Source organism: Diabrotica undecimpunctata, chromosome 8, assembly GCF_040954645.1.
Source record: "Diabrotica undecimpunctata isolate CICGRU chromosome 8, icDiaUnde3, whole genome shotgun sequence".
Taxonomy (NCBI): domain Eukaryota; kingdom Metazoa; phylum Arthropoda; class Insecta; order Coleoptera; family Chrysomelidae; genus Diabrotica; species Diabrotica undecimpunctata.
This window is the reverse complement of record NC_092810.1, coordinates 10,490,073-10,720,018: the sequence shown is the minus strand read 5'-3', so window position 1 is coordinate 10,720,018 and position 229,946 is coordinate 10,490,073. Positions and strand designations below refer to the sequence as shown.

The window sequence follows — 229,946 nt, the reverse complement described above, 5'->3', positions numbered from 1 at the left end:
GTAGAAGTAAACTTTTACATATCAAAATTATGTAGCCAAGTCCCGGTGTCTTCCAAATCAGAAAACATCTGTGCTGATGTGCAAAAGTTGTTCCTAGTCTACCAATTGTACCAGGGGTTTTTTACAGAAACGAAGGAGTTTGAAGAAAATCTTTAGCTACTACAGAAAAAAGTTTATGGACTATTTTAATTGGACAGCTTTTATGGATCAAAACAGAATTCCTCAAGAATGGAGATCAAGCATCCTAATACCTCTCTTCAAAGGGGAGACAAATCGAACCCGGAAAATTACAGAGGAATTAATTAACACAAAACTACAATTAACAAATAAACTGAATGAAATTAACACTAATAGAAAAATAAGGTTTTAGGTCGGAAGATCATGCATTGACACTATATTTATAATGAGATAAGAGAAATTCTTAAAATACAACAAACCAGCATATCTATTTCGTGGACCTAAAGAAGGCATTTGATTGGGTCCAATTAAAGGACTTTTTCACTTATTGTACGCAAGAGAGATACCTCAAGGAATAATCAAAATGAAAAATATCTACCAAAACAACACAATAAAAGTAGAAGAAGAACTAATTGATCCTATTGAAGCTGGCAATGGGATAAGACAGGGAGATTCCTTTAGTGTTCAACCTGATTATGGACGAAATAATACAAAAAAAGGTTACCAAATGGGAGAAAAACAAAATAATCTGCTATGTAGACGATGCAATACTACTCTCTCAAAGTGAAGACGATTTACAACATAATATGTTGCACCAATTTAATATAACCGCTAGAAAATTTAACATGTCAATTTCCCCAAAATGATAAAATGCATGGTTACAACAGCAAATTTACTAAGATGTAAATTGGAGCTGAAAGGTCAGATAATAGAACAAGTAATGGAGTTTAAATATCTAGGCATCACATTATCTAGCTACGGAAAGCTCAAAACTGAAGTGGAAGATCAGATGAATAGAGCAAACAGACACAGATTGCCTGAATGAAACAATATGGAGAAATAAATATATCGGGAAAAAAACAAAAGGCAGAATTTACAAAACAGTCATCAGACCAATAATAGAATAATGACGAAGGCGGTAGAAACACGACCTGACACAGAGAGGACAAAAAGGATGTTAGAAACAGCAGAGATGAAAACGCTTAGAAAGATTGAAAGACACTATGGGACAGAGCTATAAGTACAGATATACGACGTAGATGCAAGGTGGGGAACATCAAGAACTGGGTAAGAAATAGAAGAGTAGAATGGAACGATCATATAAGTCGAACGACAACTAATAGAGTAGTAAAAACGGCAAGAGACGGTTCTCCAATAGGAAGACCATGAAAACGATGGAACGACAACTTACTGGAGGCACTTTGAAAAACAGTGTTATGTCTACATAAAAGAAGAAGAAGAAACTTTTATGGTAAATAAAGTCCTAAGTATTCATAGACATGCACCTACATAAAATTAATTTTGATGATACAAGATACAAGTAATAATAGGCATTATTTTAATTACCTGTAAATTGTAATGGTGTAAATTTATTAACACAAAAATCCAGAGATTTAAATGTAAACCATGTTGATTGATATAGTTCTTCATTTACAAGTTTCATTTTACTTTTGCCTCTTTCCTGAATGAAGTGAGAATGTAATTCATTTTCTTTTGTATTTATGTGGTGTAAAAATTCAGCTTTGTCGCAATTTCTTACCATACATCATTAATTTAGTAACTAACTAATTTATAAAATGAGCATTTGGGATTCCTCACAAACATTTATTGCTTCTGTATAAATCAATTGGTTGGTTTTTTGTTTCTCCAGTCCATGCTGTTCAAAATTAATCTCAAAAAGACAAGAAGTAACTGGCATTTTGTACAACAAAAACACTGAATTCGTTAGAAAAACCTTCTTCTTAGGGTGTCTCTTCGTTCCGAACGTTGGCAATCATTCTGGCTATCATGACTTTGTTAGTTGCTATACGAAATAGCTGTGTCGAGGTCTTTCTATACCATGCTCTCAGGTTAACAAGCCAGGATTTTCTTCTTCGTCCTGGGGCCCTTTTTCCTTCAATTTTACCTTGCAAAATGCATTTGAGTAGCTCATATCTGCCTTGATTTCTCAACATATGTCCCAAGTTCTGCAACTTACGGCCCTTCACGATGTTCCAAATCCGGGTTGTGTTCATCCTCCGTTGTAGGTACTTCTTCATTGGTGACTTTGTCCATGGTATCTTCAGAATCGTTCTGTATAACCATAGATCAAAAGTCTGAACTTTTGATAGAGTTTCCGCCTTCAATGTCCCCGTTTCTACTTCGTACAGAAGCACTGAGTACACGTAACACATAAGGGGTCTTGTTTTTGTTTCTAGGGTGAGGTCATGACGCTTGAACACAGTGGCTAAGATGATTAGGTCATTCGTATAACCTATGTCTGTCGTTACTGAGTCAAGTTATCAACCCATCTATAACCAAATTACAAAAGAGAAGAGATAAGACACTCCTTGCGATAGCCTCTGACAACCTGTACTGCCACTGTATTCCCCAGTAACATTGAGTATATCACACGGCTCTCAAGCAAGCAGCCTGCAGCTTGTTTCATCTATTTCTTTCGAATCGTCCTTGTGATTGGTTCGTAGAAGGTGTATGAGATAGTATTATCTCTCGATTTCCCAGAACATACTCCACTCTCTATACGAGACGATGCATTGCCGTTTACGTAGTGAATATATACATATTGTAACTTATGTAGGTATCGGACTTTTAACGAATACACCATCGCTAATGTGTCTATCGAGTAGTCTTTCTAGAGTCTTCAGTACAAATAACGTTACACTAATCCAGTTTTGCCAGGTTTAGTTCTTCTTCTTCAGATGCAAATCCACTAATGGATGTTAGCGATCACATTTTCCATTAATTCTCGATTTCTTGCAATATGTATCAGATGTTGTATGTCGTTAATCCCTGTCCATTGCCTTATGTTTCGAGGCCAGGACATTTTCTTGCGTCCCATTCCTCTCTTGCCTTCAATTTTACCCTCGATTATAAGTTGGAGGAACTGGTATTTTTCATTTCGCATGATGTGACCTAGATACGCCGTTTTCCTTTTCTTGATGGTTTCGAAAAGTTGGCGTTCTTGGTTTATTCTTTTAAGGACATCTATATTTGTGATTTTCGCTGTCCATGGTATTTTTAGGATACGGCGATAGAGCCACATTTCGAAAGCTTCTAATCTGTTTATATCCCTCGTTTTGAGTGTCCAGCCTTCTACGCCATATAGCAGCACTGACCACACGTAGCACTTAGTAAACCTTAGTCTCAGTTGAAGATCGAACTCTGAACAAGTCAGTACCTTCTTGAATTTTACCAAAGCTTGTCGAGCTTGCTCAATGCGACATTTTACCTCCCTGTCCGATGCCGTCTTCAAAAAGCCACGATCCCAGGTATTTAAATTTACTCACTCTTTCAATGGACTTAGTATTCAGTGTTATGGTGGAGTTTTCAAGTGCATCCAAGTTTCTGGAGATGATCATAAATTTGGTTTTTTTGGTATTAATCTCTAATCCCATTCGTTTACTGTATTCTCCGATTATAGTGACAAGTTGTTGAAGATCGACTATGTTGTCACAAATTAGACACCATCATCAGCATATCGTATGTTGTTGATCAATACTCCATTCACTTTGATTCCCATCTTTGCATCCTCCAAAGACTCTTGAAATATGGCTTCCGAATAAATGTTAAATAAAAGAGGGGAAAGCACACATCCCTGTCGAACGCCCCTTCTTATATGTATGGGTTTGGATATAGAATTGTCTATTTTTAACTGTGCCGTTTGATGCCAGTACAAGTTTTCAATGCATCTTATGTCTTTTTGGTCTATATCAACTTTCTTGAGGATCTGCATTAACTTGTGGTGTTGGACACGATCAAACGCTTTTTGGTAATCTAAATAGCATAGGAACACATCCTTCTTCTGATCGTAACAATTTTGGACCAGGTTTAGTTACAAAAGCTATAATGATCCTACATTCTATTGATATGTACCACTTACCACTGCCCTAAGCTAGCCTGTAGTATCAAACATAATTTTATGTACAGGTCATTAACCTTCTGTATGAGTATCGGCTAAATTCCGTCCGGACTCGGTGATTTATGTGGCTCAATTAAGTTCATCGCCCATTTAATTTTATCCTGATCTACCACTTCTTTTGCTACATGCCAGTTTTCCCTAGAACTATAAGTTATATTCTCCAGTCTAGTGTGCTCTTATGTGTTTTGTTCTGAATTTCTGCACTATATTATATCTCTTAGCAGTGTCTTCTCTACGATTTTCTTTTTGTCCTCAATTACTTATTGTATTCAGACAACATATTGCGATAATCGCCGAACTGAGCCTCGTTTTTTTGGCGAGATCATTTTGACTGGAGTTTAAGATTAGTTTAAAGTACAGATATTAGATTTGGTTTTTAATAAGAAAGACTTTAAAAGTATCTACGAATTTATTATTTATATTTTATAATAGTTTACAATCTCCATTGCTATAGGAACAATTATATCAATCATTTATACTAGTGCGTTTAATTAAATAAAAACACCTGAACAGTCTGTTAAAAATAAATATAGGGGAGGATGGGGCATCATGGACCATGGGGGTAATGTAAACCACATCGGTTATTTTGTTTAAAATTGGCAACACTGCATCTAGTAACTACTACCACAGTTTTTATACTATGCTACTACAAATATGCGTAGACATCTTATCTACTTTTAGTATGAGTGTGAACGCACGGGGAGTACGTTCAGACGTGTTATAATTAAAAACACGTGTTTCGTCGCTGCTGATCTAAGGAATTTACTACTTTTGGCTAAAGATTTCTCGGTAAGTAGACATGATTATTTTAACTTTTTGATACTGTGGTGTTACTTGTAAAATGTGCTTTTAATAATTAAGATTTGCTTTTGATACGTTGTGAACTGGTAAGTTAATTTCCATATTTTGAATGTGTACTACGCATGGGGCAACGTGGACTAGGAGTGGTTCACATTGCCCCATTATATTTTCTTGACACTTTTTTAATTATATGCTTCTTTTGCAGTTAGAAATGGTACGAAATTATGTGAGGAAAACTGAGCAACAATCCTGGTCTCTTGTTGCCTTGAAGAATGCTATCCGGACAGTTAAAGCTGGGGAAATGGGCTATTTAAAAGCTAGTAAAGTTTATGGTATCCCGAAAGCAACGTTAATTCGCAGATGCAAAGAAAAAGTAACAAGAATTTCTCCTGACGAAAAGGGTCTAGGTTTCTACAAAACGGTTTTTACCAAGGAACAGGAAGAAGAATTGTATAATTATATCTTAGATATGGAGAAGCGTTTATACGGAATTACTTTGCTTGATCTTCGTCACCTAGCTTTCCAGTTAGCCGAAAAAAATAACATAGACCATCCATATAATAAAACAAACAAACTTGCAGGTTTAGATTGGGCGTACGGATTTCGAAAACGGCACCCAGGGCTTTCATTACGTAAACCCGAATCAACATCTGCTGCAAGAGCTGAAGCTTTTAATCGTTACAATGTAAAACAATTTTTTGATCTGTATAAAGCTACTTTGGATTCTAAACATGTCAATCCAACGCGTGTTTTTAACTGTGACGAAACAGGTTAGGTACAGTCCCCAAATGTAATAGTAAAATCTTGGCGCATAAAGGACGGAAACAAGTTGGACGGCTTACTTCTGCTGATAGAAGTGGAATAACAACAGCCGTTATTTGCATGTCATCATCAGGAATCTTCATACCGCCGATGTTAATCTTTGCAAGAAAGAGAATGAAAGTTGAACTCCAAGCTGGTGCACCTCCAGGTTCAATATTCGCCTGTAGCGATAGTGGCTGGATAAATAGTGAACTCTTTTTAATATGGTTTCAACATTTTCTTCAACAAACGAAACCAAGTGAAGACGATCCGATCTTATTGATTTTGGATGGACACAGCAGCCATACAAAAAACATAGAAGTAATTAATTTGGCTAGGGAAAAACATGTACATATCATTTGTTTGCCTCCACATTCCACCCATCGAATGCAGCCAACCGATGTTGGTGTCATGGCTCCTTTAGCACGATATTATGATATGGCATTAGAAAAGTTTCTTAATAACAACCCAGGCAGAGTGGTAACAGCTTTCCAAATCTCTAAAATTTTTGGTGAGGCTTTCTTACAAGCTGCAACACCTTTGACTGCTATTAACGCTTTTAAAAAATGTGGGATAGTACCTTATGATCCCAATATATTTACAGACCTCGATTTTGCACCATCTGCTACGACTGAAAGAGATTTGGAGAATAATAGTCTACCAGTGTCAAGTCAAGATGAGGCAATTCCTTCAACTTCAACCGCAGAGCCTCACTTAAGTCAAGATGAGGTAATTGCTTCAACCTCAGTTGCAAAGCTTCATACTGGTAACGATTTTCAATTGACAATTTCCCCTGCACACAATAGAGCAACAACTTCATTTGGAGCAAACAGCCCTAAAGACATTCGTCCTCTGCCAAAGAGAAGTAAATTCATGGAACCAAAGAGGAAATCCAAAAAAGGTAAAACGGCTGTACTGACATCTAGTCCGTATAAGCTAGAATTAGAACTTGAAATAAACACGAAGAAGGCAATAGAAACAATGAAAAAGGAAAAAGCTAAGAAAAAAATAAATGATGATAAGCACGAAGATAGTGAAAGAAGTAACAAAAAAATAAAAGTTTGTCCTTCCAAAGATGGTAAGGGAAAGAAAAAAAATAAATGTAACCATCAAGTACAAGATGATGGCAATGGTGAAGATGCTGAATGTTTTTACTGTAACGAGTGGTTCTCCTCATCAGCCAATGAAGAAGGATGGGTACGTTGCTCGGCCTGTCTGAAATGGGCTCATGAAGCATGTGCGGGAATAGATCCAGAAGATGATGAAGAATTTCAGTGTGAATTTTGTATTTCTGAATAAATATAACATGTGTCTATTTTTACTAATGTTCTGTTACCGGTTTTCTAAGTATTTTTAATAAAAAAATTCTTTTAACTTGATTTTATTTACCAAACATAGCCATTAGATAATGAAATAGTGTGACTTTCCTCAGTAGTTCACATTGCCCCACCCTATGGGGCAATGTGAACTTTTGACATATAGTCAGTTGTCATTTTTTTGTTGAAAATACGTTAAATAAATTATGTTTCAATTGCAACTAAATGACAGTCAAATGTTTAATGAACGTCCCTAATTAATTAAACAAAACAAAATCATTTCTGGTTTAACAGTATGTGCATATCTTCCTTAGATGGTTCACAATGCCTCATCCTCCCCTACTTGTGAATAAAGTTTTGTGAAAATCCACATTGGTTAGCAATTCTATATATTATTTAAATATGAAGTTTTTTATATTCACTTTGTAGCCGAGTAAAATATAATGTAAACACAAGAAGTGTTTGTAATTATACATTGTTTTTCACGTTTTGTAGATCATAGCCTGGATACCTCGACTGAAGACACATTATGAAGTTATGGTACTGCAAAATATCAATTGTAAAACTCCTTGACCATTATATACTTATGTGGATCACTCTTACTACTTCCTTTACATAGTTATCAATGGAAATTTTCTTCAAATTAGAAAAAACTACATTAAAGTAATATTTCATTTAGATTAAACGCACTTGTTGATACTCATGGCACGAAAGGCTCATTTTTGGAAACTTAAACATCTAATATTTCAGAAATAGTTTTTAATATCTTCAATTACAATTTCAGTTAAAGTTGAGTGTACAACAAAACCTATAGATATATTTATTTCATAGATAAAACATCGAACACGAATATACATATTCTAAAAAGTTAAAAATGTTTTGATTTCAATCGATTATTCTAAGTAGTTTCAGTGTTTTATTAAGGGCGGCTTTAAAATTGGGCCAATAGAACACTAACTTCCCTTAAACAGATTGTAATATACATTCAAATACGCCATTAATGTATTACAAGAAAGATTTCCTCAGAAATAGTTTAACTATATTGAAGACGAAATGTTCTGTTATAAATTATTTTAAACTTAATTAGAAGTTCTGTATAATAGAGAAAATTTTCACGTTGTGAGGGTGAAACTTTGTATCTATAGCTTTTTTAAGATAAAGGATGAACCAAGAACGATTGTTTGTTTTGGCTATACAAGCGTAAAAAAGGATAAAAAGATATTAAAAAAAGTTAGGTAGGGGAGAGTAGTACACAATGAGATATGGTACACAATAAGACAATCTAATAATTTTCAAATTTATCGCCAAGATTCAATTCTGCAAAAACTGTTTAATTCATTAAAAACTGTTTGGTAAGAAATTAATTTTTATATAGTTTATGTTTGTTATAGATATGGTGTGCAAAGAAAAACCAAGCAATCGAGCGACATTCAACCCCGATGATACGGCAAGTGCCGTACAAGATGTTTCCGACGAAAAATCATTGGGAATTTCTGCGTTGAACACGGAGTAAAATTTCAGACATTACAAAAATATGTCGCAAAAAACGTACTAATCCAGATAATGATCGAATGGAAGCAATTATGCAATTATACGACGTGCGTTTTCAAAGGAACAGGAAATTTTTTGTGTGATCATATCAAAACTTGTAGCAAAATGAGTTACGGATTAACAGCCATTCAAGCACGAAAGGTGGCATATGCTATGGCGATTAAAAACGAATTTTATCAACGATAATAATATCACGATATAGAAGGTTGATGAAACTATAAAACAGTGCAGAAATTTAAGAGAGGTGTAAAATAGCTGAAGAATTGTACTAGCAGTGAAAGGCGTATTCTTATTACCACATGTGTCGTATGTGCGAATGGTATGTTCCTGTCCCTTGTCATGGTTTTTCCAAGGAAATATTATAAGGAGCATATGGCACCAGGACCTCCACCTGACACACTGGGTTTGGCAAATCCAAGTGGATGGATGAATAGCGAGCTGTTTGTCGACATTATGAAACACTTAATCAAGTTAGGCATCAATTTAATTATTGAAACCCCTTCCATACTGGGCTACGACAATCACGAGAGTCACGTAACATCACGTTGTTCAACTGGCAAAGATAATGGTGTAATCATACTGATTCTGCCTCTTCATTGTAGTAACAAACTGCAACCCTTTGATGTTTCAATTTTCGCTCCCTTTAAAGCGTATTACAATGCCGCTAATAACTCATGATTGCTGAGCAAGTTTTTCAAAAAAAGTTTCACATTGTACCTATCAATGATAATGAAGCTTTCAACGTTTCTAATATATTATAAAGTTTTTTTAAAGTGTCCTGTGATAATGGAATTGTTATTCATTCCTTAAACCAATGTTTGTTTTTTAAAAAAGAAATTCCACTTAACATGATGCTGTGTTTGTTTTTTGTTCGAGGATTTTTTACATACTATTTCAATCTAATGGCCGCAATCTCAAATTTCTATCACTGATGATGATATAAACATACCGAAATATATTTGATTACTGAAAAAAAAACGGTACTCCTGGCTTTATTATTTCAGCTGAATATTTTTCTTTTGTATCTAACTGATCAGCTGTGATCAAAAGTGCATTATATACACAGTGCTAGTCAAAAGTCCGTACTGACGTTTGTCAATTCTCTAGTTGTTTTTAATTTGCAAAAGCGTTGTTTATAGATTAATATTTAGTTTCTGTTTTTGCTTAGTTTAGTGAATTCTCTAGTTATTTTTAGTTTGCAAACGCGTTTATACTTTTGACTAGCACTGTAACAGCAGACAACAAGTATGATGAATATTTCCGCTTGGTGGTCAATATGACAAAGGAAACGTATCACATTATTTTGATTTTTCTTCTACATATACACAGTGTAGTGCAGGGTTAGTGTTTTTTGAGGGGGTACATCCCGTTATTTGTTCTGCATGTTTTATTATAAATGACTTTTTTATATACAACACTGAATCTGTATGTAACTCTTCTCTAACAATCTTCTTGTCTCTTGGATGACTTATAAATAATTGCAAACAGGTTTGATGAGGGGACATACAAGATGATTGTTTCCTGTTATTGCTATATATTATGTATTTTGTAATTAAGAGATTTCTTTGTCTCTCGAAAAAAGACAAGATGGCGTCCTATTAGGCCAATTTTTTATTACTTTTTTTCTTTATTTTATTTATTCAGTGTTTCTGATTTAACTATAGTAGCTATCATCTCCTAATTTTAATTCTTCCCAATTTTTCTTTTGTTTATGCGCTAGTAAGAATGATCCAAAGAACCACGCCTATAACTCTTCCGATTCTGAGCAACGAGGTCTACAACGAAAGAAATGGAGGATATGATAGCATCCACCTTATAGTCCTGATTTGTCACCCTGCGATTTTCACATCTTTGGACCACTGAAAAAGACGTTAAAAGGTAATCGTTTTCAGTCGGACAAAGAAGTACAAAATGCCGCCAAAGAATTCTTTGAGCAATAGCCACAAGAATTCTTATAATTATATAAATAAATATTTTCTGGACCAAAGATGGATTTCAATCGAACAAGCCTCTTATTAATTAATAAAGATGGCAATCACAGACTTCTTTAACCTCAGTTTTAAAACGACACTATCGAGTTTCTAACGCTTTTTAGATTTTGTGAAATTATCTACGGTATCCATTGATAATGGTTTGAATAAAACACATGTACATAAATTATTTATGGCGATCAATAACAAAAGTGTTGTTGTGTATGGCAAAGTTTTGTTTACTTATCGCTATCATTACAAGCAAGTGCTACCTAAACAAATCTTTATATTTCAAAAATAGTTTTTGTAAAGTTTGTAGCGATCCTAGAGTATTAGCTTTAGTTCCTAAACACATAATCTTCTGCTCAGTATCTAACTGATCATCGCACTTTTCCGAATGAAAGATGTGGATTAGCCCAGGGTCAACACTTCTCACTATTTTTAAGTCGGATTTGATGACGTTATCGTATAAATTAACATCTTCTGCTCCCCAACCAGAAATCTTCAGATCGAAACCACCTAGATGAATGTAATCACTTTTGTAGATGCTAACAATTCCAAATCCGAATTGTCTCCAGAATCCATAGTAATCATCAAAGGAACCTAAAAAAAAATTAAGTAGGTTATGTAATTAATTTAATAAACGATACGTTATGTTAAACTTATATGCATAGATACACACAACTAAACGTATAAGGAATCATCTGATATTTCTTATTATTTCAAGTCAATTTAAAAAAAAAACAACACACGAGGTCAAACAATATTTATTTTATAGCTATTTTATCACCAATACATAAAAATGAAAGAAAATAATAAATTCTTGAAATAACAAATTAAAACTATTTGTTTTAGCATAAAAAATTTCAATGTAAAACGAATAATGTTTAAATTGTTTTTACTGATTTATGTTTTTTTAGTAGTCAGTGTTACCATCCCTAGACGTCAAGATGGAATTCGCGTAGGCATGTTGCCAAATTGCCAAAATTTTGTTGTGGTAGGTTGTTCTATTCTTCAAGAGTAGCTTGTACTATCTGTATAGCGTTTTGAAGACTATCCCTGCGAGCTCTATTTATTCTTTTATGCATATCCCACAAATGCTCTATAGGGTTAACGTCAAGGAAGTCTGTAGGCACTCTGCTGGTATGTGCAGGTGCATTACCATCCATGAAAATTAAATTTTCTTACACTGTAAGAAAGTATTTTCTTACACTGTAAGCACCTCTTCAGTGCCTAACTACAGGCTCTAGAACCAAATCAAAATTCCTGTGAGCTGTTAAAGATGGTTGGATGGAAATTAAAGGAGTTTTTTCACCGATCGTGCTGCCTGCCCCTCCTGCTTTATATCTATGAACGGATTTGGCAGTTTTTCTTCCACTGCACCTCTCCAGAGCCCAACTACAGGCTCTAGAAACAAATCAACATTCTTGTGAGCTGATAAAGCTGATTGGATCAAAAGTAAAGGAGTTTTTTTCACCGATCGTACTGCCTGCCCTCCTGCTGTATATCTGTGAACGGATTCGGCAGTTTTTCCTTCACTGCACCTCTCCAGAGCCCAACTACAGGCTCTAGGGTTGAGTTTACCGAAAGTACAAGCTGAATATAGCCGCAAATGTCAAAAATATTTCGGTTTGGCAGTGTTGGCATGTTTTTATATTGCATAATGTTGTATGCTTCAAATATAAAGAGATAAAGCTTTAAAAAAGTAGATTTTGATTATACTATTTTATGAATTCTGCAATTTTTAATTTATATGAAGCAATAACGAGTAAATATTTGTCTCTTTCGAGATTAATTGCAAACATCTGTTGTAATCTGGCAACTGATGATTTGACGATTGCCAAATCTATCCCCTAATCTATCAAAGGGTAATTGCTAAAAAAGTTCTAATAATTCACCGGTGGTACTGCCTACCCCTCCTGCTTTATATCTGTGAACGGATTTGGCAGTTTTCTCCCACTGCACCTCTCCAGAGCCTAACTACAGGCTCTAGAACCAAATCAAAATTCCTGTTAGCTGTTAAAGCTGGTTGAATGGAAATTAAAGGAGTTTTTTCACCGATCGTACTGCCTGCCCCTCCTGCTTTATATCTGTGAACGGATTTGGCAGTTTTTCTTCCACTGTACCTCTCCAGAGCCCAACTACAGGCTCTAAAACCAAATCAACATTCCTGTTAGCCATTAAAGCTGGTTGGATGGAAATTAAAGAAGTTTTTTCACCGATCGTACTGCCTCCGTAGAATATGACACCTCATGCTTTATACCTGTGAACGGATTTCGGAAAAGTTTCTGCGGTCAGGTAAATGAAAATTATTAAGTTCTCAGGAAGAACCTCGTTGTCGGCACCAATTTTGGAGCCATTACAAGAGGGATATGGTTTCGTTCGACTACGGGATCTCAATCTGCCTACTAACCTCACTCGTGACGTACCAGTATCTTGTTCTCCAGAAATACGAAAACCGTCAAAGGGCACTGAGGTCTCAACTTGCCTACTCCTCAGTGTCGAGTGACAAGTCGACAAGGGAACAAATTAAATCAGTCGTAGGCGTGTCAAGCGATAGCAAAGGAAAAGATGAAGACCAGACAACAATTATTAACAGATAATAGATACTTTAAAAAACAAGAATATATAGTAAGTTGAGGGAAACTTACAGTTCTGTGTAGAAAGAAAAAGAGATATCATAATGGGTTAAAACTAAAAGAGATAGAAGAAAAGTTCAAAAACAAAGAGGTGAGATAGTTCTACCAAAAAGTTAAGAAGATTTGAAAAAGTTACCAAAAGTCACTGGAGTTATATGAAAGGCAAAGACGAAAATTTAATTAGTGATCTTTGGTAGGAGACAAGAACCAACAACGAATTAATGGCTTTGTGGAAAGAACCTACCACCACCACGTTCGTCAAGTCGTAAAGGATCAGACGATTGGGACATGTAGAAAAAATGGTAGCGAACAGAATTCCTAAACTGGTTACGACCAGGAAACTAATCGGTCGCAGAATAAGAGATAGGCCAAGAACGAAGTGGATTATTAAAGTGGAGGAAGATCTTAAGTTACGAACTTTTTGGCGGTTATTTAAAACATGAGTGCGTGTTTTACTTAGAAGAAAAACTGGACCCTTATTCCACTCTATTGTTTCTTAGCTGTAGATTCATTGCCGACTTTGGCATCGATATTCCTTAGAACTAAGACTACCAAAGAGAAGAAGAAGAAGAGGTTGTGTTGGGGGAAAGTATGACAAGGGCTATAGAAGCCTCTAGGGTGAAAAGAATGGGATGAAAGAAGGCTGCCAAGACTTTTGAAGTACCCAAGACCACCAGCAAAAGCAGCTTCTGTTAGGGCAGGAAGGCCTACTGTCTTGCCTCCTGAATTGGAGGAACAGTTGGTTAAGTATTGTTTGGTCATATAATCTACATTTTTGGGTTTGACTAGGTGAGACTTTCGGCGGATGGCCTATCAACTGCTGAAAGGAATGGCATAACGCACCCTTTTGTTAAACACAACATGGCAGGTAAAGCGTGGCTAGAACTATTCGTAAAAAGGTATAAGGGCCGACTTTCAATTCCTAAGCCAACAAGAACCTCATTTGCAAGAGCTGTAGATAATGTTAGTTTAGTTTTTTTTAATTGGAATTCAAACTACTGTAGTATAAATGTTATTAAGTAAAAACCAATTGGGGGTCCGAATTTGCCTTCCTCTATGTGTTATGAAATCTTGCACGTAATATGTGATTTTCATTTTAGATTATAACAAAATAATGATAAAACTTACTATTTTTTGGACACATCCATATAGTTTCATTGTAGGACTCCTTTAATAACTGCGGATTGTACAAACTATATACTACGGGGAAATACACCTTCTTATTCTGGACAGTATTTCTTCTAATTCGCTGAAGACTCTCTCTGTCGAATACCATATCTACATCTATAAATAACATCAAATTGTCGTCTTGAAGTTCATCTACACCTAACTGCAACGCCCTTCCCCTAGAGAAATCTTCCTCAGAAGTAATGACTTTAATTACCCGATACGGATAGCTCAGCGTTAAATAGCTAACTAATTCCAAACTTCTTTGGTAATCTTGAGCATTTTCTTTATTTTTGTAAAGTACTATGTATAAGTTGGTAGACTCTTGTTCTTTTAAACATACTTCTTCGTATAACTGAATAAATCGCTTAAATATCGTATAACGACCGCTTAAAGGTAAAATGAAATTAATGTAACGTTCTTCCGGACTATAGTAATTTAGAAGAGGATGTAGCTTTTCGTTTATTTTCGAAAATATGTGATTGACTATCTGCTTGTGTACTGGTAACGAGTCTGAGCTGACTAGATTTTGGTTGGTATGTTCGAAGTCGTCTAGTTCCCTAATGTGAATGCCTAAAACATAATCGAGAAAAAATATTTTACAATTATCAACATTTTCGTAATAAATGTATGGGGAATGAACATGGGAAAGAAATAAAAACTATTATATACATACAACAAAGCCAAATCTGAATGCCTATCTTGAGTCATTGTCGTTCTCAACCACGTTGAAATAGACAAAATAATCGATACTTTAAAGAGTTGATATAGGTTGGGATATGTTTTTTCTGAGTCAATTAAGTTTTTTTTATATATTCATGACAGTTTCGTTAGATTGTAAAATACAATTTTTTGAAACGGTCATTTCTGCTCTTAAGGCAAAAGTGTTGATATTTAAAATTTTGCTATATTGTTCAATGAATTTCTCTTAATCCTCAAAATCTAACTAAAAAAAATGATCTACTCAATTGGCAAACGCCATACTTTCTGGTGAGATCCTTTTGTTCAAAAACTCTCTTACAGTATCAATAATTCGGTAAAATATGTTTGCCCTGCAGTACTCAATGACTCCTACGTTAGCTCTGGAGTATGTGGCGTCATCAAACCCAATCCTACGGTTGTTTCGGTGACGAAGTTAACGAGCTTGCTACTGGCTTGCTTTTTTCTTTTGGATGACGGAATTTCCAATGAAATTTGGTATTGTGGGGCAAAGTTCGATATTTTTGTATGAAGATGGGTATAATATTGTTCATTTCTCATTCCATCTTATGAAGTCATAACACTTTTAATAACCTTAACTGCTTTTCCCAGAGTTGCACCTTTCTCCTGGAGGCTCTTTGATAATATATTTAAAATGTTTAGTACCTCGTCCAATACAAAAAGATGAATTATAAATGATAGTTGTTTAATGCTAGATAATATTCCATCTACTCTATAACGCTTTATCATAAATTCTAGATCAAAAGAATCTTGAGCTAGGATGACTTGGTCATCCGCAAAGTTCAGGGAGAACAGTACGTCATTTCCTATGGGGATCCCCATTCCCTGGCAGGGGTTTTTCCAATTTTGGAGGGCTATCTCAATATATAAATTAAACAGTAAGGGTGACATATTGCATCCTTGGTTTAGTCCTTTAGTTACTTTTATTGGCTCTGATAGTCTATATCCGATTTTTAGGTAAGTAGTGTTATCCCAGTATACTTCCGTGATTATTCCTAAAAGGTATAAACTAATGTCGAGTTGTTGTTAAGCTTGCCACAATTTAAGTCTTGGAACTGTATCATACGCCTTTTCTAGGTCGATGAAGTTATCAGTGCAAGATCAAAGATCAAAAATTCAAACGTCAATAAACTTATTTTAACCTTCAATTACGACTTATTTCCATTAAAATAGTAATTAGATCTTATCTCTGTCGTTAGCTCGGTTGGTGTTTCTCTTCTTTTTCTTTCTTTTTTATGACTGCTTTGATGTAATTGTGAACACTATTCCATCCCTCCGTATTTCCCGTCATTTTCACGATCATCTCTCTTACAGTCACAGGGTTCATACCTATTTCTTTATACATTCTGTTTCTTTCCACTGTACATCTATTACACTCCAGCATTGTGTGAGTAGCAATGTCGGAATATTCGCAGTATAGGTATTTATCTGTATCTGTCTTTCTGAACTCATCAAGATACGCCCTAAAACAGACAATCTACCCAGTCCCTTAGGCTCGGGATCAGCATCTTTGTCCACTGAGCAACATCTTCCTTGTTGTTCCACTCTTCTTGCCATCTTTCCATTGATCTTTCCCTTTCTTCTTTTTTTTATAGCTGTTATAGCTGTATGCTTTCTTCTCCCATAGAGATGTCTCCTTTCTACTGCTAACACATGCAGAGGAATACAACCCGTGATAGTCCACAAGGCCGCCGCAGATACAGTCCTGTAGGCGCATGCTACTCGCAACAGACTTGTTCTGTCTACTTTTTCATAAGCCAAATATTAGGTATTGATATCTAAATATAATGAAAATTATTATGAATTATTGTGTATTAATACAATAATACAATAATTATTGTGTTCTACTTATTTAAAGTGGTAATTTAATTATTCAATCAGCGTTTTGGATTTTTTGTATTATGTGTGAAAGACATAAGGTACATTTTCCTACTATTCTTTATATATTGTTTACTTTATATGCCCTGGGGAGGGTTTTAACCCCCAAACCCCCCCCCTGGGTGCGCCACAGGCTAAGCAGTGCGTGTAAATTGCAGCAGGAGAAGACCATTTGTATTGCGTGGCATCACCCCAGCTCCGTCATAGGATTGACCTACCATCTGCAAGTCGCTAAGATTAAGCTCTTTTAATTTTTACAATTGTTCATTTTTGAAAGAACGAGCTTCATCCCACATGATTTGAAAAGGTTCCGGATTGTCTAATGTCAAGTATATTTCTTAAAGATTCCCGTGACAAGAGGGCAATAATTTCATTTTGTATTTGGCTACTGGTATAGTTTTTATGCGAATTATGTAGAATTTTAAAGTCCTTGTTTGCTATTAGGACACATATTTCCTTAAAGTTTCCTTTATTTAATGAACTTTCACTTTCTATAGCTTATATCTGCCAACATTCTCAAGTAATTCCTATTTTTCTCTGTCTGGGTTCTATAAGCTTGTGAAAAATGAGATAAAATATTTCCGCTTTTTATTGTATTTTTATAGTTATGCCATTTACTGAAACTTTCAATGTGATGCCAAGATGCACCATGTCCTTTAAATTTTTCGCCAGTTTTTTTTCCAGTTATGGAATATAACTATTCTAAAAGCTTCTTCATCCATAGCAGCTCCAAAATGACGACAAGAATAGCACGAAATGGAATCTGTTTTGACGCTGTATTCCAATCAATCAAAATCTTTATAATAGTTTGCGCTGAACAACCTTTTTTTATTACCAAACATAGTATCTTGTATACTCAAGTCAGAAGCGTCTATTTTCACTTGGTGCGTGGTTGATTTTGGTTGAATATTCTGATCCAGATCCTTGTTTGTACCGGGCTGCTGTTCAGGCTGACTATTCTCATCCTCTTCCCCTTGAACCTGTGTGCCTTGAACCCGTGTTGGTTAAACACTAAACGCGCAGGATTGTATTCCGATGGCTATAGTATAGGCGATTGGTACGTTGGTTTTTTTATTGTTTCTTTTTTACATTATTGTATGAATTTGCAATTTTTCTATTAGAATATTTCAAGGGGAACCGCAGGGCCATTAGGGGGACCAGGCCCACCCTGGCCCCCTCCTAGCTACGCCAATGGAGATATAATATCTTTCATAAAGATAGGTAGGCTGAGATTGGTTGGACAATTTTCTTTTGGGCGCTAAACATACATGTGGGATATACAAAAAAGATCGTACACATTACGTATGATATAGATTAAGAGGTCAAAAACTCCTTTCAAATCTACAATCAAACGTATTTTACGTACCTGTAAATGTCTGCTGCACATACGCGTGACGTCTAACTTGAACTGTCATTTTGTGTCCTCGGTATTTTCTATACACTAATAACATGTCTAGTATTAGATCTACTCCATAGACTGGATCCAACCTCCAGTATCCATACAAAATTTCCTTAAAATCTATGACTCTTCCTCTCTGCTTAGAATACGAATTAATCAGTTCCATAATCTAAAATAAGTAGATAATTGAATCCTTTAACTAACCTAACCTAATTTTTTATGTATGGTGGAATAAAGTGTATTATTGGTAGAATAAGAGAGAGCCTATACCCCTCATATATCTTTTACATAGAACCTTCAAATATCTGTATAAGATTTTTACATGAAATCAATGATTTTTTCACAGATAGACTGGTGTATTATTGTTACAAAAAAACTATGTTTTATTGAAAGTTAACCTTTTTTTGCTTCCTTTTAATTGAAAGAGTTGAGGTTTTACAGGAAGAAGTATTCCCGAAAATTAAATGAATAAATATGGAAACTTTTAGTTACTTTTACGTGTTTGTTTAAATATTTTTCGGTCGACCATCCATTTATGATCAATTTTAACACCCTCAAAATCATTGATTAATGACCCCTATTAATGAATGATTTTCTATTAATGAACGATTTTATTATAGGAAACACAACATACTCGTACATTGCTTGCATAAATTAATTAAACGCTCTGTGATTGGCAGTGACCTGTGGTGTAGGCAACCAAACATATACCTATTTAACTCGACGATTCCCACTAAAAAATTATTCTATCTATCTATTATACTATCTGTCATTGTATGTCATTATTTACTTTAATGTTTAAAATTCTGTGTATTTGAAAAATCAAAGGATGGATATTGACGAAGAGTTTAATTTAACTCCACCAGAATTTAACTTCTTCTATCACAGAATTTACAGAGGTCCAAGAAGACTTAAATATAAATTTGTCAAAATGCTACACAACAGATAATCATTTATCAATATCTTCCTTTAATTTCAGTAATTGCACCATTTCGAATATTAATGTTTACTATAATAAAACTACCACTAAGGAAACTTTGAATAAAGCCGATACTGAAAGCCAAAGCTGAAAAAATTGTTGTTTATCGTTAAGTAAATAAATAATTAAACTAAGATATCTTTATTTCCGAAAAGTACGGTCGACGGAAAAGTTTTGTAACGAACTCGTGAATTAAAATGGCGATTAACAATTGAGATATTTTAACGCGTGAGCTAAGCGAGCCCTTATTAATACACTTGTTGGTTAAATAACTATAAATTTTGGATCATGTGAACGGCTTATACTTTAGATGAACTCAATTGTCACTTGACCCATTTATCCACCAATCTCATCAATTATCCAAGAACAAATCACAGGTAATGCGTGGAATTAAGAATAATGTGGGACCGACGAGATAGGTTCATCGTTTATCTAATAGTTTTTTTGTCACAGCAGCTGTTAATAAAGTAGACACTCTCATAATAATTGCTACGATAATAAGAAAATGGCACTTTAAGATTATGAGAACGAAACTTTACATCGTGCTTTACATAACGTAGTCTAAAATCTGTTTTTATTTTTACAGTCAATATTCGGTTAACTAAAACGGTTATCTAAAATCTGCTTTTTGTTTACTTCTTCAAAATATCCATCGTTTTTAAAAATAATTCTTACACGTGTGAACCTTACCTACTTATGTAGTTTAAAATTTGTTTTTCAAATTTATTTTTAGCTTCAAATTTGAATATTGCCCTTGAATGATAATAACTATTGGGACTAGGAGAAACAGAATTTACATTTTTGTAAATTACTGCAATTCTACCGGGACGAACATGTTTGAATCGAGGGCTTAACAGAGTTTTTATTTTATACTGAGTTTTAAAAAAAATATAAGACTCTTCTCAGTCCGTTATCTTACGCAAAGATTGTGATTGGCCTTTCAACTCTATTTTGAGCTTTGTGAGATGATTCCGGAAGAGAGAGTCCTGTGAATTTTTTAGTTTGGTCAGACCACCGTGAAGGATATCTGCCTCTTGATCTTCTGCCTTCGATTCTACATTCGACGTTCAGTCTTTCCATGTCCTCTTGCATTCTAGTTATATGACCAAAGTACCTCAGAACATTTTTTTTATTGTTGTTGTATTTCTGGTATTAATATTTAGTTTTTGAAGCACAGACCCATTTGTACGGTGTGCTGTCCATGCAATTACGCAAATCCACATGTCCGAAGATCAAACCGGTCCCACTTTGCTATTGAAGGGTCACTATCTGACCCCCAGGCTTCTCCTCCACCTCTCCTCATCGTATGATTTACGTGAGGAGGCTTATGATCTGAGCGGTACTTTGGGTGCACTGGGTAATGGAACCCCCTCTGTTTTTCTTGATTGTGGTTAAGCCATGTATCTGTAGGGGTAGCACACATATCGGCTTTTCTTAGCAGTTAATCTGACATGACTACGGGACTGAGGTGAGAAAAAAAAAGAGCGTATTCCGAATGGAGAGCCATCAATCTAAGTTGATGTCTTTCTCTCCGAAATATGTGTGTGTTCTGTTACTCAGCCTCCGATTTGGCAAAATAAATCTTGATCTTCTCGCCGGCTGAGCACCCGAAAGGTCTGACCATCGAGCCCATGCCTGTCGCATATGAATTCGATGTTCAGTTTTCGTGACTGAGGCAGTGGCGGCTGGTGTGGTAAAATTTTGGCTAGGCCAAGCCAGCAAAGTACATATAGCTATGTGTAATCAGTGGCGGATCCAGAGGGAGGGGTCATGGGGTCATGACCATCCCCCTCCCGTTAAACATATTTAAAAACCCACTTATCCTATTGGTGGTAATATTAAAAGTGACCTTCCCAAAAAAATTTCTGTAGCCGCCAGTGTGTGTAATACATTTTTTTTGTGTGAGACTTGCAATTGTGTTGTTTGTTTCTAAGGTTTGTTTAAAAATATGTTACAATTATAGATTATGTTACATATATTTTTATCATAATTTAAAATGAAATTTATATTACAATTCGATAATTACGTTACAAGTGACAACGATGATGGCCGTAGGCCCGATCGTCTGGTGCCTAAACAGCAAGCATAAAGACGACAATATAAATCGTTGTCCGGCAAGCTGCTCAACTTCAAACGCTTTTTGTACGGGGATCTTATGTGAGCTGGGTCGGCCACTTCCGATCGGGCCTATTAATGATATTTAAAACGCCTGAATGCGATTCGATGCTTTCTGTGGTAATATAATAACATCGTTGTTTTAACGGACGCTAATATATTGAGTGATTTAGTACATTTAAAAGTTATTTACATGCATTAACATAATTTTTGAATATATGTTTTTCAATTTTAAAGCTCTTAAAATTATTGGGTAGGCCCGGCCTATCCTGCCTACCCCCAAAAACCGCCACTGGACTGAGGTCTTTCCGACCTGTCTTAGTGGCCTATGCCTAAGCGGCTGTATAAAAGGTCTGACGGACCTTTTATACTTTGTTGTAATGCAATGGGTAATTACTTTGTTCTAAAATATTTTATACTTTTCTCGGTTTTTTGTAATTATATTGTGGGCTAGATAATTAAATTGCCCTGTCAGACTAAACACAAAACTTCTTTTGTGCGATATAGGTTATACACAACACTTATTTCGTCAATTTATTGATTCGTTCGTTAACATATCGCAGGAATTAAAGGACAAATCAAGGACATATGACTAACATTAAACATTTCAAGTGGCAGCTAATTGTACACATACTTATTCGTGACAAGCCGACCAATGGACCTATATTATACAGTGTGTACAAAAATTAACGTAATTTTCTAATATTTCAATTACTGATAGGTTTACAAAAAAGTTTTTATTGGAAGTTATTTTATATAAATCAAATAAACTAGAAATATACCGGGTGCACCATTACTCAAAAATAACATCAAGGTATATTTTTTTAATAGTCCCCTTCTTCTTTAATCCAGGGATTAGGCATTTATTGCCTGTTTCTGCATCAAACTTCGCTCCATGTTTTCAAGAGGCGACCTCTTTCTTAGCACATTAAAGAAAGAAAATTCAAAGTCACTCAAAGGAGAATGGAGCGATGCGTACTAGGTATAACAAAGAAAGATCGAAAAAGAATAGAATGGATCAGACAGAAAACCAAGGTCTCTGATGTAATCCACATAATTAAATCTTTAGAAATGGAAGTTGGCGGGACATTTAGCGAGAAGAACTGACAATAGATGGTCCACTAGAATTACACTATAGTATCCAAAAGTCAGCATTGAACACTGGGCGGTGGAAGAAGCTCTAGTCAATAGTAGCATAGATTCAAGATACCGACAACTGATACATGATATTTACCAAAACGCAACCATGATCGTAATTCTGGACGACAAATTAATAACGGATAATATAAAAGTTAAACGAGGAGTCCAACAAGGCGATATAATTTCACCTAAACACTCGAAGATATAATAAAATCAACAGATTGGGAAAACAGAGGAATATGTATTAACGGAATGTACCTAAATCACCTTAGATATGCGGATGATATACTCCTGATCTCCTCGGAACGACAAGAACTAGAATTAATGCTGAATGAACTTCATGAAAAATCACTGCAAAAAGGCCTAAAAATTAACTTCAACAAAACAAAAGTAATGACAAACACGGAAGACCAACAGGCAATAAAAATACATACAGAAAAAATAGAACAGGTAAATGAGTATATCTATCTAGGACAAGCAATCAGAGCTAACAGAGAAAATCAAACAGCCGAAATATCGAGACGAGTAAGAATGGGATGGGCAGCGTTCGGCAAACTTTCTTACGTTCTAAAAGATCAAAAAATCCCTCTATACTTACGAAGCAAGGTATATAACTCCTGTATAATACCGGTGCTCACCTACGGAGCACAGACATGGACATTTACACAGGCCAATTTGGATAGGATAAGGAAGGCACAAAGAGCGATGGAGAGACAAATGTTGGGTATATCACTTAAAGATAGAAAACGTAACCAGTGGATCAGAACCAGAACAAAGACAGTAGACGCGATAGAACAAGCAGCAAAACTGAAATGGAAATGGGCTGGACACAATGAACGTCTCCAAGACGGACGATGGAACAATGCCATCGGAAAGTGGCGTCCATACAATGCAAAGAGATCAAGAGGCAGACCACAGATGAGGTGGAAAGATGACATCAGGAAACAAGGAGGTCCCACATGGCAGAGAACAGCTCAAGATAGGGAAAGATGGAGAGAACTGGGGGAGACCTACATCCAACAATGGAAGGATAGAGAATAGGTTCAAAAAAAAATCCAAAAGTCGTCACGAGACGAAGAAGACGTCCAAATTTAGAATGTGACTATTATATAAGGAAACAAGTCAGTACATGACACAAAAAAGCGAATATTAGACAAGCGTGAGCAGAAATGAAGAACGACTATATAAGAGAGCCTGTAACATAATCGGTAGTATATGCTGAGAATGATAATGATGATGATGAATATGTATATAAATTATTTACCTCTCTAACTACATCACTTAAACCTTCTTTCATGGACGAACCTATTCTTTTCCTAGGATTTAAATCTCTATGAGTATATAGCGTTTTGGAGACAAGCTCCCATTCTAAAACATCTTCTAATGAGTTTGGAGTATATCTGTTTAACCCAGCTGGCACACCTAAAAAAGAAAATTAAAAAACGGGTAGATACTTTAGATAATTCACGTCTAGTGGTCATTTACCTAAAATGCTAGTATCTCCTAAGTACCCGTCTGAACCTCGCTTATTAGGAAAAAGTGGCAAATTTTTGGCAAGATCGGCAGAGTGTACACTGCTGGCACGGTATCCCATTTCCTGCATAGATGATGCGATGTCTCGATGCAGTTGAATGGTTTCTTGTTCTAACTTTTGAATTTTCAGTCCCTGAAACCAAAAAATTAACTAAATGAACAAAAAATGATAACATCATTAATATATATTCCGAAAATTATAATATTATTTTCTGAAATTTCATTAGAGATTAAAGGAAACACAAACTAATCATTTATGTATTAAGGGTAATAGGTATATGTTACTACAAGTAGAAGCCAGCCCTATTAATATAAACATCATCCAAGTACATATATGCTCACACTGCAAAAAAAAAGGAGGAAGAAGCAATTGAGTTCTATCAGAACATCAACAGTATCATACAGAAAATTCTTCGACTGGAAGTTCTCATCATTATGGGCGATTTTAATGCCAAGATTGGAGCTGCAGATAAGACACAGTACATTGGAGCACATGGACTTGGAGTCAGAAACGAGAGAGGAGACCTCCTAGAAAAATTCGCAGAAGACTCAGAACTAGTTGTCACCAACACACTCTTCCAATTACCATCGCCCAAGCTGTACACGTGGAAATCCCCTAAAGACAGATCCGGGAGAATTATTAGGAATCAAATAGACTTATTCTTCTTAGAGCGCCGTCTCCCCACGGAGGTTGACAAACGAGCAAGTGACTGCAATTATTAGAGACGAATCAAACGAAGAACAAACGATCAAACATATTACAGAAATAGTGCAAAATGTAAAGGATAAACACTTAAAGACAGATAGATTAATGAAGAAAAAATCATGACAGATGAGCTCCTGAAACTAATGGACGAGGAAAGAGAAGCCAAAAATGACCCAGACAAATATAAAACCATAAACATATTAATAAGAACGAAAATCAGAGAAGCGAAAGAAAAAGAAGCAGGGGAAAGATACGAAGAAATTGAGACTTTGCAGTCAAAGTACGATAGTCACAATGTACATAACTAGGAAAGTTAAAGAACTCCCAGGGGGACTAAGACGAAGGCAGAAAGGAAATATAACTGATTCTGACGGAAACATCATCTTGAACAAACAGAGTAAAATCAGAGATAACACCTTTCAGCTAGAAGAAAAGGTAAATGATGGACCAAGAATATTACAGCAGGAAGTTTATTCCTCAATAACACAGTTAAAGGACGGCAAAGCAGCAGGCCCTGAAAATATACAAGCAGAACTACTCAAACTAATGGACAATGAATCAATAGCAATAATCGCAAAGATATTCAACGACATATACAACTCTGGAGAAATACCATCAGAATGGCTGAAAGATTACCGTACTATAAGCCTCATAGTCATCTAAAATTGTTCCTAAAGATAATTCATAAGAGAATCTACAAGCTGTGTGAAAGCCAAATCTCCCACCTTTACTTTACTACCTATATTTACCACCTTTTCCAGCCCTTGGACATTTACCCCCATTTACATGAGCGATCACCCGCCGCTCATGTAACAAGTTGCTATGCGACTGATCCAGGGTTAACGAAGGTTATAAAATAAATGTTAAATAATTAAGGTGTTAATATTACGTTAATACAAAAGACTACTATAGACAAAAGTTTCTACTATTAATTAAGTTCGCTTGGATAATCGTGTTTATGCAAAATTTTTCGCATATTGTCTTATTGTTTTGTTATCCTTAATTCATCTTCAAGGTTAGTTCGGTGTATTTATCAGCGATGAATAAACGACTAATTTTAAGTAGCCCAAGACACAAAAATCGCAAATAGATTTAAATGGGGATCTTCCAAGTTACACAAATGGTTTGATTCTTCTGATCCATCGTTCTCAATAAATATTATCTAGAAAATATCGAACAATTCTTCCAAAGCGATCACCCTTTATGTAACAGCTACGATAACTTTAAAGGCTCAAATATATTATCATGTTCTGCTTATGTGTTATGTCTTTTTATAACGTCGACAATAAAATTTGCATGATTTGTTACGAGTGCTGCTCGGAATGCTAAATTATGATGTGCTAAATCTATATAATTGGAACAAATACTATTTAGTCATGAAATCTTTACTTTACTTCCACCACATTTGACAATTTAAGAATTTTGTCAGTGACATTTTTGGTATAACGAAGAAAAGCTTTCGTATGATGAGGATCTGAGTCTTTGAGTTGAGATTGAATGGGAGATTGATGTCTGTGGATGCTCATATTGATGTGATTTTCACGGTAACCGTTTTGGGCGAGGACTTGTTTTAAACTAGAGAGCTCAGCTGGTCTACTTGCACCATCGCAAAGGCGTATTGATCTGGAGACAAGTGTATTAATGACTGAATTAATCTGTGAAGGTGGATGATGAGAGTAACGATTGGTATGGGTGAGTTTTCAATAAACAGAGATTGGTTTTTCTTTATGATAACGTCGAGAATCGGTAAGGATAAATCAGTTTCCACCTGCATCGTGAACTGGATACTAGGATGTATACCATTCAGATAGGTTTGAAAAGACACCAAAGCATCCCTGCCATAGGGTAAATGACGAATGTACCGTCAACATATCGTAGCCAACATGTGGGTTTGAACATTGAGCCACATGTTCTACAATAAAATATATTTCTTCGTATTGTACCTCAAAACCATGCCTCAGTGCTAAAAAGCAAGCCCGAATCCTCCCTTGAGATTTTGTGTCTCTCTGGCCAACTAAATTTGTTCCTCTGAGCTAAGCGAACCCCTATTATTATATTAAGTTACCGTCACTACTAACTTTTCTTTAATTCCAACAACAAGAATCCTCAAGGCTTGTGGCTAATTGGCAGTATCCCCTTATCTTCGGGTGGCATCCTGTGTACAAGATAGTAGAGTAAAATTCTTATTTTTCTCGAGATTCAATTAGAAATAAAATAGCATTTATATAGTTTGTATGTAACTAAGGATCGCGTGTCACGCGATATTAAGAAAAATGTGTCATGGTTTAAATTCTCTTGTTTTGTAATTGAAAATAAATTGTTGGTTTTATTTTTTAATCGTAGTAGACCGAATGAGACAAAAAACTATACAGATTATTTCGAAACAACTTCAAATATTTTTGTATGTTAATGATATATATCAGAGTTATTAAATATTATGCCAAATAAGTTAAAACAGTACATAAAAAACTTAAGTTAAAATATAGAAGATCCCAAATCGGACGGATCTCATTGCAAACAATTGTTGAAGTACCTAGTAGATCCACAGATTTATTGTGATATGTATGTCTCGACTGCCTACATTATTTTCTCTGAGCAGTTCTACAAGTTTCTGATATCTTAGTCGTCATTTATTCTTATTATGTATATCTTCTTCAGTGAGGTGTCTTGTTTCCATTGATTTCATCCATCTATCGCATATGTGCGTACCAGAGTAATATTCGTTTTTCTATTTTGCGTTTTTTAGTATCTCTTTCACATTCATTATTCTCCGTTCATAAATTGTTGAGCACGAAATGTGCCTCAAACTCATAAAACGGTCGTAAACCATAGGCGTTCCTGAGGTGTTTATTCATTAAATAATACATAATATAATATTTTTTAATACTGTTATATATAATATTAATAATATTTTAATACTAATATATTTAGCAAAAAAACAATTAAAACTTTCACGGCTAATGTTATGTAATTATATTATATTAATAAAAATAAGAATTTAACCATTAACAATTTTGTAAATAAGAATACCTTATCTTATCTCTTTGGATATTTCAATACTAATCTTCGCGTTTAATCACTTTACTAGAAAACCCGGAATTCATATCCGAAGGTACTATTCGTTGCAAGATAATTAGGATGGAATTCCCCAGATTTTTAATAATATAATGGGTATGCTTTGGCCACGTGCCTCGTTTGTTCAGTTTATATTCGAAACTTAACTTAAAAGGGTGAAGTTATTACGAACGAAAACAATCTTTTTGTTTAGTACGTTTTTGATCGCATGTAATTTACGGCTCGTCGGTGTGTCCGCGTCTACGGCAGTAATTAGCGTCTCAAATATTTCTTTTGCGAATTATATGCAGTGCGTGAGTGATTTTTTATTCCATATACCTACGAACATATACGTACCTTTCGCTCGTGCTCGTTTTGTTGGATTGTTTGTGATGGCTTCATCATCAACATCATCAAGTTTTACACCGGTACTGTTGCGTACAGTCAGTAAGTCTGTCTATTCACCAAGAGAGAAGACTATTGTCCTGAATGTTCACGATGCTCTAGTTTCTCAGAATCCCACAAACACTGTTCGCAACATAGTCGAAAGTTGTGCCAACATGACTGGCGTAGGAGAGTCAACTATATATAGGTTCCTATCAGAAAGAAAAAAACACGGTATAGCTAACCCAAACACAAACGAACACTTAAAGAGAGGGAAAAAGCCTATTGAAATTGATGAATTTGCCAAAAATGGTATTCGAAGGAAAATTCATGGATTTTTTTTCAAAAAGAAATACCAAACCTAAACAAAATTTTACAAGAAGTTAGAGACGACCCGGATTTGCCTCATATCGGACGAACTAAATTGTGGCAAGTTTTAAAAGAATTAAATTTCCGGTGGGAGAAATCAGACCGAAAATCACTTTTGATTGACCGGGAGGAGATAATATGTTGGAGAAGAAATTATCTAAGATCCATACGAAAATTCCGGGCTGAAGGAAGGCCCATCTTCTACCAGGATGAAACGTGGGTAAACTCAGGTCATACTCTAAAAAAAATTTGGTCAGATAAAAATATATTAAGCTCCAGGCAAGCCTTTATGGAAGGTTGGTCTACTGGTATCTCCCCACCTTCTGGTAAAGGCAGTAGATTAATAATTTCTCACATTGGCAGTGAAAAAGGATTTGTTAAGCATGGTTTGTTGGAATTTCAGTCCAAAAGCACAAAAGACTATCACGAGGAGATGACAGCTGATGTTTTCGAAGAGTATTTTGAGCAGATGATTGAACACATACCACCAAATTCAATTATAGTATTAGATAATGCACCTTATCATTCACGACTAGTAGAAAGACTTCCAACGACTGCGTGGAAGAAACAGGATATTCTTGACTGGCTGCGGAATAAGTTTCTGCCTTACGAAGATGGAATGGTAAAAGCAAAACTTCTAAAAATTGCCCGGCAACACAAATCTAAGTTCAAGGAATACGTAGTTGACAAAATGGCGGAAAGGCGAAACATTACAGTCCTTAGACTTCCACCCTACCACTGCGAAATAAATCCAATTGAACTCATTTGGGCACAAATGAAAAGTTATGTGGCTAGAAAAAATACGTTATATAAAATACAGGCTGTACGTGAATTGTTATACGAGTCTTTACAACATATTACAGAACAAAACTGGAAAGATGCAGTAAGGCATGTAATAGAAGAAGAACAAAAAACGTGGGATCTTGATAACATAATTGATGCGACCGTAGAGACACAACCGCTAATTATTAACCCTCAAGATGACTCGGATTCCGAAGTTGATCCTATTTATTTTGAATTTGAATAGTTTTCTAATCGTAATTATATAAGGTAAGTAATAATAGTTGTAAAGTTTCTTTTGCATGCAATATTTTCAATTAAAAATTATACTATATTTTCTCTTTTATTTTCACCCCTGTTACATAACATATTAAAATAAACATTGTAAAAGTGTTCAGGGACTTTCTGCCCTGAGTAATAATGTAATCTTTCCTTCTGCGTTTAAATTTTTCAAAAATATTTATTAGTTTTCTCCGGATTCGAAAATAATGGATACATTTAAAACACATTGGAAATTTTGCCAGGCGACATTTGGCGCCTTTTTCCTTAATTAAATAAATGTATCTTTTACAAATGGCAAGAAAGTTTTATTAAAAAATACAATTTACATAAGTACAATTAAAAAAATATATTTATTTAGTTCAAATAAATGTTTCAATCATATACTCTACGACACTGGTCGTTCATCTCTAACCAATCAAAATACCCCCGTAATAGGATTATAAGGTATTGTATTCCTTCAGATATAAGGTGGGTTAGTCGAAAACGTCTTAAACCGTCAGTTTTAGGTTGGTTTTTACTATTATATCGTATTACCTATCCTCTCTGTATTTCAGTTTTCTAATTAGGGTTAAACTTGTAGTCAGCTATCAACAAATTGTGAACCGACTGTAGTTTTCTAATTCATTCATTTCGCACTTTGTCCATTAGCGTTAATCTGCAGCTTTTTCTCCAAAACATCATTTTCATAGCATTGATTTGGTTTTCCATTCTTCTATTTGTCACCCACGTTGCTGGGCCATAAAGTGAGCAGCTTTCCACAATTAGCTCCTGCGCTAAAACAAAGCACGCTATTCGCGGAAAACGCGATTGGTATGATTGGTAAAGCGTATTGGTGGAGGTGAAAGCAGGCAGTCGTTTTGTTGTGCCTTTTGAAAAACACGTTGTAAGTACCGTCATTTTGCATAAATCTTTCTCATTTTGATTTTAAATCATTTTATCGTCTTTATTATTTCTTTAAAACATTTTGCTATAATTTTTTTCTGCTACAATATTTTTATTTGAAATCATTTTATCGTATTTATTTCCTTTATATTAAATCATTTTATTGTTTCTATTCAAATTAATTCGGACTGTGGATGGTTATTAAAAAAGGAATTCTTTTCAGGTGTTTTGCACGAGATACCGGCATCCACATAACGGGTCCCTAGGTCCCCTAGATAAGCGTTTACGTTTGATAATATATGTGGTTGGACCACTGGGCAACATATATCTTGGTCCACTGGGCAACATCTTCCTTGTTGTTCTACTCTTCTTTCCATTGATCTTTCCCTTTCTTCTTTTTTTTATAGCTGTTGTCAAATGCTCTCTTCTCTCATAGAGATGTATCTTTTCTACTGCTAATACATGCAGAGGAACACAACCCGTGATAGTCCACAAGGCTACCGCAGATACAGTCCTGTAGGCGCATGCTACTCGGAACAGAATCGTTTTGTCTACTTTTGTCATAAGCCTAATATTAGGTATCTGTATCTAAATATAATGAAAAATATTATTAATTATTGTGTATTAATTATTGTGTATATATACAATAATTATTATATTCTACATATTTAAAGTGGTAATTTAATTATTCAATTAGCGTTTTGGATTTTATGTATTGTGTGTGAAAGACAAGTTACAAGAGCCTGAATTAATGGAAACCATCATCACTTGCGATGAAACCTGGATATTCAAATACGATGTTGAAACTAAGCGACAATCCATGCACTGGAAAACTCCTGCATCGTCAAGAATGAAAAAAGCAAGGATGTCGAAATCTAAATTTAAAGCCATGCTAATCATTATTTTCGACATTAACGGCATCTTGATGACTGAATGGCTTCCAGAGGTTTAAACTGTAAACCAAACTTACTATTTGAAAGTTTTGGCAACGCTGCGAGAGCGAGTTCGTAAGAAATGGCTGGAGTTGTGGAAAAACAAGCCGTGGATCTTGCACCAGGACAACGCACCTGCCCATAACGCGCTGTCTCTGAAGCGTTATTTAGCCGCTAGAGGCATTCCAGTGCTCGAACACAGTGCTTCCGAAGATCAAGTCTGCCTTAAAAGGCAACCTGCGAATATATTGAAGGAGAGCATTCGATTGTAAAACTCTTTTTCATAAGCAGTCTCGTTATTTAATAGCCAGGCCTCGTATATGTGACGAGCAATGCCCGAAATTGGACAATTCTAGCATTATACGGAAAATATTGTGCACTACTAGCATTGTACACCTTTACTGTACAATCTCCGAAATAGACATAATCGTCGGACTTTGTATAAAAGAATTGCTGTGCAATGTTCGAATTTCAATAAGTAGCGATGCGTCAAAGTTCGGGAGAATACCACAGATATCGGTTTATATCGATTTTTACGATTATTCCTCATTAATTATTAAAGACAAACAAACATCAATGGTGTTATAAATATATAAATCCATAATTAATCAGGGTTTCTGGCTTCTGGATTAAAGGATTAACTTATTTTAAATTATCATACCCATCTCTAGAAAATCTTAAATGTTTCACTAACATTATTACTTTATTGTAGAACAATTTCTTCTAATTATTTAAATTTTAACTTGAGACAGCATTGTATTACATTGTGGATTCGAAAAAGAACCACTCTATATAAATATATACACAGAACATATAAAAATATTAAATAATTAACAAGAAATTCATCAAATAATTCGATTTTTGATTTGGTGTGTCTCTTGAATGTTGATCATTTCGAAAATTGTACAGTTTTGGGAGTACAATTAGAAGTGGACAATAATTTCCGTACAATGCTGGGATTGTCCAACATGTAACATACGTACGGTTGTGCATAACTTTTAGGAGTAATTTTTAATGAAAGTCGAAGTTATCCAGTCATCCGATATTTCACCAATTTCATAAACAAAGCGTACAAATATTATTTTCATTAAGACTTTTAGTAGTTCCATAGACATCTGGTCTGGACCCGTTTTTCATGTTTTTCAATGCATAAATCCCTTCTTCATTTGTTATATTTAACCAGTTATCTGTTTCTTCTGTTCTTGTTGTCCTGACCCTTTCGTCTTGAAAGAGTTATTTTATATATACCTACTTCTTAAGTTTTAAGTTTTGTCCGCGTGTCTATAATGATAAGCTATATCGTTAATAACAATTTGCGTATTTTTTCATTCATTTTTATTTCTCTAGGACCTTTTATACAATTTAATACTTCATTTTTAACAAACACGTTCCCTTTCATAACAGTTCTGCTTGCCTGCCTTACATTAAGATTGAATTCTTATATAATTTGCGTATAACAGGTCAATGTCGTTTCATATAAATTAGTGTTAATATCTTTTCAATATTTGTCATGATAGTTCGTTATAGAACTATTATTAAAATGGTTCCACATCTAATTGAACCATAAAAAAATATACAATTGCTCTAGTTTATCGAGTACTAATTAAAAATAGGACGCAAAAATAGAATTCAAGCATTTTTAACATTATTATTAAATAATTAAAGACTTGATTAGAATACAAAGATTGCAATGGGTCGGACATGTAATAAGAATGGGAGAGGATAGGCTACCAAAAAGAGAACTGAATGCGAGAATGCAGGGAAAGAGACCGGTTGGAAAGCCACGAAACCGTTGGGAAGACACAGTAAACAGCGACGTACAAGCCCTTTTAGGAGTCAGTGTATGGAGAAGATCAGCCACAATTTGGGCTGTACTGCCGCAGAAGAATAAGAAGATTATGCTTAGAAATCCACGAACTCTACTCATTACATTGATAATACCATTGTTAATCAGGTTTACATTTGTAGATTACTATTTTATTCCATCATAATATTAGTAACAACCTATTCTTTGAGGAATGCTAAAAATATTAGATTCTTGTTATAATATGTAGGTTATTGAAACTAAATATATATGAAAATAATTATAAAATCAATGTCAGTTTACCAAAACTTATGTTGCTTGATTAAATAAAGATTTTATTTTAAGTCTTGATTACGAACATAAATCTAGTTTATCGCAACATTACTTTATATCTCATAAAACAAATCATAATTTTTAGTACAGCTGGAAATAAACGATAACATTGCAGCATGCAAAGTATACAGTAAAATTAATTTAGTTTATATCAAAAATTCCGGGGATTCCCAATTGTACAGAAGAAAAGCAAAACCAGCAAGTAGATATGAAAATGTATAATCAATATGATCCGAAAAAATCAACAAAAAAAGATCTACGGTTCTACCAAAATGTCATACACTGCTGGGAAAAAATACTCGGACATTTGAATTACTGGTGATTACTTGCTTATATAGAGTATTTTTTGGTCAAAGAACCGCTGTGTATAACGTTTATTATGCCTTTTTCAAACTAGATTTCGCACATCTAGTGATCTTCAATTGCTACCATCTTTGCTACAAATCTTTGCTACCATCCTGTGTCAATAGTTTTAAACATGCTGCATTAAGATCAATAGTAATATTGGCTGGCATCGATTTACAAAAGCAAAAAGATAATTAAATAAAGACAGTTAGAATAAGGAAGAGAAGCTTCAAAGTAAGCTAATAGAATTATCTTCGACATCTAAGAGAAAGATACAAATCCCGAACAAGTTTTTATAGAAACCAAGGAGGGATAATTGTCAAAACAACAGAAGTAAAATTAGTTTGAAAAACCCATTTCCACGCTCTGCTAGGAACACAAGAAAACGGCCATTTTTTCTGTGCGCATATCCGAGTATATGGCAAAATTGTCATTTGGAAACATTTGTGAAAAATATTCCTTTTTTCAATATTTCTCTGGTTTTTAATTCATCTGCATATGTGTTTCGTTATTGATGTGAAATTTCATGGTTCTTACTGCAAGAGAACAGTAACACGGAAGAGAATAATTACGTGTTGCACTATACCCACACCTTTTTCCTCTTTTGAGATGATTATATGTATAATTTTGCGATTTCTTTCCTTCAATTATTCATTATATATCATTCAAACTATTTACTTTTATCTAGTAATTCTATATCCGCCATAAGTACGTGCAGACGACATTTTTGTTGATGATTATTTTCATTGCCAATCTGTTATCTACTAGTCCTTGGTTGCTTTAAAAAGATAGATAAATACGACCAAGGAATGCAAATAAATGCATTGCCGCTCCATTCAAACTTATTAGAATAGCTAAACAAATAAGTTTATTACGTATGGTTTAATATAGAACAAATATCGTTAACCTACTTTGTATGCTGATTTAATTTAATATCTAGAATTTAGGTATTACGACTTTGCAAATATTTAGACATACTATGTGTCAGCGATAAGAATTAATAGGTATTCTTCAGCGAAAATTTACAGGTGAATCATTTGTTTATGATCGTGGAAATCACAAATCATACAGCAAACAAAAAAGTTACAAAAATTTGAAAAATTGGGAATAAATACTCTAATGAACAACAAAAATTAAAAAGGGAACACAAAGCACGGGAGAAATGAATAGATAAAAATGAAAAAGAGACAGAAGAAGGGGCTTACAAACATAAGAACAGATAAACATTGAGAGACCATTTATTAGCATTTTTTTAAGCACTTCTCTCTATTCGGATTGCCGAATATAGGCCTCTCCTAATTCTCGCCATTCATCTCTGTTGTTTGTAAGACATTGGCCCTGCAGTTCTTTTAATATCGTCTCTCCAGCGCATTTGCGGTCTTCCTCGTGGTCTTTTGGCTTCATATGGCCGCCAATTCCCGATTTCTTTATTCCATCGGTCATCCTTAAGACGTTCGTTATGTCCAGCCCATTTCCATTTCAGTTTAGCTGCCTGTTTGACAGCATTTTTTAATTTTGTTTTATTACGAATGTCTTCATTGGTTTTATGGTCTTTGGAATTCCTATCGAGGAATTCCAGGCAACAATTGTTGCCTTTACAATTTTTTATTATCGAGTTTTTAAACTTAGATACAATACTTTCAAAATACTAAAGGTATATTTATATAAAAGTTTAATGAACCATAAATACAAAATTCACACATTTAAATTTAGGTATCATTATTTATATTGGCTTCATATATTTCGTTTTTACGTAAAACGAATAATTGATAAGTGGAATGTAAACATTTATTTTATTTTAATCCATTCACTGCCAAATATCTTAATTGTTTAATCAAGGTATGAACTATACAGCTGTGTTTAATAAGTTGTGAAAGTTTATTGTATCTTTTTACCACAATGACATTCTTGAGCATTGAGTCATAAATAATATTTTTAATAGATTATAAATTAAGCTTACATATGAAAATGCACGAATTTTTTTTCGATTCGAGATAGATGGTGTTGTAATTACAGAAAAACAAATACAGACCAGAAGTTTGCAAACTAATTTTGATGGTAATGAATAAAATATTTGCAGAATCCGAATCAGCAATAAAAAATGCGGGTTTCTATATAAAATTTCAAAGTTTACCCCCGTTCAAACCCCAAGGAGTAGACGTAGGGGTCGTGTTTGGTATCATTCAATCTTCTTCTTCTTTTGGTGCCTATCCTCTGTGAATGTTGGCAATCACGTTGGTCCATACAACTTTGTTGACAGCTGCTCTAAATACATGTATGGTAGTCATTCCTGCCCACTGTCTGATGTTCTTCAACCACGATGTCCTTCTGCGCCCTTGAGATCTTTTGCCTTCTATCTTGCCTTGTAAAATTAGTTGAATTAGTTGATACTTCTCATTGCGCATCACATGCCCTAAGTATGTCATCTTTCTGATTTTCACGACACGCATAATTTCCAGATCTTTATTCATACGTTGGATCACGGTGTTGTTTGTAACATGATGGATATAGGAATTTCTGAGCATGCGGCGGTAGCACCACATTTCGAAGGCTTCTAATCGTTTGGATGTTGCCTCCGTCAAGGTCTAGGCTTCGACTCCATATAAAAGGGTAGAAAATACATAGCATCTCAAGACTCGTGTTCTTATATCAATGTTCAGGTGCATATTACATAAAATCTTCCTGTGGCGATTGAAGACAGCTCTCACCTTTTCTATACGACATCTTATTTCCTGTGAGTGGTCCCATTCCTTATTTAGGCTCCATCCAAGGTATGTAATTTTGTCGATTATTTTCAAGGGTTCATTATTAGCTGTGAATTGATGCTGTATTACGTCGTTTTTACTTACTACAACAATTTTGGTCTTCTTACAGTTTAATTTCATGCCGTATCTGTCACAGGCTTCCACTACACGGTCTATTAATGTTTGCAGATCCTCCGCATTATCAGCAATCAAAACCGTATCGTCCGCATATCTTAAATTGTTTAGCTTCTCTTAAACCATCAATAGCTTCCCTGAATAGCATTTCCGAGTAAGTATTGAACAAGTTCGGTGATAAAATGCAGCCCTGACGTACTCCCCGTTTTGTCGTGAATTCTTGTGAGGTTTCGTTGTCTACTCGTACAGTTGCCCTTTGCTGTAAGTATACATTTTTAATTAGGCGTAAATCTTTGTCATCAATACTAGATTCTTTCAGTATCTGAAATAATTTTTGATGTTGCACCTTGTCAAATGCTTTTTCAAAGTCTATAAAGCATGCGTAGACTTCGTAATTTACGTCTCGAGCTCTTTGTATCAATACTTGTATGGAAAATAGAGCCTCTCGCGTTCCCAGTCTGCTTCTAAACCCAAACTAACACTGCTAATGTTTTCTGCAAGTTTTCTATATATGCGAGAGTGAATAACAGAAAGAAGGATTTTGAATGCATGGCTCATTAAGCTTATAATTCTGTAATCAGAGCATCGGTGGCATTTGGCTTTTTCGAGAGAGGGATGAAGGGGGAAACTAGCCAATCTGTAGGAAATTCTGCAGTTTCATAGATATTGTTCAGTAGACTCGTTAGGAGTTTGAGTTGGTTGTTTTCAAATAGTTTCAATATTTCAGCTGTATGTTATCGGGTCCAGGTGCTTTGTTGGTTTTTAGTCTTTTTTATTGCATATGTTACTTTACTGAGCGTTATTTCTGGTTCTGAACATCCAAAAACACTGACTTCTGTCTCTTGCTCTTCCTTGAATAATTCTTCCATGTATTGCCTCCATCTCTCAAGTATTCTCTCATTTTCGTAGAGCAGATTGTTGTGCTCGTCTAGTATTAAGTTATGACTTCGTGATCCGTTTCATCCCGTTAAGTTTTTGATCTTTTATGTAGGTTAAAAATGTCATACTTCTGTTCTAGGGATTCTATATCTATGCATTGATCTTGTAGCCATGATTCTCTTGCTTCTTTAATCTTTTTCTTAATGATTTTGTTTATTTCTTTGTACCTTTCCTCATTCTTATTTCTGTGTTTTCTTCGTTCTTCCATTAGCTCTAACATTTCTTATCTCATCCATGGCTGTTTCTTTATATTGTTTTCTGGTGCAAGTTTTTTATCTACCACTGAATTACAGATATTTTTGATTTTATTCCACATATCATTCAATAGATTTTGAAAAAATTAAAATGTAAAAAATTTTTATTGGAAACTTTGGACTGGGCACCCGTAACGAGAGAGGAGACAGATTGGCTCAATTCTGCCAAGAGACCGATTTTATTGTCGCGAATACTTATTATGATCTGCCGCCCAGGAGACTCTATACATGGAAATCTCCAGCAGACTCACAGACAAATCTCCAGAAACCAAATTGACTACCTTCTCATCTACAAACAATACCGAAATTCCATAAAATCAATAAAATCATATCCCGGAGCTGATGTGAGATCAGATCACAACCCAGTTGTAGGAAGGTTTTGAATTAATCTAAAAAAGCTTGTGGCTAAAACTAAAGTAGAGAGAATACAAGTATCCCGTTTGAAAGATCCATCAACAAAAGAGCAGTCACACTAAAAATTAAAGAAGAGCTCACCAAAATAGAAATTACTCCTACTGAAGATGCGAACAGGAAATGGCATATATTAAAAGATGCTCTTATACGCACATGTGAGACAACACTAACACCTAAGCTGATCAAGAACAAAAATGAATTGATGACCGATGAGATTCTGGATCTCATGGAAGCAAGAAGATTCTGTAAAACCAAAGACAAAACATGTATAATATTATACACGCAGAAATAAGGAGAAAGATCAGAGATGCAAAGGAAAGATGGTATAGTGACAGATGCGAAGAGATTGAACAGTTGGTAGAGAAACATGATAACTTAAACCTTCATAAAAAAATTATACACCGGAGAATACACAACAAACTTGAGCAGGACATAAGTGACACATAATTTGGATTTAGAAATGCCATGGGAACGAGGGAAGCCCTGTTCTCTGTGAATGTACTTGTACAAAGGTGCATGGATGTTAATCAGCCAGTATATATGTGTTTCTTGGATTACAATAAAGCCTTCGATAAGGTCAGACATAATCGTCTTATCGAATTACTTGAAAAGAAAAACTTAGATATGAGAGACATCAGGATCATTAGCGCTATCTATTATAATCAGATCGCTGTGGTAAGAGAGAACAACGTCTTCTCAAATGAAATACCGATTGAGAGAGGCATCAGGCAGGGCTGTTACCTGTTTTCTACTTTGTTCAATTTGTATTCAGAGAAAATAATCCAGTAAGCAATAGAAAAACTAACTATGGGAATAAAAGTAAATGGCCGACCAATCAATAATATACGGTTTGCCGACGACACTATTTTATTAGCGGAATGTCTTGAGGATTTACAACAAATGGTTGACCGAGTGGTAGAAGTCAGTGAAGAAAACGGACTGTTCCTAAACACAAAAAAGACACAATTTATGGTAATTACAAAAGCCCAACAGCGCCAAGAAAACATAACAATACATGGAGAACAAATTAAAAAGTTGAAAAATATAAATATCTGGGTACAATAATTAACGAAAATAATGAGTACACAGAAGAGATTAAGGCAAGAATAGGACAGGCAAGAAATTCTTTCAACAAACTGAAAAAAGTACTCTGCAGCAGGGACATTTCAATTTCTTTAAAGATAAGACTTCTGAGATGCTACGTCTGCTCCGTATTCTTTTATGGGTTGAGGGCTTGGACTTTAAAGAAAGATGTTTCGGAAAGATTGGAAGCCTTCGAGTTATGGGCCTACAGAAGGATATTCAGAATAAGTTGGGTGGATAGAGTCACGAATGTCGAGGTGTTAAGCAGAATGGGAAAAGATAAAGAGGTTTTAAATGCAAATAAAGTCAGAAAACTGCAATATCTGGGACATGTCATGAGGGGCGAGCGTTATAAGTTGCTGCAATTAATAATACAAGGAAGAGTACAGGGTAGAAGGAGTCGTGGAAGAAGACGCATCTCATGGTTGAATAATTTGAGAGCTTGGTTTAACTGCACTTCTGCTGACCTCTTTAGAGCAGTGGCGTCGAAAGTGCGAATTGCCATGATGGTTGCCAACCTTCTTAGAGGAGATGGCACGTGAAGAAGAAGAAGTTAAATATTAACAGCATAAACATAAATTGTCCTGTAAGCATCAAAACGACAAAAACGTTATGACCAAATCTATTCAAAATACATTTCAATACCAAAATATTAAATCTGGTCCAAGCCTGTATTAGTTGCGAACGACGTCAAGTAGCAATTTTTCCAGCATACTAGAGATGGTTATTTCGTTTAGTTTTTGAATATTCTCGGAAAATCATTACATGGATAACCGTTTAAATTATGCATTAATTTAATTATTGTGATTATTTTTTCACTATATATTCAGTGATTACAATAATTTATATGTATGCACTAAAAACTAATAATCGAGAAAAGAGAAAAATTGATAAAGTGATCTTAATAATATACTGTTACTATCGGAACGAGTAGATAAATTTTGAACATCTTTAACAATTAAAATACAATTTTATCGTTGTTTACACGCCCTGCATCGCTTATTGAAATTTAATTTAATATCTTTTAAAGCAGATATAACTTTGGTACAGCTAAAAACACTGAAACTAACGTTATGGGATTGTATTGCTTTAATTATCTTTTACAGCTACTCCTTCTGTTCGGGAATCCTTCTTTCTTTATTTTATATTGAATATTATTATAATATTTAATTTATTTCGGGTAGAATAAGTTTTAGATCTTTAATAATTATATTTCCTTGAAATGATGCAGAATAACCTTATGTGCTTATTGGTCGCATTTCATTCAAAAGCGCGATATAATATGATTTTACTTCCACGCACACAATTGCTCATATATCCAAATGGACATGCTCCAATGAGTAGATTTTAACCGACAAGGTACGACTTCGCTTCCAACCTTTAACGAAAAAGGTTGAGAATTCAGGACATTACGTATCTGGCGGTACCGTCTCGCGTCCAACAGGAATTTCATGGAAGGAATCCATTGAAGTGATTGATGAATTGAGTAATCACATTTGGTTCTGCATAGTTAACCAAATCCTAAAGAACACCAATTTAAGGTAAGCGATTTTGTGCATAACTTGTAGAACCATATTATTTGAAATTCAATCTTAAATTTACCAATTCGTTTTCATATTTCTTACAATTACTATTCACCTTGTATTGCTGAAAACATATTACATTCGCATACCTAATGGGAATAAATGTTTTTATTTACCAAAGTATAAAAAAATAAATAAAATCTAACCTTAACGTATTTATGAAGCCGGTACATCAATTGAGGCTGCTTTACTGGATGTAGAGTTATCGCCCTATGAACCTCCTTTTGCTTCAAATCGCCACTAAAAGCTTTTTCGCCGCTTTGGTTGTGGTAGAGAATTACTTGCATCTGTAAACAATAAAATAAGTTGAAACTTATTTGTTGAATGTTATTATTCTTTAAATTCAATACAAAATAAATTGTTAATTTAATACATAAAAATATTGCAAAATTGTTAGATTCCAGCTAAACGGAGTTTCTTTGAGCTGAAGCGAGTGAAAGTAGTAAATAAATTAATTAATATAAAGAGATTTATGCTGGATTGTACAAACCCGATATAATATATTACCCGATGACCAATTTTGATTAGACAATCTTTTTGGTGAATAAAAGTAGTTTCCCAAAAAATGTAAGGAAATGTCAAAACAATATGAACACGTGCATCAGGTTTATTTCCATTTAACTGGACTTCCATCTATTGCGGATTCACGGGCGTACCCAGCTGTTAGTATCGGCGGTAAAATAAAATGTACCCGTCTTTTCACGTCAAATTATGTTGCGGTTACGTACTTATCTGTAAGATAAATGTAAAATTTACACACCAATATTTAATTAATTGTCAAAGAAATCACAATAATGTTTTAATATCTCTTTTGATTATACAATTTGTGGTGGCAGGAATAAATTAAATTATGTAAAGAAAAATTTAATAACGAATAAAAAAATAATACATGTTTAATGATTCTTCTCAGGCTTTCCATACCACTAAAATATTATATAAGGTTAGCTCAAACATCTTCAATTCCAAAAAGTTCAGTAATGTCTGCATTCAGCAATTCATCTTCAAAATTATCTTAATTTTGATCTCTCGCTAGGTTATACTCGTAGAATGTTGCTGTAGATTAGAACGGTTGAATCTTTTCAACCTTACAGCCACTTCCACTGGATGTAAAAAATAAATACATAAAAAAGCTCCTGGAAGGAATTGGGGGACTCCTTCTTCGAGCTGTGGGACAGTATGGCCTAAATAAAAAAATAACCTCTTATATAAAGGTACGTATTACCGAAATAAACTTTTGATTTTCTTTTTAAATATATCCACTACTTCGTCTGACTTCTGTCCTTTAATTTGCAAAGTTGATATTCAACTAGCTCACTTTCTTCTTGGAATTCCTCAATATCTTTGGAGAATTGTCTGCGAACATTGACATGACAATCTCTTAAAATTGTTCAGTAGCTATGTCTGCTTTATCGTTCCTTTAACCCTGCCTAAACAATATTCCAGATTTGCATGTTATACGAGGTTCCTTGATAGACTAATTTTTTTGTTATTTCATGTGACAACGGTCTAAATAACATCAGTTGGGTTGGTCTTCAGTATTGTATTAACTATGCCACAAAGGAGTTTTTTTGTAATTGTGGCTACGAGGTTTATCACATAACACAGAACTTAATATATGACTTGACATGAATGGAGAAACATTTTTTGAAGTTATACTTCTATACGCGCGCTCCACGTTGGAAATTTGTATGGGAGTGAATCTGTGAAATCATTACATATGTAAGATAATGAGTAAGAGAGAGACATAAGATATATTTTCTCTCTCTTTCTCTCTCGAATATAAAAATGTTCCTTTTGTATCTCAATAAATCACTGTATGACCAAGGACTGTCAATTTTGAAATAAGTTTCTGTCATGTCCTCGGTAGTATAGTAGTCAGTATCCCCACCTGTCACGCGGGAGACCGGGGTTCGATTCCCAGTCGGGGAGGACTTTTTTATTAATATGATTACATGGTAAATTAAACATATGCGTAAGTAGAAAATTTATGTATATTACTGTCGTTTTTAAATACTTATGAATACTGCATTTTAATTTGTATTGTATTATTATATTGAATTATGTTGCACTGTATTGTACTGTATTTTTTATGTATATTATTGTCATTTTTAAATACTTATGAATATTGCATTTTAATTTGTATTGTATTATTATATTAAATTATGTTGCAGTGTATTGTATTGTATTTCTATATTAATAACAAAATAAACAATGAATTTTACTGCAGAGTATGTGTAATAAAGATTTTTGCATTCAACTCCTTTCATACATATATGAAAATAAAAATATACATTTTCATCAAAATATTGATTCAATCCTTCATTTACTATACTCCTATTACAGGTCAAATGTTGTTTATTAATTGTTAGTAAGTTGTTAGTAATTCTATTTCTCTTTCTGCTATGTCTTACCTATAGCATTACATATGTAATGATTGTGCAGATTGACTCCCAAATAAATTTGTAACGGCGAATGCGTGTATAGAAGTGTAACTTCTACCGGCAGTCCCACTGGACTGCCACACCCGTTTTTTTTGTCGTAGCATCCTCTATTTCATTCAATAATTGTGCAAATGGTGGTAATATACGCGGAACTAACGACCAGCAACTGCTTAAGTGTTTCAGAACAGTTTTCAACAAAAGAAGACCTGGAAGTAAGTCAGTTAGCTGAACAAAGTAGAGAATAATAAAAATCTATGAGTTAGATGGCGAGGAAGAGTTTCTAGAAACAGGGGGTATGGCTCTAATGAAGGCTTTGGCTCATAACGAAGTGTAATGCCGCTGATGATGAGAAATTGCACCACTATGGTTTGTGTCGACTTTCCCATTAGGTACTCATGCTAAAAGGAGTGTAATGGCCTTTGTACAAGGATCAAAAATTTCACATCAAAATAAACTACAGAAATGGACTGACTATATAAATGAGTTATGTTCTGATAATATAAACAATTCACACAATATAAACAGTTCCACAAATAAAGAGTAAAACCGAGCCTGATATATTGAAAAAAGAAATAAAAAACGCAATAAAAAATGCTCAAAATGGAAAAGCAACGGGTCCCGATGAAATTACAACAACTGACATTACAATAGTATTACATTTATTTAACCCATATACAATACTGGTATTATTCCTCAATAATGGCTGTTATCCAGATTCATTCCAATACCAAAAAAAGGTAATGCAAAAGAATGTTTCCATCATCGACTAATCTCGTTAATGAGTGATTTGCTCAAGGTGTTTCTAAAAATCATTCACATGGATCCGCAGAAAAACTAATTGACATAACATTCAATAATCTTAATATTTACTTACAGGTTCTATCAAAAAATATTATTTATATTAGCGACTGTAAAAATACTAGATGAATGGAATACTGGAATGCAAGCTTCCACTGGGTGTACTGTAAATACAAAATTTATGTTAGGAATCCAAAGTTTATGATCAAACCGTCGTAATCGATGTTCTTATAAAGGCATTTATCAGAGTGAATTAATGTTCCACGGCGATAACTAAGTGGATCAAGCTGTACATTATATTATGTCTAAAAATCTGCGAAACTCATGATATATAAGTAGAGTCGAATAAAAAAGGTTTAGAAAACAGTTATGAAGCAGAAACTTTCCAAAATGTTTCTATACGATGTCTGTAAACGGCAAAGTAGTGAGAAGAACCTAGATATCTGATATTTTAAAGATAGCGTCACTAAACAACGAAAACCTGACGCAACTTAATAAACTTTCTTACGTTAAAATGAAAATCATCGAAACAGTTACTTGACAATCAGAAGAAAATACACGCAGGGTACATAAAAAAACGCTTAGAAACTTTCATTTTAAATAACTCTTCTATGTAAGGCCCAATTTTGATAATTCTTTGGACAGGTAGAAGAAAAATCATTCCAAATTAACTTACATCATTCAGATTTCTAATTAAATCTGAAATTATCTTTTTGTCTAAATTTAAGACACCTATAGTGTATTTTTATGTATGAGAGAGTAATAAAACAATAAATTATGTATGCAAATCCCTAAACTGTTGATACGGGTGACTCAATGAAAAACAGATATTTGTCAACAAGTTTACAGAAGTATATAGGAAAACAATTTTAAATTGAGTATGACCACCAGGTATAAAGGTTGGAGCAGAATAGAATACAATAGTTGTGAGGGTTACTAATCCCTAAATAAGGTTGCCAGTGTCGGAGTGATGGAGGTTAACAGGTACTAATGAATTTGCAAGAAATGTAAGATGTTTATTTTATTGGTTATATATAACCAATAAAAGTTTAATAAGTACCTACCTATTTGCAAAATAAAGTTTAATTCTTTAGATAAAATAAAACGTTTTATTTTATCTATTTGCAAAATAAAGTTTAATTCTTTGCCTATTTGCAAAATAAAGTTTAATTCTTTAGATAAAATAAAACGTTTTATTTTATCTGAAATGAGTGCATTCCACGAAGTAAGGGTTTCAACAATCAAACATTTAATTCTTTATTTCCAGGAATCTACGACAGTAATTGACTAGATAATTACCTTCTAAACTTATTCCACAGGAAATGTGATAGTGGGTTTTTCCATTTTGTATATATAAAGGTCGAAGTGGCGTATTCAAAATTCTTAACAGTTCACTAAAAGTAGGTACTTCAGTTGCAAGGTGCAGTTTATTGTGTATACTAGTGTTATGGATAATTTGGAAGTGCCGTGTAAACGCCGAAAAATTGGTCCTCTAACAGTTAATGAAAAAACATTAATATTTAATTGTTTTAAATCATTTACAGACAAACGTTTATGTGAAAGTGTTGATGAGACCGTTGAGTTAGTTAGCAGTACACTTGGTGTTGGGAAATCTACGATTTACAGAGTTATTAAAGAAGAGAAATGTGGTAGTTTTCAAATGCCACGTAATGCTCCAGGGAAACCAAAATTTCAAATAGAATATCATTTTAAAGAAGGACTTCGACGGAAAGTGCATGAATTCTTCTTTAGACAAGAATTTCCAACATTGGATAAAGTTCTTGTCTCAGTTCGAGATGATAAGGATTACCCAGAAATGAGTCGAAGTACGTTATGGAAACTTTTAAAAGAAATAGGCTTCCGCTGGACAAATAATCCCAGAAAGTCTATTTTATTAGAAAGAAGCGATATTGTCATATGGAGAAGACATTTTCTAAGAACCATAAAGGAAATGAGAAACCAAAAAAGAAAAATATTTTATCTTGATGAAACATGGATCAACGAGGGTCATACACCAAATAAATTTTGGCAGGATGAAACGGTTACAAGTCAAAGGCACGCTTTTGTAAATAACTTATCTACTGGTTTAAACCCACCATCAGGAAAGGGACGCAGGCTGATAATAGTACACATTGGCAGTTCAGACGGTTTTGTTCAAGGTGGTTTATTAACTTTTGAATCAACTCGTACCGGTGACTACCATGAAGACATGAACGCTGATGTCTTTCAAGAATGGTTCGAACAAATGATAGATCTTCTTCCTAAGAACTGTGTAATAGTAATGGATAATGCAAGTTATCACTCCAGACTTATAGAAGGACTGCCCACAACCAAGTGGTTAAAAAAAGACTTGCAGAATTGGCTGAGTTCAAAAAATATTACGTACCGTTCGCGTCATAAAAAACTGGTACAACTCTTATAATCGAAAATCGTATTTTTTAAGTTGTGTAAATTGAGCTTTTCACATGTGTCATTCTAATTTCGAAGGCAACGTTGCCAGTTCAACGAAAATATTATATCAAACCAGCTAAAAGCAGGGCTGTGCGACAGGTCGCAAGTTTTTAGTATATTAAAATCTAAAACAATATCGAGCGTTCTCGATTAGTCAGTCACATTTATATTTAAACATTTATTTAAACATACATCTCAAAAAATTCTATTAATTTTGAAATTTTCCATTATCTCAGTACCCATACATTGATTCGTGTTTAATTATAATTTGTGAAAATATTTCATTTTGACAAACTTGTCAAATGTGACTGATGGCAAGCAATATTTTTTATGTTTAATCGTTCGGATATGTTCGAGAAGTTTTCAGTTCTGTTATAAGAGGATTTTTTAAGACAGACGATGATATCTTACTCCGCTTAATTTTATTCTCATTATCATTTATACACCGTAAATCATTTAATTTTGAAAAAAATATGCATGTCAATGGGTAGGTAAATGTTTTTTGTTTACATTTTATACATAATAATGTAAAAAAAGTAATAGTCTCTTTATAGATAAAAACGGATTACAATTAGGGTGTAGATTCAACCTCCATAAGGAACATTACAGTGAGATATTGGATTGTAATATAATACTGTCACGTTTTGAAAAGCATTTTTCTATGTAGGATAAAGTATAATGTTAGTTTTTCACATTTATCGTTTATGTAATAAATAATAAATTAATTTAAGTAGTTTGCCTGTTACTAAACTTATTGACATAACATACAGTCAACAGTTTGTGTTCGGTAAGTAATTAAGTAAAGTATAAAATTACAGTAGATGCATTCCAATGTTTCCTGTGCCAATACCCTACGTTTAAATATCGTTCAACATTTTGGACATTAACTTAATCCTCTCTCCGGTTTTTAAATTTATTAGATACGGTTTTTTGTTGTTAATAATAAAAATAATACCTATCTAAATACTTTATACATTTTTGAACGTTATTTTTTACGTTTTAAGTTTTATTTAAATTTACTGAAATTTCGTTATCTGTGATGGCAACAACGAATTAATTCACGAACCATTGTGTCCAGTCTGAACACAGGTTTACATTGGGAAAAAAAAGTGTACCAGTTTTATATGACGGGAAGTGTACCATCCCGGATCTATAAGAAAGGAACTTTATTCGTTGTGTGCCCTTCATAAAGAAAAATTTAAAAAATACGAAATTGATGAAATTGCCAAAAATCGTGGAATGACAGTACTTAGATCCCCACCATATCATTGTGAATTAAACCCGATTGAACTGGTATGGGCACAGATAAAGAGTGAAGTTTCAAGAAAAAATACCACTTTTAAAATTCATGATGTTAAACAGTTGTTTTTGGAGGCCGTAAATAATGTAAAACCTGAAAACTGGGAAAAGGCAGTAAATCACACTATTAAAGAAGAGGAAAAAATGTGGAAGCTGGACAATATTACTGATAAAATGATCGGGCCAGTTATTATAAATCTTTATTAAAAAAAACTCTATTAAAAACCCTTTTTAATGTAGGCCAGTCAGTTCTAATATAGTGTGTGATAAAAGAGGTCACTTTTGTTTACATACACATAACACTTTATAACACTGAAATAATTCATTTATTTTTTACAATTATTCAAAGTAATTTTTCAATTAATCTTGAGCACGCCCATGGAGTGGTCGGAGCTACCAGTTAAAATTATGCTAATTACTCTCTCGTTCATAAAAATAAACTATAGCTATTGAATGCCATTGAAAACTCTACTTCCATTCATTTTTTACAGCATCATTTGATAGCGGCACTAACGTTAAACTATTGTTTTCCCTTTCTTCTACCATCGCTGATAACAATATTTTACCGTTCTTACTACCAAGCTACAAAATTGCTTTCATTTAAATATTTTGCAAATAAATTTACATATATAATAAGTTGTTATGTAAAAATATTAATAAGATCAGGCAAATATATACACAAATTAGTTAAAACATTTTTTACTTGTGATCGAATTCTAAATCTAGTTATAGCACTCGTTCACGGCCCTATAACTAGACTCATCCTATTATCTTATCAAGAGCCACTTCATAACATTACGCACATTTAGATTCATAAACTAAATCGAATAATCAAATTAGCTAATAGCGGTGTCTGCGGAAGGATCTGAACGGCAAAGGCAGTTTAAATAAACTACCTGTACCCAAATTGAATATTCGAATGCACGCTTTTCCCACGGAATAATCGTAAGGCAGAGGAAAGCTTCCATGTTTTTTTTTTCATAATGCAATGGAAATACTTTAGTATTTATATAGTATTATATAGTATTTATATACAATTTCAGAAAGGGACCTGAGTTATTTTTCGTTAAGAGTGGATTCATTTACTATGATGGTAAATGGTAAACACATAGTTTATTGTAGAAACGGGCCCGATACATTCTATTACAATAGAGAAATCGTATTGCGTACTTTTCGTTTACTACAGGAAAGGCCTTAAGTCAGTGACTGTTGGCAAAGCTGCATTTAGTTTACTCCAGCTGATATTATTGTTGTTTGAGGTTATGCTGCAGTGTGAAATAACTATCAGGAAGTTAATTATTGTTAATTAGAGGTGACATTGGTTAATTTGAAAACATTTTAAATGAAGAAGATGATGTAGAAAACGTTTTTTTTTAAAGAATGAGTGATAGTGAGAGTGACAGGCATTCACGATGTCTGAAACAGAAACGGCGAAAAGGTGTTGTTAATGTAGAACAATATAGAAGAAACGTCGTGAAACCTGCTCGTGTTTCTGGACAAGAACACATTAATTATAGTGGGAAACCAAGACAAGCGAAAATAACCAGATCACCTTGCAGGTAAAATTCTTTACAATGTAATATTCATTGTTGTCAAAGTTTTCACAGCTTATTGTTTTTTCACGGAATGTGTTTGTACAATTTTAGAATGATGACTAACCTCTAAACTAGAGCAAAGCTACTATCTAGTCCCTTAAAACCAACTAAGTATTTTCTTCTTCGGTTGCAGGTGTCCCAAAAATGCTGTACACAATTTGACGACGTTGAAAAATGCAATATTTTTAGTCCATTATATAGTATGTATGCAGAATATAGTAAAAATCACTTGCAGAGAATGATTTGACTCAACAGACGTTAAACAGCATCGAGCTCGTCTACAAGACGCTACATTGAAGGAACACTCATTCAAATATCATGTCCTTCTCTCAGGTGGAAAGGTATCGGTTTGCATTATAGACAAAAAAACATATTCCACTATGTCAGAAAAGCTGATTGACGGAAAATAAGTGGGAGATTGAAATGAAGTTAGCTCAGATGTCATAGGATGTATACCTATGATGGAACTAGCTTTTCTGTCAACATAGAACAAAATGTTTAGTCTACCGGACAGAAAGAGAGAAGGCAAATATTTATTCTAGCGGAAAGAAAGAGAAAAAAAAAAAAAGAAAGACAGAGGGCGCCAACTAATTTTTGAAGAAAAAATAGTAAAAACGAATCTGAAGGCAGGAATTAATAAATTAATAAAGAAATTAAAATAAAATAATTATTTGAATATAAATTAACAAAGATGTGACGTTTGTAACGTTACAATCTTTCGGAATCCAGCCTGCTCTACCGGTTAACAACTATCGAGCTTCGACGTTAACCTGTTAGTTATTACTCTCATAATTTGTAAATTTGGGACAGCAGGGAGATTGGCCTATAGTTCTTCAGATCTCCCCTGTCTCCTTTTTTGAAGAGAAGTATTGTCAAACTCTCATTCCAATCATCTGGGACTTCTCCTCTGTGAGGACATTCGTTGAAAAAAATTTTCAAGTCTTCGAGAATAATTTCACTCCCCTCCTTCAACATTTCTACAAGTATTTCATCTGGGCCCGGAGCCTAATTGTTCTTTAGTTGTGCAATAGCTTGTTTTATTTCGAATGAGTCTATGTTAGGGAGTATTTCTGAGTTGACATTCATTATCTTTCTCTTAAGATCTTCCTTTGCAGTGTTATCTGGGTTCTTGTTTGAGAAATATAAATCACGGTAAAATGTTTGAGTAACTTTAAGTATTTCGTTCTTTTCTCTTATTTCTTTTCCACCTTTATCCTTCAATGAGATTATTATAGGCTTTCCTAAGTTTCATCTTAAGCATTTCAGGCCTCGGTTCTTTTCGATTATTTTTTCTACCTTATTTTCATTGTAGATCCTTAAATCTTCCTTTACTCCCTTCTTTACTTGTTTATTCAATTCTTTGAAACTATCGGTATTTCGCTTTCCTTTGCTTAGAAATGTGCGTCTCTTTTATATCAACCGTTTTGTTCCATCACTTATTCTGTCTTCTTTATTTTTCGTTTCCTGTGCAACAGTTAGTCCTGCTTTCAAGAGCTTTCGTTGCATGTCTTTATTAATTGTGTTCATGTCAGAATGTTCTTGTTGATAATGTTCTACAAATTCTTTTCTTAAGACTTCACTGTACTTATCTACCCTCTGTAGCATTTTAGTTTGATCTATCTGATTACAATAATTATGTGCTCTGTTTCTACTGGTTTTGGTCTGTTTAACAAGAATCCTTGCTCTTAAAAGGCGATGATCGCTGCCAGTTGTGGATCGATTGAGAGCAGTTATGTCTTCAAAAATGTCTTTGTTCCCACACAAGAAGAAATTGACCTCGCTTTTCGTCTTTTTATCGGGAGATATCCACGTCCATTTTTGGTTTGCTGGTTTCTTGAAGTGTGTGTTCATGACATATAAATTTTGTTGTTCTAAGAAGTTATATAATTTTTCTCCTCTTCATTTCGTGTGCCATAACCATGCATCCCTATTTTAGTTTCAGTATTTTCTTCTTTTTTACCGGATTTTGCGTTGAAATCTCCCAAAATGATGGTATACTTTGTATCATTTTCTTCTAATGCTGTTATCAAATATTCGTAAAACATTTCTACCTCTTCCTGATGAAATTTAGCATCATAAAACGTCCTGTTAGACATTGCAGCTTAATATAAACGATAGATCAGCTGTATGAATTGATTTGCTCTGCTAACCGTAAATCCCAAAAGACTGTCATAGATAGAGGAAGTATAATTGATTTTGATAATTGGTGGCCTCACGTATACAAGAAGAGAGTCTGTGCAACTGAAAGTGCTGCTCTCTCATGGAGAGAGCGAGAATATTTCAATACGTCAAAGTATTGTTGTACTTGGGGTCTCTCATGAAAAAATCCATGGGAATATTTTTCCGAACGAACCTGAGCTTTTCGCCTTGTCTATAAACGTTATCGTCTGTATTTGAGGACAACAGCTTAACAAAGTTCTGTTCATAGGTGTTATATTTATAAACTAATGCACAATAATTGAAAGAAAACCAAAATAAAATTGGTAAGATGTCCTTGAACGTTGAATTATTGTATCATTTTAAATTTAAATCGTTTAAATTAATGGGTTTTGTTATAAGGAAAGGTATGTAGAAACAATTCGGTATTTGATATTTCTTACAATTAACGTGTGACTTAAAATGTAAGTTTTGATACAAATTTCATGTACAGCGTGAGTTTTAATTATGGAACGCCTGTAATAAAAATTTTACCCGAAAATAAATTCCATCCATACAAAATAAAATAGTTCAAGAGTTGTCAGATAATGATTTCGATAGACGTGAAGAGTTTTCAGACTTAAAGATGGAAAAATGTTATAATTAAAACGATCAAAATTTTTTAAGTGTTATCTTTTGCTATGAGGCCTCTTTTTTAATTAATGGAAACGTAAATCGGCATAAGATAGATACTAATCACGTAACAGTACCCGTTGGATGCGTAAATACCACACACAGTATCCAGAAAAACTTAATGTATGGGATAGAATAATAGACGACAAAATAATTGGTCTCTTTTCATTGGGGGAAACTTATATGGTCCGGCGTATTTACATTTATTGGAAAATAGTATTATACGTAAGTTGGCTCCGTTATTTCCAAATCCAAGTAAGTATTTTCAATTACACTTTAATGTAGAAATTTCATTATTCGAAACTTTGAAACAACTATATCCCAAACGACAATATTCTACTGGCTGCAACTATGTAGATGGTGCTCCACCTCACTATGCGCGTATTGTGAGGCAATACCTAAATAATGTGTTTCCCAGAAAGCGTGATTGTATCGAAAAAGGCCCTCTAGATCACCCGACATGAATCCTTTAGACTATTTCCTAAGCAGTCTAAATTGCAAACCTATTGCAAAGTTTTAAAAATCGCATGGCTTGTTGTATTGAAGTAAGTGGACACCATTTTTAATATCTGCTTTAGATCTGACAAGATTATTCAAATTAAATTAGTTTATTCATCTAAATTATTATTTTATCTTCTGTGAATATATGCAGCAGATCCACCAATGGATGTACGAGGGTGGATTGATATAAAACTAGCCTGGAATTAAATCGATTTATTTCTCAACGTAGTCCGCTTTTAGCTCGATACACTTAGTAAGACGATGTTCCAATTTTTTTATCCCATCCGAATAGTACTTTTGCTCGAGCACTTCAAAATAGGCCGAAATTTCAGCGACAACTTCGTGTCTTACAATTCGTGTAATTTTGCCATGGCGACGGCCGATCGGTAAGCCGGTGCATTGTCTTGGTGAAAGAGCACTTTTTGCGTTCCAAACCGGGGCGTTTTCGACGCAATTCGACATCGAATTGATCCAATAATGCTGCGTAGTACTCAACATTGATTGTTTTTCCTTTTTCCAAGTAGTCGATGTGGATGATGCCCTTCGCATCCCAGAAAACAGTCGCCATCACTTTGCCGGCCGAATGTAGACTCTTTGCCTTCTTCGGCGGCCCTTCGCCGCGTTTGCGCCACTGTTTCGACTGTTCTTTGGTTTACGGTGTATTATAATGCACCCAGGTTTCATCAATGGTGATAAATCCGTGAAAAAAATCCTTCGGATCGCGCCGTATCATCGCCAAAAGCGTCTCCGAAAAGGTCACACGTTTTTGCATTTGATCGATTGTCAGCAAACGCGGCACCCATTGCGCGGATAGCTTTTTCATGTCCAAATGATGGTGAATGACGCGTTCGTAGGAAATGTTTAGGACCTCTATTAACTCGCGGAGCTTAATTCGAGGATCTGCCATAATCATGTCATGGACTTTATGGACTTTGTTGATCATTTCCGGCGTGGCCTCAGCATTTCATTTGGCCTCCTGGGACGTTCATCGTCAAAAACACTCGTACGACCACGAACAAATTCAGCTTTCCAAAATTTTACTTTTGCTAACGAATGTGCAGCCTCACCATAAATTTCGTCCAGGTCGGCTTTGATTTGCACATTCGTTTTATCCTTTTTGTGGAGGAACTTAATCACCGAACGATACTCGACTTGTTCCATTTCTCCGAAAACACAAAACTCGCTTGCTTTTGACGGCTGTAAAAAAGAAACTAATTATTTTTTAAAACTTAAAATTTTGACAGACGTCATGTTATGAATGGCAAATGTCAACACCGAATCCAATTTGGTATCAAGTAGTGCCATCTATCAAAGGCTAGTTTAATATCAATCTATCCTCGTAATGATAATAATAACCATTGTACCATTTTTTAAAAATATATCTACTAATAGCTCACGGCTGTTGTTTTATTTATTTCTAAATTTTTAGAGGGTTTTTCCCCTTAAAATAGATGCTAAATATTAAGTAGAGGCATAAAACGATGCAATAAAATTATAGATAAACTTATAAATAATATGTCTTGTAAAAAAGAGGAATGCTGATAACTGAAACTAAAATGTTTGTAAAGTTTTCAGAATTTTGGCCACTAGTATTGCCACACAAGTTGCTTTTGCCCTAATTAATAAAGTTCGTTTATAGGTGTCTTGTGTCTATAACCCGAAAGTTGTAGTAAATAATTGTAAGAAAAACGACTATTCATTGTATAGGGAACTTTTTATGCGACGGACAAAAGATTCAATTTTTAATACGTTAATGAAATTTTAAAATAAAATTTTTTAAGACTGTAGCAATATCATACAGCGATCTTAGAATCTTTATAACAAAAATAAAAAATGATCTAAATACCGTAGAAGTAAATTTTTATTCTGAATTAAATCTGACTTTTTTTTGTTTTCTCGTGGTTACTTTGCTTGGTCAAGGATTGATTTGCCACGAGTGTGGAATAATCGAAAATTGTAAAATTTTTCAACCATATCGAATAGATATATAACCTTGTAAATGTGCTACTTAAAATTAGAAGGAGAGATAAGCATAAGAATAATTAAATATTTGGAATTGCAAATAACTACCGTCTATGAAGCTTAAAATATACCTAAAAGTACAATGCCCGGCAAAAACTTCTAATTTTTATAGTGCCATGAGAGTTATACATCGTGTCGGCCAACATTTATGCAGTAACATAGTTTTGTTCCTGTTGCGTAACAACAATATTTAATATTTTTATCTTATTTTGTGTCATATTATTTTATATCACACTGTATATTAGTTTAAGATTGATAAAATTCTCTGTACCATCCAATAATCTGTATGGCGTCGATAACTTGCATTCAAATAACTTTCTAGATATAAGCTTCTAAAATCTTCAAAGGATCATAACTAGACTTCGGCAAATATGCAAATAAAAATGTAGAAAATATGCGCATAAATATGCACGTGTTTACCCGAAAATATGCAAATATTTTACAAAATATGCATACAAATAAATAAAAAAATCGTAAAATAGTAACAATTTTATTTAAAAAAAAAAGTGTACATAACTAAATATTTCCTACTATTCATTAAGATTTACATTTATTTTAAGTAACTACATCATTTTTAAGTATGAATAAACTTATTTAGAATTATGGTAACAATAAATGACCAAGTGGTGTTCAAAATTTTCTAACAAAAACTTGTGGCTTCTGTCTGAGTACATATATTTATATATGGAAAAACTTCGTTCAACATCAACTGATGTAACGGGAGCATTTTTCAAACTAACCAAAACATTTGGTTCTAAATTAATTGTTTCCGAAATATTTCCAGCTAGAACACTGACTACTTCAGAAAGAATATGGTAACCTTTATTTTTTTCCATAGTAGCTTCAATTTTTTTTAAAATATCTTTTCCAATATTACCTCTAACGTTCCGACAACATGACGCAAATTCTTTTATTAATGCTGTACTTTCGAACAATGACAGTTTTGGTGATTCTAACTGAGTAATTGTTTTTTGAACAAAACTAAAATTTGATTTTATAAATGAAAGTTCTTGTTGAAGCAAGTTACTCTGAAAAGTTTGTTTAGAATCCAAAAGAGATTGGGAACTTTCATCTGTTAACGTATCAATTATGTTCTTTATTTTAACAAAATGATCTGCATAAAAATTAGCTGCTTCTAACCATGTTCCCCATCGCGTTAAAATAGGTTGTGGTGGAAGAGGAATGTTAGGTAGCATTTCTTTATAAAGTTGAATTCTTATAGGAGATTTAAGAAATACTTTTTGGACACTGGATATCATGGTATTTACAAGAGGAAACTTTTTTCGTATTTCCTCTGCAACTCTGTTTAATCCATGCGCTACACAAGTAACATGTATTAAATCTGGGAAAAATATGTTTAAATTTTGTCCTGCTTTCACCATATAAGGAGCAGCATCCGATAAAATAAGCAGTAATTTATTAGAAGGAATAGTTGTCGGAAGAAAAAAAGTTGCTAATGTTTCTTGTATAAAACGCGAAATTGTTAAAGCATTTGTTTTCTCAAGTTGCTGGCATGAAATAAGATGAGATTTTGGTAAGGTATCTTCTTTAAGAACACCAATCAATAAATGAGCAATATACTTTCCTGAGGAATCAGTGGTTTCGTCTACAGATATGTAAAAATAATTATCTGCAATTTCTTCCTTAATATTAATTAACACCGACGAGTATAGGCCGTTCACATTATTTCTTCTTAGAGACCGATCACTTGGAGCATTAAGTTTGCAATATTTTTTTAGAAACGAACTAAAATTTACATTTGCTAATTTTGAAAGCGGTATGTTTACAGACACTAATGCGCGACACAAGTCTTCATTAAAAGTTTCTTGCTCATCTAATTTTTTTGAAGTAGATTGGAAACATTTAGCCATTGAAGTTTGATGTTTTCCTCCTATTTTTCCTTTTTTTGCAATGTGTGAAGCAGTTCTCACATGTTGGTCTATCTGAAATTTCTTCTCACATGCTATCTATAAATAAAAATAAAAACCTTTATTTTAACCCAACCTTTAAAATATAAAAATATACAAGGTGTTTTTGGTTAATCAAATAACTGGTTTGGAAAAAAAAACACTAGCTAAGTGTTTTAAATGCAGTATTAATCCACAAATTAGTTTTTGTTACTAACCATTAGTACATCATATAACTTATTTTAAAATTCAACAAAAGTTTTTTTTTTTGTTAATTCAATTACAATAAAAATAATTGTGTTTTAGAATAGCTGACTTCATAAAAAAAAGTAAAGGTGAAAAATTTTTCTAAATACACACCATTGTATTGTACCATGGACAATTTTTTCTCACTAAAGGAAGCTATTTTTCATTTAAAAACAACCTACGACTACTAAATTTCAAGTAAATACGTTTATTGGTTTTAAAGTTAAAGTTATTGTTGTTATTAACTAAAAGAATTTAATTTTTTTTAATTTTAACACCCTGTATCTCGAAAAGTAAATAAGTTTGACCCCTCATTAACTATATCGTTTTGTTCAATTTTTCGAGAAGTATCTACAGTCAAACGTTGTAAGTGTCATTTGGAAACACCCTGTATGTATGAAATATTAGATATTTAATAGAAAATATTAGATACTTACAATTTTGCCACAGACTGAACAGTAGATTTTTCCCATATCCATAGACAGCTTTTTATAAGGTTTAATCCAAGTTGAAGCACTGGTTGTTTTAGGCATTATAAAATCACAATCTTCCTTTTTGTTACGCACAACGAGTGTTTACGCTTTGAATATCAAAACAAAAATGATTTACAAATCTGAGCATCAAATTAGAAATGTTTAGGTACCTAATTCAATAAACTGGGAGATTTTGGAAAATCCCTAAATTAGGAACAAAACTATTAGCCGTTTACCTGCTGTTAAGATACAATAAATTGTAGATAGATTTGGGGATTAGATCATAAAATGCAAATGAGCGAACCCTTAGCGATTATCCAATAACTGAATGCCTCAGTGACCGAGACTTTCTAAGAATGTTGAGGGCTACTTAAATTGATCTTCTTTGAAATTGTAAATATTTTGTACCTGTAGAGATTACGTACTTAGATCATTTCTTGATTAAAATGACTACAAAATTTTATACAAGAATTGAAATAAATTGGTATGTTTAAAAATTTTCAAATACAGTATAAAAATCTGAACTTTTATGCACTTTATGCAAACTTTTATACAAATATGCCAAAATATGAAATATTTGCATAAAATATGCAAAATATGCAAAATATGCAATATGCATATTTGCCGAAGTCTAATCATAACAATGAAAGGATTTGTAATTCCAAATTATCGGTTTAAGTCATTTGAAATTTCCCAATATTAACGAAGGTTACCCTTCTCAGGTAATTTTAACAATAAAATGAAAGTCGAAGGTATTGAATGCAGACATATCCGTTAGATACGTCGAGGAGGCCAGGGGGAGATTTCTTGATGTTAAAAAACGGTTACGAGCCGAGTGATAAAAATCAGTTTGCATCAGTTCGAATCCAGCATTGGATGAGCTATAGGCTCTACTCGCGCCAGCCGCACTTCAGAATGTTTAGCACAGTCGGTATATTAATAAGTTTTACAGTTCGTGTCAATATTGTATCACCGACAATTGATCTAATTTTATAGTTTCATAAATCGGCTATCGTAAGCAAGTTATCGGCGTCCAAAATACGTTGTTGTAATAGTTTAAATAGATTTGTTAAAACGTTCTTTTCGAAACTTTCATTTGTCCCAGTTTTCTGGGTGGTCCTTCAAAGAAGTATATAAAGTGAACCTATTTCCCTAAGGACAAAACTTATTCCCCAAGGGAAAAAACCAGCGACCTATGACTGGTGCTCGAAACAAAGGCATTAGGACAAGGTGTAAGGACAAACACACCTGCATCTTCGCTCAGTTCCCATAACTCAAAACCGGGAACTTGTTGATTTGCTGTACTACAGTACAGCAACCAACTTACACCTCTAAACGATTAACGGAATTCGCTCGTTGTAGTAAAAGACACGGTAAAAACTGCACTAGGGTTCTCCTTAATGTTTAACACTTTGCTAAATTTTAGGTATAAAATAAATACATGTGTCATTAACCCGTTGTTCATACTTTTGCGTATTTTACATTTTTTTAATAAATAGTATTCTTGCATAATGTTATTTAACGTAAATTTCTTTCACCTAATATTAGGAGAGCGGTTTACCCCTATAAGCAGAGCATCAACCGACTAAAATTCTTTTTGCATTTCTAATGCACCAAACCTTTTTTATTCGATTCTATATATTTTTCCAAGATGAAATGTATTTTTTTTTAATTTTTACAAGTGGGCCGACAATTGTTATTAACAAATAACAATTTCACCAAATTGTTTCGGAATTAATTTTTTTAGGTGTATCTCATCAAAATAAACACTTTTTCTCTCTTAATAATTTTTCGAAAAATGCTTCCTTTTCAAGTTATTTGCATTTTTTTGTTGAAAAAATGCCTTAATTAGTGATTTTTGGGATTTTTTTTCCAAAAAACTACTAAATGAATTGCAATTTTACAAATAGCTTTATAATCTTTAAACCGTCAAGTACAAGTTAGAATATTTTGACAAGGATAAATGGTTTCTATCTCGCTAAAAACGTGGACCCAAATATTTCGAATATGCCTTTCGAGAGTATCCCGCTAAGCGTGTACAGCGGTTGAGGTGCTGTAGGTGCTAAAAAAAAATGCATCTAATGAAAAATTACCACCTTCGAAACCAGCATTATTACAACATTACTTAATAGCAAAGTGGCAAATAAATGAATGGATTCAAGCAAAAAACAATATTATTTCATCTCTTGATCCATTAACAAATGGTTGGACAATGGAAAATAATTGTTTCGATTTTAATTATTTTGAAGGCGAAACTAGTTTAGATATGTTACAAAAGTATTTCTGCTCATGTACCGGAAAATGTTCTACGAAAAATTGTAATTGTATTTTCTATAATTTAGAATGCTGCGCAGTATTTGCATGTACACCAGAGAATTGTAAAAATGTTAAAGACGACTGTATTGAAGACAATGAAATCAGCTTATTAGATGGAAATCCTGTTGCTGTTGATGAAAATTTTCAAATTATTGACAATGAAAACGATGTATAATTAATATTATATTTTAATTTTATTATATTTTTCAATGAAAATTAATTATATATTGCTTAATGTATTTCACTGTAATAAAACATTCAATAATATAGTCACCACGTATATTAAAAGAAAAATTACATTATTGTGTCTTATTGTACATTATTGTGTCGTGTTATTATATATGTCTATATAAAAATAATTAGAAATATCTTTTTTTTTTAATAAATTGTACGTAATATTTGTATGACATAATTTTTTAAATTTAAACAAATATTTCTACGCGCCGCACGCCTGTATCGCCGCAACCGCTGTACACACTTAGCGGTAGACTGCTCGAAAGGCATATTCGAAATATTTGGGTTTACGTTTTTAGCAAGATAGAAAAAAATTATCATTGTCAAAATATTCTAACTTTTACTCGACGGTTTAAAGATTATAAAGCTATTTGTAGAATTGCAATTCATTTAGTAGTTTTTTAGAAAAAAAAAATCCCAAAAATCACTAATTAAGGCATTTTTTCAACAAAAAAATGCAAATAACTCGAAAAGGAAGCATTTTTCGAAAAATTATCAAGAGAGAAAAAGTGTTTATTTTGATGAGATACACCTAAAAAAATTAATTCCGAAGCAATTCGGCGAAATCGCTTTTTTGTATAAGTTATTTGTTAATAACAATTGCCGGTCCACTTATAAAAATTAAAAAAAAATACATTCCATCTTGGAAAAAAATATAGAATCGAATAAAAAAGGTTTGGTGCATTAGAAATGCAAAAAGAATTTTAGTCGGTATATTCTGTTTTTAAGCGTCTTTTGAGAGGTAAACCTCTCGCCTATATGACGTCTTTCTAATTTTGATATTATTGACCAGATGAGGGCGTGTGTTAATTGCTCTCATGAGTTATGTAAACTTGAAAACTCTCATTGGAATTATGTAAAATTAAGAAATTAATTTAAAAAATGAAACTTTAGTCCTCACAGCTGTTTAAAAATTTAATCTAATCTTTATTACATCCAAGTTCTCACTCATTCATCAGCTAACAAATTAGGCGGAAATCCTTGATACTTGTTAATAATTTTTGTATAAGTAACTTAAACACAGCATAAATATACAATAACCAGTAATTTGGCAAATTGTCATGAGTCATTGGCGTGTATACCACAAGAAACAAGATTTTGTTTATTTTTTTTATCGAGATTTAATCTAAACATAGTTTGAGATTCAAGTACATTCTTCCAATACATTCAGTAGCGTTTCTAAAAATAATGACTTGTTTTTGTAGTGTGCCAATATTAGTTACTTTTTGTAAATACGATTTGAAGATATTAAGTCGTTATTTTTTTTTACAAGAGAGTACTGAACTCTATTATTGTTGATTTGTAACGCTATAAATTTTTTTAGTCGTATTATACAAACTATTAGGATTCCAAAAAAACACCACAGCAAATTACAAACAAAAATTACAAAATTTCAAGTCAGATCTACAATCTGCAATCTGTAACGTACATATGAGACGTAATGTTCGCAGAAAAGTGTGAAATGTTTCTTATCTTTGTCAATTCTAAAAAATCATGGGCGTAGCTGGATGAATCCTTTTTGAAACTAGATATTTTCAAATTAAACTGTAGGTATGTTTGAAATTTAACACGATATCAACTGATATATTGAGTTTTTCGTTTCTGTATCATTTTTGTCTTTGGGTATCATAACCCTGAATGGGTCTTTGCCTGTCTAGCTGTGTCCTTCCATTCAGACCTCTCTGGTGCCCTTCTCCTGCACTATCTTCCACGTCATCCAGCCATCTCGTTCTGGGTCTTCCTATTTTTCGTCTTCTTATCGGCTTCCATTGTAATATTTTATATGCTACGATTTTATTAGCCCAGTCTGGTTAAAAAAAGGTCGAAAAATGTTTCGCAGATATCTGAAGCTTTTAAGACATAGGTGGGGGTTACTAGATGACGAATAGATGAAAAGGTACTCGTATTTTTACCTTGCGTTTTTTTAAACAATAATTTATGGCCACAATTTGATTTTTTATCTATAAGTTTTTTCCCTTATATTTTAAATAAACAATATTTATATCATTTTTTTATATCAAGAATATCTTTATTTTCCCGGTTTTTCAATTAAAATTGATAAATAATTTATGGAGATATTTGCAAAAAAGCAGTTTTTTTTGCAGTAATTTATAAATTTTATTAATTGTTTTATTAACAAAATAAAATGTTATTTATACATTTGAACATTACCGTCTTTTAAATTTGTACGAAATTTCCCCCCGATCGGTCAAATAGTTTAAAAGTTATTTAATTTATTTATCACTGCGGCTAATTATTTAAACTATTGAACTTGCCCTATGAATGATGCTATAATCGCACCATTCGTAATTTATAGATTGGCCAACAAAAACCCACGATTCGTCCAAATACCTATGTGATATTGCAATGGTCTTTTCGCAAACGTCGTATAGTTCTCAAATAATTATGGCGCCAATGAATAATATCCTCTCGCTCCACCATGATGCTTCTTCGGCCACGTTTCTTATAAACAAATCCAATATCTTTCAGAAGTCTGTATAAAGTAGAAAGAGACAACGGCTGTATATTCTCATTACCTTGTATGAAGTTATGTATATGCTTTAAGAATGGCGGCAAATTTTTCATGAAAAATTCACAATGAACAATTCTCCGTAGAATACTTGCCGTAGAGACGGCAAGTTACCGTCTCAGGACTTGCAACTTAATGTAGAGTCATATGTCGCCATGTTGCCAATCCAACGGTAAGTTTACCATCTTAATTGTAAATTAGACATAATGTAATCTAAATTTCATTTAATAATGTTTAAAGGGTTTTTACCCACATATTTAGTGGCTACATCCATGTATTAACTAGTAAGTATTCACCACATTTTACATTAACCTTAGTCAAAACTTAAATTATTTCATGTTCTTTTTAATTAAGTGGTTAAATACTTTTTTTAGGACACTGATGATGGAATACTTATTCCGAAAACGTTTTGTCAATTCAACATAGCCCAACTGGGTTTTTTTATATACCTTTTTATAAAGGATTTTATTCAAAAATTTTTTTAATATATGGTATACAGCCAAATACAGGAACTTAGTTTCCTTGTGGATTTGTATTTTTGTCATATTTTAAAAGTTACCACTATTTTTGGCATCCATTTTGAATTGTTAAACTTCTTGTGTTTTTATTCAATGATGAAATAAATCTTCCAACTGAAATCTTCATCATCAGCATCACGTAGCGCTACAACCCTAGGTGGGTCTTGGCTGACTGTACAACTTTTTTCCAATTTGTTCGGTCTTCCATCAACCTAGGGTCAAATGGAATGTTCATTTTCCGGAGATCTGCTTGGATGTTATCTCTCCATCGCATTCTGGGACGTCCGAGTGGTCTTTTGCCTGTGGGAATCTCTTCCCATACCAGGTTTACAAGTTTATCGTTATGCAGTCTGTGCACGTGGCCTGTCCATCTTAGTCGCTGTGATTTAATTTCTTGGACAATATCGGCGTCATTGTAGAGTGCTTTTAATTCGATATTGGTTCTGATCTTATACTGGTTTGTGGTGATGTCATGGCGAGGTCCGAAAATTTTTCTAAGTATTTTTCGTTCAAAGCGTCTGAGCTTTCCTTCGTTTGCTTTGGTCATGGTCCACGTTTCGCATCCGTATGTTATTACAGGTCTGACGATGGATTTATAGATTGTGATCTTTGAACTTCTTGTAAGATTTTTTGATTTTATGAGCTTATCCAGTGCGAATAGACAGCGGTTTGCAGATTGGATTCTGTCTTTTATTTCTTCAGTAACATCGTTGTCAGCTGTGATTACGGCCCCCAGATACTTAAAACGTTGTCCTCTTTCAAAATTGAAGGTGTTGCTCGTCACATTTTGTCCTATTCTGTCTCTTCGTGTCGTTCTATTTATACACATATATTTCGTCTTCTCTTCATTAATCTTCAGCCCTACTTCACTTGTTGCTCCTTCCACCTTGTTGAAGATGTCTTTCGTGGATAGGATGGAGTCTCCGACGAGATCTATGTCATCTGCATATGCGACTAATAGCTTGGGACCTTGAACCGATAGCAATTCTGTTTTTATTTCGGCCGACCTCATGGCTTTCTCTAATACAAGGTTAAAAAGTAGTGGAGATAACGCATCACCCTGTTTGAGTCCACTGTTGATTTCAAAGCTGCCAGACTGTTTATTATTTACACGTACTTTAGATATTCCACCCTCCATACAGACTTAGGTCATCCGAATGAGTTTCTTTGGTATTGAGAGCTCCGCCATGGCATTCCATACTTGGCTTCTTTCTGCGCTATCATATGCCTGTCGACAGTCTATGAAAAGATTGTGTATGGGTCTGTTATACTCCTAACCCTTTTCTAGAAGTTGTCTCAGCGTGAATAGTTGATCTATTGTTGATCTGTTTGCCCTAAAATCGGCTTGATATTCGCCTAGGACATTTTCAGCATAAGGGATTAGTCTACTAAGAATGATGTTTGAGAGGGTCTTATATGCCGTGTTTAGGAGTGAAATTCCTCTATAATCGCGCATTTTGTTTTGTCCCCTTTTTTTGTGGATGGGCACTATTATGTTTTCCTTCCATCGTGCTGGTATCCTTTCTTCTAGCCGTATGTGCGTTATTAACTGGTGGATTTGGCGATGTAGTGCGTCTCCCCCATATTTCAGAAGTTCTGCTGGTATATCGTCCGTACCCAGCGCTTTGTGATTTTTCAGCAACTGAAATCTTGTCAAATATTTAATCCACTTACCCTTGTTGGTATGAGCTTCAATTTTTTATTCCCCTATATTCTTGTTTAGATTAAATCGTCATAAAAATACTTCTAGAACTTATCGTTTATTAAATTTATTTTCTGGTTATTCGGTGTAGGAAACAAATGTAGAAATATTGTGTTTCACACTTCATATAACTGTAATTGACAATCAAAATTAATTTTAACAGTAAAATCTCCTTTGTGACACCAAATCACCGCGTCTATGGATAATAATCGTTAAATTACTTCTATTGCATTGAACACGATCTCTCGTACATTAACTGGTCTGCTGATTTGCAGACTCTCTAAAATAATACACATACTTTTTTTATAGACCTTTTTTGTTGCTGAAAAGTTTACAGTATAATGTAAACTGCAAAAGTAGGTCAAACGTCATAAAATAAGCAAATAAAACCTACAATCGCTAAATAGCCATCCGGCCAATTTCCTAAAAAAAATATCTGCTCTATTTCGAAGATTAATATGTTCTAAAATAGAAAAATAGGTTTACATTATTTTTTTACGGACAAGGCTTATTAAAATAATTTTGAAAAAATGTTACCACGTAACCGGTGAGAAACAAATTCAGTTACATTGAGCGTGATGTGGACTCCTTTTTAAAAAATAATAATAAAAAAAGAATTTCTCCTTATTATAACAAGTCTCCACAAGTAAAATGTCTTTCTATAAAGTTTAGATGGGAATAAATAACAATATTTCCGAATCTCTAATTTTTATTCGGGTGGAAGTTTTACTGATTCTTCGAGTGCAAGTATTCTTCTTATCGAATTTCTTATATCTAAGCTAATTCTAGGATTTTCAAACGGTTTTCTCATAAAATGTTCTGCCTGGTTTTTCGCTAGTGCCTTCATGAAGTTGATTCGGGATCTATTTTCATTATTTTTGAAACAATTAGACATGACAAATGCAGTACACAACTACTCATGTCTAATTTTTGATAAAAAATAGCCATAGGCCAACGTTGAGTTCTCCTTGATAAGCTGTAAATGGTGCATTTATCATCTAGTGCATAAACGCCTCCTTTCGTTGAATTGTAGAATGATACTATTTCAGGTTTGTTACTCTCAACATCCGTAGCACGACAGTGATACATACAGTAAATGAGGACTACAGCCTTGTTACTCTTAGGAATATATGAAACTAGCGTTTCATGTTTTCGTTTGTTTGTCTTAAATTCTGAAGGTATTTCCCTTTTTGATTTTCTGATGGTTCCGACATAGGTAAGGCCTCTGGACTGTAACTCTTTCACTAGCTGAAGAGAAGAAAACCAATTATCTGCAGTAATGTTCCTATTACTGCCAAATAGAGGTTTTGATAGACGAATTACCGATTGTGTGAGTTTGGTTAATTTTTGTCTGAATTTGAAAGATCAATTCCATCCGAATCTTTTCCGGTATATATAGTCATTAAAGGCAAATTAAGTCTTAGCATCAGTTATCAACATCAGTTTTATGCCATATTTTCGTGGAATATTTGGTGTGTACATCCGGAACTTGCACCGGCCCCTAAACCCGATTAACATAATAATCAATGCATATATTTTCCCAATGGTAAATACATTTTGACAATTTTCAAAAATGTCATTAATATTAGCCGATGGTGCTTCTTTCAGTCTTTCTTTCCTAGATGTGACATCATCAAACCTCAAGCAATTTATAAAAACACTAACAGCATAACTAATAAACCAAGTATAAAACTTGGTGTCCATACCAGTTAAGTCTTTTGGCTTCGATTGTGTCTATTATGTCTAGATCGATTCCCATTTCTCTCCGAATATCTTCGTTTCTCACCCTATCAAGTCTAGTGAGCTGGCAACATCTACTCCAGTAGTTCATTTCCATGGCCTTAATTTTTGATTTGTTTCTTTGGATTATTTCCCAGAGTTCGGCGCCGTACAGCCCAATACTTTCTATTATTGTTTTATAGATTCTTCTTTTATTTTCTTTTGTTATTTTTTTATTCCATAATAGTCCGTGTAGCTGTCTGGTGGCTGATCTTGCTTGGCCAATCCTGGAGTGTATTTCTTCGCTACTTGCTGCTTTTGATGTTATTTGGACTCCCAAGTATTTAAAATTGTCTTTTGGTTTTATAGTTCCCATTTCGATTTGTAGGCTTTCTGGTTTTTCTCCTACAACTAAGTACTCAGTTTTTTGTATATTAATTGTGAGGCCCCATTTGGTATACTCATCTTTCAGTTTTCTAAGCATGTAGCCCTACATCACTCTCGTCTTCAGCTAGAATGGCTTGGTCGTCAGCGAAGTGTATTGTGTACAATCTATCATCTCCGATTGGGATGCCCATATTGCAGCACTCTCTTCTCCACACTGAGATTGCCTCATTTAGATATATTTTGAAGAGTGTATGTGCTATGTAGCAGCCTTGCTTTAGGCCCTTACTAATAGGAATTTCTCTAGTTAATCTATTTTCAGTTTGTATATTTTTTTTGCTTATTCCTTGTTTTTCCATTGCTACCCAAAGCATTAAAAGTGGTACACTATCGTATACCTTTGTCAGATCTATAAAGACTATATGAGTTGAAAGGTTGTGGGCTAATCTTTTCTCGATAACTTGTTTTAGAGAGAATATACTGTCCATACAGGATCTGCCTGCACGAAAGCCATTCTGTTCTTCAACATCTGTCATCTCTTTTTCAATTTTGTTTTTTATTATTTTTCCATACAGTCTTGAGAGTGAATTTATGACACTTAGCCCCCTGTAGTTTGAACAATTCTTTCTATCTCCTTTTTTGTAGATGTTGTTAATATGTGCTTTTGTCCACTCCGGTGGTAAGTCGTGTCCATTATAGAATAAGGTGAAGACATACGCCAGTAATTCCCGTAATACTTGTGGGCTATGTTGTAATAATTCATTTGGTATACCTTGTGGTCCGCATGACTTCCGATTTTTTAGAGTTTGTATTGCATTCTCGACTTCCTGTACTGTTATTTCATCGTCTTCACTGAATTCCAGTTCATATGTTGTTGTACTGATGTTCGTGAATTGAGGTCTTGTTTCAGTCAAAAGTTGTGAGTAGTGTTCGATCCAAGATCTTTCTTCTATTAAATCTATTCTACTCGTTTCTTTTCTGTTTGTTCTCAGATTTTTTACCGTTTTCCATGCTTCTCTTGATCTTGTTGACCCTATATATTTGTTGAGTTCTTCGCATTTACTTTCCCAGGAAATATTTTTTGTTTTAGTTACTAAATTTTTTACTTCTCTGTTTGATCTTGCATATGTTCGTCTATCATCTGGATCATTTGTTTGTAGCCACTTTTGATATGCTTGTTTTTTGTTGTGTACTCCATTGGCGATGTCATTTGTCCACCACAATGGAGTATTCTTTTTGTTCTTTTGGATTGTGCCGAGCGCTTCGTAAGCTGCTTCATTGATTTTAACCACATAACCACATAAGCAGAATGGAGGAGATCCGTGTCGTCAAAATAGCCAAGATATAAGTCACCAATCGGCAGAAGAAGCGTATTAATCCGCCAATGAACAAACAGAATTGCTAATAAAAAGGAAGAGGAAGAAGAAGAAGAGACTAGTGAGTTATTATAACTCACACTGTCGATTTATGGATATTAATAATTGTTCAAAAGCAGTTGAATAATTAACACATTATTTTAATAGTTGTTGTATATTAAGGGTATTTTGGTCTTGTTCATATGCTTAAGTTTTTGAATAGAGAACATTATAAACTTCAAAATATTTTTAAATAATTAGTAAATTTGATTCGCTAATCATTGTTTGTCTTCTAATAATACTGCCACCTGTCGCAAAATTGACCTACTCACCTTTGACTTCTTATAATGAAACTTAAGAAGAATGAATTATTGGGCATTGTCATCAGATATAGCTGAGTAATTCACTCGCATATGATTACATTTTTGAATTTCTAAACGAAGCTAGTTCGCCTTGAAGGAAGTACATACCATTAAATAAATGGTTTCATTTATGTCATTTTCATATTATTATTTATTTACTAATGTTATTTCACACTATAATCATAAGGTTGAACAACTTCAGTTATTTATATTCTTCGTAATTATATTTTGTATTTTAAAACAATGTAGACAACGTCGTAAGCTATAAATCAATTCGGAATGTTGCGAACATAAAATAAATTATTTAATAAGTGTATATCTTTTTCATGTTTGATGACGTCTACCAAATTTGGGGAATTTTATTTTGATCTGTTAATTAGTCAAATTAAATAAATTAAATATCTTTCAATCGGAAATTTACATACACTATTTGAATGATATTCGATAATGAAAAATAATCTGCTTTAAGTTGGTATGCGGTATGCATTTAGTTATAGACATTCACCATTATAGTGGCATTCACGTAGGGGAGAGGTGGGATAGTTGATCCCGGTGGGATACTTGATCCCCATTTACATTTGGCGCCCAATGATATCCTATTACTGTTCTGTTGACCCACTTGGGTAGAGGCCATACTGTTTACTTTGTTTTGACAAATGGCTGCTACTTCAGAACACGCTTCACATTTTAATCAAGATTATTCTATTTTGTGACATTGAAAGTTTATTTTACGCGTGCGAGGTAAGTTATAACAACTTTAATTCATTTAGTTTATAATTATACTGCCTAAATAGCTGAAACATTTGTACATTTATCCACTAAATACTAAAACATTGATATTTAAATTGTAACTATTTTAACCCAAAACTTGCACTTGTTAGAAAAATGTCATTGCAGGGATAGTTGATCCTATTAAATGGGGGATACTTGATCCCAGGATCAAGTATCCCACTTTATGTTTTTTTTAATCTCGTGCTTAATGTAATTAATTTTAGTCATGTTTATTTTTTTCTGATACCACGTAAGTACTCAACTAAAATGGGAGCAACGAAAAGAGTTCCACCTGATGCGGAAAATGTTAAACCGGTTGTAAATGCGGTAAAAAATGAAGGAAGCTACAAAGTATCCGCTAGGCAGTTCGGAATAAATGTCATGACATTGAAGAGGTTGTGCAGAAAAAACATGATATCTCTCCCAGGCTAAAAGGTGCGCCAGGTTTTTTCACTTGACCAGGAAAAAGAACTTGGTATGTTTTCGAAAGATATGTCCAAGATGTATTACGGTCCTACTGTGGTGCAATTGCGCCATCAACAAATAGGATATCATATCCCCCTGCCTGGGATAAAACAAAGCAAGCTGGCCGCGACTGGTACCGAGGTTTTCTAGATAGAAACCCTACGCTGTCATTAAGGACACCAGAAGCCACAAGCTTGGCACGAAGCTCAGTTTTTAATCGTCACACAGTCGGTACATTCTTTAATCAATTGACAAATGTTTATACACAGTACCAGTTTCCTTCTGAACGTATATGGAATATTGACGAAACTGGCCTCAATGCAGTACACAAACCTGCTAAAATAATTGCTGTGAAAGGGTCGAAGCAGGTGGGCAAAATTACATCTGCAGAACGAGGCGAACTGGTTAAGGTATGTGCTAGCATCAATTCTGCAGTCTCTCTCTAATTCCGAAATGCCTTCTACATTATCATCGGCAAATGTTCAACCACAAGTCAACAATAATTGTTAACCCACTTTAACTACCGAAAAACAAAGTTCCAAAATTGTAATTATTTCCGAAAACTTACTCCGGAACAAATTCGTCCATACCCAAAGGCCGTGAGACTAAGTTCTAAGAAAGAAAGAAAGAAAAAAATTTCAACCATTCTGACCGGTACACCAGAAAAAAATAGATTAGAAAAAGAAATAAGAGTAAAGGAGGAAAAAGAGAAACAGACCCAGGAAAGAAAGGCAAGCAATATAGAAAAGAAAAAATCCAAATCCCATATTCGCAAAGTTTTTGATGAGGAAACATCAGAAAGCGAAATTGAGAATTATTGCGAAGAATCGGACGATAGTCTTATGGAAGTTGAGACTGAAGATGGTAAAGACTTTGGATTGGATCGTACGAATATCCAGATAGGGGATTTTGTTCTCTTTAAGTTTGCTAAAAAAAAACACTCAAATTCTTTGTTGGTCAGATCGAAAAGGAACTAAAAGAGTCCGAAATTTTAGTAAATTTTTTAAAAATAACGCTGTGACAAAATTTTGTATTTCCAGATCAGAAGGATGAGAGTCATATTTCTGCAAACGATGAGAAAATTGCCAGCTCCTAAAAAAAAAATTGGCACAGCAAGATCCAGCTCCTTTTTTAGGTTTCCGTTAATTTTCCTGGGTATAATATGGGATAATCACAAGACCAAGACGACCTCAGCTACATGATGAAGAAACTACAAAAAGAATATACCAAGGCTGGCCTAGATATTAACCTCGCGAAAACAGAGTACCTATCTACAAGTGAAGAAGACATAGAAGATCTACAGATTGATGACAACGCAACAATCAAAGGAAAGGATAAATTCAAATACTTGGGGTTTATAATCACGAAAAAGGCAACAACAGAGGAAGAAATTACACAAAGATTAGGACAAACAAGAACAGCAATCCGACAACTTAACTCAGTATGGTGGGATAGACACATAAATATGAAGACAAAAACACAGATTTATAAAACATTAGTGCGAAGTATTATGACATATGGGGCTGAAAATTGGATCATAAACAAAAAAAACAGCAGTAAGATAGTAGCAACAGAGATGGAATGCCTGCGAAGATGCTGCAGAGTAACAAGAATGGATAGGAGAAGTAATGACGAAATAAAGCAAAGAACATCAATAGAAACAGTCAAAAAGACTAAAGTGGTATGGACATGTAAGAAGAACTAGTGACAGCAGATGGATAAAGAGAATAACCGAATGGAGCCCCATAGGAAGGAGGAAAAGAGGACGACCCCGAAAATCCTGGAGGAACGAAGTAGACGACGCCATGAGTAAGAGAGGCCTAAACGATGGAGAATGGGACAACAGAGAGAGATGGAAACGGTTGAGCGAGGGAAGGCAGTGAATACTGTAGAATCCCTGAATACATATAATATGGGATAATTCAATGTATCATGTTAAATAAATATTAAAAATTGCACTTACAAAAAATGTTATTATTTTATTTCCATCAAAACCTGTGTCCATATGTGCCCCGTAGAAAATATTGTCTTGTCCACATGTACATCTTACATCTACTTGGAATTTAATGCACGTGCCCTAAACAATTTAATTACTGCCAAATTTAAATGTACTAAAAGACTCACAAATATGTGAATCTTACATTGAAGAAGCCGATACTTTACAATGAATCTCATTTTGCGGTATAAAATTTTTTTTTTGAAATTTATCCATATGTGCCCCCCTCTCCCCTAAGTTTTAAAGGTTAGGCTCTAGTAATCGAAACTTTATAGTGGCCAGTCAATGAAAGGGATAGACGGTACTGATATCACGCGAATCATAAAAAATGGTAAAAATCGCGCCAGGTTTATTTACTTGACACATTTATAAAAACTGAGTTTATTTGTGGCAAAATACAAAAATTGCATACGAAAGCTGAACACTTTACCTTTAAAACGCATCTTGATTTTTGTCGATAGGACACTTGAATTAAAACATATCGAATTTTTACCGTCGAGCTGATATAAATTTTATTGAACATTGAATTCGCGCGCGTAACTGACATTCAAAATCGACGGTCGCTTAAAGCGTTGTTTCTAAGAGAACGGTTTATTCTACACAAAAAGTGCTAATTAACATTTTTGTTTAAAATTATCTCAGCTACATTTTTTATCTGACTCTTCTACGACATAAAGATTCTTGGTAAATCGAGTTTTTTTGCGTTTTTACCCTAATACGAGTGGGGTTTTCAGGGGAAACCTGAGGGTAAAAGTAGTTAACTTTTTTGAATCCTTTTTGGCGTCCCAAAATTAATATTCTCGGCAAAATTCAGCTTGTTCGTATAATTTTTAGAGGTTAAGTGGCATTTTCGAGTCTGAGGACTGGAGTACAAAAGTTATTTTATTTGTTTATTCCAAATTAAATTTTTTGTCCAACTTGAGTATTGGAATATCACATTATTATCGTATATCGTGTGTAATTTCATAAAAAAAACGAACAGATAGATTCTTACTGTTATTTGCAATTTAAATATAGAAACAGTTAGTTATACTTTATCTAATTTACTTACCGTTGCACGTCATCCGCGTCATAGCCCATGAGGTCACATCATACCAACACGAAATATTTAGGCGATAGGTGTGTTCTTTTTTAGAATCACTTTGCCGAGTACACTGGTATTACAGCCACTAGACATATTTTATTATATACGCGTAGAAATAATATTTAAAGACTTCTATTAATGTTAACTTAAAGAAATACACAATAATTTGTTTCATTTAATTTGTATAAATGCATTATAAATCGTTTTTATGAAGAACATTTGTTCGGAACACACTGTAACTGTAATCGAACGAAGGTGATATTTTGGCATAAATAGGTAACACATATTTTACAGTTGCGGTGTTGACACATTTTGTACTTTATTATTTTGAATTTTAAAGTGAATACCTCTTGTTTTATATTTTTACCTATTTAATAAAATCTGTTCTTTTTAAATCTGTTCTTTATAAGAATTTAAATTTATAATTATTTATTATTTAATATGTTTGGAAGTTTGTATGGAAATGAAATTGAATAACCGATCTCTATCTAATCACTATCGATCAGAAAATCGAAATTTAAATAAATCTGAAGAAACAAGAAAAAAGCATTTGAATATTTAGTTGTAACAAAACATTTCAAAGTAAATAAGTAGACTTCGGCAAATATGCAAATAAAAATGTAGAAAATATGCGCATAAATATGCACGTGTTTACCCGAAAATATGCAAATATTTTACAAAATATGCATACAAATAAATAAAAAAATCGTAAAATAGTAACAATTTTATTTAAAAAAAAAAGTGTACATAACTAAATATTTCCTACTATTCATTAAGATTTACATTTATTTTAAGTAACTACATCATTTTTAAGTATGAATAAACTTATTTAGAATTATGGTAACAATAAATGACCAAGTGGTGTTCAAAATTTTCTAACAAAAACTTGTGGCTTCTGTCTGAGTACATATATTTATATATGGAAAAACTTCGTTCAACATCAACTGATGTAACGGGAGCATTTTTCAAACTAACCAAAACATTTGGTTCTAAATTAATTGTTTCCGAAATATTTCCAGCTAGAACACTGACTACTTCAGAAAGAATATGGTAACCTTTATTTTTTTCCATAGTAGCTTCAAATTTTTTTAAAATATCTTTTCCAATATTACCTCTAACGTTCCGACAACATGACGCAAATTCTTTTATTAATGCTGTACTTTCGAACAATGACAGTTTTGGTGATTCTAACTGAGTAATTGTTTTTTGAACAAAACTAAAATTTGATTTTATAAATGAAAGTTCTTGTTGAAGCAAGTTACTCTGAAAAGTTTGTTTAGAATCCAAAAGGGATTGGGAACTTTCATCTGTTAACGTATCAATTATGTTCTTTATTTTAACAAAATGATCTGCATAAAAATTAGCTGCTTCTAACCATGTTCCCCATCGCGTTAAAATAGGTTGTGGTGGAAGAGGAATGTTAGGTAGCATTTCTTTATAAAGTTGAATTCTTATAGGAGATTTAAGAAATACTTTTTTGACACTGGATATCATGGTATTTACAAGAGGAAACTTTTTTCGTATTTCCTCTGCAACTCTGTTTAATCCATGCGCTACACAAGTAACATGTATTAGATCTGGGAAAAATATTTTTAAATTTTGTCCTGCTTTCACCATATAAGGAGCAGCATCCGATAAAATAAGCAATAATTTATTAGAAGGAATAGTTGTCGGAAGAAAAAAAAGTTGCTAATGTTTCTTGTATAAAACGCGAAATTGTTAAAGCATTTGTTTTCTCAAGTTGCTGGCATGAAATAAGATGAGATTTTGGTAAGGTATCTTCTTTAAGAACACCAATCAATAAATGAGCAATATACTTTCCTGAGGAATCAGTGGTTTCGTCTACAGATATGTAAAAATAATTATCTGCAATTTCTTCCTCAATATTAATTAACACCGACGAGTATAGCCCGTTCACATTATTTCTTCTTAGAGACCGATCACTTGGAACATTAAGTTTGCAATATTTTTTTAGAAACGAACTAAAATTTACATTTGCTAATTTTGAAAGCGGTATGTTTGCAGACACTAATGCGCGACACAAGTCTTCATTAAAAGTTTCTTGCTCATCTAATTTTTTTGAAGTAGATTGGAAACATTTAGCCATTGAAGTTTGATGTTTTTCTCCTATTTTTCCTTTTTTTGCAATGTGTGAAGCAGTTCTCACATGTTGGTCTATCTGAAATTTCTTCTCACATGCTATCTATAAATAAAAATAAAAACCTTTATTTTAACCCAACCTTTAAAATATAAAAATATACAAGGTGTTTTTGGTTAATCAAATAACTGGTTTGGAAAAAAAAACACTCGCTAAGTGTTTTAAATGCAGTATTAATCCACAAATTAGTTTTTGTTACTAACCATTAGTACATCATATAACTTATTTTAAAATTCAACAAAAGTTTTTTTTTTGTTAATTCAATTACAATAAAAATAATTGTGTTTTAGAATAGCTGACTTCATAAAAAAAGTAAAGGTGAAAAATTTTTCTAAATACACACCATTGTATTGTACCATGGACAATTTTTTCTCACTAAAGGAAGCTATTTTTCATTTAAAAACAACCTACGAGTACTAAATTTCAAGTAAATACGTTTATTGGTTTTAAAGTTATTGTTGTTATTAACTAAAAGAATTTAATTTTTTTTAATTTTAACACCCTGTATCTCGAAAAGTAAATAAGTTTGACCCCTCATTAACTATATCGTTTTGTTCAATTTTTCGAGAAGTATCTACAGTCAAACGTTGTAAGTATCATTTGAAAACACCCTGTATGTATGAAATATTAGATATTTAATAGAAAATATTAGATACTTACAATTTTGCCACAGACTGAACAGTAGATTTTTCCCATATCCATAGACAGCTCTTTATAAGGTTTAATCCAAGTTGAAGCACTGGTTGTTTTAGGCATTATAAAATCACAATCTTCCTTTTTGTTACGCACAACGAGTGTTTACGCTTTGAATATCAAAACAAAAATGATTTACAAATCTGAGCATCAAATTAGAAATGTTTAGGTACCTAATTCAATAAACTGGGAGATTTTGGAAAATCCCTAAATTAGGAACAAAACTATTAGCCGTTTACCTGCTGTTAAGATACAATAAATTGTAGATAGATTTGGGGATTAGATCATAAAATGCAAATGAGCGAACCCTTACTTAAATTGATCTTCTTTGAAATTGTAAATGTTTTGTACCTGTAGAGATTACGTACTTTGATCATTTCTTGATTAAAATGACTACAAAATTTTATACAAGAATTGAAATAAATTGGTATGTTTAAAAATTTTCAAATACAGTATAAAAATCTGAACTTTTATGCACTTTATGCAAACTTTTATACAAATATGCCAAAATATGAAATATTTGCATAAAATATGCACAATATGCAAAATATGCAATATGCATATTTGCCGAAGTCTATAAATAAGTAATGAAAAAAGTGTTGCTTTTGTTTAAGTATTCCATTTTACATCTTTATACGACGCATACAAGCGGCTCAAATTGTTTTTAACAAGATTATTTTTTAACTCTTGTTTTGTTTCTATTTATTTACATTAAATATTAATTTGTTTTGTTGTACAATCCACTTTTTTAATAATTATGTGACCTATTTGATTTAAAATGGATTCAGAATTTTTTTATACTTTGGCAACTATGTCAACTTCGATCTCTGTCAATGATAATGACGTGCAACGGTAAGTAAATTAGATGGACTGTATTTTTGTTTAAAAATAATCGGGTCCTTGAGGATTCCACATCTGCAAACTTATGTCACCACCAAAGTTAAAGTCTAACTAAGTTAAGTCTTAACTCTTTCCTTTTATGGTGTATCTACTTAGCTCTAAGAATTCAAAATGAATCACTGATATTGTGTAATGAAACATATTTCCTCCATTTACATATAAAAAGATCTTTTAACAACTCTTAAAACTATTTATTCACCACTTAACGGTCCTATTAGACAATTAAAAATTCATTAATGACGGCCTTGTCAAGTGTGGTGAAGGCTTTCAAATTTAATGGATGCAGCTCGACAAACATGTTCGTTACTTATCTACATGCAACAGGAAATCTGTTTAAAGAAGACATAAAAATGTGGCATAGTGTGGATCATGAGAGGGTGAATGTTTTCGTAAGCAGGTCGAAATTATTTTTATTTCCCATTGTCAGCCATAAACTTAGTTTCACAAGGGAAACATAAAAGTGGTCTATTTTACTTATGTTTAATTCTGTAATTCGAAGTAAATGACCGTGTAACGAATATACAATCGATAAAATAACAAAATCTTGAAAATATTATCGTAATAACAGCCATAAAGGAGATAATTGTAAAATTTATTGTTGGAAAACGTTAGTCTGAATATTTAAAATTCTCTAATGATTTTATGTTTTGTGATTTTATGTTCTGTTTTGTCCCGATATAGAGGAAATAATCCAGTAAAATAAGGCAAAAAAGGGGGCAAACCTCGGAATGAAAGATAATAAGCTGAAAATTTGCATACGTCTTTATTTTGATGGTAGAAAAATTACCTCAAAAGTCTCATATAATCACGTGTCCGCGACTTAAGATATTAAAGGTCAAAGGTCACGAAAATGAGTTTTCTGCAAATATCTCGTTTCCCTTACACTTTATGACATTTAAGGTGGTAAGAAAAATTGTAGAATGGAAAATTCTCTTCAATTTTTGTCTGAAGTACTTTTATGTACCTTCAACCCTTCTTGATAGAGCGCAAAGAGTGGGGGACCGCTTACCTGTGTATACGGTAACGCGAAGTCAGCCAGTAGGATTCAATAAATAATAAGATATATAGTTAATTATTCACTTAAAATACTATTATTATCATTAAATTTTTATTATTTATTATTTAATAAACTATATTTATAGATATTAATTATAAAATATATATTTTTTATATAATATTTATTGTATTTTTAACAAACATACAATATTAAATAAAATACTTTTCGTCCATATTACTACGAATATTATATCTCGAAATACAAATCTCTTGTACGGCGGTTGCTGTTTCTGCGAAGCTGTAGCAGATGCTCCTTTGTTATATATGACCTAACCGGTTTTTTTTTAATATGACTTTCTACACACCGTGGCGAATGAGTTTGGGACTTCTATGTATATACGCACAATAGCGGTGGAGGGATATTTCACTTGATGATGGGAATGGTAGGGTAGAGCTATTTCTCTGCGTTAGTATTTCTTTACCAAAAAAAATTTATTTTATCGTTCAGTTGAAAACGACATCTTAGCATCGACAGACGTATAATTTTGAGTGAATATTTTTAATTGCAATAGCTTGCTTTTTGCAATTTTAAAACATTTTGCTTGTTTTGTTGTCAAGTAGCTGATGAAGCCATAGAAAAAAAGAAAAATATATAAGAACTGCTGAATACAATATTTTGCAATTGCAAGAAAGGTTGTGGTGCTAATTGCGGATGCAGGAAATCAGGATTGCAATGTACTTTAATTTGTGGGCAGTGTAATGGACAATCATGTCTAAACGCTTCATCAACTTCAGATGATTTCAATGAAGAAAGTGAATATGTACCTGATATTCTTGAATATTTTTATTCTGATACTTTAATAAACGAGAATGATGATGATGAATCCGATATTGAGCAGTCAGAGGAAGAGGAAGAAGAAGAAGAAGACGATGAAGAAGAAAATTAATACAAAAATATTAACCATACATAATAAAAGAATATATATTATATTTGTAACTTTAATAAATCGATTATTAGATTAATAAATAAATATATAATTTAAAAAAATAATAAATATGATTTTTTCACTATTTAATTAAATATAAAAATGATTATTGTTGAATTCTGCACTTGATCTTAATTTATCGTATATACAGCTGTTAAAAATATCATTAAAGTTCATTTGAAATATTTCATTTAATATTGTATGTTTGTTAAAAATAAAATAAATATTATATAAAAAATATATATTTTATAATTAATATCTATAAATATAGTTTATTAAATAATAAATAATACAAATTTAATGATAATAATAGTATTTTAAGTGAATAATTAACTATATACCTTATTATTTATTGAATCCTACTGGCTGACTTCGCGTTACCGTATACACAGGTAAGCGGTCCCCCACTCTTTGCGCTCTATCTTAAGAAGGCTTGAAGGTACATAAAAGTACTTAAGATAAACATTGAAGAGAATTTTCCATTCTACAATTTTTCTTACCACCTTAAATGTCATAAAGTGTAAGGGAAACGAGATATTTGCAGAAAACTCATTTTCGTGACCTTTGACCTTAAATATCTTAAGTCGCGGACACGTGATTATATGAGACTTTTGAGGTAAGTTTTATACCATCAAAATAAAGACGTATGCAAATTTTCAGCTTATTATCTTTCATTCCGAGGTTGCATCCTTATTTTACCGGACTAAAAGGCGGCAAATTCGGACCCCAATTGGTTTTTACCTAATAACATTTATACTAAAGTAGTTTGAATTCCAATTTAAGAAAAAAACTAAACTAACATTATCTAGGTATAACTTTTCTTAGTTTGAAATATTCTAAAAATATATATTATATGACTCTGCTAATTTTTGCAAAAGTTTACAAAATAGGCACTTGTAGTGCTGTAAATTTTGATCTCTATTTTTCCTCGTATTTCGTATCCCCCAGAAATCTAATGGATTACTACTGGTGTAGAAATAATTCACAGTTAAATAAATACATAAATTTATTTCATTTTTAAATTAGATTGATTAACCAACTGTGTACAAATCTGACTTTTAAGTCTTGACAAATACAAAAATATTAAAATAAAGTAGGCGTAGGCCTATGATTGTTTTAAGTTTGAATCTAGTTTACTGGTAGAAGTCGCATATGTACGCATTTCCGCACTGGTACAATCAACATGTGCTCAACATTGACGTATTTTGGCATTTGATCCATTGTTCACCCGTCGCTGACTTGGACCATTGTTCGTTGCAGAACATGCACGTCACATCCGATTCGTGCGGTGTTTGTCCTGATCCTACAACGAATCCGATTGAAGAGACTGATTTCAGAGACAAATGATCTTCCTCAGATGAAGATCCCTTGAGCATGTCAAAATCTAATTGTCTCTTGTTCTGGGAGCTAGGTTTATGTTTTTTACATTATTTCTGTAAGTTTTCTTTATGATTCATCAGCCTGTAACATTTTCTTTTTTGTTCCAATCTTCTTCCATTTTTCTTTGTCGTTTGATCTTTTTTCCTGACAGAACCTTCTTAGCAATTTCTGCCTCTAAGTCTGCTTTATAAGGAGACGAAGTGATGATGGCCGACTTGCAAGTCTTGAAGCCTCTTCCAGATGATTTTTTTTATTAGTTTAGGCACGGGCAAGATTTGAAACGGGATTGTGTAAACTGGAGAAGGACTTGAAGAGGGGAATGGCGGAGGTCGGGAAGGGGGTTCTACCAACTGAGTTGAGGTGGACGCTTGTTCGTGTGCAACCCATGAAGGAGGATATGTCACCAGGTAAGAAGATTGAGTATTTTCCTCATCAAGTGTGTTGTTCGAACAAGTTTCAACAGGATCATCAGCTGTACAGCCGTTATCATCTAGATCAATAGGCCTCTCTTTTTGGGCTTCTGCAATGAACTTGGCATCAGAAAACTTGTTTCTATCCAGTCAAAATTTCCAGTTGTCTTGAACCCATTGATGGCTATTTCTGCCGTTTGACACTTTATGTAGGTCTTGCCAAACAGCTCCATTAGGTCAAATGCTGTTAGAGAGTGTTGGTTTATAAAAATTAAGCTAACATTAACATATTAAGTCTTTTAAAGAGACAAAAAAGACTTATCTAAGTACTGCAACTTATGAATTGAATGACGCAGTAAGGAAATGATTGTAACATGGTTCTGCCTAGTCTTCTTAAATATTAGAAGACACAAATATAACATGGAATGAAATAAAACTGATATATTCAGCGGAAACAGAGTGCACACATTGGATGGCTAGGGACACCTTAGACTTAATGCAACAAAGAGGACTTATCCTAAAACATACCATAAAAACGAAAAAAAAAACACTCAGAAATAACAGAGTTAAGCAGAAAAATAAAATGTATGTGCATCACGGACAAAAATAACTATATAAATAACGTGTTTCAAGAACTAGAACAACATGCAAACCACCATGAAAGTCATGAACTATAAAAAAAATTAATATTTGGCCCGAAAGTTCAAGCCACAACTTCAGACCATTCAAGACCATAATGGAGAAGTAAAAAACGACATAGAGAGCATTGCAAAAACCTGTAAAATTAAGAAACATTCTGACAAACTATTGGCGAGATTGGCATATATATATATATATATATATATATATATATATATATATATATATATATATATATATTAAATTAAATGGCCAAATATATGGCCTAGGAGGACAAATTCGTTAAACTTCCCGTGCTCGAATCGGTATCAATAAAGTGTTATGATCATTTCGGCCTAGCCCAGCCTCATCAGACACTTTGGGCTGATACAAATTCAAACTCGGAAAGTCCAACGAATGTCTCCCAAAACTTCACTACAACAGTAGTTAGCTACAAAGGCGCCACCTGCTTTGGCGGCCGTGAACGAAAACGATATGATATCGTTTTCTGTATCCTCTGCGCTATGCGAAATGTTACACATTTCGAAATGATCATAACACTTTATTGATACCGATTCGAGCACGGGAAGTTTAACGAATTTGTCCTCCTAGGCCATATATTTGGCCATTTAATTTAATAAAGCGATAGCGGCTTTCGCTAAAAGATTATATCTTTTACGTATATATATATATATATATATATATATATATATATATATATATATATATATATATATATATATATATATATATATACTAGATATGGATCACAGTTGAATGGCCTGATGAGTGGTGCGAATCAATCTTGATACCTATTCATAAAAAAGAATCAATTTACAGAACCATTACCCTTATTCCTCATGCAAGCCAAATCCCGATAGATAATATAATCAAAGAATGGCTAAAGAAATTTCTACTTCCAGAGCTAGCTGAAGAACAATGCCGATTCATACCAAGGTTTGGTTTTCTAGACAATTTTATGTTACTGCATCTGCAGCATTATGCAGCATTTTTTCCACAGCTGGGTGTATCTGTTAGTTTCAGCCAATAAGTTCAGCAGATACGTTTATATCTTTTGAGTTCACAGCTTTAAACAGGCCATTCACGTTCCGATTTTTACTCCGACTAGTGGCCCAATTTCCGCAGTTGGATCTGAAATCGGACCATGAGGGGCTGGTTGAATTCGTTAGACAACCAGTGGTATGAGTCGGAATATCTAGAGGGACGACTTGAAGGTCCGACTTCCGAAGAGGGAGCATGAATGGTTAAGTTGGAAGTCGGATCACAGGTCGGATCGAAAATTTCCTCAGTCAGTTGACCTTCGGCACCTGTTACGAATGAGATTTCTATGAATTACTTTACGCAAAGATCCCTAGTTCTCAAATATTTAATTGCACGAAAATTACCCATATTAAAATACACGATTCTTCATCATCATCTACTTTTTGTTAGGGCAAACCATTTTCCTTTCTGTAGATCTATTTTGGACACTTCCACAAATGTACAATTTCAAACACTCCGGATTGGCTACAGAAGAGTTATCAACAAACAACGAAAATTAAATCATAGTTGTAATGAAATTAGAAGTAACTGTTTCTTTGTATTGTTCTAAAGTTGTTTTCTTGTGGCTCTCTCTCTCCAATGGCGCGCAGCCCAAATCGGGCCTTGGCCTCCTCCAAACTATGCCTCCAATATTGTCGGTCCCGCGCCGATCTTCTCCAGGTTCTCACGTCTAGCAAATTTTGCGCGTCCGCTGCCACTTCATCCTCCCATCTTTTCCGTGGCCTTCCTTTTGGTCTTGCGCCATGCATTTTACTATCAAGGGCTCTTTTCGGCAATCTTTCTGTCTCCATTCTTACTACATGACCAGCCCAGCGAAGTCTCTGAAGTTTAACTAATTCTGAGATCGGTGTTTCTTTGAACAGTTGGTAGAGTTCATGGTTATACCTGGATCTCCATATTCCGTTTTCGTTAATAGGTCTAAATATCTTTCTTAGAACTTTTTTTTCGAAGACTTCCAGTTTTCTTTTTGTCTCTTCTGTCATCACCCATGTCTCGCATGCATAACATACTATTGGTCTGATAATAGTTTTTTAGACCCTGATTTTCGATCTCCAGTGCGTGTTTTTGGAGCGAAACACATGATCGAGAGAAAAATAAGCTTTGTTTCCCTTTACTATTCTTCTTTGGATTTCTGGTTGTTCTGTTCCATCCGTGTTTAACGTAACTCCTAAATATGTGAAACTTTCTACCGTTTCAATATCGTCCTCTAATTCAACTGTGCGTCTGTTTCCCCTAGCTCTTGCCTGTGTTAACTTTTTTGTCTTTTGAATATTTCTTTCTAGTCCGGTGTCTTTTGCCTTTGATTTTAATTGTGAATATATTTCTGCCGCCTCTTCTGTTCTGCGAGACATGATGCTGATATCATCGGCATAGGCGGCAATCTGTATTGATTTATTTGTTAGGAGATTACCTCTTCCTATATTCAGCTGTCTTATCACATATACCAAGGTCAGATTGAATAGTGTCCTGTCTCCTTGCTTTAATCGTTGGGCTATCGTAAAGTTTTCAGTGAGCTCATTTTGGACTCTGACAGTTGCTATTGACGAATCCATTGTTGTTTTTACCAGTCGGATGTATTTTTGGGGGATATTAAAGCTCTGCAATATTTGATATAACTTGTTCCTATTAATTGAGTCGTAGGCTTGTTTGAAATCTATGAATATGTTGTGGACGTCAATGTCGTATTCCCACGGTTTGTTTAAGATTTGTTTCACTGTGAATAGTTGGTCAGTTGTAGATCTTCCTTGTCGAAAACCGGTTTGATATTCCCCGACAATATTTTCAGTTAGTTGTTTGTTTCTTGTGGCATCTTTTGTAAATTTACTATTTTAATTGGATTTCTAACTCATATTGTGGCTTATTCCCAATTAAAATAGTAAATTTACTACAAGATCACTTTGTTACTGATATTTCTTCGCTGTATACAATTTGCTTACAGCATCGTTGCACCGTCAGTACTGAACGTTGTTCAGTACTGACACATTCACGCATGGCGCTATCTTTTTTGGAAATGAGTAGACCAACTTTGGAAATTAGTTGTCCATTCTTAGGTAGTTTTTGTAATCATCCTCATGAATGACATTGAGCAATTTCGTGTCACAATAGTTCACACGATCAACAAATAATTTCATCATCCAACATTTTTTCTTCTTTTTTTTAAATGATAAGGATAACAAGTACAATTCTGCCATTTTTCTCCCACTAATAATATTTTGCGTAGTGTTTAATCGATACATTTTTTGGTTAAGGGATGTACACGGTCGTGAAAACAAACTACAACTGAAGAACAACTTTAGAACTGAAGTTGGACCGCTAGTTGGATAGCAAGTCCGAGCGTGAGTGGAGACGAGTACACTAGTAGTCCTACTAAGTGTCCCGCAAGTCGGAACGTGAATGCCCAGCTTTAATAATACTAAAGACATTTTGGTCTGGCGGTGCTTTAGGACAACTATTATATCACACTTTAATTTTGTATTCAGAATGTTTGAGATGAAATATTGTTAGTTTTTATACGCCAAAATTTCAATACGATCAAGATAATCATCTAGCCATCACAAACTGTAATTAGTATTGTATACAGTTCATAGACTTTTAGATGTACATAAAAAATTAGACCGTACCTTAGATATCAAAACGATATAGGTTGACCTCGAAGTGGATATTCTTTTGCATAGCGAAAAAACCAGTTTACAATCCAAACCTTATAATTTACGCTAACATTTTTGGTGTTAATAATAACCTGTCTTAACATAATGTTGTTTATAATGTGTAGGTACTTCTATTTTGACTGCTATACAGAAAATAAAATTATAATATGAAAATATTTAATCATGGGTTGTGAGTTATATATCGCACATGAAGAGGACAATAAACCTTAGAAGTCATTTGGTTTTATATTTTAATATAGGTTTTCCATTTTTCTACCCTTCACTTTCTTCTAGATTGTTAGATATACGTGAACAATATATTATATTTTGTGGGTTAAGATGGTATGTCACAATGTTAAAATTTATATACTTTTTAGGTACAGTTATCGTCACTATTTCAAAACAAATCTTCAACTTATGATTATATACGTGAACTATAAACTTTCTATTTTAATGATATCTAGTTAAAATGTCCAAAGAAAGCAGTAAATTTTTCATAACTGTGCTTAAATAAATCCATGTCATAACTTACTTGGTAACCTGCCTAAAATTTGGTATTGTTTAATAGTTTTTGAACTTAGGTTCAAAATATTTACGTTAAATGATTAACTACCCAAAAAAGCTTTATTTTAAGCAAACTTTCGTTATCCATACTGCCGTAATTTTTAAATTAACTGTACCGAAAGATAAAATTACAATTAAAATCTGCAAACTAGGAATTTTGTTGATATTACAGTAACAAGTTGTCATTTTGATAGTGAGAAATTAGTTCGGCTGTCACTTAATAGATGGGAAAATAAGTTAAGAAGAAAGGATACCAGCACGATGGAAGGAAAACATAATAGTGCCCATCCACAAAAAAGGGGACAAAACAAAATGCGCGAATTTTAGAGGAATTTCACTCCTAAACACGGCATATAAAACCCTCTCAAACATCATTCTTAGTAGACTAATCCCTTATGGTGAAAATGTCCTAGGCGAATAACAAGCCGGTTTTAGGGCAAACAGATCAACAATAGATCAACTATTCACGCTGAGACAACTTCCAGAAAAGGGATGTGAGTATAACAGACCCATACACAATCTTTTCATAGATTTTTGACAGGCATATGATAGCGTAGAAAGAAGCCAAGTATGGAATGCCATGGCGGAGTTCTCAATACCAAAGGAACTCATTCTGATGACCAAAGTCTGTATGGAGGGTGGAATATCTAAAGTACGTGCAAATAATAACCTGTCTGGCAGCTTTGAAATCAACAGTGGACTCAAACAGGGTGATGCGATATCTCCACTACTTTTAACCTTGTATTAGTATTAGAAAAAGCCATGAGGTCGGCCGAAATAAAATGTAGCGCTACGTGATAATGATGATGATGAAAATAAGTTCACGTGTCATTTAGTTGAAGACAGCAGTGATGTATTAAATGGATGCGCGTTTGCCAAAGTTAAGAAAAATCTGCAGTTGTGATTATGCAGTAACCATGGAAATACGAATCACGTAGTTTTGTTTAGCAAAGCATCCCCTCCCAGTAAATATTTTGGCCTCGTCTCAGTGTCTTAACAATACAATACAAAATTATACCATTTTTATCCTTGGCGCCGTGACGTTATATAATCATGGTTGAAAGTCAAACAAGGCCCAAAATGTCTCGAAATGTTTACTGTGGGACTATACTGGTTTTTACGTAGATTCTCAGCATCTCTAGCATCGAGTTATTCTAACTCGATGATCTCTAGCAAGCTCTAGCATGACAAGTGGGGCTTATCTAAAAACAATTCCAGTTTTATTCACTTTCTGGCAAATTTAATTTTTATAGACAAAACAATATTATGTAATCATCGATTAATTTTTGTCAGTACATTTAAATATTTCCGTAAGTGAAAAAAATTATTGAAATTTACTTGAGTGATACTTAAAAATGAGAGGAAAATGTGAAATTTTCCAAGGAAAAATTTTCCCCTGTTGACATTCGATATGAAAAAAAATTGTTATTGTAGTGACGCTGTTTTTCAACTGACTTACATATACACTCAGGTGCAAAAAAATCGATCCATGGGTATTATTTGTTGAAAAAAGAAAACTTTTGAAGATATTAGTTTTAAATCAGGTATATATGTAAAAGTATATGTTAGATTAAAATAATTTTTACAGATTATCCAAAAAAATCATTTATTTATAGAGACATACGCCAAAACTCAAAAATACAAGAATATTCAAAACTTTCTGAGATTAAGAAAAACATTGATAATAAATCAATATCTAGTGTTTCCCCCTCGGGCCCTTATAACAGCCTGTACACGTCTAGGCATTGAGGTAATTAACCTCTGGATATCAAATTGATCCAATTGGTCCCATATTTCTTGAAGAGCCGCTGTAAGTTCAGCCAAATTGTTTGGACGGGTACTCGTGCTCGAAGACGTCTTCCCATCATATCCCATAAATGTTCTATGGAATTAAGATCGGGACTGCAAGCTGGCCAGTTCATACGGACAATTCCCACCTCCTCTATATATTGGTTGACGATTCTAGCACGGTGAGGACGCGCGTTGTCGTCCATAAAAATAAAATTAGGTCCAATGAAAGGAGCAAAAGGTACCACATGCTGATCGAAAATACTTGTTATGTATCTTGCAGCAGTCATAGAACCTCTATCTACAATAACTAAATCATTATTGGCTTCTGAACTGATACCAGCCCAAACCATAACGGAGCCCCCCCGATAACTTATTCTTTCCGCAATATTACATTGAAAATATCGCTCTCCTTGCCTTCTCCAAACCCTTTCTCGACCGTCTGGTGACCTTAGACAAAATCTGGACTCATCTGAGAACAATACATTGCCCCAATCTGCATCACTCCAGTTTTCATGTTCTCTTGCAAAAGCAAGGCGAGCTCTGCGATGTTCTATGGATAGTATTGGAGATAGGGCTGGCCTTCTGGATAATAAATTACCTTCTACAAGTCGTCGACGAACTGTCCATCTACTTACATCCACATTTCTCACTTCGCTCAGACCATTTGCCAGTTCAACTGAAGTTAGATGCCGATTTCTCAAACATGATGAGACCAGAAATCGATCATCTCTTTCGGATGTTACCCTTCTACGACCTGATCCTGGTCTTCTTGTGAAGTTACCGGTGTCGCTAAAACACCGAACTGCTCTTTGAACCGAAGATCGACTAACACCCAACATTTCAGCTTTTTGACAAAAACCTGAAAAACCAATTTGTTTTAAGAAATATAAAAAGCAATATTAAAAATATTATTTTTTTTCTCGTATACGAGGGTACACCTAAATTTTTAAATACGTAATTTAATGTCTCTAAAATTATACAACTTCAAATGAATAAGAAATAAGGAATGGATCGATTTTTTTGCACCTGACTGTATTTTAGATTTCTTAGAAATACTGTACTTATAAATAAATAGTAACTCAATCTTCATTCACTTGAGAATTAGCATAATCTCTTTTTTGATTATTTACTTTTATTTCAAACAATAGCAAATTTCTTTATCAGTTTGAAATAAATATTAAGAATTAAGAATTGCCATCTGAATGCTGTCTAAATAAAGGGTGATTCATTTAGAGGTACTTCTTTTGGTGAGATTTAAATTTTGCAACCATCTATCGATGTAAAAACTATGGCTTGATCTCTATTTGGTAATAAAGTGGAGTTTTGAGCTAACGCTGCTAAGTATGATTTAACCGTGCTGTTGACATTCTGTGAAAAATTACAGTTGATAATGCGAGAAGAAAATCAGTTGACAGATACGCACCGACAACAGGTAAATGAAATGGTATTATTTATTTTTCTTGTTATTAATACTATGATGTTATTAGTACTATTTTGGCACTTCCCCACTTTTTCCCAAATTAGTTCTAATATAATAATTATAAGCTCCTAAATAATAAAAATCAATTATTACTAATTAATGATAACGTGTTTACTCTTCGAATGGTTGAGACTTCTACAACAAAATTAAAGCATTGTATATTATGTCAGTACCAGTGGCGCACCCAGAATTTGTCTTAAGGGAGGGGTTTTGAAATTTTTTTATGCTACCTCCATTTTGAGTCCCTAAAATTTGGGTTTTAGTTTAACTTAAAGTACTAAAGATAGCAGTGCCAAAGATTCAGGTATCTATTATCCTGCCTACCAACTAAAACCACCCTCTCTTACTTGTGCGCAGTTGACTGTCGCACGTACCGTACTCCGAAAGTGGGGTGGCCACTGTAAGGATGACGGCATTTTTGGAACACTCCCTTCTCTTATCTAGATCTTATATATTGTTCTGAAGCTATTTTCTTGTGGCATTTTAAAGTAATTACTATTTTAATAGGAATAAGCCACAATTGAAGGTTAAAACAACTTTATTGACGTTGTAATCCAACTTGTAAATACAATACATTTTGGAGACGGCTATCGCCGTATTCCCGTTCTCCTCCGCCAATCCTCCCGGTCCAATGCATGCTCCTCCTCCAAACCTCTCGATTCCATTGCTCTTCTAATTCCTTCATTCCATGAGCGTCGAGGTTTACCTTTTTTTTTTCTTCTTCCAGGGAGCTTCCATTTGTGAAGTTTTTGGGGCCAACGTTCGTCAGGCATTCTCAATAGATGTCCAAATCATTTTGAACCTCTTCTTTCTATTCTGTCAATGACCGTTTCTGTAGCATTCATGTTATTTTTTATAGATTCATTGGTCTTCCTTTTCTGCCTTGATGTTCTAGCACTTCTTCTCAAATAATCCATTTCAACTGCCAACAATCTTCTCTTCGGGTCTGCATTAATTGTCCATACTTCAGAGACATAACAAAGAACTGATTCAACCATGGTTTGCCCTATTATTTTTTGTTCCTTTTGGAAATGTTGTGATCCTACCATAAGGAGTTCAGACATCCTACAATTTTACGTCCCTGATTAATTCGGTGTTTAATTTCGGTTTCTCCCAAGCCGTTTTTATCAATGAGTGCACCTAAATATCTAAATTTTTCCACTTGTTTGATTTCCACGTCCTCGTCTATCAACACTTCAAAGCTTGCATCTGAATTGATGACTAAATATTCTGTTTTCTTCATGTTGACTTGTAACCCCCATTTTACATATTCTCTGTATAGGCTTTATCATAAATTCTAGATCATAAGAATCTTGAGCTAGGAAGACTTGGTCATCCGCAAAGTTCAGGGGGAATAGTATGTTATTTCCTATGGGGATTTCCATTCCCTGGTAGCGGTTTTTCCAATTTTGGAGGGCTACCTCAATATATAAATTAAACAGTAAGGGTGACATACTGCATCCTTATTTTAGTCCTTTAGTTACTTTTATTGGTTTAGATAGTCTATATCCGATTTTTAGGTAAGTAGTGTTATCCCTGTATATTTCTGTGATTATTCCTAAAAGGTATGGACTAATGTTGAGTTGTTGTAAAGCTTGCCATAATTTAAGTTTTTTTAACTGTATCATACGCCTTTTCTAGGTCGATGAAGGCTAGATGTACTTCGGTACCAACCGCTATTCTTTCTTCTATTAATTGTTGGAGTATGAACAAGTTATCAGTGCAAGATCAAAGATAAAAAATTCAAACGTCAATAAACTTATTTTAACCTTCAATTGCGACTTATTTCCATTAAAATAGTAATTAGATCTTATCTCTGTCGTTGGCCCGGTTGATGTTTCTCTTCTTCTTCATGATCATCTCTCTTACAGTCACAGGGTTCATACCTACTTTTTTATACATTCTGTTTCTCTCCACTGTACATCCTTTACACTCCAGCATTGAGTGAGTAACAATGTAGAAATATTCGCAGTATAGGCATTTATCTGTATCTGTCTTTCTGAACCTATGAAGATACGCCCTAAAACAGACAATCTACCCAGTCCCTTAGGCTCGGGATCAGCATCTTGGTCCACTGGGCAACATCTTCTTTGTTGTTTCACTCTTCTTGTCATCTTTCCATTGATCTTTCCCTTTCTTCTTTTTTTTATAGCTGTTGTCAAATGCTTTCTTCTTTCATAGAGATATCTCTTTTCTACTGCTAACACATGCAGAGGAACACAACCCGTGATAGTCCACAAGGCCGCCGCAGATACAGTCCTGTAGGCGCATGCTACTCGCAACAGACTCGTTCTGTCTACTTTCTTATAAGCCTAATATTAGGTATCTATATCTAGATATAATGAAAAATATTAATTATTGTGTATTTATAGAATAATTATTGTGTTCTACATATTATTTAAAGTGGTAATTTAATTATTCAATTAGCGTTTTGGATTTTTTGTATTGTGTATGAAAGACAAGTTACATTTTCCTACTATTCTTTATATATTGTTTACTTTATATGCCCTGGAGGGTTCTTTAACCCCCAAAACCCCCCATGGGTGCGCCACAGGTCAGTACCTATTGCAAAATTGCAAAATATCCAAAACAGAAAGAACATCTTTAAAAAATGTTGTTCTGAAAAAACCACAAACAATTCTACACATAGTCATACACCGATGTATTTAGTACAAAAAAGTGCAGGTGCTTTACATCGATATAAAAGTGGATTTCTCGCTGATTGTAGGTTATTTGAAATTTCTATTTTTGTGTTGTTAGCTAGCGGATGTAGGTATTTCAATAAGTTGTTTGTTTAAAACAGAAAAAACGAATACCGACAGCATGAACGTAAAACTGCGTACGCAAATAATAGTTCAGGTGTGTGCAATAAACTAAGGCGATGCTAAAATGATTAAGCGTCATCAGATTTCTAGATACGCTGTTAGTACAGTGAATCCAGCGCATATTTCTGTAGCCTGACCTACAGAATGACTGAATTAAACAATGAAAATTAAACAAAATAAAGAATTCTTGCTTTAAAATTTTAAATGGACCAATCAGAAAATAGTAACAGTTTTGACATTTAGAACAAATCTACTTTTGATATAAAATTTCAAAATATATGTCCAAATTGTGTTTTAATTTTATTATTTGAGTAAAATTGCATATTGGAATTATATTTAATACATTCTCTACATTAATTTTCTGTATGTCTCATTTTTGAGGATGCTTTCTTTAAAATTTTACAGACATTTAAAGTTCATCATGTCACCAAAGTTTATAGTTTTTGTTCTTACTTCTATAAATTTAAATTCAGATATTTAAACAATTAGTATAAATAGAGTATTGAAATAACTTTTATATTGTTTATAAAGATTTTACCAATTGATTTTGCGTTAATTATGTGCCTGAAACTTTATTTTTATAAGTTCAAAGTTACATATTTAACATATACCCAAAATTATGACTTTAACAAATCATTTGATGATGCTTTCTTAATTTCTTAAATTTTAGCTAATTAATTCTAATTTGGATCTACCTAATGTTTTGTATTATAAGACTGAAGTCTGGTATAACTGGTACTTCATTCACAATTATAAGAACTGACTTATGCAGAATTTAAAAGTATCCCGCTGATAAAGTCGACGCCATAAAGAGATTTGCCTCTTCAGGTAAATAGTAAAAAGGGCCGGCTTAACGAATTTTATATTTTATTTGGAATTTACATTACATATTTAATTTAAATAAATATCTAGATAATTAAGGGAAAAATACATAAACTGATAACTTATTCAATATACAAAATCAACAAATGCAAAAGTATTTTTTTATTTACTTTTTACTTTAAATGTATTATTTAATTATTAGAAGGGCATGAATCTAAACTTGGACATAATTTTTAATACCTACAAACATTTTCTTGTATATCTAAATTTAAAATCACTTCAGTATTAATTAATAATTATGATTTTCCCTATCTACCACTTAATATTTTATAAGATTATTGATTAATAATTTTATGTGATGCACAACCTTTAGTGAAGAATAATTGTTTTTCGTGAAATTATTAATAAAGAAATTTATCATTTTTTGTCAACTTTTTCAGACATGAAACGGAAAAGTTAAACATAACATGTCAACATGAATAAATATGAACCTTTTAAAACGAGTAAATCGGTACTCACCTGAGGGACCGCAAACGTTCGGATACAATTAGCGTCCCTTTGTAAAGACAATGACGTCGACTTTACTAAAGTAACAAGACATTTACTTAACACAGAGACTACACATTACTCCCCTGAGTTAGTGATAAGTTATAGTCTAAAAAAATCATTATGAAATTGACTGGCCAGTTGGTTGTGAAAACCAGTGCCAATAAAACACAAAACACACACACACACACACACACAAAACGAGTATAAATATTACATCACATAGATATTATGTTAAATCTGTGTCACTATCACTGTCGTCTTTTAAATTGATGATAATATTTTGTATATTATATGTAGGAAAATATGAATTCTCAGCTTTCATAACATATGAGACTGCATTTTTCCAACTATTCGCATCAATTTTGAGTACTTCCTTTTCAATTAAATTCAGGACAGATGCATTTAAATGTGGCGAAGTATTATTTCTTCTAACTCTTGACTTAAGTTGATGCCACATATGTTCGATTGGGTTAAATACACAGTAATATGGTGGAAGTCTTAAAATCGTATGACCCATGTTTTCGGCATAATTATCACAAAAGTATTCTTTTTTCAATGCGAAACTTTTTAAAATGTCCAATAAATCCTTCTTAGTATTATCTATGTGAAAATAAATATCTTCGTCATACAAGTAATTCTGTATTGTTATTTTCGTATCACTTGAACTGGGAATTTTATTTAATTGCCTGCTATGATATGTTGCATTGTCCATAACTACAACACTATTAGGGGGTATGTTGGGTATTAACTTATTTTTGAACCAGTCTTCAAATATATCTGAAGTTGTATTGTCATGGTAATCGAGACATGAATCACTGATGTTTTTAACTAATAGAGATAAGGCATTTGGAACCCATCCATCGACTGATCCAGCATGGAATATTGTTATTCTTTTTCCTCTATTAAAAGGCGCTTTTGTTGAACAAGATTGACTATTATCTACCCAACCTTTAGATGGCGTATCGTGTGTATCAAACCACGTTTCATCTAAAAAAATAATAGGTCGATTCTCTCGACGACACTGTTTAATTTTGTTTAAATATTCCATTTGCCATATCCGTAAACGATTGGATTCCATAAGTACCTGTCTTTTATCTACTTTTTTGTATTTAAACCCTATACGTTGCAAACACTTCCAAACAGTTGTTCTACCGCACTTAATTTCAGTGTTGTCGACGTGAAGCCTGTCAACTAATATATCTAGTGTGGGTACAATTTGTTCTTCATACAAGGCATACACTTTGCGACGAATAAGATCTTCATCTGCACGATCGAGCTTCCGAGAAATACTGTTATCCCGTCTTATTAATCTTGGTATAATAGGATTAGTTACAATTTTTCTGACTGTGGATAATGGTTTTTTAGTCAAAGTTGCCGTTTCATGTAAGGCTTCGTTACTGTCCATATTTTTTTCGACAAGAGTTTAAAAAACATTAGCAATAATTTGTTTTGCATCAGTAGATAAATGTATTCGTTGGCGCTGTTCAGGTTCTAATACTTGAATGAGATCACCTCCTTGTCGATTTGCTTCCGGTTCATTAACTGGCAGAATTGCCCTATTATCCTCTGGACTCCAGGGACGCCACATTGTTTCATACAATAAAGGTAAATTTGACTACGTGGATTCACCGGCAAGTGTACACACTCTAAAAAAATAAACACTTTTATTACAATACTCAACAAATTTTTTGCACAAACTGAACACTCAAACGACTTTACAACCAATTCCGTCGAAGCAGACTTTTAAGTGTTAGTTTGTCATCGTACAACTCTCTTCAAATTAAAAAACAATTAACGATAAGTAACAGGTAGAAAGTTATATAAATTCCAAGTAATTTGTTAATAGGTCAATTAAGTTAAACGTTTACTCATTATAACTGTATATACGGGTTTGTCAGTTCTAATGTGTTTGGGATATTACCCGTTTTCCCAAAACTTATTAATTTCCACCACCGGTCCAGTCAATTTAACTAAATTGAGATCTTCATAATTTTGGGCGCTTTTATTTCGTTGAGACTTAAAATAATGGTTAATAAAAGAATACAATAATTATGGGAAATTTGTATGTTTATAAAAAGAGTTTTTTGACATTACGCTTGAATGATAATATTTGATCTGATTATATGTACTAACCTCCAGTTGACTTGGCTATAATATGCCAGTCCTGTCAGCTTGGATAGCTGTGATAATTATACAACAATAGAGTACTTCCAAGGGATTATTCAGTTTTACAGCTGTTATTAAAATAACTTTTATAATGAGACACTAAATTTCTGGATACAGTATATAACTTAATTTTATATATTTACAAACTAAATTGAAAAATATAGGATGTAACCTGCCAATGAAAATGTCTCTCCAAACTACATCAAGAAACTTTGAATGTTTGAACAATCATCTTTCAAAGATATAACTCATACATTAAATTAAAAAGAAACTTCTTGGTATCACTCAAATTTTAAATAAAGATATGTCTAGTAAACAAATTTACAAAAAACAAAGTTCTAATATTATTTACTGAGAATCCTTTATACAGGGTCACTTGTTTTGAAGGTTATGTCATTTGAATTGCATAACTTTAAATAAAATCGTCTTAAAACTATTTAATTACTATTTATGTATGCCTTCACAACACTACATATATTTAATATTGTTATATTCACCTTTTTAAATCATGATATGTCTTGAATATCACCAATTATTAAGATATTTTTCATTATCATTGTTGAATACCTTGGGCATCATGAAATTATCACATTATATCATATATGAATTCACTACGAATTTTGACCAGAATGAACGGCATGTGGAATGCAATTTTATATTCCCTTGCCGAGTAATTTATCCAGCTGTTTATTTCGCAAATTTTAGGAAACACAGTGGTAAAAATTTGAATTCGGTTTCGCTAGGTAGAAATCGTTTGATTTCTCTTTTTGTTATCACTAGACTTCGGCAAATATGCATATTGCATATTTTGCATATTGTGCATATTTTATGCAAATATTTCATATTTTGGCATATTTGTATAAAAGTTTGCATAAAGTGCATAAAAGTTCAGATTTTTATACTGTATTTGAAAATTTTTAAACATACCAATTTATTTCAATTCTTGTATAAAATTTTGTAGTGATTTTAATCAAGAAATGATCTAAGTACGTAATCTCTACAGGTACAAAACATTTACAATTTCAAAGAAGATCAATTTAAGTAGCCCTCAACATTCTTAGAAAGTCTCGGTCACTGAGGCATTCAGTTATTGGATAATCGCTAAGGGTTCGCTCATTTGCATTTTATGATCTAATCCCCAAATCTATCTACAATTTATTGTATCTTAACAGCAGGTAAACGGCTAATAGTTTTGTTCCTAATTTAGGGATTTTCCAAAATCTCCCAGTTTATTGAATTAGGTACCTAAACATTTCTAATTTGATGCTCAGATTTGTAAATCATTTTTGTTTTGATATTCAAAGCGTAAACACTCGTTGTGCGTAACAAAAAGGAAGATTGTGATTTTATAATGCCTAAAACAACCAGTGCTTCAACTTGGATTAAACCTTATAAAGAGCTGTCAATTAATATGGGAAAAATCTACTGTTCAGTCTGTGGCAAAATTGTAAGTATCTAATATTTTCTATTAAATATCTAATATTTCATACATACAGGGTGTTTCCAAATGACACTTACAACGTTTGACTGTAGATACTTCTCGAAAAATTGAACAAAACGATATAGTTAATGAGGGGTCAAACTTATTTACTTTTCGAGATACAGGGTGTTAAAATTAAAAAAAATTAAATTCTTTTAGTTAATAACAACAATAACTTTAAAACCAATAAACGTATTTACTTGAAATTTAGTACTCGTAGGTTGTTTTTAAATGAAAAATAGCTTCCTTTAGTGAGAAAAAAATTGTCCATGGTACAATACAATGGTGTGTATTTAGAAAAATTTTTCACCTTTACTTTTTTTTATGAAGTCAGCTATTCTAAAACACAATTATTTTTATTGTAATTGAATTAACAAAAAAAAAACTTTTGTTGAATTTTAAAATAAGTTATATGATGTACTAATGGTTAGTAACAAAAACTAATTTGTGGATTAATACTGCATTTAATTCACTTAGCGAGTGTTTTTTTTCCAAACCAGTTATTTGATTAACCAAAAACACCTTGTATATTTTTATATTTTAAAGGTTGGGTTAAAATAAAGGTTTTTATTTTTATTTATAGATAGCATGTGAGAAGAAATTTCAGATAGACCAACATGTGAGAACTGCTTCACACATTGCAAAAAAAGGAAAAATAGGAGGAAAACATCAAACTTCAATGGCTAAATGTTTCCAATCTACTTCAAAAAAATTAGATGAGCAAGAAACTTTTAATGAAGACTTGTGTCGCGCATTAGTGTCTGCAAACATACCGCTTTCAAAATTAGCAAATGTAAATTTTAGTTCGTTTCTAAAAAAATATTGCAAACTTAATGTTCCAAGTGATCGGTCTCTAAGAAGAAATAATGTGAATGGGCTATACTCGTCGGTGTTAATTAATATTTAGGAAGAAATTGCAGATAATTATTTTTACATATCTGTAGACGAAACCACTGATTCCTCAGGAAAGTATATTGCTCATTTATTGATTGGTGTTCTTTAAGAAGTGGAAGGTGGCATGAAATAAGATGAGATTTTGGTAAGGTATCTTCTTTAAGACCTTACCAAAATCTCATCTTATTTCATGCCAGCAACTTGAGAAAACAAATGCTTTAACAATTTCGCGTTTTATACAAGAAACATTAGCGACTTTTTTTCTTCCGACAACTATTCCTTCTAATAAATTACTGCTTATTTTATCGGATGCTGCTCCTTATATGGTGAAAGCAGGACAAAATTTAAAAATATTTTTTCCAGATTTAATACATGTTACTTGTGTAGCGCATGGATTAAACAGAGTTGCAGAGGAAATACGAAAAAAGTTTCCTCTTGTAAATACCATGATATCCAGTGTCAAAAAAGTATTTCTTAAATCTCCTATAAGAATTCAACTTTATAAAGAAATCCTACCTAACATTCCTCTTCCACCACAACCTATTTTAACGCGATGGGGAACATGGTTAGAAGCAGCTAATTTTTATGCAGATCATTTTGTTAAAATAAAGAACATAATTGATACGTTAACAGATGAAAGTTCCCAATCTCTTTTGGATTCTAAACAAACTTTTCAGAGTAACTTGCTTCAACAAGAACTTTCATTTATAAAATCAAATTTTAGTTTTGTTCAAAAAACAATTACTCAGTTAGAATCACCAAAACTGTCATTGTTCGAAAGTACAGCATTAATAAAAGAATTTGCGTCATGTTGTCGGAACGTTAGAGGTAATATTGGAAAAGATATTTTAAAAAAATTTGAAGCTACTATGGAAAAAAATAAAGGTTACCATATTCTTTCTGAAGTAGTCAGTGTTCTAGCTGGAAATATTTCGGAAACAATTAATTTAGAACCAAATGTTTTGGTTAGTTTGAAAAATGCTCCCGTTACATCAGTTGATGTTGAACGAAGTTTTTCCATATACATATGTACTCAGACAGAAGCCACAAGTTTTTGTTAGAAAATTTTGAACACCACTTGGTCATTTATTGTTACCATAATTCTAAATAAGTTTATTCATACTTAAAAATGATGTAGTTACTTAAAATAAATGTAAATCTTAATGAATAGTAGGAAATATTTAGTTATGTACACTTTTTTTTTTAAATAAAATTGTTACTATTTTACGATTTTTTTATTTATTTGTATGCATATTTTGTAAAATATTTGCATATTTTCGGGTAAACACGTGCATATTTATGCGCATATTTTCTACATTTTTATTTGCATATTTGCCGAAGTCTAGTTATCACATTATATTTATTCTTCTAGTTGTGATTTGCCTTGGGTATCTTAAAACTATAACAATATATATATATATATATATATATATATATATATATATATATATATATCTTTATCGTTGTAACCTGATGCGAAAAAATTAAATTATCGTATAAAACATTATTTACAGTTTTATCCACACTTACGTGTGACCTACCTAATTAAGATCCCGCTGCACTTTATACTTAAATCATTTACAGTTTTATCACGTAAAAAACAAGATCTATAGGTATAATTAATTATGTAGTCAAGCAAACGACTTACAACCTGTTATAGTAGATGTTTGTGTTCAGAGGTAACGTCAATTATACCAAACCCATGTCTAACAACTAAAAATGTCCAAGGCCTATTGTTGAATATGAACGGAAATTTAATAATTAGCAAATTAAACTATTATGCAATATCTACTGTTATTTATTTTTATAATATTAACGTTAAGTTTAAAACTAAAGTAATGGTGATTAGCAAAACTGATGAAAATTGTCGAATTGACCTAACACTCAATTAGATTAAGTTCAGAAATTCAGATACTTAGGAGTAGTACTACATGATAAGTGGGATCCGGATACAGAAATAAAAACACGAATAGAACAGGCTAGGAACACGTACAATAAATGGAAGCAAATTATCTATAACCGAAAAATAAGCATACACATCTGAATTAGAGTTATTGAATGCTACGGTTGGTCATTGCTTGTGCATGGAATTGAAGCCTGGACATTAAAATTAAATACCATGAGACGGCTAGAAGCTTTAGAAATGTGGCTTTATCGCAGAATGCTCAGAATATCATAAACAGAACACAATACAGAGCGAACAGTATTAGAAGAACGACTTCGTACCTAGACCATGATTAGAAATGACAAATATAACCTGCTACAAGTTATAATTGAACGGAAGATAAAGGCCGAAGAGAAGTAGGTACAAGAGCCATTTCATGACTATGCAATATCAGAACTGATTGCGTATCAGCACCATATTGGCGTAGAATAGAGATCATTTTGAATAGTGATCACACTACATCAGTAGTGATGTATAAAATATCACATTTTTTTTCTCTCGACGGTCCCTGCGAAAGACATTGAGTAGCGACGTATAGAACAAGGATTTGCTAAGAAATGGTATTTTCCGGCATGTGTGGGTGCTTTGGATCGTAAACACACTGTCATTCAAAATCTTCCACATGCAGGTTCTGATTATTATAATTATAAAGGTACATATTTATAGTATCGTGTTATTAGCATTGATGGACGCCCATTACTGTTTTACATACATAGACGTTGGCGCACAAGGAAGAGCATCAGATGGGGAAATATTTCAATAAATATGCTAAATGTAAAAGAAATATGTTAAATATGCAACCAGGAATGGTAATTGTAGCAGACGATGCTTTCCCCCTAAAAACAGATCTCATGAAACCTTTCTCTAAACGAAACTTGACATTACGAGAAAGAATATTCAATTAGTCCAGAGCGGAGGCTTGATGTCCAAGCAAGCAATTTTAGATTCGCGGACAAGTGACTAGAGGATCAAGTCACGCTCTCCTGAATTTGAATCTATTATAGCTTATTTCAAATCGATTGGCGAGCCCTTCCACGAAATAGTTAATCGCGCAGACAATAGAATATCTATGATCAGACCCATGCAGTGGCGTTGCAATATTAAACAAATTAAATTATTTGAAATCGCACTAATGACAGCTATGTACGCCGTTGCTCCCGCTTGGCGGCGCTAGTGTAGTTGGGTCATATATTATTTATCTATAGTCAACGTTATGACAGTTCGTGAAGTTTGTATAATATGGTATTTTTGTTTACGATTTAATAAATAATAAATTATGGCAGAAAAATACGGATCTTGGACTGTTTGTGCATTAAAAAACGAATTAAGGAGAAGAAATGCCAAAGTTACTGGAAAAAAGGAAGCCCTTATCGAAAGGTAAACTATATTAATCATCTTCTTAATGTTTTATTTCTATAGCTCAGACCAAAATAAAAATATTTATGTACATCTAATTTTTATAGTGAAGTATTTGTATTTGGGTTTGAGCTAATACAGTCATGTAACGTAACAGTGGTGACTTCTTTTGTATGTTAGTATATTAAATTAATTTAATATAAAAACATACAACAGAAGTCTTTACTTCATTTTAATATGTTATACCTATGACATACAGCTACAGGGATTTTCATATATTTCCAAAATATTCCAGAAATACATAAGTATTTTAACGAATACGTGCATTTATTGTCGGCACATATTTATTCCTTCTTATTGCTAGAATCCACTTTTTTCTCATAGAATATCTTGGGAAACCTGTGTCCTGATGTTCTCGATGAGCACAAAGGCACAACACAACATTTAGAGGCATTTTATTTTCTCAAATTAAATTCACACAGCCAAATAAACGCAATATTTACTTACAAGTAAATTGATTTGAACGTAATTCCTAGGGGTGAATATGTCTCACAGGCTGGTTTTAATTAAATTGCTTGCTTGCTATGTCTCTTGAACATGTATCTTAGAGTTCAGTGCGTTTAATTTTTTCAGGGTTCTTCAAATTATTGTATCAAGTTCAATCTATCAATCTACCTCTCGATATGTATGTACTACAACAATCTCCCGCTCCCGATCAACAAATGAAAAGTAGATAAGACGAGGACGCGATAGCGAATAATTGAATAAAACACGCTAATTAAAATCAATTATTTATACCTATTTCAAGTTGTCAGAGAAATTTGTAAGTGTGGATAAACACTTATGTCAAATCATTTGATTTTTATTACATGTAATTAATATTTTTATGTAATATAAAATATATAGCGTCTGACCTTGTCCTCAATATCGAATCCTCTCTCTTTTTTATCTATACTTTCATCAATACCTAATAATTATATCAGCGCAATTCACAATTTCTAACAGAATTATTTTGTTTCGACCTCTAAACTGAAATTTTATACAGTTTGTGATAAGCTAAAATTGGTAAAATTTCTTAATCAAGATGGCATGATAACTGCCAGGCGAATTGCAAACAGATTGGAACTTAGCATGTTGTGAAATGTTGGATGTTTTATCGTTAACTTAATTTATTGCACTTGTGTAGCTCACGGGGTAAATAGAATTACAGAAAAAAAACATTTTCCATTAGCGAATTATTTTAAAACTTTTATGAAAACAGTATTAAAGGCTCCGTTGAAGGTGCAGATGTTTAAAAACCTTCCCGGTGTCGCTTTGCCACCTAAACCAGTAATTACAAGGTGAGGAACATGGCTCGACGCAGTGTTTTTACTTTGATCACTGCAATGAAATAGAATTAGTAATGTCAGAATTTGAGGATGATATTTCTAAAGCTATTTAAGAATAAAAAAAAGTATTAAAACATCCGAAATTGAAACAGCAACTCGCATAATATCAATGACAATATTTTAAATTGAATTATAATTATAATTAATATAAGTATAATTTCTTTCTTTTTGTTTACGGTAACATAGGATTTACCACTTAATCCGGCGGTTTTCTGTTTCTTCCTGAAGTTCCTACTAATTTCAGATTCATCACAAAAGGCTCTGCTAGTATTAATATCTATAGAAATAAACATATTTTAAACATGTAAACAATTACTAACCGTGGAGAAACGCACGTGATGTACATCAACAAAATGGTTGGTTGACATCTGGCACATAGATCAACTATGGTCTGTTTTTTAACCAGGAGGAGTAATTCAAATTTTCCGCGCCGTAATGCTTGTTTGTAATTGGTCCAACCGCAGGCAAGTTTACTCCACTAAATTATAACATTTTGACACTAATGACATTTGTGAAATTTTAAAATTCAAAATTTATATCGACGATTTTTTGTGTTCTCTGCGTTATTCCTTACATTTTTAGATATTTCGTTTGTATTTATATAAAAAGAACTATTTAGCGATATATTAGTGTTATTAAGATAACAATATGGATTCGATGCCAAGTACTAGTGGTAATTATTCCTCTCCACTTAAAAAACGCCGTGTAGATTTGGGTCATTTATCTTCAAATGAGAAACAATGGATTATAACCATGTATAAACAAATCAAAATTGATAATTCTGGAATGAAAATAACAGCCACGGTAGCAAAAATAAAACAGACAACAGGTTAGTTTTGCAGAATAGTTATTGTTAAAATCAAGACTTACTAAAGTAATGTGCTAATTTTATTAGCACATTACTTTAGCTTGTATTAGAATATAAGCAGACTGGAACAGTAATATTGTAAAATTCCATTGGATTTTAGATATCATTTTATCACGAATATATCGCTTTCGTATACGTTCCGGACGATTTTCTTCTACAATGTGATAAATAAACTCTAAAAATTCTTCAACTTCTTCATAACAGTCCAACATTTTTTTATTGTAATTAGAAATACTAAATAATATATATTGGAAGTTAATTCGAAAAATTATTATTCAAACAACGTTATGACAAAGAAATGACAAAAACAAAGAATCAACGTGTGAAGGTGTCCGATACTGATTACTGGATTACCGCAAGGCCGAGATAATCAACAAAAAAAGAAGATGTATTTGGTAACTTTTCTAGTAACTTTCTTGGGTGTGAATCTGTCTTTTTAGTTTACTCCTCCTGGTTAAAAAACAGAGTATAGTACTTCCATTGCACAACGCATTCCGTTGGAATTTATTTAAACCGTTTAGAGGGGGTAGGCACTAGGGATCATTTTGCAGGAATAAAATGAAATTGGTAAATATGGCACTTAGATCGATAAGCATTTCAGGTGTTCATTTATTAATTTTTATTGCCTATAAATCCGAGCTCTATAATCAGCATCAACCGTTTACAGCAATATCCACTTCAGGCAATAGCGATCACGTGACATGAGATGACGTTAGCGTTTTTATTTTATTCACTTTTACTGTCACAGTGAAATTAAAAGAAACAGAATATTAGTAGTTAATAACAATATTTATTATTAAATTTACTTAAATCTTTTATGACACGAAATACTATTTTGGGGCATTTTTCATATATGGTCAAAGTGAAGATAGCCTCAAATGAGCTGTCAATTTAGTTTCACAAAACGAACTATTGCGTTGACAATTTTGCCATGTCTTTATAATGTATATTATGTTATATGCTTCAAATGCAAAGAGAGAAAGCTTTTAAAACGTACATTTTTATTATGTATATTATTTTATAGATTCTGTAATTTTATAACTTATATAAAATACGAATAAATTAATATTTGTTTCTTTTGACATTATTAGAATTTTTTTTGGCAATTACCGTTTGATAGGTTAGCGGATAGATTTAGCAATAGATTCAGAACCCTTAAACCACCAAGACTGCAACAGATCTCTTTTTAACTTTATTATTTATACTGATATTTTGCTATTTACTTTTAAAAACTGTTTTAAAACTATTAACTTTTGATGTTTGATTATTAAAATCATTTGATGTTTTCCCTCCTATTCTAACTTTTTTATTCTATCCGTAATTAGCAATTTGTGGCATACGGCAGTGCGGCTTCATTGTTTACTACCAGGGGCGTAGATAAACCTAATTTATAGCCGGCATTTTATGTACATTCGTAGAAATGTATCCGAATAACCGCACTTAAATACATATGTCTGTTATGAAACAGTCATAATAAAATTTTTTATTAGCAACAGTCAGCCATTTACACCGTTTTATTTCTGAGCTTTTTTTAGACACTGCAATAATACATTTTATAGCATCGGAATTTTATCTAGATCTAAATCTAGATTTTATTTGATTTAAATTTGGGTAACTGTGGCTGAGATAATCGATAGCTACATTATTTTTAACTAGTCGTAAAATAAATTCGCATTGATACATTTTTTGGGTTGTCATAATAGGTACTTGAAATGTGTGTGAATGCAGGTGTAAAAAAACCAACCGTTTTAGAATTTGATTTTAAATACCTAAATTTGTTATTAATGGCTCAATTTTAATAGTGTTTTGGACAAGTGGATGGAAAGTCGTCCCAGAATAATTCACATTCTTCAGATTTCCGAATAAGATCTAATTTATAGAAATAATACGAAAAAATCATATGTTTTTATCGTTTAGGTTTAATAACGTGGTTAGAAGATCTTCCTGAAAATTAAAACAATTATATAATATCACTAAACAACTAGCCAACAACACAATAAAAGTAAAACTACCAGACACAATAAAAATAAAAGTAGATGATGAATTAACTGATCCAATGGACCGTGGGAGTGATGACGTAGATTTTATTGACATCTGTCAGTTTTACTTTCCAAACAAATCTTGTTTAGTGTGGATAATTTGTATTTTTCGTTATTTCTTCATTCTTTTACAGAATATTTCCGCTTTTTGCAATATCTAAGTATTCTAATAGTTACTACAACAATTTTACAAGGTTGTGTAAATAATAAAGCATGTTGTTTTATAAAAATAGCAATAAAATGCATGTATCAATAAAGTTAGGTTGGAATGTCTTTAATTTAAACTTTTAAACTATATTTAATATAAATAGAACACTGAATTATGATGGTATTATCGTATAAAACACTATACTTAAAAAAAAAAGTAGCAGAGGAAGCAAAATGTTAACTTTATAGAATTTAAAAAGTCTTGAGATTGGGCATTTCAACTTTTGTTTGGAAAGTAATTGACAGTTGTGACGTCACACTTCCACTGTCCATTGAAGCTTACAATGGGATAAGACAGGGGTGAATCCCGGAGATCACCACCAGTGGTGATTTTAATACTCTACAGAAAGGGTCTCAGGTAAATTAGCTCCAGTCATATATTTCTTAGAAGAGATAGTTTAAAAATGATTTTAGTAGGTACACAATGAATAATAATGAATAGCCAAGAGTAGCATAAATAGAAAATGTTGTCTTCATAAAGCAGGTTCTTTGATAGGTTTTATTAATAACATTTTTGTAATAAATATTTCTTGAACTTTGTAATTAGCTTAATACAAAACTACTATTTACTTAAAATTTTATAACGATATTATTACTAAAGTATTATGATGTTAAAGCTCATATTTATTTGTTCAATATTTGATTGGGTTTTTCATGTCAAAAATTGCAAGTGATATATTTCTTAGAAAAGATTGGTAATTATAATAGTATTCTACCTGAAATTTTTGATAAGAAATAGGAGTGGTGCGTATCTCAATATTATTACTTTAGTTACAGTTTTAATGTGTTTTGTCCATCTTGGAGAAATTTGAAATAAGTGAAATATTACAATCTGGAGTTGTTAGGTAATTGAAAATGTATTTTATTAACTAGTTCTATTGTATTTTTTACGGTAAATTTAAGTGAAAATTTAGTGTGTTCTAAAATAATCTATAACAGTGTACAGTACATTCAACCAACTAACACCTCTAAACGATTAACGGAATTCGCAGAAAACCATTCGTTGTAGTGTAATTAAAAATATTATAGAGAACTCCAGTGCAGTTTACCGTGCCTTTTACTACAATGAAAGGTATTCCATTGCGAATTCCATTAATCGTTTAGAGGTGTAAGTTGGTTAAAGGTACTGTATAAAAAGAAACTACAGATCTTATTGGGTGATCAGGTTTGTGTAATTTAATAAAAGAGTATAATTTAGGAGGCTGTGCATATTGAGGTATTTCTGTTTTTTTGAATTTAATATTGATTTTGAATTTTCTAACACCAGTTTAATTTGTTTTTGGTACTTTTCCATCGGATCTTTGTTTATTGTTTCAATATTTTGATTATTTAAAACCCAGTACTTTCTGTTTGATTACATATACAGGCAAGATATTAACAAAAATCTCCAAACACGAAAAGAAAGGAATAACACTAGCTTTTATAACAAACAACAACTTAGGTAAATATATTAAAAACAACAAGAGCCAAAATAAAAAACACTTAAAACTTAAATGTGGCGACTGCCCAAAAACTTACATCGGTCAAACTGGTAGAACTTTTAACAAAACGTATAACAGAACATAAAAGGGCTTTCAATAATAGAAAAACAGATTTTACGTACGCTTTTCACCTCCTAGACCATAATCGTTTTTTTAATGACGAATTTCAATTTCTTTATATTCAAAATAAACGCCTTAATCTATCTTTATTAGAATCCATGGAAATCAACAAATTAAAACATACATACATTCATTTAAAGACTATAAAGTGTAAACACATACCAAAAATAGATCACTTGAGAAAGGCACCCTGCCGAAACAGCTGTAGTGATAAGAATTTATAATAAATTTTGTGGAAGTGTGGAAACAAAAGTTTTCAGTGTTCTACATAAAATGAATTTCCATCAAGTTACGATCGAATGCATCACTTGCTTTCATAAACGTTTAAAAAATAATGTTTTAATAATGATCCCGTAATTTTTTCATGAAAAAATCATTTATTTGGAAGTTTTTATCATAATATTAAAAAAAAAATGTTTTATCAATGCTGTATTTACGTCATATATTATTCATGTACGTAACTCACACGTGAGAATATTACGTGTGAATTGAAACCACATTACTTGATCAATTAGTTTATAGATAACTATCCGTAGGTTAATCCTTTTTTTCCATTTTAACTTCATATATAAGTAAATATTATTAAAAGAATTCCAAATGTTCGAATTTTACAAAGATTTGATTGACTTGGTCTTCTCAATACTATCGTAATAATTTTAAAATTATCAATGCAATCGCTATGGCAAGGTCAGTTTGACTGTTGCGAGCAGTTATCTACTTACTTCAATACATATCTAATAATATTTGATTAAAATTGGAAGACTGGTATAAATGATTATAGTCACATGATTACATAATTAAATTATGTATTATTTGGATGGATTTGGATGAATGGATTCCATCCGGAAGTATGGAGAACGAGAGAACTACTTAATTCTTCTATTCAAAAAAGGAGATAAAAAAGCCAGAAAACTACAAAGGTATAAACATGTTAAATACTACGCTAAAAGTAAAACTAAAATTTTACAAGTGCTAATAAATCAGAGAATAAGTTTAGCAGATGAACAACAGAGTTTTCTAGTGGAAGATCGTGTACAGATGCAATATTCGTTATAAAGCAAATTACTGAGAAATTACTAGAGTATAATAGACCAGCATTTCTGTGTCTGATTGACCTAAAGAAAGAGTTTGACAGAGTAAGACTCAAAGATGTAATCTATCTTCTGTATAATAGAGAAGTTCCCCTAAATGTTATAAAAACTATAGAAAAAATCTACCAAAACAACAAAATGGAAGTCAGAATAGATGGACTCACACAGAACCTATAGAAATATTCATATTCAGATATAGAAAGATTCATTGAGCCCCATGCTCTTTAATTTGATCAGGGAGATCAGAAGAGGATACAGAATGGGAAACAAAGAAATAACAATACTCTCTTACGCAGACGACGTAATATTGATAGCCCAAGATGAAGATAGTCTGCAAAGACTGGTCCATAGATTTAACGTAAGAGCAAAAGAATTTAATATGACAATCTCATCTCAGAAAGCTAAAACAATAGTAGTCAGCAAAGAACCAACCAGATGTAATGGAAATTAACAAATTAACAAATAATGGAAATAAAATACCTGGGAATTACACTGTCTAGCTATGGAGACCTGGACAAAGAAGTGAGAGATCAAGTACAAAAAGCAAATAGACGGGCAGGATGCCCTAATAACACTATATGGCGAAACAGACACATTAACACTTAGATAAAGTCAAGAATTTATAAAGCCAGTGTAAGACCAATAATGACATATGCCTCAGAAACAAGACCCGACACAGCCACAACGCAAAGGCTACTGGAAACTGCAGAGATGAGAGTACTGAGAAGAACTACAGGAAATACGCTGAGAGATCGAAAGAGAAGTGAAGACATTAGAAGAAAATGTAACGGATGGAGGGCAAAGGATGGAGTGGAACCTTCTATAGAGGTATTAATCTGCAAATGAACAAGCAGAATTACTTAGATATTATAGATAATACTCTTTATAAGTAATACAAAGAGTATTTCAATAAAATGGATAAGTAAGTATTTGGATTAAATGGATTTTGAGATGCGAGCCAAAGGGTCTAACAGTTTTAATAGACAAGGCGGTATCTGCTTTGAAATAACCACGTTTGGGTGGGAAGTATATAAACGAATTTTGTTGCATAAATCGCTGTCAAGTATCACTAGAAATAATATATTTCCCTATGCACGAGTTCCTAAAAGTGAGCTTAAGTTTCTATTAAACAATATTTATATGACAAATATTCAAAAAATTTATTATTTTTCCTCGTTTTTCTCATGTATTTCAGCAACTATTGGTTTTAAAACAGTTTTCCAATTCTACATAGGCTAAATGCGGTTGCTAATCTTAAAAATTATGATTATTAATGAAAAAATCACAAAAAAATTGTAAAAGAAGCTTTTTTTGTGATTTTATTTATTTTACTTATATTATACATAGGTCTTTCATACTTCGTCAGAGAAATGTTTTGAATAACGTTGAATCATTACACAAAATGTCAATAAAATAGATGAAACAGAAGTCTTCAGATAGTTGAAAATATTTATGAGACATAAAAGGGCATTCAAACCTTTAGGAGTTTTAATTAGGAGAGCCTAGGGACATTCGTTAATAAATATTGAATTTTTGAGGTAATAAACAATTAGAATAACTTTTTATTTAAATTGTTAACCATGTTTTAAAGTAGATATGGAAAGAATATACACTAGCGATATCCCTGAATTCGAAAATGGAGTAATCGCAACATTTGAGGACGACAAAGCTATTCTAGCAGTGGGAAATAATCATTAAGCAGTTGCAATAAGTCTACAATCTTCAGTAAACAAAATCAATAACTGAACCAAAAAACGGAGGATAAAATTGAATGGGACCAAATCAGTGGATGCGAATTTGACTAATAAGAAGAAAAAGTATATTCTTCAAGTTTCTGATCTAATCTGTTTTGATATAGGGGTTTTATGGAATCCTCTTGTAACAGGTTTATTTTAAATTTGTTTTCCTTTCCTGTTTTTAATTTGTCTCCAAAACCTCTTGTCTTCACCAGTTCCAAGGCGGCTCCCTTTTGGCGGTTATGACCTGTGCCACATTCTGCTCCTCTTTTAATTCTGGCATCTTTTAAAAGAAGCGCAGTGTTAGTTTTTGTAATTAGTTGAAATCAGTTGAATTAAACAAGTAAAAATAATGATAATATTAGACGCCAGTCAAGTATTTAATTTTATATTTTCCTTTCTGAAAGTTAAAAACAGAGCAATCAAACTTTATCTCTTCAAATTCTGAGAAAAACAATTAAAAGTTATTAAGAAATGGATTTCGCTAATCAAAATAAAAATTAATCACCGAAAAATGCACTTAATTATGTCTTGTTTGTAAATAATTTTACATAAAAATAATATTCAGACAAAATTTTTTCAGATAAAGAATATCAGAGTTGGTGTTCGGAGTGTTTGTTAGTTTCGTTTTTATTCTAGATAGCTGATGCTATGCATACATACATACATACATATATACTTTAACCTAAAACTATATAACTCATACAAAACATAAAGCAAAACAATATACAATTGATGTAACAATTTTTGGATTGTCATATTAACAGTATTCTAAGCCAGGAATTTTTATTACATAAAACATTTTTAACTGCCGATTGTGATGCGCAGTTATTAATAACTAAAAGGCCATTTGTGTCAGATACAAACTTTAAAATAAAAGGTACGAAAGAGAATAAAGAAGTTGAAAGATCATCCCACGCGCGATCCTTGTGGTGATAAATGTCGCTACATATATCGTATAAAATTTTCGGAAGAGTGGCGACAGCAATGTAACGCCGAATTTTGGAACAAAAATTTCACCGAAAGACGAGACTTTATCGTCTTATGCGCCACTGAGCTCTCAGTAAAAAGACATCGAGGTATATCGCAAACCAAACACAATTCATTTCGATATTTTTTTTAATGACCAAAAAGGCGAAAGAGTCAGGGCATGTAAAACATTTTTTTTAACGACTCTTGGATTTTCTAAAGAAAATAATTCAGTTATTTATGATACCCTAGCATCTGGTGACAAAAATACGACAGGTACGGCGTCAGGTGTAACCGACACAAGGGGAAAGCATTCTTATCATAAGAAAATTGACAGAAGCGTCATTAGAAATCATATAGAGTTACAACCCAAGTATTGCTCATTACAGAAGAGAATATGCACCAAATCGCCGATACCTCCCAAATGATGTGACCATTCAAAGGATGTATGATGACTTTAGACGAAGTTGAAACTTTTGTGACTGTTCTTACGATTTATATGGAAAAGTTGTTAATGAACTCAATATATCATTCACGAAACTCGGTCATGAAGAATGTGGCATGTGCTTCAAGTTTAAAGAACATAATAAAGACCACAGTCAGGAAAACTTATCATCAGATTGTTTGGTTTGCGTCTGTTGGAAGAGCCATATTGCAAAAGCTACAGAATCAAGACAATTATATAAAGAGCATACATAACTACAGTCTTCTAATGACATCATGTCCTTTTGTGCTGATCTTCAAAAAGTCATCATGTTGCCACGCATGGATTCCTTTAAAGAAGTCGTGTTTACTTGAAGAATGGTAGTATTTAATAAAAGTCTTGTATCTATTGGTACTAAACGTAAGACCAAGCCTCTTGCGGTATTGTGGCATGAGGCAATAAGTGGAAGAAAAAAGGAAGACATCCTAAATGCCTTTTACTCGTTTTTTTACCATTTCAGATATGTAAAACATATTTGGATTGGCTGGACAATTGCTCCGCACAAAATAAGAACTGGACTTTAGAAGCTGCTGACTCCTTTCACCATCAGGTAGAATTAGCTATGAAGCATAGTGGAAAAGTGTACGATGTCCAAGATTTTGTTAAGTGTGTTCAGGAAGCAAACTTAATGAAAGTGGAAACAAAGAAGCTTAGTGGTGAGGATCTTTTCGCTTGGAAAGACTACACTTCCAAGCCAAAACTTAAGCATCGTGGCAACGATAGCGTTCCGTATCTTACAGACATTGTAAAAATAATAGCTAAGCGAGGCAATACAAATCTACTATATTCCACTGATTACCAAGAATCTAATACCAAAGTGCTAAAATTCTTACAAGCTAAATATATCAAGAACTTTCCAATGCCTGAGAAAACTAAAGGAGTAAGAGGATTTAATAAAGCTAAAAAAAAAAAAAGAAATAGTTGACAAATTTTGCCCTCTTAGGCCATCTAATCGCTGTGGATTTTGGTTAACCATTCGAGAGTCTGGCTCTGACTGACGCTGAATGAGTCATAAAACCAATTTTTCCCTTATGTTACTTAGTTTTAAATTATTTCATAACTTCAAATTTTTATATGTCTATTCATTTTTAGATATTACACAGTTCTTAAAAACAAGTTGTATTTTCAATAAACCTTTTATGTTCAGTATGTATAAAATTAGTTAATTTTTAAAGTAAAAAGCTTTAACTGCCTATACGAGTGGGGTAGGGCTTCTTAGAATCTGATATGTCAGCATCGAAATTTAAAATAAAAAGCCCTAAATCCATTTTTCTCCTAAAAAATTTAAATATTCTTATGTTACCGTTAAAACCATAATTTTAACATTGAAACAAAAGCATTTACACATTAAATTCATTTAAAAATATCAAAATTGTGATGCTGGAAAAAAATTGGTTTTTCTTGTCTCCTGTAAAATTTTGTTCTTTGGAGATAGGGATTTTTAGCTTATGAGGGCAGTATTATAGTAATATATATATATATATATATATATATATATATATATATATATATATATATATATATATATAGTAAACTCTTAAATATTGGGGAAATCTGCAAGAAAGACTCTAATGTGTATCAATTGTTTCGCCGAACGTTTTCGCCAAAGAGAATTAATTTGGCTTCTTCAGGGCTGAAAGAGAATAAATTATAATTAGCTACCATATATTATCTATTAAAACATTATTGATCTTACCGTAACTTAGAATTGTAGAGTTAGAATATTAAAAAACTTAGCTAGTAACATAGTGGTGTTTTTTGTTACTATGTGCAAAAAAAGTTTTTTTTTAAGGTTTGAAATGTATGTTAGCTTTGAACTTGACACGTAAAGGCTTACCCAAGGTTAATCGAAAAACCCAATGTAACTACATTTAAAAGGAGGTAATTCTTTGAATTGTCGGCAATAACTAAATTTTTTAATTTAACTAATCTGCAAAGATTAAATTTCTTTTCTATATATATATATATATATATATATATATATATATATATATATATATATTTATATATATATATATATATATATGTATATATATATATATTGCATTTGAGGTTTCCGCAGGAACTAGTAATAGATTCTTTTTAATGTCAACATGGTATGATAGATTAAAATAAAAAATATAAATACGAGTATAATGTTTTCGTATATCTAACCTTGTTTAGCGGTTAGAGTCTTAATATAAGCTTATCATATATCTAGGTACACATGATGTAAATTGATAATGTAATTTGTTAATTCGTTGCACAGGAAATCGATAAATACATTCCGTAGGATTATAATATTCTACGTGATAAAAACCTGTTTATTAAAGGTATCTTTTACATGTTTTTTACATAATGTAAAATTAAATATTTTTTATAATATACTATAATTTTATTTATATACACCGAGGGGCAAAATTTTGAAATAAATTTATCCAAATATTCATAAAGATTTTCGCGGTTAGTACAATTAAACGTAAAGCTTTTTCCTAAAGCTAAAACCTACAGATTTTTCAAACTCCATTTTGTGACCTGTATGAAGATGGTGTTGACCTAGAGCTAAAATTGAATAGGAATTGAGAACAGAAATATGTTCATAAATTCTTTTTTGGATTCCACGATTTGTTTGGCCTATATAAGATCGGGGGCAGTCTGCACAAAGAAATTCATAAACTCAGGGTTGTTCATTTGGACTCAGACCCTCATCATACGAAAATTTTTCTTTCTTACTCTATCAAAAGTGTCACTGAAAAAACCGACAAAATTCTTAAATCAAAAGGAATAAAGACAATATTTACCCCTCAACAAAAACTTTTGTCCGATCAATCAAAGATAACATTCCAAGTGAACAACACGGAGTTTATATGCAATTCCTTGTGCATCTTATATAGGTCAAACAAATCTTAGAATCCAAAATAGGATTTATGAACATTCCATTTCTCTTCGCAATACCGATTCAATTTCACCTTTAGGAGAGCTCTAGAGCTCTCTCTTCAGCTCTAAGAGTTATTATTAATTATATTCTTGTAATTATTAATTATTAATTATTTAATTATTAATTATTATTATTAATAATTTAATTAATTAATTATTTGTATATTCTTTATTATTAATTCTTGTAATAGTACTGATCCTAGATTTAAATTAAAAATTTTAAGTCGAGAAATCCAAGATTTAGTCTGACTTTTAGTCTCTAGAATGCATTTTTCTCTAGAAGCTGCACATAAATAGAAAGTTTAAACCTATTTGACAATTTACTATTGAAAAAGATGGAAGAAACTTTCTTTTTCATTGAGTTAACAAGCAATAAACAAATACCTTTTTGCCCTTGCAGAATCAAAAACACAAACCGGGCCAGTACGTGTTGACGACATTCTCCTGCGTCGAGCAGTTACTGAAATTTTACTGCCGACGATATAAAATTTATTAGAAGCAATCGAGAGGGTTTTGAACAACTACGACGAATTTGGAAAACATTCAATAGAAAAAAGATGAATTGTGACAAGTGACAACTTTTGAATTGGAGAAAAATATGCTCAACAAAGAAAAGCAGATTGTCTTTAAGCTGCGTATTTTGCTTAGCTTTAACCTGTATAAACAAATAATGGTAATAGATTACTATTCTCACTTTTATAATAATTTCAAGTCATCTTTTAAATAATCTTTCTATGTGCATTTTGTTAATATTTACAATGGTATGCGGTAACTAAATATCAGATAAAAAGTTGTTTCGTGTTTGTTCTAAATGTGCGTTATCAGAGGGGACACTTTATCTCCAAAATATAAAATTACTACAATTGACGTTAATATAAAGACCACCCGTAGATTGTATATCTATAACAAATTTGAAATATATTCTTATCGGTCCTTATCACGTTTCGTGGGAAAGTCGTAATAGTACGATAAGTACTAAAAAGGATATCATTAAATAGAAAACATAGTAGAACTAAGATAAGCCATTGGGAATTCAAATGAATTGATTTCGATGGTCTATAATAGATCAAGAGTTTGTAACTTGTAAGGACTTGAAGGTCAAATTTTGAACTTCGAGTTAGATTTTAGTAACCACTTTAATAATAGTCTTATTAAACAGTAATGCTAAGGAGGAATAATATCTATTCTTTAATTTAAACAAAGAACTAAACATTTTTTTACTTAAAATCTATTTTACAACTGAAAGAGAACAAACTAAAATTAATAATGTTTTAAAAACTTACAAAACTACAATTTATTGAGAATAGTGTGGTCAAATAGCTGCATTTACTAATAAAGGAATATCTATATTCAGCTTAATAGTTGCTTAAAAGTAAGTAAGTAAAAGTAAGCTTGTAGTCTCATAAAAAGTAGCAAAGAAGAATCTGTAAGTTTACTCTGTACTCATTTTTATTAAATTTCATGGAAGATAAAACACTGTTGCGTATGTACCGGTTGGTCCAATAAGCCGATCTCTCGGCTATATATCAGAAACTATTCATGGGATAACTTTAGGAAAAAAAATTGCCTAGTAAAAGTGGCCAAGAGAAATCGCTGGAAATAACTTTCAAGTTTCTGGGTTAACCGCTAGGGGGCGTAACCTGTGAAGAAAACTTTGAAAACCAGTTTTTTGGGATATATGCCCAATTATACTAAGTATTAAATAAGTACACTAGAAAGAGGCCTAAATTATGCACAAAGTTGTTCGAGTACTTTTTTTATTTTTTCAAATAAAGGGTGGGGGAGAGTGGGAACGTATTTGTGGATAAATACCTATAACTTTGGTTTGGATCAACCGATTTTAACGAAATTAGTGTCATTAGAAAGAGTGTGTATGAATTAATTTACATCTACTATAAAATAATTGTATTTAATTTTAATTGTCATAGGTAGAGGGTACTTTCGAATAGAAAAAATTAAAATTTGTTGACGTGACAACGTCTTAAATTAGGTTGTGGCTCGGAGTCACTCATGAAAAAGTGTAACGCCCGCTCACGTCTGTTACGATGAGTCACCGAACGAGAGAGAGGCCCGCCGGACCGGCGAATGCCTTGCGTCTCTCTCCCACTCAAACATGATCGGTCCGCTGCGCGCGCAGCACTAGAGAATTAGGCGCGTTGAATCGGTGCGTGCTTGTGTCTCTGTCTTTCTCGAGCGTTCTTGGCGTTGGAAAACCGAGAAAGCGTCATAATACAAGTTCACACGTGTGGTTAAAGTATCGTCAGCTGTGTCTGTAGTGAAAATGTGGAGTGCTTAGATTCGTCATTTACAACAATTACAACAATAAAGGTAAATAATTGTACACTAATATTTCATTATCGTAAACTATGATTGATTGATTAATTGTTAGATTGACACAAAAGTTGAGAAACTGAGTTTATAGGTTATGTCATACTATTGACAAATGTTGATAGTGTTAAGTAAATTATTAGTTTAAATCACTCTGCAATCAATCGTAATTCAGTCGATTGAGAAGAAACAGCGCGTTTCAACTGCAAACAACTATTGTGCAATTTAATAATATTCATATCAATAAATATTCTACCGAGAAAAAGACGTTGTCACGTAAAATCTTCGCCCGTAAAACCGACTTTACAGGCAACCGATTTTTTTTTCTTCAAAATATTTAATGGAAACACCTATTTATTGTAAATTACGTATTGTAAAAAAAGCCCATATTAGGGTGCTGTCTAATATGGGCTTTTTATAATTTCAGCATTTAATTTACTTTGTACCACCGACCTGATGATGCTTTGCAAATTTTAGAAAGCGAAATCGGTCGTCTTAGGTAGTAAAATTAAACTGATTGTGAGTAAGTCTAATTATTTCTTTTTTACCTTTTTTAAAATGGACTCACATAAGCAACACATTCATGATCTTTCACATATTTAATTTTAAGTTATAATAAAGGGTGAGTCAATACTATACTTACTTATGTTTATGCGTTTTTATTCATATCTCGAGTTCGACAAAACCTATCAACATGCGGTTTGCGCCATTTTGTTACGAATTTAATCCAGTTCCATTATAATTTATAATAAATAGGTGTTTCCATTAAACATTTTGAAGAAAAATAAATTTTAATTTTTTTTATTCGAAAGTACCCTCTACCTATGACAATTAAAACTAAATGCATATTTTATAGTAGATATAAATTAATTCATCCACACTCTTTCTAATGACACTAATTTCGTTAAAATCGGTTGATCCAAACCAAAGTTATAGGTATTTATTCACAAATACTTTCTCACTCTCCCCCACCCTTTATTTGAAAAAATAAAAAAAAGTACTGAACAACTTTGTGCAGAATTTAGGCCTCTTTCTAGTTTACTTATTTAACACTTAGTATAATTGGGAATATTTTCCAAAAAACTGGTTTTCAAAGTTTTCTTCACAGGTTACGCCCCCTAGCGGTTAACCCAGAAACTTGAAAGTTACTTCCAGCGATTTCTCGTAAAGTTATAACATGAATAGTTTCTGATATATAGCCGATCGGCTTATTGGACCACCCGGTACATGTCTAAACGATGAACTCATTTTTCAATTCCAAACAGTTGAAAAGTACCAAAATGTCTTGTCAAAGCCAAGAAGTTTCATTCGAAAGTAGTTTAAAGAAATAAAATGTAAAGTTCTTTATTGTAAAGTTCTTGTAATACTCTCCTTCTACTTCTTATTTCTTAATTCAGGCGAGGCTCGTTAATCTCTGGCACCATTTCGCATTTTCTGCACCACGACTCATTCACCATTTTGTATAGGTGTTTTTTTAAAGAAATCATCATGAAAAACGTTAGAATCAAATTATTAAGGGAACAAAATTACTTGTGTCATTAAAAATAAGGTTAGATGGACAACTCTTGTTGTTTTTGTGGATTCATGATGTGGTTATATACTTTCTATGGTTAATGGTTCTAACAGTTAAATGGGAAACATTGTGTAATAGCCTAAGATAACAGTTATTTTGCAGGATATTGTAAACCTCTTACAAAATCCTTATTACAGAAGTATTTCTCTCATGTAATGCAAGTACAATGTGGTATTTCGCCTCCTTAATTTTGTCATTACGAGAAATCATTAACTAAACTCATTATTAGGGGCATACGTTAGTCAGGAATATTATAGCTGTGGCGCCATCTGTTGAGATAAAATTATTTGTAACTGTTTAAAACAAATCATAAGAGACTCATAAAAATGTTTTAAAAATTTGGCAATTGTGTTATTTGATATACAGTATTAATGTACGAATAGTGTTAAAATTGCAACTAGATCTGTATTTGGTTATTATATCATAATCTTCTAAGTACCCAAAAAATTGTCTAACAACAATTCATATAAGTTAAATACCCACCATCACCAAATACAAATCTAAAGTATCCTGCGAATCTTCTTAAGCAAATGAAAAGTAGAGAATAGCAAATTAATAATAGAACTAATTGAAATGAAGAAACAAAGTTTCATTCTAAAAATCCAAATAATCAACTTCTCCCGCGAGGGAACAGAAATATACAGGATGATAGTTTGAAAACTTACCACCTTTAATGTTTTTATTCTCGTACAAAACATGAAAAATCATAAATAAGGTTTAATTTTGCTTTGAAAGACAATTAAATCAGTTAGATTCGCATAAATACTTTCTGAATGTTATTTTCTGCTTACGCTAGAGTAGTCACTCGCCTCATAGGACCACGTACAAGATATCCCAGCGAATTTCCTGACGCAGCGTCCCAGTTCTACGTCCTCGTGCGTCGTGTAGAGGTGTTGTAGGCACTCTTCGACTGAAGGTGCCATCCTCTTGAGTGTTTCCCTAGAAAAGATGACGCCTGGACCACCCATGCAGAAGTTTTCGTCGTTGTCGAGAGATAGAAGGCCGAAATCTTCGGTGTTGCCCCGGCCTGTTTGACCTGAAACCGTATTAGACTATTTATTACAATAGTATTATTTGACTTATTAGTTTAAAGTATATACAATGATTTAAATGACGTATGCAGATCAAATTTTAAATTAAGTAGGTTCTAGCTAGGATCAAATACGAAAACCTGTCCAATCTACAATAGACTTACATTTTGTTTACCAGAAGGTAGAAATACTACTTACTAACGATACGTTCACCTCATTGACTCTAAAAGCAAGCACCAACAGTGAAGGGTACCTCCTAGGAACCAGGAACCTCAGACAGTCTGCAGCCCACGACGGTTGCTGAGACTGAGACACCCTTAGTCCCACAGCAGGGAGAAGACCCTCAGATGATGGTCGACGAACTCGGCAGAGGAGGCTCCGAAACCTCCTGGACACCTAAAAGACCAGGAACGATGCCTAAGCCATGGGCAAGGACGTCGTAAAAATAAGGTTACTATTATTCAATGCAACCTCCAAGACACAAAGGTGGCAGATGTCGCCGCCTGGATGTAACGGAGGATGCAATAGCACTAATCCAAGAACCTTGGATAACTAAGACCAAAATAACTGGTTTTAGCAGTCTAAACGGTCAAATTTTCAGCTTATCAAGCAATCAACAACCGAGAACAGCAATATATGTTCCCAGGAAAATCAAATCCTCCCCCATGGCGCAGTTTTGTACCTCAGACGTAACTGCGGTTAAAGTGAAATGTCCATGAGAAAAGGGCAAAAATAAAGAGCTGATACTAGCATCGGACTACCTACCTTCAGATGCAGCCACCCTACCACCAATGGAAGATCTGGTAGATCATTGTCTTAGTCAGAAGGTAGAACTTATTACCGGCTACGATTCGAACTCTCACCATTTAGGCTGGGACAGCAGAGATAATAACGCTCGAGGTAAGTCTCTTTATGACTATATTATTAGAAAAGATTTGTATATCTTAAATAAAGGCACCGAACCTACCTTTATTAATGTTCTAGCCATGGTTAAGTTCTGGTCCATAAGCCACTTCACCCAAATCAGCATGCATATACTTCGGGAAGTTCTACCGATTCTACACTGAATCATGTAGTGGGAAGAATTGAAAGAATGCTGGACAATAAAGAATCCACCCTAGGTATATTCATAGCCATTGAGGGAGCATTTGATAAAACCACATTCCCAACCATCACCCAACAGCTCAACGTCAGGAATGTTCCCCTGGCCGTAAGCGAATGAATATTCAGTATGCTCTCTAATAGAGCATAAATGTAGAAGACGTTTCTGTTAGAGGCATGGTTACGAGGGGGTGTCCACAGAGAGGGGTGCTATCAACACTCCTCTGGAACATAGTTCTAGATACCCTGGTTGACCAACTCAGCAGCAACGGGTTCTACACAATAACCTATGCAGACGATACTGCTGTCCTGTAAAGCGGTAAGTTTGAAAACACACTATGTGAGAGATTACAAGCTGCTCTCCGACTAATAGAAACATGGTGAAAGGAGCACTCACTATCTATAAATCCTAAGAAAATAGAGATGGTACTCTTTACCAGGAAAAGAAGAATCACAGGCTTAATACCCCCAAGGATTCTAAACTACAGTCTAAATTTTTCCAACGAGGTGAAGTACCTTGGTATTACCCTTGACAGGAAGTTAACATGAAACTCACACTTAGACGGTAGAGCTAAAACAGCATATATTGTCTATGAGCAGCAGAGAAACCATATTCAGCGGATGGCTTGCATAAATATAACAGGTGCCATGAAAACAACACCAACTGCTGTAATGGAGTTGATCATAGATATCACGCCTCTAGATATATATGTCAAAGAGGTGGCGCTGGTGACAATGATGCGACTGCGCTCAGCTGATGTAGGAATGGGACAATTGAGAACTCGTTTTTGGCGGGGAGAGCTGGATGCGCTACCACTGCTACAGGCAGACTGCGACTCAATTGAACCAAAGACAAACGTGGCAAATGCCTATTGCATATACACTGATGGCCCCAAAATGGAAGAAGGCTGAGGATGCGGGATATACTCCAGCTCACTGAATCTAAGAATAAAGTGGGGTATGGGCAAAAATGCCAGCGTAACTCGGACAGAACTGGCTGGTATCTCCATGGCCGCAAAAGAGATAACCCAAAAAGGTATAGCAGGGAAAACTATAATAATCTGCACAGATAACAAACAAGCGCTACTAACCTTGAATAGACCACATGTCACATCAGGGTTAGTAAAGGAGTGTCACAAGTCGCTAACTCAAGGTTCTGATGGTAATACCATCATTCTGAAGTAGGTTAAAGACACGATAGGAATAAAGGCAACAGGCCTAAGACTCTTAGGACCTGGGGATCTTTTTGATTGGTCAACTACAACAATCGCGGAAATTGTCAAAAGTCACTCCCATACGCAAACCGTAAAAAGATGGGAAGAAGGGCAAGGATGTAGACTTGCCAGAGTAACACTAAGTAATCTTGTAACGAAATTATTTTGCTTACCATAGGGTAAGAATATGGGGTAGAAAAATTGGGGGCAGAAACTATGGGGGCGAAGATAAGGCAAGCAAAATAAACGCTACTATGCGAACGGCACTCAGGGGGTTGTTGGAGAGCTGGGGTCGTGGATAAGTTGAAGATATGGGGGTTGGGATTGGCGTATCTACACAATAAATGAAATAAAGGGGTCCTTACACAAATCTCATGGACACTTGGCAAATAGGGACAACAAGAAAAAGAACTTCTAGCTATTTGAAAGGAAAGGACGCCGCTTCGAAGAATCCTAAACTTGCCGGATTTAGGAAAAATATTCCTAAAATAAAAACACATAAAAGGGTTAGGAGATTATTCTAAAATAAAGCAAACAAAGTAGTTCAGAGAAATGGAATAAACATTTATTTCTGTCTCAAACGAACAGTTATCAAACATATAAGTGGCATAAAAAATATACTATATAAATAGTTGCCAAATACAGAATAAAAAAACTTACATGTGTCCGTTTACAAACTCCGTTTACAAAGGGGTTGGAGATACTACAAAAACTTACAAATATTACCGCACAGAGATTAACCTTTTTTTAAAACAAACAAAACAAATAAATATCGAAACAAATGAAGCTAGCTGTCATATGTTAGCATTTAATTAAAAAGAAAACAATTAAAATGACAACTAAGTTAAACCATAAAATTTACAATTTATTAATTATTACAAAATCCTTTTAAATTTTAACGAAAGCAATTATTAATAATTATCAAAAATAATGTCTGTCTTTACTTTAAAATTAATATGTTAAATGTTACTTGATTTCACTGTTTAGCACTTAACTTTCAAAAAAACTTGTTAACATCTATGGGACTCTATCTGGACATATTCTCCAACAGGGACAAAGCAAACCATTTCTATACTCAGGGACGAACAATCAAGAGATGTAGAATTATTTTCTGTGGAGGAAGCAAGCTGACAACGGGGACATCCTATATAATAATTTTCCAAATTTCTTCAGTGCCGGTTCACAAATCTTATGGTGATTACTATGTTCTAAACTGCCATATTGCAGAGAGTATTATCACCTTAACCGGTCTTAAGACAACACAAAAAAAAAATCTTTCTACTCTGGCATCTCTTGCTTCACTCCATTGTAGCACGTCTGCTCTGCTTGGGGCTTAAAGTCGACTCCTTAATGCCTTACATTTTACAAATTTCAACGCAAAATAAATTTCCCTTTACGTCTCACAGCTAGTTTTTGCCTACAAACTTAAAACAAACAATCTACCCTTTTTTGACCTCGTTCTTAGCAACGAACCAACAAAAAAAACTTCTTGATTATTTACTTTTAAATTGGTTAACTGGAAATTTTTTACCTCACAATACATACAGAGAATAGGGGAATATTAATGTAAACAAAGACAAAAAAATATTCTCAGTTAATACGTCTTAGAAAAACCGTATACCTGACTTGCAATATTATATTAGGGGACTCGAAACAACTTTTAAATATTCCAGTTTATTGCGTTTTAGCGACGAAAGACAAAAACAGCTGAATACCAAAACTTGATATTTAGAATCTCAACTTAAAATGCCATAATATATTGATCGTTTTAAAATTCATTTGCAAACAGAAAAACGAAAATATTCCACCAAATTTAAAACGCTACAATCTTGAAGAGTTAGCATCAAAGAAGTACTTGGAAATGACCAGGAAAAATCTACGCTTGACAGTTGGTTTTTTAACTGGTCATTGTCAACTAAGCAAACACCTTCACACACTGGGGCAGGCACACCTCTATGTAGGAAGTGTGAACGAGAAGACAAAACTGTAGAGTATGTCCAATGCGAATGCCCGGAGTTATCGTTAATACGAGATTGTAGGAGGTAGATTGCCAACTATTCCTCCATCTTTTAGGTGGTCTTCCGGGAGGTCTTGGCGGGTTGTTTTCTAGGGCAATTTTTGGGAGTCTATTCTCATCCATTCGTCTTACATGATTGTACCACATCCTCTTACGCTGCCTTCCCCATTTTACAATATCTTGAATTTTGCACTTCTCTCTGACGTTTGTATTTCCCACCCTGCCCCTTCTTGTTTTGCCCACTATTGTTCTTAGGGTTTTCATTTCGGCAACCCTTAGCATCTGTTTCCGTTTTGTTGGTATCTTCGCGCACTTCTATGCCATATGTCATGATCGGTCGTATGCAAATCTTGAATAATTCTAATTTTACTATCTGTGCGCATATACGGATTTGACCAGACTATCTCCCGCAGACATCCCGACAATGCGGCTGTTTTTTTGATCTGACTCCTTAGGTCCTTTACTAGGACGTGTGTTTGATATATCTATGCATAGATATCTGAATTGCGTCACCTGTTCTATGGGGTTGTTCTCAACCACTAACTTACATCTGAGCGGATCTTTTGCTACTGTCATATATTTAGTTTTGTTGGTAGAAATGGTCATATTTAGTTGGCGGCTTATTTAAAAGAACTGAAAGAGCTGTATTTGAAGATCATCTTCTGATTCGGCAATAATTGCTGCATCATCTGTGTAACACACCATACCAATTCTTTTGTTGCCCATTCTGTACCCGAGATTGAGAGATGTTACTTTGTTTATAATTTTGCCCATGAGTAGGTTAAACAAGAAGGGGCTTAAACTGTCGCCTTGTCTAATTCCTCCCGGTGTTAACAAAAACACATTGATATACTTATATCCCCAGTAAAATTCCATTTGATCTGCTTTCAGAAAACATAAATATAAATCCTTTTAAATGCATTTCTATTTTACGAGTAACATTATTCATTTTAATGGACTTTTTATCATATGTCAGAAAATCTAATACGGGTCTAGACCGTTTTTTACCTGCTTAATCGGAGTGAATGTTTGCTTAAGAATTTCTTTTTACTTTCAAGAATCGGTGGACAAAAGATTTATGTATGCATAAAACATAAGGGTTAAGAGGAGCTGAGTTTTATAGAGAATGAGTGAAAATCATACAGATACATCGTCATCTATTACTAACATGTTGAAAATTTAGGAAAAATCGGTTAAATTTATTATTTTCTGACGATTGGATTGTTCTATGAAATTGTTATTTGTAAGTTAACATATAGGTATAATAGCGATGAATAATTTAGTAGATTAATCTGCTAAATAGGGTTTATTATAAAAATATCACATTATTATAACACGTTGATGCGAATAAAGAACTATCAATCAAACAAACGTATATGCCGGTGGGAAAAAGGTGACTTTTTACAATACTTCTACTAAAAAAAAATTAATTGTAATATACGATATGAGCAAAATAATTATTGTTGCACATTTGTGCAACAGATACTACAACCAAGTTTCTGATAGTTTCATTTGTCTCTTTCTAGTCTTGATTTTTCCGCTGGTTTCGTCGTTTCCAGCAAGTTTCCAGACCATCCCTGTGCCTCTTAATTTTTCCATCCATCCTTTCAATATCCTTCTTCTTCTAAGAAGAAGAAGACCGGTCTTACCGGTCAAAGTTGAGCGGCAGTTCATTACTTATTCGATTGTTAGGTGTGTTTAAAAGCCGGTCTTTATCATTGTCTACTAAAGTTATAATGGTTGCAAAAATATGTTCATACACTACATTCACATATTTACAAAACTTTATCATTTCTAAATAGAGTACAAAAAGAACAAAGGCCAAAATATTTTAGAAAATTATTTTCAAAATTAAGGTGTATCTAAAAGCTGGTTTTATACCATTATCAATTGAATTTAGAAATATTTACATAAATTACGGATACATAGAAAGTTTACCATTTATAAATACAACTCAAAAAGTACTTACATTTAAAAAAAATTACATTCACAAGTCAATTTCACTATCACTGTCGTTATCTAGATCTATAATAATTAGTTCTTTCAGAAACCTATCTGTATTTTTCCATCTGTCATTGGTTATTTTCTCCATTTCTAATTTATCTAGACGAACCATAGATGAATTTAGGGTAAGCGAAACATTACTTCTCCTTGCCGCTGATTTTAGCTCACGCCATATGTGTTCAATAGGATTGAACATGCAATAGTAAGGAGAAAGTCTTAATACTGATTGACCCATTTCTTCAGCCAAACTATCGCACTAATATTGTTTTCTGATGGAAAATGATTTTAAAGTTTCAAGTAATTGTTTTTTAGAATAACGATCTTCATAATATTGATACGAGCATGCTTTCGGCATGGCCTATGAAACGGTTGCATCTCGAAATGGCTTCGAGAACCTTCGCGATGTATCGAGCGCTGTAGAAATCTATTTGTCAAACAACGAATTAGAGGTGGGACTACCAAAGAAGATTCAAGAATAATACTTTTTGGTATATATATGTAACGATGTTATGAGTGAGTTTAGTTGATAAGATAGTACCGAACTGTAAAGTTATAAATAAATATATTTATATAAATTCGAACCGCTCGTTTTATTTAATCTCGCTACAATATATATCATTTTCCAGCATATATTCCTGGATTCTAAGTTTGGTGTCATTAGAACATGGAACTTTATTCAGCCTACGACTGTGGTAGCTCATCACAATTACACTGTTTGGTGGTATATTTGGCAATAACTTATACGGTATAAAACCATTTTTTGTTCCTGCATGGATTGTTGTAAGTAATACGTTTTCCTTTATTTGATGGAGCTTTTGTTGTACAGCGACCAGAAGAATCTGCCCAACCATATTTTGGAACGCCATGTTCCACTTTCTCTGTATTTATGAATTTAAATTAAAAATTTCGTTCTCCATATTTGTAGATAAGCAGATTGCATAATCACTTGGCGTTTATCGATCGTTTTTATTTTAAAGCCGTTTTTTAGAAGACATTGTCTTACTGTCTCACTTCCTGTGTCATCTTTCTGCAACTTTTGTATGATGGTTTTTAACGTGGGGACCATCTGTTCTTCATATAAATTGTTCTTCTAATGATGTCCACATCACTCCGGTCTAGTTTCCTAAACATACCAGCTTTCTTTTTCTTCTACTTACTATCGGTTGTTTTGTTATGGACCACACTGTGTTCATTTGTCTTTGTGTTAAGGCTGCCGCTGCCGCACTATTATAACTTTAGTAGACAATGATAAAGACCGGCTTTTAAACACACCTAACAATCAAATAAGTAATGCAAATCGAAAATAAAAGTACGATCCTGTCCAGAGGCTGCCTTGCGGAAGACACTGATCGCTAATAAATATTAATGACACTCTTAGATCTCTGGTAGAACTTTATAAACAATAGGATGATAATCTTTGAATTATTACCTTTTTATTTCGGAGTTTTTTCTTTAAAAAATTTGCATATCTTCAAGATATTTATAATATATACAGGGTGAGTCATGAGGAACTTTACATACTTCTACCATATGTAGAGTCCCTCAGGGAGCCTATCATGTGGCCACTAAAAAATGTCAACCCCTCTTCTTTATTAACTAACAGGCTGATTTGTGTAATTGACCATTTATTTCATTTTACTGTAGTGTTTATACAGCTCATTTGATTTTTTTAATTTTTGCATGATACAGTACACTACTATCAAGCATTAGACTGGTATTAGCTAAACTAAAAAATTCCAGGACTGGCTTTGGAAAAATTAATTTAGGGATTCGTATTAAATATTACACCCTGTATATATATTTTTTTTAAAATGCAATAAGTGATTTTCAAACTACATAAATAGCCAATGAAAACGACATATGCGACAATGTTGTCGCACTTTTATTAAATTTTTAGTGAACGATCAAATCTTACCAAAAATAGAACAACCATAATGAAGTATCAAATTATAAGGTATTAATTTAAACAAATGTTATAAATTTCAAACATTTTAATTAAAATGATAAACTGAGTCACTGCACAACAAAAAACAGTAACTACTAACAATAACGAAGAACAATTTAAAAAAAAACTAAAAATATGTACATAGTTAGATAGATAGATAAACTCATAAATTAGAACTGGAAAAGATACAATAATGGTAACAAAATAAAAATAATTCAAAATAGATTTTCGAAATGGAACCCTGCACACATTTTTGTTGCCGAATTGTTAATTGACGTATTGAATTACGGATACTCTGGGGATCTTTTCTAATAGTATTACAACAATGTATAATTCTGTCAATTAATTGTTGTCGGTTATTAATATTCACTGCGTAAACTAGTTGCTTCAATCGTCCCCAAATATGGTAATCAACGGGATTGAAATCAGAGGATCTTGAAGGCCACGAAATAGGACCTGCACGTCCCATCCACCTGTTGCCATAAACATTATTGAGATGTTGTCTCACTACCAGTAAAAAGTGTGGGGGTGCCCCATCATGCTGAAAATACATCCCTCGGATAGCAACGTTCGCGTTGGCAAGCAAATTCGGCAAAATATTTTGTAGAAAGTTTAAATAGACCTGCCCTGTTAAAGGACCATCAAAAAAGTGAGGACCTACTAATTGGTTATTTATGACACCAATCCACACGTTAACCGAAAACCTTAACTGAGAACGACGTTCTCGAATAGCATGGGGATTTTCTTCTGCCCACACATGTGAATTTCGTGAATTATTTACCCCGTCTCTGGTAAATTGGGCTTCATCTGTAAATAGTGTCCTGAATAGCGTTGGCCGATTATTGTTAATCCATCTACAAAATTCCAACCTATCGATCTCATCTCCAGCATGTAGTCGCTGAACCATTTGAATGTGATATGGGTATAGATTATTTTTTTGTAAGACTCTACTTACTTTTGATTGAGTAACATTGAGTTCTCGACTTACTTGTCTAGTGCTTATTGTAGGGTTCATAGTAACGGCGTCCATAATGTCATCTTCCTGCGTTTCATCTACATGTCGCTCTGTTGTTCCACTAGGAAAAGTGCCATTTTCTCGCAAATAATTAAAAACTGACCCAAATGTTGGATGACTGGGAGTTCGAAGATTAGGAAATCTCCTGCGATATTCTCTACTAGCAGCCCTACCATTCCCTTTACAGAATCCATAAACAAATATTATGTCTGCATATTCTGTGGTCGAAAACTGATGTGGCATTTTGAACGAAAGTAACAAAAGCTCTACCAAAACTAACACAATGTACTTAACGTAGATATGACAGAAGAAATATGTATTCTTGTACACATAAATAACAATTGATAACAACAATAATGACAATGGGTATAAAATATCAAGAAACGTCAAACGGTCGACGCCAACCTTCATTTTAAACTTTTTTAGATTTATTTTTATTTAGTACAGTTGATGCAATGTATTATTATTTGACATAAAATTTTAATCATACAAGAGGTTTGACTTTTTAATCAATTTAATTTATTATTTATCGAAAATAATGCCCCAATACGATCTATGAGTAAAAATTTAAAATTGAAAAACAATTGATTCTATCATAGAGATAATACAAAGTGACAGTAGAGATGTTAATTTTCTACGTATTAGATTATGTTGTAGGAACTCATTTTAATTAAAATGTTTAAAATTTATAACATTTGTTTAAATTAATACCTTATAATTTGATACTTCATTATGGTTGTTCTATTTTTGGTAAGATTTGATCGTTCACTAAAAATTTAATAAAAGTGCGACAACATTGTCGCATATGTCGTTTTCATTGGCTATTTATGTAGTTTGAAAATCACTTATTGCATTTTAAAAAAAAATTATACAGGGTGTAATATTTAATACGAAACCCTAAATTAATTTTTCCAAAGCCAGTCCTGGAATTTTTTAGTTTAGCTAATACCAGTCGAATGCTTGATAGTAGTGTACTGTATCATGCAAAAATTAAAAAAATCAAATAAGCCGTATAAACACTACAGTAAAATGAAATAAATGGTTAATTACACAAATCACCCTGTTAATTAATAAAGAAGAGGAGTTGACATTTTTTAGTGGCCACATGATATGCTCCCTGAGGGACTCTACATATGGTAGAAGTATGTAAAGTTCCTCATTTTCCTCAAATTACGTTAAATAAAATTGAATTTCAAATATCAAAATCGGTATACGTAAAAAATGTATTTTTTCGGCTTCCAATAAAGCAATTTTCTTAATTTTTAATCCGACGTAAATCAAACAGTGCTCTTACCTATGAACCAGGCTTTCTTGCTGTCGACAGATTTTAGCAACTCCTCTAACCGATCAGTCCTTATATACACATCATCGTCCGCTCGCAAAAACCACTCATACTGATCGATAAAATTATCATACATATATTTAAGCATCCTAAACGACTTTTTTTGTGGCGGGTAACTATCGTCCACTCCTCGTAAGGCAACTAGCGGCACATGTTCACTGTACGAATTTTCCGAACTAAAAAACATCACTTTCCCCGGCACTTCCTTCCCCCACGTTTCGTACACAGCCTTTGCTCGCGTATCCAGGAATTTTTGGGCAGTCATAATGCCCACGAAGAGCAAACTTTTGTTCAACGCACGACGATCTTCTTCGCTGATCAAATGGTGAGGAGTAATACGTCTTTTATGGGAGCCTGGACACCCCTCGAGGTACAGCTGAGATGCAAACAATCCTATTATGATGCCCAGTATGACTTTTAGCAAGCGCCTTCTGCGTGCCATCGTCTGGAGTCAAAAGATGCAAGTTCATTTTTGTGTCAACTTTCGCACATCTTTTCTTCGTTGACGTTCTAGGAATTAGGTTCGGTTATCTTCTTTAACCCAGAGGTCAAGGAGTTTGTCTGTAACAATAATATAATTTGATAGACACATAAGAAGACAATTTATAAGAAAAAGTGTTATTAAAATTTAAAAAATTATATTTATATTACAAACAAAATAAATGACGAGTAAAATTTATCTCTAGTTAACGAATTTTAAGAGTAAACAACTAAGTTTTATGACAAATTACACACATTAGTAATTGCTCAACAATGTATTTATTTATTAAAAGTAATCTAAACAAATGTATTTGTTGTGACTACAAAAGAATTATATTAACCCACTGGGCAGTACCTAGTTATAAGAGTGTATGCACTGGAGCACGTACACAAATTGTGCAAGAAACTATTAGAAGCCATCAAATGTACTGTAATATGAATATACTGAATCTTTTGAACAGATTCTAGAAGAAGAAGAAAATTTTATGTATGCATAACAGGTTTTTTGGCACAGGGTTTTTGGTGTAATTTTTTAAAGAAATTAAAGATACGTTCTATCTCTTAAGTGTAAGAGGTCAGTTCAGAAAAATCATTCTAATTAATATCCATGCGCCAACTAAGTAAAGCACATTATGAACCTAGCGCTAACGGACATAGACGAGGGAATACTTATAAACGGAGAACGATTGAACAACATAAGATACGCTGATGATACTGTCATTTTTGCAGACAGTCTTAAAGGTCTGCAGACACTTGTCTCCAGGGTGGCAGAAGTAAGTAGCAGGTTTGGGCTTGATTTTAACATCAAAAACACCAAATACATGGTTTTTGGTGTTCTTTACGTATTCTCCGTTCTTTTATATGGCGTGGAGTCATGGACCTTAACTGAAGCATCACTGAAGAGACTCGAAGCATTTGAGATGTGGTGCTATAGACGCACGTTGAGGATTTCTTGGATAGACAGAGTTACCAACGAAGAAGTACTACATAGAATGGGTAAAGAGCGCGAACTAGTCATAACCATATAACGTCGCAAAACTAGAATACCTGGGCCATATACGTTCTTTAACTTACTCCTCCCATCGTCTTAATTTCTCTGGTATCTTCTAAATCTATTAGTAGTACTCCTTTTTTGTCTTTTATGTGTCCTTGCTGTCTATTTCGACCCATTCCAGTTACTTCTTTAATTTTTTTATGCATATTTCTCATATCATATTTTGTTTCTAGTTTTTCTATCTCTTTACATTGTTTCGTAAAATATATTTCCTTAGCTGTTTTGATTTTTTCCTTAATTATTCGTTGTATTTCTTTATACTTCTGTAGATCTTTTCCTTTATATTTCCTTCTTTCTTCCATCTGTAATAGTATTTCTTCTGTCATCCACTGTTTTTTAGCCTCTGACCTATGTTGTATCAAACTTTCTTGAGCTGGTTTCAGTAATGTGTTTTTTATATTATACCACTTTTTATTTACGTCCATAATTTGTTTGTTGTCAGTTAGTGTTTTTTTGCATATTAACATTCACATTATTTTTTAATTCGTTTGTTATTTCTTCGTTTTTTAGCATTCTTACATTAATTTTTGGTTGTTGTTTTCTGAGTTCAATTCTTTTTAATTTTATTTTCACGTCAGCAACTAACGGATTGTGGTCTGAGTTAACATCTGCTCCAGGATAAGTTTTAACTGAGGTTATAGAGTTTTTATATCTGCTATTTACGAGTATAAAGTCTATCTGGTTTCTGACAATGTGGTTTTCTGTTGTGAAGGAGACGTCCATGTATATAGTCTTCTCTTAAGAAGCTGAAACCAAATATTGGCAATTACCATATTCTTTTCTTGGCAGAATTCCATGAGCCTTTCCTTTCTCGTTTCTAGTTCCGAATCCGAACTGTCCAACTCTATTTTCAACTGTACCTACACCAATTTTTGCATTAAAGTCTCCTAAAATGTAAGTAATACCTTTAGATTTTATTAACTTGATTGTGTTGTGCAATTCTGAATAAAAGCAGTAAAAAATACAGCAGTATTTTGATTCGCCGATTGTGTATGTGTATTTTGAGTTTGTGCGTGTATGTGTGTATCATGTTCAATAAACAAATCAACGTTTAATAGTTGCAGCCTTGTGCCATATCCTGAGTTAATACGCTGAGTAGTTGAGTACCGGAGAGGCAGATTCACAGTCTCATACTAGCACGGAAAAGACGTTGAATTGCTCTCGTAAACAAAATTTTTCTAAAATTTAAACATTGAATTAAGATTTTATTATTTTTTTTTTATTATTTATGCTATCACAATTTTAGTCCACTGATAAATACATCTGTAGAATTCGTTTCTTAACGAATAATGGCGAACCACCTTGTCAATACGTTTTTTGAGATGATGGTGATCGGGCGTGAAAACCCACACTTCCTAAATATTTCAAATCCTGGTATTTAACGATAAACAGTTCGTGAAATTTATAGAAAACGTGAAAATAAATTATTAGAACTGATAAGTAATTCAACCACGCTTTATTTATTAAGCAAATATTTAAAGAGGTATGATTTATAACGACAACTAATTATACAATACTAAGGAAGTATATAAATGCACAGATTATAAATTTTAGAAATGATAGTAAATATTTTTATATTTTTTTATTTCTTTATAAGTTTCATTTCATTTTTATTTATGTCATGAGTGACTATGATTTTTTTCCACGTTGGCAAAATAAGAAGCACAGAAAACTCTTAATATTTACAATATTGCATTTATAGGAAATGAAACAGATATGGAGAATTTTTTTATGGAAAGGGCCAGATAAAATAAAATAAATATCTAGACGGACCGAAAAAAAATTTTTTTCTAAGTGATAAATTAAGAGGATGGGATATTTCCTGCCCTACTACAAAAAATGGACATCTTATTGCCCATTCTAAAAAAGATCTTTAGGGCTAGCATAGCACTAGGTTTCAAGAAGAATTGCTTAAACGTTTCGAGAGAAAAATTCCAAGGAAAATATATGGAGGAGTCCAAGAACAGGGTTTATGGCGTAGGCGCTACAACTTTGAGTTATATAGAAGTTTTGGGGAACCTGACGTTGTAAAATGTAATAAATTAGCACGCCTTCGATGGATAGGACGTGTAATTAGGCGAGATGAAGATGCAACGGTCAGAAAAATTTTCAACCGAAGAGGACCAGTGGGAAGACGAGCCAGAGGAAGACCAAAACTTAGGTATCAAGATAACATAGAGGATGATCTAAAATCCATCGGAGTTAAAGCATGGAGAAGAGTTGCCAGAGACAGGGGCGAATGGAAGATTGTTCTGAAGAAGGCTTTGGCTCATAACGAGCTGTAATGCCACTGATGATGATGATAGCTATAGGTTATATACCAAAGACTTGGACAACTGTAAGGGTGGTGAACATACACAAAATAGGACGACAAGACAACGCCCTACCTAAATCCTACAGACATATTAAGGAGGCGCCATTGAGGGATTATTCTCTCAATGGCAACCAGCATACATATCAAGAAGAAAAATCAACTGAACCAATACTGGACGAAGTAGTTCAGAAAATCAGTCACTCATTAATAATAGATATATTGCAATAACTGCATTTTTAGATGTAGAAGGCGCATTTAAGAATGCATAACCAAATTCTCTTTATGATGCAGCAGCATCAAATGCGATATCCGCTACGGTATGCAACTGGATCAAAGCAAAGGTGGAAAATAGGCCGGTTCTAATAGACCTGCAAGAAAAGGAGATTTTAGCCAAAACAGCTAGGGGTTGCCCACAAGGGGGAGTGCTTTCTCCCATGCTGTGGTCACTCCTGGTGGATTATTTGATCTTGCTTCTTGACGCACAGGGGGTAGAAGTGCAAGCCTATGCGGATGATCTAGTAATTATAGTAATGTTCTATCCAGCACACTCCAAAGAACATTAAATATCCTTACTAGGAGATGCGAAAGGAAAAAATTCTCTGGGTCATAGAGCCACAGCATGGATGGATGGAGTGAGGCCTGGGCTATAGAGCCACAGGATGGATCGTATCAGTCTTTTAACCAGTATTCCATCTCTATCGACCGTCTGTCGATCAGTTTTTATAATGCCTTCGATACGAAAGGCATTACACTTATACCAACACCTGTCCGGTTTGGCTAGGCATCATACTTTTGTTATGTACCCCAATGCTATGCTCACCTGAAGTAAGATACTCATTTGTTTGTATAAAAGTTCGGTTCCTTTTTGTAACAGTACAGGACAAATCCCGTCCCCGGTGATTTATATGATTTGATTGAGTTCAACCGCCCTTTTTATTTTATCGCGTGTTACCCTCTCTTTTACTGCTCTCCAGCTTGCTCTAGTTTCATATCTTATGGTGTCTGATCTGTCCATCCTCCGTTTTGCCTCAGACCCTGGGAAGTGAACTCTTAAGAGTTCCATCAGAGTCTCTTGGTTGGTCTGTGTATATTCTACAGATTACAACTGGAGTATTGATAAGCTAGCAGCTTTTGCAGTCTTTTCTATCTTCTCGCAGTTCTTTCTCCATTCGTCTCCCTTACCCTTTCACAGTGCTTTACTGTATTCAATCAGAGCTTTGCGATGATTGCTCCACCTATTTTTTTTGCAGAGAATTATTTTCTTATAACTCTACTCTTTTAAGCAAAGCCATTATTCCACCAGGGTACGTTCCTAGCTCATATCTAGCACCTTTGTATTGCTTATTTTCTCTCTTGCTTAAGTCTGTATGTCAGGTCTGCCTGATAAGCTTTCTAGTCAGTTTTCCGTTAATTCGGATGAGTTTCTATATAGTCCTTTATTTCAAAAGGTTGCTAACAAGTATTGTATAAGGTTTTCTTATTTGATATGTTAGTGTTTGTTACCTTACTCTCTCCAAGTGATTCTGGTGCTGCCTGCGTTAATTGTGTTATTTTTGGGTTTTTCCCAGCTTTCCTCGATGTTATCGTTTTCTAATATTTCATTACCAGCAATCTTCTCTGACATTCTTTTTCTGTATAAGGAGTCCTTGGATTCCGTATTTAGTTCTTCGACTCTGATTTCTGTTTGTATTGGCGCCGCTCTCTTAGGTGTGAAGTATTTTGCGATGATTATGGATGAACTAAAAAAGGATACCAAATGGGAGAAACACAACTTAAAATAATTCACTATGCAGACGACGCAAAGTGAAGATGATTTACAACGTATGCTTCACCAATTTAATATAACCGCCAGAAAATTTAACATGTTAATTTCCCCAAAAAAAAGACAAAATGCATGGTTATAACAGCAAAAATTTACTAAGATGTAAATTGGAGCCGGAAGGTCAGATAATAGAACAAGTGATGGAGTTTAAAAATCTAGGCATCACATTATCTAGCTACGGAAAGCTCGAAACTGAAGTGGAAGAACAAAGGAATAGAGCAAAGAGAGCCGCAAGCTGCCTGTATGAAACAATATGGAGATATAAAAATAACGGGAAAGAAACGAAAGGCAGAATTTACAAAACAGTCATCAGACCAATAATGACATACGAGGCAGAAAAAAGACCTGACACAGAGAGGACAAAAACTATGTTAGAAACAGCAGAGATGAAAACACTGATGGTAAGACACTATGGAACAGAGCTAGAAGTATAGATATACGACGTAGATGCAAGGTGGAGAACATTAAGAACTGGGTAAAAAATAGAAGAGTAGAATGGAATGATCATAAAGTCGAATGACAACAAATAGAGTAGTAAAGACGACCAGAGACGGTTCCCAAATAAGCTGGCGATCAGTAGGAAGACCACGAAAACGATGAAAAACAGACAGTCATGTCATGAGAAGCTAACAAGTAGTTGGCGTAAAGCAAACAGCAGTGGCTTGTTTCTAAAAATATAAAAATACCATAAGATTCTTTAAGTAAAAAAGCTTTAAAATATTGTTAAGAGACAAGGATATATTTAAGACATACGTTATAGATAAAACAGCGCCATTGCTTGGCATATCGATACTATGGCTTTTCCCTTACCATTGAAGCTATAAGGAAAAGTTATGCAGAAAGTTACCAGTAGAATACTACTTTCAAAGTAGATGGTTCAAAAGTTTTTCAAAATGCCGTAAGTCACGTGAGGACAAACAATTGGAATAAATATTATGAGCAAGCTATCAAAGAAAAGAAGTGAACATGTGGAAAATTGACAATATTTGTCTCTATTTAATTGAACCCGTTATTATTTCTAGTTTGTGTCATGTCATTTACGGGGAAAATTAGCCATTTCACTACCACGCTGGCCAGTGCGGGTTGGTAGCGGAATATATCGGGATGTGGTAAGGATTGGAAAATGGGTAGGAAGATAGGTTGGGGACCTGGTCTCTCCTAAAGGCTTAGACATAGGAGAAAGTCAGTACCTAGCGTATGGCAGGGACGCCACTCCCTGTAGCAGCCTGTCCTTTACCGGGATCGTAGGGGAGTGCTACCCGCTACCGTAAGCGTACCGAGTAGTCAGCGGTAAAATTATGATTGAGAGCCATAGCATCGCCAAGTAATAGCTTACAAATATCTAGGGCATGCGATTCGCTTAGGCCGAGATAATCAGACAACTGAGATACAAAGAAGGATAGGTCTCACATGGGCTGCCTTTGGTAGATTGAATAGCATTTTCAAGTCTATTACCCAAGTTTGTTTAAAAAGAAAGATTTTTAACCAGTGCGTTTTACCGGTTCTTACATATGGTGCAGAAACACTGACTCTGACAAAAACAACAATAGCTAAAATAAGAGTTACACAACGCGCTATGGAAAGATCAATATTAGGTATTACCATCAGAGATAAATTACCAAACCAGAAATAAGAAGAAGAATAGGAGTCACAGATGCAGTTGAAAAAATAGCCATGGATAAATGGGCTTGGGCTGTTCATGTTGCCAGATTAACGGATGATCGATGGACCAGAAAGATTCTGGAATGGCGACCAAGGCAAGAGGCATATCGAAGCAGAGGACGACCACCGACTAGATGGACGGATGATATCAAGCGCATCACCACAAACTGGATGCAAGAAGCACAAGATAGGAATAGGTGGAACATTTTACGGGAGGCCTACGCTCAGCAGTGGACAAATATAGGCTAATTGATGATGATGATGATGTTATTTACTCAAACACTAATTGGTCTTCTAAGGTTAAATAAACTAATAAACCCAAACATACATATTTTATTTTTCCATTTATTCTCATACCACTATTCAGTCTGTAATTTATTTCATAGCAGTGCAAAAACCCTTTCCCCATAGTAGAGAAATAGAACATTCTGTGATATAAAGTAGTAAGTTTTAATTTGAATTTCTGATACACCCTGGATATGTTTTAGATGCCTGATGATGGTTTATTACTCGTTAACTTTGAATTTTAGCTGTAATCAGTTTTTATCATGAAGTGCAAACATACTTAATTATTAGTGTCTACGGATGAGTATAGTCAATGCGATTTTAATGAACTGTTACGACCTACACATTCATATAATCAGAGAAATAATTTTTTTAGTAAGTCGATAAAGGTACCCGTAGAATGCAATTTCAATGTACTTTTCCTGGTTGATTATTTTGCTAGTAGGTAATAAAATTCACCTGGCACAATATAATTAAATTGCAATAAGCGGTAATTATACTTATTTGTAACTAATTGGAATTCTAAAAATCAAAAATTACGAGGCTGTGATAAGTCTTAACAATACACGAATAACTAACTCTAAATCACTAGCAAGACACAAAATTTAGAAAAGTCGACAAAAGAATTAGGACACCGAAATACAGCATGCTGAATGTAAACAAATAATTAACAGAAAGTTTAAAGAAATTAAATATAAGACTGAATCTTCTTCTTGTGCCATATGCTTAGCAGCGTGTACTGAGGTTTCCTTCTTCTACTACAGCTTGTCAAATTTAAGGTGATACTTGACAAATTTGTCCACTTGCGTAGAAAATTAAGTGAGAACGTATTCGGAGGAAAAGAGATACATAATGCGCTCGGTCTCTTCGCCTCGTTGGTACACTCCATACTACAAGTTTACAGAGAGTCGCCTTATTTATTAATGGCACTTCTATATGTCTATATTTTATGTTATTTTGACGTTTCAATTTTTCCTTCGGAAATTTTTCTCAAAATACAAAATATTTTGTTTTGTTACTTGGTAAAAAAATTCTTCTAATAATTATATTTTATTTGACTCATTAATATTGACCATTCAGTCATGTTAAAGCGGCATTTTTTTGGAACACTTCTATACACTTCTCTTCTCGTTCTGTAATTTAATAAGAGGAATATTGGCAGAGATGAAAGCTTTACATTTGCGTTACAGTAAACTATATAAGAATAAAAGAACAGTAGTTAATCTTATACCTGGAACATACCGACGAAACATTTATTACTTAATTTTTATACTAGAGTTGTCATATTTTATTTTTTATTTTAAACTTATTTTAAACTAAAATTGTGGCTTATTCTCAATAAAAATAGTAAATTACATTATTATGCCACAAGAAAATAGCCTAAGAATAATTTTTATTTTAAATAAAAACACACACACACAAGCGTACAACCCAGCTCCTACAGAGATATGTGTTCCAATGGAATAGTGGGACCCACATGTCTGAAGAGCAAACCGGTCACACACCCTTCGAGTGGTACCTATCTGACCCACAAGCTATCCTTCCACCCCTCCCCCTCGCAGAGGGGACTGTACTCACTTTTTACTTTGGAGACCCTGTTTAATAGAACATCTTCCGTATGTGGTTAAGCCACCTAATTTTAGGGGTAGCTAAAAAAGCTTTTCTCCCTTTGGATGACTAAAAACTGAATGACTACTTAGGACTCATGTTCCCTAAATGTGTTCTCCAAGCAGTGGGCCATCGCCCATCGACCTGGGTCGATGTCTTACTGTCCAAACTGTGTGTGTTCGGTCACTCAGTCGTCGAATTGGCAAACTGAATTTTGTTCTCCTCGGCGACTGGGTGCCCAAAAGGCACCAAGTGCCTGTCCATCCGCCTACGTCTGTCGGTACGTGACCTCAATGCTCAGTTTACGCGTCCTTCAGAAAGGTGTTTCGGTGCCGCTGGCACTCAAACTCACTGATTAGTCTGATGCCTAATACTACTTTTAGATACAAATTACTTGACTACACAAGACACTTGAGATAATTTAATTTATAACTCACCACAAAAGACACGATTAAAATTAAAGTTCGTCTTCTGTCTCCGAACTACTATTTTCTAGAGAATCCACACTATCAGTGTCACTATCTTTCTGCAAATGTATTATTAAATCGTCTGCAATTAAGTCTAGAGCTGGTTCCTTTTCCATTTAATAACGCTCATAAGAAATAGCATGCTCGCAATATTTTTTCCACTCATCTTGGGAAAATTTGCAGAAAAACGCATCACAATATGTTTCAACATTTTTAAATTTAAAATCTACATTTTTATTTGCCACATATTGTTTTAGAGCAGCCCACACTAACTCAATTGGATTTAAGTCCGAGTGGTAGGGAGGTAGTCTTAAGACAGAGTGACCCGCATTGTTCATAATTTGATGTATTTCATAAGTTTTATTTCTGGGTTTGTGCAAGAGGAATGAATATAAGTTTCATCCATGTAAATTATGGACCGATTTTCTTCCCTATATTGTTTAATATTTCTGAGAAACTTCCTCCGGGGCACTTGTATATCGGGTTTTTCCATTAGAATTCTCCTGTTATTCTTCGCTTTCTTCCATCGAAATCCCATATCTCTCATCACTTTTCTCAAAGTTTCATACGACCCTGTATAAATATTGTCTTCATTAATTTTTTTTGTAATATGTCGCAATGTAGGAACTCGTTTTTCCGTGAAATAATTTATTATTATACGCCGAAGTAAACCTTTGTCAAAATCGCCCAAGTTGGATTTTGGGGCAGATCTCATTCTTTTGTTAGGCGTCGAAAATTATGTAGAAGCACCTTCTATATTTTTCATTTTACGAGAGATCCGTTTTATAGTGGCTATACTTACTCCCGTTGCTAAGGAAGCACGCTCTTGAACTTTTTTAAAATGTTTAACATGCGGATTTTGCATCGCTTCTCTCTGCATAAAAATAATTACATTTGCTATTACCTCCCTAGTTTGTCCAAACAAGACTTTGCCTTCTAATTTTGAATGAAAATCCATGTTTATAATTTAAAATACTTAACAATAATTATTTAAAAAGTCAAATCTATTGTAATACGATATTTCTTCAACACACAGTAACTTTAAACATAAGTAAAATAAAAAAACTTTGTCACAGACTATACAAGTACCTTGCACTTCGAAGGGCCAAGAAATAATAAGGACGAATTGTGTTGTGGTCGAATGCGCATCGTGGGTGGAGCCTAATTTCAAATCGGCCAAGTATCACGTTAAATTTGACAAGCAATACTTGGAAAATAGACTTGGTTTCGTATGTTTCTAAGCCGTTGTATACGTTTTTGATGTGAACATTTTTCTCTCTTCCTCATAAAAGATTTACACGTTTATTTATATTGGCAATCTCTGTATCTCTCCGTGCCAAATTTGTTGTACTAGTTCAAATCATGTTCTTCTTTCTTCTAATAAGTAATCCAGTTTTTGTAATTTTCCATTTCTCTTACAATGTCAAAAAAGTAGTTCTAACAACAAGTTTTGGCAATCACACTTAGGTAGTCTTTATTATTAGACTTACCATCGGATTTATGTAATGAAGTGACAAAAGTTTACAAAACAATCAGACCAATAATGACATACGCGGCAGAAATACGACCTGACACAAAAAGGACAAAGATGATGTTAGAAACAGCAGAGATGAAAACACTTAGAAACATTGATGGTAAGACACGATGGGACAGAGCTAGAACTATAGATATACGACGTAGATGCAAGGTGGAGAACATTAAGAACTGAGTAAGAAATAGAAGAGTAGAATGGAAGGATCATATAAGCCGAATGACAACAAATAGAGTAGTAAAGACGGCAAGAGGCGGTTCCCCAATAGGAAGACGATCAGTAGGAAGACTACGAAAACGATGGAACGACAACTTACTGAAGGCACATTGGAAAACAGACACGAGACATGTCTACATAAAAAGAAGAAGAAGAGGAGCACATTAGGAGAACAACAAGTGCTAGTAACAATCAAATCGAACTTGTTCAACTCGTCTATGACCAAATAAAAAAAAATTTAGTATTATAGAATGATTTTGGATTGTACACCTGCTATTTCTGGAATGGAGCAGATGACTATTGTTGTACGTTTTATTGATTTAGGTTTCTGTTTACAAAGTGTTAAAACTGCAGAACATTTTCTTGGATTTGTTCTTGTACTGGAAACCACTAGCTTGGGACAAGTTATTTTGCAAAAACTGAATGAACTGGGAATACCTTTGGAAGATATGAAGGGACAAGGATACGATAATGTGGCAAACATGAAAGAGAAGAACTTGGGAGTCCAAAACAGAATTTTAAAAATGAATCCTAAAGCATTTTTTGGTGCATGTTCTAGTCATTAATTCAACTTGGCCGTGAAAGATGCTGCTAAAGCCTCACAGTTTGCAGTTTCTTTCTTTTTATTAGTGAAAAAAATTTACAACTTTTTCTCAGTTTCTACTCATCGTTGGGATATTCTGAGAAATCATATATTTAGCCTAACATTGAAACCTTTGTCCGAAACTAGATGGGAACGTAGATTTGTTGCAATCCTATCAGATACCAGATTGAAGAAATCTAGGATGTTCCTGTAGAAACCACTGAAAATAAAATCACCACTAAAATGATTGCTCATGAGGCAAGCTGTTTGGCAAATTAAATCCGTGATTTTACTTTTCTTTGCTCTGTGGCAATGTGAGTATTCATATGGGAGTGTCTCAATTGGTTATTTTGTTAGAAAAAGCGGAAATCCATTTCAACTCTCTCAGAAGTGATTTAAAATTCCAGAGTTATTTGACCGACACAAAAAGCTAGCATCAAAGTTAGAAATTGAGACACCGAAAATCGGAAGCAAAGCAAGAGCAAGAAAGAGGAAAGTGAAAGACAATTTGGCTATGAGGCTGAAGATGAAATTATGAACCTTCATCCAAAGACACGATATAAAGTTGACTCCTATTTAAAAATTATAGACACAACCGTTAGCGCATTAAGTACTTAGTAGAGATCAGAAAATTAAGGAAATTTTGAGTTTTTGTACAACACAAACAAAATTAAAGAAATGATGCTTTAACTTTTGATGTCAAGCTCAAGAGTACACCTCCAAAGACCCTGAAAATGATTAGAGAGTATGATTTTCATTTCGCATATAACGTTAGTGTTGCTTTGAGGATTTTATTAATCCTACCAGTGACAGTGGTCTCTGGAGAAAGAAGATTTTCAAAGCTGAAACTACTTAAGATCACCTACGTTCCAGGAACGTTTGTGTACTCTAGCGACAATCTCTATTGAACACGAACTAACTGAGTCCCTGGATCTTGGAGAATTATCAAAAGACTTTTCCTGTACCAAGGCAAGACTTAATGTGCTACTTAATTAAAAATGTAAGTGTGTAATTATGGATATGGATAGTGAGTGTTTGGATATTAAAGCAAGTTAATATATAGTTATATAGTAAAATTTCATGCAAATATTGCAAATTATATATGTTTTTAAACGTTTATTTTTCAAATAAAGTAGAAAATGGTATATTGAATAGTTTAGCATAAAACAGACATCAATAAAAATAGTCAAGGGTCTACCAAGTCGAGGAGGAGGGCGCGGTCGCTTATCTTGCTCAGGGCAGCAAAATCTCTAGAGCTGGGCATGCTAAAAGGGCTATTAAAACGTCCCCCGGAAAGTCGAAGTAAACAACATGGAGAAGAAGAGTCAAAAAAAGCAAAAAAAATTATTGGGTTTCTAAATCAGAAGAAACCGGGACCTACTTAACTGAAAACAATTGTCAATTTGAATTGAGTCTGGATTCCGGCGAGACTTCTACATCTGGTTTCGAAGAAATAATCTTAACCTTAAATCTAAAAAATCAACAACCAAAAGCAAATCTGGAACTGACTACCGTTAGCAAACAAAATTTTATCGAACATTTTAAATATAATGATCTGAGTACTTACACACTTGAACTAAATTATATACAACATACAGATGCATTTGATTTTTCGATAACAAAAAATTGATTTAAGTGTCACGTATAGACGAGATTCGGATAATCGTAATTTTAATAAAACAATGTATTACAAGATAACTTCAAATGGAGAACGTTTTCAAAGTTCATGATTGCTATCTTATTCAAGAAGTGAAAATAAGATATTCTGTATTTGTTGTAAATTATTTTACACAGATAAAGTCAAGCCGTCCGGTCCTTAGCAACAACAGATCATTTTAACTGGAAACATTTTAAATAATAACAATTCCAATGCAGTTTTGGTTATAGCTTCAGGCACCTAGACCTCCTAAGACGGGTCCATTGTATCACCCCCATAATACGGAATAGGTCCATAAGGACCTAGTCTTCAGCGTTTCTGGGGTCAGGATGTTCAGGGCTCCCATATCTGCAGTTCATCAGCAGGGGCTCCAAGTCTGAGCATTCGTGGACGTCCTAAGGGCCTTCTTCTTGTGGGGGCTTCCTCCCATATTAGCTTGGCAAGGCGGTTATTAGGGAGTCTATGGACATCGCTAGCCCATCTTAGACGTTGGGATTTAATCTCTTGGACTATATCGCTCGCTCTATATATCTGCTTGACCTCAGCATTTGTTCTCATTCGGTATTGGTTGCTATTAATGTCGTGATAAGGCCCAAAGATTCTTCTGAGGATTTTCCTCTCAATACATCTAAGTTTTCTTTCAGTTTCTTTGGTCAGGGTCGACGTCTCACAGCCATACATGAGCACCGGTCTAATCACCGTTTTATAATTCTAATCTTTGATGTTCGTGTAAGGTTTTTAGATTTAATAGTATTGTGGAGGCTATAAATACATCTGTTTGCTGCCTGAATTCTTCCTTTAATCTCTTCCGCGATATCGTCATCTGCAGTCATTATTGCTCCGAGATATTTAAAACTCTCCACTCTTTCAAAGTTATATGGGTCTATTGTAACATTTTGCCCTATTCTATCTCGTCTCTTTTGTCTGTTGATGCACATGTATTTGGTTTTCTCTTCGTTTACCCTTAGACCAGTTTTCTTTGCCTCTACCTCCAATTTATTAAAAGTCTCCTTGGTGACATTGGTGACTGTGTTTCCCACAATGTCGATGTCATCTGCGTATGCTAGTAGTAATTTTGGTCCATTTACTGTCAGTAATTCTGTTTTAAGTTGTGCTGCTCTTACTATGTACTTTCTCCATGTATGTATCCTTCGGAATGTGTTTCGTTTATCTCTTTTCTTTGCCCTTTGATCATTCTCCATATTTCTCTTTGTGTTCCGTAGAAATCGTGTTCCATCTGTTTTGATAAAGTATTCGTTTCATTTCTGATTAGTTTATAGTGGTTGTATGCCTGTTGTGATCTGTATTCTAAAAAGGCTTGCTTTAAAAAAATCCAAATCCAAGTACAAACATATTTACTTGGATTTGGAAATTACCAACAAATATATCTGGACTTTTGTCAATATTTTTATACCGAAAAAATTAAAATTTTCGAGTATAGAGTAATCAGTATTCTGAATGAAACATTTGATTAAACACCAGCCGTCAATCAGCCTATTACAGTAAATGAAAAAAAAGTAACTTCTACTAAAATAACTAAAATATTCCTAGTATTTATTTGTAGTTAAAAGTAACCTAGAAAACCTGTTGAAATGAAATATCTTTCAAGGCAAAATCGAAGACGCAACCCAGTTTAATTTTGATAAGTATAGGAAGGTCATTTTATCTTAGTTATGTAGCCATCATGGCGCCCAGTTTATCATCTGATCTACTCAAAATACGTACGTTAATACTTAATAAAACTAATCTAAACTAATATTACTACTTAAAAAACTAACAATTTAATCATAATAAGTTTTATGTAGTGAAAGAAACGATCTAAACATGAACGTGGAACTAGGAAAGCTCTACAGTACATTCAACCACCTTACACCTGTAAACGATTAACGCAATTCGCAGAAAACCTTTGCTCCTCATTTTATACAAATTAACTCTAACTGATAATACAGGCAAAATATTCTAAACAAAGTAAGTAATTAAAAAGATTATGGAGAACGCCAGTGCAGTTTACCGTGCCTTTTACTACAACGAAATGTTTTCTGCGAATTCCATGTTAAGGGCCACCATGTTAAAAATAAACGCAGTTCTGGGGGCCACTGTGTAAAATTCATAAATATGTATTAAAAATGCCCTACTTAACTGTGTCTTTTAGAATTTATGTTATAATGATATTTTCTCATAAAAACATTATTGTATCGAAATGGATACAAGTGGCTCATTTTCATAAATTGACGATGTTGGCCACTTGTATCGATTTGGATTCAGCATTATAAACTATAAAAAGGAGACCTTACGTTCAAACAGAAAAAATAATCCTTCTGAAGTTGTGAAAGCAAAGTTAGAGGAGTATCAGTCCACAAGTTTACAAAGCAACACAGGTTGTACTGTTTTAAAATGGAATGACAAAAAAGATGTCTTGGTGATTTCAACAAAACACAGCAATGCAATGGCTCCTGTAAGAAGACCTGGCGAGGAAATAGAAAAACCGATAATAATTTTAGAGTACAATAAACGTAAAGCCTTTATCGATCTTTCTGAAGGCATATTTCTAGTTCACGAAAAGGGATCAAATGGTATGGAAAATTATCAGTAGAATTACTAACAGGAACTACGCCAATAAATGCGTATTGTGTACATCAGATGGTAATGAAGAACAAAATGTCCATCACCAAATTGAAAGAACAAATTGTCACTCAGCTTTTGGACGAAAATTTTACAAGACCTTCTCCGCCTAATAACATCAACGAAAATCATATTTTAGTGGATGATAATAAAAAAAGAAGATGTATGGCTTGCTACGAAAGGCTAACATACATCCATGATTGAAAATATGCCCAAGCCAAATCTTCGCAAACTCGCCACAAATTTGAGACAATAAAAAATTTGGTATTATATACCGAGTTTTTATTAATAGCTACTAAAAATAAATATGTTATTTTTTATTTAAATCAATTATATTTTATTATAACAAAATATGTTTAATTATTACCTTGTAAAAAAAATCGTTGGCCAAAAACAAATTTTGAACCAACCGGCTATGCTTTATAAGTCCCCCATTCAATTATAGACTAGACGGGATTTGTAGAAATTCAGACCATAATGGACATTTTCCATAGGAAGCTATTTTTTTGTTGGAATCCCTTCAGGATGTGCCCAATATCGATAATCACGATATGCGCCAGTCGCAAACCCTGTGCTACATTTTTTATTTAACAAAATCTGAAAACAATTGAAAATTTCTCATTTTTTTGCTAATATTTTCGTTTATAATTCGGAAAATATTGATCCTAGAGAAAAAATTATAAAAAGTTAAAAGTTTCATTATTAAATTTTACACAATATTTCGTTAGCTAGAAATTGAAAATTTTATGTTTATTGTTGAAAAAATAGCAATAATTGGAAAAACAAGTACAAAAAAATGAAGTTAATCCTTTAAATGTTTTCGACTTTCTAAACTTGACTTACAAGCTCCATATTCCGCCTAGAAAAACCTTTTAATATGTTTAAAACGTGTGCTAAATTTTGTTAAGATCGGTCGGATAGGTTTTTGCATAATAATTTTGCAATCCAGCCTACTGAAAAAAAATCGCAAATTTTCAAATTTCTAGTAAGCAATAAATAAGGCTCTCAAATAGTTGCAAATTTTTTACATATAGAGGAAGGCTCAAACTTTCAAACGCTTTTTGTAAAATTCAAATCGTTTTACTAGGAGAGCCTAAAAATTTTTTTAAAATTGTAAACATTTTTAGGCTTATAAACAAATTGAATAACTTTACGAGCTTCAAACATTACAAATTCAAAATTTATACACTTAAAGAACATTAAAAGACGCTTCTTAAAAAAACGATACATTCGGCTTACTGGTTGCCGAGATATTGAAGGTCAAGGTCAGACCTGAAGATTCTTGTCTTTCCAAAAAAAGAAAAAGACTTTAAAAAAAATTATTGAAGATTGAGTCAAAATAAAGTTTATTTATGATAAAAAAATTTTTTTTTTCGTTCTTCTTTGTTTTAACAATTTAAATTAATTATGAACAATTTATAAATACATATTTGTTTACTAAAAGTAACAATTTACTTCAATGTATAAATTGCAAGCTCAAAAAAAATGCACGAAGAAAAAATGCAATTACTTGTTTAACATACAATTGTTTATTGCAAATTTCCCAATTTTGCAATTAAAAATGGTACTTGAAAATATGATATTTGAAATCCTGGTCGTCCGAGACATCGATTCAAAAAAAAAGAGCAAAATTGGTTAACAAGAAGCCGAGATAATGCAATTTTTAGCGCGCGCTATGATTTTGAACTCACCGATTCACATTTCGAGTGAATCACCCATCACCACCTCTCATGCATTCCGAGCGACATTTTACGCGAAAACGGTTTTTTATTTGTCTTTTTTATGGATGATGCCATAAAGCGCATTACGTATAACTTTTCATATAAAAAGTACTTGACAAGACGAGGGTATTTGTTTAGAAACGAGCTCTCTATCACTTATAGTTACACGGCAAATATATGCCAACTTTGACCTTCAATATCTCGGCAACCAGTAAGCCGAATGTATTTTTTTGAAGAAGAAGAAGAAGCGTCTTTTAATGTTCTTTAAGTGTATAAATTTTGAAATTGATATGTTTAAAGCTCGTAAGGTTATTCAATTTGTTTATAAGCCTAATATATATAAAAAATGTTTAAGACTTTAAAAAAATTTCTAGGCTCTCCTAGTGAACCGATTTGAATTTTACGAAAAGCGTTTGAAAGTTTGAGCCTTCTTTTATGTGTAGAAAAATTTGCAACTATCTGAGGGCCTTATTTAGGGCTTACTATAAATTTGAAAATTTGCGATTTTTTTCCAGTAGGCTGGGTTGCAAAATTATTATGCAATACCTACTTGACCGATCTTAACAAAATTTAGCACACGTTTTAAACATATTAAAAGGTTTTTCTAGGCGGAATATGGAGCTCGTAAGTCAAGTTTAGAAATTCGAAAACATTTAAAGGATTAACTTCATTTTTTGTACTTTTTTTTCCAATTATTGCTATTTTTTCAACAATAAACATTAAATTTTCAATTTCTAGCTAACGAAATATTGTGTAAAATTGAATAACGAAACTTTTAACTTCTTATAATTTTTTCTCTAGGATCAATATTTTCCGAATTATAAACGAAAATATTAGCAAAAAAATGAGAAATTTTCAATTGTTTTCAGATTTCGTTAAATAAAAAATTTAGCACAGGGTTTGCGACTGGCGCATATCGTGATTATCGATATTGGGCACATCCTGAAGGGATTCCAGCAAAAAAATAGCTTCCTATGGAAAATGTCCAATCCAAAACAGATCCCGCCTAGACTATTAAATACAAAACCTTGTATTCTTTTGAATTCATCTAGCCTAAAGTGAACATATTCATTTGTATCCGTCTGGATACAGGTGGCCAAAAATGATCAAAGTCATTTGTATCTAATAGGATGCAAATGACGCTTAAGGTGTTAATCGTTTAGAGGTGTAAGTTGAATGTACTGTATATACTAACATTAGGGAACAACAGTACAGATTCGTAAAGAACTGTTGGCTAAGAAAACATTAAGTATCTTTCCAAATAATCTAAATAATAATCTTAAAATTATTATCTTTTGAAACTAAGACAATTACTATTTAAATGGGAATAAGCCACAATTAAAGGTTAAAATACGTTTATTGACGTTTCAAATCCACTTCGGAAATCGTTCTCAAAATACAAACATTGGTAAATTAAACAAATTTTGTTTTTTGTTACTTAGTGAAAAATTCTTCTAATAATTTAATTTTATCTGACTCATCTATATTGACAATTCAGACATACCTTATACATTTTAAAGTAGACGACTTTAAAATGATATTGCCAATATTGTTGAGTTGCGTTCCTGGGACGACTTTACTTATAAGATAGTTCATTCGATTACATGAAATCCACTTTAACTTGAGAATATCCGTCAGAAAATATCATAACATGTAATTCGTCTTTAAAAAGACAAACACATGTCATGATGACAGTAAAATTCTCCTGTTAGTGATTCCATAGTAAATTATGAGGGAAAAACCAGGAAAAAACCTCATAATACTATCCCGACATGGTAAGTATTTGATCGTGCATTTAGTTTACCTTCAATAAACACCAAATTCCGATTTTATATGTCTGTTATTTAAAAAACATAAATGATGTATTCTCTATATGTTACTGACTTACCAATACTGGTATTTTCCTTTTAATAACTTCCTCTTTCAATATGGGTAACCAGATCCTACTACATTCTGCCGAGGAATTCGCGACACAATTGGTCTCATTTAGCATAATTAGAGCCACTTCTTTGATTTTTCTCTTTTTACCATCCGTTTCTTTTAGGACTATATTTGAATCATTCCATTGAACCCTATGTTCATTATCATATCCTTTTAAGCTTTTCAGATAATCCTTTTATGTATGGTATTGTTATTTTCCTCGTATTATTCCTTGCATAGGCTGTAGGATCTCGTTCTAAGTTGTTTTGTTCTATTCGATCGATTGTTGAAAATTCCTTATTTATAAAAGATAATCATTTTTTAATAAAACAGATGTTAACAAATGTTTTTCCTCCAAGAACGAATTTTCGTTAGAACAAGTAATTTTGGCTCTATCGTATAAGGATTTAATAATTCCCTTTTTAATATTAATATTGTGATTTGATTTGAAATTTAAATATCTGTTGGTGTGTGTTGGTTTTCTATACACCTGAGTTTCGTATCCAGTATCGTTCTTAGAGATTAAAACATCCAGAAAAGGTAATGTGTTATTATATTCCTTTTCCATGGTAAATGTTATTGTCTCTTCTTTATCGTTTATATCATTTAGGAATGTGTCCAACAACTCTGATCCATGAGGCCATTTTGAGAATACATCATCTACATATCTCCACCATACTGAGGGTTTTAAATTTTGTTTAGAAATAATATTTGTTTCAAAATCTTCCATAAATTTATCGGCTAATAATGGAGATAAACTAGAGCCCATTGCTAGTCCAAAACTTTGTTTATAGAATTCATTATTTAGTTGAAAGTATGTATTATCAGTACATAATGTTATTAACTCCATTATAGCTGATATATTTAGTCTTGTTCTAGTTGCCAATGTATCATCACTTTCTAATTTTGTCTTGACTGTGTTTAAAGTCTTATCTAATGGCACATTCGTAAATAAACTATTTATGTCAAAACTTACTAAAGTATTATTTGAATTAAATTCAATATTTGATAATTTATTTAAAAAATGTTGTGTATTTTTTATAAATGTGCCATTTTTATTTGCAATTGGTTTTAAAATATTTAATAAAAATTTTGATAGTTCACTACAAGGAGGAAAAACATTTTTTAACATCTGTTTTATCAAAACATGATTATCCTTTATCGTTTATAAATAAGGAATTTTCAACAATCGATCGAATAGAACAAAACAACTTAGAACGAGATCCTACAGCATATGCAAGGAATAATACGAGGAAAATAACAATACCATACATAAAAGGATTATCTGAAAAGCTTAAAAGGATAGGAAATAAATTCAACATTTCAACAACATTCAAAACAACAAACACGTTGAGATCTATTTTGTCCAAAACCAAACCTAACAATGAACAAGAAAGGACAAAGAATTGCATATATAAAATACCTTGTGAATGCGATCAGTTTTATTTAGGTGAAACATCAAGACCATTAAATGTTAGAATACGTGAACATCAATCCTATATTAAAAATAGAGAATTTGATAGATCTCAAATCTGTAAACACGCATGGGATAATGAACATAGGGTTCAATGGAATGATTCAAATATAGTCCTAAAAGAAACGGATGGTAAAAAGAGAAAAATCAAAGAAGCGGCTCTAATTATGCTAAATGAGACCAATTGTGTCGCGAATTCCTCGGCAGAATGTAGTAGGATCTGGTTACCCATATTGAAAGAGGAAGTTATTAAAAGGAAAATACCAGTATTGGTAAGTCAGTAACATATAGAGAATACATTATTTATGTTTTTTAAATAACAAACATATAAAATCGGAATTTGGTGTTTATTGAAGGTAAACTAAATGCACGATCAAATACTTACCATGTCGGGATAGTATTATGAGGTTTTTTTCCTGGTTTTTCCCTCATAATTCACTATGGAATCACTAACAGGAGAATTTTACTGTCATCATGGCATGTGTTTGTCTTTTTAAAGACGAATTACATGTTATGATATTTTCTGACGGATATTCTCAAGTTAAAGTTGATTTCATGTAATCGAATGAACTATCTTATAAGTAAAGTCGTCCCAGGAACGCAACTCAACAATATTGGCAATATCATTTTAAAGTCGTCTACTTTAAAATGTATAAGGTATGTCTGAATTGTCAATATAGATGAGTCAGAGAAAATTAAATTATTAGAAGAATTTTTCACTAAGTAACAAAAAACAAAATTTGTTTAATTTAATAATGTTTGTATTTTGAGAACGATTTCCGAAGTCGATTTGAAACGTCAATAAACGTATTTTAACCTTTAATTGTGGCTTATTCCCATTTTAATAGTAATTAATTTAAAATGCCACAAGAAAATAGCTTCAGAACAATATTATGAAACTAAGACTGTTAAAAAAAAGCGATCTTGTATCACTTCTCCATTAAAAATACATTTTGCTTATAAATCGAGACATTAAGGTTTTTAAAATATATAGATAAAATCTTTATTTCGTTAGCTAAGTTATTAGAAAATTTTATTAGTAAAATAAAATAAAAATTGGTATTTGGTCTATGCTAGGATCTAATAATCATTTGAATACTTTAATATCTTACTTTTTTTAACAAATTTGCAGAAAAAAATCCAATCAATAGTCAAAACTGGTTGTCAAAAACTCGCAGTACCGGCAAACTAACATACAAATAGAATAATCGAAAAATGATCAAGGCAATTTATTAACAAAGTTCGTTCAAGTAACAAATAATCTTGTCGAGACTTTATGGTCGTACGATTTCCTTGACCTTATGACAGTTTTTTAGCACACATACTCCGCGTAATACGATGTTATCGGAACACGTCCGTCGTTGGTAGGATTGCCGGAGTAGGTTACCACGTTTCGTCCTCACCACGTTACCGGTTTCGTTAAACTGACAGCACTTTCGTGTTTTGTATTTGTGTACTGGAACTGGTATCTCTCGTCGAGTCTGCTTGGCCATGCCATCCTATTGCCGGGTACGGGTGCCGAAGCCTATGCCGTAATTTCTTATGCAAAGTTCCGTATGGCTGGCCACACACGCGAAGGGAATTTTGCGAAATATTTTGATTTTGTTCTTACATAATAGATATTATGTTTCCGGACTTATGTGTAGGGACAATTTCAATATATAATATGACATGTACGGGTATGTTTCTCTACGGTCTTCGAATATATTTAAAACAGAAGGAATTGCTGATGAAATTACAATAAATAAAGGATTATTTTTTTTTCGGAATCTTAGGAGCAAACTTATATTAATGACAGACTTTCTTTAGGTATAGAAGATACCTATAAGCAAAGAGTGATGACATTTAACAATATATGAAGGGTAAGGGGAAAAAACAAACGATGTCACAAAAGTAACTTACAGAGAAAAGTTAATCAACGTGACTAATCTGCTGGTTATGATCTTAGAAATAAATAAAACTGCATACAAATATTTTTAAGTAGTTTATTACTATATTATTAATATCTAAACAAAAGAATACGAACTTAACATTATTAGATTTTGTTGAAAAAATAAAAAAGCACGTTAACGTCACAAATAACTTGTTAAAAACCAACGTTGTCCACTTTCTACATAAGCCTACACAGAGATTTTTCATTTGTATAGCAATGTTTCGTAAAATTCTTGAGCATTTTGAAGACAAAATCGTTTTAAAACTTGTAAATCGTTGTACTTAGCCTGGGAAATCGGTAATGGTCTATGGTATGCTTGACTTGGTAGCTCAAATTCGCCATCTTTCATTTTTCTTGGAACAACAGATTTTATTGATCTACCTGTTATTTGCTTGCTTTCCCAAATGCCATTATGGGTGGCATAAAAAGTGGTTCGGTAAAAAACCAATCCGCGTTTGTCTTTCACCAATCGAAGTTCTCTTACTTGTTGCAGAGCTATTGGACACTTACGAATAAATTTTTCTTGGAGAAATGTAGTCCACTGTTTCGTTAATGTCTGGTCCACGTCTATAACTTTGAACGGTTCCGGCTTTTTTCTTGTATCTTTTAACACATATATCCAATCTACGGGTAGTTCCATCTTAGTCTTCAAATTTATCAAGCCCATGTTTTTATCACATTCTAGATACGAATGTCCTCTAATGGGGAATGTAACTTGAATAGTATCTAGACGCTTTATGTCATGGACAATGTAATGAAGTAGCCGAACAACTGTGAAATTTTTATTTTGTCCACCAGCTGAGTCGCAGAAAATGTGAAGATGACGGACTTCTGTTGGTAGTTCATTAAAAATGAAATAGAAGAGAAACGATGATACCTCGTCGGATCCTTTCCTTGACACATATTCAGGATATGTAAAAAAACAGGATTTTCCTGAAGACGGCACATGAATGTTGAAAGAAAACATAGAAAGTTGTCTCCTATAATAAACATCGTTAGTGCTGATGTTGGGTAGCGAAATGTTTTTCTGGTAGTCCATGACGATTGATTCATATTCAAAAGTTCTCCTAGCTTTTATTCGGGCAGCTCGTTTTCTATCATAGAAAACTTGGGCACGTCTTTTGTGCAAGTTATTTTCAGTAGATAGAGCTTTTATCTGTGCTGCATCGTCAACAGAATGAAAAGTCTTGATTTTTGCATTAAACTCATCACACTTGCTACAGGTATCTGCCCTTGGGTATCCAAATGAAATGTTGAATTTGTTATTAAAGATATTTCGGTACGTGTCATATGAAACAGATGCAATAGGATACTTTTCTTTAAACATTTGAAACATTTTCATAATATTTAACTCTTCACTTAAATACACTTTTTTCGAGTCCTGAATGCTATAATGACTTAACCTGCCCCGAAATGAAGCAATATGTTGCTGAATTTGGTTACTTAAATCAGAAGTTAACTGACGATGTTTCGAAGAATGCTTTCCTCTTTTGTCGACAGGAGCAAGTCCGGATGTTTTCAGAGATGCTTGAATATGAACCAACTTAGATCTAGTAATACCATGTGTTACGTAAAAATATGAGTCATAGTTTTAACCTTTAAAACATGTTTTTAATCTAATATGTTGTAGAGTTTACGAGAGGCCTCGATTTACCTGAGCGACCTTCCAGAAGCGATGCGAGGGAAATCCAGTTTGCTTTTACCGTTTCGCCATCGAAGGTTTTAGACGATTCGAGATAACGGCACTGGTATATAATAACGGAACTTTATTTGGAAGACACAGTTAATTCGGACGACGCGCTCGCGATAAAATGTTACGTTCGCTTTTTAATAAATTATGTATGTTTAGTGAAAATAAATAAATATCAGTCATTGTGCTTTTTAATGAATTAAGATAAGAACAAGACATTATAAATTAAAGACTTAACAATTAATAAATTCACAACAAATGGTGTCAGAGTGAGATCGAACATAAATTAGACTTATAATAATAATACAAGTGAATATAAAATAAATTGTGAAAATGGCTACGATTTATGAGCTGACAGTGACTAATTTAAGAAGACATCTTGAAGACAGAGAATTAGCTTCTACCGGAAAAAAGGCTGAGTTAGTCCAACGACTAAAGAACGCTTTGCTAGAAGAAGGACTAGATCCAGAGACTTATATATTTGAAGACAAACATGATGCTGTCCTCTCGTCGATTTCGAAAGTTTCCGGCGACATCGCATCATTAGAGAACAAAGTTTCCGACGATATTTCGAAAGTGTCTTCTGATGTAGCCAAAGTTTCCGGCGACATCGCATCATTGGAGAACAAAGTATCCGGCGACATCGCTTCTTTAGAAAGCAAAGTTTCTAACGAGATTTCTTCTCTGGAAAGCAAAGTTTCTGCTAACATCTCTAAAGTCACTTCTGAAATATCTGCTCTTGACGATAGAGTGTCTTCGCTAAAAAACCAAGTTGCTGCCGATAAGTTGGCCTTCGAAGAAAAGATTAAAGAGATGGAAAGGAAGATGGAAGAAACAGGGACAGCAGAGAGAGGTAACAATCCGATTACAGTGGAGATAAAAGAAGACGAGACGAAATTTAAGTTGGAGACACGGCCGAAATTTGAAGGAAGTGGAGGTTCTATTCATGTTAAAGTCCCAACTTTCGACGGAAAATCATCATGGAACAACTACATGAAACAGTTCGAATCAGCCGCAAGAGCAAATGGATGGTCTGAAAAAGAAAAGGCTGTAAACCTGACTATCGCTCTTCGAGGAGATGCCTTAGATGTGCTTCAGACCATAGCCGTAGAGGAGACCGATGATTTCGAACAACTGAAGAAGAGGTTAAATATGCGATATGGCCACGAACATTTGGAGCATGTATATCAGTCACAGCTTAAAAATCGTAGACAGAAGAAAGATGAAGCTCTTCAAGAATATGAGGTAGATATTGCCAGATTAGTACGATATGCTTATCCAACAGCTCCCGAAGACATGATGGAAAAATTGGCCGTTCAAACGTTTATTGATGGTCTTCGTGATCATGAAATGCAGAGAACACTGCGATTAGCTCGTCACAAGACGCTGGTTGATGTCCTATCCGCCGCCCTCGAATACGAGTCAGCTACGCAGGCCTCTGGCGGGTACAGTAAAGTTAGGACTGTAAAAGAGGAAGGAGACGAAGATAAACTTGACCAGCTCTTTAATTTGATGAAAAGCATGACATGCAAGAAAAAGAAGACCATAAAATCAAGAAACTCACCATCAGGAAAACCAGAACGAGTCAACCTTAGGGGGGCAGCTTCGACCCGGAACTCTTCCAAAGACCCTCTTATACTAATAGCTTCTTTGAAATGTCGTGAAGATAGTGTATATGTAGATGGAGACATAAATGGTAAAAAGCATACGTTGTTGGTGGATACCGGAGCGACCAGAACCATCATACGCCCGACAGTTATAAACAGCCGAAAGAAACTGTTACCAACGAGGTTGCGACTTCGGACCGCTACAGGTGAAAATGCCAACATTCATGGAGAAATCCAGGTACAATTGGGAATTGGAGCAGAAAAGTTCGTCCATACTGTTATAGTTGCTGACATCGAAGAGGATGTTATATTAGGAATGGACGTAATGAATATGCATGGATTCCAATTGGATTTTAAGAATAAGGTAATCAAAGTTGGCAACGAGGAGGTATTTCTCCATCCACATAATGACAACACTGTGCAAGCAGCCATTACAGAAGATACAGTCGTGCCTGCAAGAAGCGAAACGATCATAGTAGCGCGACTACAGGGAATTGTAGACGAAGGGAGACCTGTTATGATGGAGCCTTGGAACCACGACGATGAGGTTGGCCGTGGAATCATAATTGGAAAGGAATTGGTGACTTCGGCTAAAGAAATTCCTGTGAGACTTATCAATGTCAACGACTACCCAGTGACCATAAAGAAAGAGACAAAAGTAGGAACTTGTGTACCTGTGACATCCATAATTCGTCAGGCGACAACATCTGATAATTCCAACGACAAATTCGACCAAATGGTTGCAGTTGCAGGACAGTCTCTAAATCAGATGGAGAAAAGGAAATTAAGGGAATTTCTTCGGCAGTATCGTGATATTTTCGTACCGAAAGGAGGAAAGACGGGAAGAACTACCGTTGTTAAGCATAAAATTGATACTGGTAATGCTAAGCCAATTCGTCAAACAGCTCGACGATTACCACAGGCGAAGAGAGAGGAAGCTGAAACGATTGTTCAGGAAATGAAGAAAGACGGGGTGATAGAACCTTCTACGAGTCCATGGGTCTCTCCGGTGGTCCTGGTTAAGAAGAAAGACGGAACGACGAGGTTCTGTGTGGATTACCGTTTGCTGAACAACGTTACCAAGAAAGATAGTTATCCTCTGCCTCGGATCGATGACACATTGGACACATTGGCTGGAAGTAAATTGTTTTCTACTTTAGATTTGAAGTCTGGATACTGGCAGGTAGAAATGGACCCAGTCGATAAAGAAAAGACAGCCTTCACCACAGGATCTGGATTGTGGCAATTCAACGTTATGCCATTTGGTCTTTGTAATGCTCCTGCGACATTTGAGAGGCTTATGGAAAATGTGTTGAGAGGGTTATCTTGGAAAACATGCCTGGTTTATTTAGATGACATAATCGTCTTGGGGGAGACATTCGAAGATCATTTGAGGAATTTAGAAAACGTTTTTAATCGACTTAAAGCTGCCCAATTGATGCTAAACCCCAAGAAGTGCCAGCTATTTCAAGGTAAAGTCAATTATCTGGGTCATATAGTCAGTAAAGAAGGAGTGGCCGTGGATAAGGGAAAAATCGATTCCATTAAGGAATGGCCAAAACCAACTGACAAACATCAAGTGAGAAGTTTTCTTGGACTATGTACTTACTACCGGAGGTTTATTAAGAAGTTTGCAGATATCGCTAAGCCATTAACGCGACTTACGGAGGAAGCAAGAGATTACCGCTGGGATACAGACTGCCAAAATGCCTTTGAGACCTTGAAAAAGCATTTAATAACAGCACCAATTTTAGGGTATCCACTGCCAGAAGGAGAGTTCATCTTAGATACAGATGCAAGTAATGTGGGAATTGGAGGAGTGCTGTCTCAGATTCAAGGAGGACAGGAACGAGTCCTCGGATATTTTAGTAAAGTTCTTTCAAAACCTGAGCGGAATTATTGCGTCACGAGAAGAGAACTTCTGGCAGTAGTGAAATCAGTAGAGCACTTCTATCAATACCTCTATGGAAGGAAGTTTTTAATCCGAACCGACCATGCCGCCCTTAAGTGGTTGATGCAGTTTAAGAATCCAGAGGGTCAGATAGCCAGGTGGATCGAACGACTCCAAGAATACGATTTTAAGATTGAGCACCGAGCCGGAGTTAGCCACAGAAACGCTGATTCTCTTTCCAGACGGCCATGCCCAGCAGAGTGTCCCCACTGCAACAAAACGGAATCCAAGGAAGCAGCAGTGCTAAGAACGACGATTGTCAACGACGACTGGACGCCTACTAAGATAAGGGAAGAACAAGAGAGAGATCCAGTTATACAGAAAATCCGAAAATGGAAAGAGGAAAACCGTCGACCACCTTGGCAGGAAATATCAAACCTATGCTCAGTAGTTAAGACGTATTGGGCCCAGTGGGACTCATTTATCATCGAAGATGGCTTGCTTAAACGAGTCCTGGAAAATGATGACGGTTCAGAGAAGAGAAGACAGTTGGTGATCCCAAAGAGCAGAATAGCCGAAGTACTTCGTCAGTTACACGACAGTCCATCGGGAGGGCATTTTGGTGTAAGGAAAACCCTTCAGCGAATTCGGGAACGGTTTTATTGGATGAACAGTTCCGACGACGTAAAAGACTGGTGTAAGAAATGTACTATTTGTGCTACGAGTAACGGGCCTCACCGGAAAAGGAGAGCTCCTATGAGACAATATAATGTTGGAAGCCCGTTTGAAAGAATAGCTTTGGACATTGCAGGGCCATTTCCAGAAAGTGAAAATGGGGGCAAGTACATGTTGGTAGTAATGGATTACTTCACTAAGTGGGTCGAGATTTACGCACTTCCAGACCAGAAGGCCGCCACCGTTGCAGATAAGTTGATCCAAGAATATATCAGCCGATTTGGAGTGCCTTTGGAGATCCATAGTGACCAAGGCAGGAACTTCGAAAGTGATCTATTCCAAGGAATATGTGATAGACTAGGCATGAAGAAAACAAGAACTACCGCGTATCATCCGCAATCGGATGGTATGGTAGAACGAATGAATAGGACAGTTGGCAAGTATTTGACAAAGATGGTGTCCGATCATCAGCGAGACTGGGACCAATACCTTCCGTTCTTCACAATGGCCTACAGATCTGCTGTTAACGAATCAACGGGCCAGACACCAGCCAGAGTCCTATTCGGACGCGAAATGCGACTACCTTGTGATCTAGAATTTGGGTGTCGACCTGGAGAAGATGTAGCAGGTGAAGATTATGTGATCGAATTACGAAGAAGAATGGACGATGTACATGAGTTGGTCCGTTCCCACCTTCAGATCGCTAGCGACCGAATGAAGAAACGGTACGATACACAAGCCGAAAAGGGTTGCTTTAAGAAGAACGACAAAGTATGGCTGTATAATCCCAAGAAGCGAAAAGGTTGTTCTCCCAAATTGCAGCAGTTTTGGGAAGGTCCATACCTCATCATGGAGAAGATCAACGATGTCATCTACCGAATAAGCAAGATTCCGAGGGGAAAGCCGATGATAGTACACCATAACCGGTTGGCATCTTTCGAAGGTGACCACGACGTAGATGAAGAAGTGGAAGTAAACCAAGTCCAAGATGTGTTTGACCTCACGTTTGAGGAATTCATGGGTGCCTATGGAGGTACCGGTAAAGCGAGACATGGTGTTACCACTGAAGAAAAGCAAGATCTACTCGAGCTCCCCGATGACTACTCGCTGGCCCTTACCATCCCGGCCAGTATCAAAGACGCACCAGGGTTGGCATCCGTCTTTCGAAGGAAGTTTGGTCGAGTTGCAGAACTTCAATGCCAAGTGCCAGCTCCCGGTAAAACCTTGAAACTCCAAGATGCATCACGTTACCTTTTCTACCTGGTAACAAAAGACACTGCCCGTGACCAACCTACCTACCGAGATGTATGGGAAGCCTTACTTCAATTGAGAGGGCACGTACTAGAGTCCGACGTGCAAAAGTTAGCCATGCCAAAGTTGGAGTGCCGCCAATTAGATTGGAGGGTTATCCGAAATATGGTGGAGGAGATCTTTAAAGACACCGAAGTCCAGGTGTTAGTCTGTTGCAATCCGCATAGTTACTGGAGCGGAGAGAAAACCGTCCCTTGTCATTTTTATACAACTGGAAGTTGTAAAAGTGGGTCCAGTTGCCGATACCAGCATACCGTTCCAGTTCTAGTCCCAACAAGGTTCCAGGAGGAACCATCTTTTGAGAGGGGGGCAATGTTACGTAAAAATATGAGTCATAGTTTTAACCTTTAAAACATGTTTTTAATCTAATATGTTGTAGAGTTTACGAGAGGCCTCGATTTACCTGAGCGACCTTCCAGAAGCGATGCGAGGGAAATCCAGTTTGCTTTTACCGTTTCGCCATCGAAGGTTTTAGACGATTCGAGATAACGGCACTGGTATATAATAACGGAACTTTATTTGGAAGACACAGTTAATTCGGACGACGCGCTCGCGATAAAATGTTACGTTCGCTTTTTAATAAATTATGTATGTTTAGTGAAAATAAATAAATATCAGTCATTGTGCTTTTTAATGAATTAAGATAAGAACAAGACATTATAAATTAAAGACTTAACAATTAATAAATTCACAACACATGCATTGCAGTAAAAGCACTACTGCAGACAGATATTTCTTCTATGTTTTCTCTCTTCACTCGTACTCTGTAGCGGTAGGTAGCATCATGGTGTTGTTCTCCATCGACTTGTCGTGACCTTCGTCTTACAACTGGCAATACAGCAATCAATCCAGCTAAATAACAGTTTTGAGCATCAATTGATCCTAGTTGATTGAATCCGTTAAGTATGTTTTGCCTCTCTTGAGCAGTAGTGTTTTCAAAACACTTCAGTCTTTTACACTTACAATCATCTCCTAACTCGTGAGCCTGCAATCTTAACTTTTTCATTACATCTGCAGTTCGACCAATTTTCTGTCGTTTCTTGGTTTTTTTTTAACAGATCGTCACACAAATATTCTTCACTCGAACTCATCTTGACATAAACTGCCGCGAAAGACGAAAAGAACAAAACATGACGTAAAATTGTCACGCCCTGTTAACTGTCGTTGCTATGCAACTAGTTGGACTACGTCGGTTGTTTACCAGTACCGCGCGGACAACGTTTGTTTTATACCAGTATGGGTATTTTCTAATGCTTTCTTATTTGGACACCGTTGGTATTATTCCCATACAATTTAGCACGTGTTTGGGACCGGATATTGTCAACACAATGAGTTGATTACCTGAAATTCTTATAAAATGGACATCGTTTGTTTTTTCCCCTTACCCTTCATATGAGATACACTGCTCAACAATCGAAATGGGTATTATCGTCCGACCAAATAAAAAAAATCAAAAGATGTCTTCGGAGCTATGGTCAAATTTTAGGTTTCCTGCAAAAAGCACTGGCAAAGTAAAGAAAATTTAAAATTAATTATTAGCATCTTTTTCTTAGCCTAATTATTAGGCTTTTCATTAGCTAATTTCTTTTGTAGGGTAAAAAAGAAACAAGGTAGAGTTGCATATTATGTAAAATAAATTATCACGTATTCTTCTCTTAATCTAAATGAATATAATGTTGAGCAAAGTTCAGAGTTTTGTGCAATTTATGTACCTTTAATAAAAACCAATATTTTAATTGTATACAGATCGGGTAAGCGTTACTTTGACTTGTTTTTGGTAAATTTTGAGAATGTCATAACGTCCTTGCTTAGTAAAGCAGACAAACTGATCATACTTTGTGATTTTAATATAAATTTTAAAACTGAATCTGACCCTCTTTTGATATTCAAAATCTATTAACATCTTTTGGTCTAAAAGTAACTATAAAAGATTATATTAGAATCACATCCTAGTCCAGTATTTGCATCGGCAACATTATGACAATTTTTTCTGAAAATATCTACAAAGTCGTCGTTTTTCAACCTTGTTATTCTGACCATCGAGCTCAATTTTTATTTATTGACTCTAAGCATAAAGTTGTTGACACTAATCAAACATTTCAACGGTTTATTACTTCTTCTGGTTTACAGAAGCTTAAACGTGCGCTAGCTAGTACAAAGATGGACTTTTTCTTTTGACTTTTGACAGTCTTTCTTACCGAAAATTATAACAACTTAAAATTAAAGCATTTTCCACTAAAAAAAGTACGGCAAACTGCTAAAAAAACCACCCGTGCAATGGTTTAATAGTGAATTAAGGTCTTACAGATCTGATCCTTCTCTTATTAAACACATTGCAGATGCCACTAAGGATCCCGATTTGTTCAAAGTATATAAACACCAAAAATTTGAATATAATCGGCAATTACAAATTGCTAAAAAGTCAGCTTATTGTGATTTTATTACTAATTCCAATAATAAACCTAGAGACTGCTGGAAATAGTAAATTTCGAAAGAAACAAAACAAAATCCAGTTCGGTACAACCTGATCTACCTCCAGACGAAATAAATCAATTTTTTACCACAATTGCAGAGAATATAATTCCATCTCTTCCCACTATGAATGTCGATGTCCTCTTCAATTGTCCCATTGCGGAAGAAGAGATCTCTCAAATAATAAAGTCTCATACTAATTCTAATTGTAGGGACGCTCACGAAAAAAGAAACTTGCTAAATAGTTTTAACACCTTTCACTAATCTTATTAATTTAATTCAATTAACTGGAGTATTTCCCGAAGTACTAAAATATTCAAAAGTACTACCTATCTATAAAAAAGGTGATTCCGCAAAAACTGACAATTACAGACCCATAAGAATTGTTTCTACTTTTGGGAAAGTAATTGAAAAGGTTATCAAACAACAATTTTATTCCTAGTTTGAGTCAAATAATTACTTTAGCAACTCACAATACGGATTCAGAAGTGCTCGTTCTACTACGAACGCGGTATTTAATGTTGTGAGCGAGGTTATTGAGCAGTTTCTAGCAATTTCTCTTTGCGACTTGTCGAAGGCTATTGACTGCGTTTCACGCGATATTTTGCTCCACAAATTAAATTTCTATGGAATCAGAGGTACCCCTCTTAAGCTTATAACTTCTTATCTATGTGGTAGACATCAGGCGATAGTGTCTAAAGGTCATCTCTCCAATTTTCTATCCGTAAAACATGGAGTCCTACAAGGTTCGGTCTTAGGAATTCTTTTGTTTAATATTTATGTCAACGATTTGCCTAAATTCATATCTCCGTGCAAATCCATACAATTCACAGATTATACTACATACGGTATGTTTAAATTCAAATATGGTTGTGTCAACTAATCAAAACATTTGTCCTCCCTGTATTCCTACGATCCCTATAAGTACCGGCATCGGGCTCGTGGAATGCGTCCCGTTAAAACATAAGAGCACCAGTCGTTAAGAGGAAAAGACGTAACCCGGCAAGTGAACCCATGCACGCATATTGAATTGGTTTTGTTCGTTGTTTCGTAGTGCAAACCATGGTAATTAGACCCAGCGGTAAGTTTTTACCTAGTTTTACCTAAACCTATAAATTGTCTTTGATTGTTTATTGCAACCATTTAAATTTGGATAATTATTTGCACCTATGAGTAAAAGTTCATTTATCTCGCCAGAGTTATCGAAGGAATAGTTCGTGTTAATTTAATTACTATTAATTCGTAATAGTACATTTGTTTGTTAACACGGTATATCAGGAAGAATAATGATGATTTAAAAATGTCTTATGAGGAAGTTTCTACTATATCTAGCACATGGTTTGCTGCAAACAAACTAAAACTTAACTCCGATAAAACGCAAGATTTGGTTATATCTGCAAGTAATTTACATAATGATCCAGATAACAAAGAGACTGTTAAACTATTGGGAATAACTATAGATAATGCAAGGGTTGTCAACTTTGAAACATTAAAAATGACATATTTTTCTTTATTCTACTCTCACCTAAACTATGGATTAATGATATGGGGCAATTCAATAAATGCACTTCAAATTTTTAGAATGCAAAAGAAAGCTATCAGGATTTTAACAGGGATTAGTTATCTAGAACACTGCCGACCTTTCTTTGACAATCAAAATTATGCCGCTTCCTACTTTGTTGATATTTCAAGTTCTAACTAAAATTCACAGAAAACGGGTCCATTTAATAAAGCAGTCTAATGTTCACGTTCACAATACGAAAAACTGTCACTACTTACGAACAAATCGGTGTGGTTTATGTCTTTCAGATAATAATTGCCAATTTAACAATTTTTTTATGTCACACGCTTGTGGCATAAAATGTGGCAATAGGAAACAAGAGAGCATTTTATTTCTTAAAACGATATTTCCATTGTTTATATTACCTACTCCTAAAATACCTACACGGAAAAGTGGAGGAGTGAACTGTCCGCTGGAATATCTCATCTTGTTTCTTGTTATTGGTCATAGAAGGTTGTGTTTTTTGGAAAGTGTGTTTTTTCACCAGCTTTTCATTGAGCCTACTTACAACCATGTGACATAAAAAATATCAAAGGTATTATAAATGTTTTGAAGCTAAAAAGTCAGCCCTTGTTCAAACTGTTTTTTAATCAGAAATTTATTAAAATATTGAAGTTTTTTTAATATACCTGCAAAAATGAAGGTTGAAAAAATTTACAAAATATCTCGAGAGTGACTGTTTGGGCAAGTACAGCGGTTTAAATAATCGCTCTCCGGGATGAACAAACTGAATAATTTATAAACTATTTGGTTATTCTGTTTGAAATTTGACACACTTTAATAACTCATTAACTGCCATAATTTTGAGTAGTTATATTATATTAATCAGTAAATTATCTGTACATATTTTTTAATTACTAGAATTGACCGGCTCAGAACTTGCGTTTTGGTAGTATATTTGGAAAAAAAACCGTAATTGTTTATAAGGGTTTCGTATCGTCTATACATGAAGTTGTTTATCCACACACAGTTAACAAAACAAGAGATTGTAATCTCCAAACCATGATACATAAAAGCGACTTTATTATATTTAAGTTATTGTACCATGCTCCAAACGAAACAATACAGGCCTGCTAATAATCCCTCAAATGGTCGAGGTTGGCCGACGTCCGTCTACGTCCGGTCCATTTCAGAGAAATTGCACAGACAACCAGACAGCCAAATAGATTGGGTACCTACCTCTCCAACCATGTGACAATAACCTTCCTCATCTTCGCTCTCATCTTGACAACAGTTTGAAAAACTCCATTCTACTACTTGGTGGCTGCGCCGCACAATGGTCTTGACTTAATTTAAAATAGACGTCCACACACGAGATACGAGTTGATTTTATCGAAAAGGTGTTAATCTCCTCAGTTTTAAATACTCCCTCAGTTTTAAATACTCCTCAGTTTTTTTGTAATATGTACTAATATAAAATAAAAACGATTTTATGAAATATGAAGGTTAGATATACACTTACTTAGCAGAATCAATCATTTGACATCATCATCACAAATCTGACCTGGTAAAGCAGGCTAAAATGATTGATCATGCTAAAATAACCATGCTAAATAGGCCGGTCGAAAGAAGAAAAAGAAGGGGGCGACCTCAACTCAGATATCTGAACGATGTGCTGATGTGCAGGACTATTTAAGAGAGATTGGAGTAAGGTGATGGAGAAGACCGACACTCGACAGGGAAGGATATTTTGAGGCAGGCTCACGAAGTGCTGTAACTCCAGCTGATGATGATGATGATATGGCTGGAATGATTGTCTAGAATCAAGGGTACAGGATCTTCTTTGGATGGGTTTACATAATGTTGAAAATATTTTAGCCACTCCGTAAATAACGCTTCGTTTATCCAGCCATTATCTGAACATTTATAGACAGCATCTACTGGGCCATTTGTTCGGAGTTCTTCAGTCATTATTTCCCTTGGAAAATGAACTTTGGTGGTACATAAGACACTGAAGAACAGAATGCACAAAGAATAGTGACCGTTTTACCTCTTTCCTAAGAAGGCACTGAACCTACTCGTTTTTGGCTTTTTTCTCCCAAAATCTTTACTGGTTTTTGTATAGTGGTAATACCGGTCTAATCAGTGTTATAAATACAGTCTTGAGTAAATTTATATTTATTCATCATAGTTTCATTAAAAAATAATCTTACTTCTTAAACGACAAACGAGTTGGTCTGTGTCGTTTGAACTGACAATAACCACGTCACGTGTTCCAGTCGAGCAGGGAACCATGTTGCTTTTTAAGTAATAATATGAACACCAGTGACACCAGTCTCCAAAGTTCATCTGAAGATAACCAAACCAAAAAACATTTTGGATAATAATTTTAAAATGTACTCCGTCAATGCTGCTTCATGTTTTTTAGAAAATAAAGGCTTTCGGCCTAACTTTTCTTTTTTTGGGTTTACTATTTTTATTATCTCGTAATGTCGGCTCTGGTAAACCAAAACTTCGGCCAACTTCCATAATTTTTCGTCCAGATCGCAAAACTTTTATTGCTACTATTAATAGATATTTATTGCTTCTTCTATGGTAAGTTCTTGGCATCTGAAATTTAAAATACTACTGTAACGCGGAATTGCCTAAAACGTTTTTGTGTCGTTCCAAATTAAATACTTGTTATTTATTAAAGATATACCAATGAAAATTATATGTAAATGATATAAAACTATGTATAATTTATAGAAAATACAATACACTTAACTATAAAATTTGAACTTTACGTCAAATAATTGCAGTCGCACAATTATTCATGAAAGTACACTGTAACGGAAAAAATTAGAAATGAAAAATAGGGTTTACAATTTTGAACAAAACAGATTAAAATTTATGTGGTTATAATTTACAAATGTTATATTGTTACAAATAAAAAACTGTTTATTTTTATATGAAAAGTTCAACAAAAAAAGATTACCTGAATTTCACTAAATGTTATTTTTTCCTTTAAAATTTCTGAGGTAGGAACTGGACTCAAATTCACTGCAACACAAACAAATGCACTGCGAAAATAGTCTGGAATGACCTGGGACAAACAAAATGAGGGTGGAAGCTGGACACTGGAAAGCAACCTTTGAAACTTGGCTTCTTAAAAACTCAAGCGCAACGGAACCATGCGGGTATCTTTTAAAGCTGTTGGAAACGCCGTTCTTCAAAGCCCTTAGGTGAGAGACGGCACGAAAAAAAAAAAACAGTGATTACTCTTGCAAAAATTTACACATTATATTCGAGTATAATTCACTTTTCTGCCAACAAATTTGCCGGTTTCTTCAGATAACCCACGCCGCGTGTTCTCTCCTCAAAATCTCTTCCAAATCTACTTCATTAACTGCACTTAAACTCCACACTACTACTATACTACACATTTTCCAATGACAAAAGACGAAAAACGCAAAAACATTACAAATTAGAAGAAAAATTCGGACTAACACCAAAACCAACTGCCTTTGACAGCTGCCTCACTGAGAGTGATGTCATTCTCTTTAAAAATCGTTTACCCAATTCGGTATAAACAAAACATAAACGAACATATTCTGTTTATTTAACGAGGAAAATATCCTAACGCGGATCTCGATTAAAGAAATACCGAAGAAATACGCATCTGTGGTATATAAACAAACTTTAAAATGTATTTATTATCAACTCCAGCGATACAAAACGATTGAAAATACTTTTTCGGTGTTTCAATATATACGATAGGAAATAGAAATACATTGAAAATATTCTTCGGTATTTTAATACATACAAAGTGATTTGAAATGCTACAACACTTCACTCTTTGTTTAATAGTTTTTTTTTGTTGTTCTAATGTTAAACTTGCACAGTTTATCGCAATATGTAACAGTTTACTAGTTACTTTATTGCGCGGAATTCCCCTTCACCCCTATACTATATTATGACAAGGTGAGATAAATTCTGTCACATTGCAGTAATATCATAAGAGGAGTTAAAGTCGGGAATCACATTTATTACAATATACTTACAAAGGCTTAAAAGAAATGGCGTCTGGCGAAGAAGATATAATTTTGAATTAGGTATACACAACATACCAGGATCCGGATGTTATAACATGCATAAAAAATGTACGACTACAGTGGATGGGATACCTACAAAGGATGGAAAAGATGAAATATCGACCAAAAAAAAAAAACAAAACAATTTGTAGTAGGAAATAGAAACAAGGAGAAGACCGAAGCTTAGTTATAATAATCAAACAGAACAATATAATGTAATTTTAAAAATAAAAAATGGGAAACACAAAGCGGGAAATAGCGAAGATTTAACATGATCATCCAGCCAATGGTGATGATTACTTTTTATACATGTGCAAGAAGAAAGACAAACGAGTGTAGTAGAGAGTAGAGACATTCTCAAATGTCATTTATAACAATTTATTAGAATTTATATATTGCTGACTTAAAATACTGTCAGAGGAAACTACTGGTGAATACCTATCAATGTGGAAGACGCATACTTGCGTCTATATTCTTTCGCATTAGTGCAAGATTTTTAAATGTATGTAGAAATATGTAATTAAGTTTATTTAGCTGTATAATTGGTATCCATTTGTTAAATTTTTAACGTAGTTTAAGACTATATAAGAAGTTCTTGCTCTAATTTAAGTGATTAATGATAATGAGTCGATCAGTATAAATATGTATTTTGGGGTTATAATAGACACGTACCTGGAGGTAATGCTGACCGGCCACTATTACCCCCAAATTATATTTATATAATACAGAGTATTTCTTTATAAATTCTTATATTTCGGATGCCTCGAGTTTACAAGAGAAAAAGTGACAAAACACGATGGAATGCTGAGCAACTTAGCGCAGCAATAAATGCAGTAAATAATGGCAGAAGCGCCCGTGAAGTTGCAAGAAGTTTTGCAATTCCCAGATCTACAATTCAACTACGACTAAAGCGGAAAGATACAACAGCTGCTTCTTTAGGTCATAATTCTGTGTTTACCAAAGAAGAAGAAGAAGTTTTGATAAAGCAGGTCATAAAGTTATCAAAACATTTTTATGGGATAACTCCCACAGAAATAAAAAAATGTGTCTATAAATACGCTGAAGAAAAAAATTTACATCATCCATTTTCCAAAGAAAAAGAAATTGCTGGAAGAGACTGGCTTGACGGCTTCCTTAAAAGAAATCCAATTATTCGATTAAGATAACCGGAGGCGACAAGTATTAACCGCATATCTGCTTTTAACAAAACTGAAGTAAACCTATTTTTCTCTAATTTAAACTCCATATTAGATAAATATAAATTTTCGGCATCCAAAATATATAATGCAGAAGAGACAGGCATAACAACCGTTCAAAACACCGGAAAAATACTTGCTGAAAAGGGACAAAAGGGAGTCGGCTTTATTAAAAGCGCAGAAAGAGGTCAAACAACAACCATTATGTGCTGCATAAGTGCATCAGGAACATATGTTCCACCTTTGTTTATTTATGCCCACAAAAGGATGGAACCAGAGTTAAAGAAAAATGGGCCACTTGGTGCAGTTTACAGCTGCTCGGATAATGGGTGGATAAATGAACAAATATTTCTCGAACGACTCCAGCATTTTTACAGTATTGTAAAACCTTCAAAGCTTCAAACGAGGATTCTTCTTCTTAAAGTGCCTATCCGTTCCGGACGTTGGCGATCATCACGGCTATCTTCACTTTGCTTATTGCAGCGCGGAACAGTTCAGTGGTAGTCGTGTTATACCACTTTCGCAAATTTTGAAGCCAGGAAATGCGTCTTCTTCCCGGTCCTCTCTTACCATTTACTTTCCCTTGGAGAATCAGCTGGAGAAGAAACGAGGATTAAGTTTTGTTAATCGTCGACAATCACAGTTGCCACTGTACATTAGAGACATATAATTTCTGTAAAGAACGAGGAATTATTATGTTCACTATACCCCCGCACACATCGCATTGACTCCAACCGCTGGATGTAGCTTTTTACTCATCGTTAAAATCAGCGTATACCATAGAATGTGGCAATTATCTTCGAAGTCATCTTCATGAGCGTATCACGACATTTGAAATAGCTGAAATATTTAAAAATTCATACGATCGCGTAGCCACACCAGTGAAAGCCTTTAAAGGTTTTGAGAATACAGGAATATTTCCATATAACCCTGAAAATTTTAACGATGAAGACTACTCCAGGTGAATCATTCATACAAGAAAAAAAAATGAAAAGGCACTAGACCAAGAGCAAAAAAGTGGATTAGATAAGGAGAAGAATAAGGAAGTTAAATGGAATAAAGAAAGTTCGACACATGACCAAAAGTTTGAAGTATCTTTTGTTGATATAATTCCACTACCAGGATGCTCAAAAGATGGCTCATTTGGAAATAAAAGATCCAACCACAAAAGCAACAGGAAGCAACATTCCAAAATAATGACATCAACACCAATGAAGTTACTTTTAGAAGAAAAACAGCGGAAGAAGAAAGAGCAAATGAGAAATAAAGCCAGCAAAGAAACCAAACCAAAAATAGGCATCGAACAGTCCAGTCCTCCCCGAAAAATTTCAAAAAGAAATTGTATAAGAACACAGAAGATATATCATTTGAAGATGAGGATGATGACGATGACCGTGATAGGGACGTTAACGAAGATATTTGCACAATTTCTGGCGAATTTGGTAAAAACAGAGAACTCTGAATCCAATGCAGCATTTGCGGCCAATGGGCACACAAAGACTGTACCAGTCTCGAAGGCAAAATTTTATTTGCAGTGGCCACTGCAATGGCACTTTTACCCCTCGGCAGCGGGTAAATATGGCTACCAGCAGAAGCTTGAAAAACTGTTTAATTTTTTTTTGTTCTATTTAAAAATTTTTCGTAAAAAGAGTTTGAAGTACTAAGGTTTGAAGTTTTATTTACGTTAACAATATAATTTTTAAAGCTATGTAGCAGTAAAAATAAACCAAAATGCTTAGGCGGCCACTATTCCCCCCCCCCTTTCCCCTATACAGCCAACTCTCGGGAACTCTCCCAGTAAAAGAAAATAAATTAGTTTTTGCTAAGTTTTTTGCGAAGTATAAAATATTATTTTTTAATAAGTATTAAATGTTGCCTATCACCTAGAAGTTAAAGTGGGTGGATATTATTCCTAGCTGCGTTATTTTATTTATTATTTTGTCCAAGTTATTTTATAATACATACTACCAATAAATAGATAAAATAAAATTCAAATTTAGGACAAAACATTTTATCATTATATTAATTCTGATGATTTCCAATTAAAAATTTGAGAAAAGGGCAATTAAGAATTTTTGGCGTTACCGTAGTTACTTTTATAGACAGAATCAAAATAGTCAAGCAAGCAGCTGATTTGAGGTTATGTTACGGCAACAATAATGTGTTATTAATTATGTTCATTAATTTATAAAAATATATATAATAGTAATATACAACATGAATTTTCTCTCCTTACGTGAGTAGTCATATCATTCTATATTCAAATTTGTGTTGAACTGTACACATTTAAATTAACTATAAATAATACAGTAACTTGTCTTATAGAATGTCTTTCTACCCTATTAATCTTGTCCTAAAAAATGATAATTTTTCGATCTTACAATAGTAGTTAATAAGTTTTAGATTTGTATTAATTGAGATACAGGTCCAATCCTTCAATTCATGTTCTTTTCGTTTTTCAATTGTATTTTCATAGTAGCATTCATTCCATGTGAATGTCTTTGTGACCTGATCTTTCCTTTATCTTAAAAATGGAATATTACTTCTGATGATGTGTATTATGTACTTTGATTATATCTTCATTGCTTAGTATACCCTTTCTTTATTTTAATGATTCCTTAAAAGTATTCAAAGAAAAATTACGAACAAGCATTCAAAAGGAGATGCATGGTATAATCAGCCAAAAGTGGTTGGGATGAAATTAAAAAAAAGGAAGAAAACATGATTCAATAATGAATGTTCAACAGAATGAGAGCAGTGAAGTAAATTAAGACTAATAGTACTGAAATTAAGATCAAAAGATACTGAAAGTGAGTACACTGAACAATGAAAAAGAACTAAACAAATATTAAGAGAAAAGAAAATACGATATGAAAGACTATTGGAAGAAATTGAATACGATTACAAAAATACAGATATAAGAAATCGTATCAGGGGGTAAATAATGAAAAGAAAGGATATTGTTTAAACCTCTAATTATAAAAAACCAAAATGGAAAGGAGAAGAATGGTTAATCAAGTCATGAGCTTACTAGACTCTACACACTTATTATTATTAAAAGTATTCACACTGTCTTTCCTTTTCAGGGTCTATGCTAATTATATAATTTTTTGTCAGTTGGGTTAAATTTATTCATATTGCACATATTATTGTTCTGTGATTGGAGCTGCTTGTTAAGCTTTGTTGTCGAGTTATTGTGAATTTTTCTATTATTTCTATTTTAGGTACCCTGCAGTCTACTGTTTTTCAAACTCTACAAAACAATGTAATCAGATCAGCCCCTGAATCTTTAAATATAATACAATCCAGGTGCTATGCAGCCAGGAAAGGTACCAGAGATCGTAAGAAGAAGGCTAAAGTCAAAGTGGAAATCCAAAAAGTTGGATTTATACCACACAATCAAAGAAACAGAGAGCAGTAAGTAGTCTGTTAGTTATTATAGCAACATTATCCAAATTAAAAACGTCTTGCTGAATTTTGTAGGTTCTTAGCTAGTAGGCCCAAACTAAAATTTGATGATTCACAAATGAGAGATCCAGTAGATGATGTGTTTGTTTGTAAATACTACAAATGGGTTGTGTATCCTTTCCAAGAGGCTGTCAAAGCTCATAAAGAAACTCATCACCCTGAAATGTATAATAGACCTGAAACAGACTTACATGTCACTGTAGAATTAAATATGGAGGGTGAAAAGAAGGTAAGTTGAATAAAAATTATGAAGAAACATTATGTATCCTTATGATTTACTTGCATAAGATAATATAACTGCTTCAAAAACTCGTGAATATCACCTCCTGAATGCCTATATATTGAGAGAGCATGGGCATAGCCAGGATCAAAACTAGGTGCGGGGGCAAGTCATCTTTGTAGTAGCATTTTAACATGGAAAAGTTGAATTAAATAAAAATTTTAGGTAAATTATATAAAATAATTATATAGCAGAGCTTTATCAACAAATTATTACAATTATTTGCCTGAAAAAAAAAAAATTACTTTTTCTCTAGTATGTGTCTCTTCACTAATAATTGTAATATTATTTTTCTTGGATTTGACATATCTTTATCTTATCACTAATAATAGTAATGTCATTTTTCTTGGATTTGAAGAAGAACTCTCGTTTTAATCCAATCCTGATTTCCTGTGATGAATTTCTGATGGACTCTCATCAAACACACCCAGGCAATCTCTCCTCTCACTTTGTACCCTTGAGCCAGGTCTTTACCCTTTGAAAGTTACTGAAAGATTGTTCAGCAGTAACTGAAGTTGATGAGGAATCACTTAAAATGAGAAGTGCATGCCTTGTTGCAGAGAAAAAATCTTAGCTGCCTTTAAAAGTGCGGTTACTTAAATATTCTTTAAATTGTCTCCTGCTAAATACTTCTTTTTTCAAAGATTGTACCATAAAACTAATTCTGCAGAGATATCACCCACCTCATAAATCTCCATGACAGATTTTGCATTGTTTATATCATGTAATTTTTTAAGTAAACCATCAGAAATTTGTTCAATTTCTTGTCAATCCTTCTTGATGATGTAAGGATTTTAGTCATAACAGGTTTCAAAATCGCAGAGTATTTAGCAATCATGATTAAACCTTCGAGGAAAATTGGAAAACTTTCTAATGCTAGTGCATTTCTCACACCATCTGGTCTTACAGATTTTTGATAGATTAGGAACCAAATTCCTGCCGGCTGATGACTAATAAAAGAAAGATATTGTATTCTTAACCATTGCAATTAAATTAAGTATTTCCGGTAGTTTTCTAGCATCATGGATCATAAGTTTTAATGTATGGCTTGAGTAATGGAGAAATAAACATTTATTTTACTTTTTTTATTTAAACCCACTAGTGATTGTAAGGGCATCTTGAGATCTCAACTCAACATAACCTGCAAATTTCTCTCTAATTTTTCTTGTTCCTGTATTTGTTACCCCTAAGTATTTATAATTATATGTCTGTTTTATTGAGTTGTTATTCACCTACAGATCTTCGATTGTTATTCACCTACAGATTTTTTTATATGTATATTTATGTATCTTTTTATGTCTAAAGAAATCCTTACATATTCTTATCAAATACTGGTCACATAGGTCAATCAGTCTTGTTCCATTCTCATTCAATACATTTTCTCCACATGGACCTACTATTTTGTTAAAATCCTTTCTCTTAATTAAGGTCTCTTATAAATATACATTTTACATATACTTGTCTAATAATATAAACACATACATTTTCTGTCTTTCAGACTCGATTGCTAGATAATTTTACACGAACTGTTGCAATTCCCCACCGGTTCGACCAAGGACAAATCCCGTCTGTAGCTGCTTTCGCCAAAACCCAGGAAATACAAAAACTTGCCATTGATGCTGGCGCCCAGCTAGTCGGCGGCGTTGACATGATCAAGAAAATTCAAGTGGGGGAACTCAATCTTAATGACTTCAAATATATAGTTGCCCATCCTGAAATTCTTCCGGAAATGGTGGTTCTGAGAGGTTTGCTGAAGAAGAGGTTTCCTAATCCGAAAAGTGGTAGTTTGGATGTTAATCTCGGAAGTGCAGTGGAAAAGTTTCTATATGGTATTAATTACACAGCTGCTAAGGATGAATACGAGAAAGATTATGGTTCAGTTCAGACAGTTATTGGATCAGTAAGTTATCTACTCATATGACTTTTTTTATTTTATTTATTGTATCTACCAGATCAGTTATTATAGTTAGTTTAAACTAACTATAATAACTGATTAGATGTAAATTACACTATAATAACTGTTAGATAGATATAAATACCTGGGACATGAAATTATGATTGGCAGGGATAACCAGACTCATGAACTGAAGAGAAGAATCGGCCTTGGGTGGGCAGCATTTGGAAAACTGAGAGAAACTTTTAAAAGTGAGCTGCCCACATGCGTAAAGAGAAAGGTATTTGATCAGTGCGTCCTCCCAGTCTTGACGTACGGAGCAGAAACACTTACCTTAACAAAAGCAGCAGCTACCAAACTGAGAGTCACGCAGAGAAGAATGGAGCAGTCCATGTTAGGAATAACTCTGCGAGACAGAATAACCAACGAAGACATCAGGAGAAGAACCGGAGTGACTGACATCATCGAGAAGATAGCCAGACTAAAATGGAGATGGGCAGGACACATAGCCAGAATGACAGATGGGCGATAGACACACAGGTTATTGGAATGGAGGCCAAGGGAAGACAAGAGAAGCGTCGGTCGACCACCTACAAGATGGACTGACGATTTAAGAAGACTCAATAAAAACTGGATAAGAGCAGCGCAAGATAGACGGGGTTGGAAACACGAGGAAGAGGCCTATGTTCAGCAGTGGACTCTTGAGGCTGGATGATGATGATGATGAGTTAGTTTAACAGGTTGACTGCTAAGCTGATTTAGTACTGTTTGCCATTATGTATTTGTGAACCATATTGATAGACAGCACTATTTGCCAATGGAAAAGTGTGTACCTATATGGTGCATAGCATGCTGATGTAGTCAATCATTGTATGTACGTTGCACAAGCTTACTATTTTATATGAAAATTTTAATCAGTTGGCCTTCTAGACCAATTTTGGAAATATAGCCTATTATGTTTTGGCAAGGATCTTTCAAAATAATACACTATTTTAAGTGAAAAGAAAAATAGTTTACTCATAGTAATAATATTTCATTGAGTTTAATACATTTATTTAAACATACTTTTTAACAAAGTCTCCAAGAATTCATGTTCTAACAAACGTTGATCAGTAGTGACAACTGACAAAGAGTCTCCATACATTGTGCCTAGAGCCCCGTGACCGTAATCATAACCTACTGATATGACATCTTTCCGCTTACATTTGATAGTCCTTAAAACGCACTGGAGCTCTTTTGAGTCTAGCACTAGTTCTATTTTCAGCATTCATGTGGGAGGTTGAAGGTTCCTCTACTCCACAACTCTGATTCCCAGATGAGGAGTTTTATGATCTATCATTATGTGCAAAATCAGTATTCTTCTTAATTTTCGCTTTAACTAGGGAAGGCCTCAAGTGATAACTGTTTCGCCTGACCACTTCCCCATTTTATTTCTGCACTAAATAAGATCTGGGTGCCTCATCTACTTTTTCCAGAATTTTACCTGGTCTCCATTCTCTACCCTCTCTGACACCTACATTCTCTCCTGGCACTATTTCTCTTCTTACCTTGGTGTTTCTATCATAATAATTTTTATATTCGTTTCTTTTTGCCTCTAGTTTCTCCCACTCTTCCTTTAGATTTATGTCTTTGTGCTTTTTATTTGATGGTAGCTTCGATCTAAGAACCCTGTTAGTCACTAATTGGGCCGGTGTTTTATCTGTTCCATTTATTGGAGTATTGCGATACTCCAGGAGCGCCATATCTAAGTCGTCACACTTTCTAAGCATGTTTTTTGCAATTTGAACGGCTCGTTCTACCTGTCCATTAGACCGTGGATAGCGGGGACTGGACATTACAAACCGAAAATCCCAGTCTTTAGCAAATTGGTGACAATGCCATGAATTATAAGGCATGTTATCTGATGAAAAATAGACAGTAAGCGAGGGCCAGGCAGGAGAAGACACTCGTGGCTTCAAAATCTGAGGAAGTGGTTCGGGCTCACATCGGTCGAACTATTCAGAAGCGCCGCAAACAAGATCAGAATTGCCATGTTAATAGCCAACGTTCGCAACGGACAGGGCACTTGAAGAAGAAGAAGAGGGTATTCCGTGCGTTGAAAAAAATTTCTTTAACTCCTTGATGACCACCTGAGAAGTTTTTGAATTAATTTTCACTATATCGAGCCATTTAGAAAAATAATCGATCAGAACTAGATATGACTGTCCACCATAATCTAATATATCACTTGCTACCTTTTCAAAAGGTGCTTGAGGCAACTCTTTAAGTAATAGTGGTTCTTTAGCATTATGACTTTTAAATATCTCACACTTGCTACAATTTCTTACCCAGTCTTCTATACTTTTGTTCATTTGTGGCCAATGTAATATCTGTCTTGCTCTCTGTTTGGTTTTCTGAATGCCAAAATGACTCGAATGCAATAATCTTAGCATGCTCTCTCTCAATATTTTTGGGACTATAACTCTGTCTTTGTAAAATATTAGTCCGTCAAGTAAATATAGTTCATTTCTTATATAATAATAATACCTAATTGAATCACTTACTCTTGACAAGGTTTTGGGCCACCCTTGTATACAATATTTCTTTACTAGTTTCAGATCCTCATCAGCATCCACTTCAGTCCTAAATTGTTCTCTCTTCTCATCAGTCATGTTAATAGTATGAACTATTTCTGTAATAAATTTATCATCATCCACTTCATCTTTTATAAAATTCCTCGATAATAAATCTGCCACATGCATGAACTTGCCTGGCTTAAATTTTACATCTATGTCATATTTAGATAATCTTACCCTAATCCTTTGTAATCTCGGCGACATTATGTCCGCAATGCCTTTATGCATTAATGCCTCCAAAGGCTTATGGTCAGAATCAATTTGCACTTTCCTTCCGTAGATAAAATTGTGAAATTTATTGCATGCATATAGGATTGCCAAGAACTCCTTTTCAATTTGACTCATATTTGACTCTGCTGTCGTTAGCGCCCTAGATGCAAATGCTCCTGGTCTGTTATTCTGTAAGAGACAACACCCCAAGCCATTACTACTACTGTCAGTCTGTATCACAGTTGGTAACTTCTCATTGAAATTGGCAAGCACACTACTTGACATAATTACTTCTTTTATTTTATTTAGTGCATCAGAATGTCGTATATGTCCATACCCATGCATTCCTTTTTTATTTTTTTGAGTTAAATACATTTAGTTAAACATACTTTTTAACAAAGTCTCCAAGAATTCATGTTCTAACAAACGTTGACCAGTAGTGACAACTGACAAAGAGTCTCCATACTCCATACATTGTGCCTAGAGCCCCGTGACCGTAATCATAACCTACTGATCTGACACTCATCAAATAAAAACACATCTTAAATACAGATTAAGTGAATGTGAATTAAGTGTAGATTTTAATTTTCCTAAAATATTTCAGTTAACCATGGATCCTAAACAACTGGAAGAAAATTTTGCAGCACTAATAAGAGATGTTTACACAATGAAACCAAAAAGGAGCGGTTCTTTTATTACCAGGTATAATGTTCTTATATATTTAATAAATTAGATTACACTAATATTTGACGTAAGTCAATCGTTGTCAAATTAAAATTAGTAATTTACATTGTTTTTGTATTGTGGCATAGCTCTGAAGATGGCTTTGTAAATCGAAAGCATTTAGCTAGGAATTAAAATTGTTTACACCCTTCAAACTTTTTCCATCTTTTGACTAATTTATTATCTTGAATAGTAAATATTTTCTGTACACTACTATTCTAAGATATCAGCAAGGCTGTTACTTTACTTGATTGTGTCCAGATGAATTGTTTTTCATCGCTTTAGTTCATATAAATTTTACATTGTGTTTATTTGTGTTTTTAATAATTTTAGGTGTCTTTTATGGACGCCGTACTCTTCAGAGAAGCTTAAAGTCAATCACGAGGTATTTATAGAAAGCGATGAGTCTTCGAAGCAGTCTGTAGTAGATGACGATGAAAAAGTAGAAGAACGAATGACGCTGTAAAGACTGTTTGTTATATTATAGTCGGTACAATGTTGTGATCGTTGTAATATATGTCTTACAACATATATGATCCATTTGTTATTTTAACTAATCAATTTGTAAAAATATACAGTGAATTTTATTATTCAAAATAAACTGTTAAACATTAAATATATTTATTATTTTTACGCTTTATCTTTAACGTAAGCCAAACTTACGTTAGTTATAAGAATTAGAACATGGCTAATATTACAATGGACGTTTTACCTTTCCACTTCCCACTTCCCTTTTATTATTATTATTTTTTATATCGAATTAACGTGTTTCGACATCTTTGGTCATTGACACGGGGGCAAAGATTTACAATAGTACTTACAGAGTTATGATACAGGGTTTACAATAGGAAAGTATAACAATATTATGTAAATTATATTTTGTCAAACAACTGTTTAGTCTTTAAGAAGTCCATTAGGATCTTGAGTCGGTTCAGAAGTTCTTTTCAACTGTGGGTTATATTGTTGGCAATGCGAGTGGCCTGGTAGTGTTGACATTCTGTGAGGATGTGCTTGACTGTAATAGGAATATGGTTGCAGTGGGAGCATAACTGTTGGTCTGTAGAGGACATAAGATGACCGTGTGTCAAACGTGTGTGTCCTATCCTCAATCTTCGTATCGCTATCTTCTCTTTTCTATTCAGGGATGATAGGAATAAATAGCTGTTAACATTAGGTTGTATTTCTCTGAGCTTTGTGTCTTTGGTGATCCGCAGTTCCTGCCACTTGCCTTGGATAGTTCTTTTGAATTTTGATTTTATATCTTCTTGGAGCTGTATGTTGTAGGTGGGTTAGTTGGATGTAGAGGCTTCTTTGCAGCGCTGTAATCCATCTCATTTCCTTGGATGCCGATATGAGAAGGCACCTATATTGGAGTGTGGAGATGGATCGATTCTAGTATTTTTTGCACTAGGTGATCTTGATTGAAAATATTTTCTAACGAATGAAATGCGGATAAGGAATCGGTGCACAGAGCTACATTTTGATGCTTGTCAAAAGGGAACTCGAGAGCTTTTGAAATTCTGAAGAGTTTTCCTGAAAACACGCTACATTCGTTGGATATTCGGTATTGTCCTGATACTGTATCAACTGTAGTGACAAATCAGCAAACTTCATCTACGTTTCTGGATGCATCGGTATAAATCACCTTATCATAGTGAGATATATTCACAATATTCTTCAAAGCTTTTGAAAGAATGTCGAAAAATGATATTATTTGTTTGTTGCTTATTAAATTTACACAGGGAAGTGTTTATAAAAGGTACCCCTTGGCAGGGATTCTGATTTTATAGATGCAAGTGTTCGAGATAATTTTGTGTCTTGGTACAAGGGTTGTAGGATCTGTGGGATTGAAAGTATACATCTGGTCGAGTTTACGAGTCCCAGTTTAGTCAAAATCAGAGGATTAAATAGAGGGTTAATCGGATTTGATTAAATTCTGCTAGCATAAGATAGAAGTAGTTGCTGCCTTGATGCCTTCGAAGGTAAAGAGGGAGTTCATGAGATTCACAATAGATACTTTCAGCGGGACTGGATCGAAATGCTCCTAAGCATATTCAGAGAGCAGTGTTGTGAACAGACTTTACCGATTGTAATTAACTATTGGATGCAGACAAGTGAACTATACAACCATAGTCTAATTTGGATTGGATTATAGCTCGATATATTTTGAATAGTACACTTTCATCGGCACCCTATTGATAGTGGGACAATGTCTTTAACAAATTCATTCTGCCTAAACAATTGCCTTGTATTTCGTCGATATGACGACGCCAAGTGAGTTTGTTATCGACAGTTAGTCCTAAAAACTTAACAATAAATAAAACTGTAATAATCAATTAACTCCAAATTTACTCCGTTTATTGTTATTTTGGGTATTTCTGCGCTGTTGTATCTCCTGGTGAACTTAATTATTTTGGATTTATTGGAACAAAACCTAAAGCTAGTTTTCTCGGACTATGTAGTCTTGACAGAATTTTGTAATAAAGATGAGGTTGCAGCTGTGGATTTTTCTTGACAGTATACAATAAGTCGTCTGCGTATAGGGCAAATTTAACGGGAGATTTTATATGGGAGCAAATATCATTGATGGCTACTAGAAAGAGGGTAAAACTCAAAGTAGAACCTTGGGGTACACCATTTTCAGTGATATAGTTGTCGGATAATACTCCGTTAACTGGGATCCTTAAATTTCCATTTAAGGATCATAAAACAACCGCTTGTTTTATTTAAACACGCCACAATATTTCTTTTGTTTGTTATATCCATTAACAACCCTGGCGGTTGATAATTTTTGTGTTTTAAATAAAAAAATGTTTAGGAAAATAAATAGGCATAAAAGCTAGACAAAGTGTAGAATAAAACACTGTAGTTTATAATATAATATTTATTTTATCATATTTAATATTTATTCATTATACATTTTTCATACAATGCTTTTGAAAATGTCAATATACAATTTCAGAATGTTTATTACGGAATGTATTAATATAATGATATAGGTACTTGAATAAGTAGAAAAAATCACAAAACATCAAATATTAAACTATCGGTCGAAAATAAAATGACTATTGTACCAGGTATAACAAATTAGTTCCTCTAATTCGTAAAAATAGCTTATGTACGTTTCTGGTATTACCCCTAAAAAGAAAAAGGATAGAAATACTTCATAGCGTAACGATGGCTAAAGAATAGTGAAGTGAGTAAAGAAAATCCGTTTAAAATGGGTGTTATTTGATGACTGGACAATCAAATACTCTTAATGAATGTCTTCGACTAATTACCTCTTCTAATACTACACAAAATATAGTACACAACAACTTTGTCGGGATATGAAAATGAAGGGTATATTAACATAACGGTTCACGTAACTTTTAATGGAACACCCTTTACATTATTGGATTTTTATATGTTAAGTAAACTGTTGGACATGTTTTTATAAGGTACTATAACAAATTAAGGAAAAAATCAAAACAGCTAAGGAAATCTATTTGATGAAACAATGTACCTAAAGAGATTGAAGAACTAGAAACAAAATATGATATGAGAAATATGCACAAAAAATAAGAGAAGTGACTGGAATGGGTCGAAATAGACAGCAGGGACACATAAAAGACAAAGGGAGTACTACTAATAGATTTACCAGAGAAATTAAGACGATGGGACGAGTACGTTAAAGAACTTTTCCAAGATGAAACAGGTGAAATGCAGAAAATACAAGAATTAAATCCTTTAGAGAGACAGAAAATCACGATAGATGAAATCAAATATGCTATCAAAAATTCTAAAGACAGTAAGGCAGCTGGATTAGATGAAATACCAGTAGAACTGTTTAAACTAGTGGAAGAGGATAACTTGGAAGTATTGGCAAATGTATTCAACACGGTGTACGATACGGGAATAATACCACAAGAGTAGCTGAAGTCAGCTATATAACCAGGTCAGGTTTATAACCATCCCTAAAAAACAAGCAGCAAAAGAGTGCTCTGATTATCGAACACTGAGCCTCATGAGTCATACTTTAAAATTACTGCTGAAAGTAATACATAAGAGAATATACGAAAGGCTAGAGGAGGATATTAGCAGACGCAGTTCGGGTTCTGAACTGGAATTGGTAATCGAGAAGGACTATTTGCCATTAACATATTGATTTAGCGATGTCGGGATGTAAACGCTGATCTACACTTGTGCTTTGTTGACTACGAAAAAGCTTTCGATAAAGTAAGACATGAAAAACTAATATCAATATTTATGAACAAGCGCATTGACAGTAAAATCATAAATATAGTGCAAACATTATATTGGAACCAAAGTGCCATAGTTCAAATTGATGGGCAACACTCAGAAGAAATGAAGATCTGTAGAGGAGTTAGACAGGGATGTGTTTTATCGCCACTTTTGTTTAATTTGTTTAATTCTGAAGAAATTTTCCAAAACAGGCTCAATAATATCAAAGCGAGAGTTACCGTTAACGGGAAATTAATTAACAACTTACGATATGCAGAAGACACTGTGATCATAGCAACGAGTATAGAAGATCTACAACATCTTATCGAAAGCCTATGAATGAATAGTGCTGAGATGGAAATTACTATAAACGCTAAAAAAACGAAGTACATATTGATTACAAAAAGACCACAAAATTTACATCACCTATTGACAATCAATGGTAACGTGATAGAACAAGTAGAAAAATATCAGTACTTGGGAACTTTGATCAATGAAACCAATGATCAGATTGCAGAAATAAATAGGCGAATAGAGATTGCCAGATCAGCATTTATACGAATGTAGCCACTCCTAACGTGCAAAAATCTAAATTTGGAGATCAGACTACGTACCATTCGCTGTTATATATTTTCAATATTATTATATGGAGCTAAGATTTGGACATTAAAAAAATGCAATTTAAAAAGAATCGAGTCTTTCGAACTCTGGTTATACCGCAGAGTATTAAAAATATCATGGACTGATAGAATTACAAATAGAGAAGTACTGGAGAGGGATGGTAAAGAAACAGAACTGATCACCACTATACAAACCAGAAAACTGGAATACCTAGGCCACGTGATAAGGGGACCAAAATATGAAATTTTGGGACTCATAATACAGGGAAAGATTGAAGGAAGAAGATCTGTTGGCTGAAGGCAGAACTCATGGCTGAAGAATCTACGTCATTGGTATCAATGCAGATTGATTGATTTGTTTAGAGTAGCAAGTTTAAAAATAAAAATAGCCATTATGATTGCCAACCTCCATAGAGAGACGGCACTCAAGAAGAAGATAACAAGTTTAAACCGTCCACTCGTATATCGTTATTTAATATTTATTTGGGTCAATATATAAAATATTATATAGGCGGTTCATTCAGCTTGGGAATGCTTTGACAGAATCATTGTCAGAAAAATACAACACAAAAATTCCTACAACACCTTATTAATAGCTGAAATAAACTTACTGTTGCAGAATTGTTTAATTGAAAAAAAAAGAAGTCTTCTTTGATGAGGAAAGTTTGAAAAAAGAATCATCATAAATAATGGGAGTTTACGTTCATTAATTTTGATTAAAAACTGTTATAGAATGTTACTGTTATATAATGAAAAAGGCTGAAATGGTATAGCCTTGTCGAAAGGATACATAATCAAAGATGGCCAAAGAGAAGGTTACAGTGGATCCCCACCAACTGCAGGAAAAAGGGAAGACCAAGAAGATCGTGGAGACAAGAGGTAAAGGGTGCAATGGAAGATAGGGGTCTATAAGCAGATGAGTGGAACGCATAATAGATCATATTATGTAAATTAATATTAGAAATGATTCAAAGTAATATGTTGTTAATGGTCGTCTGGGCACATAGGGGGCCTCGACTGTAGCTTTAGCTATAGCCAGGAAAAGAAAGAAGGGTAATGATAAGAATGTGACAAGAAGAATGAGAAAATGAACGATATGCTACGTTTACGAGGGTGCCAATCCCGGATGTAGAGGAGTGGATCAATTACAATTACAATAGCATTAATGATAAATAAGAAAAAGGATATGGGAGGCTGCGCGTGAGATTGAACGGTCTGGAAAGACGTGCCACGCGCGCCTCATTCGTTATCTACTCTGAATCTAACTCACTCTCGGTACGATTCACCTGGTACGGTATTTAGAAGATTTCCACTCTCACAAAAAAAGTTGTGTCTGTCAAAATGTTGTTTTGTGAAAAAACATTAATTTCTAAAAAATCGTAGCTTATGCAAAATGTTTGCAAACTTTTATGTAAAATCTAAAAATACAGTAATATGCAGAGCGTTCCATTAAATTAACAAAACTGAGGGCAACTTCCGGTACTACAAGAAGTGATATCGAGCTGTAAATATTTTAGACACGTAGATGAGTTACAGTTATGCATAAGCGCAAATTTGAAGAGCTCTAATTAAATTATTTTCAAAAATACATCTAACGTGGAGTCTAGGCTAGATTAGGTTAAGAATACACTCTAGAAGTCATAGACATATAAAACAAATAGATCAAGCGCTGCAATACCGGTCCGTTCCTATAGTACGACAGAGAAAACTGACGCAAAGCAATCCCTGCATCTCTTTCTAATGGACCATGTTTATCGACCACGTGACCTTCCCATTGGTCATTTAGATCACGTGGTCATGCTTTGCGTCAGTTTTAGGAGAACGGGCCTATATTCCAGCGCTGTCTATTTGTATTATATGTCTATGGTATATAAAAAATGTAAAAAAATACAGAAGGGATGCACTCCATCAACAGTTACATAAGCTACAGAGAATAACAGACAATCACCTACTAAAGGTAATATTGGATTGACAGCCACCTGAACGAAAAAAAAGGAGGAAGACCGAAAACTACACGGCTTCATGGATTCTAGACGGCAATGTCGGAGAGAGATCTACGACCAGAAGACTGAGTCGATAGACGTAAATGGAGACTGGGAACCGGAATGCGCAGGACGCTATAAACCGGACGTTATATATAGATACACGAAAGAATATTTCGAATTCTCTGGACTTTAATATCATAATTTAGTATTAAATCCCAGAAACAGCAAGGCAAAAATAAATAAGGCTCTTCTATTTGATGGTTAAAAGAGAACTTTCTCCCTCTCCACTTATTTAGAAAAAATGTAGGCAATGATATTCTCCATACTTGGAAAATATGTCGAATTCTACAGGGTGATTAATAACTAAGTGGCATAGCAACCATATAAACACCATCTATATAAAGAAGTAATGCACAAACAATTATTTATTTTATATATGGTATATTACATTTAAAAAAAAACTCACCCTACAGAATTCCACATATTTTCCAAGTATATAAAATATCGTTGCCTACATTTTTTCTAAATAAGTTTTTTAGACATTCTATACCATAATGGAATTACCGACCGGTGTCGCATTAAAAACTCACCCTGTTTATTTTTGATTCTTAACCAAGGACCTAGACGTAGAGATTAAGATCCGAATTGAAATAGCAAGATCCAAATTCATCAAAATGAGAAAGCTCTTAAGCAACCGCCACCTAAGCGTTAACCTCCGATGGCGCGCCACGAAATGCTACGTACTCTCTACGCTACTTTACGGAGTTGAAGGGTGGACGTTAACAGCAGCAACTATAAAGAAGTTAGCGGCTCTAGAAATCTACGCATACTGAGACTACCTTGGACAGACAGAGTGACCAATACAGAGGTATTAAGACGAATGGGTAAAGAGGTGGAATTGTTAATAACTGTTAAAAGGAGGAAAGCGTCATACCTGAGCCATGTGTTCCGTAATGATAAGTATAGTCTGCTACAGCTTATCGTGGAAGGCAAGATTGAAGGTAGAAGAGGTTTGGACAGAAAGAAGAAATCCTGGCTGAGAAACTTGAGAGAATGGTTTCAAATACCAGAAGCTGCGAACATAATACATGCGGCACAAAACAGAGAAACCTATCGTTTGATGGTCGTCAACCTTCGGTAGAAGACGGCACATGAAGAAGAAGAACCAAGGAACGTATAGAAATGGACATGCTATCGCCGTACTGCAATTTTGTTTGTCAAAATACAGTGATTACCAACCTCACTTGCGCCTCAAAGAAGATTTAGCACCTGAGTGAATTCTAATAACAATATGGAACTAATGTATTCATTTATTTAACTATGCCACTCCCCACTTTATAAAAGTAATTCATATTCATTCTTTTAACTCTGCGTCAGGTAGCATTGCTACCCTGGACAGATATGTTCACATTTCTCTTCTTGGGCTGCTTATTTCACCTGATACATAGTAATAAAAATGTTTTAAATTTGTTAAAGAATTATATAATCTCCTATTTGACCTACCCTACAATAATTCGGTTAAAGATTATTTTAATTTATCTATGAAACTGTTTTCTTTAGATAGTAGTAATACCATGCAGTATATCTGCGGATACTTTATTTGACACTTCAAATCTATAAATAGAAACATAAACTACATACAGTACTTAAAGTTTTGGATTAGATATTGTACACTACATAAATCGCTAAAATCGGCGACATTGCCTCGTACGAGGTAATTGTAATTCTCGATTTCCTCCAACAGCACGACAGAAATCAGAAAATCATTGAAAATCATTTAATAGTAGCACGTAACGACGGGTGGGATATACATCTCCGTCATTCGAATTCGATGCTTTGTTTATTTCGTATGCCCGGTTCATTTCTTAGAGTATATAAACTCGATAAAAATACACTGACCATTATAAAGCGGTGCATTTGTATCGGTTTTTAATAATGCGAACAATTTTTTGCAGTTCAATTAAAAATAAAAGCGCATTTTTTTAAAAATATAAAATAAAAAATATACTCTTATTGAAAATAAAAATAATTCCTAATAAAATAAGAAATAATTCTTTATGCCCTACAGAAATGATTCAAATATATAACCTTCTACGACTGAACAGTATCCCAATCTGTCACTTTTCTGGCGACATTGCTTGAGCGTGACAAAATTTTTAACAATATTATGAATTGACGCAAGGAATTGGTCTCCTCTCAAAAAAAAACAGACATTTAAAGATCTACGCTGTTAAACATAACGTATTATTTTTTCCCACTGTGATAAAACTGTACATTCAAAAATTTTCAAAAAATTCATAAGTATTTCTTAGGGTTATATCTTTATGCTGTAAGAAAATTAACAAAATTGTATGTCTGGTTTTCCCTCTTTATACTTGGAAAAAAGTAGTTTTTTTGAGTTTTTTCGAAAACGAAAACATGAAGTTTGCTCAAAATTTGTCAAAATACTTCTAGTTGTCACATATACCTTCTCAAATTTTTTTAAATTTTTTGAATGTACAGTTTGTCTTTTTGGGGGTGCAGATCAACCTTAACGCTTTAAACAACCACTGTATAATGACAAATTTTTAGCGACGGGGCAACGGAGGTTCGTGGAAAGTCGACGGCGCGCAGTGTTGCCATTTATAGTGTGTATATTTAATTTAAAACTTAATGTACTGTATAAAGGTTCCTCTAGATTCAAATATTTACAAAATTATGTGTGGTGTTTTGTTTTAGTTTAGATATACGTAATTATTTATGGGTTTTTAATTTATTTTAATAATACTTAGTAAGATGATTATTTTGTGACGATGATATGGATAGTAGGTACATAAAAAGAAAGGTACTTCGATATATTGAATTACCAATAATGTATATTAATGATTGTCTTTATTTTGAATAATTGAATTATTAGATCATTAAGTTGCCTTCACAGGTGGCGGTGTTATTAAAAATAATTTACTGTGAATTAAAAATAAATTTTTTTATATCTTCAAGAATTCCTTTTTTTATTTCATTCAAAAATAATATTCCTGCTTATAAACATTAAAGGGACCCATTGTTTTGATCTGACATATTCATTAATATTCAAAATACGTTGTATTAACAGAGGACCCTAGAAGTAAAGGGGTATGTGACATTTTTGTAAATATTGAGAAAACTGCATCGCTGAACTGGTAATCTTTCATTATATTTGGAGGTAAAGAGATCTAAGCAATAAGTCTAACAGGTATTGCTTTCTAGCGACAAATTACTTAGCCTCCAAATCAACTATGCTTGGGCTTGGAATAGAAGAGATACACGTGCACTTGTACCCCTGTTCCACTGCGTCAGAGTGTTAGTTGAGTTTGTTATCATTTTAGATGAGTTAGCTCCTAAGTAAATACTTAAATTGTAGAGTTTTATGTTATTATAAACAGCAATGTTTTTAAGAAGAGTTCGTTTTGTTTCTTTGCGGAATACGGAGCCAATAGCAGAGGATGTACCTGCTAATGCGTTTCCACCACCAAAGCAGACTGGCAAGAAAAAGATTCGGAGGCCAGATAAGTGGAAAAAACAGGGCTAAAATAGCAAAAAATTCCGGTGAAGCTTACATGGACAAAAAACACAATACGCATGAAGCGAAAAAGTTACGAGAACTTGAAAGTCATCATTGTTGGAATAAATGTCTTCTTCTTGATGTGCCTATCCGTTACGAATGTTGGCGATCATCATGGCAATTTTTATCTTATCTGCAGCAGCGCGGAAAAGCTGCACAGATGTTGTATTGAACCAGATTCTGAAGTTCTTTAACCAAGATGCTTTTCTTCTTCCTGGATCTGGTTTTCCAAATATTTTTTCTTGCAGGATGGCTTGAAGAAGAGCATATCTGGATTCATTTCGCATAACATGTCCGAAGAATTGTAACTTTTGAGATTTGATGGTGGTCAGTACCTCTCGGTTCTTATTCATTCTTCTGAGGACCTCTTCATTTGTGACTCGGTCAGTCCACGGGATCTTAAGTATTCCCCGATATAGCCACATCTCAAATGCTTCGAGTTTTCTGCACATATCTTCGTTCAAGTTCCGCGATTCAACACCATAAAAAAGGACAGAGAAGACGTAGCATCGCAGCATTCTTACTTTTGTATCAAGAGAGAGGTTGTGACTCTTATAAAAGGCCCCCATCCGATTGAAGGTGGATCTAGATTTTCCGATGCGTGCTCTAATCTCCTGGTTGTTGGTCCATTCTTCATTTATTATGGTGCCGAGGTAGTTGTAGTGCGTCACTCTTTCTACAGGGGATTGGTTGACGTAGGGTTGACCTTCTGTTATCCTTTTCTTGCTAATTATCATAAGATTTGTCTTCTTAACATTTATATTGAGTCCATATTGTTGACTGTAATACGTGATTTTGTTTATAAGAACTTGTAGGTTTTTTAAATTGTCCGCAAATACTATGGTGTCATCTGCATATCTGATGTTGTTTAGTCGGTAACCATTTAGTAGCTTTATATATAATACCATTTTCAGTTTCGTGCAAAGCTACGATAAATATTCTTTCAGAGTACAGATTGAAGATTAGAGGAGACAAAATACAGCCTTGTCTCACTCCACGCATGATTTTCACATAGTCAGTGTGTTCACCTTCAACTCTGAGATTTGCTGTCTGATTCCAGTAAAGATTTCAAATTTTTTCAGATCTTGGTTGTTAATTCCTGCTTTTTTTAGTACTTGCATCATCTTGGTCTGCTGTACTCGGAATACATGTAACAATATTATTTCATAAGAATCAAGACTTTCAATTTGTAAAGAGTATTGAGCATTGAGCACTGGAATCTCCAAACAGCTTTTCTAAATCGATCCATACAGTCTGAGCCTATAAAAAGAAAAAAACTAAATGCAGTTAGCAAGAAATGGGTGTCATGTGTGTATAATCTGGAAAGTTTTAGAGTATGTAAACTGCTTGTAATGAAAACTCTTAATGTCTCTAACAAACGTTTACAAAATGTAGTAGAAAGCAAAAAAGTCTCCTCAGTGGACATATAATGATGAAATGAATCAGTGTTTATTTTTTCTTTGATAGGTATTTTTTAATCTAATGGCAAGGATGGTCATAAATTATTATTTTGAATTATCTTTTTGATTTGTACGCATCATCGACAAGTATTACCAACCCTAAGTACACAATATTTCAATTAAATAGAAATTTAAAATAATCATTTAGCCGAATTTACAAAAAATAATAACTAAATTCGTTTATAAATAATAATGTACAACATTTACATAAATAACCAGTAAATGACTAGCATGGTTTCACTGCGTAAAAATGTAAAAAATAAATAACAAACGTAGGTACTAACGAACATTTATGGTCGCAAATAAGCTTGCAATGTATATGTTCAGTAGAGTGAACCTTAAAGCTGTTTTCTTATCAATTCTTATGTATTTTTTATTCCTAAAAAGCTGCTCCTTGTACAATTAGTGTAAACAATAAAATGCACAATACTTTATGTACAAAATATAATTATATAGCATTTTTCATATAAAAATGCTTGCACGTCACAATTTATATAAAGTGACGTCACTTATATTTAAAATTTCCAGAACCTCAACCTTAGAGTTCAAATTGTCTTAACACAGCTAATAATACGATACCCATACAGAACTGCTCGATCTTTCATAGGCGTCAACATAGTGTAATAATCAGAAAAATGTAACCATTATTATATTGGAAATTTTAGAATTATATTGATTAAATAACCAAAAATATTTGTTATTATTAATAATATAAATTTTATGAAATAACTCTGTAAGTCTAATATTCCACAAAATAATAATTTTAATTAAATAATCTATTTAATTAAAATTATTATTGACAACTTCACATTTTATTATTATAGACAATTGTACGCAACTTCAAATTTTATTGACAGTTAAGTGTGTGGCAAAAGTGTATAAAGTGTTGCAGCTTTTTTAGAGTAAGAATTTTGTTTATGTTTTGATTTCTTACACAATTTTATCATAATATATATATATATATATATATATATATATATATATATATATATATATATATATATATATATATTAATAAATTGAATTTTAGATTAATAGCTTTAAAAACTAATTATTGTTGTGCATTGTGATTGTGCTATGCCAAAACAAATAAATAGTCTGTAGAAAGCTGATAAGCTTTCATATAAGATAGATTATTTTGAACAAGCAATAATGGCGGGACGTTTTTACTATTAAAGTCCTAAAAGAGGTAAGTTTAAAATTTAGAATATATAATTTTGTATTAAAATGGTTTCTTATGTATTTTAGTGTGTTGCAGTAGTCTTAAAACTAAGTGTATTTACTATTAATATAATAGTTTGACAAATAGTTGACATTTTAAAAATTCCTCCCTTACTAAGTATTCTGATGTTTTAACAACGCTGTGGGGTTCTAACGTCGTAAATCTTGAATGAAGTGCAAGCATTTTTATATGAAACGTTGTTATATTTAACATCGCTGTATCTGCAAACATCAGTTAGGCATACAAACTTATGCAGCAAAGAAAAAATCGGGATAAGGAGCAAACCTACACAAAGCTAAGAAGAAAGGGAAATACTCAAATCATGAAAGGATTTCAACTATTAAAGGGACCAAACTAAACTAGAAATGTATTTAAATAACACAAAAAAGGATTCAAACTAAGACTGAAGATATATGCATAGAGACACTATTGGATATATTGCTGGTATCAGCGATGTAGGTAATATTAAATATTTTAGTTGAGCAATTTAACATCTCGTCATAAAGAAAAGAAAAAACTCTCCATAGAATCTACATCAATATTGGAAGTAAAAAATTTTACAAAATTTACAAAATAATAGTCAAAGTTTGGAACAAAGAACGAATGCCCGAAAAATGATGCACTTAAATTATCTTCCCATTAGCTAAAAAAGAAGATCTACTGGAGTGAACAAATTACAAAGATATACCTCTCTTGAACATAGTTTTTGCTCATCTCTCTCAAAACACATATAGCTTTCCCTCTTGTATGTCATCGGTTCCTGGAGCTTTGTGGGGTTTTAAGAGCTTTGATGGCTTCAGCAATGTCTTCTCTTTACTTTTGTTTCTGGAAGATCACTTCTAAATATTTTTCTTCTTTTGGTTTATTCGTATAACTTCTGTAACCTCGCTGTCTCCAGTATGGTTAAGTAGCTCACCGAAATACTCGAAAGCTTTTCCTTTCGTTTTTTACCTGCATATAGAAGTTTCTTATTTGGTTGCTTCTCTTAGTCCTTTCAACTGTTCAATCTTTTTCTTCTCAAAAGCTCTTTTTCTTTCCGTATATGCTGTTCTTTGATTGCTGTTCTACAGCATCTTTTATATCCCTCAGTTGTTGTTCTAGTGCATCGTATGCGTCAAGCTTATGTGAAGGAACCTAGGACACATCAATCATAGAAGAACAAGATTAAGTAGTAATCATGATTGGAGATATGTTGGAGAGGGTGACAAGTTTTAGACACCTAGATTCAGTAGTGACCAAGTAGAAGCAGGTGTGATGGAGCAGATTAAAGCCAGGATGACAGCGTCTAAACGAAAGCTATTTGAATCTTCTGAAAGTCCAGAATTGTCAGTAGAAATACAAAAAAGATCTTATATCTAAGCTTGATTCGTCCAGTAGTGATGTAGAGAAGCGAGATATGGACTTTGCTAGAGACAGTGAACTTGGTAGCTTGGACATTGAAGAAACAACACATAAGGAAAATAGAAGCGTTCGAAATGTGGTGTTACAGAAGAATATTAAAAATTCAGTGGGTTCAAAGGATTACCAATGCTGAGGTACTACGACGTTTAAATAAGGAGATAGAAATTATAAACAGCATAAAAAGAAGAAAACTAGAATATTTGGGTCACATAACCAGAGGAGAAAAATATGAGCTGCTGAGAATTATTATGCAAGGAAGGATCCAAGGAAGAAGAAGCATAGGAAGAAGACGCATCTCCTGGCTGAAGAACCTTAGAAAATGGTTTAACTGTAGTTCACTAAAACTTTTCAGAGCAGCAGCCAACAAAGTGACCATAGCCGTTATGATATCCAACCTCCGATAGGAGATGGAACTTTAAGAAGAAGAGACGATGAAGTCTAGGGGTTAAAGAGATACCATGAATTGCAGCTCCTGTTTGGATTTGAAACTCAAAATCAACCGTCAAAAAAGTATTTCTGGGTAGCCTGGGAGGAAGATAGAAAGCCCTCCAAGAGCTGCAGCGCCAAGGGGAAGGTAGGGTAATAACTAGTGTTGATAAATGGGTGTTGACAAATATGTAATGTTTTAAAACCATCCACTCATCTTCGAGGAAAAGATCTTAAGAAGAATATTTGATATAATCTTTGATATCTATGTAATACCCTTTGTAAAAATAGGTAAAATAAAGTGGGCAGGATACCTGTCTACCGTTAAAAGTATCCCCCCAGACGAATCCTATTGTTGCTGCCTGTGTAAAGAGTCTGTAATAGAGTCGGTCAATTACTAACTTGGAAGGATGATGAAGACTAGTGATGGGTAAGGTATGGCCCGCAGGCCAACTCTGCAGAATTGTGGTTGGAAATTATTTAAATGCAGTGCAGTACCCATTTAACGCAATTGTTCTTAAATTCCACATAACTATATTTTTATAGAGCACTGTCGAAAGTTGAATTTCCAAAGACGATTGCTCACGCCCAGAAAATTATGACTATGTTTGTGTCGTCGCAAATAAAAAATAAATCCATATGTCCCACACGCCTGGGGCCTTCGAATATTAAAGCTGTAAGGATGGAGAAGGAAATATCCTAAGTGATACAGCCTCAATCTTGAACCCATGGGTTGAACTTTTAAAAAAATAATAAAGCACCAGGAACTGATCAAATTTGTAGTGAGCTCTACAAGAATGGTGGCGACCCCCCAGCTACAATCACTGCATAAACTTTTACTTCTTGTCTGGGAAAATGAAACCATGTCCTGTGAATGGTCTCAACGCGTGATATGCCCGTCACACTGCATCAGCTTCAGTGTGACAACTACAGAGATATAACCCTGTTAACAACTGCTTACAACATACTAGCAAATATTCTATAAGAAAAGCTACGAAAGGCTACAAGTTGGCACAATTGGCATAGGTAGTTGGAAAATACCTGGCCAGATTTACTCAAGAAAAATAATTTTTTCAATAAGACAGATCCTCGAGAAAACATTGGAATTTGACATTGAAACCCATCACCTATTCGTCGACTTCAAAGCCTGCATATGACAGTGTCAAGAGAACAGTACTATGCCCATCAATGCGTGAGTTTGGTATACCAGAAAAACTTATTTAATAAGGAGAATGATAATGTCTAACTTAAAAGCAAGCGTTAGGATACAGGAAGAAAATTGCCGATCCTTTGAGATAAAGGATGGACTCAGACAAGGGTAGGCCCTGGCTTGCCTCCTATTTAACATTGCCTTGGAAAAGGCAGTTAGAGACACACGAATTAGAGGCGGCGGTACTATTTACAATAGATCGATACAAATCTTAGCATACGCTGATGACATTGACATAATAGGGCGTACCATGCGAGATGTTGTACAATCATTTTTAGAATTGCAAACAGCGGCGAAACAGGTTGGTCTAGTCATCAACGAAGATAAAACCAAGTACATGTTGGTTACTAAGGATCCTATAGCAAATTCTTCTTCTTGCAGTACCGTCTCCTATCGGAGGTTGGCTACCATCACAGCAATCTTTACTGTGTTGGCTATAGCAAATGAGGAACGGGAAATAGCATTTGGAAGTTATATCTTTGAACGTGTTGACACCTTCACATAGATTGTCTCGCTAGTAATTACTACCTATAAGCGAAGAAATTAAAAGACGAATAAATCTTACAAATAGCACGATGATGTCACAGAACGTGGAATAGCGTTCTTCATCGGCGAAGAGAAATAGAAAATAGGTAATAGAAAAAGACAAAATATAAACACGTGAATCTACACAACGTGGAATAGAGTATTTTTTTCAATATTTGTAGTTTACGACCCTTGTGATATGAAAAACCTGTCTATTTATGGCCGGCGCGTGCTATCCCGAAGAGCGAAGAGCGCCATTCCACGAGCTATCTGATTCCGACTTAGAGGAAAAGGTAATTTGCAACATTTGTGAGTAATGAACTGCAATACACATCATTACACACACGTGTGTAATGCTGTAATGTTTTTATAATATTGTGAATAAAAGCTTTAACACAAAATGCATTTTTTCTATAATTCTGGCCCTCCTCTAGAGTTTCTTAAACTTTGTGGCCCCCTATTAAAAAAGTTTGCCCACCGCTGAAAAATTGGCGCAGTTAATTAACAACACTTGGCAATGGAGGGAAACGATAGGCGAAAATGACAAACGCAAGAGAGATTACTAGAACCGTTGATTGAATATTCGAATATAAATATTCTCATATTCAATCAACGCTAAAACGTTTTGGTTTGGATATCATTACCATAACAATTATTACCAAAAAGATATTGTTAAATAATCTATTATTATTCTGCTAATTGTACAAGATTTCATATTTGTTTGATAAAATATTGCTTTTAAGATTCACTCTAACGATCAATCAAAAATTATCAAAAATAATACATAATTTTATATGTAACTTTACATTTACTATGTAATGTTCTAAATTCGAAGACAATGACAACAAAAAACACAATGCAGGAAGATATGTTTCGTTCTATTGGCAAAAGTCACAGTAATAACTAAAACATAATATTTTATACATAAAAGCCTGCTCTCATGATTCCAACAAGGAAACAAGCACAAATAAAAGGAAGGATGCTTCTTATCTTGGATATGTACAAGATTTATGTTGATATGTTGTTAGTAATTTTTATTTTGGTTTTGACTTTGGGTATCACTACGTTCCTCGAAAATTAAAATTACTATATTCATTTAATAAAGAAATAATTTGTGAAATTTATGTGACATAATTGGTAGTAACGTTATTTTTATTATAATTAAACTTAAGTTGGTGTACGTATTTTAAAATTTGATAGTTACGGATGATATGTTCAATTGCTGATATTCTGCTGACAAAAAGGTTAAACTGGAGTTTATTAACAGAAACTGCAGAGATGAGAGTACTGAGAAGAATTACGGGAAATACGCTGAGAGATCGAAAGAGAAGTACAGACATTAGAAGAAAATGTATGAATTTTAAATGAAAAGTAAATACAGGGTGTTTCAAAAAAAGGTAACTCCGTCTCTAGGGTAGGTAAAAAATTGAAAAATAATTGGGGTTTGCTTAGTAAAAAATTTTTGTAACGCCATCCGTTTTCAAGATACAGATTCTCATAGAGGGCGCTAGTTACACGGATTGTACTAAGTATTAGTCAATATAACTTTTTTAAGAGTATAATTATTAATCAAAATTTCAAGTAAACTTAAACATCATTCAATTTTACACGAAAAAGGTACTCTTGGTAAAACTCGATACTGTGTACCGTTTTCGGAATATTTTGATTTGAAAATTATGAAGTAATAATTGATGCTGGTAGTAATGATAAAGTTCTAATAGGTATACCTCTATTTTCTCCAAGTGTGCCATGGAAATCTGACATTTATTGATTGTTATGACGATAAATCAACAATAATTAGAGTTTTGAAACCTTGTTATTTGTAAAATCAAATCAAAATGTACTCAAATGTTGAATACACTGACATGTTATTAACCTTAGGCGAATGTTTAGGATGTTCTAGTGCAGCTGTGATACGTTATGCAGAAAAGTTTCCTAGAAGAAACTTACCAAGTAAAAAAACATTTAGAGCCGTTGAACGACGTTGTCGAGAAACTGGGAATGTGAGACCAAATAAAATAAATTCTGGTAGACCAAGAACAACAAGAACAATTAATAAAGAAAATAATATTTTAAATTTACTTGATCAAGATCCAACAGTTAGCGTAAGGAATATAGCAAGACAAACAAATATTTCTTCTTCAAATACTTGGCGGATACTGAAAGAACAGCAATTACATCCTTATCATTACAGACAAGTCCAAGAGCTCTTGCCAGATAATCTACCGGTTAGAGTGTATTTTTGTGAAACATTGCAACAAAGGACAGCCCAAAATCCAAATTTTTTAAAATGCATTCTTTTTACGGACGAGGCCACCTTTACGCGACAAGGTATGTTTAACTCCCATAATGCACACTAATGGTGTGATGAGAATCCACGAGTCAAAAGGGTATCACATTACCAACACTCATTTAAAGTTAATGTTTGGGCAGCAACTTTAGGTAGCAAATTAATAGGTTATCATATTCTACCTGGAAATTTAAATGGTGATATGTATCTTTTTTAAACAATTCCTTATTCGAGATATTAGAAGATTTAACGGTAAACAAGCGAAGATCTTCATTTTTTATGCACGATGGAGCTCCACCACACTTTGATAAAAGGTGTCGTAATTGGTTGAGTAATCTTTTTCCGAATCGATGGATTGGTAGAGGTGCAGAAGCTCCGATTCATTGGCCTCCTCGGTCATGCGATTTTAACCCTTTGCATTTACAGAGGTAAATTCACGCCAAGAATTGAAAGAAAGAATTCAATGTCAATTTAATGACATCATAGCTGATCCCCTACCGTTTAGAAGGTTAATGGAATCTTTAGAAAAAAGAATAGACTTGTGTATTCGCGAAAACGGAGGGCATTTTGAACACTTACTGTAATTGAATTTTATTTTATGTTCTTAGTCATTAATTTAATTTTCTTCTTGTGAGTTTTGTTTAATTACTAACTATTTTATACCAGCATCAATTATTACTTCATAATTTTCAAATCAAAATATTCCGAAGACGGTACACAGTATCGAGTTTTACCAAGAGTACCTTTTTCGTGTAAAATTGAATGATGTTTAAGTTTACTTGAAATTTTGATTAATAATTATACTCTTAAAAAAGTTATATTGACTAATACTTAGTACGATCCGTGTAACTAGCGCCCTCTATGAGAATCAGATATAAAAACAAATTCATGGGATGTATCAGCTTCCAAAACATATTCGTATAAAATTTCATTACAATGTTGCCAGTAGTTTCGGCAAAATCGTAAAAAATGCGTAAATTTTTTTTTTCTTCAACGCCCTGTATCTTGAAAACGGATGGCGTTACAAAAATTTTTTACTAAGCAAACCCCAATTATTTTTCAGTTTTTTACCTACCCTAGAGACGGGGTTACCTTTTTTTGAAACACCCTGTATAATTTCAGGTTGAATATTCAGTCTTTATAACACTGCCTGATTTGTGACTCTATCCGTCCACGACAGTCTAAGAACGCGTCATAGACAAGTGCATTTAGGAAAAAATAAATTTATTTTTAAAAACAGCACTTATCAACTTTTTGAATTGTGTTCGGGATGACGTCAGGAAAAAAGTCTACAATAGAAAAATGGTTGGAAATGTATAATTCCATTTACAGTGCATAACATGCATCCAAAAGTGCATCCAATTTTTGGGGCCTTATCGAATTTTATGAAAAAATGTCAAAGTTAGTATATTAAGGGCCAGGTTTTGATCTTTGGGGTTTTTTGGGGTCGCTGAACACAAATATGTCATCAAAACTGACCTCGGAGCACCTGTTGCCCAGAGGGACTGCTAAGGTACGTCATCTTCTGGAGTTTCAAAGATATTCGGCACTAAATTGATTACTGGGGGAGTTTTGGGGTTACTAAACATGAATATGGCTTCAGAACCGACCCTCAGAGCACCTAGTGCACAAGGGTGAATGCTATGCACATCTTCTGGAATTTCGAGGCTTCCCAACGCTAAATTGGTGCAAACAGAGTACTCGGATGTTTTCGAAAAATATTTAATATCGTGAATAAATAATAATTTATTCATAGCACAATAACATAATACATCGACGTGGTTCGTAAAAAGAAACTAGCATTATGGATGTTAATTGAACGAGCATCTGGTTACACTTACTTTCGCGCCTATTTCACAACCAACACATTCTCACTGAATTAATGATTCCTCTGGTCTAATTATAATAGTACCAGCAGGATAGCGATCTCTAAAGCAATTTTGAACGGGAGTTTATTTTATTGGTAATCAATTTTTTGCCCTTTTTACTACCATATAGCCGAATACTTTTATTGTGTTTTAAAAGATTATGTTATATCAGTAGGTTATAAGACTACCGTTGGCTTGTTAGTGACATATCTCTTGAAGATTTCGCATAGTTTTACGAGAAGAATACTGCCGTTAACCAAAATATGGTATACATAAAACGAATTAGCTGAGTTACACGTATAATTTAATACTATTTTTTTTATAAATAATTCTACAACTGTTAAGAATCAACATCATAAGGCTGCACACTATATGCAATTATTTTCTAAAAAAGTTTTCTCACGCGAAATTGATATGTATTTTTTTGTAAGTTCACAATACTAGACGCCTATGGAACATTTATTTTGCAATCATTTATAAATCAATATCCAAGTTATTATGTGACTTTGCCAATACCAGCGACATTTTAAATTATGTGCAATTTTAATAAAAATATATATACTTATGTACATACTGGTCAGTGCCAGTAAAACACATTCATCATAGAACCATCACTACTCGCGAATTGTGGTGGTTGTGGTGATTAGGATGATGGTGTGGACTGTCTGAATCACTATTCTGAACTACAGTTTCGGCTTTACTGTCCTCTCCATTCCATTTACACATTTCGGGATTACTTATATCCGCTAAACTTTTTAAAGCATCACAACCTTCTGAAGGTGGTACTGACGAAATGGAGTAATCCCCGTTGTCACCCGGAGATCTGTTCGTAGATCCTGGAGAGTTGTGTATATGATTAGATCCCCACATTAAAACAGTCTGCCTCGGCATTTCTGATACTGATGTCACAGGGGAAAAATGCTGAGGCGTTACTGAATTTTGACTCATGTGGTGATTGGGGCTTTCTGATTGGTGGATTATGCTTGCGTCTGTTTTAATATCTTCCATTTTCGGTGTAATAAGACCAGTGTTAACCGGCGAAGAAGAATGGTTTCCCATTCCATCAATTGATGAATGTTTGATTTTGTTGCATTCTTTGTGACTTATATCTAATTGTGTGCTCATGACTTGAATTGGCTGGATTATTCCCGAAGAAGGACTCACTGAGTAAGGCCAGGAGACATCTAAACATTTAGTGGAGTTAGGTACTACGTAGCTCCTGGAAGCATCCACATATGTTGGTTGACCGACTTGTTGACATGAATATATTTTGTCGTCGACTGGCATGACAGTGGCTCTGTAGGTAGTGTGGTGACTAGGTGTTGAACTAGACGGATCATATGTTCTTGAAGGCATTTCAAGAAATCCGTTTCCGACGTAAGGACTAGCGGTAGGGGAATGGTGGTACTCTGGGTAATACGTACTAAGTGGCCTATACTGATGAAATAAGTTTTCTGTAGTAGTCAAATAACGATTGTCCAGTGCAGTGGGCGTTGGATATAAACTGTGCTGAAAATTGGAGTGACTCATGTAAGACAGACTGTGCTCTGCAGTTGCCGAAGAGTACGGACTAGTGTACATGTTGTACGCGGCTGTACAACCATCGGAAGTGATGTAATCGACTGTAGGCATTGGACTAACCACAGCCGATGTAACACTGGAATTAGCAGGAGGAGTGACTTGTCCACTTGAACTGTGCGATAGTTTACGTTTTGTTCGGCAAGTAGACAGAAAGTCTCTTAGTTGAGTCTTGTACCTGCGGTTTACTCTAGATGGAGTCGTTGGTATGGGATGGGGGGTAACGTTTGGAGTATTAGATAGAAGTTGATCCGTCTCGGAGAAATAATTATTTGGAAGACCGGCATCTAGATAGCTCACTTTAAAGTCCATTGTACGTTTGCCTAGAAGATCACGCCCTTCTTCCTCCCTAAAAATAAAAAAAATATTGAGTAAAATTTTTGTTTGTTAGTTACCGTTTGTTATTTAATACATTAACAACCTATTTCATAAAAAATATTGCATGAAAGCCGAAATCGAATATATAAAAGAAAATATTTAAGTAAAAATCACAAATAAGACATGGAATTCAACAAAGAAAACGATCCTTGAAGTAATTTGTACATTTATTAAGAAAACCTGACGAGCCGTAGCCTATAAGGCTATTTCATTGGAAACCACTAGGGGGAACAAAATGGAGTAGACCACAGTAGACAGAGGGGATTGTTGAAGGATGGAAATGCTGCTTCTTCTTCTTCATGTGTCATCTCCTCTAAGAAGGTTGGCAACCATCATGACAATTCGCACTTTCGATACCGCTGCTCTAAAGAGGTCAGCAGAAGTGCAGTTAAACCAAGCTCTCAAATTGTTTAAGCAGGAGTTGCGTCTTCTTCGACGACTACTTCTACCCTGTATTCTTCCTTGCATTATTAATTGCAACAAGTTATAACGCTCGCCCCTCATAACATGTCCCAGATATTGCAGTTTTCTGACTTTAATTGTATTTAAAACCTCTTTATCTTTTCCCATTCTTCTCGACACCTCGACATTCGTGACTCTATTCACCCAACTTATTCTTAATATCCTTCTGCAGGCCCATAACTCGATGGCTTCTAATCTGTCCGAAATATCTTACTTTAATGTCCAAGCCTCCAACCCATAAAATAATACGGAAAACACGTAGCATCTCAGAAGTCTTATCTTTAAAGAAATTGAAATGTCACTGCTGCAGAGTACTTTTTTCAGTTGGTTGAAAGAATTTCTTGCCTGTCCTATTCTTGCCTTAATCTCTTCTGTGAACTCATTATTTTTTGTTAATTATTGTACCCAGATATTTATATTTTTCAACTTTTTAAATTTGTTCTCCATGCATTGTTATGTTTTTTTGGCGCTGTTGGGCTTTTGTAATTACCATAAATTGTGTCTTTTTTGTGTTTATGTTTTCTTCACCGTTTTCTTCACTGACTTCTACCACTCTGTCAACCATTTGTTGTAAATCCTCAAGACATTCCGCTAATAAAATAGTGTCGTCGACAAACCGTATATTATTGATTGGTCGGCCATTTACTTTTATTCCCATAGTTAGTTCTTCTAGTGCTTCCTGGATTATTTCCTCTGAATACAAATTGAATAAAGTAGGAGACAGAACACAGCCCTGCCTCTCAATCTGTATTTCATTTGAAAAGACGTTGTTCTCTTTTACCATAGCGATCTGATTATAGTAGATAGCGCTAATGATCCTGATGTCTCTCATATCTAAGTTTTTCTTTTCAAGTAATTCGATAAGACGGTTATGTCTGAACTTATCGAAGGCTTTGTTATAATCCAAGAAACACATATATACTGGCTGGTTAACATCCATGCACCTTTGCACAAGTACATTCACAGCGAACAGGGCTTCCCTCGTTCCCAGTGCATTTCTAAATCCAAATTGTGTGTCACTTATGTCGTGCTCAAGTTTGTTGTGTACTCTCCGGTGTATAATTTTTAAAAATATTTTGAGCGTATGACTCATTAAACTTATTATCCGGTGGTCTTGGCATTCTTTTGCATTTGGTTTTTTTGGTAGTGTTATGAATGTTGACATCAGCCAATCTTTGGAATGATTCCTGTACTGTATATTGTATTGAATAAGTCGACCAATATTCCAATTTGCTGTTCTTCTATTAACCGTATTATGTCTACAGGTATTTTGTCAGGACCTGTTGCCTTGTCTATTACCTTATTTTGTCTGGGTCGTTGTCGAACTTTTCCTGCTCTAGTACTATCTCAGTCCGTTCGTATTTAAATAGCTCGTGACTATATTCCTGCCATCTTTTAAGCCTTTCACCGACGTCTATAATTATTTTGCCGTTTTTATCCAGCAGTATGTTTGATTTTTTCTTAATATTAGTGTCTGTTGTTTCCCTAATTTTTTTATGAAGGTCTAAGTTATCATGTTTCTCTACCAACTGTTCAATCTCTTCGCATCTGTCACTATACCATCTTTCCTTTTCTTTGGAAATGTTGCCAATCTAAGTAACATTTCTTCGCCTTAACTATCATCATTAGTTGCAGCTGTTGAACAACGCTGACTTTTTACATACACTCTTATTATACATTTTCTGTATAAATTTCTTACAAGTTCGTTGCTATGGTTTACTAGCAGGTTCTAATACTTAAAAAAGAATATACTCTTAGCTTCTTTCCAACATACAGCTTTAGTGTTTCAGACATGTGATGCAGTGTACGAGGGATACAACCATGCAAAGTAAATGAGAATTTTTTTGACAACGTTGCCGCTCTTCACGGCAGAAACCGTACGAACAACATACAATCAGAGATTCTCAACAATTTAGCCACAAAATTATATTTTTAGTATATATGTATTAGAAGAAATGAAATTTTCAAGAAAGGTTCATAATTACTTCTTCTTCTTTTTTTTATATAAACATGACTCCAGTAAGTTGTTCCATCGTTTTCGTGGTCAATTTTAGTGTTGTCTTTAATAAATTAATTCCCCTGTAATTTTCCGGATCCGATTTGGCTCCCTTTTTGAAGGAAGGTATTAAGATGCTTGATCTCCATTTTTAAGGAATTCTGTTTTGTTCTATTATTTTTTGGATTAGTTTTAATAGTTGTTTGGTCAGATCTGGTCCTCCGTACTTTACGAGTTCGTTCGGTATTCTGTCCTCTCCTAGTGATTTTGTATTTTTTAATTTTCTTAGCAAGATCCAAATTCATCAAAATGAGAAAGCTCTTAAGCAACCGCCACCTAAGCGTTAACCTCCGATGACGCGCCACGAAATGCTACGTACTCTCTACGCTACTTTACGGAGTTGAAGAGTGGACGTTAACAGCAGCAACTATAAAGAAGTTAGCGGCTCTAGAAATGTGGCTGTATCGACGCATACTGAGAATACCTTGGACAGACAGAGTGACCAACACAGAGGTATTAGGACGAATGGGTAAAGGGGTCATATGTTCCGTAATAATAAGTACAGTCTGCTACAGCTTATCGTGGAAAGCAAGATTGAAGGTAGAACAGGTTTGGACAGAAAGAAGGAATCCTGGCTGAGAAAATGGTTTCAAATACCAGAAGCTGCGAACATAATACATGCGGCACAAAACAGAGAAACCTATCGTTTGATGATCGCCAACCTTCGGTAGAAGACGGCACATAAAGAAGAAGAAGAATTTCCTTAAGCTTTCTTAACCTCTTCCGCTTCAATATTTATTTCTTCGTTTGTATTCACCTCTGGTGTTGGTGGTTCATTATCGTCACCTTTAACAAATGGAAATCGAAAGTATGAATGGGGAAACCCATGTTTCCTTCTGAATGTGTTTCGTTTTTGTTGGTTCGTTCATCTCTTTTCTTTGTCCTCTTGATTCGTTTATAGTGGTTGTATACCAGTTGTGTTTGTTGTGTTCTGTATTGTAAAAAGGCTTTCTTCTTTTCTTCACATTTTATCTTTACTTCCTCTCTAATCCATGGTGTTTCCTTTTTTGATATGTTAGTGTTCGTTACTTCCCTCTCTCCAAGTGATTCTGTTGCTGCTTTAATTATGATATTTTTGTGCTGCTTTAATTCATCATTCAATCTTCGCTTATCCACTGCTGGACATAGATCTCCCTCATAATTTTCCATCTATTTCGATCTTGTGCCTCTTGCATACAATTCCTATGACAACGTTTTAGATCGTCAGTCCAACGTGTTGGTAGACGACCTCTGCTTCGGTAGGCATCATCTCTTGGTCTCCATTCCAGTATCCGATTTGTCCATTTATTATCTGTCATTCGAGCCACGTGACCTGCCCAGTTCCATTTTAGTGTTGCTACTCCCTCTACTGCATCAGCCACTCCTGTTATTTGTCGTAGCTGGCGATTTGGGATCTTGTCTCGTAGTGAAACGCCCAACATAGCACGCTCCATCGCCCTTTGACACACACGGATCTTTTGAACTGTTCTCCTTGTCATGGTCAACGTTTCCGCACCGTAAGTTAGCACTGGCAAAACACACTGATTAAACGTTTTTCTTTTAAGGCATATTGGTATATCAGACGATTTGAAAATATGGTTCAGCTTGCCGAAGGCTGCCCAAGTCAGTCTTATACGACGGAGAAGCTCAACGGTTTGGTTATCTTTTCCTATGCGAATCTCATGACCTAGGTATTTATAGAGCATTACCTGGTCTATGGATCTTGTTCCTACACATATATCTTCGCTGACTACAAGATTTATTGTCAATCCCCCTTCTAGCGAGGAAAGGTAGAACTGATTTAAAAGTTCTTTGGCCTCATCTATCCTATCAGCTATTAGTACAATATCATCTGCAAACCTTAGATGGCTAAGCTTTTCTCCGTTTTGCTCTTTTACATATATATTCCAAAAGCGTAGTGAACAGTTTCGGCGATATGGTGTCCCCCTGGCGTACTCCACGTTGTATCGGGAATTTCTGGGTTTGACGATCACCCACTCTAACACTGGCTGTTGCGTTTTGGTATATGTGTTTAATTATATTTATATACCGATAGTCAATTCGGCATTCTGTCAAGGCTTCCAACATTTTTTGTTGATTTACGGTGTCGAATGCCTTTTCATAGTCGAAAAATATTAAAGCTAGTGGTTTATTATATTCAGTGCATTTTTCTAGAGATTTTTTATTACCAGTAGGTGATCGTTTGTTCCATAGCCTTTTCTAAAACCCGCCTGTTCTATGGGCTGATAAAATTCCAATTTATTTTCTAGTCGTTTCGTAATTATTTTTGTAAATAGTTTATAAATATGTGAAAGTAGACTTATGGGCCTGTAATTCCTGAGGTCGGTAGCATCCCCTTTTTTATGAAGTATGATAATTTCTGCGTTATACCACTGGGTTGGTGTTATTGCTTCCTGCAAACATCTAGTGAATAGTTTGGCAAGGACCTGCCATAATCTTTTTCCAGCCACTTTTAAGGCATCTGCCACTATTTCATCGCCTTCGGGGGACTTATTGTTTTTCATTTCTTGCACTGACCTTCGAACTTCATTGGGTGTTACGTCCGGTAAAATTTCAGATCCCTGATTGATTATCTTTGGTAATGATCCACTCCGGTTACATTGCTGTTCTTTGTATAGTTGTCTATAAAAACTTTCTATCGTGTTCATAATTTGAACTCTATCCTCAATGATTTGCCTCTGTTCATTTCTTAATTTGTGGACGTTTTTTCTTCCAATGGACATGCTCTGTCTGAGTACTTTCAAGCTTTTGTTTTCTTCTATTACTCTAGTTATTTTCATCGTATTGTATCGTCTCAGATCTTTTCTAACTTCCTTTTTAATTTTCTTATTCAAAATTCTTAGTTCATTTTGGTTATGATCCTGATTTTCCCTAAGTTTTCTTCTTTCCTTTAGAAGATGTTTTGTGTTGTGGCTTAATTTTTTGTTATTATTTTCAGGACGAGGACAGTATTTCTTTTCAGCTTGTTTTAATATTTGAGTAATATTATTGTTCATTTCATTGATGCTGATATTCTCTAAGTCGTGTGTATCCAAACTTGTCTTAATATTTTCTTCGTAAAGTGTTATATCTTCTGGGAACAGCCACCTTCCACTTTTCTTTTTGAGGATCATTTTTGTTCTTTCAACTTCAGTGTTAAAAGTGGTTTTTGCTCTAATTAGTCTATGGTCGCTCCCTGTTGAAAATTTATTCAATACTGTTACATCCTGAACAATATCTTATCTCATTGATATTATTACTACTTTAATTACTTATTCGAAATATAAATAACGTTTCCCGTAATGATCTGATACGTGTTAAAATCTATAGAGTTGCAGTAACTTTGAAAATTACGATTAGTTCTATAGTGTCGGTTGTGTTATTTTTTACGAGTTTGGATAAATTTAGTAATGGCACACCTAATTATTCCACGGAAAAGCGGGCTACATTTTAGTGTTTCAGAAAAGCAGATAATCATTATTCTTACGAAATATCATTTGGATCGATGAGTGGCGTTTTTGAAAGGAGTATTTACAAAGTGCGCCAGGAGCATACATCATCTGCTGGTCTCCCACAACCGAAGGAAAAAGCCTGAAATAGGTAAAATAGGTAAAAATATTGGGCAGGTACCTGTAAAGAATTATCACTGTTAACTGCTGTTGTATACAAAATGAGGATTTATTGATGATCATTCACAGAATGAGCGAAATATGGCAAACCCGCTTACAATTTAGAACCACACTGATTCTAACGGTTGAAACACAGTATAGGTAATCTACCTTGTAAGTTTATATGATTTAAGACGAACATTTTTCTAGTGTGACTCCGTAACCTAAAAAAATACCCAAAAAGTCAATAATAAGCAGACGAGTATTGTTTAAAAATCCTTTTGTTGCCTAACAACTATAATTATTGTTGCACAACATTACACAATACTTGTTTAACAATCTTAAATGTGCCAAAGCACAACTAATTTTCAAGTGTGCTTGAATTTGAACAATCTTCAAGCAATTCCGTCACATTAAATTCGGAAACCCAACGAAATAGTGATTAGAGATTGCGCTTTGTCAACAAATATCGAAATAATTTGTTTTTTGGCCCAGATGAATTTCAAAGTCACAATAAACAATGCAACAGTCAAACTTTACGACATACATGATGTTTATAGACAAAAATATTAAACAATAACAAATAAAACTTACATTAAGGGTCGATGTGTGCTTATGACGAAATCAGGTTTCGAATTTTTGTACACTAGTCTCGAACTAGTCTGCAACCATTGCCATTGTCCGTCTTTGTTCTGAAATCTATAGGCTATCATACCAGAAGCTCCAGTTTTTAATACTAAAAATGAATTAACATTAATTACATTATTTACATAACATAGTTTCTAACACTAATTATTAATTTTTTTTTGCATCAAGCTGTGGACCTTGTGGGTAAATCTAATTGCAAACCGTCTTTAAAAGTTAGTTCGGATTTTGGAATAATTTTAATTTACAATGTTATCTTTCTGGAATATTCTAGAAAATTCCAGAATGTAAAACATCTAAAAATTTGCAATGAATTAATTGGCTATGAAAGATTTTCGATGGTTCCAGAAGCTCTTCTAGAACAAAACACTAAAATATTGGCTTATGAACTTGCTATGGCTAATAAAAATTGTACCTGATACACTAGATAACTATAAAATGGCTACAAAGGACTGGTTCACATTATTTATGAAAAGACACGATCGACTATCAATCAGGGAGCCTGAAACTACGGTTGCAACCCGGTGTGCAAACGGTACAGAGCACAAATAAAATTGTAGCAGAAAAAGAAGTACACCAAGTAGAGAAAGGTACGTCAGGGGCGAGAGGGCAAATAGTTACTATGATCTTGGCTATCAGCGCTATAGGAAATCCGTTTCCTCAGATGTTCGTTTTTCCACGAGTGTTTTTCAAAGACCATTTTATCAATAACGGACCACCAATCTGCATCGCAACTTTCTATCGATGGAGATGGATAACATCCAAATAATTTTTGAAGTTTATTAAACATTTTCAAGGCCATGTGATATCTACAAAAGACCATCCTTGTTTGTTAGTTTTGAACAGCTTTGAATCACGTATTTTTATTGAAGTGCTTAATTTTTGTAAAGAAAATGGTCTCGTTATGTTGTACTTCTCCTCTCACACTTCCCATCGTCAACAACCTCTTGACAAATCAGTCAATGGACCTTTTAAAAATTTTATTTCGCTTCAGTTGATGATTTGATGATGAACAATGATGGAAATAAATCCTACGAATATTATTTCTAGATTTCAAGTAACAGGAATCGTGCTCTACAACAAAGACGTGATTACTGATGCTGACTTCTTGTCAAGCTCAGTTACAAATAGAGAGATGGCTTTTCAAAACCGCGCTGTCGAAACTACCCAGGCTGGGACTAGCAACGTCGAGAATATACAGTCACAGGAGCACCAATCAACGTCTTCTACGAATAAGAATACACCTGTCCACGGTGAGTACTCAACAAAATCGTCCCTATCCAAAAGCTGGAGAGAGGAAAATAATAAAAAAGGGAAGAAACCCTTTCTACCTTAGTATCCATTTTATTAACATTTATATACTTGTCTCAACCTATCCCCAGTTAATATTAACTGGTCCCCGTGTGGGTAACATTAATACACTTTGTACCATTATACAAAAATGTCAATTTTGTATCAATTGAAAAGTATCAATTCAATCAAAAAGTTATAATCTTAGAAAACTTTGAAATATATGAAAATATCATATACCTAGTAACGTTTTTTAATAGGAAAAAAATTTAAACTAAAATTGTAAAAATTAAAATAAGAAATTTGTCTCAACTTGCCCCGCTCTCCCATATATTGTATAAACATGCGGATGTTTGGGCTTTTTTAACAATTTCATGCAGCTATGAACTTTTGCTGACGATATAAACATAAAATATAACATTAAAAAAGAATTTAACAATAGAATAAAAACATCGGAGAACAAATAGAAGATCCAGAAGAACTATGGAGTGAATTTAAAAACCAAGTTAATGAAAAAACTTAATCAAGAAAAATAAATGGATGACAGACGACATCTTGAAATTAATGGAACAATGTCGACTGATAAAATCTAATGAAACAGAACATAGACACCTGCAGAGAAGAATAAAAAAGGAGATCAAATTAGCCAAAGAAAAATGAATGAAAGAAAGATGCGATGAAATGGAGGATGTAATATCTAAACACGACTTATTTAATGTGCACAAAAACCAAAAAAGAAATGAGTAACATATTTAAAAAACGAGTTCCCTCTGTACTCATTGGCAATAACAACAAAATTATTCTAAATGAGGACGAAAACAGAAAAGAATGGGAGCTGTATATACCAGAGTTATTTGGATGAGAGGAATAATATTGCCGATTTTTACCAAAACTGTACTGACGGTCTAGAAATTATGAAATGCGAGGTAGAACACGCTTTAAAAAATGCTAAAATTAGAAAAGCTTGTGGTTCAGATGATACACCAACTGAGTTGCTAAAACTAATAGATAAAATAATAGAGGAGAATAGTATTCTTAAGAATACTTCACAACAGAATTAGACGCAAATGCGAAGAAGATCTTGAAGATACCCAATTTGGTTTTAGTGGTCAAAGAAAAGATGTATTTGCATGTTTCGTGGACTCCGAAAAAGCATTCTATAAAGTACAGCATGTAAAGTTAATGCAAACACTGAAAAATATCGGAATAGATGACAAGGATATTCGTGTCATTAAAAATTTGTACTGGAATCAAACTGTTATCGTCAAAATTGGAGATAACTACACCGATGAAATCTCCATACAACGAGGAGTCAGACAAGGTTGCATTTTGTCGCCAACATTGCTTAATGCTTACTCGTACCAGTTTTTTTAAAAAGGCACTTGAGAGACAACCATATGGAATAAAAATCAACGGGAAACTACTTAATGTGATTAGATATGCAGACGATACAGTAATTCTGTCAGATAATATTGAAGGTCTCCAAATTCTGCTTGATCGTATTCACGAGGTAGGAGAAATGGGCATAAAAATAAATTTAAACAAAACCAAATTTTTAGTGTTTAGTCGTGACCCACATTCCGATGCAAAGCTTCAATTAAACGGAGTTCAAGTTGAGAAAGTCCACAAAATGACATATTTGGGAACTGTGATAACGGACAACTAGATCCAGATATAGAAATAAAACGTGGAATAGCAATGACTAAAACTACTTTTATGAAAATGAAGTGATTTCTTTGCAATAATCATCTCAGTTTAGAACTAAGACAAAGAATGGTTAAGTGTTATGTTTGGTCCGTACTTTTGTATAGTGCAGAAGTGTGGACGCTAAAAGTATCGATCATGAACAAAATTGAAGCATTGGAAATGTGTGTTCATAGACGAATGCTGAAGATACCTTGGTCAGCAAGGAAAACTAATGAAGAAGTACTAAGGAGCGTCAACAAAGATAGAGAAATGCTAAAGACTGTTGAACATCGAAAAATGTCTTATCTGATACATATAGTAAGGGAAAGTCGATATAAAATATTACAACTGATTCTTAAAGGCATCATAGAGGGCCGTAGAGGTGTATTAAGGAAACGGTTTTCTTGGTTGAGGAACATTCGAGAATGGACTCGGATATCAAATGCGGGACAATTATTCCATATTGCAGAAGATCGAGAAGCCCTCGCAATGGTGATCGCCAATGTCAGATAATTTTGATATGGCACGCGAAGAAGGAGAATGAACTTTTGCTATTGACTTTTACACACTTCGTTAGAACATTTTAAATGTATATGACATTTTAATAATAAAATATTTAAAAATATTGTTAATACTTACGTTCCTGATGGGCACTGGCTACATATGCTAAGTCGTCGTAATGTACCAAGTCATAACCTCCCATAGTGGCCAATTCATTGTCTGAATAACCTAATAACATTTTCCCTCTAAAAAAGAAAAAAAAATAAAATACAATAAATTCTATGGAAATTTAATATGTATTCATTGTTAAGTTCTCATATAGTTTATTTACAAGTGTATATCGACGCTTCAAAAGACATAAATGTCGTAGGAGCTGCAATTTGCAAAATTACTATATTCTGCAGAACTGGTATCAATTCTAGAAGCTTTGATTTACATAAAATTATTAAACATTAAGCAGGCCATCGTTATTCTTTCGGATAACAAAAGCGCAGTAGAAAAACTCCCACATTTCCGCCCTTATGAAAACCTTAACTAATTAATGATGAATATAATACAACACATTGGAGATATAACTAATAAAAGTCGATCAACTAGCTAAATTAGGTACTTCAAGAAAATATATATCAACCAACAAATGCGCACCAGAAAAATGGCATCAAATTTTAAATTTATCCTACTGACTAGTTATATAAAAAACAATCAGTAACTAAAACAATAACTGATTTTCAAATATTAATCACAAAAAATGACTCCAGGGACATGGTTTATGTTCAAGAATTAAAAATTAATAAATATCGATTTGCTGCTTAAACATGACGATATACACATAATGGTGAACCATATATAAAAACTCTAATCGTTAATGGCATTTATTTACCTTTGGTCCATAGAAACTAGAGCCAAATCTAGTTTGTGTTTGCTTTTGAACATGACTTCTTTTTGTGGGATTTCTAATAGTGATGGCGGTCCAAAAGGAGTACAAATTGCAAAAAGTCCTAAAGGAGGCTCTTCTGACTTACGGTTCTGACCATGAAGCACTTTCACTCTCCCTCGGATGTCTAAACGCTAAAAAAGTATTTATAATTAGAACATTTTTACTAGATTAACAAAAAAGAAAAAAACAAATAATACAAAACAATATTTATATTTTTTATTACAACTTAGTTTATTTTAGGATGTATAGCAAAGTTTGTCATACATTCTCCTTCTATCTTCATTTACATTAATAGACAAAAGAAATTGCGCCACTCTTCTTCTGTTATCTTTATCTAGTTTAGAATATATTTATAATTTCTTTTAACTTTACTAGTCAACATAGTGTACTTATACATTGCTTTTTCGTATTCGTCTCTCGCTTTTCTCCTATTTTTCTTTCCGTGGTATTTACTTTTTGATTATATTTTTATTATATAATAGTATATTGTTTTATTAAGAGTAAAAATGATGCTTTTTGTGACGACGCTGTACGTTTGAAGAGGCTTTAAGCAGAGGCACAAAAAGTCATTTTTTCTCCGAATAGAACATACTATTTTTTTTTCAAGCGTCGCAAATAATTTTTATATTACCATGGTTACTTCAATTGATTGTTACTGTAACTTTGATAAATAAGAATAATCACCGATTTGTGCACTACTCGTTAAGTTTTGTCAACGTTTGTGCTTATTGTCGTCCAAAAGTACTAGTGTTATGTTTGATTCCGAAGATCCCACGGCATCGTGTATTCCTCCAGATATTTTATGTACTCTAAAGACTGTAATTGAAGGTTTCCTACCAGGTCAACTAAAGAGACTTTGATTGTGAATCCCTGCAAGAACAAGAACTTGTTCTTATTGAATGGTCCAGGTTTCGGAGGTATCACTAAATATTGAGAAAACAAGTGTTTATATTAAATTATTTTTCTTCTTCTTCTTAGCCTTCTATCATCCATTTTTGAACATAGACCCCCTTCAACTCCTTCCATCGATCTCTATGCTGAGCAACATCTTTCCAATGTATTCCGGCTATTTTTTGATGTCATCTACCCATCTTATATGTGGTCTTCTCTTGGTAGTCTACCTTTGGAAGGTCTCCAATATTGTATTGTGACGTTACAACGTTGATCTTTTTGTCTAGAAGTGTGGCTTGCGAAGCTATATTTGAGTTTGGCAATTTTTCTTATGATATATGATATCCACAACTGTTGTTTTTGATCTCCCCCAGTTGTTCCACTTTCTATCTGACAGTCGTATACCCAACATACTCTTTCCATTGCCCTTTATGTTGTGGCTTGTTCGTTCATATTTGCCTAAGTTAGAGTCCAAGTTTGACATCCAGATGCCATGACAAGGAGAATGCTCTCGTTGAAAACTTTGCTCCTCAAGTATTGGGTTATTTTGCTATTCTCGAGTATACAACTGAGTTTTCCAAATCCTGCCCATGCTAGTCTTGCTCTTCTAGTAATTTCCGCACTTTGGTTCTCTTTGTCAAGTTTCAGAATTTAAACTAGGTAGATATATTCTTGGACTTGTTCAATTGGCATTTATCGTTATACGTCTGGGGTCGTCTGTGGTCATCATTGATTTTGGTTTTGTCATATTCATGTTTTACGAATTTTCACAGCTTCAACAACAAATTTTTCTGGTAGTACCAAATTTTTTAGCAGAACATTGTTTTGTCTAATCGTAAGCTTCTTTGGCCCTCAATTATGCATTGTTCAGTAATTTTTTCGGTTTTAACTGTCAACTATCCCATAGGCATTAAAAACAATAAAATTTTGTGTAACCAGCTTGTTACCCAAGCAACATACAGGAGATCTTCAAATCAGCGTACATTTGGAAACTGTGATCTTCATATTTGAGTTTACGAATACTTATTGCCAAGTTCTCAGACGTCTTTTTCAAGAACGCAGAGTATCCAACAGGAATAACAGGAATAGAAACATTGCAATCACCGCTATGGAGTAAAACAGCTCTTAATCTACGTTTCGATGATGGACGATTTCGATAAAGGGACGCCGTTTAGTAGATTCCTACTTAATTTTGAATTAAACCATCAAATCTTTAATGCCATTACTATAAACTAGAGTTTCTTCATGAATGAAATAAGCCACAACATTGTTTTACTTTTAAGTCGGGGTCCAAGCAACTCAGCAGCATCTTTGGGAACATTCCAGATCGCTTTACAAATCATTTATCTTTTTCTCGGAGAACAATTTTGGTTCAGTGTAATTTTCAAATACAGAGCTTGAACCCTAAGGTTGTATTTCACTTTCCTCTGACTCTAGTATGTCTCTTAATGTAACAGGGTGTTTAGCATAGGTGTTTCTGCATCATGAGGAAAAAGATGACTGGCTGAGTGGAGATTTGGGTATGCAATGCAATGGTTTGATTTTGAGTTAAATCCTTTAATACCACACGAGAAGAAGTAGCAATCGCCACTACTGTTCCTTTGCTCTCGTCATATTATAGGTACTCCAAAACAAAAAGTTCTTTTTACCATTAAACCAGTTTAAAATATCATCTGCACATCTTCTTAAAGCTTGATGGGGACCCAAATTTTGTTTTTATCATCAAGTTTTTATATATTTTCTTCACAACGGTGTTTTGCTAATAAAATTGTTGCTTTAACACTGTCTATTCATTACAGAAAACTAAAACGGTCAGGTTTTTCTGCAATTTAACGACTTAATGCTACGAAATTATTATGTAAACAAAATTATACAATTTACAATTTGTGTGGCCTCAGAATACGATGTTCTGTGTGTTTTAAAACGTCAAGTGCAAGATTTTATAACTTAGTCAAGAAAAAAATGAGCTAAATCTACATTTGTATGTGACAGACATTTTCTCATATCATTTTCGTTTCCAGCACAAAAAATTAGATCAGAATTAGTTGAAGTTATTCAAACAGCTTTCTGGTTGCACATGCACACCTGTATAACGAGTAGTAGGATTTTTTTGTTGCATGTTGCCGACAATGACTCTGTTAACATATTCCCAGGCTCAGTGAATCGACTAAAAAATCATAACTACGTAAAGTAGTAACATTTTTTATTTAACATTAGTTGTTTAATCGATGGAATTACAATAAGACAATTCATCAATGATGTATAGGTGCGTATGTATTATCAATATTTCTATATGTGTGTAGTAAAAGTAGAAAAAAATCAACTATGCTTACCAAAAAACCGGAAGTATTGTCTAAGAGACATCGGAAGCGCACGGTAAAACTTCTTTCTAACAAATGGCAATTTTCTGGCAGAAGAACATCTTGAAGACCCATATTGGATGACTCGGGTGGAAGAAACGAATTCCACATCAGTTGCCGTTGTAATTCTTCTCTATCTTCTGAGTGGACCAATTCGTATACAGACTGGTGGACAATGTCCGACTAGAAACATTGATAAATTTGTTATTATTATAAAATATAAATATACAAAACTGTGAATATACTTAGGCTGTCCAGAAAGTAAAGAAGGTTTTGGCATAAAAAATTAAAAACAAAAGATATCAACACAAAATTTTATTTACACAGTCACAGTACCTTAGGCTATTTTTTAATATAGTTGCCTTGAGTGTCAATGCACATATTGTATCGTGAAATAAATTTTTCGATGCCGATGTTGTAGGCTTCTACTTCTACGATGAATTTATTGTTGCAGCCTTAGACATAAGTTCTACGTAAATTAAAATCTTACATTTGAAAACCGAATCATACTGGGTTCTTTACATTTAGTGCGATTTACAATGGGCGCCCCCATTTCAAAATATTATAGGACAAAGAAGCGAGGCCACACAGTAACGAGACTTGGCTCATACCGATGTGATAGACAGAGGTAAATAGCGCGCAGGAAATTGCACGGTGGAGGATCAGCGCCGCGCGTGATGTGCAATAGTTCTTTACTTTCTGGACGACCCATACGTACCCACGTATGAATGAATAGATATAAAAGTATAATCCCTTTGAGCGCAGAAACATACAATGACACTAATTTAAGTAAAACAAATGATTTTATTGGAAAACTACTAGTAGAATATAGATGCTGACTATCTTCAACGTTGGTCAAGAAGGATGAAAGAGAGAACAACTCTAAGGGAATAATTTATTAAATTAAAGGCAAATATTAACGTTTACACTGCTAATAAACAGGGTGAGTCATGAGGAACTTTACATACTTCTACCATATGTAGAGTCCCTCAAGGAGCATATCATGTGGCCACTAAAAAATGTCAACTCCTCTTCTTTATTAATTAGCAGGGTGATTTGTGTAATTGACCATTTATTTCATTTTACTGTAGTGTTTATACAGCTCATTTGATTTTTTTAATTTTTGCATGATACAGTATACTACTATCAAGCATTCGACTGGTATTAGCTAAACTAAAAAATTCCAGGACTGGCTTTGGAAAAATTAATTTAGGGATTCGTATTAAATATTACACCCTGTATAAATTTTTTTTAAAATGCAATAAGTGATTTTCAAACTACATAAATAGCCAATGAAAACGACATATGCGACAATGTTGTCGCACTTTTATTAAATTTTAAGTGAACGATCAAATCTTACCAAAAATAGAACAACCATAATGAAGTATCAAATTATAAGGTATTAATTTAAACAAATCTTATAAATTTCAAACATTTTAATTAAAATGAGTTCCTGTAACATAATCTTATACGTAGAAAATTAACATCTTTACTGTCACTTTGCCTTATCTCTACGATAGAATCAATTGTTTTTCAATTTTAAATTTTTACTCATAGATCGTATTGGGGCATTATTTTCGATAAATAATAAATTAAATTGATTAAAAAGTCAAACCTCTTGTATCTGTTAGTTTTTGTTGATTGTAAATGATTAAAATTTTATGTCAAATAATAATACATTGCATCAACTGTACTAAATAAAAATAAATCTAAAAAAGTTTAAAATGAAGGTTGGCGTTGACTGTTTGACGTTTCTTGATATTTTATACCCATTGTCATTATTGTCATTATCAATTGGTATTTATGTTTACAAGAATACATATTTCTTCTGTCATATCTACGTTAAGTACATTGTGTTAGTTTTGGTAGAGCTTTTGTTACTTTCGTTCAAAATGCCACATCAGTTTTCGACCACAGAATATGCAGACATAATAATGTATGGGAATGGTAGGGCTGCTAGTAGAGAATATCGCAGGAGATTTCCTAATCGTCGAACTCCCAGTCATCCAACATTTGGGTCAGTTTTTAATTATTTGCGAGAAAATGGCACTTTTCCTAGTGGAACAACAGAGCGACATGTAGATGAAGGGCAGGAAGATGACATTATGGACGCCGTTACTATGAACCCTACAATAAGCACTAGACAAGTAAGTCGAGAACTCAATGTTACTCAATCAAAAGTAAGTAGAGTCTTACAAAAAAATAATCTATACCCATATCACATTCAAATGGTTCAGCGACTACATGCTGGAGATGAGATCGATAGGTTGGAATTTTGTAGATGGATTAACAATAATCGACTAACGCTATACAGGACACTATTTACAGATGAAGCCCAATTTACCAGAGACGGGAAAAATAATTCACGAAATTTACATGTGTGGGCAGAAGAAAATCCCCATGCTATTCGAGAACGTCGTTCTCAGTTAAGGTTTTCGGTTAACGTGTGGATTGATGTCATAAATAACCAATTAGTAGGTCCTCACTTTTTTGATGGTCCTTTAACAGGGCAGGTCTATTTGAAGTTTCTACAAAATATTTTGCCGAATTTGCTTGCCAACGCGAACGTTGCTATCCGAGGGATGTATTTTCAGCATGATGAGGCACCCCCACACTTTTTACTGGCAGTGAGACAACATCTCAATAATGTTTATGGCAACAGGTGGATAGGACGTGCTGGTCCTATTTCGTGGCCTTCAAGATCCCCTGATTTCAATCCCGTTGATTACCATATTTGGGGACGATTGAAGCAACTAGTTTACGCAGTGAATATTAATAACCGACAACAATTAATTGATATAATTATACATTGTTGTAATACTATTAGAAACGATCCCCAGAGTATCCGTAATTCAATACGTCAATTAACAATTCGGCAACAAAAATGTGTACAGGCTGCAGGGTTCCATTTCGAAAATCTATTTTGAATTATTTTTATTTTGTTACCATTATTGTCTTTTCCAGTTCTAATTTATGGGTTTATCATAACTATGTACATATTTTTAGTTTTTTTTTTAAATTGTTCTTCGTTATTGTTAGTAGTTACTGTTTTTTGTTATGCAGTGACTCAGTTTATCATTTCAATTAAAATGTTTGAAATTTATAACATTTGTTTAAATTAATTACCTTATAATTTGATACTTCATTATGGTTGTTCTATTTTTGGTAAGATTTGATCGTTCACTAAAAATTTGATAAAAGTGCGACAACATTGTCGCATACATCGTTTTTATTGGCTATTTATGTAGTTTGAAAATCACTTATTGCGTTTAAAAAAAAATATATATACAGGGTGTAATATTTAATACGAATCCCTAAATTAATTTTTCCAAAGCCAGTCCTGGAATTTTTTAGTTTAGCTAATACCAGTCGAATGCTTAATAGTAGTGTACTGTATCATGCAAAAATTAAAAAAATCAAATGAGCCGTATAAACACTACAGTAAAATGAAATAAATGGTCAATTACACAAATCACCCTGTTAATTAATAAAGAAGAGGAGTTGACATTTTTTAGTGGCCACATGATATGCTCCCTGAGGGACTCTACATATGGTAGAAGTATGTAAAGTTCCTCATGACTCACCCTGTATAATAAAAAATTCTGTCATTTTAATCGAGTTCTATTTTCTTTCATTAAAATGAGGTTTTTTTGAACTTTTTTTTTATTTCAAATATGTGAGGGTTTTGTAATATAGTTGTTGTATATTACCAAAAAGACAATTAACAAAAAAAGATTCGCAACAAGACGCAAAGAGATTTCAGAGCCAAATAGATGAAAATAAAATATTACGAAATTAAAAATAGGACGAGGTATTAGGATAACGATGTAAGATACAGCTTAAAGTAAAGCCAACAGGAACAAACGCAAAGGAAACCTTTTTGCTTAAAAATGTAGTTTTCAGATACTCACCTGATGAAATCCTAAATAACCTTCTATACTATGCGTTGCGAAGAAAACTTCTCCATCACAAGTTAAAATTATAAGGAATCCATTAAGTGCCTGAAATATAAAGATAAATATCATCAAATAAATAAAGGTAACAAAGAGATCATACTGTTCAAATTTTAAGATTCCTAATTATATGTACAAAGAAATTACTTCAATTCCTACTATACTGAACGGCAAAAAAGTGGCAACCCTATAAATTTCCGAAAATAAAAATTCATTGAAAGTTTAATGCACTGTTTCATATTGCGTCTCAAAATAAATATTTATTGCGATTATTTATGCTTGTTTTTGACGTTTATGTTGTTGTTTTCGTTTTCGTTTCTTGTTAATATATTGCTACAAGACGGAAGAAGAGGGAACAGTTAGAAGACGCTTCAATAAAAGAGGACTAATGGCAAGAAGGCGAGCTAGTGTTCTCGAAATACAACCCAGACACTGTAGTAACCGATTCATTTTTGCTCGGTAACATCAACACTGGGATATACAGGATTGGAGCCAAATTCTCTTCAATTCAATGATGATTCGCGGATCTGTTTGAAGTCTGGCGCTAGCCGAGAGAGGGTTTGGAGATAGACAAATCAAAGATATGTCATAAGATATAGTTCAATTCCAGAAAATTATTAGTTGGTAGCCCTTAAAAATTAAGGATGAATCGGAGTCATTTTCACTACTTTCTTTTGAATGTTTGCTTGACTGTTGGAAATTAAAGATCTTTCGGTAATATAAAGTGATCCAAGAAGTAAAAAATAACTTTATAAATATTACAATAATAATATTGGTTTTGTCAGATAGTTTTAAAGCAGACACGTTTTGAGAACAATTTTGGACACCAATACTATAGCTCAAAATTCATTCACAAAACACCACTTTAGAGGACATCTACTGGCTCAGATTTCCTAAACGAAAGGCTCTGGCTTCTAGCAAGGTCATCACGAGTCTTATGCATATATATATATATATATATATATATATATATATATATATATATATATATATATATATATATATATATATACTCTGATTTAAAAAAGAAAATCTCCAATTTCTTAATTTGTGGCAACTTTACGTGTAGATCACTACTATAGTTATTCTAAATTCATTATTCTTTAATTAATGATATTACAATCCAAATTTAAAAGTATGTACTTCAAAATAATCTTACCTGAAGAAACATTTCTCCATCTAGAGGAGTGTGGTCAAAGGCTGTGAGATCCCGCTGGCGATGAAGGCCGTCATCTTTATCTTTGTGCATGACCACTGAAACAAAATATTGCCCAATTATATAATCGAACATTTTTTTATTGATATAGTAGTAATATGTAAAATATGTATATCTAATTTTAATATCTAAAATTGCTTAAATTTGCAAAAACTGGCAAGGCTATTCTTCTTAGGCACTGAAATCCCCTGAAATTTAATTACCTGAAAATAACCTGAAATTTAATTTATAAAATATATAAGTATTATTACACATCATTGATACAAAATGAAAAAAAATATATATCAAAATAAAAAAAGTAAGTTTTTACGGTGAATTTCAAATGAACTCAATTTTTTTGAGGTTTACCATACTTCCCGGCCAGTGAAATTATGTAGGTACTCATATTTCGACGAGCTACCCGAGATTAAAAAAAAAGAGGCTTCTAGTTACAATGGAAGCCGAAATAATGTAAATTTTTCCTACGTGTTTCAATTTGAAGTTCAGATCTTGAAAAAAGAAAAACGGAGCAGAAACAGTTATCCCTTCCACTTTTCTATGTCGATCTTTCGAAAGTACTTTTGTTTTGAAGTGCTGTAAGTTTCGAAAAATTTGATGAATTTTAATTGAATAAATTTCAATATAAAGTTTAGATTTTCATTAAAAAATTTACTTCTTAATGTTTATAACCTAGGGAGAGAAGGTTTTTCTTTTTTAAATGTGAGTTTTTTTACCAGCCATCCAATGGTCGTACGTACAAGTCGGTAGCTTAAAAAATATAGAAGTTATTACAATTGTTTATAAGTAAAAAAACATACCCCCCTTTTAAAAGTTTATTTTGTAAATAATTTCGATAAAAACGCAATATGCATTTAACTTCTGAGATAGTTTAACTCTTAAAGAATCCTATGAAATTTGTTAAATGTGTCTAGCATCATTAATAGAGCAAGTTCAATAGTTTAAATAATTAGCCTCAGAGGTAAATAAATTATATAACTTTTGAACTATTTCACCGAACGGGGGGAAATTTCGCACAAATTTAAAAGAAGGTAATTCCTAGATTTTCAAATGTATTAATAACGTTTTATTTTGTTAATTAAAATAATTAATATAATTTATAAATTAGTGCAAACACCTGCTTTTTTGCAAATATCTCCGTAAATTAATTATTAATTTTAATTTAAAAAACGGGAAAATAAAGATATTCTTTATATAAAAAATGATATAAATATTGTTTATGTAACATTGTAGCATTTGTAAATTCCTTGATATATAAATTTCTTGGTATATATTGGAATCCTCTCGTATATGTATTAAATTGAAATCCCCTCATATATGAATTAAAATAACGAAGAATTTTTTCCATGTTTCTCAGTTCTTATCTTTCAAGTTAAAACCCAAATAGTATTTCGTTCTATTTACGTCGCCATCGAGTCGATAATAAACCATTTTATTGTTTGTTTATGTCACAGGCGCAAATTCTTCGATATTTTTCTTTGATAGTTAAACCGACCGATACTGCGTTTTAAATAAATATTCCCGTTAAGTGTTTTGTTTATTCCAACTTATGAGAATGAATTTTAAAAGATAATTGCTCATTCTCGCTGGGATCGCTGCCAGAGGCAGTTGATTTTAGCGTGGGTCCAAATTGTTCGTCAAATTTGAAATGTTTCTTTGTTTTTGGTCTTACGTTATGGAAGATTAGGGGTTTTGCAATTAATTGTGCAGTATGTGTTACATTATGTGCAATGGTTTCAGTTTTATAAAAATGTGCCGCTGTTTGGTTCTATCTCACCTATGTTTGCCGCCGGCTGATCATTGTTCCAGACCATTGAAGCAGTTTTTTTTGTTCGTGTTCAGAGATTTCCCTTCCAGTTCTACCGCCAGAAATTTTAATAGATCCAGTTCCCGACCCCAGGCATTATGCAGAGTGAAATTTAGTGAAATTCAAGGTAACTTTTTTTAAAGATAATTTTTTATAGTAACATTTGTAAGTTTTGTAGCAACAGAGTTTGTAAACGGCTGGGACACATGTAAGTTTTTCTTTGTATTTTTGTATTTTGCTACTATTGATATAATATTTTTGCATTGTCTATTTTTGTAACTGTTTGTAGTGATACACAATAAATGTTTAATTTGCTTTTAAATCATTTTATTTATTTCTCTCTCTAACCCCCGTTTTTGAGTCTAATTTAAAAATATATATTTTTTATTTTTAATAATTATTTCAATAGTTACAACTAGCTGTTGTAGTCATTATAATTTGGCACTTCAAAGCGGCATCCTTTTTAAATTGCTAGAGGTGTTTCCTTTTGTTTTGTTTGTCCCAAGAGATTCATGTAAGTATCCCTTTGTTCCATTTTTTGTAGTTACCCCAATCCAACCCCCTTGTCATTCTACTTATCCACGATTCCAGCTCTCCAAACAAACCCTGAGTGCCGTTCGCACAAGGATAGATTATTTTGCTTGCCCTATCTCAGCCCCCATAGTTTCTGTCCCTAATTTTCTTCCCCTTGTAGTAGTACCCCATGTGGTAGGCAAAATATAATCGTTACAAAATATAAGGGAAAAAACTTACAGACAAAAAATCAAATTGTGACCATAAATAATGTTTAAAAAAACCCAAGTATATACGAGTACTTTTTTATCTATTCGTCATCTAGTAACCAGCATCTATGTCTTAAAAGCTTCAGATATCTGCGAAAAATTTTGCCGTGAAATAGATGATTTTTGTATAACCAGACTGGGCTGAACTGTCTGTGATTATAAGTTTGTCATCGACATTCTATTTTATACAGAATTTTTAAATTTGTTACATAGTTTTTTCAAATTCAAAAATGATCTAGCGTGTGAGTAACTGTGTTTTTCGTACTGTGTTCTTAGTTTTTTAATAAATGCGTCATGTTTCTATTTTATAACAGAATTATTTAACCTAAAACCTCATAACCTCACTTATACTTCATCACCTTCTGTTAATCGGGATATGTACTATTAAACTTGTTGCTCCAATTTTTATGAAAAGCCGTAATGTAAATATTTTCTTATTAGATTGTAGTGCACGAACGTTACCTGTGAAAATTGCTACCATTTCTTCATGCTAATTTAAAATTAATGACTAATTAAAATATCCATTTAGGAGTACGTGTTGATCTACCGTTTTCCAGAGTCGGATTTAATAGAAAGTCTCTGGAAGTGTGCACACTACATAGAATTACATAATGATGTATCGTCTCAATCAATATAGATACTAATCTTAACTTGATTTTAATGAAAATTGTTAGAAATAGACGAATATATTAATAATATTTTAAAATATAAAAAAACACACCAAAAATGTAAGGTAAATAAACGCCTCAACAAACGCTAGATTTTATTTTATGTTTAACCGCTTTAGTTACAATTTATATGACAATATAGTCCAATAACGGTATTTTAGAATGTATTTTATATGGTGGAACCCCATCTTCTTATTGGGGAGCCGTCTCTTGCCGTCTTTACTACTCCATTTGTTGTCATTCAGCTTATATGATCGTTCTATTCTACTCTTCTATTTCTTACCCAGTTCTTGATGTTCTCCATCTTGCATCTGTTTTCATCTCTGCTGTTTCTAACACCCTTTTTGTCCTCTCTATACTAGGTCGTGTATCTGCCGCGTATGTTATTATTGGTCTGATGACTGTTTTGTAAATTCCGCCTTTCGTTTCTTTCCCGATATTTTTATTTCTCCATATTCTTTCATTTAGGCAGCCTGCGGCTCTGTTTGCTCTATTTACTTGATCGTCCACTTCAGTTTCGAGTCATCACTTGTTTTATTATCTGACCTTCCAGCTCCAATTTACATCTTAGTAAATTTGCTGTTGTGACCATGCATTTTGTCTTTTTTGGGGAAATTAACATGTTAAATTTTTTGTCGTCTTCACTTTGAGAGAGTCGTACTGCGTCGTCTGCCTAGCAGATTATTTTAAGTTGTTTTTCTCAGATTTGGTATCCTTTTTTAGTTCTTATTTTTTATTATTTTATCCATAATCAGGTTGAACAATAGAGGATCCCATTGCTTTTATTGCCATTGCCATGGCTTTTACTTTTCTTGTGCTAGAAAAGTGTTTTGGTAGATATTTTCGATCGCTTTGATTATTCCTAGAGGAATCTCTCTTGCGTACAATAAGTGGATAACGTCCTTTAATTTGACCTAGTCAAATGCCTTCTGACGGTCCACGAAACAAAGATGCTGTCTAGACTTCCTGCACTGAGTATATTCATTAAGAATTTATTAATTTCATACTTTGATTAACATTACTATTTTATTCTTCAATAATTTACAAAACTAGCTTGCAGTTTCAATTGATCTATAGTTGGCGTTATTTACACTCTCCACACCTTTTCGTAATTTAGATATATCATCTCCACAGTTGTATATTTCAACATCTCCCACTGTTGGTCAGTTGGTCTTGAGTAACGCTTTGACATATTAATTTTATAGTTCTCCCATTGACTGTGGGTTCAACTGAACTACTTGGATTATACCCCATTTATATACATTGCTTTCAATTTTGATTTTCAATTTTTAGTATTTTAATTACATAGTCGGATTTGTTCTTTTCTACAGTATTAATAGTGCTTGGTAGACCCTTTTATTGTAGTCAACGACCCACTGTCTAACATATTGTTTAGTCTTAGCGTTCCTCGATGTTATCGTTTTCTAATATTTCATTCCCAGCTATCTTCTCTGTAAAACAAATGAAATGTTTTATCTAATTTGTAATATAATATAATATAATCCTATAGACAAATTAGATAAAACAAATAATGTAGTATACAGCAGTGTGAAGCTGAGTATATTGGTGAGACCGGAAGAAATCTTTCAAATCGCATTATTTCTCACAAAAGTGATTGCAGAATTAAAAAAACCATCTTGTGCTTTGGCAGAGCATGTAATCGATAAAGACCATATTATGGATTTTGATAACATTAAATTTTTAAGTAGTGAAAGTAATAAATTCAAAAGAACTTTTTTGGAAATGGTTTGTATTAGTAAAAGTGATAATAATTTAAACAAAAGATCAGAAATTCAAAATCTAAGCAAAATTTATAATTATATTATTTTTTTGTGGTTTATATAAATAAAAACTGTAAAATATTACATTTTGATTTAATTTTCCATATATTTTTACATTTTTTCAGACATCTATCAATGGTGAATAAATCTTCTTCTTTTTTGCTACTAAACAAAAAAGAATTTTTAAACAAAATTATATTTTTGTCAATATAATTGTCAAAAATAAAAATTTTAAGTTGGCATTTATGACATTGAGGCCTTATTGTAATTGGTCGCTATTCTAACTTATTTATAAATTCAATTGTTTTTGTGTTAAGAAACTTTTTCAAAATTATATTAAAATTTCAAAGAAACATTTATTAGATAAGGACATTTTAATAATAATTCTTTTTGAAATATGTTAGCAGCAATTTTATTAACCAAACGAGTTAACGAAAATTTTTTTTTCTTTCTAGTTCAACTTTGTAAGATGTTTTGTCTTTTTTAGCAGCTCTTGATAATAATTGTAAACCCAATTGAAATCTCGAGATAATAAATAGTTAACCAATTGAGAGTTGGACTCTCTAGCTTACTCTAGCTGTAACTTTATTCACTTTAACTGAAAACATTACTCGTTTATTTTTTACAAAGTCTAAACACATGCTTTACGAGTTTCCTGTATCTAAACATTTGTATCAACATATGTACACTTCATGTTATTAACGTTTAATACAACAGTTTCCTTTTATATAATTGAAATCGACTAATAAACACCAGTCCAGATGCATAATTTAAAAAATAATACGTGTCTCCTTCGACTAGCAAGCAGATATTAATATTCGATAAGATTATAATCTCGCAAAAAATTGACATATCAGGTGCACCGCAAAATATAGACAGAGACACTTTCAGTTTGAATAAATTTCTACCAATTACTGACGTTGAACGGTGTATCATTGGCTCGTAGATGCATCTGTCAAAAAACGTGCCCAAAAAGACATTGGGACTCTTAATTGGAACTTGAATTTTTTTATATAGCTCTTACCAGAGGAATATTAATTGTCAGTATTTATTGTTAATATCTTTATATTGGCACATGAGTTCATTGATATGCATTGGTATGTTAATTTCAACGGTTGTTTGCCTTTCGAAATATTAATTTCGATCTAGAAGATGGTGCGGAAATTACATTTAATATTTATTGGTTATATAAATATAGATTTTATAAAACAAAAGATATTTAAATATGTCAAAAGACCAACAAATAATCTTCCCTCCTTGACACTGTAAAGAAGCAGGCAGATTACACTTTTTCTCACAAATGTGAGTGCTTCTTCTTTTTACAGTAATAACAGCACCAAAGTCAGAGTGAGAATATTGACCGAGAATTTTTTGGTTCGAATCAGGAAAAGTGGTCGATTATGAGGATGGTAACAATGTTAGTATATTACAATGTAGATTGCTATGCGGATCACATAGTACCGATTAAAAGAGATTTACACAGTTTAAAAAAGGAATTTTTGAAGATTTGCAAGGAAATATTCTAGAGGCACTTAAAGTCTATTTGTTTAAAACTGGCAGCTCATTACCAATGCAAATCTTCAAATAGAGGTTAAGGTTACCGTGAAGGCCATAAATCATTGTCGTATGTATGTACTTATAACCAATAAAGTTTTTTTTTTAAAAATTACGAGTTATGCTTAAATTTGTTAAGTTACATATATTTTAAAAAGAGATCCCATGAAATTAAAAATTCTTAACACTAATAATAATAAGAAAATAAAAAGCACGAAGTTGTATCTTAGGCAAATAATTACCTGTATTTTTTGTCCGCTTTTTAATTTCCTCACGAAGCAATTCTTAATTTAGTACTATTTTTGAATTAATAACACATATCTATACTATTACATTCATAGTTTCATCAAAATCATCCAGCCTTCATTTATCACGTCCACTGCTGGATAAAGGCCTCCCTCAAACTCCTCTATTCTTTACAATTTTGTGCTCTTTGTTGCCAATTTTTGGTGATAGGCTTGATGTCGTCAGCCTAACGTGTAGGTGGTACTCCTCTACTACATTTGTCTGCTCTTGGTCTTCAATTTGTAATTTTGCTCGTCCATCGTGAGTCGTGCATTCTCGCTACGTGATCTGCCCAGTTCCATTCCAGTTCCGCTATGTGTTTCACAACATCAGCAATACTTGTCCTTCTTCGCAGACCTTCTTTCTTATTCAGTTCCGTAACGTCACTACCAGTATAGACCGTTCCATTCGTCTCTGCGCCTTTCTCAATTTCGGTTAGAGTCATAGTTTCTGCCCCATAGGTCATGACCGGTAATACGCATTGGTCAAATACTGTTCTTTTGAGGCTAATTGGTATGTTGGTCCTAAGTGTGTCTCGCAGTTTTCCAAAGGCTGCCCACGCTAAAGTAATTCGTCTTTGGATTTAGCATGTTTGGTTATCCCTGCTGATACTTATTTCATGACCCAAATAGGTATATTTCTCTACCAGTTCTAGAACTGGTGGTGATAGAAGAACATTCATAGTATACTTTTTTTTTCATTAGAAGATAATCCTTTATTAATGACTTGAACGAATTTGATAAATCATGTTAGGGGTACCTTCCTACTTGCTGACCGAGTAAGGGAAAATTGTGACGAATTGAATACTGTCCGTTTTATCAGTTAGCAGTTCAGTAAATGTGTCAAAACAACATAATCGTTTCAATTTGTTGCTGCTAAACTTTTTTTAAATTAAGAATATACTATTTTTTTAAAATGATTCTAGAATATCGAAATACTCATCAGGAAGCTCAGGTCCAGCGTTGTGGAGAAGTTTAGCTGGAGGGAAAGGAACTTTTTTAATGGGAAGCCTAATGAGTATTTGCCCTCTATGGTTGCAAGGTGTTTTTAGTGTTCGTTTTGCTCTGTTGTTCGAGCTAGCTATGGTTCTTAGGACATACTTTCTGCTGAGGGTTAGGATTCTGTCCTTTATTGGTGTTATATTGGCTAATATGTATATGTGAGCTGATGGATACGACCAATCCTTTCTCATGCAGTATCTTAATATTCTGCGTTCGGTGGCCATGATGGAGTTGAGTTGGTGGGTCTTCAGAGAGACATGGACGCATGCCTTGTATTCGACGATCGGTCTAACAAAGGTTTTGTATGTGTGCAACAAAGTTTTATAAGCACAGTTTACCGGACAGCACTTTCAGGAGGTTGAACCTCTGCCTCATCCTATCTAGGGTGTCCTGAACTTCGGCCTTTCAGTTGAGAGTCCTTGTAAAGCGAACTCCCAAGTAGAGAACCGAGGTTCTGAAGATGAGGTCTTCTCCTAAAAGTGATATCCGGCCCCGGACATCACGACAATAGGGAGATTTGAATAGTATAGCTTGTCTTTTGGAGGGATTTATGGTCACTCTCCATTTGTTGCACCATTTTATTACTCTGTCGAGGTAGTTTTGTGATCGTTCGAATACAGACCGTTGTTGCCCGCGCTCTCTGTGTGAGCCCGAGGTGAGGATGGCCGTATCGTCAGCGAATAGTAGGAGAGACTCCGATCCTTGCTGTGGGCGGGGGATGTCACTATTGTATACTGTGTATAGTATTGGAGCAAGTATTGAGCCCTGGGGTACTTCAGCTTGTGGAGTGAAGGGAGTGAATAGGTGGTCAGCTATTTTGATCCTGATCGTCCGGTGAGAGAGATAGGAATTGATTAGCTTAACGAAAGGTGTGGGCAGTCCAGCGAGGTGGAGTTTTTCAATCAGGCCTGTGTGCAAGACCTTTCCAAGTGTTTCCTTTCGTTAATTGATTGTGAAATGAAGGTTGTTGCTTCTACCAATGCATTTTGTGTGGAATGTCCAGCTCTGAATCCAAATTGGTAATCTGGAATTTGGAAGAAAGCGTAT

At 33.7% G+C, this 229,946-nt stretch overlaps 3 protein-coding genes across 4 annotated transcripts in view; 1 reads left to right on the top strand and 2 right to left on the bottom strand.

The window, feature by feature from the left end:
- Positions 1 to 10,712: 10,712 nt before the first annotated feature.
- On the bottom strand, positions 10,713 to 152,603 carry Chsy (Chondroitin sulfate synthase). 2 transcript variants are annotated; one of them, XM_072539663.1, is made up of 9 exons: positions 152,247 to 152,603; positions 129,671 to 130,279; positions 118,841 to 119,085; positions 41,275 to 41,415; positions 24,058 to 24,238; positions 23,837 to 23,994; positions 18,306 to 18,507; positions 14,303 to 14,914; positions 10,713 to 11,138 (listed from the first exon to the last, which is right to left on the bottom strand). In XM_072539663.1, exons 2-9 carry the CDS (start codon positions 130,158 to 130,160, stop codon positions 10,804 to 10,806), a joined length of 2,364 nt encoding a protein of 787 aa, XP_072395764.1. In that variant the 5' UTR covers positions 130,161 to 130,279; positions 152,247 to 152,603; the 3' UTR covers positions 10,713 to 10,803. The 2 variants fall into 2 exon arrangements, with proteins under 2 accessions (XP_072395764.1, XP_072395765.1); XM_072539664.1 differs by having other exon boundaries at positions 118,859 to 119,085; positions 152,247 to 152,602.
- An 18,960-nt stretch (positions 152,604 to 171,563) lies between these two features.
- LOC140447179 (large ribosomal subunit protein uL1-like) lies at positions 171,564 to 179,289 on the top strand. The gene is made up of 6 exons (XM_072539665.1): positions 171,564 to 171,719; positions 172,708 to 172,900; positions 172,967 to 173,180; positions 174,730 to 175,131; positions 178,555 to 178,652; positions 179,007 to 179,289. Exons 1-6 carry the CDS (start codon positions 171,701 to 171,703, stop codon positions 179,137 to 179,139), a joined length of 1,059 nt encoding a protein of 352 aa, XP_072395766.1. The 5' UTR covers positions 171,564 to 171,700; the 3' UTR covers positions 179,140 to 179,289.
- A 19,455-nt stretch (positions 179,290 to 198,744) lies between these two features.
- ss (aryl hydrocarbon receptor spineless) overlaps positions 198,745 to 229,946 on the bottom strand; it is a 400,860-nt gene continuing 369,658 nt past the window's right edge. Inside the window, exons 3-9 of the mRNA XM_072542458.1 lie at positions 220,968 to 221,062; positions 219,767 to 219,856; positions 215,829 to 216,038; positions 212,548 to 212,735; positions 211,806 to 211,912; positions 208,140 to 208,281; positions 198,745 to 201,411 (exon numbers count right to left, since the gene is read on the bottom strand). Of these exons, the coding sequence (XP_072398559.1) occupies positions 200,085 to 201,411; positions 208,140 to 208,281; positions 211,806 to 211,912; positions 212,548 to 212,735; positions 215,829 to 216,038; positions 219,767 to 219,856; positions 220,968 to 221,062 (2,159 nt within the window). The 3' untranslated portion in view covers positions 198,745 to 200,084. The remainder of the gene's footprint in view (positions 201,412 to 208,139; positions 208,282 to 211,805; positions 211,913 to 212,547; positions 212,736 to 215,828; positions 216,039 to 219,766; positions 219,857 to 220,967; positions 221,063 to 229,946) is intronic.

Bases quoted from the DNA above. Each gene is read 5' to 3' on its own strand.
- Chsy (XM_072539663.1), bottom strand. From the start codon at position 130,160: ATGGCACGCAGAAGGCGCTTGCTAAAAGTCATACTGGGCATCATAATA. The intron at 119,086-129,670 runs GTAAGAGCACTG...ATACGGTTTCAG, and splicing joins CAAGAAAGCCTGGTTCATAG to GTCAAACAGGCCGGGGCAAC. The intron at 23,995-24,057 runs GTAAATGACCAC...TTTCTTTTTTAG, and splicing joins AGGAGATACTAGCATTTTAG to GTGTGCCAGCTGGGTTAAAC.
- LOC140447179 (XM_072539665.1), top strand. The intron at 173,181-174,729 runs GTAAGTTGAATA...TCTGTCTTTCAG, and splicing joins ATATGGAGGGTGAAAAGAAG to ACTCGATTGCTAGATAATTT. The intron at 175,132-178,554 runs GTAAGTTATCTA...AAAATATTTCAG, and splicing joins TTCAGACAGTTATTGGATCA to TTAACCATGGATCCTAAACA.